Genomic DNA, 288,358 nt, shown 5'->3' on the forward strand with positions numbered 1-288,358 from the left:
ATAATGCTGTATTGTTATCTATAAGCATGCTGTACATCAGATCACTCAGACTTATTCATCTTACATAGCTAAGGTTTTGTAACCCTCTGTTAGCAATTCCTCATCTTCCCCTCTCACCAGCCCCTGGAAACCACTATTCTATTCTTTGTTTCTATGAGTTTGACTATTTTAGATGCCTCATATAAGTGGAATCATACAGTATTTGTTCTTCTGTGACTGGTTTATTTCTTAGTATGATGTCCTCAAGCTTTAACTGTGTTGTTGCATATTGCAGGATTTTCTTTTTTTTAAAGGCTGAATAATATCCTATTGTATGGTTAGAACACATTTTCTTTTTCTTTTTTTTAAGATTTCATTTATTTATTTGACAGGCAGAGATCACAAGTAAGCAGATAGGCAGGCAGAGAGAGAGAGGAGGAAGCAGGCTCCCCGCAGAGCACAGAGCCCAACGTGGGGCTCGATCCCAGGGCCCTGGGATCATGACCTGAGCCGAAGGCAGAGGCTTTAACCCACTGAGCCACCCAGGCACCCCAGAACACATTTTCTTTATCCACTCAAACATCAATGAACATTTAGCTTGTCTCAACATCTTGACTATTGTGAATAGTGCTTCAGTAAACATGAGAGTGCTAATATGTCTTCTAATCCTGATAATACCCAGAAGTGGAATTTTTGGATCATATGTTCGTTCTATTTTTATTTTTTAATTTATTTTTATTTTTTGAGAAACCTCCATATTGTTTTCTATAGCAACTATACCATTTTGTATTCCCACCAACAGTGTACCAGGGTTCCAATTTCTCCATACCCTTGCCAACATCTATAACCATCCTAACAGATGTCAGGTGACATCTGATTATGGTTTGATTTCCATTTCCCTAATGATTAGCAATGTTGAGCATCTTTTTATATACCTGTTGATCATTTGTATTTCTTTGTTTTACCACTTTAAGTGAAGGGCAGAAATCTTTCTTCATTTATCCACTTTAAAAATATAATTCTCTGATATTTCCTGTATATAAATGGATTAAATCAGATACTATTATGATTTTTTGCTTCAACTGTTAAATATTATTTAAGAAACATGTGAGGAATTACATAGTCTGTTATATTTACACACACACCCTCCTTTTTTTTTAAAACCCATTTTATCATTCTTTCTCTTCTGTAGTTCTAAGCCTTAATCTTGTGATCTTCTCCTTAGAAAATTTCCTTTGGCTTTTCTTTAAGGCTACATCTGTCAGCAAAAAGTTCTCTTAGTTTCCCTTTGTTTGAAAAATGTCTTTATTTCCCCCTCAACCTTGAAGGATAGTTTTTCTAGAATATAGAATTCATGGTTGACAGCTCTTATTCTCAACACTTAAAAAAATATTGGGGGACTTCCTTTTGGCCTCCTTGGTCCTTCATAAGTAATCTGCTGTCATTCAAATTGTTTTTCCCATATAGGTAAAATGTCATTTCATTCTGGTTGCTTAATCTGTCCTTGGGTTTAACTATGTGTCTAGGTGTGAATTTCTTTGGGTTTATCCTGTTTTAGGTTCACTCAGATTCTTGCATGTGTCATTTTATATGTTTTACCAAAATTGGGAAATTGTCAGTTGTTATTCTTTCAAATATTTTTCATCTCCTCTTTCTTTCATCTCTCCTTTCAGGACTCTAATAATATAAATGTTCAATCTTTTTCATCAGAGTTCCACAGGTCCCTGAAATTCTGTTCTTTTTCTTTTCCATGTATTTTATTTCACTGTTCAGGTTATAGTTTCTGTTGTTCTATTCTCAATATCATTGATTCATTCCTCTGTCACATTTTTTTCTGTCGTTGAGTCCACTCAGTGAGTTTTTTGGGGGTGGGAGTATTCTATTTTTAATTTTATAATTTGATTTCCCTTTGGTTCTTTTAAAAATATTTTAATCTGTTTTCTAAGACTTTTGATTTTTTCACATTTTTCAAACATGTTTGTAATTTCTTGTTAAATTGTTTGTGTTGCTTGTTGATTGGTGTTTTAAATTCGTCATCAGATACTTCCAACATCTGAGTCATCTCAGTGTTCACATCTGTTGGTTGTCTCTCTCACTCAAATTGTGATTTTCTTGTTTGTTGGTATGTTGAATGATTTCTGGTTGTATTCTGAGCATTTTGATTACTATATCATGGGACTGATTTCTGTTTTATTTTTTTTTAGCAGAGCATCACCCATTTTGGCATACAGATGTGGTATATAAGTCATGGTGTTGATGGGCATTCAGCTCCCTTCTGGACCCCCAGTGACACCATCCTGACAAAGGTTGCAATGATTCATACAGCCTGTGACTGCAAATGAGTGGGGTGGAAGCTCAGCAACCTTGTTAGCACTGACTCACACTGTCTTATTGTCTCCAAGTTGGGTGTAAGCTCATCTCTCTGCTAGGCCGAGGTCACACATCCATCCCTGTGACTGACTAGCCCCAGAACAAATTGTCTCCTTCAGTTTCATTGCTGTCAGGTAGAGACAGATGCTCTGTTATCCACTGAACTTTATATGGTACCAAAGCAAGAAACTCAAGAGTACTGGCTGCTTCTGCTGGGTGGCAGGTAGAATATTAGCTCCCTGTTTGACCCGGCCAACACCACTGGGTGGATAAATCAGAACTCCATTCCTGCTTTCTTGGGACTGTCAGAGAAAATGAAGATTAGCTCCACATTGGCATTCAAAAACCTTGGGTGGGGATATTTGTCCATTGATGTTTGGCTAGAGTAGGGCAGATATTATCAAAAAGGTTTTCTTTTCTTTTATACATCTCTCTCTCTCTCTTTTTCTTTTCCTTCATTCAGGGGGAAGAGGATTTGCTTGGACCTTTTCTTGCCCCTTTGCTCTGCTTATTGGTGGTTCCAGATTACATGCTTCTCCAACAGTCCATTCAGGATATGTGGGAGGCAAAAAGGAAACCCAGCAAACTCTTCACCATGTTCTTCCTCAAGTCCTTACATCTTTAAACAGTCTGACTTCTTTCCACTTTTCAGAGTCTTCCTTTGCTTGTTTGTTGTGTTATGTCCAGGGTTTTATTTATTTATATGAGGTAAATCCTGGGAAGAATACAGCTATTTCATTTTGGCTGGAACCAGAACTCTGAAACTACTTTTTGTGGAAATCTATAATGACATGGGAAACTGTGGGAATTGGAACCAATATTCTTTGAGTTGCCGATCATGATGGCTTGGAATAATATGTCCACCATCATCATGGGTTTGTTCTTCTGGAACAGTGAGCAAATGGAACAATCCCAGGTGAGAATTCATTCCAAAGAAGGTGTAATTTAATTGCATTTGCTTCTTTGGCCCTACTTCTGTTTCAGGAGATGCCCTTTGGCCTTATAAGAGCCCCAGTATGTAAGGGGATCACCATATCTTGGCAGATTTTCATCAGGTAATCTCTTTCTGTAAGGGTCTATAGTTATTTGCTCATTTTATGTGAATTCAAATACAAGAGAATTTTTCCTCTACAGACATATTTTCTCATACTCAAAATCAAATCTATGCATAATAAACCTTCCATGTAATGAAGGCTATTTATGGCTCTGAATGCCATTGTTTCTGTTTAAGAAGGGAAAAATTAGTTTCTTCTGGAAAACACAGATGGTGTAATAGCATTGTCCCAGAGTGTTGAATTTTTTTCTTATTTTTATATGTTCTTCTCCTCAGACTTTTATTAAAAGTAACCTGTTAGGAGATGACTGAACCCAGGAAACTTCACTAAATAAACAGGATAATTTCCCCACTATGAGATATATAGCAACCAACAAGTACTTTTGCACTTATGGCCTTTATGAGTCAATAAAATATTCACATTTTTCCAATGTATTTGAAGTTTTGGGTGCCTTTTTAAATCTTTTCTTATCACTATGGACAGCCTCATAAAAATAACATTTAAATACATTTATTATAATTTCCATAATTTATTCAACTTCATCTATTGAGAGTTTACAAGGTGCCACCCACACTTCTATGTGTCTGGGATATAGCAATGAACAAAACACACAAAAGTCCCCGTTCCTGTGGAGATTACTTTAAGAAAAGTAAATGAAGAGATATAACATATGTCAGGCAGTGATGAATGCTATGAAGAAAATGAAGCAGTGTAAGGCACTAGAGAATAGCAAGAGTAGAATCTTACATAGGACAGTCAGGGAAGACTTCTCTTAGTATATAACATAAAGAATGAGGGAGTGAGCCCTGTGGATGTTGGGAGGAAGAGCATTCTAGGAAGAGGAGTCAGCAGATAAAAAGGCTCTTTGACAGGAGCATGCCTGGCATATTCAAGAGACATCATCAAGAAGGCTAGTATAGCTGAAGAGCCCCGATAGAGGGTAGGAGGAGATGAGGAAGAACAGATATTCGGAGTTCAAAACAAATGAAGGTTTTCTAGGGCATGAGAAGGACTTTGAATTTCTTTCTAACTGTGCTGAGAAGCCAGTGGAAGGGTTTGAGTAGGGGGATGACATGAGCTGACTTACATTTTAAGATCACTTACATTTAACGTCACTTTGGTTGCCCAAAAAAAAAAAAAAAAAAAAAAAGGACTTATGGGGCCAAGAAAGGAGGAGAGACAAGTTTTTGCGCTATTGCAATAGTGTAGGTGAAAGATGATGGTCATTTGATGTAAGATACTGTGTAGAGGTGATGAAAATTGATCAGATTCTGCATGTATTTTGAATATAGAACAGGATCTGCTAATGTAGTTAATGTAGAGTATAAGATAGAGAATATAGTCTAGAATAACACCAGCACTAAGGATTTTGACCCCAGAAACTAAATGTGTGAAGTTACCATTTACTGAAAAGGGGAATACTGGGGAAAGAGCAGGTATGGAAGAAAGTCTTTGGAAATTAAGACTTGCTTTAGATGTTTAAGATTACGAGGACTATTGGACATCCAAACGGAGTTGTAAAGCAAGCTGCTGGAATACATAAGTCACTATTACTAAAAGTGGGACTAACAATAGGAATAAACTTATCTCAGTATTTCTCAAAGTAAATTTTGTAGGTTACCAGTTTTATGTGCTATTTAATAATATTATACTGCACTTCCATTTCTGACTCTGGTAGGATAAATGGTACCAGAGTAAACTTCACTCCCCATAAATCACTATGAAACTGAACAAAATATATAGGCAATTGTTGTAGGCAATGGACAACAAACAGCACAAGACTGTAATTACTGAGAGAAAGGAAACTTGTAAGGTGAATGTCTTTATTGCCCCAATCTCTGCTTGGAGAAAGTTTGGGGTTCTTTTGTTTGTTTTTGTTCTTTGGGGGTTTTTGGGAGGGGGGTGTTTCTAAATGACCACAGCAGAGCACTGAAGTCCAAGCAGAACACTTGTCTATCTGAGCTGAGGAGGTAGAAATAATAGTTCAGGTCATCTGAAATAGCTGGAATCTGTCGGGTAGGACATAGCAGAGGAAGGAACTATAAAGAGAGGGGACTTTAGAAGTCCATATGGGGAACCTCCTTAATCCAATGATGAGGGATGAACTGTCAAAGTGCAGGGAAAGACCTCTTGAAGCTTAGAAGACAGCAAGTGCTATAATGCTGAGAATGGAATACTAGAGGCTGAATGGTACTTGAGGACATTGAAGGATAGCCCTGCTAGAATAGAGAACTTGTTTATACCTCATTAATACCCCCTCATCCAGTTGAGACACTGGAAATCCTGAATTTAGGAGTAAGGATATACTCCAAACCTAGTAGTAACATCTACTTCAGACTCACCCTAATAAAGTTTAAAGCTAAGTCCCAAAATGGTTCACGTGGGATAAGAGATTGGAAGCTGAGTTCTGCCAAGTTAGAAAGGGTTGGGTAACATCTTGAACTCTCCACATATTGGCACTAACCAAGTATATACCTAAGACTTTATAAGTTCCTCATAGTAATCCATTAATTAATCAACCCGTTAAAACAAGAATCAGTACTCTTCAGAGAAATCGGAGTCTCTAAAATGTACTCTCACAATGTCTAGTAAATAACCAAAAAGTTGCTAGACATTCAAAGAAATAAGATAATGTCATCCACAGTAAAAAAATTTTTAAGGCAGTCAGTTGAAACCAAATCTGAGATGGGCCAGGTTTTAAACTAGCAAAAAAGACTTAAAAGAAAATGTATAACTTCTGTTCCAAGAATTAGAGGAAAATATGATTTTAGTGAGTGAACAGATAAAGAATCTCAACAGAAAAATGAAAACTATATAAAATCAAAATTCTTGAAATGTACAAATGCTATTTTGGGGCCAAAAACAAAGGACTCAGTGGATGATTAAAATGGGAGATTTTTGTAAAAGAGTTTGACAGGTTTGTTTATTGCAATACTTGATAAAGACTTTAATATTCTCGTATGTGTTATGAATATCCAAAAGAAATTATAGGATGCAATAGTTTCCAAACATATTTGGTGAACTCATATTACCTAAGAACATGGTCTGAAGAACGTATTTGAAGATTACCCTTGACTTTGTATTTCTCTCTTCTCTAACTGTGCTCATTACCTAAGCTGCCATGCACTCCCATACCTCTATGCCCTTGAACACTACCTCCTTTGCTATAAAACTATTCACACAGTCACATCCATATGATTAACTGTTCATTCTTTAAAAATTATTTTAAATATCCCCTTCTTCTTAAGCCTTCCCAAACTCCCTCTCATAGAATTAGCCATTCTGTCTTCTGAGATTCCCTAGCACCTAGAAATACCTGCTGAATTATCATTTGACATACTGTATTATAATTATGTGTTTGCATGACTCTCCTTCCTGTGACCTCCTTATGGGGATTGTCACCTCCTTGAGGGCAGTGATCAATCTGACTCATCTTGATATCCTCAGCATACAATATAAAGCTAGGGATTGGCAGCATCATAAGTATATGTTGAGTGAGCAGTGTCTTACTTCATATTACAATCAATGGAAAACAATCAAGATAATACATGCTCCAATTTTAGTAGCATTAAGGCAAAACACTATAACCTCTGAGGCATAGTATTTCCTGGTGATTAGAAACATGGACTCTGGGGCAAGACTTCCAGGGTTCAAATCTATACCACTTGCTACCTGTATAACCTAGGGAACCTTAATTAACTTCCTTTAGCCTCAGAAACTTCATCTGGAAAAGGGGGATATCAGCACCCTCTACCTCATAAGATATGTGAGGATTAAATGAGAAAATTCATACAACATAGTTATCACAAAGCCCTACATATAAGAAGCACTCAGTGAGCAATGGCTATTTATATTATTACATATTTTTGCTTGTCATCTACCTGCCAACATCTCCCCTCTTAAGCATCAATCAATTATCAGTGTTTTCCTCTCTAGCTTCCTTACCCACCCAATGCCCTACCTTTTACTACCTCCCCTTACCAATGCTTATCCACCCACTTCTACCAAAAGGGCAGCATGAGCAGTCAGCATGCTCTAGAATGCATTTACCCTCACATACACCTGGAATGTTTTATGCACAGGCCCAGCTCAACCTTCAAGACCAGAGTAGATCTGAGTCTGCCCATGAAGCTTTACCAACTCTTATTCTTTCCCTTCCCTTCCGCAGCATTTGTCTGGCCCACATGATTTTGCATTTGGCTGTGTACTCCCATTGTTTCATATATGCAAGTGCTCTTTCCTCAGAAATATGATGGTCCTCCTTCACAGAGAGGTAAGCTCATATTATTTCTTTCTGTGATGGCCTCCTTGACTCTAGACCCAAGAAAGGGCCATTGTAGGATATTTGGAGTGCAACAGGGCATGAAACCATCTCTATCGACGTCTTGTGGTGTTGCAATGATTATACAACAGAAGTCATATGCACAAGCTGCCTTCGGAGTCCAGGCAGCAAGTTTGTGTGTGAGACACTTAAGGTTTTAAATAACTGGTGTAACTCAGTGATGTAATGCGTTACCTAAAAAGTGATATAATGTGTTACCTAAAAAGGTTTGATGGCCTTGAGCTGCATGAGTAGAAGACAGGTTTGGGGCAAGGGCAAGGGTTCCAGGTTCTCTCAGCTAGTGACATTCTTGTTCCATCCTTGCATGCTGATGAATGGTAGTGGCATTCCCAAGCACATATGAAGGAGGGAAGCGAGGATGTTTAGTAGTCTGGAAATTTCACCAGAGAGTAAAGAGCTGGAAGACTTGAAGATAACTAGATGAGAAAACATATGGCTTAGTGTGAGGTCCTTTGACAAAGACTGTTAGACTTTTTCAAACCCTTAAAATCTAGCCTTGATAGTGACATAGCTATAACAACTTAGCAAGAGGCTTTTTATTTCATGAATTCTATTAAAGTGATTTAGAAAGATACTTTCTCCTTTATTTTCCCCATCCCAATCTTAATTATAGGAAAAGCAACCTACAGCATTCTCCTCAGATCAGGGCTTTAAAGTGACATGAACTATTTCATACAAAATGTGAGGTCTGGACATCAGGGAGAACAATACTCTCTAAACTGACCACTCATTGTAGGAAGACAGTAAATATTATCTTGCAGTATCTGGATTATTTTATCACAAGAGTGTTAGGTTACTACGTGTGTCCACAGGAAAGCATAAGGAAGAGACTGAGCAGATACAACCAATGGTGAGATTTACACGCTAAGAAGTAATGATAATTAAGCAATCTGAGAGATTTAAAATGTCCAAAAATATAAAATAATAAATAAAACCTATAAGGCAGGAAAATAAGGAAGCAAAAAAATTTGGAAATGGAATATATAGTCATTAAAATTTTAAAAACATAATAGACAAATTAAACAGACTAGATGAATAGAGAGAGAACTATTGGTTTGGAAAATGAGTCTGAGGAAATTACACCAAAGTACAGAGAGGAAAGAATGGAAATTATTAAAGTAAAATCAATATAATGTGAAGAAGAGAATGGCAGAACCTCACAGAAATTGAATAGGAGTTCCAAAGGAGGTAAGAATTAGGGAGATACAACCTATTTCAGAGATAATGGCAGAGAATTTACCAGAATTGAAGGAAGATGAGTGCTCAAATGGAAAAAGCACAGTGGATTATGAGCAGGATAGAAATAAATCCACCTACGGTCACATCATAGTGAAACTGAGGGCATCAAACACAAAGACAAAATATTAAGATTCTCTTCAGAAAAGGAACTGAAGTAGGTTATTGAGAGGCCACATCCTGTCTTGCCTGGTGGTCTGGTGGTCTTCTTCAGCTTCTAGCCAGAAAAAGGAGCAAGAACTAAGAAATAGCCATTTATTCCCCAGGTAGAGAGTAGCAGATGTGAGAGACGCACTAGGCCCCAAAGAAGGTGAGAGTTTAATCAAAACCACTTCGCAGGGCCTTATTGTTAAGATTTATTGATGATTTGGGCTTGGGCTTTCACCCATTAATTGTGTTTTGGGAAGTGGTGGTGTCAGGACTCTTAAATTATTATTATAGGCCAGTGCCTGGCACAAATTCAGCACTTTATAAATACTAATTGGATGAATGAAGGAACACTGTTACTCTGCAGAAACAGAGAGTGGGATGTGGACCAACTAGACTAATAGGTGCTGAGGAGGTTAAGATGGCAAATTCCCACTGTTCTTTTGAGAAAATTGATGGTAAAGGAGTATAATAAAGTAAGTTCTTAGAAAGGGGCTAAAGAATCAAAGGAACTTTTTGTTTTCCACTCCCTGAAGAGTGACATCCATGAGGTAGATGAGCCCTAGGTCATTAGGCCTTCTCTATCCATGTCCTGAAGGAATGCAGCCAGTGTACTGTGAGGATATGTCCAGGCCATCATGTTAGGATGGACCATCTATGTCAGAGTTGCTAAGTCTCTCAACTGACTTCTAACCATGGTTGTGTCCACTGCTGACCATGCACCCTTGTTGTGAACTCAGACCACCCCGGGTAGGACTGCAAGACGTTCTCTTTTTAGACAACTGACTCTGGCAAAATGTAAATATGACCTTTGAGAACTGCTAACCTGAATACTCGAGGGCTAATTCCAATAGGAACTAAGAATTTCATCATCATTTTCATTTACAGAATTATAAGGTCATGACAAAAGTTGAGTTTTGTGATGAGTCTTAAATATCACTACCCAGAAAAGCTTAGAGTCCCCACCTATTGGAATATACTTGAGGAAACTGCTTCCTTCGTGTGGGTGAGTTTGCACAAACTATTTCTCCGAACTCCCATTTCTTCATCAGTAAAATAAACGAGGGAGCTGGATTACACTTTGGGCTTGCAATCAAGGGTACACACTTGTTCAGACCTCACCTTGACCTTCAAATCAGGGTGTTCAAGGTTGGGACCCAGGCCTCCAGAGTGGATTCTGCCATACACTGCTGGCTACTGGCTTAGATTCTTTGAATTCCTAACATTTTATCTGAACACCCCATTTTCTTAAAGTAAAACCTGTCTAATAATAGCACTAAAATTTCCCTCATGAAATTTTGGTATGATGATTGAATTTAAATTGTTTTTTTAAAGACACGTTATTCAGATGAATAATTCATTTATAATAAAAGAAACCCAAGTACTAATGCCTTATTAATCTATATAGTTATAATATAATACCCATCATTTAAATGAAACCAAGTACTTGATTTGGGAAGAATGCCTACTGAAATAAATGAGATGTTTTAATTAGGAAATGTTCTATAACATTCATGATGAGAAAGGGCACTGTAGGAGTCTCTGGGCAAAATTACCTCATTTTATTACCAAACCTTTAGACTTGAGAATAAGAGGAAAAGTCTTATGCAAGGATGAGAATAAAGAACTAAAACTTACCATGAAATTGAGAACAGAAATTATGGGCATGGCTAAAAAGGAGAACATAGCGGTAGGGAAATGACCTTCTTGTAACAGAACCCAGGAGATGAGTCAGAAATAGCCGATGATCCTGGAGAGATAGGCTCAGAGAGATCCTGGTGAGATAGGCTCAGAACATGGGTGGGTCTTGGTCTCTCTATTCTATGCAGACAGACAGCAGCACAGTCTCAGTCATCTACAGATGACGTCAACATGAGGCCCCATCACAGGGCAGAGGTGCAACAGGGCAGTGACTCTGCTCCTACTAAGTGTCTCCTTCATGTCAACGTCCAAACTCAAAACAGCAATCGGGTTCAGTGATAGGAAAATAAATTTGCTTTCCTTGTAAGTCCAAAGTTTGTGGACTGGTACCCATCCCTGCCACAGAGTTGCTATTGTCATGACCTTGACTACTGCTGTCCCTGTGTTCATTCTGTGAGCCCTTTTCCTTCTGCCCTGTGGCTCCAGTGGAGGTCCCTGACATACCCTGCGTCCTTGCTGCTCCAGTTACCATCTGTCCTTCCATTTCTCCAGCGACAGACTGTCCCCTTCCTCACACCATTACCAGTGGGAGAACTCACTCATTCACCCCTGCATTTCATTCACTCATTCTAAAAATGTCATACGTCAGAGACCACTTTAGGCAACAGAAATATAGCAGGGAACAGACAAGTTCCTTCTTTCCTGAAGATTGCATTCTGAAGGTGAGAGACAGACAGTAAACAAATAAATTTATAATGTGTCAAGCGGTGGCGAGTGCTCTGAAGATAAATATAGTCAGGTGAAGGAATGAAGAGAGACAGGAGGCAGATGCTATTTTAGGGGTGGTCAGGGAGGCCTCTAAGTAGAACTGACATTTGAGCAGAGAGCTCTGTGAACTTATAAAAATGCTTTATACACATATAACCACAGATAATCAGCCAACTGGCACAGTAGGAGGACCATTCCCTTGGCAATATACCCAGAGCCATGTCGCAATCTAAGGTTGTATCAAGTGACTTTTAAAAAACAGGTAAATGTTACCTGGATGCACATCTTCACTGATGAAGGAGAAACTGACAAAAAAAAAAAAAAAAAAAAAAAAACTGGCAGCAGCATAAATGGGCTTCCATTCAAAACAATGTTCCTTTAAACATATATAAAATTACTTAGTGAAAGAGGAAAATTATGAAAAAATGTAAATACCTAAAACTATCCAGCTATATTTCCAAATAGTGTTTTCCCTTACCCTGGACTGGTTTGAAAATGTTGTGAGAAGGTTTATTAGTCCATTGTCCCAGTCACGTTCCAAGGTTCCATAGGGAAACCCATGATATAACCAACAAAGACCTCCTCTCAACTGCATGTAAGAGACAAGATGGTGTGGCTGGACTCAGTGAGGCTTTGGAATCAGGTGGGTGTTGGTTTGAACAGAAACTGAGACAGAGAAGTTAAGTAACTTGCCCAAGATCACACAGCCAGTAAGACAGAAAGCCAGGATTAAAACCTGGGCAGATATCAAGGGAATTCTGCTGAGGGGGGAACCGTCAGTCTCAAAAGGATCCATTTGCATAACATTCTTGAAATAACAAAGTTATAGAGATGGAGAAGAGATTAATGGTCACCAGAGGTTAGGGAGAGAGCGGACTGTAGGGAGATAAGAGCAAGATGAGAGATCCTTGTGGTAGTGGAAGAGAATCTTGATTGGGATGGTAATTACACATATCTTCACGTGATAAAATTGGATGGAACTAAACACACACATACACACACACAAATGCTTTAAAATGGGTGAAAATCTGAAAAAACTCTCGATTGTCCCAATGTCAATTTCCAAATTTTGACAGTATACTATACTTCCACAAGATGTTACTATTGGGGGAAACTGAGTGAAGCATACACAGGTCTTCTCCTGTTTTTATTTCTTACATTTGTATGTGAATACAATTATTTCAAAGTTAAAAGTTAAAAAGTAAACAAAAAATGCTGGCAATTTGAGTTCTGAGCCTTAGCCTTAACTGTGATTAGGACCAGTGATTACCATTTTATGTGTCAAGGGAGTCTAATTAAAGAATTTAATTAAAAACAAGATATTCTATAGTGTCTATTATTCTGAGATGTCTTGTTTACCTCTTTAACAGACAATATTTTAAATCGAATTTAAAATAGTTTTAGAATATATTTATTAAATTTTTTAAAAACTTATTTATTTGTCAGACAGAGAAAGAGAGAGCACAAGTGGGAGACAGCAGACAGAGGGAGAAGCAGGCTCCTTGCTGAACGGCGAGCCCAATGCAGGACTCAATCCCAAGACCTGGATATCATGACCTGAGCTGAAGGCAGATGCTTAAACTACTGAGCCAATCAGGTGCCCCTATTTATTAAATATTTTAATGAAATCCTTATTTTCTCAGAACAATAATCCACACAAAACATTCCAATTCAGTGCAGGCAGAAAAACAGACGCTAAAATATTTACACATTACCACAAGTTCCCACTAAAATAAAAATTTCTATAGATAGAAAAGTTACTAAGAGGCAAAAAAAAAAAAAAAAAAAAAAAGCTTTGAAATGATTCTCAATGTCTAGCAACATAGATTAAACTCCCTAAGCCGTATTCCTGGAAGACTGTAGGAAGAAAGGAACACCTTCGCTCAGGATTCTGAGAGCTTCACTCCAAACCCATAGGAAATGTAACTTTCCTTTTGTTTACCTTTAGTTGTAGGATTTATCTGAAATATCCATTATAGGCACTGGAGGGTACTGTGTCACATTTTTTGTTTTCACATTTGTTTGTTCACAATCTACCCAAACAGTTATATTCAGTTGTGGGGAAATGGATTTTTGAAAACTCGCATTTAAAAAGCAGATTTGCAATGGTCCAAGACAAGGCTCTGCGGGGACCATGGGCATGGGGGCAGGGTGGGTCTGCTAGATTGTGTCTGGAAACTGCAAACCTGGGTTTGAGAAACAGGAAAGGAAATTCCCAGGAAAGCATCATAGCCCGAAGGAAACTGAGGGCAGGAAAAGGGTGAGCCTGACCTCAGAAATCACAGGAAGAGCTGAGGCCAGGTGGGGATCCTGTCTCTGCTACTGAGCATAGTGGGACTGGGGACATCACACCTGCGCAAGACCCCTACCACTGTGTGGCCCCGTATGCTGCACCCGCTCCCCTTGAAGACCTGCTTTTCCTTTGCCTCTGCCCAGCTCTTCCCACTTTCTATGATAGAAATGGTCTGTTCGAATACCCACATAAAGGATTTTTTATAGTACATCATTTGTTTTTGATGTAATGTTCTATGATTCACTAGTTGCATGTAACACCCAGTGCTCTTCACATCATGTGCCCTCCTTAATACCCATCAAGAGGAAAAAAAAAAAAAAAAGGATATTTTAATGGTAACTTAAAAAAAACTGCAGATTTCCAAGCCCAAGATTTTATTATTATTTTTAATCAATGAAAAACATTTTATCTGAGCATTCTTACATGCCCTTGGAACCCTGGTGGCTCCAGGGTGCTGGTCCCAGGAGCTGGGCGCCAGGTGACAATGACAATTGCTTTGATGGTGGTAGCGTATCGGAACACCAGAGAGGACAACTAGAGCAAAGATTTGAGTACAGCTAAATTACCTTTGCTGCTTTTTAGCATTTGTCTTTGATTCCAGATTTTTCCATGAAGTTATGATGAACTCAAGTCAGGGTGAATGTCTGTTACTTTACAACTTCCATTAATAAGTGCAAACACGATCACATTCCTACTTGGGCGACTTGGGGCAACTAGCATAATATTTGGGAGCATCAGACCAGCCTGCAGGGATCCTTTTACTGCCCCTTTTACTAGGAGTGGAGAGCTCCTTGGTAGCCTTGAGTATCCTGAAATACTATACCTGCCCCCAACTCCACCCACACAAACACATCTAATGGGCCCCACTTCTTCCTACCAACAATTCGTCTGAAATTCTGGTTCTTTCTGTTCTGTGTCTTGAAGAGACACTGCAGCCCACATGTTTTATGCTATGGGAATGGAATGATAGAGAACATGTATCTTCAGGGATAGGAATGACAGAGACGAGAGGTACACAGAGGGAAGTGTTCTCAGAGATGTTCTTTCTGAAACCAACCCATAGTCCCATCCTTGGAAGTCTGTGAGATACTTTATTTTTTAATAATAAGGTCTACTTTTCTGGCTAATCTGGCTCGTGTCAGTTGATCTTAGCTTCCGTAGAAGTGTCCTAATGAATACTGGTAAAGTCTACAAGGTCATAAACTGAGCTGATTGTTCAGCACTGTGTCTTCAGTGCCCACCACAGTGCCTGGCATGTAGTAGGGGCTCAATTAATAGACATTGGATTAATGCATGAATAAGGCCCTGGGCAAATATACCACATATGGGAGGAAACAGCAGAAAAGAAGTATGCCAGAAGAGAGATCCCTGCTCAGCAGTTATGATGGAAGGATGGTGGAGGTAGACAATAGAACATCTTAGGTAGGAAGCCTAATGTGTTAGGAACTAATCGAAAGTTAAGATATTCATCTGTTTTCAGGGCCTATCTAGAATCTTTTAAATTCCTTCTGTGTATATTCAAATGATTTCCTAGAGTGTGAAGGTACCTTCAGTTATAGAAGCCAGATTCTATCTTATCTAGCCTCCATTTCCCCTTGGGTATGGATATTTGATGGAATTCCGTCAATCAGATGAAATCAGTGTGAGATCAGTGTGAGCCATCTGAAAGAGGAAACAGAGGCCCCATGTTGCTGGTGCAGTGGAGACAGAGACAGTGTGGTTCTGGGATCAAATCTTCCCTACCAGGTTGGTCCTGTGAAGAGGTAGACAATGTCCCTAAAATCTCAGCCCTTCTAAGGACAGTGCAATTTTTCCAACACCTCCTAATAAGTTCCTTCCAGTTTAAACTAATTGGAGTGGATACAAGATATAGAAGCTGAAGTCTTAGACATGAGGGCAAAGCTGAACATTATATCTAATAGTCAAGATGAGCTCCAGAATGAAAGAAAGGAGGAGGCCAGGAAAATGATCCCTCAACACCGATTTTTGAACTAATTGATTTTTCTCTATTGTTCGTCTATTTTCTATTTTATTAATTCTCACTCCTATTTTTATCATTTCTTTCTTTCTATTTATATGAGCTTAATTTCGGGGGTTTTATAAGCAGAAACTTACATCATTTGTTTTAGGCTTTCCTTCTTTGCTAGTGTAAGCACTACAGTTATCTGCCCCCCACCCCCATAAGCGAGGATTATGCTTCATCCCACACATTTTGTTATGTCAGGTCTCCATTATCCTTGAGTCATAAATAGGTTCTCATTTCTCTTGTGATTTCTTCTTTGACACGTGCAGTATTTAAACTATTTAAGATCCAGGTGTGCCTGGGTGGCTCAGTTGGTTAAGCGTCTACATTCAGCTTAGGTCATGATGCCTGCTTCTCCCTTTTCCTCTGCCTGCTGCTCCCCTTACTTGGGCTCATTCTCTCTCTCTCTCCACCAAATAAATACATAAAATTTTTAAAATAAATAAATAAATGAAGTGTTTGACATCCAAACATGAGATTTTCAATTTCTTGATATCTTTTTAATACTGATTTCTATTTTAATTCCACTGTGGTTAAAGAACATATTCAATGATATGAGTCCTGGTAAACTTACCAAGGATTGTTTCACAGCCCAGCAGATGGTGTATCTTAATGAGCTCACACACACTTGAAAAGATTGTATGTTCTGCTCACAGGTGGCGTGTTCCATAAACATCAATTAGGTCACATTGGTAGAAAGTGTTACATAAGTCCTCTCTGTCCTTATGATTTCTGTCTACCCTTTTTTTTTTTTTAAATTAAATACTGACAGAGGATTGTTAAAATCAGCATTGCAATTCTGGATTAGGTTAGGTCTCCTTTCATTTTCATCAGTTTTTAAGATTTCCTTTTTATTTTGAATATTCATAACCCCTTGTATTAGTTACCTGTTGCTGTGTAACAAATTACTCCCAAACTAAGCAGTTTCAAACAACAAACATTTATTATCAGTAATCTGGGAATAGCTTACCTGGGTTCTTCTGGCTCAGTTTCTCACAAGTCTATAATCGAAGTATCAGTCTGGCCTGTCGTCTTGGTCATCACAAGGATACCAGTTATTCTCCAAGCACACTCATATGGCTGTTGGCCAGCCTCAGGTCCCTGCTGGCTGTGGGATAGGGCCTTGCCTAGTGGGCTTTTCCATATGGAGATTCATAGCAGAATGGCTCTCTTCCCCCAGAGGGGACAGAGATTTTTGTAACCTAATCTTAAAGTACAATCGCATCACTCTTGCCATGTTCTATTCATTAGAAGTGTTATTAGATTCAGCCCACACTCCAGGTGGGGGAGGGTGTGGTTTACAGAAAGCTGTGAATAACAGAATGTGGAGATAATTGGAGGCCATCTTTGAGCCTTCCCACCACACCCTCAAGGCACTCCACAAAGAAAGGGAACTTAGTCCTACATATAGACAAATTTAGGGATACTGGATTATTTCATGGCATCCATGCAAATGCTGAGTCCTCTGGAGAGCAGGATTCAAGGAGGTTCTAAGGCCTCTGCAGCAAAAGTTTGTAGATGGTCATACGTAAGCTCTGCCATTTTCATAGCTCAGAATTCAGCCTGAATGTCCCTATCTCTTAGTAAAAAATTTCAAGAGAATCTTATTGGACCAGCCTGGATAGGAGCCCATAGTCAACTGTGGCAGGGAAAGCAAGATCATGAAGAATCAATTCATGTGACAGAGATGCACAACTGTGGGCAAGGGAGCAGGGCTGACAGAGAGAGGATGTACAGTGTGCCAGGTGTCACCCTGGTGATGCTTACAACCAGCACCTCTCTTAGGAACAAGGAGGCAGTGGCTAGAGCTGAGAGTGCGCTGGCTCAAAAAGTGGGAGAAGGACTTTAATGAAGTCCAGGGGCCTTAGGAAGCAGGGAGGAGCATTTATAGCAGCCCTGTTTGTGCCCCAGGTTCATGTCCCACACATTTCTACCTACCTCAGAGATGTCAGTGGTCTCTGGGCACTGTGTTAATGAGCAAAGAAACTCTTGTGTCCTGTCTTTACTTGAAGAGTAATCTGAGAAGAGGAATTTAGCTCAGAGTTGCACTTGAGTCGTACATGCTGACTGGACGAGCAACCATGGCCTCAGGAGGCTCTGAGCACTCAGCCCCCTCAGTAGGCCAGAGTAGGAGGTTCTGAGGTCCTGCCAGATGCTGCACAGTGTGGGCGTTATCTGTTGCCACCTTGGGCCAAGTTTGGTTGTTTTCAAATGTTTGGCAAGTGCACAAATACTTTGGATGAAGCTTCCTGATTTCATCTTCCAAGCCAGATCCCACCAGCCACAGTGAGGGTCTAGGATCCCTTCTAAGCCATATCTAGAGAAGCTAGGTCTGGGGCTGAAGTAGCTGAAGGCCTATTATTGCTTTTTTAAAAAGTTTTTATTATGGAAAATTCCAAGAATACCTAAAAGTAGAAAAACTGGCATAATGAACCTTTATGTACTGGTTGCCTCGCTTCAATAATAATCAACTCAGGGCTAACCTTCTTCCATCTGTAATCCTACCCTCTGACCCTACTTCCCCTTGTAAATTATTTTGAAGCAAATTCCATCACATTATTTCAATCATAAATATTTCAGTATATGTTTCTAAAAGATAAAGTTTCTTTTTTAAAAAAATCCATAATAACCAGGATCATATCCATTAATGATTCTTCATCAAAAATCCAGCCAGTATTCAAATATTCCCTGTTATTGTTTTTTTGAAAACATACAAACTCTAGAAATTAAAATTTGAATTCTCTCCAATGGCTTTTTAAACATTTATATTTCATTGGTGACTACATTCAAATAAAAATATATTAAACTGGAGTTATATTACAAGTTATATTACAAAGGTGTAGAGATCGAGACAGTACAGTACTGGCATGAAAACAGATACATAGATCAATAGAACAGAATAGAAAACCCAGAAACGAACCCACAGCTATACAGTCAGTTAATCTTCGACAAAGCCGGAAAGAATGTCCAATGGAAAAAGACAGTTTCTTCAACAAATGGTGTTGGGAAGACTGGACAGCAACATGCAAAAAAATGAAACTGGACCACTTTCTTACACCACACACACAAAAAAAATAATAAATTCAGAATGAATGAAAGACCTAAATGGAGACAGGAAACCATTAAAATCCTAGAGAAGAATGCAGGCAGTAACCTCTTTGACATCGGCTCTGGTGTATTTTTTCTAGATATGTCTCCTGAGGCAGGGGAAACAAAAGCAAAAATAAACTATTGAGACTTCATCAAAAGAAAAAGCTTCTGAACAGTGAAGGAAACAATCAACAAAACTAAAAGGCAACCTATGGATGGGAGAAGATATTTGCAAATGATGTGTCTGATAAGGGGTTAGTATCCAAAATCTATAAAGAGCTTATAAATTCAACACACACAAAACCGAATGACCCAATTAAAAAATTGGTATAAGACCGGAATAGACATTTTTCCAAAGAAGTCAGAGATGTCCAATGAACACATGAAAAGATGCTCAACATTGCTCATCATCAGGGAAATACAAATCAAAACCACAATGAGATAACACCTCACATCTGTCAGAATAGCTAAAATCAGCAACACAAGAAACAACAGGTGTTGGAGAGGATGTGGAGAAAGGGAACCTTCTCACACTGTTGGTGGGAATGCAAACTGGTATAGTCACTCTGGAAAAGAGTATGGAGGTTCCTCAAAAAGTTGAAAATTGAACTACCTTATGATTCAGCAATTGCACTACTAGGTATTTATCTGAAGAACACAGAAATACTAATACAAAGGGATATGTGCATCCCAATGTTTATAGCAGCATTTTCAACAATAGCCAAATTATGGAAACAGCCCAGGTGTCCATCAACTGATGAAGGAATAAAGATGTGGTGATTAGAATATTACTCAGCCACAAAAAGAATGAAATCTTGTCATTTGCAATGATGTAGATGAAGCTAGAGAATATAATACTAGGAGAAATGCCAGTCAGAGAAAAACAAATACCATATGATTTCACTCTTACGTGGAATTTAAGAAACAAAAGAGTCCTGGGGAAAAAAAGAGAGGCAAACCAAGAAACAGACTCTTAGCTATAGAAAACAAATTGATGGTTACCAGAGAGGGGAGGGGTGGGGGTATGGGGGAATAGGGGATGGGGATCAAGGAAGGCACTTGTCATAATGAGCACCAGGTGTTGTACGGGAGTGCTGAATCACTGTATTGTACACCTGAAACTAATATTACACTATTTTTAACTGGAATTTAAGCAAAAACTTAAAAACAAACAAAAACATATTAAACCAACCAACAAAGTATAAATGTTAGAGCGTTAAGGCTAATCTGTATAACTTCATAATTTGTGAGAACTCGAAACCAGTTTTCACCATCTTTTCTCAGGCTGCTGTTTCTTATTTCCCAAGGAGAAGAGAAGAGAATTTAAAGCCTGTGGTAGTCATTAGAGCTATTAAATTGTCCTGCTGTCTCTCCTTGCAGCCATAGGCAGGATTACAACTCCCTGTCCTTTGAAGTCAGGTGCAGCCATATGACTAGCTTTTTTTTTTTTTTAAGATTTTATTTATTTATTTGATAGACAGAGATTATAAGTAGTCAGGCAGGCAGGGAGAGAGGAGGAAGCAGGCTCCTTGCTGAGCAGAGAGCCTGATGTAGGGCTCAATCCCAGGACCCCCGGATCATGACCTGACCCGAAGGCGGAGGCTTTAACCCACTAAGTCACCCAGGCACCCCCATACGACTAGCTTTGACCGATGTGTTGTGAGTAGACGGGAGGAAAAATCAATTCCATTGTATAATTTAATTGCCATTATCAGACCTTCAGGAGCACTCTTCACTCTGCTATAGGCACCCAGTTTATTCCACGAGCTGTGGTCCTGGGCACACATGTCGCAGAAAAGAGAAACAAGTCTGTGGTTTTAAGTCATTGAAATTTGGAGTTTGTTTATTATCAGAGCATAACCTGGCCTACTTTGGCTCGCATACAGCGTTGGCTTAAGTTGGTAATTTCAGGGAAGTTCAAGCTCTGGCTAATAAGGGAGAGCTTTTAGGGAAGACCTTCTTGAGGACTCATTTGATTCCCCTCATATAGTATTACTGGATTGATCTGTTCTGTCACTTAGGTAGAGCAGGAGAGTTTTAATTCCTCAACCTTTGGCGTTATTATAAAGTTTCTTTTTAAAAAAATCCATAATAACCAGGATCATATCCATTAATGATTCTTCATCAAAAATCCAGCCAGTATTCAAATATTCCCTGTTATTGCTCTTTTGAAAACATACAAACTCCAAAAATTAAAATTTGAATTCTCTCCAATGGTTTTCTAAACATTTGTATTTCATCAGTGACTACATTCTACACTCCACCAGATAAAACACTGTAGACACATAAAATATTAAACGGCCCTAAAGATGAAACACAAAATGAAATTCTGGTGTGCCACTCTCTTGGACAGGTCTCTTCATTTCTGGGCCTCAGTCCCCTTTTCCGGAATGATAATCATTATTACAACAGGAACATTAGTGAGCATTTGCCAGGTGCAAGATAGTTCCACAGAAGTGAGTTTACTCAATCCTTACAATTAGCCTTCAGTAGTTATTTTTTTGTCATGTTTTAAAACATGAAACTGTGGAAACAGATTTAGAAAGGCTGAGTAATTTGCCAAACAATAGTTGGACGTGAAGGGGATACTTCCAAAGCCTTAACTAAATATTTACAGTCATTTCTTGTTCTAAATTCCTATAGATTTTTGGTGTGAGGCTATTCACAAGTGAAACCACATTGCCAAAAAGAAAACAATATTTTCTCCAACAACAACAAAAGTTGTCGTATTTTCCATTGTGTGACAAGATGCATATTTTATGAAGATCAAGGAGTCTGCTGTTAATATTCGCTGGCCTGTGTACTATCAAAGGTATTCAAAGCATCAAACCTTAATGATAGAATACAGATGTTAACCATATGATGTAGACTAACTCCAAAACACAAATATTACTCTTGAGAACTTGCACAGACTATTTGATGACACTTTTCTTTTAAGAATAATTCAAAGACTTGCTAATTTGTGGTCATAAAAACATTCTACCGGCCATGTTACACGGTTTGAAAATACCAGACTTAAAATACAAAATTTAGGGGCCCCCCCTGGGTGGTTCAGCCGATTAAGTGGCCAACTCTTGATTTCTGCTCGGGTTATGATCTCAGAGTGGTAGGATAGAGCACAGAGTGAGGCTATCCACTGGGCATGAAGCCTGCTTAAGACTTTCTCCTTCTCCCTCAGCTTCTTCCCCCCCCCCCCCCCCCCCCCCCCCTCCGTGGTGGGTCACCCACCCTTTTTTTTTTTTTCTCTCTCTCCCTCCCAAAAAAAAAAAAAAAAAAAAAAAAAGATCAATACAAAATTTTACTTGTGGTTAAAATACCAGAAACTAACATAATGATGTTTAGAGAAAGTAGAATTCACTTTACAGGAAATACTGCACAAAGAGCGTGTGTGTGTGTTACCTGTGATAACTACTCTCAGACTGCCATTATGAGCTCCACACATAGTGGCCAATTCTTAATTCCTCATTCATGGAATTCACACTGGACTTGGCAAAGAAAATTTTGTCTCTCTTATAGCACATCTCAGCAGATGTCATTTTACTCTCATACATTATTAATGTTTTAATTCTGTTTTTCATCATTTCTGATCTCCACCTGAGCATCTTGAATATGTTCGTCCTTGCCTTTACTGAATATTCCTGGAGTTTTTACAGCTACAAACAGTTAAATAATAGGGAGAGATAGGAACACAAAAATCCCTCAACACATTGTTCAGTGTCTTTTTTCCCCCTTAATGGCTTTGCAAGGCTCCTAATTACCACCAAATGGTGACATTTTAAGCACAATTGAATGATGGTTGAAGTAGGTCTTTTTAATAGTGGTGTTTAGGACAGTTGGGAAACTCAGAGCAGTCTAAAATGGTGTTTCAAAGTACTTATTGAGTACTAGAGAGGACAATGGTAGGGGAGGTGGGAGGAAGAGGAAAAATACTGAGGCATTGTCTGTCCTCAAGAATATTATCTCCTGGGCACCTGGGTGGCTTGTTGGTTAAGTGTCTGCCTTCAGCTCAGGTCATGATCCTACGGCCCTGGGATAGAGAGAGCCCCATGCCTGGCTCCCTGCTTAGTGGGGAGCCTGCTTCTCCCTCCCCCTCTGCGTCTCCCCCAGCTTGTGCTCTCTTTCTTTCTCTGTTGCTCACTCTCTCTCATTTAAATACATAAAATCTTTTAAAAATCTTTTAAAAAAGGAGATAGAATTATCTCCTTCCTTTTACTAGAAAGACCACCAAACCACATGAAACATTTCAAAAAGTCATAAGATTAATGATAGTTCTTCTATAAGAGAAAAAAGACAGATATTGGAGCATGCTGTGGAGGATTTGAATGGTGGCGGAAATTTTTGGTTTATTTCAAATTAGGATGTTTACCACAAAACTATTTCTTACAAACGCTAGGAAGAATACTATAGGCTTATAATATGTGTCAGCCAGCTTGGAAGGAACATATTAAACAAAACTGTAGTAAATTCTAGCATCAAAATCAAGATGCTTATTAGAAGTGTGTATGTGGTAGCGGTTATTATCTTTGATAAGGCTTTAAATTTAGTTCACATGAATTTGGAAACTGCAAAGGAATCAGGTCTTGAAGAATATATGATAAAAAGTTTCAAATAGGATAGAGTCCACACAGATAGTGGGCTCAGCTCACCCCCTCATAAACCACTATCCCCATCCTACAGCATGAAGCTCCCTGTTTACTTGCCCTACCCTAGGCTGCAGCGATTTACATAGTAGGTGGAGCAGACTTAAACCCGGGGCTTTGTGAGTTGATTCTTTTTTAAAAGAACACCACCAAGAGAAACCTTACAAGGAATAAGGCGTACAGCAGACAAAACGAAGAGATCACTCTGTAAATTGAAGAAGACTCTCAGTAGGCTATCTTCCTTCTTATATTCAACTGATTGCTGTGGGCTTTATGCATACTCTGAACTAGATGAAAGAGACATGCGATTGAAAACAAGTGAAAAATCAGTTGAAGATGTTGAAAAGGCTGGATACATAGAGAAATTGGCAGAACCCAGAGTTGCCTTCAGATTCCCTCTCCTCTTCTCTCCCTCGGTTCACTCCTCCTTATCATATTGTGTACATGTCTATCCTATCCACTGGATTTTAAGTTCTGTGGAATGGAAGGAGTATGTCTTACTGCTCTTTATCTTTTGGTTCTATTCATTAACTGTTTCATCCTTCTGTCCCACTCATTCATTCATTCATTCGTTCACTCTGTGTTAGTAAGTGCTTAGTACATTTTAGAAGCTTGGGACACACCAGGGAACAAAACAGATGAGGGTGAAAGACAGATAATGGTGATACATAGGGATAAATAAATTATATAGTATTAGGGAAATCGATGAGATTTATGGGAAAAAGAGAAAATGAGCACAGAGTAGGTAGGATTGGACGTGGGGGCGTGCACGTTGAATTCCAGTATTAACAGTGGTGATCAGAGAAGTGGCTGATCACAGAGAAGGTGGTAACTGAGCCAAGACTGAAAGGAAGTGAGAGAGTGAGCCAAGCAGAGAAGTGGAGAAGAAAGCACTTCAGACAGAGGGAAGAGCTAGGGTATAGACCCCAGAGCAGAAGCATCCATGGTATGTTTCAGGAACAAAACGGTGACGACTGAGCTGAAACAGACTAAGCCTGGAAGTCAAGGATCACAGGGAGCCAGATTGCATACAGCCATGTGGGTCATCATAACAGATTTGGCTTTTAAACTGAGATGAGAGCCACTGCAGGAGGGATGAGATGCCTTATGTTTTAAATGGGTCATTCTGGCTGCTGTGTTGACAAAAATTGTGCAAATTTATGTCAAAATATAAAGCAAAGAGCACCAGAACTAAAAGAAAGAAAAATCAAAGCTGAGTGTATATACTTGTCAGGCAAGGAAACACACCAGTGAAAAAATTCACTGAGTAAATAATTCATGAAGTAGGAAAAGCCAGAATTTTTTAAGTGGGAAGGGGGTTCGAGGTGGCTGTGTTAATCCAGAAACCAGGACTCTGGGTAGGAAAGAACAGCATTGGATAAAATAAGGCCCTTTGTTTCCTGGACAGGAATAGGTCTTTGGTCAGGTCTAATAAGGGTCTGGTCTAGGGGTCACTCAAAGTTCACAGTCCTTTATCAGCTTCAGTTGGCTTGAACCCATTGAAGTATAACACAACTCCATCAGGCAGGCGCTGCGAGTGGAAACTTTTCATTATAAAAGTGGTTGGAAACACGGGAAACTGTTAACCAAGTTCTTGCAAAATTTCTGGCAGAAGATGGTGCGACTCATACCAGAGTGGGCCGTGAGAGTGGTAAGAAGTGGCTACATTCTAGATCTAACACAGAGATGAGTAAATAATAATGCTTAGTTTTATGGCCTATGCGACTGGATAGGTGGAGTCAACTCTGGAGATAGGAAAAGCTGTGGACAAAGCATGCTACGGGAGATCAGGAGTTCATGTGAGTTTAAGATGTCTGTGAGATGCCAGGGTGGGGCCAGCAATAGACACAGCAAGGTCTGGCTGAGTGACTTAAAGTTGGGACTTTAAAGACTATAGAGTCCAATACCAGGAGAACACATGCAGTCAATCAGGGAGCCAGGAAGGTAGAGCCATGGGGACTTCCAACAGTGTTTTCTCCTCTTGGTCCCAAACTTTAAATATGTTTTTATTAAATGCGAGTATTCTTGTAAGTGTCCTCAAATATTTTGTGAGTGAAATGGGACCATAAATCAATCAATGATCTTTGAAACTGCCACTGTGCCTTATATGGTGTTTTGAAAAAAATAAGTACTCTAGCTACCTCTGACAATCTCCTACTATGTGCCAGGCAGAGCCTGTATGTTTACAAACGTATCTTGCTTCATCTCCCCAAATTTATTAGGTATCCTTTTACAGAAAAAGAAAGTGAGGCCAGAGAAGTTGAGCAATTTGCCTATCATCATATAGCTAATAAAGGCAGGGCTGGGATTTAAGCCCAAATTCATCTGTGTTCCTTTTAACTCTGCTTCTAATAGTAGTTTACTAATCTGGCGAGAGAGCAAAGCAAGTAGAGATGAGGACTCCCAATAGCCTATAGTTCCTGGCTTATATCAACAGTTTTCAAACTTGAGCATGTCCTAGAATCACTCAGGTGGCTCATTAAAACAGACTGCTGGGCCTCACCCCCAGGTGATGCAGATGATGCCAGTCTAGCACTTTGAGAATTGCTGGGTTAGCAGATTTTCCCTAATTTTGCCAGCTGAGGAGCCTGCCTCCACCTGCCAAAATGCCCAGATCTCTCTGATTCCTCAAACGGGAGAAGGGAGATCTGAAGCTAATCAAGAACTTCAGAAGGGTGCTTGGTGATCGTTTCTTGTTTTAACTCCTAGTTCTCTGTTTCCCAAAGCACTTGAGTGTTGGGGGAGAGGGAATAATGGGGTGATGGTGGCTCAACCCAGAGTGCTCAACATAGTTTATCAAGCTGTCTAATAAGTCCTTCTTCGTTTATTATTATTCTCCCAGCAGTCTCCTTTTCCTTTCTGGGAAACAAATTTCCATTATTACCCCTCTGGCTCCCAATATCCTTAGGTACAGGGAAGGTTCAGGTACAGTGGGCCCTAAAAGCTTCTCCAACTACTGGGTAGAGGAGTGCTCATTAAGAACAAGATTAAAGCTTATAAATACACAGTTAGGTGGAAGGCCTTGGAAGGAACTTATGCAGAGGAGGAGCCCTAAAACTTAAGCTTCATTAGTTTCTTGGGAAATAGGCAGACATGTTTGATCAGAGTCCAATGTCTAAGCTCCAATTACAGACATATGCAAGTTATTTCCCATGTGGCTCTTGAGCCTCAGGCTAATCAGAGGATGTGGTTGATTCCTGTGTAAGAGAACCTGAGCATTTCATAGTTGGAGAGACTTGTCTGCCCTAAACCTGGTAATGGGGGGGGGGGTTGCCAATTCTTTGTGCTGCACATTGGAAAGTACTCTTTGACCCAGCTAAGGTACTCACTTACTTTGCCTTGGGCTTGATTTCTTTAGTGAGTTAAAAGTCTTCCAGAAATCTTTCCTTACATATACAAATACAGAAAATCCACCTTAGATAATTATTCCTACATTACATCAAGAACAAAATTTGATTAATTTTAACACTAATATTCAGGAAAATAAAATTATTTTTCAAAATTATTACGGTAAGCCTATAAAAATATATTAATTAATAAAAAACTTAAGCGCTTGCTTGACAAAGACTACTGCATAGGGCAGCACTTTGAGTTCCTTTTGTAAGCCTTCCTGAAATTTTATTTTCCTTTGTAGTTTGTTCTCAGATGTATTGGGGTGGACGTAGCCTTAAAAATACACGGACTCCCTCAACCAATACTGCGAAGAATAAGCAAATGGAATTGGGGGCTCTGGAATTGGGGAAGTTACTAAGATAGTTACTAAGTTAAGGGAAGTTATTAAGACGAATAATGAGGGACTCTCAAGGAACTTAAATTTTGTAGGGAAAATCCCCGCCCACCAAGAACCGCCACCTAAGGTGGAAAGAGGCACGAGAAGGCTTCCTGAAGGAGCCTAAAGAAGGCGTTTGATTTGGGCCTTGCAGGAACTAACTGTAGAAAACGTCTTAAGAATTATTCCAAGACGGACAAAGCCAGCATGGCCACTGGGCACTTTCTAAAGAACAAGCTGCCCTCCCCGTCCAGGGTCACTGCTGCTTTAATAAAAACACACTGCAAAGGGATTTCCCGCAGCAAAGCAGTCACAATTCCAAGAGCAAGATGATTCCATTAAGCGCTGGGTAGTGTGTCATGAAGATATAACGATGAATGGATTGGGTCCAGTACTAATCGAAGCGCCACCAGGAACTGAATCAGGCCAGGAGTATTCTCAGGCGACCCGAAAGGCGGAGGTGTGACCAGAAGGAGTCACTGGAATGGATTTTCCGCGCTGGGCCTCGAGGTCCGGATGCTCACTCAGTCCTCTGGAAGGCTCTCTATTGCAGTACCGGAGATGCAAGGGGTTAGTTCCCGCGTTGGATAAGCAGGCGAGCCTCCCCCAGTACCCCGCAGTTCCACCCAGCCCCGCCCACACCCCAAGGCGGCTGCGCGGCAAGGCCCCCTTGTCTCCACGTGATTGCCGTCATTGCCTCTGAGAAGCGTGAACCGCCATCATAAGTCCTGGCGGCTGGGCCCGGGCCTGCTTCCCTCCTCCTCCTCCGCGGGGCAGCGGTGACAGGTTGGGGTTGTTCTGTCCGTGTCCCGTCCGGCAGGTGAAGCCGTGGGCATCCGAGAGCGGGACAAGAAATTCGGGCCCACGGACTCCGGGGCAGACTGACTGACCGGCCGGCCCCCTTGGTGACGGCACGACGGGGGCGGTGCCCAGGACCGCGCCCCGCCCCTCGCAGGCCAGCGCCCAGAGCCCGCGGCCCGTGCCCGTTTCCAGTATGGCCGCCCGCCGTGCTTGACCCGTGGCCTCTCCGCTTCGACTCTCCGTAGGCGATGCCGAGGCCGAGGCCGTGACTGACACTCTTGCTCACACGCACGCACGAACCCAGACCCACGCCCGGAGCCCGAGCCCTGGGCCCGGAATCGCCCTCGCCCCCGGCGCCGCGGCCAGAGCCCGGACCACGGCTCCCGCGCCGCCCCTGCCGCCGCCTCGCCGAGAAGGGCCGCGCCAGACCTCGAGCGCGGCGGCCCCCGGCCGGCAGGGATGGGGAAGCGGGCTGGAGGAGGAGCAGCAGGAGCCGCCGCCGCCTCCACGTCCGCAGGGGCCGGTGTGGAGCCCGCGGCCAGCCGCGGCGGGAGCCCGCGGAGCGCGGCTGCCGGCCTACTGGGAGCGCTGCACCTGGTGATGACCCTCGTAGTGGCTGCGGCGCGGGCCGAGAAAGAAGGTGGGTGTCAGCCGGCCGGCATCTCCCAGGCCCGGCCCCGCGGCTGTCAGCGCGCCCTCGCGGAGGCGGCCGCGGGGCTGCGATCGGGGAGGAAGGGCTGCGGCTCGGGGCTCGGAGGGCGGCCGAGCGCGCAGGTCCGTCCGGCGCGAAGTTGCTCGGTCGAGTCCCGTCCCGAGCCGGCAACTTGCAGTTCGAATGCCAACTCGCGGCGTTGGCTGCACGGAGTTGCTCTTGTTCTCCGTGATTCCTTCCCCTTGTCTTTCCTCTTTGACTCCTGTCAGTGCCATTTCAAAACTTCCTGAGTTCTCGTATCTTGCCACTTGGCCCACTGTGTAGGAGGGGCATATTTTTAGACTTGATTGCTGTTAATAGTCAAATTTTAGGACACTTCCCCCCCTTTGGTTGTGATTTTAATAACGGCGGGCACACAGAAAATGTCGTAGTAAAAATAGCAAGACTGGTGGAAAGGGTTCAAAACATAGCTTACCGAAATTTCACTTTGAATTTGTTCAAACATTTCTTGGAGAGGAATCTTGTTTCTTCATCTTCCCTCTCCTTTATCTCTTTGCCGTATTGATTGTTTAACCACCGATTCGGTGTATATAACACAGTTCTGTTTAGTTCTCTAGTAAGCTATTAGAAGTCTTTACATTTTTAAGATTGAGTGTCATCTTTAATGTGGAAGAGTTTAAAAACGAATACCGTTTCTAGTTTGCAAAACTTTATCTGTAATTAGGTTAAGGGCTGATCCCTATTTTTAAAAAGCTCATTAGTATCGAATGACTGTAGAACTGGTACTTTTACAGGGTTAAAAATTATTTTGTAACCTAGAGGACCAAATCTGTAGTTGTGTTGGCACTACTTGGTTTTGAGCCTAGGGGAAATGAGTGGTCACAGACCTTTCACAAAGAAATCACTAAAAGTGAGTGGTTTTTAGAAAGCTTAGCCAAAACTTGTTAGTTTAGCTTCCACTTCCCACTGTAGTGCTACTACAAGAAAATAATGTCTTGCCACAGTAACTTTCGGGTTGGTGTTCTGCTTTATGACTTGTCACTTGTTACCTATGTTGAAGGCAGTAGCTAAATGCAAACCAAATTAATGTTAAAGTACAAATGTGTCTCTCTCTACTGTTATTTATTTTTGTTCAAAACATTACACTCTCTCGTTTAACTCTGTAAGCAACCTTAGTTTGGGTTCATGTAGGTGGAAATTATTCAGAGAATTGCCATCCATTGAAAGAATTAATTGACAGAGGCAAGATTATTTCCAGAATAAAATATTAATGCTTTAGGAGTAGTCAGGCCTGTTACTGTCATAGTTCATTGATTGGTTACAGATCTGCAGTTAGATTATTGTTACTATTGTGCGTCTCTGGTGTGCAGTACGGTCTGGCATGTAGTTGGTGTCCAGTAAAGCTAAAACAGTACAATAATTTAATGGGCATGTCTCCTTTTGTTTCAAGTAGTCCTTGGTAAGGATTGTGTCCTTGCTTTTTTTGCTTTTGTGCTTACTTTGTACCGTGCCGCGCACACAGTAGGGATTTAACATTTGTTTGAGTGAATGACTCTCTTCATGGGCCATTAGCACAGGGAAATAAAATAATGATTGAGTCTCGTAAAACATTAAGATTATATTATCCTTCTGCTGCTTTTTCCTCCCACAGCCATATATATGCTAATTTCCTGTGTATAGTTAACAAATCCCTTGTTTGTGAAATGTCAGCCTAAATTATATTTGTTAATTTCCTATTTGTTTAGTTTATAAGTTTTAGTGAACGTCTCTAATACCGATAAGTCTAAGGCTCAGATGAGGAGAATTTCTTGCCACTGTGTGAAGTCTGAAAAGATGTGGCTGACTAGTGGTCCTGGCAGAATCAAACACCTTTTGTGGTGTTTGGAGACGTTGTGTCTGTATGAACAGTTTCAATGTACAGACCAGCTAGTCAAGATATTGACGGTAATTATACTAATTGAGAACATAAGCCTCTACCCATCATATATGAAATCTGGTTCTAATCAAATCTTCTGTGGAGGTTGATCCAAAAATGGCCTATGCTTTGAGCCTTCTTGCTGATCAAACTATAGTATTGTTTTTGTTTGAGTTCAGTAGAAGAAATGAGATAGATTTTTACATGATTGTGATACCATGAGTTTGGCATCTAACAGCATTTGCCCTGAAAACGTGCTGTTGAGTTTTTTCAGGAAGCCTGGGCAGATTTGTGAAGGTAGCTGAGTTCAGTTTGTCAATTTATACCTTGAGGAATTTTTGTGTTTTAGCAGTATAAACTAGTATTTCAAAGTTAAGATTTTCCTGCAATATTAATGATGGTTCTCTGGGTATTTTGTATTTTGTATATTTTCCCTCAGTTGCAGCAGAATTTCACTAGAAAATCTTCACAACAGAATAAAACTCATTGTCTCTTGAAGAAAAACAGCAGAAATAGCTAAGTGCATTATCTAATGCAGTTTTTTATGTTTGGACTAGATGTTAATTTCCTTAAGTCAGAAGTGTGAGCCTATTCCTTGTCTTAACATCCTGAATGTTTTAACATTCCTGTATCTTAACATCCAATTTTACTGATCAGTGGGAGTGTATAATTACTTCAGAGAAAAGGGACCTTTAAGAATGTTTTGGCTGTGCTCTGCAGTTTGTAAGGGTTTTGAAAGACTTGGGAGAGGAGGAAGTTACTATGATTACTACAGATAACTCACTTATTCTGGGATGGTGTCAAAATATTCTTTGAAGCTAAGATCTAGATGTTGAGAATAGTGGAAATTGATCTGTATAGTGAAAATATGTGTATGTGTGTTAAACATACAATTCTTAGTAGTATTTTGATTTTTTAAAATTATTTTTATTGATTTGAGAAAGAGATTGGAGCAGAGGGAGAGGAGCAAGCAGACTCCATGCTGAGCACTAAGCTCAGTGCAGGACTCAATTACATGACCCTGAGTGGAAACCAAGGGTCGAATGCCTAACCAACTGAGCTACCCAGGCGCCCCAGTAGTATTTTCATTTATTAATCTGCTCATTGTGGCCAGCAAAGAAGAGCTTTTTTAAAAAGTATCTTATATCAGGTAATAAAGTTTCACTGTCAAATGGGTTTTTGGAAGGCATGGTTATCTTTTATTATAAATAAAAAGCTGCATTTTATGTATCTAGTAGATATAAACTTGGACAGATTTTCAAGAATATGGTTGAGTCTGTGATAAATTTCAGTGTCACATGTATTATTAATTGTCTATTAATGGCAAAGCAAAGTTTGATCATCTTTATTAGGACTTTATTTTTTTTTTAAGATTTTATTTAAGATTTTATTTTAAGATTTTATTTTAAATTTTTTAAGATTTTATTTGTCAGAGAGATACCACAGGCAAGGGGAATGGCAGGGAGAGGGAGAAGCTGCACTTTTGCACTGAGCAGGGAGCCCAACGTGGGACTCTGTCCCAAGACGCAGGGATCCTGACCTGAGTTGAAGGCAGATGCTTAACCAACTGAGCTACCCAGATGTCCCAAGGACCTTTAAATTTGTTTGCTGGATGTATTAGTTTTGTGTAGAAATTTTTGTTTTTAAGTTTGTATTTGTGACAGACACAGGAGGAGGGTCCAAAAGTATTTTATCTACAAACATATGAACAAAATACTTAGTAATAAAGGTCAGAAGAGATGAAAATGTGATTAGGGAATTTGTTTTAGGATGGTAGAATTGATTAGGAGTGGTATTTTTTTTCTAATCAAATTATTACTTTTTCATGTAAAAATATTTTTAGAAGTGTTTTTCTTAAGAGTGAGTTGTTCTAATCTTTTGTATGGTGGTAGAATGGCTACTCTTTAAAGCCCAGTGAGTAGAATATTACTTTGTTAACACTGCTTCACTAATGAACTTTTGCTGGCTTACTTTTACTAAAAGCTGTTTGCTACTGCCAGAAGCTGTGGAATCCTGTAGTTGGAAAAAGTGTATCCTCTCTTTCTCTTGTTAATGACTATTTTCCTTCTCTTTATAATCCTTTCAGTGGGTCCTCATAGACACTTGCCAAAAAGATCAGCTTTGAGAGTAGATGTAAAATCATCTAATTTGTTATCATCCGGAGTAGTAATAAGACAGACTACTCTTGGGGGGAAATTAAATCATTGCTGAGTCTTTGATATTTTAGAATCTCTTTTTCATCTGCATGTGGCTTGAGCTTTCTGACCAGCCTTGGCAGATGGAGAGGCCATTTTTCTATGGCTGAATTTTTCCTCACTATCTGTTTTAAGCAGCATCAGACACTGTTGATAGCTGCTTCTTGGAACTTTTCCCCGTTCATTTCCAGGACTTTGTAGTTCTTGGTTATCATTCTGCCTTAATCCTCGGTCTCTGCTCTCCAGTCGCCCACTGGATGTCTTCCCTCACACGTGTGTCCAGCCACCAGCATGCACTGCACATGTCCAGAGCAGAATAATCACACCATCTCTGGTTTCCCAGTTTTACTAATGCTGTGATTGTTCTTTCTGCCACATTGGTCTTGTTTTTGACCCTTAGCAAGTGATGTCAATGTCCGTTCCCCTTCTTAGTCAGCTCTCCCATGACCTACAGCCCGGAGGCATTGTGGTGGGCTCTCACCTCTGGACTTTCTCCATTTCTGCTCGCATTGGCCTTGTTATTCATTCTGAACATTTAGCAACTTAAATTATTTTATGGGTGACATTTCTTCACCCAGACCGGAATTTCTGAACCTCTGTCAACTGCTATGTATGTACATAACAGGCATTCAGTTTTAAATGAAGGTTTACCTGAAATGACCTTATCTTTCCCCTTTTGCCTGAGACTGGGCTGAGAGTCAAGACTACAGGTGAAACTTGGACCTTGGTTGCTGGTGTCGTTAGGAATTCTGCTGTAATTAGACATAGGGTGACACTTCTTTTTTCTTCTCTGCATGTTGCTTTTCCTTGTAACTGAGCAATATACACTTACGTAAACCACACATTGGTAACTTTTGGATTTTAAGGTTTCAGATTCTTACATATCCCAATCTATAAAACAGGCACAGAGAAATTAAGTAGTATTCTGAAGGTAACAGAGTTCGTAGGTAGTTGAGCCAGGTTTCCATCCAAAGCTGTCTGTTCCTAGAACCAAATATATAATCCTGGATGAGTACTTAAGGTAGGAGATTCTGATGTATACCAGTTGGATAAAGAACAGAACTGCCGGTACCTGCAGAGGCAATGTATTTGGTATTCCAGTGAAGTGCACTTTTTTTTTTTTTTTTTTAAACAACTTTAGACATCCGTATCATCCATATTGTTAAACGTTAAAATGATTACAGGCCATTCTGGATCATGTACATTAAAAAAAAAAAGATTTTATTTATTTGACAGAGGGAGACACAGCGATAGAGGAAACACAAGCAGGGTGGGTGGGAGAGGGAGAAGCAGGGTTCCTGCTGAGCAGGGAGCCTGGTGTGGGGGCTTGATCCCAGGACTCTGGGATCATGACCTGAGCTAAAGGCAGATAGATGCTTAATGACTGAGCCACCCAGGCACCCCAATCATGTCCATTTGTAAAAGGAAACCCATGAATGGATGATCTAGGGAACAGATACTTGGTAGCGAAAGCTACTGATTCTGTTCTCAGTGATTTAAGTACCTGATATATTCTTAGGTCAAGATTAAGACTAAATTCTGTGAACAATCCTTAGTTCTAGATTGGTATGATAGGTTAATCTAGACATGTGGGATAGTCTCAGAAACTAGCCCTGATTAAAAGGAACTAGAATTAATCCAAAGGCTGGACGTGGCATTGTCTTTTGACAATGGGGAAATCTCTGAGACTTCTGTTAGAGGTCCAGGAGCTCCCAAAGATGTTCATTTCTAGTGCTTTGTTCATTCTTATGAAGGCATTTTTGGGTTACGTGGTTTCATTTATAGTACTAAATCAATTTTCTTTCATTCCTGTGAGATTGCCTTAGAAAGATTTTTAGAAAGCCGCAACTCTTAGTGTGATTCATTTTGTTACATTTAGCACTTAGAACAAAGGTCTAAAAAATGCCTACGGTCTAAGAGGATCCTTGACATGTCTGTCACAATCAAGTGTCAAACCTGCTTTGTTTCTATTTAATTGTAAGAAAACACATAACATAAAATTTACCATCTTAACCATCTTAAGAGTACAGTTCAGTAGTATTAAGTATACTCACATTGTGGAATAGATCTCCAGAACTGTCTATCCATATCCACTGAACAGTAGCTCCCCATCCCTCTCCCCTGCTCCTGCCCCATCATTCTATTTTGTTTTGATGAACTTGACTATTTTAGATACCTCATGTAAGTGGTATCATGCAGATACCAAGAGTGAATACCTTTTTGTGGCTGGCTTATTTCACTTAGCATAATGTCCTGAAGGTGCATCATATTGTAGCATGTGACAGGATTTCTTTCCTTTTTGAGACTCAATAATATTCTCCTGTACTTATAGACCATTTTTTTTCCATTTCATTTATCCATTTACCTGTCAATGGACGTTTGGATTGCTTTCGCTGCTTGAAAGCTTTTGTAAATAATTCTGCTGTGGACACAGGTGTGCAAATATCTCTTTGAATCCTGCTTGTAATTCTTTTGGGATATATACCACAAGTGGGATTACTGTGTCGTATGGTAGTTCTATTTTTAATTATTTAAGCAACTGCCATACTGTTTTCCGTAGTAGCTGCACCATTTTACAATTCTACCAACAGTTCACAAAGGTTCAGTTTCTCCACATTCTCATCGACACTTGTTTTTATTTGTTTATAGTGGCTATCCTAATGAATATTAGGATATGTCTCATTCTGGTTTTCATTTGAATTTTTGTAGGTGACATTGAGCATCTTTTTATAGGCTTTTGGGCCATTTCTCTCTCTCTCTCTCTCTCTCTCTCTCTCTCTTTTTTTTTTTTTTGAGAAGTATCTATTCAAGTCCTTTGACCACCTTTAAATTGGGTTATTTCTGTTGTTGAGTTAGAGGAGTTCTTTATATATATTGGTTATTAATTCTTCATCAGATAAATGATTTACAAATGCTTTCCCTCAAACCATGGGTTGGTTGCAATTTTACTCTTTTGATTGTAACCTTTGATACATAGAAGTTTTTAAGTCTGATGTTCCATTTGTCTACTTTTGCTTTTGCTGCCTGTACTTTCAATGTCCTACTGAGGAAACATTGACAAATCCAATGTCATGAAACTTTTCCCATTTTCTCTAGGAATTTTAGTTTTAGATCTTTCTATTCTTTAGTCTGTTTACAGTTCATTTTTGTATAAGATGTATGATGAGTGTCCACATTCATTCTTCCGCATGTGAATACCCTGTTTCCCCAGCACCATTTGTTGAAGAGATGTCCTTTCTCCAGTGAGTGGTCTTGGAAACCTTGCATGATGGTCATGTGACTATATATGAGAATTTATTTCTGGGCTCTATTCCATTTGTCTATTTCTTTCTTTCTTTCTGTTTTTATTTTTTTGTTTGTTTTTGTTTTTTTTTTTTTTTGTCAGAGATCATAAGTAGCCAGAGAGAGGGGGAAGCAGGCTCCCTGCTGAGCAGAGAGCCTGATGCGGGGCTCCATCCCAAGACCCTGGGACCATGACCTGAGCTGAAGACAGAGGCTTTAAACCACTAGCCACCCAGATGCCCCCGGTCTATTTGTTTCTTTATGCAGTTACCACATTTTGCATTACTGTAGCTTTGTTACATGTTTCAAAATCAGGGAATGTAAGTCCTCAGAGTTTGTTTTGGCTGTTTTGGGTTCCTTGAAATCCCAAATGGATTTTAGGATGGCTTTTTCTGTTTATGCAAAAAATGCTCTTGTCGTTTTGATAGGGATTGCATGGAATCTTGAAATTGCTTTGGATAGTTTGGATATCTAAATAGTATTAAGTCTTCTAGTTTCTGAACATGGGATGTCTTTCCATTTATTTGTGTTGTCTGTAATTTCTTTCAGCAGTGTTTTGTAGTTTTCAATGTGTACAAGCCTTCCTCCTCTTGGTTATTATATTTATTCTTAGGTATTTTATTTTTATGCTACTATAAATCAAACCTGCATTTTTGAACAAATTATTTCAATTATTGTGTGACTGCGTGTTGTGAACTTGTAGTGTTTGAGAAAAGAAACATGCTCTGTATTTGAAACAAAAAATTCTACATGCTTAAAGTATTTCCTTAGATTGCTTGCCTATAAATCGAAATGTATTTTAAGTCATCTTAAGTTCTAAGAAATTTGTGACTATTTTCTAAATCAGTTATGATTGCAAAATGTTATGACAGTCTAACTTTGGTTCTTAGCCAATTATTTTTATATAGTTACAGTATTACATTTGGATCAAAACATGTAATAGTAAAAAACTGTTGGAGCAGTGAAGTTTGAGAAATAGGCTAAGACAACCTTACTGCTACAAATTAATTAGCAGTTAGTATCCAGGGTATGGCAAGGGCCCTACCTGGATTTTCTTTTTTTGGGGAATGGTTAAATTGGAAGCAGAAGATTTTCTAGGGAATTATTTATAGTAGAAAGGTACTGTCTAGATCTTAAGCCTTATCTCAGAGCTCTTTGTAAGTAAAGTTTGTCATTCCAGAAGTTTTTTAGTAGAGCAGTGCATAAGAGAGGGCAGTGTGTTGGGGCGCCTGGGTGGCTCAGTGGGTTAGGCCTCTGCCTTCAGCTCAGGTCATGATCTCAGGGTCCTGGGATCAAGCCCCACATTGGGCTCTCTGCTCAGCAGGGAGTCTGCTTCCCCCTCTTTCTCTCTGCCTGCCTCTCTGCCTCCTTGTGATCTCTCTCTCTCTCTGTCAAATTAAAAAAAAAAAAAAAGGAGAGGGCAGTGGAACACTTTTCAGACTGAAACACTTTAAAAAATGCTTGGTGAATTGGTGACTTAATCTGAAGTTAGGAAATGAAGTAGTAGATAGGACTACCACAAGTCAGTTTCTCTTCAGATATTTCACATGTAGGGGAGTTATTTCATATTTAAAGGTTTACCTCATGGTACTGGGGGCTTCTCTTGGGTTTTGTCTGGATATGAAAAAAGGTTACTTGAGACTTATGTTGAAGAGAAGAAGATGTAAGAAGTTAGATTGAATTTTAATAGGATCTTAGAAATTCTTGTAAATAGAAAATTTCTGAATATTGTCAATTCCTTCCCAACTGCATTTGGGTTTATTTGTGCTCGTATAGGAGCATGAACTTTTGGAGGTTAAGGACTGGGTCATGTTCTAACTGGACCAAGCATTTTAAGTGTTTCAACACATTTAGTCCTCTCTTGGTCAGAGAAGTAGTGAACCATAACCAATTAAAGATGAACCTGATTGAACAAGAAGAGGTATTTCTGAAATGCTAGTATTTATACAAGTTTAATTTTTCACCATTTGGGGAATATATTATGTTTGCAGTTACTGCCTATAATTGGTAATGCCTGTAATTACTTAATGATGATGGCTAATGTTTATCAAGTATTTTCACTGTGTTAATTGCTTTGCATACCTTATCTCATTTAATCCTCATATTAGCCCTGTGTTGGGTGCTAGTCCTTCTTTCTTAACTCTTCACATCTTTTCTTGCTTACAATTCCTCTGTGGTTATCAGTACTCTTGGCAGGTGCTTGCTTGTGATGATATAATACATGATTTTAATCTCCAGTAAAATTAGACAGTATAATATATAGTAAGTCTTCCTATGCATACAGTTTGGAGGTCAGTTTGGAAAAGCTTTTTTCACTTCCACAAAAAATTCATGTTCATTGTAAAAATGAAACAAGTTATAAAATATGGATGAGTAAATGGAGAACAGTTTCTGTCTATCCAGTATAAGGAACCAGGGCACCTGGGTGGCTCCGTTGGTTGTGTCCAACTCTTGGTTTTGGCAGTTAGGTGTAAGAAGTACCTCAAGTTCAGAGAGGAGGGGTCAAGAGCTCTAGCTGGTATTCTGAGATTCACAGAACCTTAGGAAATTCTGAGTGATCCTAGGTAGTACTCTGCATGTGAATCTCGGTCAAAATGTGTGTCAGTGAGGAAAGAATTCTGGGAAACACCATTCTGTGTATGGCAACAAGTTAGAGAACATATCAGAAGTGCTTTGTGAGTAACCTAAGTCAGTGAGAGAATTCACAGGCTTGCCTAGGACTCTAAGAGGTAATAGTTGGGAAGTGGAAATAGTGACTCACAGTGTGGCTCTGGGCTCTGGTCATCTTCTGCTTTCTCGCTGTATGACTTTGGTAAATATGATTTACCACTTTGTGTCTGAGTTTCATTACCCATAGAGTAAGGATGATGAGAGCATCTTTCTCCTTGAGTTGTTGCAAGGATTTACAGAGGTGGTGGGTGAAAAGCTCTTAGCACAGTGTCTGACACATTAAAAAAATTACTAGGAATACTATTATACATTTGTTAGCTGTTTGTATTTCTTTTTTATTTTTTTAAGATTTTTTTATTTTATTTTATTTGACAGACAGATCACAAGTAGGCAGAGACAGGCAGAAAGAGAGAGGAGGAAGCAGGCTCCCCGCCGAGCAGGGAGCCCAATTTGGGGCTCAATCCCAAGACCCTGGGATCATGATCTGAGCCGAAGGCAGAGGCTTAACCCACTGAGCCACCCAGACAATGCCCTACTGTTTATATTTCTTTTGTATTGTTTGATCCTGTCTTTTGTCAATTTTTCCATTGGGGTTTGGATTTTTCTTTTTGACTTAAATGAACAGTTATGGATTTCATTTTTCCCATATTTCCATTTGCATTTAAATTTTCTACATTTCAATTTTCTTTTTATTATCACTGTTTTAAAATTTTTTGGCCAAATCTGTCACTCTTTTCTTTATGGTTTCTGCCTTTGTTGTTATGTGTAAAAAGCCCTATGCATAAAACATATTCAATATTTTTTCTCTATAATTCTTTTTTTTTAAGATTTTATTTATTTATTTGTCAGATGGAGTGAGCACAGGCAGACATAGTGGCAGGCAGAGGCAGAGGGAGAAGCAGGTTCCCTGCTGAGCAAGGAGCCCAATGTAGGACTCAATCCTAGGACTCCGGGACCATGACCTGAGCCGAAGGCAGCGGCCTAACTGACTGAGCCACCCAGGCGTCCCTAATTCTATTTTTAAATGAAAATCTCTAACTCATCAGTCTGTTGGTATCAGGTAGGGAATCTATTTTTCTCAAATGGTTAGTTGCCTTAATATCAGTTATTGAGTTAAACACAGTATTTCCTTTTCATGCAAAGTCTGTCACATACTTGGATGAATGACTTGATCTTCTGTTTTTTTCCTAACTGATGTGTATTTTTGTTTTAAGTTTAAGTATTACATCTTTGTCTTATTTTATTCATTTGTCCATTTTATTAGGTGGCTTAGCAGGTCATTCTTTCCCCCTAAATTGCTGTTCTTTGAAAAACACTTTATCTGTCTTGTCTTTATTCTCTACAAACCCTAAAATCATTTTGAAGAAAATGTAAAATTTCTATTTGCTTTAAAAAAAAAAAGATTTTATTTATTTATTTGACAGAGAGAGAGCACAAGCAGGGGGAGCGACAGAGGGAGAGGGAGAAGCAGGCTCCCTGATCAGCAGGGAGCCGGATGCCAGGCTTGATCCCAGGACCCTGGGATCATGACCGGAGCCAAAGGCAGTCACTTAACTGACTGTGCCACTCAGGTGCCCCTTTGTTTGCTTTTTGATTGGGATTGCATTTAAATATTAGACAAATCTGGAACTTGTGGACATCTTTTTTAATATTTTCTATTGTCCTTTCACACACACAAACACACACATTAAGTTGAACCATTTGAAATTGCCATTATTCTAGGCTCCAAATGATTGAATAACAGCTTATTGAATAATATTAATATGTACATTTACATTAATTTTTACATTGGCCAGAGTGTTAGAACACTTAAATAAAAATAGTGAAAAAGCAGGCCTTATCTTTTTCATCTTTATAGGGAAATACCTTCAGTGTCTCTTGTGAAGTATGATGGTGGCAGTTGGTTGAATTAGATGTTTTTGGTAATAGAAGATTTCTTACACTTTAAAGAGTTTTAGTCTTAAGAGTTAGTAGGGGGTAGATGATAAATGCTGTATCAGGTGAACTTTTCTTATGGTTTTTACTCTAAGCTATTGATTTTGGCTATTTGCATTACAGTAGCAATTATCTTAACTCCCTTCCACTGAACTCTCATGGTGAATTAAACCATATCTCTGTTCCCTTTAGAAAATCTGTCCATGATGCCCATTGAACTTGGGCTGTTAACTGCTAATAGGCTACTCACACATATTCACATATTTGTTCCCTCTAGCTGATGTGTACATTTTTATTTATGGTTTTCTTTTTTCTCTTTGTTTCTCCCTCTTTACCAAACTCTTTTAAAAGCTTTTGAAATATTTCAGACACTGCCAAAAAGTTATCAATAGTAATAGCAGCAATAAAAAGTAGTTTTAAGAATAACAAGAAATGTGCAGAGTCTGAGGAAAACTTTAAAACATTTCTGAAGCCAGAGAAGTAGATTTGTATAGTGCAAAGACATTCCTTGTTCTTGGATAGGAGAACTCAACATCATAAAGATGTCTGTTTTCCCCAAGTTAACATTAATTTGGCACAGATGCAATTAAAAAATACCAACACAACTTTTTATAGAGTTAGGAAAGTTGATGTTAAAGTTCATATGGAAAAATAAACATGTAGGAATGCTGGGGAAATGCTGAAAAAGAAAAGTTATGAGGTGTGACTAGCACAAGCAGTTATTCAAACATACTGTAAAGCAATTATATACTTGCAAAATGTAAGGTATTGGTATATGTATATAGACCAATAAGTGGAATAGAATAGAAATTCTGTAAGCAGATCTTAAGTCCGTGTGGTTTATGCTACATACCTGCTTTCCTTCGGGGAGTCTGGAATGTGCGAGTAAGGGAGTGCCTTTATGGCTGCCCCTCAATTAAAACCTTGTATCCTGTATTAATGTCCTATTGCTGCTATAGCAGATTACCACAGTTTTTAGTGTCCTAAAACAATGCAAATTTATTGCCTTATAGTTCTAAGGGGCAGAATTATAAAATCAGGATGTTGACAGGTTGTGTTCCTTGCAGATGTTTAAGTGGAGGATTTTTTTCCTCTCCTTTGTGGGCTTCTAGAGGGTGCCTGCATTTCTTGGCTTGTGGCCCTTTCCTCTTATTACTCCACTGTCTTGCTTAATTCATTCCAGCTTCTTTCATTGTCACATTGCCTTCTGATCCTCTAATCTTCCTCCCTCTTGTAAAGACCAATATAATTACATTAGACTCCTATAGATAATCCAAGTTGATCCCCCGTCTCAAATCCTTAACTTAATCACATCCACAAAATGCCTTTTGCCATATAAAGTAACATTCATAGATTCTGGGGATTGGGATGTGGACATCTTGAGGAGCCATTATTCAGCCTGTCACAGCATTGATCGTGTGCTTGAGTTTCCCTGATAGATAAGACACTTAAAGCACAAACAGTGAAAGGAAAAATAGGTAAATTGGACATCATCAAAATGAAAAAGTTTTGAGTTTCAAAGGGCAATGTCAGAAAAGTGAATGGGTGAAAATTTTTGTAAATTACATACCTGATGTGGAATATGTATCTAGAACATGTAAAGAACTCTTACAACTCAGTAGAAAAAAGACAACCCAATTAAAAATGGGTGAAGGATCTAAATAGGCATTTCTCCAAACAATAAGCACATAAAAGATGGTGTCATTAGCCATCAGAGAAATACAAACCAAAACGAAAATGAGATACAACTTCACACCCACCAATACACTTAAAATAAAAGTGACAGATAATAACAAGTATTGGTGAAGATGTGAAGAAATTAAAATGTCATACGTTGCTGCTGAGAATATAAAATGGTGCAGTTTTTTTGGAAAACAGCCTGGCAGCTCTTCAAAATGCTAAGTATAGAGTTACTGTATGTTCCAGCAGTTGTCTTGGGTATATTCCCAAAAGAAATGAAAACATATGTGCACACAAAAACTCAGATAGGAATGTTCTTAGAAGTATTTTTCACAAAAGCCCAAAAGTAGAAATGACTCAAACGTCCAATCAATTCATGAATGAATAATAAAATAGAATATTATTCAGCCATAAAAGAAAGTATGGATGTGGGCTGTAATTACAAATGAACCTTGAAAACGTGCTTAGTGAGTGAAGCTAGTCACAAAAGACCATGTATGACCACAAAAAAATGTCCAAAATAGACAAATCCTTAGAGCCAGAAAGTAGATCAGTAGAGACAGAAAACTTAGGACTGGGGGAGGAAGGAATGGGGAGTGGCTGCTAAAGGGTTTGGGTTTTCTTTACTGGGGTGATGAAAATGTCCTGGAATTAGTGGTGATGATTGAACATCTCTGTGAATATACTAAAAACTGTACATTGTGTATTTTAAATGAGAAATTCCATAGTATGTGAATTATATCTCAATAAAGTTATTATTTAAAAAGTTTAAAAAATTGACAAATGTCCTTTTTGTCTAAGAAAACAACAACAACAACAACAAATAAGCTACCACTTCTTACCTATCTGACTGGCAAAAGTTTAAAAGCTTGATAACACCTCAGTGAGCCTGTGGAAAAGCGCAACTTTGATGGTGGGAACACAAAAAAGGTATGGCCTTAATGGAATGAAATTTGGCACATTATCTGACACAACTACATACATGTTTAGTTTTTTAACCCAGCAATCCCAATCCTAGAAACTGACCCTGAAGGTCCACATCTGACATACAAGTACATATGCACAAGGTTATTCATAATGTGATTGTTTGTAATCAAAAAATACTGAAAAACTGCCTAAATGTCCATATGTAGTTGAATAAATTATATTACATCCCGTAGTGGATTCTTATTATATACTTATAAAACAGAATGCAGATCTCTGGAGTCTGTTATTCATGATTATCTGATACACTGCAGATTGAAAGCAGAAGAAATAACCAAAGAGAAAGGAAGGGAGGGAGAGAAGGAGAGAGAGATGGAATGAATATGTCTGTGTTGTGTGTAGAGTATGCTACCTTTAACAAGTTTGGTTTTTATGTTTTGTGTGTATGTGTGGTGTGTAGTTCTATAAATATATGTATAGATTTGTGTAACTACTGCCACAATCAGGATACAGAACAGTTGCATTACCCCCCAAAACTCTCTTGTGCTTTGCCATTATAGTCACACACTCTGACCACACTTCTAAACCCTGGCAAATGATGTGTTCTCCGTCACTGTAGTTTTCTCTTTTTGAGAATGTCATGTAAATGAAATCCTATGATATATATATAGTTTTGAGACTATGATGTTGGGGTTGGTTTCTTTTATTTACCACAATGCTTTGAAATTCGTGCAACTTCTTGTGTGTATCAACAGTTTATTCCTTTTAATTGCCAAGTAGTATTCCAGTGGGTGACTATTAAAGCTTCTATGAACATTTATGGACAAGTCGTTGTATGCACGTATGTTTTTTTTTTCTCTTTCATAAATACCTACCAGTGGAAAGTCTGTATGATCCAGTGGGTGTATGTTTAACTTAGACTGCTAATTTGTTTTCCAAAGTAGTTGTTCCACAGTGAAAAATGATAATGAGCATCTTTTCATGTGCTTATTTGACATCCATATATCTTTTTTGGTAAAGTGGCTCTTTTTTGCCCATGTCTATATTGCATTATTTGTTTTGTAATCGAGACTTGAGAATTAGAGAATTCCTTATATAGTCTGGCTCTGAGTCCTCTGGAGATACATGTTTGCAGAGATTTCCTCCAGTCTGTGTCTTGTATTTTCATTCTTTTAACAGATGTCTTTTGAAGAGAAGTTTTTAATTAAGTTCCAGTTTTTCAAGTTGTTCTTTAATAGATCCTTTTCTTGGTATTGCAACTAAATCTTTGCCTCACTCAAAGTATCAAATATTTTCTCCTAGGTTCTCTTCTAAAAGTTTTATAGTTTTAGGTCTTCCATTTAGATCTAAGCTCCTCCATTTTGAGTTATTTTTACATATGAAACAAAGTGAGAATCCAAGTTCTTTGTTGTTGTTGTTGTTGTTGTTGCGTATGCTTATCCAGTTCCAGTGCCATTTCTTTGAAAAGGCTGTCCTTTTCCTACTGTATTGTCAGTGCACTTACTGAAAGTCAGTTGCCTATGCATAGGTTTATATCCGGTTTCTTGTTCCAATAATCTGTTTGTCTATCTGGATGCCAGAACCACTGTCTTGACTACTGTAGCTTTGCAATAATTACTGAAGCAGTATTAGTGCTCCAGCTTTGTTCTTATTTAAAGTTATCTTGCCTGTTCTATGTCCTTCACATTTCCTTAAGAATTTGAGAGTCCTGTTTATCAATTTCTGTAACAAAGACTGCTGGGATATTAATTGGGATTGTATTAAATGTATAGAGGGGAGAATGGACATGTTAATAGTCTTCTAAAGAGGGACATTTTCTCTATTTAGGTCTACTTTAAGTTCTCTTAGAAGTATTTTGTAGTTTTCACTGTAAAAATCTTTTATATCTTTCATCAGATTTCTCTCCAGCATTTCACTTTTTTTTTTTTTTTTTGAGAGTGTGTGTGTGAGTGAGAGCACAAGCAAGGGGAGCAGCAGAGGGAGAGGGAGGAAGCAGACTCCCCAGTGAGCAGGGAGCCAGATATGGGGTTCCATCTCAGGATGCTGAGATCATGACCTGAGCCAAAGGCAGATGCGTAACCTACTGAGCCACCCAGGTGCCCCCATATTTCATATTTTTGACACTGTTCTAAATGGTATTTTAAAAGTTCAGTTGTTATTGTTCATTGCTAACATATAGAAATGAATTGATATTTGTATATTGATCTTGTATTCTATAGTCTTCCTAAACTGATTTATTAGGTCTAATAGCTTTTCTGTAAATTCCTTTGTATTTTCTGTATAGATAATTATGTTTTCAAATAAAGCCAGTTTTACTTCCCCTTTTCCAGTCTGGATATGCTTTATTTTTGTTGCCTGATTGTACTGTCTAGAACCTCTAAGACAGTGTTTAACATAAGTAATTAAGAGTGAACATTCCTGTCTTGTTCATAATCTTAGGGGGGAAGCAGTGAGTCTTTCACCATTAAGTGTGATTTTAGCTGTACATTTTTCATAGATAGACTTCCTCAGGTTGAGGAAGTTCTCTTTTACATTTGGTTTGTTGAGGGTCTTTAACAAATAGATGTTGAATTTATCAAATGGCTTTTCTGTGTCTATTGAGGGTTTTTACATTGTTTTTGGGTTTTTTTAGGTTAATATGGTGAGTTACCAACTTGAGTTTCTTACCTGATCATGATGTATTTTTCTTGTAACATATTCTTGGATTTTTTATTTTTGCGAAAATTTTGTTTAGAATTTTTATGTCTGTGGTCATGAGGTCATGATAGTGTTAAGTTTTCATGTAATGTATTTGCTTTTGGTATTAGGGTAATAATGGCCTCATAGAATTGGTTGAGAGGTATTTCTTCCTTTTTAATTTTTTGGAAGAGTCCAAATAGAATTGAAATTATTTTTCTTATAATGTGTGATAAGAATTAAAACCATCTGGGCCTTGAATTTCTTTGTGGGGAGATTTTTAACTACAATGTCAGTTTTTATAGTAAAAGGCTATTCAAGTTATCTCTTTCTGAGTGAGCTTTAGTAATTAAAGTCTTTCGGAGAATTTGTTCATTTCATTTAAGTTGTCAGATTTATTTATGAGTTTGTTCATAATGTTCTAGTATCTTTTGAATATAGTAGAGCGTGTAGAGGTGACACCTCTCTCATTCCTTACATAATTTGTGTCTTCTCTGTCTCTCTCTCTCTCTTTTTTTTTTTTTTTTTTGATCAATCTGTTCAGAGGTTTATTAGTTTTAATACTCTGTTCAAAAACAGCTTTTGGTGGTATTTTTCTTCCTCTCTGGTCCCTCTTTATATTGATTTCCACTAAGATTTTTATTAGTTCCTTTCTTCTGCTTACTTAGAGCTCAATTTGCTTCTCATTTTCTAATTTCTTAAGGTGGGAACTGAGATCTTTGATTTTGAGGCCCTTGGGGATTTATCAAGGATTTGTTTATTATTGAGTTATAATTTAATGCCATTTGTCAGAGTTTCCTTTGTATGATTTGAATCCTTTTGAATTTAAGATTTGTTTTATGGCCTAGATGAGCTTATCCTGTTAAGTGTTCTATGTGCATTTGAGCAGAATGTGGATTCTACTGTTGTTGGAGTGTTCTACAAATATCAGTCTGATCAGATTGATCATTGTTGTTCAAGTTTACCGTTTCCTTGCTGACTTTCTGGTTACTTGTAGCAAGTATCGAGAAAGGAGTAGTAATCTCTCTGACCATAATTGTGTATTTATCTATTTTTTCTTATGATTTAATCAGTTTTTGTTTCATGTATTTTGAGACTCTATTATTAGGTGTGTAATGTTTAGAATTATTCTGTTCTCTTGATGAACTAACCACTTTATCAATGTAAAATGACCTTCTTTATCCCTGATAATATTCCTTGCTCTGAAATCTACTTTGATGTTAATGCCACTCCAGCATTCTTTGGAGTACTGTTAGTATAGTGTACATTTTTTCATCTGTTTGATTTTAACCTAGTTGTGTCTTTTGTAAGTCTTTCTACTTAAAATGTGATGCTTGTAGAGTTGTCTGGCTTTTACCCAATATGATAATCTCTGCTTTTTAGTTGTCATAACACTGGATGTACTTAATGTGACTATTGATATGATTAGGGTTGAGTCTGTCATCTTGCTCTGTTACCATTTGTCCATCTCTTTGTTCCCTTTTCCATTTTTTCCTGCCGGCTTTTGTACTAATTGATTATTTAATGATTTTATTGTCTTTTATCTTATTTTGACTTACTAGCTATAACTAAAAAATTACATTATTTAAAGGTTGCTTTAAGATTTATAGTATAGGTGTTTATCACAATCAAGCTTAAGTGATATTATGCCACTTATAATAGTTTACCTACATTTTTCTCTTTGGTCCTTTATGCTGCTGTTATGTTTTTTATTTTACATGTTTTATGCCCCACAATACATCATATGGTTTTTGTTTAAATATATGTATTTGCATTTAGTTTGTATAGTTAATATTTAGTTACCGTTTCCAGTGAGTTTCATTCTTTTTTATGCCCATAATTCTGTTTAAAGGATTTCCTTAAACATTTCTTGTAGTGTGTTTGAATTGTTTCAGCTTTTATGTCTGAAAATGTATTTATTTTGTCCTTGCTTTTAAAAGATATTTTTGCTGGGTATAGAATTATAGATTGACAAGCTTTTATTTATTTTAGTACTTTAAAAATGTCATTTCCACTGTCTTCTCCCTTGCATTGTTTCCCATGAGAAATTAGATGTCATCTTTATCTTTATTTCTCTCTATGGAACATATCTTTTATCCCTTGATGTTTTTAAGATTTCCCTTTGCCCCTTGTTTTCTCATGTTTATTGTGATTAAGATTTACCGAGTATCTGGGATCTGTGTATCTATAGCTTTCATTTGGTTTGCAAAATTTTCAGCTATTATTTCTTTAAATATTTTTCCTGTCATTCCCAACCTCAGTTTTAAGGACTGTAGTTAATCCATGTATTAGGTAGTTTGAAGCTGACTCCACAACTCAATACACTATTCAGTTTCTGCATTTTTTGTGTGTGTGTGTGCATGTACTTCATTTTGGATAGGTTCTGTTGTTGTGCCTTTGAGTTCATTAATCTTTTCTTTTGCAGTGTATTAATCTGTCATTAATTCCATCCAGTGTATTTTTTAATCTGTCATTAATTCCATCCAGTGTATTTTTCATCTCACACATTGTGGTTTTCATCTCTAGAAGTGTAAGTTCAGTGTTGTTTATATCTTTTATTTCTCTACTTTTAGAACATATGGAACACACTTACAAAACCTTTTTTATTGTTAGCTGGTTCTAACTTTTGTGCCAGTTCCAGGTTAGTTCCAACTGATTATTCTCCTGTTGGTTCATGTTTTCTTACCTCATTGCTCAGTTGTCTGTAATTGAATGCCAGATGTTGTGAATTCTACTTTTTGGGTGCTATATTTTTGAATTCGTAGAAATATTCTTGAGCTTTGTTCTAAGGTACAACTAAGTTTCTTGAAAGTTTTATCTTTTTTGGAGTATTTTTAAGATTTGTTAGGTGGATCTGGAGCAGTGCTCAGTCTAGGACCAATTTTTATCCACAGCTAAGGCAAGACCTAACTGAGTCAGTGTCATCTCCCGCATGTCAGCATTTTCTGTACTCCTTGACAACTGTCAGTGTTGCAGACTCATGATTTTCTCCCTGACCTTTACCCAGGGTTCTATGGGAAGGGTTATGTGTACTTAATATTGACAGAGTAATTTATGCACAGCCACTCTGTGATTAAGTTTCACTTTTCCTTCCATAGCTGCCTCTGTGTTGTGGCTCCCATATTCCTCATATGTCTAAATAATTATCAATGAAATTTTAAAGTAGTTGTTGAATACAATATTTCTTTATAGTATTTGAGCCAGAAGTCAAGACTCAAAACAAATAATAGTGAAGAACGGTGAAGCAGATTCTAATCATTATTTATTCCCCCCCCCCAATCTAAAAACGAACTAAGCTTTTGTATGGCCGAGCACAGTTGAGGGTCAGTAGGGCCTGTTTTTAGACCACGTAGTGAAGTCAGTGACATTTGTTTATGAGGACTTCTGCTGCTTCTTTCTTCTGTTTTGCTTTGCTGCCACTGGCATGCCCCTGGGTGGAAGTGAGTTAGATGTACTGGGCATGGCAGATGAATAAGAAGTTGGCCAAGAACTCAGCACTTTGTCCTTGTTGCAGGAAAAGACTCAGGATTGTCATCCTCTTCTGGCCACAGTTCTGGGGCCTGGACCCAGATTGGCCGAGCACCACTTCTTCCATTTGGCTGGTTTCTGACTGGGGTCTGGTGCCTGGTAAATAGACAAGGTCAAGGTTTGGCAGATGGCTGACTTTTATTCGCGTATTGGTTTATCATTTTCTAGCCGTATGTGTCCATGGGACAAATTATTTAATTGTTGACTTTTCTCAGCTATATAGTGGGTATACACATGGCTTAATAGAGTTGTTAGGCACTTAACATAGGTACTTGATATCTTTAACGAATACTTCTACCTTAAAAAAAAAAAAAGGGTTTTCCTGTGCTGTTTGTTTTGGCCTGTGGCTCTGTTTATATCTTCCTGCTCCTTTCACCTAGGGGAAGAAACTGTGCCTAGAGCTTTTTCCTCTTGCATCAGTCCTTAACACTCTCATGCTCCCTACTAAGGTGCTCCTTGGGGGGCATAGTAAGTCTAAGGACAAACCCCAAAGAGAGAGCCATTTTTTTAAGGTTGTTAGGTTTTATTTTAATCATATAGGCAAATATTGCATTCCATTTCATGCTGATTTCAATAGAAAAACAATTTTTCCTAAGCGGATACTCCTGAAAGATGTTTCATGTTTCCTACTTCTAGTTCATAGCAGCATGCTCCTGGAAACATTTCTTTACTTGCTACAGCAGCACTCTTAAAGCAATTCTCAGTCAACAATCACAATGGAATGGAATGTTTCCAGGGTCTTGGTCTTCAGAGGTAGACTACTAACCTGGGGTCCCTGCACCACAGCATCAGACAAGTTGTTGTGAAAGGCCCTGGGAAAATGTAGAGAAGTAGACAGTTTTGTATTAGTTGCAGTAACCAGGTTATCCAGCGTTGTTTCGAGGTGAAAGCCCATGGTGGATTCCAGCTACTTGTGGCAGAAGGTGTTTGGCTTTGGCTTTCAGCTTAGTGGTTCTGTTCCTCTAGATTCTTAGCGCATCAGTTTTTTGTTTTTTTAAACTGGAGCAGGTTATATACAGCGATATATGGATAATCTTCACCAGATGGGTGTATAGATAGGTTTCTGAATCACTGCAGAATGAGTGCTCCAAGACCGTGGGCTAACAACCTGTATGGAGGAGCTTCAGCACAGAAAGATACGTTTGAAGGTAACAGAGCAGGCCTATGAGTGTCATTAACTAGATTCTGAAAAGGAAAAGTTTTCAAAACACGAAGTAGGCACAGTGCGGACACAGGGGAGGAAAGGGATAATGCAAGGAGAGAGAAGTTTGGAAGGAGGTATTGGGGCTAGGCTGAAAGACCTAAGCAAGGGGGATTGGCCTGGGGCCTGGAAGAAATTGGTGATAAAACAGTGGTCTAAGCCTCTACCCCACCACCTACCGCCAGGGTATCTTTAGGGGGCTGAAGATCTGTACAACATACGGAGTGATTTGTCTTCAGACAGTTGAAAATAAAAGTCTTACACATGCTTGGTAATTATTACCTATCAACAAATTGTTCTTTAGTGAGTTAAGTCAGCTGTTGAGCATAACTTATCATATCCTTCTTGTTTTGATGGGAAGGCTGTGTCTTCGAAAACTGCCTTCGCTAGTGATTTGGAGAAGGGGTCGCCATTGTGTTGGCAGCTGAGAAGCTTGCTATGGTCCGGTCTCTGTTTACCACAGCTGTTGGAAGTCACTCTTGCTTTGTGTAGTCTTCCTTGCAGGCATATGCCAACATGGCTTGGCATACCTTCGGAAGATTTATGTTTTTATCTGATTATCTTCTTCCTGAGGGTGGAACTGGTTCTTTGAGGACTCGTTATAGAGAGATAGGAGCCCACTGTTACCTGCATTGTGCATGGTACACAGCAAGTGTTCAGAAAATCTTGACTCAGTTGAAAGTCTTGTGTTGAATTATATATACTTTGTGGGCTAGTTCCTAAACATCCCTATGTTTACCTTGGAACTTCATGCTGGTTTCTCAAAATGTTAATACTTAAAACATCAAAATACAGCATTGGTTTTTTTTGTTTGTTTGTTTTGCTTTGTTTTGTTTTGTTTTTAAACACAGACCCTCTGAGCTCTTATCTGGTAGTTACACCCCAGTTCTTACTTGGTCACCAGACTAGGCTGAATACTGGCCAGTTAATTCATTACTTCTTATTTAGTGGGTGCTATATCCTAGCCTATGTCTAAAAGATAAAGACACAGTTCTGGCCCTAAAAAAGCCTCCTCCACAGTGGGCTGAGCAGGCCTGCAGACAGACACTTGAGTTACAGGTTCCAAGTGGTTGCCCAGGATAGGTCAGTCGCTATGGACAGGAATAAGTAGACTAGGGTTGCTGCGGGAGGCAGAAGACCTTACTTGGGAACAATGAGAAAAGACATTTCAGTGTGATCCAGTTTACATGTTTCTTATCAGGACCATTTTTTCCTTATAAGCAGAAGGTTTGTCTTCGAATAAAGCTTTTGAGGTCCATAAATAAGCAAACACACTATGAACTGATCTTGCTTAGAACGGGGAACCCATTTTTGGATCTTAGGCTTGACACTAGCTTTGTCATAATGTGTCTATGTCTCAAAGAGGGAGTTTGAGGGTTCCTTTTACCTCTTCCTTTCCCACCTTAAAAAAATAAATTCTTTAAGACTTCTCAACACAATGTTTTATGTGGGAAGACAGCATGGTTTGATGAAAAACACTGAGGTTCTAGTACTTACTATGTGACCTTGGAGAAGTTACTTATGCTGAGAGTCCTTTTCTTCTTAGATTACATTTAATTAGCAATAGTCGCGCCTTGGATAAACCTCATTGGCTACGATACTGCCACTGCACAAAACTTCTCTTAGATTACATTTAAAAAAATTTTATGGAGTGTTGAGGAGTTGAAACTTTTGGTTTGAGAATGCTTAATGAATCTACCATCACGGTTTCTCCTTCAGTATCAACCCTCTTGAAAAATTCCCCATTGTAAGTTTTAGATTTTTGAGTATGTAATTCTTAAATTATAATTTGTTAATTATTAAAATTCCTTATTTCCATGTGATCTTCATATTTTGATTTTTAACTCCTTTCTGCCAGTTGGTCTATACCGAGGGAATTTAGATAAATGGAGCCCTCTCAAGCCTTCCATTCTGTAGTCATAGGTGAATAAGTTTACATACCTGGTAGTAAGTTACACTTCCTGTTCTCTATTACTTTGCCTTTCTCATGCCACCAATATTTCCTGAGCATACTGCTGGGCTCTGGGAATATGTTTATGGGTAAGACTTAGTCATTAGCTTCCAAGAATTTCTTGCTAGAGAGGCAGGCATAAACACATAATTACAATGTGGGGTTAAAGATATGTATCAAGGTTGTGTGCCCACAGGAAGGACTTAGGTTGATTGTATAAATGAAGTTATGTTGGTCAGTTTATATAATGGAGAGAACAATACCAGTAAGGATGTTAGATCTGGATCCACGTAACCCAGTTTTAGAATGAGTGAAAACACGGTTTCATAGTTCCTTTCTAATCACCACTGCCACCCATTTAACATGTGTGCCTTTTTTGTTTGTTTGTTTTATGTAGTGAGTGGGTATGACTGAATTTAGATCTTTGAACACTCCTGGAAAAAAATTGGTCAGAGCAAGCTCATGTTTTCCTGACAAATTGCCAGTCTTGCATGGAACTTGGCTTCCTATCTACTACCCTGTAGAGACCAGATGTAAAGGTCACTTGGAATACCACTTCAATTCTTACCAGGAGGAGGTTATCCAGCCCGCATGCCTCAGCTTCCTCATATGTTTTGATGGGGTTGGTAGGAGTACCTACCTTTGAGGGTTGATGTGAGGACTGAATGAGATCATCTGTAGGGCTTGGCATGTAGTAAGTGCTAGATTAGTGCTACTTCTTCTTGTCCTTCCATATTCTGCTGTGTTTCAGTCTGGACTGCTTGTGTAATACCAGGCTAGCCAGATTGCAGTTATTTTCAGCTGGACCAGGATGACACCTTGGTCTGAAGGTATTCCATGTGTTCAGCTCCGCAAACATTTATTAAAGGCCAAGTAGTGTGTCAGACACTGAGTTGGTCATTGGGGCCTCAGGGACAAATAAGAGGTGATTCCTGTCCTGGAGTAGTTTATATTTTTTATTTGTATTGTACTCTGCTTTCCCAGAGTGCTTTTAAGATCAGGACATTTAAGTAGTTAGATTTGAAAAATTCTTAAATAAGAAAAATAAAGAAATAATAATAATAAATAATAATTAAATAAATAATAATTAAATAATAATAAATAATAATAAAATAAGAAATAAGAAAATTTAAAAAGGATTTTCTTAAAGTAAAATACCAGGTAGTTGAAGCAAATGGCCCTTGCTGGACCTTAGGAACCACCCCAGAAAGACTGCAGCTTAGTTGAGTGCCAGACACTGCACAGGTTTAGCATCTGCTGAATTATGTCACAGTGAGCAACTGCTCTACTTACTCTCCCAGGTGTGTATGTTTGGTGTATGCATTGTGTCAGCCTTAGTAATCAGATAGTTTAACATATGAGACATCCATGATAGAAGCTTGTTTTATGACAAGGGAAAAAAATATAGCTAGCCCTGTTAAATTAATGATGGCAATTTAAATGTAAGAATTTGCTAGTCTCTGGGTGGCTGGGTGGCTCAGTGGGTTAAGCAGCTGTCTCTTGATTTCGGCTCAGGTCATGATCTCAGGGTCCTGGGATCGAGCCCCACCTTGGGCTCCACACCCAGCCAGGGTTCTGCTCTGCTTCTCCCTCCCTCTGCCCCTCCCCCTGCTTGTGCAGGTGTACACACTTGCTTGCTCATGTGCTTGCACTCTCTGTAAAATAAATAAATAAAATCATAGAAAAAATTTGCTAGTCTCACATGTAAAATTTTTCTTTAGTTTCTAATTTTGCTTCTGCTTAACTTTTTCTTTAGGTTCTGTTTATTCTGTTACTGGATCATCCTTATATTACTGTTCTTTTTCTACTCATTTACATTTGTAGATCTAGTTGAAAGAGCCATGCCAGGAAACTTGGCCAGTGCCATCTATTGCTACCTTTATGTGGATTTCAGAATTATATTTAGATCAATTCTCCATGGTGGACTAAAGAAAGGTAGAAGCTAGCTTTCAAAGTTAGCCTGTTCAGAGGTAAGCCAGCTTACAAATCAAAATTCACTAGAGAATTTCTTCATATTTCCAGAAGCAGTAATTTTCATTACACTAGGGAATTTTTAAATAATCTGTACTGTTTAGGACATCAGATGAGTTGGTGCCCAGTCACAGGACTTGCCACACCCTCCACATTCATTATTCCAGGTTTCCATTTGGTACATAGCTGAGTAGCCCCATAAATAATCTTGATAATAGATGCTTAGTAAGTAAGTGGTGGCTATTATATGCCAGATACTTTACTGTACTGCCTGTTGTAACAGGAAATACATATGTATTTCATAGGTGAGGGGGCTGGGGTTTAAAGATTATGTGAGGCAGTGTTTTCCCAGATTTTCCTGAGAGTAGTTAATAGTGTATTTTTAATCATCATAATCACTTGATAATGATTTATCATTATCCCTATCTCCCTATTTTAGAGGTTAATATTGTCCTTCCCAGGATTTGTTGGGATTAAAAAAGAATAGTGCATGCAAATTGTCTAGTTCAGTGCTCAGTAGGTAGAAGACATTCAGTAGATGTCATTTTATTTTGATGTATTTTTCTATCTGGAAGTGAAGGTATAGTATAAGGATAAAACAATATGTTGTAGAATTGACTTAGTCAAGGACATTGTATCTTAACTATGTATTTAGCAAGCTACATTCCCAGCTACATGTGATTTTTGCTTTCCTCAGCAAGAATTATTTGCCTATTTGAAAGAAATTATGGAAAATATTGACTTCTTCTCTAACTATATTCCCCCAGACTGTAATTGTTTTCAGTAGGACTGAATTTACTCTAAAGGGAAAGTGTGTGACTTGCATACCAGTTTGAGTAATAGAAAGTGACATGAGGAGGCACTTGGGTGGCTCAGTTGTTTAGAAGAAGTCTGCCTTTGGCTCAGGTCCTGGGTTGGAGCCCCACATCTGGCTCCCAGCTCAGCGGGGAGCCTGTTCTCCTCTCCCTCTGCCCTGCCCATCCCCTACTGCCGCTCACTCTTTCTCTCATGTTGTCTCTGTCTCTTTCAAATAAATAAATAAAATCTTTTTTAAAAAAGTGACAGCACAATTGTCAGTCTTGAATAAACCCAATAGAATGCCTAACAAGTCTCCTGATTTCCTAAATGTTAGAGCAGTATTTTGAAACTTTTAGATGGTGGTCTCCTTTATATTCTTTTGTCCAGGGACATAGGAGTTCTAATTGAAAAATAGAAAGAGGCCTTTGTCTGAGCGGTGTTACAGTAATGGGTGTGTAGGGATTGCTACTGTCCTATTGGCAGAACATGTAGGAATGTGAAAGCTTGGTTTGCTAGTTTTCCTGGAGGTGGGTTGAAGTGTTGTAAAACATTACTATACCTGTGTCACTTTTATGTACGCCTGTGGGTCAGAAAACTAGACTGAGGAAAATGTTTATATTTGAAAAGATAACATTCTTTCAAATATTAGTTCATTCCATATCCAGGTATTTTGAACTTTTAACAGAAATTGACCATGATACATTTGGATAGATGTAAAGCCTTCTTATTTTTTATTATTTTTTTTTAATTTTATTTATTTGACAGAGATCACAAGTAGGCAGAGAGGCAGGCAGAGAGAAAGAGGGGGAAGCAGGCTCCCTGCTGAGCAGAGAGCCCAATTTGGGGCTTGATCCGAGGACCCTGAGATTCTGACCTGAACCAAAGGCAGAGGCTTAACCCACTGAGCCACCCAGGCATCCCGATGTAAAACCTTTTTAAAAATACATGACATAGTACAAACATTATTTGGTGTTTAAAGTGGAAAATCAAGTTGTTCTAGCAATCTTGAAGAAATTTTTTTAATCTCTCTGTTTCCCAAGATCTTTAAAAAAATTAGGCAACATAACTCTTTCTCTCTGTCCTCACTGGATAGGAGATAATAAAAGGCAAAAACTACATGACAGTTGTTTGCCTTCGGGATATTTAGAGTATATTAGGCTATAGAGCACTGTGTACCTAAAATAGCCCTGTAAGATGTGAACTTTATTGAGCTTGTGCCTACCTTCTTTATTTCATATTTTAACCAGCTTTATTGAAGTGATTTACGTACAATGAAATTCACCAGTTTTAAGTACTTTGATTAGTTTCACAGACATACCCAGTTTTGAAACCACCACCATTTTTAATACAGGACACTTTGATCAAATCAAAATGTTCCCTTGCACGTCTTTGCAGTCCATGCCTTCCTCTCACTACTGGCCCCAGGCAGCCACTGATTTGCTTTCTGTCCCCATAGTTTTGTCTTTTATAGAATTCAGAATAAATGGACTCATACTGGAATTGCACTGCAGTTGTTCCCTTGACTTATTTGACTTTGCATCGTGATTATGAGATTCACTGATGTTGCATGTATAGTGGTTCACTTCTTTTTATTGCCAAGTAGCGATCCATTATATGGATATACTACAACTTCTTTATTCACCTATTAACGGGCATTTTGGTTGTTTCACATTTTGGTCCAGTATGATTAAAGTTCTCATGAACATCCAAGTAAAAATCTTTTTTTTTTTTTTTTTTAACATTTTACCTTTATAGGAAGCAGCCAGACCGCCATCACCATGAGGTTTCCAGCTGTTCTTGCCGTTCGTCCTTGTCCATTTGGTGGTGTCAGTCATTTTAGTAGATGTGTAGCAGTATTTCAGTATGGTTTTAATTAGCTTTTGCCTCAGAGCTAATGATATGAGCATCTTTTTATGTGGTTCCAGGTTATTCATGGATCTCCTTTTATAGAGTTTCTAGTTAAATCTTTTGTCTCATTTTTATTGAGTGGTCTTAATTAGTTTTTATAAATTCTTTAATATTCTGTATGTGATTCTTTTATCAGATATACAGCTAATACTATTATTTATTTTATTTATTACTTATTATCCTATTCATAATTTCTTCCTGAGTATATTATTTGCCTTTCCATTTTTTAACTTTTTTGAGAACAAATAACTTAAGCTAAGTGGAGTCTAATTTTTCACCTTTTTCATGCAAGGTTCTGTGCTTTGTGAGACCTGTAACAATTTTTGCCACAATTTTATCACAAATTCACAAAGATTTACTGCTATGTGTGTCTCCAAAATATTATAGTTTTAGTTGTTATTTAGGTTTATAATCCATTCTGAGCTAATTTTTGTATCTGATATGAGGTGAGAGTAAATATTCATTATTTGCATGTGGGTAGTCAGTTTTTCCAGTACCATTTATGAGGAGTTTCCTTTCTCTTACTTAATTGGGAGAAATTAATTAATTTTTCTGAATTAATCTTTCTCATAATCCGTTAACTATTCTTAACTATGTATATAACATATATGTATATGTTTTGGGTTTCTTAATTCTGTTCCATTGATTTAGTCATTTTGTCAGTATCACACCGTCTTGATTACTGAGACTTTTTAATAAGTCTTTTAAAAGAGGTAGTGAAAGTTCTCCAACTTTGTTATTTTAAAAAATTGCACTGCTGTTTTAATTTATTTGCATTTCTATATATATTTCACACTTAAGTTGTCGGTTTCCTAAAAAAAGAAAAAAGGCTGTTGGGACTTTGAATCTTTGTGTCAGTTTGGAGAGAAACTGACATCATAACCGTGTTCAGTCTTCAGGCCTTGAACATGGTGCATCTCTGTTTATTTAGGTCTTTAATTTCATTAAGTGGTATTTTATAGTTTTCAGTGTACAAGTATTGCATGTATTCTGTTAAATTTATTCTTTTATGTATTTGAATGCTATTGTAAATAGAATTGTATTTTTATTTATTTTTCATTTGTTCATTGTTAGTATATAGAGCTGTAATTCATTTGTGTATGTTGACTTTGTATTAATTATTAATTCTAATAATGCCTTTCTTAAGGCAAATTCATATGTGGATTCATGTAGTTTGAGTAGATTCATACATGATCATGTCTGTGACTAAGAACAGTTTTACTGCTTCCTTTCCAATATGTATGCCTTTCTCTTTTCTCTTCCTTTTTCTTTCTTTTTTTAAGCAGGCTCCATGCTAGGTGCGAGCTTGAACTCATGACCCTGATATCAAGACCTGAGCTGAGACCAAGAGTCAGACACTTAACCAACTGAGCCACCCCCAGTCGCCCCATATTTGTATTTTGCACTTCTTTGCTTCTTTTTCTTGCCTCAGTGCAATGGCTAAGACTTTCAGAACACGTGAATAAAAGTGGCAAGAATGAACATCCTTGCCTTGTCCTCAGTTTTAGGGGGAAGGTGTTCAGTCTTTCACCATTGTGTCTGATAATAGCAGGTTTTTCATAGATGCTCACAATCAGGTTGGAGAAGCTCACTTATATTCTTAGTTCATTGATAGTTTTCATTACAACTTAGTGAATTTGTCAGATGCCTTTTCCTTATCTGTTGAGATGGTTGTAGATGGGTCTTTTTTTGAGTACATTATAATGTGGTAACATTTTTTAAAAAAAGTTAAACCAACATTGCTTTCTTGGTGTTATCCTCATTTGGTCATTATGTTACTTAATTTTTAAATATTGCTGGACTCAACATGGGAAAACATTGTTAAAGCGTTTTTGTATCAGTGTTAATGGGGGATATTGGTTTTAGTTTTTTAAAGCATTTTTTGGTCTGTTTCTGGTGACAGGATAATGTTGACCTCATAAAATTAATTAGGACATATTTCCCCTCTAATGTGGAAATTATTTATATATAGAATTGGTCTGGTGTGTGTGTGTATGTGTGTGTGTGTGTAAACCTGTTTCAGGAAACCATCTAGAGCTCAGACAGGAAAACTACAAGATGATCCTGGAACACTTTTGTGTGTGTGTGTGCCAGCAAGCAAAGATGTGCTCAAGGACGAATGGGAACACAGCACAAGGACACAAGAGCTGGCTTGAAGGGACTCTACTTGACCAAATTTGGGACATTTTGAGCATCCCAAAAGAATAATAATAGTAATCAATTATATTTGGAGAAAAATCCAGAGTGTATAGTGATACTCAGAAATGAAAAGGGTGAAGGGAAATGAAAATGGCATTACCAAAAAATGTCATGTAGTAAATGTACAAGGAATGATTGAATTAGAAAATTACCATTTTATAACCACCAGGGTAATAATTGATTTGGGCAAGAATCATCAGTGGGTGCTAAAATGATTGGTGAAAGGTTGTTGGTTAGATAGATGCCTACTAGCTCAGTGTCCTCTGTATGAATTACTTGTTTTTTACAAAAAGAAAACCTAGCTCTGATGGAAGGATCTGGTGGATACTGTATTAGCCCAGTGATCCAATTCAGCATCACCGGTAATAGCAGACAAATCAACATATCTGCCTAATGTTGGGATGCACAGTGTCATCTATTTAATGTTCAGTCTGAATCTAATTTGAGGCAATAGCAAAGTAAATGAAGATTGCGGGATATTCTATAAAACATTAGGTCTGGATTCTTTAAAAATACGGTGTCAAAGACAAAAAATATTTGATACTGTTCTAATTGAAAGACTAAAGAAACATTACAGCCATTTGTAATGCATGATCCTCGATTGGATTCTGAACTGCACAAAAATATCAAACACTTGGGTCGGCAACTGAGGTAAACTTAAATGTGTGCTGCATATTTTTTTTAATATTATTGGATCAACATAAAACGAGTTGTCCTCCTCTGCAACTCAGAAACCTGTCTCAAGACTTGCTAGTGACTTCCAATTGGCCAAATCTGGTGGCTTATTTTAGTCTCTACTTCCTTTTCCTTCCATCCTTTCCGTATGATAGCTTTTGACATTGTTGAACCTTCCTCTCTTGGCCTCCATGAGCATGCTTTGCTTTTCTGGTCCTCTTTGTCAGATACCTCTACTCTCAGTAACTCCATTGCTCTCAAGGGACATTCTGCCCTGACTAAACTATATACGCTTGTCTATAATTACCCTGTCTATGAACTGTATAGACTAGGGTTCTCTACCATTTCTTCCTTGATGACTTTTTAAAGCTTAGGAGGTTCAGTTTTCATCTGTTTTGGGAATGTCTCCAGTTCTGACCTCTTTCCCCAAGTTCGAACACTGTTGTGGGACTGCCTGCGTCAGCATTTTCACTTGCATATTCCATTGTTCTCTTAAATCCTGTAGTCTGAGGTTGAATTAAGCCTTTTTCCTTTCTTCATACTCCCTTCAAATCTGGTCTTCAGTTGAAAACGGCTTTAAATCACTAATCTCCAAAGCTTGTGTGTATCACTGTAAAATGCAAAGTCCCAGGCTCAGCCCCAGAGAATAGGATTCAGTGGGTTTAGAAGTAGACCCAGAATTTCCATTTTACTGAGCACCAAGGGGATTAGATGTAGGGATCCAAAGACCCATCCTTTGAGAACTGCTGTTTTTTTGTTTTGTTTTGTTTTTTGTTTTGTTTTGTTTTGGTTTTTTTTGAGAACTGCTGTTTTAATCATCAGTTTAAGGGTTAGTTAGTCTACTGGTTCACCATGGGATTCCTCTACCTTCAAGAAGCCAATATTGAGAGGACCCTCTGTCCCCCTTAGTGTGGAATATTGTCGAAAAACAGACGAGCTTTCATCCTGACCTTGCTCTTTACATGCTCTGTGGCTTTGAGCAAGTTACTAGAAAAATGGGAAAAAATAACACATAACTTCCAGGGCTTAGCATGGGGTGTGACTCAGCCTCTGCTTTCCTAGCCAGCTTTTTCTCTGATTCCTCCACTGCTTCTTAAATATCAGACCTAATAAATGTTATTTTCTGAAAGTACCATATTTTCTTATACCTCTAATTCCTTTGGCCTATTTTGCTTTTTGGAAGGAAAGCACACCTGTCTCTCACTTGTGTTTCACATTTAATCACTGCTTGGAGGCATCTGAAGACTTGTGGCTTAATTGGGTGATGGCGCACCCGGAGCCCCCAGTACATGATTTGTTGGTGTTTATCCTTCTTGGTCTGGAAGCTCCTTGAAGACAGGCAGTGTCTAGCTATAGCCCCTAGTCTGTGTGTAGTATTTCCTGTCAAAAGTTTTCTTGTTTGCTTTTTAAATATAAATTATCAGAGTACCTACTATGGCACTAGCTAATCATATCTTGGAGGCCTAATTATGAATTTTCTTCCTTACTTGTTTGTCAACATACTTGGCAGCTGTGACAGTAGGTAGGAAACTTCCCAGCACATTTTCAAAACAGGAAGTCTGTGTCCTTTTGGAATAGAAATTTTAGTGCTTGGACTCTCCCCCCCCCCCCCCCCACCCCACCATGTCTGAAGAGGTAACTCATTTCTTTTTTTAAGTTTAGGTTTGTAATTGACCCACGCCACAATGAGATCATAAAGTAACCTTGCCCCTTCCTATCCTGTGAGTTAGCTGGTACCTTCTGTTTATATCCAGTGGTTAGTGCCAAAAATGGTATCCCTAGAGCTTTGAAGCAAACCAGGACAGACGAGAGGTAAATTAAGATTTATGCCTCATTGCTAGAGGAGAAAAATATGTATAATGTATTTTTGTATTTGTATAATCATATGATAATGTGAAAATATGTGAATAAAATTTAAAAACAAGAACAAAATTAGAAGTCATAGTATTATTAAAATTTATATTTAAGTAAAATATTAAGTGCTTGGGGATAGTAGGATTTTTGTTTCTTTTTTTTGGTCTGGAACCTACCAAATTGGTGTCTTCAACTTTTTTTTTCCTCTTTGTAAAACATCTCACATTTATTTGGACATCTAATTTTATTTTTAAGTTAATGTGTTGAATAATCTTTTAAACTTAAAATTTATGTCAGACGTAGGGAATAAGCTATTAAAGAATCTATTAAAGACTGATAGTGAATAAAAATACTAAATCATGCATTTACAAAAATCATGTTTAATAAAAATGTCTAGTTTCCACTGTTTACTGAAAAAAGAAATGTTCTTTTAACTCTTTATTTCTAATTATAACACATTCTCATTTTGACATTTATCTGTTTTCCTCCAATTACTACTGGGCCCAGGATAATTTTCCTAACTCTAAGTCGTTTATCCTTTTACCGCTTATGGAGTATGATCTGTCATTTGTAAGAGTTCCTTGAAAGAAACTAGAATTTAATTTGCTCCTGAAACTGATCAGAGTATAGGAGATGAGCACCACATGAGCTAAAACAAAGAATGCATTTTTTTTAAAAAAAAGGGTGTTATCTGTATAATCAACAAGTTATCTGATGGGACGTTGTAACTATTTTATAACCTTCACGTTTCTGCTTAGCACAAGCAAAATAAATTGGTTCTAAGATACTAAATACTTATTTCTTGTAGGTGTCCCGTCCCAGTTGCTATAGACCATTTGTTGAAAAGGCTGTCCTTCCTGTGAATTGCTTCTACACCTTTGTGAGAATCAGTTAACAATTTGTGTGGGTCTCTTCCTGGGTTCTTTGTGGGATCCTATTGATCTCTGCATATCCCTCCAGTTCCACTCTGCCTTTTGAGTGCTTTTAGCTTTATTAATAAGCCTTAATATTGGGTGGAGTAATTCCTTCCACTTTATTCTTATATCTCAAGATTATTTTAGCTACTTCAGGGAATGTGCCCTTCTATGTATATTTTAGAATAAGGTTGTCTGTGTCTATAAAATATTGCCAAGATAGTTGTAGGAATTGTATATGTATATGTATATTTTAGAATATGTATATTTTAGAATAAGGTTGTATATGTATATTTTATAATAAGGTTGTCTGTGTCTATAAAACTATTGCCAAGATAGTTGTAGGAATTGCATTGAATCTGTATACTAATTTGGGAGAACTGACATTTATACTACATTGAAAACTCCAGTCCATCAATACAGTATGCATGTTCATTTATGTAAGTCTTTTTTTTTTTTTTCAAATCAGCATTTTGTAATTTTCAGCATATAGATCCTATATATATTTTGTTAAGTGTATACCAAAATATTTATTTTTGGGGGGTTGATTGTAAATGGTATTTTGTTTTAAATTTTGGTTTCCAAATGTTCATTGTTAGTATATAGAAATATGATTTTGGGTTTATATCTTACTACCTTACTGAACTCACTTATTCTAGGAGTTTTGGAGTTTTTTATAGATTCCTTTGAGTTTTCTACATAAACCATCATGCTGTCAGCAAATAGAGACAGGTTTTCTTCCCCTTCCTTCTCTGTACATTTTATTTTTAGTACTGCAGCAGCTAAAATTTCTAATACTGTGGTGAATAAAAGTTGTGAAAGCAATATCCTCACCTTTTCCCCTGTTTTGGGGGGGCTATCATTCATTCATTATTAATGACGATGTTAACAGATGCTCTTTTATAGAGTAAAGGAAATTCCATTTTTTTCTTTGTTGAGAATTTGTATCCTGAATGGGTGTTGGATTTTGTGAAAAGCTTTTTCTGCATCATTTATTTAGATCGTGCAGGGTTTTTTTTTTTTTTAATTTATCTATAGTAGATTCCATTGATTGATTTTTAGATATTTGAGTCAGTCTTTCATATGCTGAATAAATCCTAATCAGTCATGGTGTATAGTTCCTTTTTTACATTACTAAATTCAGTTTGCTAGTTTTTTGTTGGGACTTTTTATATGTAAGTTAATGAAGCATATTGGCCTAGAGTTCTAAAAAAATTTTTGTCGTGTTTTTGTCTGGCTTTAGTATCAGGGTAGTATTAACATCGTAGAGTTGGGAAGTATTCCTGTCTTCTATTTTCAGGGATAGTTTAAGTAGAATTGGTGCTGTTTCTTCTTTAAATGTTTGATAAAGATCTTCAGTAAAGTCATCTGTGCCTAAGGATTTCTTTTGGGGGAGATCTTCCAAATTCATTGTTTTTAATGACTATAAATGTATACTGGCCATCTGCTTCTTGGTTGAGCTTTGGTATTTTGTGATTTTTCAGGAAGTGTTCAATTTTTTTAAGTTGTCCGATTTATGAGAGTGAAGTTATTCATTGTATTCTCTTATTAATCTTTTAATGGCTGTAGCGGTTATAGTGCTATCCCCTGCTTCATTCCTGGTATTGGTGATTTCTGTCTTTTCTTTTTAGTGTGTTAGTCTTGTTAGATGCTTATTAATTTTGTTGATTTTTTTTTTCCAAAGAATTAGATTTTGGTGTTCTTTTTCTGTTATTTTCCTGTTTTTCAGTTTCATGGATTTTTGTTCTTATATTATTTCCTTCTTTCTACTTTCTTTGGTTTTATTTTGCTCTTCTTTTTAAAAAGAATCCTTTTGTTGTTAATACAGTTACAATTACTGTTATTTTTAAAATATTTTTTATTTATTCATTTGAGGGAAAGATAGAGTGAGTAAGAGCACGAGGGAGGGTTAGAGGGAGAGGGAGAAGCAGACTCCCTGCCAAGCAGGGAGTCTAATACAGGGCTCTATCCCAGGATCCTGGGATCATGACCTGAACTGAATGCAGATGCTTAACCAACTGAGGCACTCAGGAACCCGTAAAAGAATCCTTTTTTGAAGGATTCCATCTTGTTTTATTTATATTGTTTTTAAGTATTGCTTTTGTATATTTTTCCTAGTAGTTGTTCTGCACATTACACTACCATTTGTAACTCATCACAGCCTACTCATATCAATGTTTTACTGGTTTGTAGTATTAAAACCTTGCCTTCCCCCCCCCCCCCCCCCCCCACATAGGCTCATGCTCAGCACGGGGCTTGAACTCATGACCCTGAGATCAAGAGCTGCAAGCTGTATGACCAAGCTAGCCAGGTGCCCCAAAACCTTGCTTTCATTAAGATACCATTGCCCTCCTCATCTTTTAAAATATAATTTCTGCTGGCACTTGGGTAGCTCAGTCTGTTAAGCATTCTGACCTCAGCTCAGATCTTGATCTCAAGGTCATGAGTTCAAGCCCCGCATTGGGCTCCATGCTAGGCCTGGAGCCTACTTTAGGTAGGTAGGTAGGTAGGTAGATAGAAGCATTTCCTGTCCATACATTGAACACAACAGATGTTGTTATAATTTTGTCTCACCCATCAAGTGTGAGTTAAGAAACTCACGAGGAAAGATAGTCTATTATATTTATCTCTGTTTTAAAAATCTCTTTCTTTATTCTTTTTTTTTCCTCTTTCTTTATTCTTTTTTCCAAATCTATTTTTATCATTTCCTTTCTTTTGGGGGAGGTTTCCTTAGCCATTCTTTAGGGGTAGGCATGGTAGTGATGAAGTATTTAGGTTCTTTTCATCTGATAATATTTTAATTTTTCTGCCTTTCCTGAAGGATGGTTTGCTGGATGTAGAATTCACAATTGACAGTTCCTGTATTTTCAGCACTTAGGAAATGTGCTACTTCCTTCAGGCCTTCGTGGTTTCAGATGAGAAATCCACTGCCCTAAGAATTGCTGTTCTGTTGTAGGTAATATGTCATTTCTCAGAGGTTGCTTTTAAAACTTTTTGTCTAGTTTTTGGCAGTTTACTTGTGACATGCCCTGGCATGAACTTAGGGTTTATCTTGCCTGGGATTTGTTTTGAAGGTTTATATCTTTCACCAAATTTGGGGAGTTTTTGATCTTACAGAATCTTATTTTTAATTCCTTAATTTTCAGTTAAGAGCCTTCAGTTTTATAATTGACACTTTTTATAACATACTTCTTTTTTAATTATTATTATTTAAATTCAGTTAGCCAACATATAGTACATCATTAGTTTCAGATGCACTGTTCATCACTACAATTCATCAGTTGGGTATAACACCCAGTGTTCATCATATCATGTGCCCTCCTTAATGCCCATCACCCAACTATCTCATCCCCCCACCCTAAACTTATATTTCTTAACTGAGGCTTGTATTTTTCATTTTTCTCAAAGGAATTTTTAACTACTTACTGAAACAATATTATACATTTTTATTTACTTTTTTAATATTATGCAGCTTTAAAATCTTTGTCATTTCCAGCATTGGATTTATCTTGGTTTTGGCTCCAGTTGATTGTCTTTTCTCATTTACATTGTGTGGTCTTGTGTTGTAATAAGTCATTTCATATTGTATTTGAACATGTTGTCTTTTAGGAGACTCTGGGTCAATTTAAATCTTTATTTTACCAAGCATTTACTTTTTTAGGTTTAGTGGGATGGCATAGGCTTACTTTTCCCTGTTCCTCACCTCTAAATAAAATGAAATACCTTGGAAACAACTTAATAGACAAACACTAAAAGATTCTGAAAGGTAGAAAGAAGGTGGACTGGCTAGGGACTTTAGGACTTGAAGGATGACACTATGGTAGATTCCCTGTATTTTCTTTTTGTTTCCTGTATATCCCACACTGGAGGGGCCTAAAACTTAGAATTGTCAACAGACATAGACAAGCAGAAAAACCAGGAAAGGGGACCTAGCAATGAGATATTTACCCAATGGCATCGATGGTCCTGGTCTGCCCACGGCAATAGAGAGAGAATGGGAAGCTTGCTCACCAGTGGGATGACCAAGAGAACAGGCCACAATAAATACTTTTCACCCACAGGCCTGGCATTCCCTACCCAGTCATGTAATTATACCATGGGGACCAAAGGAAGTGCCTTCCATCCCTTTGTGTGCCCAGAAGTTACCCACTGGGAGCTCAGGCAGGGCTAGAAGAGTGAAACAGTTAAGCATAGCATTACAAAGGCTTGTTACAAAACTAAATTGTCTTTGGAACTATTGGCTACAAAAGTAGACCAGAACCTACATGCCAAATTTAAATGAGACCATGTTTTTCTAACCACTTTAGATCAATTTCACGTAATCAAAGGGAATTTTGCCATTTAAAATATGTCAGATGGTATTTAATGTGAGTCTCGACCATCACTTGAGTTGTTAGTGTATTTGTATCCCTTTGGTTCCATTCCTTTTTTTTTTTTAACCTTTTTTAAGATTTTATTTATTTATTTGAGAGAGAAAGAGCAAGAACAGGGTGAGGCGCAGAGGGAGAAGCACACTCCCCGCTAAGCAGGGATACATCATTCACTTCATCAGTGACGGGCTCAATTCTGGCACTCCATGATCCTGACCTGAGCTGACAGCAGAGGCGCTCCTCTTTGGTTCCATTCTTATTGGTCAGTCATTTTAATTTTAAAATGGGCGACTCTGGTAGATCCTAAAACTATGTTCTCTAGGAAATGAGTTCCTCTTGGTTTGTTGGCTATGTCCTAGTTCACTGTACTTCCCTCTATTGTAAATTTAGGCTGTTATGATGACATTATGTCTCATAATGTTAATTCCTCTTTTTTAATTTATTGGCTCAAATTTTAGTTCTCTTTGGTTACAGGTTTACAACTAAGTAGTTTTTAATTGCGTTGTGTAAGACTAGTTTGGAATCTGAGCTAATAAATGAGGATGTAGATATGTAAATACAGGGCTCTAGGAATCAGCAAACTGATGTCCTAGTACTGGCTCTGAACTCATTCAGCTTCTGTGAGATTTCTAAGGTACCCTTAATGTTTAAAAAAAAAAAAGAAAAAGTCAAATAGTATTTCTGCAAGGTTGCTGAGATTTACTGCATCCCCAGTCTGTTACCACCTGAGTGAGAATATCCTGTAGAGAGGCCCTTGCCTGATGGTCTTTACTGGAGTCTGGAGGGGTACCAAGAGGGATAGGAGGTTTAGGGATGTGGGCTCAGAGCATACTGGAGAGAGGACTGGGGCTCCAAAGCCACAGAGACATGTTTGGAAAAAAGTAGGAATGTCTGTGAACTATAGAACTGGTACCCTCAAATGTTGACTAAATTTTTTAATTGAAGCATAATTTATATTCATTCATTAAAGAATATACATCCTTAAATATGGGTTTTTACATTTTTATATATGTATATACTTTATAATTGCCATCTAGATGAAAATGTAGAATACAAATCTTTGCCAGTATTCTTCACTGGGAAATCCTTTTTCCCATTTGCTGCTTTATATTTTTAAAGGATGTATTTATTTGTTGGAGCACATGTGCACGTGCAGGGTTGGGGAGGGGCAGCGGGGGAGGGAGAGAGAATCCCCAAACAGACTTCCTGCTGAGCAGGAGCCCAGTGTAAGGGACCTTGAGGTCATGACCTGAGCCAAAATCAAGAGTCAGCTGCTTAACCAACTGAGCCACCTAGGTGCCCCCACCCATTTATGCTTTAATGCTATGGTTAAATATTGGTTTGATAGGCGTTTATTTGTCTGTCTTATTTGTGTTAAAATTTTGGATATTCTACAAGATTCTGTTTAGCTTAATGAGATTGATAGCCATCATCATCACACGAAAGTTATGTATTTCTGAGGGGAAATATTTCAATGTAATAGGCTGGTTGAGGATGCAGGTGCAAGGAATAAGACAAGGAGAATGGTTATACTTAGGAAGAAAACCCCCCATATAGTTAAGATGAGGTGTGATTTGGAATCCTTCAAAAGCTGTTGTATAAAAAGAACCAAAGAAACAAACCATGTGTAGAATACAGAAAGGAATTTAACCTTTTTATAGGAAGGTTTGTTGCAGTAAATTGACGTATATTAAGCCGTACACATTTAAAATGTGCAGTTTGAATTTCAACCCATGTATAAACAGGTGAAACTATCACCCCACTAAAGATAATGAACATTATGCAACCTCCTACTAAAGATTCTTTGTGACCCTTTGTAATCTACTTCCCACTCCTTTAGACCCAAGCAACTTCCCTTTTGCTTTCTGTTATTATAGATCAGTGTGCATATTCTAAAATTTTATATAAACAGATCCATATAATATGTATTTTTTGTCTACCTTCTTTTACTCAGCATAATTATTTTGAGATTCATTCATGGTATTTTATGTTTTAATAGTTTGTTTCTTTTTAATGCTGAATAGTATTCCATTGTGCAGTTATTCTACAATTTGTTTATTCATGCATTCATTGATGGGAATGTGGGTAATTTCCGCTTTAGAGCTATTCAAGATAAGGTTTCATATGATACTCATCCACAAATCTTTGTATGCACATGTGTTTCATTTTCTTCTGGGTAAATATCTATGAGTAGAATGTCTGGAGCATAATGCAACTTTAAGAAACTGCTAACCTGGGCACCTGAGTGGTTCATCTGATTAAGTGTCTACCTTCAGCTCAGGTCGTGATCTCAGGGTCCTGGGATCAAGTCCTGTGTTGGGCTCCCTGCTCAGCATGGAGTCTGCTTCTCCCATTCCCCTTGTTCCTCCCCGCTGCTCATGCTGTCTTTCTGTCAAATAAATACGTAATAAAATCTTAAAAAAAAAAAAAAAAGGAAGATATCCTAACCTGTTTTCCAAAGTGGTTGCATCATTTTATATTTCCATCAGCAGTGTGTTAGACTTCTAGTTTCTCCACATCCTTACCAACATTTGGTATGTTAAGAAATTTTAATTTTAACTTTAGTCATTTCAGTGGGTTATGTATTGGTACCCTCATTGTGTTTCTAATTTGTTTTTCTTTTCCTTTTTTTTTTTTAAGATTTTATTTATTTATTTGACAGTGAGAGAGAGATCACAAGCAGTCAGAGAGGCAGGCAGAGAGGGGGAAGCAGGCTACCCGCTGAGCAGAGAGCCCCATGTGGGGCTCAATCCCAAGACTCTGAGATCCTAACCTGAGCTGAAGCCAGAGGCTTAACCCGCTGACCGACCCCGGCTCCCTCTAATTTGTTTTTCTTGAATGAGAATTTTGACCATATTTTCATATGCTTTTCCCCCCCCGGACCTTTCGTAGTATCTTTGCTTGGACATTTATTTAAATCTTTGTGCATTTAAAAAATTATGTTGTTTTCTTAAAATTTAATTGCAGGAGCTCTTTATGTATTCTGGACACAAATCCGTTGTCCAATAAATGTTTTGTCAAGTATTTATTTCCAGCCTGTGTCTTCTATTTTTACTTTTGTAACAGCATCTTTTAAAGAAAAGTTTAAAAACAAAATTAAGTGAAATTCATCTTTTTGTATTTATATATAGTTATATATAGTAATGACTTTTTATATCCTACTTAAGAAATCTTTGCCAAACCTAAGGTCCCTAAAATTTTCTATGTTGATCTCTAGCAGTTTTGGAGTTTTAGCTCTTAACATTAAGTTCTATCATTCATTTCAGGTTCATTTTTGTTAAGTGTTAAGGTGTTGAGGTTCTTTTTTCCCCTTTCCCATATGACTATACAGTTGTACCAGCATTGTTTAGAGAAATTGAATTGCCTTGATACCTTTGTCAGAATCCATTGACCATATATATGGGGGTCTATTTCTGAAATTTCTGTTCTATTCCATTTATCTGCTGTCTTTGTGTCAATATTCTACTGAGTTGATTACAATGGCTTTAGGTCTTGAAATCAGGTGCTGAGTCCTCCAATGCTTATTTTCTTTTTCAAAACTATCTTTACTTAAACTTTGGGTTGTTTGCTTTTCTTTATATATTTTAGAATCATTTTGAAATTTCTACAAAAAGGTCTGCTGAGATTTTCATTAGTATTGCACAGAATATCTCAGTCAGGGGAGAATTGGTGTCTTAACAATATTGAGTCTTTAGGGGCACCTGAGTGGTGCAGTCAGTTGAACATCTGACTCTTGGTTGCAGCTCAGGTTGTGTGATCTTGGGGTTGTGAGATTGAGCCCCACATCAGGCTCTGTGATCAGGGCAGAGTCAGCTTGGAATTCTCTTTCCTCCTCCCTCTGTCCCACTTGTGTGCTTTCTCTCTAAAATGACTAAATCTTAAAAAAAAAAAAAGTCTTTTAATTCACAAACATGGTACATTTTTCCATTTATTTAGGTATTCTTCATTTATTTAGGTATTCTTTCATTTCTCCCAGCCATGTTTGTCAAATATATTCCTTTTCATATATTTTGATGATATTATAAGTGGTTTTAATTTTAGTTTCTAATTGTTTCTTGCTAGTATTAGAAATATGGTTGGTTTTTGTATGTTGCTATCATATCCCGCCACTTTGCTAATCTTATTCTGGTAGGATTTTTGTGGGTTTCTGAGATTTTCTGTTTGAATATGATGATATCTGTATGTAAAGACAATTTCACTTTCTCTTTTCCACTCTACATACTTTTCTTTTTCTTCTTGGTTTGGCTAAACTTTCAATATGTTGAATAGGAGTAGTGAGAAGAAACATCCTTAACTTTGTTCTGATCTTAAAGGGAAAGTATTTTGTCTTTCACCATTTCGTATGGCATTAGCTTTGACTTTGATACATAATTTTTCTTAGTGTAAGAAAGTTCTTTTTGTTTCCTATATTCCCAAGACCTTTTTATCATGGAAGTATGTTGAATTTTAATCCTATGCCTTTCTTGCATCTTTTGAGATGCCTGGTTTTTTTTTTTTTAGTCTTTTATAAGTTGGATTACACTATTATTATTATTATTATTTTGGATGTTAAACCAACATGGCAGGGATAAATTGTACATAGTCATGATGTATCTGTCCTCTTTGTATACTAATGGATTACATTTGCTGAAATTTTAATGAGAATTTTTTTTTAAAATTTTTTCATATATAATAATGAAGGATATTGCCTGTAGTTTTTCCATTAAAGTGTATGTTTTTGGTATCAGTAATTCTGGCTTCATAAAATGGTTAGAAAGTTTCTCCTTTTCTATATTCAGGAGAGTTGGTGTTAAATTGGTATTTTTTTTCTTAAATATTTGGGAAAATTCATCAGTTAATCTGTCTGAGCCTAGAGATTTCTTTGTGAGATTTTTAACTGGAGAACAATTCATTTAATACATCTAGGGCTATTCAAGTTAGCTATTTTTTCTTGACCGATCTTTGGCATTTTGAATTTTTGAAAGAATTTGTCAATCTCATAATCTGAATTGTTGACTAAATTAACAGAATTATTAATGATGCTCCCTTACTAGCTTTTTGTTTATAGAAAGTATAGTTGTGTCCAGTCTCTCATTTCTTTCGTTTCTAATATGTGACTTCCGCTGACTAGTATGGCTAGAGGTTTATCAATTTTATTCATCTTTTCAAACATTTTAAGAAGCTTTTGATTTCTTTGGTTCTTCTTTATTTTCTGCTATTTCATTGATTTGTATTCTTTATTATTTTATTATATTCTATTTTAAGCTTAACTTGCTCTTCATTTTCTAATTTCTTATATTGGTCATTTCTTTGGGCAGGTGCGATAAAAACTATATTGATAAGATGTGGATGATTACTTATCTAAATAGTTGAAATATGATGTTATGTATTATGTATATATGGATGCAACATAGATGTTATCTACATATGCTATATGTCTTAGGTGATTGCATAGTGGAAACATATACAAGATAAAATCCCTATACAGTAGGTGAGTTGGCATATTATTTTAAAGGCAGTTTTAAGATGGCTATAATACCACTTGTAGTCACAGACACTTGATTGGTTTATTATTCCAAAGTTAATCTGTGCCAGCAGTAAATATACCAAACACCTCTGTAACCACTATTTCCAAGTGGACATTTACTGTAGCATGATACATGGCTTTTTAAAAGAGTAAACATGTTTAAACATCCAAAATTTTATAAGTCTAGCGTAAATATTTATGTTTTAAACTTCTTATTTGGAATATTTTCAAGCTTTCAGAAAATTTCTAAGAATCAAAACAGAATTAAAAATACTCACATTCCTTTACCCAGATTTGAATAACTATCAAACTGTTTTTAAAAGTAGCTGCTCCATTTTTTTACTCCCACCAGCAGCTTACTGGTTTCCAGTTTCTCCACATCTTCGCCAATGCCTTTTATTGTATACCTTTTTGATTATAGCCATCCTAGAATGTGTGAAGTGGTATCTTATTTCTTACTTTGGTTTTGATTTGTATTTCTCTGAGGACTGTTCTTGAGTGTCTTTTCATGTGTTTATTGGCTTCCCCCCTCCTTTTTTTTGAAGAAATGTTTATTTAGATTCCTTGTCCATTTTTTAAAATTGGGATATTGGGTTTTTTTTTTTAAATATATTTTTTAAAGATTTTATTTATTTATTTGACAGACAGAGATTACAAGTAGGCAGAGAGGCAGGCAGAGAGAGAGGAGGAAGCAGGCTCCCTGCTGAGCAGAGAGCTGGATGTGGGGCTCGATCCCAGGACTCTGAGATCATGACCTGAGCTGAAGGCAGAGGCTTTAACCCACTGAGCCACCCAGGTGCCCCTGGTCTTTTTTTTTTTTTTAATTGAGTTGTGGATGTTCTCTGTATGTAGTCTGTGTACATATCCTTAACAGATGTATCATTTGCAAAAATTTCCCATTCTGTGGGTTGTCTTTTTTACGTAGTCTGTGTACATATCCTTAACAGATGTATCATTTGCAAAAATTTCCCATTCTGTGGGTTATCTTTTTTACTTTCTTGATTGTGCCCTTTGAAGCATAAAGGCTTTTATTCTGAGGTCCAGTGTGTCTGTATTTGTCTTTGATTGCTTAACTATCTTAGATGAAAAATATTGCCTAATCCAAGGTTGGGAAGACTTCACTTGTTATCTTCTAAGGGTTTTATAGCACTTAAACTCAGATCTTCGATCCATTTAGAGTTATTTTTGGCATGTGGTGTGAGGTAGAGTCCAGCTTCATTTTTTTGCATGCAGTTAGTCAGTTTTCCCAACATCGTTTGTTGAAAAGACCATCCTTTGCTCCCCTGAATTTCTTGGCACTCCTTCATAAATCAATTACTCATAAATGTGATTGATCTTTCTGGACTCTCAGTTCTATTCCATTAATCTGTACATTTATCATTATTCCTACTACCACACTGTCTTGACTAGTGTAGCTTTGCTACACTAAGTAAGTTTTGAAATCAAGAAATGTGAGTCCTCACTATGTTCTTTTTCAAGATGGTTTTGGCTATTAGGGTCCCTTGCATTTTCTTAAGAATTTTAGGGTCAAATTATCAATTTAGAAAAAAGCAAGCAGTTGGGGGGAATATAGCAATCTCAGTATTACTAAGTTTTACAAACTTAACACCAAGTGTCTTCCCATTTATTTAGATTATCTTCTGCATATGTTGCTGGATGTGGTTTGCTGTATTTTGTTGAGAACTCAATATCCATATTCATAAGGGATATTGGTCTATAGTTTCTTTTCTTTTGATGGCTTTATCTGATTTTTGGTTTCAGACTATTAAGGCCTCATAGAAAAAGTTGGGAGCTGTTTCCTTCTCTGTTAAAATTTGGAGGAGTATGTGAAATACTGTTATTAATTCTTTAAACATTTGGTAAAATTCATCAGTGAAACTATATGTCCCTAAGCTTTTCTTTGTAGGAAGATGTTTTGATTACTAATTCAACCTCTTGTTATAAGTCCATTCAGATTTTCTGTTTATTCTTCAGTTAATTTCAGTAGTTTGTGTCTTTCTAGGTATTTATTTGTTCATTTCATATGGGCTAAATTGTTAGTGTGTAGTTACTAATTACTCTTCTATAATTACTTCTCTGTAAGGTTCTCTTTTATTTCTGTTAGGTCTGCAGTCCTATTCCGTGTTTCATTCATGAATTTTTTGTTTGTCAGCCTAAGCTAAAAGTTTGTCAATTTTGATGTTTTCAAGAGAACCACATTTTTGTTCCATTAATTTCTCTTTTTTCAATTTTATTTATTTTCACTATAACTTGTATTATTTTCTTCTTTCTACTTAGGTTGGGCTTGGTTTGCTCTTTTTCTAGTTTCTTAAGGTGGTAGGTTAGGCTATTTGAGATCTTTGTTTTATTTTAATATAGACATAGAGCAGCTATAAATTTTCTTCTAAGCACTGTTTTCCCTGCATTTTGTAAGTTTTGGTATTTTGTGCCTTAGTTTTTGTTTCTTTCAAAATATATTTTCTAATTTTTCTTCTGATTTCTTATTTGACACATTAGTTACTTAGGATATTTTTTCTTCCAAGTATTTATTTAAATTTCATATAGTTAACATACATTGCAATATTAGTTTCAGTTGTAGAAATTAGTGGTTTATCATTTACATACAATGCCTAGTGCTCATCACAGGTGCCCTCTTTAATACCTATCGCCTATTTAACCCATCCCCCTTCCCACCTCCCTCTGCTAATCGCTTCATTCTCTATAGTTAAGAGTGTGTTTCTTGGTTTGCCTCCCTCTCTCTTCTTTTCCTCTTTGTTCATTTGTTTCATTTCTTACATTCCACATATGAATGAAATCATAGGGTATTTGTCTTTCTCTGAATTATTTTGTTTAGCACAATACTCTGTCTCCATCCACATTGTTGCAAATGGCAAGATTTCATTCTTTTTTATGCCAAGTAATTCCATTGCATGTTTGTGTATGTATCACATCTTCTTTATCCATTCATGGGATTGTTTTTTGATTTCCATGTACTTTCTGAGTTTCCTTAGTTATACCGTGTTATTGGTTTCTAATTTTATTCCATGTTTTCTATTTGGTGAGACAACATTCTCATGTTTTCCTTTAGGTTTTTTTGTTTGTTTGTTTTGTTTTTTTTTTTTTGGTTGTATATTTTTCTTTGTTTCTAACATACTTACAGTAGTTTATGGAACATTTTTTTCCTAATAAGTTCTGTGGACTTCCTTAGGGACAGTTTCTATCCACTGTATTTTTTCCCTGTGTATAGGCCACATTTTGCACCCCCCCCTTTTTAAATATTGCTTATAATAGTTCACTAAAAACTAGGGAATTTCAGTTGCTGCACTTTTTAGTTTGATTTTCTAACAAATTCATTTTCCTTATTAATATTCTCTGTGGGACATCATTTTCATACTTTCTTTTAGTTCTTTACCCATGGTTTCCTTTAATTCTTTGAACATTTTTAATATAGCTGACTTAAAGTGTTTAATAATTCCAACATCTGGGCTTTTTCAGCCGCACTTTCTATTGAATATCCCTTCTCCTTTGTATGGGCCATACATTTGCCTTTCAACTTTATATTGAGAACTGGACATTTAAAGTAATATGTAATGTAGCAACTGACAATCAGATTTTTCCCTTCCTCAGGTTTGTTGTTGTTGCTATTTGTTTCTTTTGTCTTTTCTGAACTAATTCTTTTAAGTCTCTTATTTGTCATAAATGGTCAGTGCAGTTGGCTTAGTTAGTCTTATGGTCAGCCAGTAAATTGAACAGAGGTTCCCTTAAATGCCTGGAATGAGTAATTCTCTCAGTCTCTGCTGAGAGGCTCTTGCAGCACACGTTCACTGTTCAGGCAGTTGACCATTAGGCCTTAGCCTTCACATCCTGCTCACACAGAGCCTCAGTCAGGGTCAGTCAGATATGAGAACATTTAGGCCTTCAGGTCTTTCCTGAGTATATGTATAGCCCCCTTGCACATGGCCGTCTAGATTGCCTAGAAGATGTTACAGCTTTCTGGTTTTTGGTTTTTTAAGATTTTATTTATTTGGAAGAGAGAGAGAGTGCACCAGCAAGGGGTAGGGGCAGAAGCAGAGGAAGAAGCAGGCTCCCTACTGAGCAAGAAGCTCTATGCTGGACTTGATCCCAGGACCTTGGGATCACCACCCAAGAAGAAGGTGGACGCTTAACCAACGGAGCCATTCCGGAGACCCAGGATGCCATAGCTTTTTAAAGCCCATGTGGACATCTCATTCCCAACTTTTCCTTTTAAAAAGCTCTAGCGTTAGGTTATCGTTTGGCCTTTTATCCATCATCTCAAGCTACCTAGATTGTCTCAATGGCAACATCTTGTGAAAGAATGCTACACTATCATGACTTGGGTATTGACATTCTGATAGCTGAGTTTAATTTTTGCCATTCTCAATGTGGTTTTAGTTTGCATTTCCCTGTTGGCTAATGATGTTGCATGCCTTTTCTTGCACTCATTTTGCCATCTTATTATTTATTTTGGTGAAATGTCTGTTTCTCTCTTTTGCCTCTTTTCTAATTGGATTATTTCTTGAGTTTTGAGAGTTGTTTATATATTCTAGATTCTATCCCTTTGTTGAATATATGTTTACACAAATATCTACCCTAATTTTCACCTTCTGTAGTTTTTGCCCTTGTCTTAACAGGGTCACTGGAGGGTAAAAGTTCTAGATTTTGATGAGGTACAGTTTTTCATTTTTATCTTTCCTGAATTGTGATTCTGGTGTCAATTCTAACAACTCTTTTGCTAGCCTTGGATCTTGAAGATTTTCTCGTTAATTATTTTCTTAAGGTGTCACAGTTTTGCATTTTAGATCCATGATCCCTTTTGAGTTAGTTTTGTAAAGAAGTGAGATTAAGGTGTTTTGGTTCTTGCTTCTGGATGTCTAGTTGCTTGTTTGTTTGTTTGTGTGTTTTGGAAAAGTTGTACTTTGTCCAGTGAATTGCTTTTGTAGTTTTGTCAAAATCAAGTGGGGATATTCATTTGGGTCTACTTCTAGGATTTCTTTTTGTCTGAGTGGTTTATATGTCTATTTGTCCAAAATAGCATGCTCTAATGATAAAGGTATTGTAAGATATAATATCTGTTAGAGAGATACCTCCCACTTCATTCTTATTTTTGAAGATTGTTTTAGTAATTCTTGGGTTTATGCCTTTCCATCTAATTTTTAAAATAAGTTTGTGTTAGTCTGCAAATAATTATCCTGGTATTTTCATAGGTTTTATGTTAAATCTATAGGTTGGTGTGGGAAGAATTGACATCTTTACTAGTTTGACTCTTCTAATCCATGAACATGGTGTATCTCCACATTTATTTCGGTCTTTTTAAGATTTTTTTTCATTGGCATTTAGTGTATTTAGGTATATTATTCTGTACTTGTTATCTTAGATTTAATATCTAATTATTTCATGTATTTATAAATGGTATGGTGGTTTTAATTTTGGTTTCCATATGTTTGTTGTTAATATGTAGAAATGCAGTTGATTTTTGGGATTTGACATTTATTCTGCAACTTTGCTAAATTTGCTTATTAGATATAGGTGGTTTTTTATTTGTTTGCTTTTGAGTCATTGGGATTTTTATATAGATAGTTATGTAATCTGCAAATAGAGATAGCGTTATTTCTTTTCCAGTGTATAGGTTTTTCTTTTTCTTGCTTTGTTGTAGTGACTAGAACTTCTGGTATTATGTTAAGAATGGCAAGAGCCACATCTCTGATGTTCCCAGTCTCACTCTTTAACCATTAAGTAAGGTATTACCTGAAGGTTGAGATAGATCTACTTTTCTCCAATCTTGTTGAGAGTTTTTGTTATGAGTATGTGTTGGGTTTTGTCAAATACACTTTCTGTTTCAGTCAGTATGGTCAAGTAATTTTTCTTCTGTAGCCTCTTGGTAGTGGTGAATTAAATAGATTGTACAAGACTGGCTTAAATCTTAAAAACAACTTAAATAAACCTCATTGGTCATGATGTGTAATTTTTTTATACATTGCTGGATTCACTTTGTTAATAGTTTGTTGTGTTTTTGTGTTTTGTTTTTTGGCCTAAGTTAATGAGATGTAGTGTGTAGTTTGGTTTGTTTGTTTTTTTTTAATTATCTGCAGGAATTAAGAAAAAAATTTAACACATATGTAACACAAACTTCACTATTATTTTTATAGCGTAACATTAATTATATTCACTGTTGTGCCATCATTACCATTATCTATTCAAAACTTTTTCATCATCCCAGACAGAGACCCAGTAACCATTAAGCAACAACTCCCACTCCCCCTTACTTCATCCCCTGGTAACCTCTGATGTATTTGTTGTCTCAGTGAATTTGCCTATATTAAATATTTCATTTAAGTGGAATCACAATATTAGTCCTTTGGGGTCTGATGTATTTCACTTAGCATAATATTTTCAAGGTCCATCCGTGATTGTAGTGTGTATGAGAACTTCATTTTTATTGCTGAATAATATTCCATTGTATTTATATATCTGGTTTTGTTCACTCATCTGTTGGTGGACACTTGGGTTGATTCTATTATGTCTGGATACTATTTAAATTTTTTATTTTAGCAGGCAGTCAGTCTGTTTAGGTTTATCACAGAGATCCTTTTGTGAGCTATGGTTGCAGAATAGTTTAAGAGCCTTTATATTATTATTTTGATCTGCTTATTTTATATAGTGCCTCTAGTGCTCCCCCTAATCCCTGCTTGTGCTGGGAAGGGGGAACATAGTAGGATATGCTTCAGTGTATTAGTGATTTTCTGTTGCTTATTTAGAGTAGTTGGTGGTTCTCAGACATTCATTTTAAAACTTAAGTTTATTGATCATTTTATATAAATTAAGCATTTCAGGATAAAATGAAAATTAATTATGGTATTTTATCATAACTGTGAAGTTAATTTTGAAAATATATGTGCCACACCTCTTTGGATATGTGGTGTGTATCTGGCATATCTGAGTTGCATAAATCTATATTTTGATTTGGAGTAAATAACATGGACACAGCCTTTTTAAGGGGTTGGTAATATTGAGTGATCTTGGTAAAATTAGAATTTGACATATATAAATTCCTTTGTACTTTTAATGTGGGAAGAAGATAACTTAGGTGCATATTACATCTTTCAGATAAGAAAATTAATGAGGAGGAGAAACAAGGTTTCAGTCAGGGTATCTTTACAGATAGAAGGGACTCACACAAATCTAGTCCAGAATGTTTAAAAATTTTTGTTAGTGATCGTATGTTGAAATAAAATCCTGAGCAAGTGTAACTGTAAAAGATAAAATCATTAACAATGATGAATTCTGAAATAATAATGCCATTATTTTAACCAGTTTTTTTTATCTGCGATTTTTCAGACTTTGTGCTAGATGACAAGCAAACCAGGAACAAGTGGTGAGTTAGAATAGGGCAGATGATAGAGGATGACTGAGAGCTGCTTGGAACAGTCATGGGAAACCTGGCTCAGGGATGGTGTTCTGGGAGAGACATGAAGGAGAAGACACTAGCCAGGAGAAGAATATCCCAGGCAGGGTGGTTGTTTGATACAGGATTTGAGTGCCCTTCCAAGTCCTGCCTGTGTGGCCCTTTCTTTGCTTCCTAGTTATTAAAAAAAAGTCACTTACTTAACTAGCCCAACCTCCTTCCCTATGGGTAAGGAGACCATGAAGGCTAGAAGGTAGAGAATCAGTGGTGACAGCCTAGAATTCCAATGCCTGGTATACATACACGCGTGCACACACACACACACACACCCCCATATGACACATATTTCTACTGCTTATTTACATTCATTGTTTTCATCAATTATTTCCGAAGATGTGTGAAAACAGGCAGATTGTAACATTCAGGCAAAGAAATCTCTAGCTAAAAGAAAGAAATTATAGTAGAGAAAAATTTGCCTTTAAAGCAAAGGTATTTTGCTTGTGTCATTCATTACTAAATGAAATAGGGAAGTAAACAAACTCAATTATTAATCTTCTGTTTTGAAAGTGATTAAAGACCGACATATGGAGATTTTTACACTGTATGGAAATGTCTTTATTCCTCTCAGACATCATGGAAATGTGGGCGGATACAGGGACCTTCAAGTACATTTTATGGAGCCCAGGTTCACAGAGTTTAATGCCTGCAAAATCATAAAAGCCAGAAATATAAATCCCTTCCTTCTTTCCTCACTTGTTATTGGAAATATATGTCTAATTTTAGAAATTAGGTTGCTTCAAGGTACCATTAAGTCATGGGGCGCCTGGGTGGCTCAGTGGGTTAAAGCCTCTGCCTTCGGCTGAGGTCATGATCCCAGGGTCCTGGGATCGAACCCCGCATCGGGCTCTCTGCTCAGCAGGGAGCCTGCTTCCTCCTCTCTCTGCCTGCCTCTCTGCCTACTTGCGATCTCTCTCTCTCTGTCAGATAAATAAAAAGAAATCTTAAAAAAAAAAAAGGTACCATTAAGTCATAATGTCAAATTTACTTTGTAAGTAAATAGTGATAGGTTTAGAACCATAGATTCTGGGGTCCTTTTGCTGAAATTTATAGTCTGTCTCTAGCCACTTTTCTTGCTGGGTGACCTCAAGCATAGCCTCATTGTGCCTACTTATTTTAAAATGGAACCTCTAATGGCTGTGTCATACCTTTAGTTTGAAGGCTAATAGTAATATAGTGATGATAATTATTGGATATTATTCTCATTTCTATTACATCTGGTTGCTGTTTGAACTGGGGAACATTGGGACAATCTGGGATTCATTTAAAATACAAAATTAGGGGGAAAGTTCTTAGGAGAGGAAAAAGCTGTAAGTTGTGGTTTTGATTCCAGAAACAGGGGAATTTGGCTTGCTTAGGTTACTTTTTGTATTTCACAGCCTAACACTGTAACACTTCAAATGATTAAGTACTTATCTGGTGTCAGTTGTATTTTTCTAGGCATAAAATTTGAAGTTCTTATAACTGGCCATTTAAAGTGAAATATCTTAACTTTATTTCATGCCTGTGTTGAATCCTATTCATTTCTATATCTTTTAAGGGAAACTGATGATATATGACACAGTATTTTCCTTTTAGGTCTTTATGAAATAGCTGCTGTTACTAATTTTTTCAACTAAGGTAATTCCTGTTTTTTAAAAAGCTCCTAATTAAAAATACAATACAACCAAATTATGTTGCTGTCATTATCTTTATATAGGAAAGTTCTCCTCAATTAGCTAAGGGTCTGATACAGCTTGATGATGGGAAGTTAGGTGATAGTCATTATATCATAACTCTAATAGCAGCCTCCAAATAGATCATGTGTCTGGTACTTTTCTTACTGAAAGCTTCCAACTGGGAGCTCCTACTTTTTGTCTCTTCCATTGTGAGCATCTGGCTCTTCAGCTAATTCTTGTTAGTTCATTGTGTTCTTACATCAGTAAATCTGTCTTCAACAGGAGTATAACTGAAAGATATTTTTTAGATCATCTAAATTTCAGTTTATGTTAAAAGGTAGAGGAAGGGAGGGTAATGGGCTGGGAGAGCTAGGTAGAGTCCTTCACAGTATGGATCTGAAACTAACCACATGCTAGGACTAGATAACAAACCGGAAAGCGATCATTTGCATCAACAAATGCAAATACTGGTACTTATATCTGAGCAAAAAAGGTGGGATTTCCCTCATGCACTCAGTATTTATGAAGTGTTCTCTACATTGAGAACTGATGGGGAGTGAGCAGTGGAGCAGACTGACACAGGACTTTCCCAAAATAAAATTGGGACGTGGTTTCTAAAACAATGGAAAAGTGATACTCGGCAGGCAGGAAATACCATTCAGTTAGGTAACGTGATCTGATTAGCTGGTATCCTACCTTGCTGCTTGACTTTCAGCTTTAGTCAGGCTGGAAAAGCCAGGTGTTTGGAATGAAATAGTAAGCTGCTTCCCTGACGAATACTCAAAGACCAAGAAAGAGGAGTCAGTGAATGTTGTTTTTTAAAAGTCAACTTTTTATTTCATTAATTTTTTTTTTTTTTTTTTTTTTTTAGTAATCTCTACACCTGCTGTGGGGCTCAAACTTGCAGCCCCAAGATCAGGAGTCACATGCTCTTCTGACTGAGCCATCCAGGCAGCCCCCCAAAATAAACTTATTTTAAAACACCTTTAGATTTATATAAACATTTTAAAGATACCACAATTTCCATCCTCCCCACCCTTTCCCCTATTATTAACACCTTACATTAATATAGTACCTTTTTTTAAATAAGTAATGAACCAGTATTAATGCATGATTATTAACTAAAGTCCATATTTTATTCAGATTTCCTTAGTTTTTACGTAATTTCCTTTTTCTTTTCTAGCATCCACCCCCAGGTAACATATTACATCTAGTAGTCCTATCTGCTTAGGCTGCACCAGTCTGTGACAAGACAGTCTCTTAGACTTTACTTCTTTTTGATGACTTTGACAGTTTTCAGGAGTACTGCTCAGATATTTTGTAGAATGTTTCCTGGTTGGGATTTGTCTGTTTTTCTTATAATGAGTCTGGGGTTATGTGATTTGGGGAGAAAGACCACAAAGATAAGATACCATTTTTATTATGTCATATGAAGGATACGTACTGTCAGCATGACATTTCACTTGGGATGTTGACCTAGATCATCTGACTGAGGTCACATTTGAAAGATTTCTCCACTGTAAAATTACTCTTTTTTCCCCTCCTTTCCATACTGTTTTTGGAAGGAAGTCCCTATGTGCATCCCACACTTGTTAAAAGATGGGGAGTTATCCTCCATCTTCTAGATCCATAAATTATTTAGAATTCTGTCTGGGGGTCTTGTATCTTCTCCTCCATCTATTTATTTATTCAATCATTTATTTATATCAGCATGGACTCATGGCTATTTATTTTATATTTTGGGCTGTAATCCAACACTGTTGTACTGCTCACATTGTTCCAGGTTTGGCTATATGGGAACTCTTTCTGTTAATTCTTACATCCCTTTGACAAATTTTCATCAGTACAGTATTTTGGGGTTTTTTTGGATGGTTAGCACTTGCTGGGGTGTCATTACTTCTAGGCCCTCTCAACTGACAAAGCAAGAAAATATATGTGTGTATGCTAACCCTTTCATACACACATATTTATGAATATTTCTATACATAACATGAATATTTCTATACATCTATATTAAACTAAATATGAGTTCATACTGATGTTGCCAACTCAGTTCAGTACCACATGGATCATGATTGCTTCTTCCCCTTGCTTTGGCATACACTCTTAATCCAGTAGTGAGAAGTCTAACTTTCACTTTCTGTGTCTTTAATTGTTCAGTTCCAGTAAACATGGAAGCGACATGAGAATTGTTAACCCAAGCTCCCATGGGAAAATGACTTTATCAATTAGGGTATAGTGCTTACAGTTTCTTTTTCTTTTGGGCTTTAACCTTTACTCTTATAGATTCCACTCACTTTCGCATGACTCATGTTAGCATCTTTCTCCATTCTAACCCACACTTTAGTAAGGTGGTTTCATACATTTGTAATATAGTTAAATTATCTTGTCATATTCATTTCATCTCAGGACCCCCTGGTTTCCTAAATGATTTTTTTAAATTGCATACAGTAAGTTCACTCTAAAGTTCCGTCTTGATGAATGCATAGCGCTGTGTAGCTTCCATTCCTGTGTCCTTCAGAATAGTTCCACTGCTCTGAAAGATTTCCTTTGCTTCACTTACATCTTCTTTCCTCTCCCCAAGCTTCTATCAATCATTGGTCTTTTCACCATCTCTGTAGTATAACCTTTTCCAGAGTGTCATACACTTGGAATCAAACAGTATATAGCTTTTTATTTCACTTTTTATCACTGAATAATATTTCATTTGTGGAGGGACTGTAGTTTGTTTATCTACTCATCTATTGAAGAACATCACCTTGACTGTGTCCAGTTTAGAGTGATTATGAATGGAACTGCTATACAGAATTGCTTGCAGCTTTTTGTATGGACTTAAGTTTTCATATCAGTTGGGTAAATACCTGTGAGTACAACAACCAGACCATATGACAAAAGTATGTGAGCTTTTTAAATGTCTTGTCTTTGCATTGTACATAGTTTCTTGGAGTGCAGTAATCTCCCCTTCCCATTTTCTTTGCCTGTTCTCCCTCCAAGTCTCTCTTGACTGTTGATTCCAGGTCTTATTATCGCTATAAAAGAGCTTGTCTTTTTTTAATCTTTTTTTTTTTTAAAGTAATTGAACCCTTTGATGATCTTTTCCATGTGCTTGTGATATTTTCAGTTAACTGTTGGTGAAAATAATCAGCTGCATCTAGTTGAATTTGTTTTGTGCTATCTGGAAGTACGGCAGAAATATATTTGGCAGGTGGCTTACACAGCCGATAGGTTGTTACAACTACTTTCTAAATAGGTTGTCTTGTTTTATTTTATAGTATTTTATAGTTGCTAAAATCCTGAAGGATTGCACTTTCCTCTTTAACCATCACCCTCAAGCAGTATGTTTTTTAAAATATATAATTGTATTTATTAATCTTAAGGTAAAAGATATTTATTTAAATCAGATTTATGTTTCTGTAAAGTGATAGTATGTTTTGTTTCCTTCACAGCATTTATTCAGTCGGAGAGCATAATAGAAGTACTACGGTTTGATGATGGAGGGTTACTACAGGTAATTTTATTTTAAGTTGAAAAATTATCTGAGTGTCAAACCTTGAATTTTATCAGATTGTTATTTATCTTTAAAAAATGTAATTGGTTTCTGTGAAATACATTTTATGAGCTTTATATGCAGACAATTCTGTAACAAAAACCTCCTTAGCTATATGAATTATCTTTTAAATTAATTATTTCTGGGGGTGGTTTGGGAGGTTACATGGGGAGAGTCAGATCAGGGGCAGTGGAACTGGTGGTTAGCTCTGTGAGTATAGAACCAGTGAGTGAAGTACTCAGTTCAAATGTCAGACCTCAGAATATTTATCTGGAAGAAGACTTCTCTAGAATATAAGTTCTGTAGATATACATCTGTATCATCTTTCCACTTGCCATTCTAAGCCACATCTTTAAATATATTATACATAAAATTGGAAGGTATAATCTGGTATCCTGCCTTTCAGACCCAGCACAGATATCCCAAGAAGCCTCTTTTAGTCTCCCTAGTTAAAAATCAGTTCCGGAATTTCAGAGCTAAAAAAGAGAGTAAAGGCATCTTAACCACCCCTCTGATTTTTATGACTGAGATGTTTTCTTCCCTTCTTCCAAACTTTTATCGTATTCTATGCTTGTTTTATAATACTTACACTTTTGTAATTATAATATGTGTTTTCAAGTACCATCTATTTGGTAGCATAACTCACAGTTGTCCTAAGGTTTAGTTTAAGAAAGGTGCCAAAGATCCCATTACTTTGTGGTAATGGCTAGTATTAGAATTCTTGTCTTCTCATTCCAGGTGTGATTGTTTGTCTTTCTCTTATGTGATGCTTCCTATGACGTATTTATTTATTTACTTAATTAAAATGAAGTACACAAGTTAAGCAGTTCTGAAAAGGTATAATCTGGTGTCCTGCCTTTTAGACCTAGCACAGATATCCCATGAAGCTTGTAATAATGGTAGGAAACTAAAAGTTAGATTAAGGCAATAGAGAAAAAATAATTGTGCTAGCAACCTCAAATAAGATTTCTGTTTGCATTTTATCACAAATTTAGATTTCAGACCATAAACCAGAGAGAACAAGAAAAGTGATGGGTTTTAAGGTTCTTTTTCTCTGACAATAAAGCAAGTAAGTGTTCTGAATAACTTTTTTCTTGCTTCCAAATTTTTAAATAAGCATATCATTCATACCTTTACATAAGAGATGTTGAGAAACCTAGCAGGCAGTGTCTACATGGTACTTCCAGAAAAGTGTTTGTACAGCTTTTTATATTGAAAAACTGAATAAAAACTTAAGATATATAATCTCAAATTTTGTAAAGCCACCATACTAGAAAATGAGCTTAGTCTCTTTTTTCTAGTTCTTTAATCTGTTGCAAGCTGAGAACTTAGAGAACCTATAGGCATGACTGTTTTAAATACCTCCCTTTAAGTGGTTTGCAGGATCTGGATAATAGGCAAATGAGGACTGAATTTCTGGAAAAATTTTCCTTTATTGGTTGATTGAAGAAGGACCCATGTTCTTTACGAACTAGACATCTAGGTTGCAAATGGTAATTCATATTGAAAATTCTGGAGCTTGATTGGTGTTTTTGTCTGGGGAGGCTGTCCGTCCCTGTCTACATGGATTTAGCTGTGGAAGAGCTTGTAGACTGCTATGTGCCTTGCTCATCCTCTTTGAATTTTCAAAATGCTTGGGCAGGAGCTTGGTTGAGACCTCGGTTAAGACCTCTCAGGAGTTCCCTAGCAAAGGTACTTTTAGACAGGAACAGTGTTGAAGGTAGGTGGTACCAGTTGGTTACCTCAGCCACAGTGAAACCTCACTAAGACTCCTGCAGTACATCTAATGTCAAGATGCTATAGTGTATTATTTATCCCCAGGTAGCAGAATATAAGACCCTTTTGAGTAGATACATGTAAATTGTTCATTTTAATATTGAAGAATATTTCCTAGGACCAACAGTTTTAATGTTTGACATAATGATTCTTTCTAATGATAATTTACCAGTGGCTTAAACCATTTCTTAAACAACTCATGGGTTTCAGCTTCCTGGGTTTCTTATGGTATGATTAGAACAGAAGTATTTACATGTAGCATTCCTATGGCAGAATATATTATCAAGGTTTTTCAAATTAAATTATAACTAAATCAGGGAGAGAGTCGAAGCAACAGCCTTGTATTGCATTATTTAAAATGAGCATTTTGCCTGAGACCATTCCTTCTCTGATCGTGAATTTTATGTTAAATTCATGCTGCTTGGCTCATAGTAACTTTTTAAGCCCCGAAAATTAATTGATGGTAAGTCCATAAAAATTGCCAAAGCTCATAAAAAATTTGCTAGAAACTTTGGATTTACCTTCCTTGTTTTTTAAAGATAAGGAAAATGAGGCTCATAGACAGTAAATAATTTGCTCAGTATTCAATTACTAGTGCAGGATTCCAGCATTCAGTAAGTAACCAGCCTTTCTGCTTTCAGAGCTCTTTCCACAGCACCATGTATTTGCAGTTCCTTCCAGTGCATTGCCTGGGTTACCACTAATAATATTAGGTTGTGATTAAAAATCACAGTAATCCTCTTAGCACATGTTTTCTGTAGTTGGTGCTTTGGCCATCGCCATTCCTGTTTGGCAGGGCTACTAAGATTTGGTGTATAGAATATAGAAAGATAAATAATTCCTAAGAGGAACACAGACCCTGAGAATTCTGCTTATCAATAGAAGACTCTTCACCATAGGGGTTGCAGGTCAAGAAGTATCTCAAACTACCATTCCAACACCAACTGATGTGAGTGGTTGGCTCTTCTTGACCCATTCCTTTGATCAATCGATTATAAGATTGAATAACAAAAGATATACTTAAAAGCCTTAATCTGTTTCCTAATCTAACTTTTTTTTTTAAGATTTTATTTATTTATTTGTCAGAGAGAGAGAGAGCATACAAGTAGGCAGAGTAGCAGGGAGAGGCAGAGAGAGAAGCAGGCTCCCCACTGAGCAAGGAGCCCGATGTGGGACTTGATCCCAGGACCCTGGGATCATGACCTGAGCCAAAGGTAGTGGCTTAACCCGCTAAGCCACCCAGGTGCCCCCTAATCTAACTTTCTTATAAACAAATGAAGATAAAGCCCAAGGAAAAGGCTGGCTTTGTATTTTCCTTTTATCTCTTTTCCTTTCCTCCCCACCTTCCCCTTCCCCTCTCCTCCCCTTCCCTCTCCTCTCCTCTCCTCTCCTCTCCTCCCTTTTCACTGGTCAAGAAACAGAAATATTCTTTTCATTGTATGCTCATTGGTCGTTCTCACAACCTATAGGCACCTATTACCTCTGCTCACTACATGGCTTTCAGGTACCGAAGGCAGGATTAGCTAGAACTCCTATTTTTTAAGTACTTGCTGGAGTCTCAGCTAGTTCATTAATTGGCCCCAAATTTCAGTGCTAATAAGGGGTCCAAGGAGAATAAGAAGCAATTTTGATTCTAAAGCTCTTAACACTTAATACTTTCCATTGGTCTATTGCCTAAAGGTTAAGTAACAAGGTTGCCTTAGAAGAAGGAGATAAATTCCTAATTGCTGTGCTTAGAAGACAGTTCAGGTCTAAGAGATCTTTTCATACATACATAATAGATAACAGATTCCACTTCGTTGTGCCCCCAGTATTTCAGCTACAGGACCATGGTTAGTCAGCCAAAGTTGTTCATTTATAGAAATAACTCTTTTCCCAGTCTTCTCAGAGGAAGGTTGGGGAAAAGATTATGGAAAGTTTGTCTACTATTTCCCAGTCTTCTCAGAGGAAGGTTGGGGAAAAGATTATGGAAAGTTTGTCTACTATTCTGTGTCAGGTTTTTGGGAAAGGATTATGGAGACCTTCCTTAACTAGACAATTACTTGCAACATACCAAAACACTCAACACAATAAGCAAGTGAGCATATAGTTTGGTTGTTTAGTAGTTCTCTTGTTCTTGGGTAAGCTTACATTTAAAAGATAATAATTTTTAAAGATAGCCATAGTAAAACTTAACAGGAGTTGTAAAGAGGTTATTGGGAATAACTTGAGCTCCTAAACAAGTTTTTTTAGTTTCTGTAACTAAAAGGAGTTGGAGTTGAAGCCATTGGAAGCTGTGCATTCTAGAAAATGAATCAGGTTTATTCTAGACATAGGCAGGTATAAATGGTTTTAAGTACTCAGTTAGGGATCCTATATTGAGTCTTCCTGCAAGGAGTATAAAGACATCTAAGAATTTGATTAATTTCTTTTTCTTTAATTAAGGTGTTTGTTGTGAGATATAATTCATATATACATGCATAAAATATGGGTTTTTTTGCAAAGCAAACACCTATTTATAACCATCACCCCAGTTAAAAATTAAAAACATGCCAACACTCTCATAAGTTCCCCCCTGAAGCTCTAAGTCACTATCCCCAAGATTTGGTCATAATCCTGAAGTGTATGATAATTTCTTTCCCTAGAAGTCTTAACTATCTAAGCACGTGTCTCTAAACACTATAGTTCATCTGATTGTTGGAGTTCATACCATTTGTATTCTTTTTTCTCCAGCTTTTTGTTAGCGTTAGGTTTCAGAGATTCTCTGCTGTTGAGTGTGACTGCGGTTATTCATTTTCCTTGCTGAACAGTATTGCATTATTTGAATATGGCCGAATTTATCTATAATTTATGCTGTTATGGTCATTTCACTTGTTACCAATTTGCGCTATTGTAAATAAATGGTGTCTCTTGGTGAACATATGCATTTCTGGTAGAGTTGAGTGTAATGCTGGGATATAGGTTATGAATCTTCTATTTTAGTATGTAATGCCATATGGTTTTCCAAAGTGCTTGTTCCAGCTTACAGTTCCATCATCAGGAAGTGTTCTGCAGTACTTCATATTTTTTTTTTAAAGTATTCTGAAGAGTGAGTGATAGTATCTTATTGTACTTTTAATTTGCATTTCTCTGATTCCTAATAAGGTGGAGTAACTTTTCATGTTTATTTGACCATTTGGATATCTTTTGTGAAATCTCAGTTAAACCTTTGGCCCTGTTTAACTGTTGGGTTGCATGTGTTTTTTCCTCTAGTATGATAGGAGTTCTTTTTAAATCTGGTACAATTCTGGTTATATATATTAGAAGTATCTTCTGCTTGGTGGATTACCCTTTCCACACATAATGGTGACTTTGATAAACAGAAATTCTTACTTTTAATTAATCTTAATGTAGTTTAAACTCTATTTTCCATTACAGTTTATACTTTTTCTGTACTGCTAAGAAAATATTTTCCTATCCAAGGTCATAAAAATATTCTCCTGTATTATTGTATAAAATACAGATATTTATTGTTTTGCCTTTCATAATTATAGCTATAATTCTAACTGAAATTGACTTTGTTATTGGTGTGAGGTCATAGTTTTATTTCTCATACAGATACTGACTTGTCCCAGTACCCTTCATTGTTCCCCAATATTTTCTTTCCCCAATATTCTTCAGTGACACTTTATTCACAAGTCAAGGATCCATGTATGCATGGATCTATTTCTGGGCTCGGTTGCCTTTTCTCTTCTATAAAAGTAGAAATTCATATGGGCCAACATAAAATACAGAAATGCAATTGTTTTTTATATATTGACTATTACTGCAAACTAGCTAAATTACTAGTTGTTTCTAAAAACTTATCTGTAGATGCTCTGGACTAGGTCCATAAACTATCATAGTTTTAAGTTAATAACATTGTATTTCTAACTTTACAGTCCTTTTAGCTTTTAATTCTTTCTCTTGCTTCACTTTACTGGCTACAGTCATTATGATGTTGAATATAAGCGGTATTTAGTGTGTATCTTTGACCTTACTTTGATACCTCGTCTCAGAGATAAAACCTCCAGCATTTCATTAAGTGTGTTGTTTAGTATAGTTTTTCTCCACCCCAATAGATACCCTTTATCATATGTGTCAGTTGGGGTTCTCAGCAAGATCTTGAGGTAGAGTCAGAGAAGTACTAGGGATTTACTTGAGGGCAATAGGAGCAAAAAATAATAAAATTTACTGAAAACAAATTAGAACTAGAATTCTATACCCAGTGAAAATACTCTTCACATGTAAAGAGAAAATAACAAAAAAAAAGCAAACCCTAGGAAAATCTGATGTCCAGAGTTATTATGTTAGTAGATTCACATGTCCGGTTTTCAACAGAAAAAATAACAATTCATACCAAAAAAAAATGTGAAAGTGTGACCCATTCATGGAGGGAAAAAAAATCGGGATAGAAGAAAATTAAAAAGAACCAAACAGGAATACTGAATTGAAAAAATTTATTAGAAGGTTTCAAAAGCAGATTTTTTTCAAGCAGAAGAAAGAATAAGCAAACATGAAGATGTGTTATTTGGAATTATCTAGGAGGAAGAGCAATCAATTTTTTTTATGTCTATTAATAGTTGCTTTATATATTTAGGTGCATGTTTGGTGCTTAAATATTTACAGTTGTTACTGCTCAGGTTATCATGACCTGAGCTGAAATTAAGTCAGATGCTTAACCAAGTGAGCCACCCAGGTCCCCTACATATTTTTATTTTTAATGCTCTTTATCCTTTGTATGTTTGAGCTGCTGAGACCATTTACCTTCAGCCTGAAGAATATTATTCTCGATTATTTCCTTTGGTGCAAATCTTCTGGTGACAAATTCTCTACAATCTTGTCTGTTTGAAAATGTCTTTATTTTTTCTCTTGTTAAATTGTTTTGTCATTATGTAGAGTCCTTCTTTGTCTCTTGTTAGTCTTTGTTTTAAAGTCCATTTTTTTGGGATAAAAGTGTGCTACCCTAGCTTGCTTTTGATTTCATTTTGCCTGGTACATACTGTTCCATCTCTTTACTTTCATTCTACATATGTGTTTAGGTATGAAATGAGTCTCCTGTAGGCAGCGTATAGGTGGGTCTTGCTTTATCATCCATTCCATCACCCTGTGATTGAAGCACTTAATGGATTCGTATTCAAAATAATTATTGTTAGATATGTACTTACTGCCATTTTGTTAACTTGTTTTATGGTTGTTTTTGTAGTTCTCTCTTCCTTTCTTCTCGTGCTCTTTTTCCTTGCTTAATGGCTTTCTTTAGTCATATGCTTCAATTCCTTCCTTTTAATTTCTTGCATATCTAATACAGGTTTTTAATTTGTGGTTTCTATTAGGTTAATGTACATCCCTTATGCAAATGGAAGTCAATATTAAGTTGATGATCACTTAAGTTTGAATTGATTCTAGAAGCACTAAATTTTTACCTCTCATACCCACATCCTATGTATATAATGCCATGCTCTCCATCCTTTTATTTTGTGTATCCTTTGACTCATTTTTATATATGTAATTGATTTTGCTGTTTTTGTGCTTTAATGTCTGTACTGTTTCTATAAGTGATGAATCTACTACTTTTATTATGTTTGCATTTACCTGTGAAATTTTTTCTTTTTAAAACTCTTACTTCTGATTATGGCCTTTTCTTTTCAGTCAGAGAATTCCCTTTGCTGTTTCTTGGCAGACTGGTTTAGTGGCAATGAACTTCTCTAAGTTTTGTCTGGGAAACTCTCTCTCCTTCTATTCTGAATGATAGCTTTGCTGGGTCAGGTATTTTCTGTTGCAGGTTTTTTCCCTTCAGCACTTTTAAGATTTTATGCCACTCTCTTATGACCTGTAGAGTTTCTGCTGAAAAATCAGCTAACAGCTTTATGGGGTTCCCCCTGAGTGTACTGTTTTCTCTTGCTGCTTTTAAAATTCTCTCTTTATCACTGTTTTTTTGTTTGTTTGTTTTTGTTTTTCCCTTTTAATTATGATGTATCTTAGTGTGGACTTCCTTGGGTTGATTTTGTTGGGGATTCTCTGTGCCTTCTAGATCTGGATTTCTGTTTCCTTCCCCAGAGTCAGGAAATTTTCAGCTATTATTTCTTCAAATAAAGTTGTTGCCCCCTTTTCTCTTTCCTTTCCTCAGATCCCTGTGATGCAGTTGTTCTTAATTCCCCCAACCTATTCTCATTTTTTACTGTTCTTTTTTCTTTTTGCTGTTTCATGTTGTTGCTTTCCATTACTCTGTCTTACAGCTCACTGATCTGTTCTGCCTCCTTTAATATGCTGTTGATTCCCTCTAATGTATTTTTAATTTTAGTCATTGAGTTCTTCATCTCTGATTAGTTCTTTTTTATATTTTCTGTCTCTTTGTTGAAGGTCTCATTGAGATCCTTCACTATTTTCTCAAGTGCAATAAGTATCTCTATGGCCATTTGAATTCTTAGGTCTATTGCTTATCTCCATTTCATGTACCCCTTTTGGTGTTTTTGTCGTGTTCCTTCATTTGGGACATATTCCTGTGTCCTCATTTTGTCTAACCCTGTGTTTATTTCTGTGTATTAAGAAAAATAATCTGTTTTCCAATTTTGAAAGTAGCCTTCGGAAGAAGAGTTCCTTTGGTACCCTGTAGTGCAGTGACCCATGTTCACCAAAACCAGGCGCTTTAGGGGTGTATCCTGTGTGGGTTGCATGTGCCCTACTCTTGTGGCTAAGCTATGTTTGCTTTTAGTCCAGTCAGCTACAATTGCCTGCTTTACCTGTTTGGGCCACAGTTTGGTCCCTGTGCTGTTAAGGGGCCAGTCTGGCTACCTTGCACTTGTAGCTGGGTAGTATCTAGTGGTCAGACCAGATGTCTGCCCACAGCCCATTTCCCCGGTCTGTAGTTACATGGAACTGCAGTGCTGTCTCATGGTGTCCCCTGAGAGATTTTTGTTGGTAGACAGGACTGGCATTCAGATCAGGTGTGTACTCCCAGTTCATATGCTGGGGCTGCAGTTAAACTGGTATGTGCGGTTATCTCCCCCTTTTCTCAAAACAGAAATTACTTTGGAGTGGTAGTGGTCCCTTCCAGGACAACATGCTGGAAGTGACAGAGCAGGAGCCACTTTGAAGGCACTCTTACCAAGTAGGGCAGGTTGGATGGGGCAGATCTGCAGGAAAAAAAAGATCTGTGTGGTGCACAGTCTTAGCAAGTAGGGTGTTTTAACGGGCTCCCACAGGTATCCTGCTATTTGGGAGGGTGGGGGACGGAAAGTTCTTTTGTTCTTAGAGAAGTCTTCTAACAATCCCAGCTCCTCCAGCACATGTTCTGAATAAATAACCACCTTCACATATACCCCACATGCTTTTCAAACTGCTGCTTCTATGAACTATCTCCATGGGATTGTCTTGTTTTCTCTTTAAAGGCAGGGACTTCGCTTCCTAAGGCCCCTGGCTCTCCCAGAACTAAGCCCACTGATTTTAAAAGAAACCAGAATTAAGCTCCACTGATTGTAAAACTTGTAAATTTAAGCCCCACTGGTTTTTAAAGCCACATGTTATGTGGTCTCATCTTCTTAGGGTAGGTCCCCTTGTCTGGGGTGCCTGGTGTGGAATTTGCTCCTAACATTTCCACATGCTTGTGGTGTTCCACATGCTTGTGGTGTTTCTCCTGTTTGTGGTTAGCCTTGCAGGCAGATTGATTCCCAACCACGTTTCTCCCCCGCTACCCTTTTCAGTGTGGCCTCTTCTCTACAATTAACTGTGACAAGTCTGTTCTTCTAGTCTTCACATTGTTTTCTTATTTAGTTATACTCTTGTAGCTGTTCTCTAGGTGTGTCTGTGGGAAAGAGGTGAGGTTAGGATCCTCCTACTCTGCCATCTTCCCAGAAGTCCTCAATAATTTTTATAAGATAGATATCATACAGAGTATCATCTCCAATCACAAGAAGATGAAATTAGAAATCAGTAACAGAAGGAAAACTGAAAAATTCACATATTTGTGGAAATTACACAAGGGAAATTAGAAACTATAGAGAGATGAATGAAAATGAAAACACAACATACCAAAAAACTATGTAATACACCAAAAGCAGTGGTAAGGAGGAAATTTATAGCTGTAAATGCTGATGTTAGAAAAAAGATCTCAAATCAATAACCTAACTTTACAACTTAAGGAAGTACAAAAATAAGAATAAGCTAAACCCAAAGGTAGCAAAAGGAAAGACTAGTAAAGATCAGAACAGAGATAAATGAGATAGAGAATATGAGAAATAGAGAAAATAAATGAAACCAAAAGTTGCTTCTTTGAAAAATACCAGCAATGTTGACAAAGTCTTACCTATGTGGATTAAGAATGAAAGGCGGCCAGATTACTAAATTCAGAGATGAAAGTTGGGACGTCACTACTGATCATACAGAAATAAAAAGAATTATAGGAGAGTACTGTGAACAGTTGTACACCAACAAACTGTATAGCCTCAATTAAATGGACAAATTCTAAGAAACACAATACCTACCAGGATTAAGTAATAAAGAAAGAGAAAATCCAAAGAGACCTATATAACTGGTAAGAAGAGTCAATCAGTAATCCAAAATCTCCCAACAAAAAAAACTTGCACCTGATGGCTTCATTGGTGAATTCCACCAAACATTTGAAAAACTCCCAATCCTTCCCTATACTTCTCCTAAAAATTAAGGAGGAAGAGAACATTTCGTAATTCCAGCATTACTCTGATAACAAAGCCAAAGACACAACAATGAAGGAAAAGTACAGACAGTCTCCCTTACGAACACTGATGCAAAGTCCTCAACAAAAGACTAGCAAACTGAATGTAACCACTTATAAAAAGGATGATATACTGTGTCAAAGCATGGAAGCAATTCAGGGATCTACCAACAGATATATGGATAAACAAAATGAAGTTTATACATATAATAGAACACGTATCAACCTTAAAAAGGTAGGAAAACCTGACATATGGTATAACATGAGTGAATCTTAAGGAAATACACTAAGTGAAATAAGTCAGTTACAAAAAGATAAATACTGTATGGTTCTACTTATACAAAGTACTTAGACTAGTCAAAATTGTAGAGACAAAGTAAGAATGGTGCTTGCCAGGCCTGGAAGGAGGAGGGACTGGAGAGTTGTTTAGTGGGTACAGAGTTTAAAGTTTGCAAGAAGTTGGGCTGCCTGGGTGGCTCAGTGGGTTGGGCCTCTGCCTTCGGCTCGGGTCATGATCTCGGGGTCCTGGGATCAAGTTCCACATCGGGCTCTCTGCTGGGCTGGGAGCCTGCTTCCTCCTCCATCTCTCTCTCTCCCTCTCTGCCTACTTGTGATCTCTGTCTGTCAAATAAGTAAAGTTTGCAAGAAGAAAGGAGTTCTAGTGATAGATGGTAGTGACGGTTGCCCGACACTGCAAATGTATTTAATGCCACTGAGCTGTACAATTAAAAATAGTTAAGATGGGGCACCTTAAGATGGGTGGCTCAGTCATTAAACGTCTGCCTTCAGCTCAGGTTGTGATCCCAAGGTTCTGGGATCGAGTCCCACATGGGCTCCCTGATCAGCAGGAAGCCTCCTTCTCCCTCTCCCACTCCCCACTTCCCTCTCTTGCTGTGTCTCTCTCTGTCAAATAAATAAAAAAAATTTTTTTTAAATGGTAAGTTTTACATTATGTGTATTTTACTACAATAAAAAAGGAAAAAAAACAAAAATTTGGTAGCAAGCTAGATTTGGCTTATGGACTATAGATTATCAACCACTGTTCTAATTTTTCTTGGGAATGGCCTTACTGTTTTCTTGAGATAAAGGAAGAGGGAGCTGTGATTTTGATATACACAGAATTATAAAAGTATTCATCTTTCTTTTAAGAAAGTGGTTCTATTACAAAAGAAATACATGCTTGTAAAAAATATGGAAAATTTGGAAAAATAATAAATAATTTTAAGTAATATTTATTGGACATTGCCAAGTGCCAGGTACTCTTTTAATTCTTAAATACATGAGATAGGTATTAATTACATGATCATTTTTTCAGGGGAGATATTAAAGAATAGAGAGTTTAAGTAACTTAACCCGGTAAGTGAGTAGTAAGTGGTAAAGCTAGAATTCAATACCAAGCTTTTGGACTCTAAAGCATAAGTTCTAAACCACTGTACTCTAGAGTGGGAACTTGGGAGTTATCCTTGTATTCCAGTACCCAAATTTATTGATTTTCCATGATTTTCATTGTGGACATAGCTTTGATTTCTCATTCTGCATAGTCAAGTTTTACAGTATAACTGATTTCAATGCCCAGAGCAGTTATTTCTCATCATGTCAAGTTAAATGCTTGTTGGAGGTGGGGAAATGTTTGGGACACTAGAAGGCCCTCAGTAGAGGCTAACATCTGTACAGCTCTTCACAGTTGACAGGAAGCCTCTTCACATATTCCCAGGGTTACTTGGCTAGTAAGAGCAGAGCTGGTATTTGAACACAGGTTCTTTGGTTTTGTTTTTTTTACTTCAAATTCTGAGTCTTCTCAGAACTGTCTGCTCTCTGTCTCATGCCCATTTTTGACTCTCTACTCTCTTCACATTACCATTTCATATCCTCTGTTTTAAAGATAAATGGTACCAAAAAAGCTAAGTAGCTCGCTCAAAAATAGCCTTAAAAAATGAGAACAAAGAACATCAAAAGATATTAAAATAGTATTAAAATATACAGGGGAGCCTGGGTGGCTCAGTGGGTTGAGCCTCTGACTTCGGCTCGGGCCATGATCCCGGGGTCCTGGGATCGAGCCCCACATCGGGCTCTCTGCTCAGCGGGGAGCCTGCTTTCCCTCCTCTCTCTGCCTGCCTTTCTGCCTACTTGTGATCTCTGTCTGTCAAATAAATAAATAAAATCTTTAAAAATAAATAAATAAAATATACAGACATCTCTTACAGCTTATACAAAAACTAGCTCATAAATGATTATAGACTTAAATATAAAACTATGCAAAAATATATAAAACTATAAAACTCTTATTTTTATTATTTAATTTTTTTTAAGATTTTATTTATTTGAGAGAGAGAGAGTGAGAAACAGCCTGAGAGGGGAGAGGATCAGAGGGAGAAGCAGGTTCCCCACTGAGCCAGGAGCCCAATGCAGGACTCGATCCCAGGACTCTGGAATCATCACCTGAGCCAAAGGCAGTCACTTAACCAACTGAGCCACCCAGGCACCCCCAAACTATAAAACTTTTAGAAAAAAACATTGGAGAAAAGCTTCAGGATAGAGGGCTAGCAGAGTACTTGACACCAAAGACTTGATACCAGAAGTACAATCCATAAAGGAAAAATTTGTAAATTAAAAGCTTGCTCTACCAGAGACCATGTGAAAAAGATAAAAAGCCAGAATATAGACTAAGAGAAAATATTTGCTAACCATATATCTGACAAAGGACCTAGTTTACGGAATTTATCAGGAACTCTCAAAACTCAATAATAAAATCCAGTCAGGAATCAGCAAAAGACATGACCAGACATTTCACTGAAAAGGATGTACAGATGGCAGAAAGGACATTTGAAAACTGCTCAACCATATTATCCACCCAGAAAATACAGATTAAAACCTAAACTCACAAATTTTTTTCATTGTACGATTATTAGTGTTGTAACCCTTATCTGTGTGCTTTTTCTCTTCCTTTTTGGGGGGTAGGAGCATTTACCCTGTTTTTGCCCATTGTTTGTCAGCATTTCTGCATCATTTTGTATTAGGTATTTACAGTTTATAGTTGGGCTTTAGTTTTCTAACACAGTCCTTTAGTCTTTTTAAAAAATGAGTTTATCTCATTTAATTATACTGTATATGTATTTATTCCACCTAATTTTTATCTTTTCTTTGTTGTTTTCTCTCGATTTAGGAGCTTAATTTTCAGATGTACATTTTAAATATGTTTAAACCTTTATTTCTCAAATTACTTCGAAAATAAAATCATCTGTCTATTGTGATCTTTCTCTTTTAATACTTACGGTGTTTTGTTGGCATGTGCTGAGATTTTTATTCTTGTCTATTATGATTAAATGATTTTTCTATTTTGTGGCTTACACTTTAAAAACAACATTTACTTTCTGCTTTTCTAATCTTCTTTCCACAGTTCCTTTGCCGTGACCATCTGCCTATCTTTCACAAGACAGCTTCCTCATTTGCAATTCTTCATGAGTAATCTTGTTGGCCAGATTGTCTTCATGAAGAATTTTTCCCCCTTAAGAAAATGTACATGGGTGATAAACTTTGAGTTCCCTTTTAGTCAACTTCACTTAAGAACCACAATGTTGCATGTTCTAGAATTCTTAGGTTACATTCTTTATTGAAGTATGAGTGACACACAATAAACTATATGTGTTTCAGGTGTACAGTTTGAAGAGTTTAATATTTATACCCTTGTGAAACCATCACTGCAATCAAGAAAACATATCCATCACACCCAAAAGTTTACTTGTGACCCTTGGTAATCCCTCCACCCTCACCCTCCATTTCTAGGCAATTGCAATCACTGTTCTGCTGTCACTATCATTTTATACTATAAACCATTTTATATAAATGCATTCACACAGAATGTACTTTGGTGGGGGTGGGGGGGTGTCTGACTCAGCATAATTATTTTGTGATTCACCTATGTTGTATCATCAGTTTATTCTTTTTTATGCTCAGATGTTATTTTTTGCTCTTTTAAAAATAATATATGTATTATGAAATGAAAAAGAAATGTTTAAAGAAACAAGAAACTTTCCCAGTCTTTATTCTTTTTTTATTGCTGAGTAGTATTCCATTGTGTAGATATACCACTATGCATTTATCCATTCACTTGTTAATAGTATTGACCTGCTATAAACATGCTATGAAGATAAAACTGCTGTAACCATTCTTGTGCACATGCTTTTCTTGTGTTTGTCTTGGGTAAATCTCTAGGAGTGGAGAGGCATTATCATATGGTAGGGGTGTGTTTAACTTTGTAAAAAATTGCTAAGCTTTTTCTAGAGTGGTGGTTCTATTTTACATTCCCACTGACATGTATGGAAGTTGTAGTTTTTCCACATTCTCTCCAACTCTTAGTGTGTTTTCAATTTTGGACATTATAATAGGTATATAGTATGTCATTAAGTTTAAATTTGCTTTTCCTTAATAACATACTGAGCATCTTTTCATGTGCTTAACTGACATTTTTATAATTGCTTATTTTAAAAAATGGTGTTGTTTTTTTAAAATTTATATTCACAAGTTATATGTTCAGTATACAAGTCTTTCATCAAATATGTGATTGCAAATATTCTCTCAGTATATGGTTTGCCTTTTCATTTTCATAACAATGTCTTTTGGTGAGCATATTTAAAAAATTTTTATGGAGTCTAGTCTGTCAGGTTTTTTTGTTTTGTTTTGTTTTGTTTACAGTTAGTTGCTTTTGTCCTGTTCATGAAATCTTCCTTTCCAGGATTGCAAAGATAATCTCCTATGTTTTCTTGTTGAAACTGTATAATTAGTTTTTATGCTTAAAACTATAAGTATAAAAGTAATTTGAGTACATGGTGTGACATAAGGATAAAGGCTCAGTTTTCCTTTGCATAAGTTTGTCCTGTTGTTCCAGCACCATTTGCTGAAAAGATAAAGGTTTATGCATTGAACTAGTTGCATTGATTCCTTTGTTGAAAATCAAATGACTGTACATATGTAAGTCCATTTTTGGACTTTCTGCAGTTCTCTTGATCTGTTTGTCTTATCTTTATGGCAGCTCACTGTCATCATTACTGTAACTTTTTAAAAAATTGTAGTGAAATATATGTAGCATAAAAATTACAGTTTTAACCGTTTTAATTTTATATAGTTCAGTGACACTGAATACATTCATATTTGTCTTTGCATCACTACCATCCAGCTCCAGAACTTTTTCATTATCCCAAACTGAAACTGCTCCGTGCTCATTAAACAATAACTCCTCATTCCCTTTACCCTAACCCTTAACAACCACCGTTCTACTTCCTATCTCTATTAGCTTGACTGTTCTAAGTACTTCATATAAATAGGATCATGTAGTCTTTGTCTTTCTGTGACTGGTTTATTTCATTTAGTATAGACTTCGTCTTCAAGGTTCATCCATGTTGTAGCATATGTCAGAATTTTCTTCCTTTTTTTAAAGGCTGAATAATGCTCTGTTGTACATATAAACCCCATGTTGTTTGTCCATTTATCCATCAGTAGACACTTGTGTTACTTTCACACTTTATTGTGGACCGGACTGCAATGAACATGGATATCTACATATTTATTTGAGTCCCTGCTTTCTGCTTTCAATTCTTTTGGGTATATGCCCAGAAGTAGAATTGCTGGATCATGTGGTAATTCTATTATTTAATTTTTTGAGGAACAACCATACCATTTTCCACCATAGCACCACGTTTTACATTCCCGTTAACAGTGCCCAAGGATAGCAATTTCTCCACAACCTTTCCAGCACTTGTTATTTTCTGGCTTTTTGATAGTAGCTATCCTGATGGGAGTGAGGTGGTATCTAATTATAGTTTTGATTTGCATTTCCCTAATAGTGATGTTGAACATCTTTTCATGGGACCATTGGCCATTTGTATATTTCTTTGCAGAAATGTCTATCAAGGCTTGCACTGCCCCCCTTTTTTTAAGATTTATTATTTTAGAGAGCAAGTATGCAAGCAGGGGAGGGGCAGAGAGAAAGGGAGAGAGAGAATCTCTGGCAGACTCCATGCTGAGTGGAATCCAATGCAGGGCTCAATCTCAGGACCCTGAAATCATGACCTGAGTCAAAATCAAGAGTCAGACACCTAACCTACTGAGCTGCCCAGGCCCCCACCCACCCATTTTTAAATCAGGTTTGTTTATTTGGTATTTATCAATAGCAAAGTTGAATTTTAGTGCTTCTTTATATATTTATATATTAACCCTTTATCAAATATATAACATTTTCTCCCACAAGAAAAAATTTGGGGGGCTCTAGGAAGCTCAGTTAAGTGTCTGCCTTTGGCTCAGGTCATGATCTTGGGGTCCTAGGATTGAGCCCTATGTCAGGTTTCCTCTCCTCCTGCCCCTCCCCCCGTTTGTGCTTTCTCTCTCTCTCAAATAAATAAATTCTTTTAAAAAATTTTTTATAATGAAAAGTTAAACATTTTTAAGCACAGAAAATAAGAGTTAAGAATGAATACCCATTTACCTACCACTGAGATAGATTATTATTTTGTCATATTTGCTTATATACACTCATACTTCCATGCACATGCAATTCATATCACTGAAACATTTTAAAGAAAATTACAGACATCTTGACACTTAACCTTCACCCGAGGTTTCACTTTCAAACACTAAGGACATTTTCCCACATCTGTCCTATTTCTTCCAAAATACCATTGCAAAATAATATATATTAATGGGAAAAATAATGCCACAACTCTTCTGCTTTTTCTAATTACCACCTAGAAGCTAACCTTTTGGGATAAGTCCACTGATGGTATTCCTTAGAGTTTTGGCATTTTCTCACATACCATTATTAAGAACTTACCTTCCTCAGTTGTCTACCAATTTCTTGCGTTCTGTCTTGTTCTCCTCTCCTCCATCCTCTCTACACTGCCACCAGAATAGTGTCTTTAAAATTAAATCAGACCATGTCTGTCTCTGTCTCTCTTACTCCTTCAGATCCCTTGTATTACATATAGAGTAGATCAAATTTCAAACTTCTTATCATGGCTTCTCACCAGGACTCAGCATAGTCTAGCCCCTGTCCAGCCCTCCAACCTCATTTTCTACTTTTCTTCCACCTGTCCCTCTGAGCTCCATCCAAATAGACCTTCTGTTTCTTGAATGTCCAGGCTCTTTTCTGAAGTCGGATCTGTGTACCTGTTGTTTTTTCCACCACTACACAGCCCTGTTTCCACACACAGCTTTTTTTACACTTAATCACGTTCAGTGTAGATACGATTTCTTCAGACAGGCATTCCCTCATGATACATTGAAACACATCACCATTTATTCTCTTTCACAGTACCTTTCCAACATTTCATAGTTCTTTCATATTTATTTAGATTGTTTTTAAGATTTTATTTATTTATTTGAGAGAGCGAGAGCATGCGCGCACAGAGGGAGAGGGAGAGGGAAAAGCAGACTCCCTGCTGAGCAGGGAGCCCAATATAGGGCTCAGTTCCAGGACCCTCAGATCATGATTTGAGCTGAAGGTAGACACTTAACCAACTGAGCCACCCAGGTGCTCCTATATTTATTTAGTTTTAAAATGGCTCTTCCCCCACACCCTTGAGCTCCTTAGCAGCAGGAGCCGTTATACACCAACACCAGCCACACAGTTGGTAAGCAGTGAGCAATGAGAGGCCCAGCTGGCCTCCCAAAGTGATTGCATAGCGGACTCTTCTCACAGGATGTATTGGTTTAGCAAACTCTTAAAAATCACATAACTCTGTATTCTTTTCATGTGTGTTTAAAATTTAATCCCAAATTATTCTCTCATTTGAATTATGTAATGTGACATATCATTTCCTTTGATTTAAGGATTGGGTTTAACCTGAAAATCTAAGTGAGCGTATGATCGAAGTTGAAACTGCAGTATATTTTGGATGTTCTGTTTGTCTATAGTAGAAAGGTTTCAGTGTTTTCATTGTTTTCTTCCTTCGCAGACTGAGACAACACTTGGACTCAGTTCGTATCAACAGAAAAGGTAAGGAATATATGTATATTTTATAACATAAAATTGTATGTATTTAATAAGATACTAACGTAATTTCAGTTCCTTTTGGTGGATTCCAGCAATACTGTCCTTCTCTTGCACCACCTTTTTTGGTGAAGAGGAAAAAGCAAGTTATAAGTCACATTATATCATGTATTTCAAGTGTGGAAAACCAGGTTAAGATCTGAATTTGCAGGTGAGGTATATCATATAGTCTTTCTCCCCATCATATCTGGGGAGGATCAGCTTTGTAACTCCCTAGTAATTTCCCCTGGCTGTTGCTACCTATTGTGGACTGACTGTTCCTGCCATTAGTTACCATAAGGTGTCTGCCTACAGAGCTGTGAAACCTAAGTCACTGAAAGAGACCCCTTTTGAACACAGCTTCTCTGTGAAAACAAACAAGGGAGTTGTTTTACCCTTAGGTATTATGAAAATAGGTACATGCATGTGAATTTGAAGATGTCTTTCTCACATCCAAATTCTTTGGTCTTTTGGTACCTTCTCACATCTAAAGGGAGACAATATAAACAGAAAGTTACTATCCTGATGAACTTGCATACCCAGTGAGGGTCTGTACCTGGTATTTAAAGGAGAATGAGAGCTGTGAATTAAATATCCTTGAATGTCCTTGGCCTAGTGAAATGAAGTTTTCATCAGCAAAGAACTTTATTCTGAGAGAGAAGTAGCACATACTCAGAGTAAGACAATAAAACTCAACTTCATAAATACAATAATGAAACTCCTCATTCACTGGTTTTGCTTTTTTCACTCTTAGATCTGCAGTAACATGACCCTACCTCCTCATTGTTCTGTCCGTCTGCCTAATTTTATATGCCCTGTTGAGACCTGCTTCACCCATGAACCCTACCCAAAAGACACACCCACTGCCTACACTAAGATGTAGACTACTCCGCTCTCGTATTATAAAGCCTAATGCCACCCTTCTACCCCTCTACCCCTTCACAAATATTTTTGGGACTGGGGTGGATTATTTCCAGAATACTCCATGTCTAGCCTGATGCCACCTTGGCTAGACCATCTGAGAACCCTAGAATCCCCTGACTCCTCTAGAGCTAAACTCGTTGGAAGAAAGGCACACCTGTTATCTTGTGCTACTTTCTTGTTACTTTATTCCAGCAGTTGGGAAATTAGCTATGAAATTATATTGGCTACATTTATGAAGATGATGTTATTCATCCATCATCAAGATTTGGCTTTAAGTTATTTTCCTAGTATAATGAAGAATTTACATCAATACATAATTATATTCTGATCTCATGTTCCACTTATCTGTGATCCACATCTGCCTAACAAACTAGCCCAGTTTACTTGCATAGAGCAATCATATTATTATGCTGTCAGACTCTGTAAGCCAGGAGTTTAGACAGAGCACAGCAGAGACAGCTTGTCTGTGCTCCATGGTGATGGGGGCCTCAGCTGGGGAGACTCCAGAACTAGAGGCATGTTCACTCGCATGCTGATGTTAACTTGTTACCTGGAATTCAGCTAGGCTGTCACCTAGAATGCCTACATTTGGGTCCTTCTGTGTGGTCTTTTCACAAAGACTTGTTTGGGCTCCCTCACAGTATGATAGCTGGATTTCAAGAGTGAACATCCCAAAGAGAGCCAGTAAAAGCTGTATTGTATTTTTGACCTTCACTGTGAAGTCATGTAGTGTTACTTCTGTTGGCTGCTGCTGTTCAACCACTTAGGTTGGTCTTGATTTAAGGCATGGGAGAGGGGAGAAAGATGTGGGGATGGGGAATTGGGTGAGGGGAATGATGAATATTCGATGATTTACAGATATGTTTTAAAACCATCACACTTCACTTTTTTTTTTTTTTTTTTAACTAAGATCATGAATTCATTAAACTACTGGGTTCAAATTGGAATGCATATGCTATGGGTATGAACCTGGATTAGGTACTAAACATACGTTTTAGCCCAGGCTACTGTCACAAAATACCACATAGACTGAGTGGCTTAAACATTTTTTTCCTCACAGTTTTGGAGACCAGAAGTCCAAGATCAAGGTGCCAGCAGATTGGTTCCCCAGTGAAGGCTTTGTCCTTGGCTTACAGATAGCTGCTGTCTCCCTTTTATCCTCAAATTGCAAAGAAGGAGAATGGAAGCAAGCTCTCTGGTGTCACTTCTTTTAAAGGCACTAATGCTATCATGAGGGCCTCATTCTTGTGACCTTCTCTAAACCTAATTACCTCTCAAAGCCTATCATATCAGAGGGTTAGGGCATCAACATGCAAATTTGGGGGGGGATACAATTCAATCCATAACAATATACAGGCTTAAATTTAGACTTTGAACCTAATATCAACTAACAAAAAACTAAACTAAAGCACTATATTTGTGGCTCACCATTAATAAGTTATTTTAAAACATATATATGACATGGAAAAGCAAATACAGCCTCCACACTTACAAGAACATAATCAGAACATAGCTTGCACACATTTAGTTACTTTTTTTAACATGTGGCTCAGCGCTACACAAAGTAAACACTGCCAGAGCTCTCATTTAAGTAAGAATAACTTAAATAAAATTGCATATGTGAATGAAAATATAAGTGTGCAATTGTGTAACAACAGAAGTTGTAAATAAAATGTGTAGTTGTAAACACAACAGAAATTATAATTTTTTTCAGTTTAAAAACTACTCTGTAAAAATGTCAGCATTTGGGTTTGGGTCTCAAAATTTGACTAAGGTGAAAGTTAAATGATTTCAAAGGATTCTAAGTACAGGAGACCTTAATAGTTAGTGTTATTGAGCCCCTTGTTTGACACACAAGGAAGCTGAGACCCTTAGAACCAAGGAATATGCTTGCGGGGAAAGCGGCACAGTTTCAGTTAGAATTCGTCATCTTCTGATTGCCAGGCTGTGTGTGTTCACTCTGATTGTGTGCACAGCAAGTATGTAGTCCTTCTGTATTCCCTGGATTTTCTTTTTCAGCCAGTATTCCTAGAGGTTTCTGAAAGTACCTGCTCAGTGCTGGGACTGTGTGTGTAGCCCCTGCCTTTAGGCGTCTTGAAGGGCAATGAAGACATCCCTTCTGATGAGGTCATAGAGCACAGGTGTTAAAGTGACAAAACACAGCCTACTGTGGGGGGGGGGGGGGAAGCACACTTGAAAGGATGTCATAAAGGGTTGTAGGGATCAAGGTACTGAAGACACAGGTATGCCCTTCACTTGCATCATCAAGATGATCCACAAGGCCCAAGGCATAGCTGAGGTGAAGGCTGGCTTCTGACTCCAGAGCCTGGTCCACCTCTGGAGATTACTGCCTCTACCAGTCTCCTCTTGCAGCATGGCCAGTGTCCACTGAGCGTTAGATTGCTGGGAGGCACACTTTGTCCTTTGAACTTCTCTCGTCTTTTCTGCATCAATTTCTCACTGTTGGTGCTCCCCAGATGTATAAGCCACATGCTGCCTGCCTCCTGGCTTTATTAGTAAGCCAGTAGATTCTGCCCCATGCTTTCTTAAAATTCCTGTACATGATCTCTTGGATCAAAACTCTCATTCTTTAAGTGAAACCTTACCTGCCCCAGGGAAATTTGTAACATGAAAAGCTCAGCTAATAGAATGATTCTGTACCTAGTGGATTGTATAGCAGTACAATGGTAGATGCTAGCCTCTAGCTACTGTTTCTTTCTCCCCGGCCTTTTCCTCTCCCTCCTCCCCCTCACCACCCACCCTTATCATCTCTGTTAGTTCTGGGGACAGGTTTGACTCCATGGGCTTTTAGGATATTCTGCAAGGGAATGAACTGCTGTTTTCATGATCTCAGAATTGTGGGAAGTAAAACCATGGAAAACACAATTTTCCAGGATCCCCTTTTCCTATTCCTCTCCTTTGTTCTGGCTCACCCCTTCTGATTTGTTTTAATATGATTATCAGTTACGTAATAATATTTTGTTTACAATGATAGAATGGTAGAGGATGTACAGATAGTGTTCCATCAGTGTTTATTTGAGTTGAACACCAAAGTATTACAATAAATACTAGTAATGGTTGAGTATTTTGTGACATGAGGCCATCTTTCATGGTTGACTTTTCCTGGGAGTGTGGAGCCCTGTGGTGGAAGATGAGAAGTCAAAAGTCCTGAGTTCTCTGTTCACCGTCTGTGGGGGCCTGGAAAACATCTACTTCACTGCTCTGAGCACGACTTTCATTGGCAAACTGGGGAAGATGATTTCTCTGCCTGGTATATCTTACAGATGATAATAAGGTTATGTATTTATATAAGGTTGTTGTGAGGATCAAATGAGAAGATTTATTTGGCCAACTATAGTTTGCGAACTTTAAAATGTTATATGAATGTAAGTTGTGGTTGTGTGATCATTTATTTGCTCAGTCACTCAGCAAACGTTTGCTGGGATCTTCGGGTATGCCAGGCTTTGTTGTAAGAACTGGTGACTTAGTAGTTGTATTTGTTATCTCTCACCTTGTAATAAACTACCCCCAAACCTAGCGGCTTCAAACAGCAAGCATATATCATCTTCCTGTTTCTGGAAGTGAGGAATTTGGAAGCACCTCAGTGAAGTAGTTGTGGCTCAGGATCCCTCCTGAGATGGCAGTTCAGGTATCAACCCACATCTGAAGGCCTGGGCCAGCTAGATCCTCTTCGGGATGGCTCACTCATGTAACTCTTGGCAAAAAGCCTTAGTTTTGGGGGCGCCTGAGTGGCTCAGTGGGTTAAGCCTCTGCCTTCGTCTCAGGTCATGATCTCAGGGTCCTGGGATCAAGCCCCACATCGGGCTCTCTGCTCGACAGGGAGCTTGCTTCCCCCTTCCTCTCTGCCTGCCTCTCTGCCTACTTGTGATCTCTCTCAGTGTGTGTCAAATAAATAAATGGAATCTTTAAAAAAAAAAAAAAGGCTTAGTTTTTCTTGGCTTGTTGGCAAGAGGCCTTTTTCCTTCACCATGTTGAAGCATCCATAGGGCTGTTTAAATGTTGCCACATCACGACAGCTGGTGACCCCAGAACAGGTGATGCAAGAGAAATGAGGAGGAAGCCACAGTGTCTTTTGTAATTGAGTCTTACAGTCACACACCATCACTTCTGCCATATTCCATTCATAAGAAGTCACCCCCAAGGCCAGGGGAATTAAGCGCCATCTCTTGAAGAGAGGAGTATCAGAGAATCTGTGGCCATATTTTAAAACTACTATAGTGCTGGATGGGCGAGATAGTCTAAGACTCCTGCCCTGGTGTGGAGCCTGTGTTCAAATGAGGAAAACAGACAGTAAGCCCCTAAATAAGTAAATGCAGCTAGAGAGTAGTCTGGAATAGACAGGACTGCATAGGTTCTTTAGATGGGATGTTAAGGAAGGCTTCTCTGAAATGCTGTTTAAGTTTACCTGGTGAAAGTCTTAGGGAAGAGCATTTCAGACAGAGAAGCAGCTAATGTAGAGCTCTTGGGTTGGGAATACTGCTACTGTTGTTATTTTCATAAGAGCTGAAAATGTTAGCAAATACAGCTAGGTAAGAAGGATATATGTGTATATGTGTGTGTATGCATTTAATGTTCATGAGAAGAACCAGATTCTTCTAATCTTTAAGTTTCCTGGTGTACCTGGGAAATAAGCCAAAAATACTGGGCTGGGAAATACATGGTGTTGAGATTCTTTAATTGACTGTATAGTTTCCTTATTATTAAGTACAACTCTTTTGATTGCCTATAGTAGCCATAAGCATCCAGAAGATTGTAGTTAGATCCAAAACTTGGTAATATTTTAGTGGAAGATAAAATCTGTTAATACAGTTTCACTAATACCTGTTTTAAATTTTGTAAAAAAAAAAAAAAAAGAAAGAAAAGAAAAGCTAAAGGGAATGTCCTTAAGCTGTGTTTTTGTTTTTGTTTTTGTTTTTTTTTAAAGATTTCATTGGGGTTTGTACTTTTATTTTCTAGTTCTGGAGCTTTTAGCTGCACATGAAGTGACAGATATGCGCCCCCCCCAAAGGCACTACTTTACATAAATCTTGGAGACTGTAGTAAGTTGATGATAGGAAGTCAACTTACCAGAAGTTAGCTTAAGTAAAGATAGGATTAACTTTGTGTTAAACCACAGAAGCAGATGTTGGTAAGCTCCTTTGAGTAGGCCAGTTTACTTATTTTTTTAAAGCATCACATTATTCTCACCTTAAATACAAGTGTGACAGAATTGAGATTTTTGGAATGATGGTATGAGGAGCTTGGGGACTTCTCCCCATAAGAAACATTTGTTAGGATGGTTAAAATGAGCAAAGACAGAGTATCTGGAGATAGTTCAAAGGACTTACAATGAATTGAGAAACATTTATTCAACAAAATCTGTATGAACGTGGTAAGAACAGTGTGGGAGGTCATAGCATTCAAGCTATGAATCACTCCACAGCGCTGCCTTTCATCAGAACTGTTTCAGTGGGCTTGGTAGACAAGTAGATGTTCCCATCTCCCCCAGCTCACTGGGATGGGACAGTTATTCCAATCGGATATGGCAGCCAGAGAACATTGGCAGATCTCATTTTCCGTAGGCTCCGTGTTGTAGAGGCTTTTGAGTGGCTGGTGGCAATCAGGTGATATTTGTCTCCCCTCCCGCCACCCTTTCCAAGTATGGACATTAGAGTGGGCAGCTGGTGAAAAGAACAGTCCCCTTTTCCTACATAGCTCTGTGTCTTGGAGAGCTCTGTGTCCTGGTGTGCTCAGCAGCTGAGTGACAGGCCTCATATGCCCTAGCTTCCTAGGTGTAGCCTAGTCTGGGTAGATTTGGCAGTCAGTGAACCTAGGGTTAAGTCTGACCAAAGATGTGCAAGACTGTACACTGAAATCTCCAAACATCAGCAAGAGTAAATAAAGAAAACCCAAATAAGTGGAGGGAGAATACTGTCTTCATGGATAAAAAGTCAATATTAAGGTGTCAGTTCTCTACAAATTTATCTGTATATTTCAATGCAATCCAAATAAAAATCCCCAGAGATTTTTTTTGTAGAGATTACCTACAGTTTAGCTAATTCTGAAATTCATGTGGAAATGAAAGTAACTTAGAATAGTAATAATGTAATAGAAATAATTATTTTTATCAAAGATTATTGAAAGTGTAGAGAACCAATAAATGGACCCATAACCAAAAAAAAAAAAAAAAAAGAAACATCTAGAAATAATGGAGATGATGGAAGTAGCACCCAGGGAATTCAGTACATCCATTATAAATGTTCATCTATTTAAAGGAAAACATGAATATAATGAAGGAAAAATAGACATTGTAAAAAAAACAAAGTGGAAACTCTGCAGCTGGAAAATACAGTTTCTGAAATGAAAATTTCACTGAGTGGGATTAATAAAAATGTAGACATTACAAAAGAAAAAGTGAAATTGGGGTGCCTGGGTGGCTCAGTGGGTTAAAGCCTCTGCCTTCAGCTCAGGTTGTGATCTCAGGGTTTGGGCTCTCTGCTCAGTGGGGAGCCTGCTTCCCCCCCTCTCTCTCTGCCTACCTCTCTGCCTACTTGTGATCTCTGTCTGTCAAATGGATAAATAAAATCTTTTTTTTTTAAAAAGTGAAATTGAAGACATAGTGATGGAAGTAACCCTAACTGTAGCACAGGAAGAAAAAAGAAGGACTGGAAAAGAATAAACAAACCCCTGGTGACCTATGGTATAATGGCAAGCAATTTAACACAGGTGTAATTAAGTTCCAGGAATTGGAGGACAGAGCTGTTGGAGAACTTCACTAAACCCAGTGCACAAGTAACACAAAGAAAAACCACATGAAATCACATAATATTCCAGTTCCTAAAAATCAGTGACAAAAAGCAGCCAGGAAGAAATAAATTACATGTAGGGATACAAAAGCTGGGAATGACTACTGGCTCTTCATCAGAGACAGTGCAAACACAAAATCAGCAAATTGATATTTTAAAATATCAAAAGAAAATGTTGTCAACCCAGGATATTATATCCAGCAGAAATATCCTCCACAAATACATTTCCAGACAAAACCTAAGAACATGTGGCCAGCAGACTGTCACTGTAAAGAAATGTTAAGGCAGTTCCTTTAAATTCTGAAGGTAATAACCATTACAGATGAAAACATAGCTCTAGACACAATGATGGAGATCACCAAAAAGGTGAAAATCTGTGGAAAAATATAAAAGACATGTTTTCTCATTAAAAATTTTTTTTGGGATAACTGACCTTTAAAACCTAAAATAATCACAGTGTTTCATGAAATTGATAACTTGTATACATTACATGTATGATGATAGCACAAAGGACAAGAGGAGGGAAAATTGAGTTGTGAAGTTCTTACATGTATGTAAAGTGGAATAATAATTTGGAGTTAGACTGTGAAAAGATGAAACAAATACTGGAAGATACATTAAAATCATTTAAAAAGAAAAAACCCAAAGAGATCTAACAGAGCAGTCATGGATATAAAGTGAAATACTAAAAGAATACTTGATCTAAAGGAAGGCAGATAAAGAAGACAAAAGGAATAAAAAGCAGATGGAAAAAATAGAAAACAAATAGTAAGATGGTAGACCAAAATCAACTATATAAAAAAGTAGAATAAATGTAAACAGTTTCAAAACCGTTATCAGACAGTATTAAAAAAGAAAGATCTGGGGCGCCTGGGTGGCTCAGTCATTAAGCGTCAGCCTTCAGCTTGGGTCATGATCTCAGGGACCTGGGATCAAGCCCCGAATTAGCCTGCTTCTTCCTCTCCCACTCCTCCTGCTTGTATTCCCTCTGTTGCTGTCTTTCTCTCTCAGTCTGTCAAATAAATAAATAAAATCTTTAAAAAAAGATCCAAGCATATGCTGTCTATAAGAAATATACTTTAGTTTTCAAATTATATTTACTTTTTTTTTACTTTTTGTAATAGTTTTAGTTCAGAGAAAAAAAATTCAAAAATAGTACAGAGAATTACCATATATCCTTGACCTAGAGTCCCTCATTTACCATTTTGCATTTACTTTATCATTAATTAACTCCCTCTCTACTTCTTCTGTCCCTCCTTTTTCTTCCCTACCTTCTCCTATCTGTCCTTCTCTACATACCTGTAGTGTATATGTAATTATTTTTCTGAATCTTTGAGAATCAATTATAGATATGTTGTTCCTTTACTCCTAAAACCTGAGTGTATATTTCTTATAAAGAGGGACATAATTTTATAAAAGCTGAGAATACGTATCAAAATCAGTAAATTAACATTAACACACATAGTATTATTTAGTCTATAAACTTTAATTTGTTAATTGTCCCATTATTGGGACAATTTTTATTTTTTGTTTTTTAGAGAGTTTATTTATTTATATGACAAAGAGAGAGAGAAAGAGCACACAAGCAGGGGGAGCAGCAGAGGGAGAGAAAGAAGCAGGTTCTCCGCTGAGCAAGGATCCTGATGCAAGACTTGATCCCAGTACCCTTGGATCATGACCTGAGCCAAAGGCAGTTGCTCAACCGACTGAGCTACCCAGGCGGCCTTAGGGATAATTTTTATTTTAAGAAAAAAAGAAATTTTTGGTCCAAATCTCAGGCCAGTTCCAGTCATATTTAATTTTAATTTAGACTCAGCTTTAATGTGGAATAGTTGATTTGTCTGTTTTATGACCTTGACATTTTTTTAAAAAAGTAGAGGCCAGCATCCTAGTTTGGATTTTCTCATGGTTCATTTTAGATTATGCATTTCTGGCAGGAATATCACTTAAATATGTGTCCTGCTCAGTTCATCTGATTATTGGGAGGCACAGCATGTCTGTTTGTACCATTTTCATTTATAATACATAAATACCTTGCAAAGAAGTACTTTGAAACCATGTAAATATGCTGTTTGGCATCAAACTCTGACTAGTTACAGCATGTACTGGTGCATCGTGCCTGGAAATTACTCCTCTGGTGATTTTTTTTTTTTTATTCTATCTTTCTTTCAGTTTTTTGTTTGTTGTTGACATTCTAATGCAAGGAAACCATAAGGTAAAGGTCAAAGTTCACTTTTATTGGTATAGACATCCAATTATTTCACCACCATTTGTTGCAAGGACGGTCTTTTTCCCATTGAATTATCTTAGCACTGTCATTATAAATCAATTGACCGTATATGTTTGGGGGTATTCTCTATGATTTTCACATGTCCCCATTCTTCTAACACTTCCTTACTTTCTGAAACATCAAGATGTTCCAGGCGTATTTCATAATTTTCCTCATCTAGCCCAGGAACATCCCACTTTTTCAGAGACTTGTGCTTCATTTTAGTGGAGGATGTTTACAAACTAAGATCTATATGTTTTGTATAATCATTACTGCTGGGGTGTGATTGTCTCTAGACCTTGTTAGAGTTAGGAAAAAATGTTTCTGTATGTATGTATGCACAAACATATATCTGTTTATATCTGTCTTAATATCTATGTATATTAAAACCATAAGTTGTTACTGATAACTCCAGTTTTAATATACCACCACCCCTTTTTGTTTCCATATATTCTCCAGCAATGAGAAATCTGGCTCCAGTTATCCACAGAATATAGACTTAATTACTCAACCCTAGAATACAAATAAATTTGTTTCAGATTGGTTAACTCATACCACCATGAAAACAAACCTACTATTAGAATTTATTATTATTTTGTTTAGTTTGAATGTATATGGTATTTGAGTAATATTTTACTCAAAATTTACATGTGTTGTGTTCTTCACCATTCTATCTTTCTCCACTGCCCCCTTCACACTCACCTGCATTGTGGTAATGTTCATTCTGAAGAAAGTTTGGCTCTTTGGCTTCTGGTTTGTTTGCTTGTTTGTTTCCATTTGAGATTTTTTTTACCTCCATTTTAAAGACTCATTTTAAAATACGAAACGGTAGAATTCAAAAAGTCAAACTCTACAAAAGTGTCAAACACGTGGATTTTTCTTTTATACCTCCCCTTTCTTCTGCAAAAGGAAGCGTAGTACAGGCTTTTTTGTGTTTTGTTTGATCTACTTAAAAATAAGTCCTATAGAGACCCTTCTCAGTATTTTTATGGACTGCAACATACATATTATTTGGATGTAGATTGCATATAAGCAATTTGTTTCTAGTATTTTGCAGTTACAAATAGTACTTCAAAGAATAGCCTTGCATATATGTATTTTCATATTTTTCAAAGTTATCTGCAGAGTAGATTCCTACAGATAGGATTTCTGAGTCACAAGATAAGTGCAGGGGCGCCTGGGTGGCTCAGTGGATTAAAGCCTCTGCCTTCGGCTCAGGTCATGATCCCAGGGTCCTGGGATTGAGCCCTGCATTGGGCTCTCTGCTCAGCAGGGACCGTGCTTCCTCCTCTCTCTCTGTCTGCCTCTCTGCCTACTTGTGATCTCTGTCTGTCAAATAAATAAATAAAATCTTAAAAAAAAAAAAAGATAAGTGCATATGTAATTTGTATTGTTGAAAGTACATGATTAGGGTAAATTCCTAGACATGGGATTGGTGAGTCAAAAGGTAAATGCATATGTAATTTTGTTAATGTTGCCAAATTCTCTTTCAAGAGCTGCACCAATTTGCATAACCCTCATCAATGAATTAAAGTCCCTATTTTCCTACAACTTTTCCTACTGAATATATTATCATACTTTTTAATTTTTGTCTCTGATAGGTCAGAAATTCTGTCATATAGTTTTAGTTTGTCTTTCTCTAGTTATTAGTGAGGTTGTTATCTTTCTACATATTTTATGCCATGCTTATATTTGTTTTTTGATGTTGTCTGTCTTCATTCTACATATTTTTCCATAGGACCTTTGATACTTATTTTTTCCATTTTAAACTGTTTCTTTTATTAGAGGTAGTAGTCCTGTGTTGCAAATATTTTCTCCCTGTTGTTCAGGGAGATTTGATTTTGAAGAAATGCACTTTGAGTATAAAAATGCAAGTACGTTAAAAGTAAAAAGATGGGGTGGGGAATAACATTATCAGACCAATTAGACTTTAGAGCAGGGAATATTATCAGAGGTAAAGAGAGACATTTTATCATTATAAAAGAGAAAATTCATCATGAAGATACAGTAGTCCTAAGTCTCTATAAGCCTGGTATCAGAGCTCCCAAAGGCATGAAGAAAAAATAAACAGAAATTAAGGTAAATTCACAATTATAAATCCACAGTTATAGTTGGCGAGTTCAACACTCATCTGTCAATAACTGATAAACAGAAAATCAGTAAAGACTTGAACAACACTGTCGATGAACTTACTCTTATAGATATTTTTCTTCATAGATATTTATTCAACAATGCACTCAGCAGTCAGAATCATGTTCTTTGACATAGCAGAATTAAATTAGAAGTCATTAACAATTTGGGAAATTTTAAAAATTGAAATGAAAATATGTGACAGAATTCAACATATATTCATGACTTGAAACATTCAGCAGACTAGGAATAGAAAAGAATTCCCTCGGTCTGATAAAGAGCATCTGTTGGAAGAAACAACAACAACAAAAAACCAGCATGATGCTTATGGTAAAAGATTGAATGCTTTCTTTCTATTGAGAGCAAGACAAGGATGTCTACTTTCATCACTTCTACTCAGTATTGTACTGGATGTGCTGGTCAGTACATTAAGACAGAAAGTAGAAATAAGAGGCATCATTTGGGAAGGAAGAGAAGGAAGATGTTTGTCAACAAAATGATTGTATAGACGATCCTAAAGAATATACCCAAAGAGCTATGAGAATAAGTGAACTTAGTAAGGTTGAAAAATATATAGTCAATATCAGAAACACTTTTTCTGTATTACAAGTGCAACCATAAAATGTTACAGAAAAATGCCATTTACAGTAGCCTCTAAAGATGTTACATACTTGAGGATAAATTTATGAAAAAAACTTTGAAATCCATACACTGGAAGCTATAGTTGACCTTTGAACCAACGGGGTAAAGGGCACCAACCCCCCATGCATTTGAAAATCCACATATAATTTCAACATTCTGAAAACTTAACTGATAGCCTAATGTTGACCGGAACATATGTGTTGTATGTTTTATGTATTATGTGCTGTATTCTTACAATAAAATAAGCTAGAAAAAAATATTATTCAGAAAACCTTAGGGAGGAGAAAATACATTTAAAATAGTATCCTATTAAAAAATCCATGTGTAATTGGACCCATGCAGTTCAAACCCACATTGTCCAAGGATCAACTATATATTGTTTCTCTTAAAGTTATTCCATAAATCAGCATGCTTTTTTCACTTTTTCTCATTCTGTTTCCTTTTTGCTCCTCTTGTTGGGTAATTTCAAATAACCTTTCAGTTCATTGATTCTTTCTTCTAATTGGTCAGGTCTGTTGTTGAAGCTCTTTATTGACTTCTTCAGTCAAGTCATTGTATATTCTTCATCCCTAGGGTTTCTATTTGGTGGTTGTTTTTCTATATTAAATATATAACTCATTTAATAGGAATCCTCTATTTGCTGAACTTTTCATTTCATTTATGCATTTTTTTAAAAAAATTTTGTTTGGTTGTCTGTGTGTCTTTGCAGAGACAGTTCTTTAGTCAGCTTAACTTGGCGTTCTTGATGAGTCAGCTGATAGTGTCTGTGGGCAAGTGGGTCTCTATTTGGGCAAGGATGCTAATGGAGCTCTGATGTCAGCAGGGTTGCCACTGGCTGGGAACAGCTGGATAGGACTACTGACTTGCTTCCCTGTCCACGCATAGCTGGAACATGCCCTCCACAGTAGCCTGCTCATGCTCATGCTTCTTAGTTGGGCAGGACTGCGTGCTATACTCAGCAGTTAGGACTATGAATTTGCTTCCCTGCCTGGATGGGGCCATAAAACAGGCTCCATAACCATTATGATTTGATGGCTGGAGACCTGAATCTAGCAAAGCTGCCCACCAAGCTCCCTGGCCAGACGGGGCCACCAGCTCAGCTCTGCAGGTGAGCTGAGCCACTGGCTGAGTTCTCTGCTAAGTGCTATTTTAAGCAGGACTGCAGGTTGAGTTTACAGCTTCCAGATGTTCCAGTTAGGCTTCCTGGTTGGGTGGAGCTGAAGGTTATATTCAACCCTAGGTAGGTCTTTTAATTTGCTTCCCAGCCTAGGTGAGGCTGCAGAACAGGCTCATGGCTGGTATGGCTCATTGGGTGGGGACCCAAATCATGTAGAATTGTCCACCAACATCACTGGCCAGGCGGGACCTCTGGTTTGACTTTGCGGATGGGTATAGCCACTGGCTAAGATCTCCACTTGGGTGTTGTTTCAAGGAGGAGGGCAGTTTATCAAGTTCTGGTTGCTGTATATCCTGTCCTCCCCTGTATCCCAATATAATCTCCAGTAGTCAAGACCTACAGATTCACCCCACAGTTTCCTCCTGTGATCCCCTTGTGACAAGACCCAAGTGGGCCTTCTGGGAAGCAACCCATTACACTGAGGGACCTGGATATCCACCTGGGTCTCTTTCCCTCTGGAGAAACTGTATGCCCAGGAGACCTTTTTACTATGGCTCTATGCCTGCCTTGGAAGGGCAATGTGATCAGAGTGTAGCCATTCCTCTTACCTTTCTATTGCATAGTCCTTTTCAGTCTCTGTGGTCCAGGAGGGTTCTTCACCCTCACCCCTGTGTTCTGGAATTTTACAACAGTGTCTTATCCATGGATAGTTGCTAATTGATCTTCTTGTGAAGGGGACTGAAGTTAGCAACAGCCTATCTCACCATCTCAATGAAATCACTCCCCAAAAGACACTATTTGTAATAGGAAAGAGAGGGAGAATATATTCACAGGACATATATTTGATAAAGGACATATATCTAGAATCTGTAAAGGACTCATATAACTCAGTAAGACAAACATCCCAATATAAAAACTTTGAATATACACTTTACAAAAGAAGATATCTAGTTGGACTATAAATAAATGAAATGATGGTCAACATTATTAGTCCTTAGAGAAATGCAAATTTAAGCTAAAATGTATATCTATATAATTTCTCTTAAGTCATGGATTTTTTTTAGATGTCTCTAATAAAAATCATATTTTAAACTATTGATGACTTTAAAAGTTTTGACATGACTTTAAAAGTTACATGTACATATGTAGTACATGAAACACTAGTTTCTGGACTTCAGACTAGATGTAAGGAATCACATTATGGTGGTAGGGCCCTGGAATCTGCTTTTTCTACAAGCATTCTAGCTGATTAAGGTGTAGATAGACCACAACCCATTCTTTAAGAAATACTGGCTGAAGAGTACCTTTTGTTAGGATAGTAACTGCCTTTAGGAAAACATTTAAAATTTCCTAGTTTAAGAAAATTCCCAGAGTTCCAAGAAACCTTTATTTGCTTCATTGGGGAGCTACCTGCTTAACTTTAACCTGACAGTCCACAAACCATCATAGACCATGGCCCACAAGATTTCTTTTATCTTTCTAGCCATTTCCTAGCTTGAAGTCAGAAAACAGTCTTTTTGTACCTCCTTGTCCCCAAGTGGATAATAAGAATAAAAATATTTGAGATTTTCAAACAAATACAGTCACTGGAAAGGATAAAAATTATGCAATATACAATTAAAATGTCTCAGATTCTGTTTCTTTGAAATTGGTAAAGTACACTTTTCACATTACTTCTTCCCCAGTTTATTATTCAACATTAAAGATTTGCAAACATTTGCTTTCTATTAATAAAATGCTAATCATTGCCATCCCTTTTTAAAGTAGGCATAGTGGCAAGCATCTCAGTCAGCTGTGGATACATGAAAACTATGTTATTGAATTTTTTTTTTTTTTTAAATAAGATTATACCGGGGCTGCCTGGGTGGCTCAGTGGGTTGAGCCTCTGCCTTCAGCTCAGGTCATGATCTCAGGGTCCTGGGATCGAATCCCACATCAGGCTCTCTGCTGGGCAGGGAGCCTGCTTCCTCCTCTCTCTCTCTCTCTACTTGTGATCTCTCTCTCTGTCAAATAAATAAAATCTTTAAAAAAAAATAAGATTATACCTATGACAACTTGTGTTGTACCCACTCAAATATTAAACTGTTCCTTAGACATAAATTTGCTATTGTTTCGAAAATACACATTTATTTATGAGGGAATCTTCTTTAATGCATTGGTCCCTCTATCATATTTTGTGAGAAATCTGTAAAGAAAAATTGTTGGACACAGCTTCTGTGGAGTATTTTTTGGTAGATCTTAGCCAACACGAGGCATAAAAAATAAAAACAAGGTCTAGGGATTTAAAAGGAAGAAGTGTGATTGTTACTTGCAGATGATTTGTCTACAGAGGTAACCCAAGGTGGTGATTGTTTTTGGGAGCACATACAGTGCTGGGAAAATCTAAGAGTATCTATAGACAAACTGTTAGAATTAACTTGCCAAAGTGACTTGGGCTATAAGATCAGCACACAAAAATCATTAACTTTTTAATAGAAAGCAATACCTTTGTATATCCAGGTGCCTACATGACATCTCATCTCAAATTCAAGACATCTCAAATTTAAATGTCTAAAACAATAAATACTCTTGAACATCTAACCCATCTATCCTTCCTATCTCTAACCTACTCTTCCCATGTCAATGACTCTCTCCAATTTCTCAGGCCAAAATTTTAGAATTAAGTCATCCTTGATTTCTCTCCTTTCTCTCACATTCCAAAATCAATCCATCAGCATGACCTGTTTCTTTTAGCTTCCCAAATATATTCGGAAAAGAGCCACTTCTCCCCACTTTGCCTTGTAATCCTCCCTAGACCATTGCTGCCATCACCTCTTGTCTGGACTTCTGCAGAATTCCTGCTTCCGCTTTGGTCTCCTACAATCTGTTCTTGACACAGCATCCAGAATTAACCTTTTCAGATGTGTCAGATCTTGTTACTCCCTTGCAGAAGACACTATAGAGGCTCTTTGTCACGATTAGAATAAAATCCTGATTCCTGCATGGAGACTTGGCCTTTGTGCTTCTCTGATCTCAGCCCCTTCCTTACCCTTCCCTCCGGTCACTCTGGCCACCTCAGCCCTCTTGTTCCACAGCATGCCAAGTAGATCTCCTTTCTTCCCCCAGATTTCCGCCATTCAGGTCTCGGCTCCAACGTCCCTCCTCAGAAAGACCTTCTCTGTTCTTACTGTGCTTGGTTTGTTTTTATTTGTCCCATATTACCTATTATGTTCTACTTTTGTCTCCCCTACTGGGATGTTAGTGCAATGAGAACAGGCTCTTTGCTTTGTTTCCATAGCCCCAGCCACTAGACAGCCCCCCTCACGTTCATTGATTTGTGTTGAATCAACACAATGTATATGGCTTGTTTTTTTCTTATCTTTCCTGGTTACTTTAGACATTTCCATGTGCAACTTGGGGAATAGATGCTCATTTCTGTGAAACAAACAAACAAAAAAACAGTATCTTAATCTTCTTTGTATCTCTAGCATCTAATAGAGTCAGTGTTTATATGAATTAATGACTTACACGCATTCACTTCATGCATTATACTTTTCCTCCTTGATTGGATTAAGATTTTATTGTTTGAGATTCATACCCTTGAAACGAATGAGCTGATGGGCATCTCTTATTTTAAAGATGCCAGAAAGTGTCCTTGTTAGGTCATGCCTAAGAAGAGCAGAAATCAAGAGGGAATAGATTTTGTTCCTCTTGCTGCATGTGGCTCCTATCTTGGGGGGAACTGTGCCGCCTTTGTCCCAGTGTCTTTAGACTTGTGCTTTATTTAGTAAAGTAGTCTTACATTTGCTGTTTTCCTCCTTTCTTGTGTTTTTCATTTTTTATTTTTTTGCTCAGCATATGTAGAGGGATTTCAAGCTAAAAACACCTTAAGACTTCATTACTTTTAGTGCTTCGATTCTACTACTCAGACTGTTTAATCTTTAAATAGTCTAAATTATTTAAAGAACTGAGTTAAAGCTAAATTTCCTACATATTCTGAATGTCCTTGTCTATTTCTAATATGTGTCCTTTATTTCCTGAATAAAAAGTACTGTATCATTCGAAGCTTGTGTTCTTCTGAATTGTGTTGATGGAAATAAAGTTTTAAAGAATGGTTTTGCTCTAACATCATTTCTTAAAATACAACAGAAAGATAAACGTCTACTATTTAGAAACTTCAGTGGCTTACTGAATTCTGACTCTCTCAATACTTAAGCAGATGACTTGAGGTATGTGGACATCCCCCAAACCCCCATGTCATTTCTGTATCACATCATTGTTAGGTCATGGTGATGACTAGGAGGCTTGCTGTTCAGAAACTGGTTTTAGTGAGAAGTTCTAGTATCAAGTGGGATGGTGAGAAGTGATACTTAAATAGATCAGTATGTTCTAAACTCTCAGATTAAAAAGATATTTCAGTTCTTAAAAGTGTCTATCCCCAAATTCATTTTTGTTTATTTCCTTTGCCACTGTAGTTAAAATGTCATTGTAGTTTTAGTCTGTATACTGTATTGTCTGCCAAGTATGTGTAGTTGTGTTGACTGTTTATTGTTCGTGGTGCATGTATCAAAAAAAATGAGTGAACATATTAAGATATATACTGTTATCAAGTATTTCAACCACATAAATTTCAACGTAGAGTCTACCTGAGCATTTTCTGTTTTCATGTGCCTTTGAATAGGAAAAATACTCTCCTTTTTTTTTTCATTTTTAAAAATACATATTTATTGATTTCCTTTACTAAGAAAAGTAATGCACATTCCCAACAGAACATTAGACTACACTTTCCTTAAAGATAGTTTGTTGTGACAAAACTCAAGTGTCTGACTTCAGTTTTGGGATATACATATTTTTTAAAGAATTGTTTCTTACGCACTTTTCTTTTTACTTACAGTATATCTCTGTACCGGGGTAATTGCAGACCTATACGATTTGAGCCGCCAATGCTGGATTTCCATGAACAGTAAGTTGAAAATTTTCAGACCATAGGTTCCCATTAAACTGTTACGTGTATTTTATGCATGCATTTGTCTTGGTTTTTATCTGTATCATCTCTCTGAGAAAGTTACATTTTTAAGTACAAGAAAGCAGTGTTGTTGAATGTGGTTTGAAAATGGGAAGCCAGTATCTGTTATGCATCTATCATATAATATTAACTCTTAGAGTTTGAAAGATACCCACCTAATAAATTCCCTGGTTCAAAGGATCTTATCTTCAGAAGCAGCATAATACTTTTAGGTTACTTTTGTGATTAGTAATTCATTTCCAGTTCTACTGTTAAAGATTTTCCATGTGGATATAGAAAGATGTATTATTTATTTATTTGCATGTGCTTTTAAAGTACAGACTCTTATACATCACCAAATAAATATCATCATCACTAACCCAAAAGAGCAGACAAAAGAAAATCCCACAGAAAGACATGGTTCAACCACAGAATTGCTTCCTCAAACCGTATTTCTGGCTTCCCTTCTACCTCTGAGTCTCAGGTTTTGCACGTCTCAGATACACTAAGAAAAGACAGGTCTTCACCTGTATTTGGTTCTAATCTAATTCAGCAAGTAGATAAAGAGAACTTCTTAGTGATATAACTGCTAGAGCCATGCCACTCTGGTAAACTAGCAGAAAAAAAAAAAAATTAAAAGGGAAGCGGTGGAGAAACTGTATCTAGATCTCTTTGATTCAGTAAGTGAAAATTAAAATTTCTTTAATGTTGTCAAAGTTGTAATTAACCATTTTTTACTAGTAAACACATTAAGTTCAAATAAATTATTTATAATCTCAAAACTTGGAATAGTAAAATACACTAATTGTATTTGTACAGGACTATGGTGGAGTAGCTAGCATAAAAAAGCAAGATATCTGATAGCAACTCCTATCTTTTAAGACTATATTCCTACAGAGATCATGGATTTTAGGGGTAGAGGTGTAGAGAGAAGTTTGTGTAGTTCTTTGTGCACTTCTAGATGGAATCAGTATTTTAGAATTGTCATTGTGTAAGTAAAATTAACTTCTGGGTGTTAGATTTAAAAACCATAATATTTATATAGGAAACATATCACTATCATTTCTGTCTTAAAAAAACGGCTTAAGTGTACAATGTTAAGATTGCAAGGAATATCACAATAATGTGTAGCCCACAGTCTCCTTCTGTCAAATGCAAGATATTTAATGAAACATGGCACATATTTTGATCTCCATAAAAGAGTTCATTATTTTCTAACTACTAGTGAGTTTTCTGTGTACAGTAAAATTCTTTTTGGAATATGTTCGCTCTCTCTAGAGTGGCCCAGAACAGAGACTAATGAACTCCATTCTAAGACAAGGGCATGAGCTATATTTCTGGTGCCACGTGAGGGTAAGGAGAGGAGGTCAACATACAACACCAAAATCATTAGTCTCAAACAGAGTATTCTTACTTGGAAAGCTTAGCAGTAACCACTCTAGAGAGATCTTGTCAAAAGTTATATCCAGCTTTTTTTTACTTTATAATTTGTTTTTTGAGAGAGTTTTACAGATTTTACATACCACTTGAGATAAAGATATTTTCAGCTATACAAAATGCCTGAGTAGAAATTGGGAATTTCTGTTCCAAATTTCTGGACTCTTTAAATAATACCCTACCCCGGAAATAGGAGAAATTGAGGTAAGGTCATGCAAGATGCTGGACTGGTGGTTTTAACCTTTTTTGATCATGGATCTCTTGAGGACTAGATGAAAGCTGTGAACCTCTTCCTTCACCTTTCCAAATGCACACAAAGGCACACAGCTTTGCACCTACAGACAGTGTTGTGCATACAGGTTAAGGGGTTTTCTGGACATCCCTCTCAAAGTCCATACTGGATTCTTCAGAGGTAGTGAAGAATTCCTGTTCTAGGCCACAGGTTATTAAGTCACCACTACAGAACTTACTGGGATTTTGCTTGTTATACTAGCAGTGCATGTCCACTGTAGTAAACTTAGAAATTACTAATCAGGAGAAAGAAGAAAGTAAGAAATTACTAGCAGTCCTACCATGCAGAAACATTAACATTGAGCTTTTATCCTTCAGGTCCTTCTTCTGGGCATTATTATTTATTTATTGAGTCACAAAAAAACACAGTGGTATTTTCTGAACATAAACTGTTGTATAACCTGCTTTCTAAACATAACACATTTTGCATTTTTTCATTCTATTGAATTATCTGCTACTTTCTTTTATGTTATTAGAAAACATCAAATTGTATGGATCTATTTATTGTTTTGTGTTGCTTTAAATGTTTTATTCTTATAATCAGTGCTGAAATTAATGATTTAAGCACAGCATGACTTTTCTCAGGAGAGAGTCCTAAGAATGGAGTTGTGGGATGAACTGATACACAGAATTTAAAGGTTTTCAGTTAATATTTAAGCTAGAGAATAATTTGGTGTCATGAACAAAGAGAACTGATAGGAATACATGAATTAATGTATGACTAGAGAGGAAATAAATGGGATTTTCTTAAGAGACTGGAACTGAAATCTCACGAGAGAAATTGTGAAAGTTTATTGAAGGTGTGCAGATGGACACGTGAACTCCAGTGCAAGCTGGGCTGGGTAATACAGTGAAGAAAATTATTTGAAGCATAGCATGGGCTCTTATTTACAGCACAAGAAGGGAAGATCGTGAGCAAGTGCTGAAGCTTGATGTCCACAGGCAGGCTCTCAGGGAAGATCCTGAGGAAGCAGAGCAGTTGCAGATCCATCTGTTGTTTCAAGTCTCCTAGCTCAGGCAAGGGCTAAGTTCTCTTTGAAAGGGCTTCCAACTAGCTAAGACAAGCTACCTAATCTCTCTTTTATTTAATTTAAAGTCAACTGATTACACCTGCAGAATCCCTTCCCAGCAGCACCAACTTTAGTGTCTGAGTGAATAACTGGGAGAAGTTACTGTATGCTAAAGAATGGCAGCTGCCTCCCTTCCATGTTCCAGCTCTCAGGAGAGAGCATCACATGTAACCCACCCTAAGCAGAAATGTATGAGGGAATTCTGGGAACTGTAGTTCAGCCCACTCAAGTTGATAGACCACAGAGCTGCCACATGGATGTAAACAGGGAGGTCCCTAAATTTAGAACTTCAACCCTGGAAGATCATAGGCAATGTGATTGGAAGGATTTGCCTAGCCATTTTCGAGCTAAGTTTCTTTTTATTAAAGTTGAAAGTAGAAATTCTAGTTCAAAGAAAGTAAGGTTGTGCAAAAGGTGAATTATTGGTAGGTTAGGAAGTAACGGATTGCCAAAGGAAATCACTTCGTGAAAGTAAGTGGTCTTTTTAAGCTCTAGCCATGTTGTACATACTTTGAGTCTGCTCTAAAAAGAATTGTATGGATGCTTTCATATAATCAAAACAAACAAAGAAGAAAGAATAGGTAATGAATGTACTCTTAACGTAAACTCAATAATTAAGATTTTTGCCATATTCATATTTTTGTCAATTTTAAATCATTTGAAAGCAGACACAATAACATTTTATTCCTATACTCTTCAGCACACATTTCCGTATGTAAGGACATTCTACATAATTACACTACTGCTATTTATATTGTAAGAAAATTGACAATAATTACGGAGTGCCTTTATTCCCTCTGTTTTCGTCAGTACTTCAGTTATTTGGTTCTAAGTGATGGAAATCTGACTGAAACTAGATGAGGCAAAATGAACCTATCTTGGGAGGGATACTGACTCAGTACTGATGACATCACATGTGAAGAGGGTGCAGGAAGGTTTATTCTACTCACAGAATAAAGCATTCTAGGGAGAGCTGGGTGGGCTCCCAAGCAAGTCTGAAAAATGACCTGAGAGAGCAGAGAGAGGAGACCGGCTTGACTTTTATTGTGGTTGGAGGTGAGGCCGGGGCAGACTTGGAAAGTTTGAACTCATGGCATCTGAGAGCAAGAGTACAGGCTCTCTTATCGGCTTGCCCAGTTGTGGCATATAAAGTGAGGGGACATTATAGGGCTTAAAAACTGTCAGTAATCAAACATCAAAAATGGAATCAGTCTTCATTACTCATGACATATACTAACTTCTGTCTGCATGCTGGTTATTGCTCTAATTGTCTGTTTAGGTGTCTGCTTCCCTTCTAGACCAGGCTGTGAAGAGAATTTATTTATCTTTGTCTCTCTGGCACGTATTTGACACTTAACGCTTATATACAGTACATTATCTTTAAGTCCAATAAGATTGCCTGTTGATTTCTTCATCTCAATTAAATTAAATTTACATTATCAAGTGTTTTTTGCCAGACTACATTGAACATTTGTTTTAGTTTTCTACTTGATCTGGCAGTGCACTGTCTTAATGCCCATGCTATAAAATTTCATTGACTTGATATGTATAGCAGTAATTTTAGGACTTGAGAAGAATATCCTTAACACTTCATAATATTTTTTCCAAAAATTCTAAGTAGACTTATCCTTGCTTACTACCTTGACTCATGCACTGAAGTTTTGCCTTGTGTTTTTTTTTTTTAACTATTTCCACGCTGCTTGTGGTCTTTTTTGCTAAACCAGAAGTCACTCATAATTTTAAAACATCCTTTGCAGTATCTGGAAAAACTTTAAATTGGATAGAATTTACCATTCTAAGTTGCATCTTATGGTCACCCAGGGCTTCCAGGAGAGCTCCAGGCCCCTTAGTGAGGATGCACTCTAGGACGTACCCTGGCCCCCTTCCGGACCCCTCTGTACTGACTCCTCTCACTACTGTGAGCATCGCTACTGCCCTCTAGAGCTTCTTCCACATTAAATCAAGTTAACTTTCTTTAAAAATAGGCTTTCTTTGTTTTCATCCATTACATTTAAATTTATTCTTTAATTCTAATACTTTCCCGCTCTCCCTTCCCTGTTCTCTCTCTAACGATTAGTTGGTACAATCTGGGCATGACCACCTCCCCCCATCCCTTTGTACCCCTCTTAGTTATTTATGCCAATGCTGTTAAATATTTTTCTGTTTCCAAAACAACTCCTTTTTTCAGACATTTATTGCAGACTATGAAAGATGCTTTGGGTGGAAACTTGGTGTACTGAGTTCTTTGGTTTATGTAATAAGTGCAGGAAATCTTGATTTCAAATCTAAAGCTTAAAATGGAGACCTAATTAATGGCTTAAAAATGGAAGTTATTGAATAGTCTATTGCTAAAAACAGAGGTCTTTATTTTCAAGTTAAATTCAGTTCTTGAAAGGTGTTTCTTCTAATCATTTTTTCATTTTTGGATAAAATCAAGTAGGTTCTCTTTTCTGAAGGCATGTTTGGTTCCTTTTCACATTTTCAGTTTCTGACTGTTCTACCCCCCAATCTCAAGGCCGTCCCTTCCAATCTCAAGGCCATCCCCTCAACCCTCAATCTCAAATGTGTGTAAGAAGATGCTCGAATTTTGTGGTAATTGAGTGGTACAAAGTACTGCATATTGATTCGGCCCAATTTCCTGCCAAAAGTTGTGTTTTGTAGAGTGCTGTGTCACTGCCATTCATAAGGTTTGTCTGAGGGTAGCTGCTCAGCCATTTCTGCAGCTGTTTCCTGGCATTGCTTTGTCTTTCTGTGGCTTAGGAAACTCGCCACTGACCACAAAATTGCAGTTTACTTTCCATGCTCGTCTCTAGTTCATAGCTGCTGCTTGCTAATTCTTTTGCACCTCAGACTCTTCTGGAATATGGACAGTCAGTAGCTGTGCACAAACAGCACAGAGAACAGCCATATCTTTGATTCTGCTTGTTTTATCTATAAATAATTCACTCTCCCCTTTGGCCCTCCTTCTGTCTTTGGAGGAGCTGACAGTGGAAACAAACAGAACCACTGCTGCAGGCCATTTGAAAAATCTGTGTTTTATTTTTAAATCTTACCTGTCTAGCCCTGCAGTCACACGTGCTGCTTATGGCAAGCAGAATTCTAAGATGGTCCTCCAAATTCCTGGCCTCCAAGATGCACACACACCTCCCAATCAAACATGAATCTAGATGTTGCCATAAAGGATATTGGAAATGTAATTAGGGTCCCAAATCAGTTGACCTTTAAGTTAGGGAGATAATCTGGGGCCCGAGCTGATGTCATGAGCCCTCAACATTTGTCTGTAGCAGTCGTAGACGGAAATGCGGTGATTTCAAGCATGAGAGGTGTTTGATGCAAGGGAGTTTCTTGTGCTGCTTTTGGAATTGAAGAGGGCCGTATGGCAAGAGGCTGAGAGCAACCTCAGTATCACCAATAACCTGCATGAGCCTGGAAGAGGACTTTGAGCTTGAGTGAGTGAGACCTTGAGCACATCACCCAGGCATGCTGGGCCTGGACTTTGGACTTACAGACTTGTAAGATAATAAATGGTTATTGCTTTAAGCCTCTAAGTTTGTGGTAATTTGTTATGTTGCAGAAAATTAATGCACTGCTTATTTATTTACAAGTAAGCAGGCATTAGTACTTGGCCAAAGTTTTCATGGTTTAGTGTGACTTTTCTTTCAAGCCTCCCACTTTATCATGGATCCTGTTCACATCCTCAAGGGAACTGAGGAGAGGGAGGGCCAGGGGAAGCTGTTTATATGAGGTCTGTTCAAGGAGGCCTCCCTCTGCTTCCTGTGGTGTGGACTGCCCAGAGCTACAGGAAGCCTTCTCTGTCTGAGCCCACATAGCTAGAGTAGCCTCCTGATACCCTTCCTGAGATCTTTCTTCTGTTCCTCTTACTCCAAACCTCTTTGAACAACATAAGTAGATGACCCTTCTCCTCTGAGCAAAAGTTCATTTCTGTAGTGTGTGACCAGGGCCTTTCCTCTTTGATCCCTGGAAAAAAGGGCAAGGCCAGCCTCAGCAGCACTGCACACCAAGCATTCTGATCTGCTCCCTGCTACCAGGCTCCAGGTACCTCCAAGCTACTTACTTACCCCGTGGTCATCTCCTGCAGCAGGCCGTCTCCAGTCCTGTCTTCTTGAAGGATCCCCCAGACTACCTGTCCATCTTATACTCTGTCTTCTTTATCTTAACTGAGATTGATTATTACTAAGGTCACAGGAGGGAAAACATTATGTAAGTCAAATTTGTAGGGAGGTGAATGACTGTTGCCAGTTAGCTTACAGAACACTTGACTTGTGAAAGAGCGTTTTTATTGAAGAAAGCATGTTAGTGGTAAACTTTTAGGATGTAAAGCCATTTTTATTTCTGTGTACTGTTGTTCTATGTCTATATGTCTATATAAAGCTTGAGGAAAAAGAATTTTATCTTCCATGCTATCTTTATACAGCTTCTTCCTGCAGCATCATGCCCCAAATTTGAGGCCCCAGCAGGATCTACACTTAACTTCCCTACTTTCATGGTCCTGTGACCTCCAGCCTGGGATTGATGAGCCTGTTGGTTAAGGGGTCTAACTTCTTTTACCAGAGGCAAGAGGGATTCCACTAAGTTTGAAGAGCTTATGAGGGCACTCAGCTTCCTACTTCCTAATTCTAAATGTGTTATTATAAGTCTCTCTCTGGATACCCCTCTGTCCTTGCCTCAGGACGAAGTCCTTGTTCCACCTTTGGGTTTTTTTCCTCATGGTTGGACAGTTAAGCCACAGAAAGATTTTGGACTTAATGGTGGCTGGGCTGTAAGCCATAGGATGATTTTGGACCAGGTTTTTGGTTCCACATCCTTCTGGCTTGTGGCAAGAGGTGGTTAGCATCTGCATTGATGAACTCTCCGAATGGGAATAAGACTTGGTGTTTAGCCCTTAGAGGTACCAGAAAACATTAACCACAACAAAACTTCATGTCATCATTATAAAGAAATTGTCAATTGATGTGTAAAATAAACCACATCAAAGACCATTTCAAAAACCATTAAAATGTGTTGAATGTTCCAAAGACAGTGAATAATTCTTTTTTACGTAACTGGTGAACCTTACACAGGTGAACCTGACTTTTCTGTGTGATATGGAAGAAGAGACTGTTACTCTGTTCTAGAAATGACAAAATTTTTAAAATTGTCCAAGATCAAACTGTAGATAAAGCTTCAGAAGAACTGAGTAAAGTAGTGGTAAATTAGATTTTGATGACAATTTAGATAATACAGAATATGAAAATCAGGTAAGATAATGTGACTATATTAAGTCAGTTTAAATACATGAAATATGATGAACTTCTGACTTTAAGCATTTAAAACAAAACAAAACAAAACTATGAAGTCCTAATGAGGAAGATAGACAAAAACCTATAAGGAAACAGACTGAAATTTCTACTTGGACAATAAAATGACCTTTGAGTTTATTTTTTGTAATGTTTAATTATATTACTTCCCACCCTGAGTTCTGTAATACTCTATTTCATGTGGCATTTATTAAAGTACTTTAAGTACTTTTAAAAATGAATTCTTGAGGGATTATATTTAATATATGAGACTCACTCTCACTAAATAAGATTGAACATTATACAGTTATATAAGAATGAGCTCTAATGCATGGGTTTGAATTTATGGCCGGCTCATCCCGCTGGGCCTTTCACAGTGCCCCATGCCAGAGCAAACTGTGGCCCCAAACCATTGCCTGGCCTCTGTGCCATAGCCTGCAGGCACTAAAGCAGGCCGCACAGTGAAAAGAAAAAAAAAAGTATCAACCATAAAAATAAGCCAGCATCATTATAAAGCTGCCTCATATATAGGGCATCAGTGAATACCTTTTGATTCATTGACCTCAAGTAAACAATTCGCATAGCAAAACCATCTTGACTGAAGAGGTCACTCTAAACAAACAAAAAAACCTCTAAAAGCTTTATTCTAGTTTTATATGATGATGCTTAACAATTGTAGAGTATTGTTACTTTCCAGAGTATTCTCATTACTTTACCATAATACTGTCTTTACCTTTTTTCATGAAATACACAGAAAAATGAAGGATATATATGTATATATATATACATATATATGTAGTTTTACATCTGCCACCCATATAGGTATTATTATATATTCTTAGTTTATGTAATTATTTTTAGTATATATATTTTAATATATTTTTATATATATATTTAGTATACAAATATGATATAACTCATTTTTGTCTTTATTGAGATATAGTTGACATGTGACATTGTATAAGTTTAAGGTATACAACATGTTGATTTGATATACTTATATATTGCAAAATGATTACCACTGTAGAGTTAGCTACCACCTTCATCACATCGCGTACTTACCACTTCTCTTTTGTGATGAGAACATTGGAAGTTTTAGCAACTTTCAACTATATAATACGGTATTAACAACTATAATTGCTATGCTGGACATTAAATCTCTAGAATTTACTCATCTTCTAACTAAGAGTTTGTAATCTTTGACCAATATCTCCCTCTTTCTGCACTCCTCGGCCCCTGGTAACTGCTATTTTAAGTCTCTGTTTCTCTGAGTTCAGCTTTTATACATATAAGTGATGCACAGTGTTTGTCTTTCTCTGTCTGACTTCATTTAGCATCATGCCCTCAAGGACCGCCATGCTGTTGCAAGTGGCAAGATGTCCTTTCTCATAGCCAAATAATATTTAGATATATATATATAGATATATAGATATATATATCTATATATATATCATTATCTGTTCAGATCTATATATATATACATATGCATATATTTAAATGCATATGTGTAGAGGCACCTGCATAAGTCAGTTGGTTAAGCATCTGACTCATGAGATCAAGCCCCAAGTAGGGCTCCACCCTGGGCATGAGCCTGCTTAAGATTCTCTCTCTCTCTCCCCCTCTCCCTCTGTCTCCCACCCCACTCACACACTCTCTCTCTAAAAAAAGTTTTAATTAAAAAAAAATGCATATATGTAAATCATGCCTGATACTGATAATTCTAATTCATATTTTCCCAACACAGATCCAAAGTCATAGAGTTCTTCCTCATTTTTCCCCATTTTGTACCTGCATTTCACTGCATACCCCCAAATAATTGGTAGAATATTACCTTTAAATATTTGGTAAAGTTTGCCAGTAGAATGTACTCCTGGACTGGAATTTTGTTTGTGGTAAGGTTTTAAATTGTGAATTTAATTTCTTTAATAGTTTTTGTTTCATTTTAAGTATAGAGCCCAATATGGGGCTTCAGCTTAGAACCCTGAGATCAAGACCTGAGCTGAGATCAAGAGTTGGACACTTGGGGTGCCTGGGCGGCTCAGCCGTTAAGCAGCTGCCTTCGGCTCAGGTCATGATCCCAGGGTCCTGGGATCAAGCCCCCGCATCAGGCTCCCTGCTCAGTGGGAAGCCTGCTTCTCCCTCTCCCACTCCCCCTGCTTGTGTTCCCTTTCTTGCTGTGTCTCTCTCTGTCAAATAAATAAATAAAATCTTTAAAAATAAAATAAGACCTAGATTTAAAAAAAAAAAGAGTTGGACACTTAACTGACTGAGCCACCCACATGCCCCTTTAATAGTTTTATTTTTGTAATGCTTACATATAATTTTTTTAATTTACCAGTTTTGGTAAGCTGTGTTTTTCCAGGAGTTTGGCAATTTCAGGATAATTTTCAAACTTACTAACATAAAGTTGCTAATATCATTCTATGATTGTTTTAATGTCTGCAGCATCTGTAGCTGTAACTCCTGTCATTGCTGATATTGATATTTTGTGCCATCTCTTTTTTTTTTTTCTCAGTTTTGTCAGGTAGTTATCAACTTACTAGTTTTTTACTCCCAAGACATGTGACCTGAGGATTTCGTAGATCAACTCTATTTTACATGTTTTACTCCATTGATTTCCACTCTTATTTTAACATTTCTTTCTTTGGACTTTCTTTAAATTTAATTTGCTTTTCTTTATCTAATGACATCGATGCTTAACTCATTAATTTTTAGGGTTTTTTTTTTTTTCTTTTCAAATATGTAGATTTAGTTCATGAATTTTTCTGTAAACACAGAATAAACAGTATTATACAAGCTTTAATTAGTTCAGTTTTTAATTTTCATTCAGTTCCAGATAGTTCTTAATTTTTATTCAGATTTTGTCTTTGATCCATGGGTTATTTACACATTCATTGATCTATTTACATATTTGTAGGGAATCGAGTTACCCCATTTTGTTATTCATTTCTAGTTTAATTGATCCAGGACTAGAAAGTTGTGAATATAAAAGTTATAAACAAAGACGAGGGGTGCCTGGATGGCTCAACGGGTTAAAGCCTCTGCCTTCGGCTCAGGTCATGATCCCAGGGTCCTGGGATCGAGCCCCACATCGGGCTCTCTGCTCAGTGGGGAGCCTGCTTTCCTCTCTCTCTCTCTCTGCCTGCCTCTTTGCCTGCTTGTGATCTCTGTCTGTCAAATAAATAAATAAAATCTTTAAAAAATAATAATAAAAAATAAAAAAAAACAAAGACAAGATAGAATAGAAAATAACTAGCAAGATGATACTTTTTTTTTAATTTTATTTTTTTTTCCAACATAACAGTATTCCTTGTTAGCAAGATGATACTTTAACTATATCAATATTTACATTAAATATAAATAGTCTAAACACACCAATTAAGAGACCAAGATTTTCAGATTAAAAAAGCAAGACTCAGCTAACAGAAACCCAAAGGATAAGAAGCAAAATGGACAGAACTGAAGGGGAAAATAGACAACTCAGTATTAATAGACACTTTAGTATTCCACTTACAATGATGGATAGACTATCTAAGCCAAAAGATAACAAAGAAATAGAAGTGCTGAAAACAGTACAGAGCTCCTAGGCCTAGTAGACATCTGTAGAATATTCCACTCAACAACAAAGTACTTACATTACTCACACACACATAGAGTGTTTTCCAGGATATAAACCATATGCTAGACCATAATGCAAGCCCCAGTAACTTTTGAAGTCATACAAAGTATGTTTTCTGGTAACTTCATCTAATTAAATAAACTGGAAAGTAATATAGAAAAAGAATCTTGAGATATTAAGCAACATACTTAATAACAAGTGAATCAAAGAAGAAAATGGAGAAACTAGAAAATGCTTTCAGGTGAATGAAATGAAAATATACCAAAACTTATGGAATGCAGCAAAAACATTGCCCAGGAAGAAACTTTTATAGCTGTAAATGTCTTAATCAGCAAAGAAAACCTCAAATCAGAAACCTAATCTTGCACCTTAAGAAACTAGAAAAAGAAAAGCAAGTTTAAAAAAAAAATTACAAAGAAGGAAATAAGACTAGAGTAGGGATGCCTGGGTGGCTCAGTTGTTAAGCATCTGCATCTGCCTTTGGCTTGGGTCATGATCCTGGGGTCCTAGGATCAAGCCCCGCAACAGGCTCCTTGCTCAACAGGAAGCCTGATTTTCCCTTTCCCACTCCCCCTGTTTATATTCCTTCTCTCTCTGTCAAGTAAATAAATAAAATCTTTTTTTTTCTTAAGTGAAGACTTGAGTAGAAATAAATAAGAGATAAAAATAATAGAGAAAATTAACAGAAATTGGTTCTTTGAAAAGAGCAACAAAATCAACAAACCCTTAGCTAGACTGACCAAGCAATAAAGAGAAAAGACTCTCAAATTACTAAAATCAGAAATGAAAGAGTGACTTTACCATCAACCTTAAAGAATTTTAAAAAAGGATTATAAGGGAATACCAGGAACAGCTGTATGCTAACAAATTCATTAGTTTAGTTGAAATGGACAAATTCGTAAAAAGACAGAAATTACCGAAACTGACCTAAGAAGAAATAGAAAATCTGAATAGACTTACAAGTCCCGAGTTTGAATTAATAATCAAAAAACTTAGTTCTGATGCACAGAAAGCCTTATTGATTAATTCTACCAAGAAATCAAAGAAGAATTAATAGTAATCCATTACAAACTCCTCCAAACAATAAAAGAGGGAACATTTCCCAACTCAGTATGTTAGGCCTGCATTACCATTATACCAAAACCTCACAAAAACATTACAAGAAAACTACAAACCAATACCCCTTTTGTTAAAATTCCTCCACAAAATAATAATAACCAAAATCAACAACACATAAAAATGATTATATATCAAGGTGCCTGGATGGCTCAGTTGGTCAAGCAACCGACTCTTGATCTCAGCTTAGATCTTAATCTCCGGATCATGAATTCAAGCCCCACATCTGAAATTCAATTAATACACCATGTTAATAGAATAAAGGCAAGAAGTCAGAATGGCTAAAATTACCAAGTCAGGAAATGACAGATGCTGGCGAGGATGCAGAGAAAGGAGAACCCTCCTACACTATTGGTGAGAATGCAATCTGGTGTAACCGCTCTGGAAAACAGCATGGAGGTTCCTCAAAAAGTTGAAAATAGAGCTACCCTACGACCCAGCAATTGCTTTACTGGGTATTTACCCTAAAGATACAAACATAGTGATCCGAAGGGGCACGTGCACCCGAATGTTTATAGCAGCAATGTCCACAATAGCCAAACTATGGAAAGAACCTAGATGTCCATCAACAGATGAATGGATAAAGAAGATGTGGTATATATACACAGTGGAATACTATGCAGCCATTAAAAGAAATGAAATCTTGCCATTTACAACGACGTGGATGGAACTAGAGGGTATTATGCTTAGTGAAATAAGTCAATCGGAAAAAGACAACTGTCCTATGATCTCCCTGATACGAGGAAGTGGAGATGCAGTGTAAGGGGGGTTTGGGGGGGAAGGAAAAGAATAAATGAAACAAGATGGGATCAGGAGGAGACAAACCATAAGAGACTCTTAATGTCACAAAACAAACTGAGGGTGGCTGGGGGGTAGAGAGATCGTGGTGGGGTTATGGATATTGGGGAGGGTATGTGCTATGGTAAGTGCTGTGAAGTGTGTAAACCTGGCGATTCACAGACCTGCACCCCTGGGGCTAATAATGATTATATGTTTATAAAAAAATAAAAAAATAATTATTAAAAAAATAATAAAGGCAAGAAAAACATATGATCTTGTCAGTAAATACACACACACAAAGAATTTGAACATACATCCTTTCAGGGCGCCAGAGTGGCTCAGTGGGATAAGCAGCTGCCTCCAGCTCAGGTCATGATCTCAGAGTCCTGGGATCAAGTCCCCCTTCCAGCTCCCTGCTCAGTGAGGAAGACTCCTCCCTTCTCCCTCTCCCTCTGCCTGCTGATCCCCCTGCTTGTACTCTTTCTCTGTCAAGTAAATAAAAACTTTTAAAAAAAGAAAAAATACATCCTTTCAGGATAATAACACTCAAAAAACTAAGAACAGAAGAGAATTTCCCTAACCTGATAAAGAACACCTATGAAAGTCCTACAGCTAACATTATATTCATGAAAGACTGAAAGAGTCCCCCTACATCAAGAGCAGGGCAGTTTTGCAAGAAGAAGGAGCAAAAGACTCCCAGACTGGAAAGGAAAAAGGAAGACCATCTCTATTTTTGGATGTTGTACTCTTATATATGGACAATCATAAGCAATCCACTTTAAAAAAAAATAGAATAAGTGAGTTCAGCAAGGTTACAGGATATAAGATCAGTATGCAAAGTAAATTATATTTCTATACACTAGCAATGAGCAATTAAAAAATAAGAAAACAGTTCCATTTGTAGTAACTCAAAAAGAGTAAAATACTTAGATATAAATTTAACAGAAGTAACATAAGACCTGTATACTAAAAACAACAAACCATTGTCAAAAGAAATTAAAGAACTAAATATAATGGAAGCCATTTTTTATTCATAGATCAGAAGATACAAATAAAGATGGCGATACTCCCTAAAGTGATCTATGAATTTAGCACAAATCCCAACTGACATTTTTCTAGAAATGGACAAGCTGACCTTAAAATTCACATGAAATAAGAGGGAACCAGAGCAGCCATTGTTTTAAAAGGAGACCAACAGGAGAGAACTTCCAGTGCCCAATATCAGAAGCTTTCTTTTTTTTTTTTTTTTTTTTTAAGATTTTATTTATTTATTTGACAGACAGCGATCACAAGTAGGCAGAGAGGCAGGCAGAGAGAGAGGAGGAAGAAGGCTCCCCTCTGACCAGAGAGCCCTATGCGGGGCTTGATGCCAGGACCCCAGGATCATGACCTGAGCTGAAGGCAGAGGCTTTAACCCACTGAGCCACTTAGGTGCTCCCCAATATCAGAAACTTTCTTGACTAAGCTTTAGTCAAGACACTGTGACACTGCCATAAGGAAAGACATAAATAAATGGAATAAAATTTAGATCCCAGAAATAGAACTTCACATTTATTACCAGTTGATATTGATAAGGGTGCCAAAACAATTAAATAGATATAGTCTTTGCAACAAATGGTGCTGGGACAATTGATATCCACATTGTATAAGGAACTCCTGCAATGCCTTTAATTTTACTCTGTGCTTAATTAAGTACAGGGTTTCCTTATCTCTCCTTGTTGACACTTCATAAACCCTTTCAATTAAGAATTAGTTTATATTTGAGGTGCCTGGGTGGCACAGTCAGTTAAGCCTCCCACTCTTGGTTTGCGCTCAGGTCACAATCTCAGGTCATGAGATCAAGCTCTGGGTTGGGCTGCTTGCTGAGTGCAGTCTGCTAAAGTTTCTCTTCTCTCCTTCTGCTTCCGCCCACCCCATGCATGTGCATGCACTCTCTCAAATAAATAAGTCTTTAAAGAAAAAGAATTAGTTTGTCATTTTTAAAGTTTGGATTTTATGCATTCATTTTATCCATATTCTTTAAATATCCCTAAATATTCTTCTAAATATTACCATTTCTAGTTGTGCCCTATCTGCTTCTCTCTTTTTTTTTTAGCTCTTTTAAAATATTCTAAATATATATGTATTTTCTTGCTGAATTCTCAACTAACTTGTCAGTCTGATCTTCCAAGTCACTAATAGTTTTTGATCCACCTTTATACATTGTATTTTTATACTAATATTTTCTTTTTTCTATATGGTTTCTTTTTTTTTTTTTAAGATTTTATTTATTTATTTGACAGAGATCACAAGTAGGCAGAGAGGCAGGCAGAGAAAGAGAGGAGGAAGCAGGCTCCCCGGTGAGCAGAGAGCCCAATGTGGGGCTCGATCCCAGGACCCTGGGATCATGACCTGAGCCGAAGGCAGAGGCTTTAACCCACTGAGCCCCCCAGGCGCCCCTTCTATATGGTCTCTTACCTCCTTTTACTAATGTCTTGCCATATCTCCTTAAATATATCACACTGTGCTTATTTTTAGTTCTTGGTTCAACTTTTCCAACTTCAAGTGTGTGTTATTCAGAACTTACCAAGTTACATATATACTATGACCACAACCAGCCCCAAAGTCTTAGTGGGGTATAGACTAATCAGCACCCCTATCTGAGAAATGCCATTTCTTGGAACAATGTACAAGAGCAAAGAGTAAAAGATGACTTTTAAAACTTAATGTTGTATGTCACTTTTGCTCACATTTCAATGGCCAAAGAAAATCTTACAGCCAAGCCTAACGTTAAAGTGGAGAAGTATAATCCTCTCACAGGTTCTGTCAGCAGATTGGGAACACTACAGTTTACCACAACATGGTATGTTTTCTGATTGATTATACCCCTTACAGATCATGTTATTTTGATGTGTGAACTTAAGAGTTCCGCTTGCATTCATCTTGTAATGCATATTGAGGAAAGGCAGAATACAACACCTTTTGGTTCTTGTCTCCTGTGAATTAAAGAAGGAAGATGATCCCCAAGGAAGAAGGATCCAGTTCCACACTCATATATGTGTAACCACTCTGTCTGATAGGCAGAAGCATCTGGATGGAGGTGTCTTCCTAAACTGTAATCAAACAGTCTTGGTCTTTGGAGGACCAAAGAGAGGACTTAGAGGTTGGTGTGCTCCAGGATAGTTGATTATCAGCTTCTTATCTCTGTAAGGCCCTCCCTCTGCTATTCTAGTTTGAGGGGCAGGCTCCGATTGTCCCAAGACAAGCAGGGAAGGAAATGGAGAATGAAATTTTGAAGACTTCCTCTCCCCTAGCCTCTCATTGTCAGCTTAGACTGTTTTTTGTCCCTTGCTTTTTCCCCACCTTCCAGTTCAAGGCAACCTTCTGTTCCCCCAAGGGTTTCTTACTGTTTTTTAGTTAATACTTGGGATCAGTACCTTTCTCTAGCTTCTACATTTTTCCAGCATTGTTGTTTGTGTGTGTATGGGTATGGGGTGCTCGAGAAGAGCAGTAGCATGAATAAAATAAAAATGTGGACCAGAATGGTTGCCTGAGGAGAGGACCTTGTGAAAGAAACTGTATTTGAATTAGAAAATGAGAATTTGGATTGGCATAGAGGATAGAGAGGAAAACACAGAACAAAAAGATTGGTAAAGGCATGAGGGCTCTGCACATGAGACCAGCCTGAGCCAGGTTGGAAAGCTGTGAAAACATAAGGCATTAGTTACTTGTTTAGGTTGATTGATGTCAGGTTGGGGAGAACCTTAATTTCCACTGGTGAGGGGTGTGGGGGTATGCAGCTCACCCATGAACCCTCTTACCAAGTGCCTGTGCTAGATAACATGGAGACCACACGGTGCATATATAATGTAACCTTTGTCCGAAGTAGTACTGATAATCTTGTTGAGGAAGTAAGACTGGTGCCAATTAAATGATTAGAGAGCATAGAAGAAGTGCAATTTATATGCAGAATTCTCTAATGCTGCATGAGTCAGGAGGCCTGTACAACTAAGATTAGCTCTATACGTACTTAATGGACTACATAACTGGGGAGATTTCACTTTTGAGACAAACTATAATGTGGATGCTAAGGAGAACATTAAAATGCATCTGTGGATATCAGACCACTGAGTTTGTGGTTTATGTTATTCCTATGAGAGGAGACAGTTTAGTATAATGGGTTAGAACATGGACTAAAGCCAGGTGGCCTGGATTCAAACTTAGATTCCAAGTGTGACTTTGGGTCAGTTAAATAACTTTTCTGTGCCTCAGTATCCTCATTTATAAAATGAGGACAATAATATCCCCTAACTCATAAAGCAGATCTGCTCACATAACTTTCCCACTCAGTTTCTCCTAAACTGAAGAGCGTCTATCAGTGGAATTTGGGGAGAAGAGGACGTGATTCAGAATTAGTAGGAAAGCAGGGCGGTATTACAGAAAGCAATGAAAGGATCTGACCATTTTGTTTCCTGCCTGCTTCCTCACTAGACTGTAAGCTTCCTTCAGGCAGAGATTTGCTTCATCATATCCCAGCCCCTGGCTTGGTGTGTGACATAAAATTGGCACTCACTATACATTTGCTGAATGCATTTTCATGTGTAATTTTAAATATAAACCAATTTAATAAATAGTTTTATATGTTTGGATGTATATTTGTCTAATGGTTTTGATATTTAATTTTCTAACAACTAGAAATCTATGAAGTATTTGTGACAGGTTTTTATTGTTGTGTTTTTTGTTTTTTGTTTTTTTTCTTTGCTTTTACAGGCCAGTTGGAATGCCAAAAATGGAAAAAGTTTACTTACATAATCCTAGTTCTGAAGAAACTATTACTTTAGTATCAATATCTGCTACAACATCACATTTTCATGCATCATTTTTTCAAAATAGGGTAAGTATTTCTGCAATAAATGTTTCCCTTAAGTTTGAAATTGAAATAGCTAGTTTTTTTATGTATAATTTCATTTTGCTATAATTAAAATCCAATGTGAGTGTTTCATATTTGTTCTGGATTTCAGTTGCCCCATTTCCTAAGAATTATCACTTCTACTCTTAAACACCCATTGTTTTTCTCAACATGAAACAATTTAATTCCAGTTTGAACCTAGGCATTCTGGAAAATGTAGCAGATATTTAGTTGATTTTTTTTCCTTTTTAAAAATAAGTAATCCCTCAGCACTGTGTTAGTTTTCTGTTGTTCATAATAAACTACTACAAACATGATAGCTTAAAACAACACCCACTTATTAGCACATAGTTTTGTAAGTCTTAAGTCCAGTGGGCTCCTTGCTCAGAGTATCATAAAGCTGTTAATATGTCAGCTGCACTGAGTCCTTGACTGGAAACTCAGGGAAAATCCACTTCCCAACTCATTGAAATTTTCAGCAGAATTCAATTCCTATGCTTATAGAATTGAGGTCCCCATTTCATTGCTGTCTCTTGGCCAGGGACCTCTCTCAGTTCCCTACGGTGCCCACATTGCTTGTCACCACCCTCAAGCCAAGAGTAATACATCATATCTCCCTCATGCTTCGGGTTTCTTTGGCTTCCTCTTCTGCAACCAGTGGAGAAAATTCTGCCTTAATTGTATCTTCGGGTCAGGACTACCTGGCTAGTCTCCTTTTTGATGAACTGCGTCAACTAACTAAAATGACCTCAGTTACATTTGCAAATTCCCTTTTATTGTGTAATATAAATAACCACAGATGTGATATTTCCTCATAGTCACAATCTCAGAGATTAGGGCAGGAAATTTGGGGGGCTGTTTTAGAGTTCTGTCTACCACAAGTATCCTCTGAAATTTAACTTTATAATCATTTTTGTAGATAGTATGCAGACTTGTAATTTAAAAAAAAAAAATCCGACTGAAAACTTGAGCCTTCAAAAATTTTGAATTTGAGACAATGCACACATTAAGCTTTAACAGATAGGCTGCTAAAATAACTAATAAATGAGCTTCCAAAAAAGCTAAATACCAAGCATCAGAGGGAGATTAGTGAGTGGAACTTAATTTCATCTTCCCAGAGTTTCCACTGACTCCTTTGAAGAGATAGGACCAAATAAAAAGGATCTTTTTTTAAAGTAGCTAAAAGTATAGAATTTATTTAGATACTACATTTCTCCTTTCAAAATCCTATTTCATATGTTGTCCTTAGCTAGCAACTTCTGGAGTAAAAAATAAAATTACGTAATTTTGGCTTTTTTAAATTTAAAAGTATTAGCAAGGAACTGATGAGTTAGCATGTTACTTTCAGTAATAAAAATTTTATTTTTGTGGTTCTCATGGAAGAAGTCCCTTTTTCTAAGGTATTTGTTAAATTTCCCTGAAGTAATTTTTTTGTTGTTACTTAAAAGATGTTTTCAGAGCTTTTATAAACATGCTGATGTTCTCAAATAATAGAGTGGCTGTGCTGGGTAGAGATTTACGTATTCATCTAGTCCAGTATCCTCATTATACAAAGGAAGAAAGAGCTCAATTTCAGAAGGGTTTGCCCCTGTCATGCAGTTAATGATAAGACCCAAGATGAGTGTCTATGTGTTCTATTGGCCTACCCAGCGATTTGTATCTTATTAGGCTGTGATGTGGGATGTATATGCTACCACCTGTGTATAGAGGTGCACTTATGTGTAAATGCAACCACCCAACTTCTGGGAATGGCCAGTGTGCAGAGACTTGTTTGTTGAGTTAAAGAGCAAAATAGTGAAGTGAGAATGGAAACAGTTTAAAAATAGTTCACAACTGCAGTACAGATTTTATTTTTAACTCGTTAACATTCTCTGCTAATTCAAGCAATGTTTTCTTGTTTCAAAATGCCTAAGCTTCACCCTTGTTAAAGGCCAGGGTTTTCACTTTTTTCATGTTTCTATCATAAGACAAAGACTAGACCAAGAATTACAAATAAAGATTGCTTACAGGGACCATATAAAAAATGTAAATGAGAGAAGTGGGCCACATGGAATGAGGGTGACTGGAGAACACGTGGCCAGTCTAAAGGGATCAGCCCACACTCAGGTCCAGCCAGTGGTTAACCATCTGGGAGTGTAAGCCCATCCATGGTTCTTCTTATGTTCCAAAAAGAATCAGAAGTAGGAATTTTTATATGATATCTTCCAGTTTTTACACATTGAAAATGTATTCAGTTTTAAAAAGACAGATGGTGTGGACCAAACGAAACAAACTAACGGCCACTAGCTTGACATTTCCGAACTAGACTCTCCCAGGACTTATTTCTACTCATGAATTTTATGCAGAGAAGTGTTTTTCTGAAAATTCCTCAAAAGATAAAGTAAATCTGTATGTTAGTCAAAGGATAAGTTAAAAATCATATTTGTTTTCCATTGTCAGGAGGTGAAATTAAACAAAAATTATCTATACCTACCAAAATCTACAGCTGAATCACCTAGATTGTTTCAAAAAAGAAGATAGCCAAAGTCTGTGCTGTCTTCTCTTTCTTCTTCTTCTTCTTCTTCTTGGTTTCCATCTTAATTTCCTGAAGTAAGGTGTGGACTCCAGCAGCTGAAGAATGAAGAGGAGAAATGGAATGAATTCTTGGGGGAAGAAATAACCTTATTTCCCCTCCACTTCAATGTTATGCCTACATCAAGAGCCTTTGGTGAAAGATGAAAAGAGTCTTCTCATGTCCAGGAGGGCAGATCCTTTCTGAAATTTTATTTTAACTCTTCGTCACCTTCAAAATTCCTGGTCAGATCTTACATCCTTGAAAATAGAACATTTCTTATAACTCACTTAAGTTTTCAGTTATTTACCAGTATATCTCTATATTAACTAACCAGTAGGAAATAGAGAAAACAGTAGTTATTTTTCTAAAAGGCCAAGTTTTATATAACCATATAATAACCCACAGGCAAATAACCCCCTTAGTAAGGTCTTTTTTTAACCTGAAAATCAAGAAGAATAAGGGTAGTAAAGAATGTGGTTGTGTGACAATTTGTTTTTCTGTGTGTGACTTCCAGTAATTAATTATGTTACTTGTAATTACCTGTTAATTAACTATAATTGTCTAGTTAATTACACTTACAATTTAAAATTCCATAATATTATGACCGCAATTTAGACCTATTCATCTTTCATGACTGTATTGTATATTGGCCATAAAACATGTAATACTAAAAAGAAACATGTAATACATGTTTTGTATCAAAGAATACAGATTTTTTTTAATACTGTATATAATAGTCTAATTTGGATTATGGTAAGAATTATAAAAATGTAGTGCCTTACAGACATAGGTAAGCAACACAAATTATTTTTTCCTTGATTGTCTAGAACCTTTTGATTGATTAAATTTTCACATAATTTGAAGATTAAGAAAACATTGTTTCAATCTGAGACTAAAAATGTTTTAGCCCACATATTTTACTATTCCTAATATAATCTCTTCTTATGGGCTGAAGGTCTTAATGAATATTTTTATCTAATGAATGATTTTATATAACTCATTTAGCACAATGCCCTCAGGGTCCATCCATATTGTTACAAATGGCAGAATTTCCTTTTTTCTCATGGCTGAATAATATTCCATGGGGGGAATGTTTGTGTGTATATCATATCATTTTTATCTCTTCACCTATTGATAGACACTTGGCTATTGTGAAGGATGCTGCAGTAAACATGGGAGTGCTTATATCTCTTCAGTATCCTGTTTTCATTTCCTTTGGATAAATACCCAGAAGTAGGATTGCCAGATCATATGGTTGTTCTTGTTTTTTAATTTTTTGAGGAACCACCATATTGTTTTGAACCAATTTTACATTCCCACCAACAGTGTACAGGATTCCCTTATGTCCACATCTCATCAACAATTGTTTTCTCAATGATAGCCATTCTAACAGTTATGGAATGATATCTCATTGTGGTTTTCATTTGCATTTCCCTGATGATAAGAATTATTGAACTTCTTTCTGTATACCTGTTGGCTATGTCTTCTTTGGGAAAGAAGTTACTCTCCCCATTTTACTTATTTATTTTATTGTGTTATGTCACCATAAAGTACATCATTTTTGATGTAGTGTTCCATTCATTGTTTGCTTATAAACACCCAGTGCTCCATCCGTGCCCTCCTTAATTCCCATCACCGGGCTCACCCATTATCCCAGCCCACTACCTTCTAAAACCCTCAGTTTGTTTCCCAGAGTCCATAGTCTCTCATGGGTCATCTCCCACTCCAATTTCTCTCCCTTCAATTTTCCCTTCTCCTATTGTCCTCCATGCTATTCCTTATGCTCCACAAATAAGTGAAACCATATAATAATTGACTTTCTCTGTTTGACTTATTTCACTTAGATAATGTCCTCCAGTCCCATCCATATTGATTCAAAAGTTGGGTATTCATCTTTTCTGATGGCTGAGTAATAGTCCATTGTTTATATGGGCCACATCTTCTTTATCCATTCGTCTGTTGAAGGGCATCTTGGCTCTTTCCATGTTTTGGCTATTGTGGACTTTATTGCTATGAACATTGGGGTTCGTTTGGCCCTTCTTTTCACTACATCTGTATCTTTGGGGTAAGAACCCAGTAGTGCAATTGCTGGGTCGTAGGGTATCTCTATTTTTAATTTTTTGAGGAACCTCCACACTCTTTTCCAAAGTGGCTGCACCAATTTGCATTTCTACCAACAGTGTAAGAAGGTTCCCCTTTCTCTACAACTTCTCCAATATTTGTTGTTTCTTGACTTCTTGATTTTTGACATTCTAACTGGTATAAGGTGGTATTTCAGTGTGGTTTTGATTTGAATTTCCCTGATGTCTAATGATGATGAACACTTTTTCATGTGTCTGTTAGCCATTTGTATGTCTTTGGAGAATTGTCTGCTCATGTCATCTAACCATTTTTTAACTTGATTATCTGGTTTTTGGGTGGTGAGTTTGAGAAGTTCTTTATAGATCTTGGATATCAGCCCTTTCTCTGTAGTGTCGTTTGCTAATATCTTCTCCCATTCTGTGGTTTGCCTCTTAGTTTTGTTGACTATTTCCTTTGCTGTGCAGAAACTTTTTATTTTGATGAAGTCCCAAAAATTCATTTTCACTTTTGTTTCCTTTGCCTTTGGAGACGTGTCTTGAAAGAAGTTGCTGTGGTTGATGTTGAAGAAGTTACTGCCTATGTTCTCCCCTAGGATTTTGATAGAATCCTGTCTCACATTGAGGTCTTTCATCCATTTCGAGTTTATCTTTGTGTATGGTGTAAGAGAATGGCCCAGCTTCATTCTTCTGTATATAGCTGTCCAATTTTTATCTATTTCTGTAAAAAAAATGCCTTTGGGTCATTGATAGGGATTGCCTTGACTCTATAGATGACTTTAGGTAGTATGGACGTCTTAACAGACAGTTATCAGTGATTCTTCCAATCAGTGAACATGGCATATCTTCCCATTTGTTTGTGTCTTCTTCAGTTTCTTTCATCAAGGTTTTGTAGTTTTCCTAACACAGGCATACCTCAGATATTACGGGTTTGATTCCAGATCACTACAGTAAAGTGACTATCACAATGAAATTATTTTTTTTAGTTTTCCAGGGCACATAAAATTTATGTTTACACTGTACTGTTGTCTTTTAAGTGTGCGGTATCATTGTGTCTTAAAAAAACAATGCATATACCTTTATCACTAAAAAATGCCAAACATTATTTGAGTTTTTAGTGAGTCATGATCACTAATCACATATCACCATAACAAATATAATAATAATGAGAAAGTTTGAAATATTGCAGGGATTACCAAAATGTGACACAGAGACACAAAGTGAGCAAATGTCATTGAAAAAAAATTACACCGATAGACTTGTAGGTTGCCATACACCCTTCAATTTGTTTAAAAAAAAAAAAAAAAACCTAAAAAGCAGTATCTGTGGAGTGCAATAAAGTGGAGCACAATAAAATGAGGTTCACCTATACAGATCTTTCACCTCCTTGGTTAAATTTATTCCCAAGTATTTTTTTATGCCACGTGAACAGGATAGTTTTATTTCTTTCTTTTTCAAGTGTTTCATTGTTACTTTATACCAACACAACTGATTTCTGTATGTCGATTTTATATCCTGCAAATATACTGAATTTGTTGATTAATTCCAACAGTTTTTTGGTTGAGTCTTTATTTGGGATTTTCTCTGTGTAAAATCAGATCATCTGCAAATATGACAATTTTACTTCTTCCTTTCTGATTCAGATGCCTTTTATTTCTTTTCTCGCCTAATTGATCTAACCAGGCCATCCATTATTACCCTAAGTAAGTGTGGTGAGAGTGGGCACCCTCGTCTTGTGTCTGATCCTAGAGGAAAAGCTTTCAATTTTGTTGTTGTTGTTGTTGAATATGATGTGAGCTATGGATTTCCCTTTGTGGCCTTTATTACATAGAATTGTGTCCTATCTGTACCTAATCTGTTGAGGGCTTTTATCATGGAAATGTGTTGTATTTGGTCAAATACTTTCTACATTTATTGAGATGATCATTTGATTTTTATCTTTCATTCTGTTAAATGTGTATCACATTTATTGATTTGCATATGCTGAACCATTCTTTCATCCCAAGCAGAATTCCTGCTAGGTCATAGCGTATAGTACTTTCAATGTGTTGAATTCAGTTTGCTGATATTTTTTGAGAATTTTTCCATCTCTTCTGGGTTGTTTTTTTTGTTTGTTTGTTTGTTTGTTTATCCCTGTCTGGCTTTGGTGTCATGGTAATGCTGGCTTCATAAAATGAGTTTTGAAGTGTTCTGTCCCTTCAGATTTTTAAAAGAGTTTGATTCATGAGTGAAACCAGCTTATCTGGGGTTTTCTTTGTAGGGAGGTTTTGGTTAGTGAGTCAGTCTCCTTACTCACTGGTCTATTCAGATTTTCTGTTTCTTCCTGATTCAGTCTTGGTAGGTTGTATGTTTCTAAGAATTTATCCATTTCTTCTAGGTTATCCAATGTGTTGGCATATAATTGTTCATAATAGTCTCTTATGATCCTGTGTATTTCTGTAGTATCAATTGTAATGTCTCCTCTTTCATTTCTAACTTCGAATATTGTGTTCTTTTATGGTTTATGTAGCTAAAGGTTTACCAATTTTGTTTTATTTTTTTGAAACCAGCTCTTAGTTTCACTGTTTTCTTCCTTCTTGTTTTTCTGGTCTCTATTTTATGTATTTCTGCTCTGATTTTTATTTCTTTCCTTTTGCTAATTTTGGACTCAGGTTTGTTCTTCTATTTCTAGTTCCTTGAGTGTAAAGTGTGATGTTTATTTGAGATGTTTCTGTTTTCTTATATGCATTTATAACTATAAAGTCTCTCTTAGGACTGCTTGTGCAGCATCCTATAAGTTTTGGTATGTTGTGTTTCCATTTTCATTTGTTTCAATTTTTTGTTTGTTTGTTTCCCTTTCGATTTCTTTTTTGACCTGGTTACTTAGGCGTATGTTGTTTAATTTCCACACATTTGTAGATTTTCCAGCTTCCCTTTTCTGATTCCTAGTTACATACCATTGTAGTCTGAAAATATACTTGGTATTATTTCAGTCTTCTTAAATTTGCCATAAGACTTGTTCTTTGTACTGTCATATGGTCTGCCTTGAAGAATGTTTTGTGTGCACTTGAGAAGAACACATATTTGCTGCTGTAGGATAGAATGATCTATAAATGTCTGTTAGGTCTATTTGGTCTAATGTATGGTTCAAATCCAACATTTCCTTGCTTTTGTTCTGCCTGGATGATCTATCCGTTGGTGAAAGTGGGGTATTGAAGTCACCTGATGTTATTGTATTGTTGATTTCTCCGTTCAAATCTGGCAATATTTGCTAATATATTTAGGTGCTCTGATGTTGGGTACATATATATTTACAATTTTTATGTCCTCTTGATTCATTAACTCCTTTATTATTATTATATTATGACCTTCTTTGTCTCTTGTTAGCATTTTTGGCTTTTCAAGTCTGTTTCATCTGATACAAGCCCAGCCACGCCCCTCTCTATTGGTTTCCACTTGCACTGAATTATCTTTTTGCAGCCTTTCACTTTGAGTCAATGTGTGTCCTTAAAGCTGAAGTTTACCTTCTTGTAGGCAATACAGAGTTGGGTCTCATTTATTTATCTAGTTCCTTTGTGCCTTTTGATTGGTGAATTCAGTTCATTTACATTTAGAGTTATTCTTGATATGTATGGACTTACAGTGTAGTCTTCTTAATGGCTTTCTGGTTGTTCTGGGTTTCTACTGATTCTTTTCCCCTCTTTTTCTGCCTGCCTTTCTAGATTTGTGGTTTTTTCCCCCCATTCTGTTTCCTACTTCTTTAACTTTTGTGAATCTGTTTTTGCTTCTTGGTACCATGAAGCTTACATAAAATATCTTATAAAACCATCCATTTTAAGCTGATAGCAACTTCAGTTGTGTAAAAGCATCACCTTTTACTCTTCCCCCTTTCATATGCTTGATGTCATTATTGACCTCTTTTTATATTGTGTTCATTAACAAATTATAGTAGCTATCATTATTTTTGACACTCTCCTTAGCCTTTCTAGTACAGTTACATGGTTAATAAACCATCCTCTTAGAGAATTAGGATTTTCTATGTCTGACTATGTATTTACCTTTATCCAGTTTGTTGTATACTTTCATCTGTTTTTGTATCACTAGTAACATCTAGTAACACTAGAAAAACTCCTTTCAGCATTTCTTACAAAGCAAGTCTAGCAGGGATAAGCTCCCTCAGAGTTCACAAGTGAATTGTTAGTCCAAGAAAGTAATTACTTCTCCTTTGCATCTGAAGGATAATTTTGTCAGATAAGAGTCTTCTTGGCTAGCAGTTTTTTCTTTCAGTTCCTTGAGTATGTCATCCTGCTCTCTCCTGGCCTGTAGGGTTTCTGCTGAGAAATCATTAATAGCTTCATGGAGTTCCTTCATAGATTACACTCTTTTCCCTGGGTGCTTTTAAGATTCTCCCTTTGTCTTTGATTTTTGGCAGTTCCTTTATACCATGTGTTGGAGAAGGTCATTTGCATTGAGATAATAGGGTGATCTGTTAGCTTCGTGTACATGGATGTCCAAGTCTCTCCCCAAGTTTGGGAAGTTCTCAGCTGTTATTTCTTTCATGGTTTTTTTTTTTTTTTAATTTATTTATTTTGCCAGAGAGAGAGAGCGAGTACACACAAGCATGCAGAAAGGCAGGGAGAGGCAGCGAGAGAAGCAGGCTCCCTGCCGAGCAAGGAGTCCGATGCGGGACTCGATCCCAGGACCCCAGCATCATGACCTGAGCTGAAGGCAGCAGCTTAACCAACTGAGCCACCCAGGCGTCCCAAAGCTGTTATTTCTTAAAATAAACTTTCTGCCTCCTTCTCCCTCTCTTCTCTGGAACTCTGATTATTATATTTGTTCTTTGATGGAATTAGATAGATTCAATAGGCTTTCTTCACTTTTTAAAATTCTTTTTATTTTTTCTAATTGATAATTCAAAATTTCTAGATCATTTATTCTGCATTCTCTTTGCTATACTCTGCCGTACATGTTCTCTGTTGGATTTTTTTCATTTCAGTCATTGAAATCTTAAGCTCCAGAATTTCAATGTGGTTCTTTTTTTATTATTTCTTCTTTTTGTTAAATATCTCATTTTGTTTGCATATTGTTTTCTGATTCCATTGAATTGTCCTTCTGAGTTTTCTTGTACATCACTGAGTTTGTTCAGAAGAACTACTTTGAGGGTCACCTGGGTGGCTCAGTTGGTTAAGCGTCTGCCTTCTGCTCAGGTCATGATCCCAGGCTTCTGGGATTGAGCCCCACACCAGGCTCCCTGCTTGGTGGGGAGCCTGCTTCTCCCTCTCCCTCTGCCTGAAGCTCCTCCTGCTTGTGCTCTCCCTCTCTCAAATGACTAAACAAAATCTTAAAGGATTCAAGTAGTTCCTTTTTTTTTTTTTTTTGACAGCTAGATTGCAAAAATCTGTGCTTTTGGTTGTTGAATTACTGTTCTTTTGGTGATCATGTTTTTTCGATTTTTCATGTTTCTTGAAGTTTTGCATTTCTGCTTTTGTGTTTGAAGTAGGAGACCCCTTCCTAAATCTTTACTAGTTGTCTTCAGATGTGGTATATTCTTTGTTGGTGCTATTATATTTGGATTTTCTCCACCTTTTAGATTTTCCAGAAGGTGGTGCTCGAGTTTGTGGTTCCTCACTTGCCCAGACGTCCTGCTGTTTTCCTGATAACATTCCATTTACTGGGTTTGCTCTCACCACTGCACTTGGGAGTGAGCACAAGGAGCCACTGCAGAGTGAAACGGGATGTGGTTTTAGCACTTGGGCCATTGAGGTGCCTGTAGACCCAGTGCAGTGGGGGGTATCCTCTGGCGAAGTATTCCTAGAGGTTCATGGGCAGGCTTCCTGCTGAAGTCCTGAGTACAGTTACCAGCAACTGTGTATCTTTAATGCCCCTTTATATTCTTATCTTTCTCTTTCCTGCTCTCTTCCCTTCCCCGTTTTGGAGGTCCTGCCTCAGTACTCTGGGTGCTGCTGGAAAGAAACTGGTTTCTCCTGCCACGCCCTGCACAATGGGTCTAGTTGGGTACTCACTCACTGCTCTCCTTTTCCCTTATTATAAAGGTCTCCACTACTGGGTGATTCATTCCCATGGAGTGTTGGCTTTGGGGAAGTAGGGGAAATGGAACTGGCATTGGGAAAATTCCTCTTACGGTTTCCACTGTGACCAACCTTTTTTTTTTTTTTTTTTTTTAAACAACATCTGTCTTGTATGGGTATCTGCCTAGGTCAGCACTCTCCAGGTTTTTTCCCATTATGGCAAGAGTGGTTGGGGCAAGTGGACTGATTCTGCAACCCATATTGAAGTCTGCCCTCCTACTACCAGATACACAGGTGGTTGAGACAACTCCCAAGTCCCCTGGCATATGGTGCTGAATCCCACAATTCCCACAAAAGCACTACTGTTTGTGGATGTATTTCTAATCCATAGCTTAAAAAGGGGGACAAAAAGGAGGATCATCTTATGCTGCCATGTCAGTCTCATGCTGACATCTTATGCTGCCATCACTCTTCCAATTTTAAATAAGATAGTCAGGACAGGCTTCATTTAGAAGGTGACATTTGGACAGACTTGAAAGAGGTGAGAGAGAGTACTGAATGGAAGGAAGTAGAATATATGGAAGAAAAACATTCCAGACAGGGTACAGGCAGTACAACGGCTCTGATGTGAAAGCCTGCCTATGCGCAAACAGGACAGTGTGGCTAGACCAGAGTGACCAAGGGTGAGGGAAATGAATGGGGATGGGAAGGGATAAACTCTGAAGGCTCTTACAAGCTATGAGGATGACTTTGGCTCTTATCCTTATTGGAATTGGAAGCCTTCACAGATTTGAGCTAAGAAATCAAATGATAGCTTATGTTTTATAAGGATCACTATTTATCAAAAAGAAACTGCAGAATAACAAGGGGAGAATCAGGGACACCAGTTACATTAACTATTGTAGTACCCCATGGTAAAAGACAGTTACTCTGACAAGAGTGAAGAAGTGAAGAAAGCAGGGCGCCTGGGTGGTTCAGTGGGTTAAAGCCTCTGCCTTCGGCTCAGGTCATGATCTCAGGGTCCTGGGATCAAGCCCCCCATCAGGCTCCCTGCTCAGCAGGGAAGCTCCCTGCTTCCCCCTCTTTTTCTTGCCTGCCTGTCTGCCAACTTGTGATCTCTGTCAAATAAATAAAATCTTTAAAAAAAAAAAAAAAGTGAAGAAAGCTGTTGGATTTTGGATATATTTTGAAAACATAGCCAACAGGATTTCCTGATGTGAGACCAAGAGAAAGAGGAGAGTCAAGATTGATTGTAGTTTTTGTCCCAAACTACTAGAGGACAGAGTTGCCATCAACTGGGATGAAGAAGGCTGAAGGTTGAGCAGATTTCAGGAGTATAATCAGTAGTTAAGTTTTTGACGTGTTAGATTTGAGATGTCTTTTAGATATCCGGGTACAAGTGCCAAGAGTCAGTTGGTGTCTGAGTTTACATTATAAGAGAAAAGACTGGATTCAAAATGGAAGTTTAAGAGTCACTGGCGAAGTCGTGGACCTGGTTGAACTTACTGAGGGAGCCAGGCAGGGACTAAGCAGTGGTACAAAGGTAAAATACTTAGCTGCAGATAATGTTGGGTTAAAGCTAGCACACCTTGTTTGTTCTTCATTACTTTATACTGTTTTCTAATTTTTTATCACATCAATTCATCTAATTTAGAAAGTGTGCGGGAAAGGGGACAAAGGATAAATTGTAGCAAATCTGATGAACTCTTATGGGAAGTTTATGTTCCTGAGCCTGCTGTTCTGTTTTGTTACATCCTTAAGTGTCACTTGGAATTAGATTTTCCATGTTATTGGGGGTGGGGGGGGAGAAGAAGAAGAAAAAGTGGGGAGAGGAGGGGAGGGAGGGAAATACTTGTTCTGTCTCAGCATCTTCTTCAAGTACTAAAATAAGAGTAGAGTCAAGTCTTGATAGATACTGAGAACTATCAAAGAGAACTTATACTCTCATTTCTAGATTCCTCCTGCCCCTCCTCAGATATAAATGACATCATAAAACAAAGCCTTATCTTTCATAGGAATTAAACAGACTGGTCATGTTTATGCTTTGTTTAATAATTGGGATCTCAGAGATCATCTAATAAAACAGGCTCATTTTGAATTTAGGAGGAGTTGAAACTTACAAAGGTTAAATTATTTGCCAAAATCACATTTTCTTAGTGACAGAACTAGAAATTCAGGTCTCTAATGCATCACCTACTTACTCAAGACTAGATATCCAGTTCTGGTAGTAGCCAAAGTTTATACTAAGAATTAAGTGTTCCATGATCATTTTCCTTCCTTTTTGAATTTAGATGGACTTTTGAAAGATAATATTATATAAAATATAGATAATAGAATATAGATACAGATATATAGAATATAGATATAGAAAGATAATAAATATATATGTAAGTTCCCATTAAAATTTTAAAGGAAACCAGTTTTTCTCTGGCTGGATAAACTTCCCTGTAGTAAGTTATGAATATCTTCATTGACATTAGAAATGCTGTCAAACAGGGATACCATACTCATTGATTCTAAAACAGTTTTTTCAACATTTTTATGTCTCTGAACTTGGAACACGTCTTACAGTGAAGGGCATAGTACTGTCACTGTTAGCTTGCTTTGAAGTTATATTTTCCCCAGATTGACAGCACTAGTGTCTCAGTGCTACCAACTAAACATTACATTTACTGCTTGAGGTTTTTGAGGGACCACCCTCAAAAAAAAAAAAAATTATAATCTGTAATCAGATTATAAACCTTCATGAGTCCTGAGTTATAGTTGAAATGCTAAGAGTAAATGAGTTTTCCTACCTTAATGCAGTGCCTAGAATGAGCCATACACATTTCTTCACTGACACTTTCTGTGAGGCTTCTGTTACCTCACTCCCTGCTTTAAAATAGGAAGTTTCTACTTAACTCTGCATTTTTTAGTGTGTTTTTCTTTCCTTTTTGTTTTCTTGGTGTGTTAAAAAATTAAACATCTCTGTTATAAGCACTGGTATCTTAGATGGGGAAAATGACATTCTTTTCTCAAAGAGCCTTGAGGCTCCTCTCTGTGCCCTTTGGTGTCAGCAGCAAATCCTTGAACTGTCAGAGGAGTAATGGAGGTGGTAAGTAGGTGGCCAACAATATGACCCTTTATAGTTAAACTCACAGCAGTGGAAATTATGGAGACTGCCTGTGCTCAGTGAAATTATCCATTTCGTTTAGAGATTTTTGTTGTCTTAAAGTAGATTTGAGTTTACTCTTGCCTACTGATAGTGAAACCTAAACTTTCGATTACTTGTCCTTGCTCCAGGAAACTGGAAGACCCTTATAAAAACTGAGACCCTTATAAAAAAGGTCCAGGCTAAAATACTGTCTTGAGTGAATGTGCAAATGTATATATGTATATATTTTTATTACGGTATACTCTCAGTAAAATTCACCCATTTTATTTTTTTTTTAAAGATTCGTTTATTTATTTACTTAACAGAGATCACAAGTAGGCAGAGAAGGGGGGTTGGGGGGGTGCAGGGGATGGGGGGGAAGCAGAGAGCTCAATGCAGAGCTCGATCCCAGGACTCTGAGATCATGACCTGAGCCAAAGGCAGAGGCTTAACCCACTGAGCCACCCAGGTGCCCCGAAATACATCCATTTTAATGTATAGTTCTGAGTTTCAAAAATTCATGGTCCTGTAATTGACAGCTCAGTCAATTCAAGCCTCTGAGTATACCCTATTCCAGAGGTTATGTAGATAGGAACCATGCATTACCTAGCTTTTGGAGTCCAACTTCTTTCATTTAGCATAATGCATTTCATGTTATCTAGGTAGTTGGATGTATCCATTCTTTGTACCGCTTTATTTCTCAGTAATACTTCACTGGATGACAGTATTACAGTTTGTTTATCCATTCACCATTTAAAGACATTTACATTCTTCCCACTTTGGAGTTATTATAAATAAAATCACTATAAATATTCACATACAGATTTTTGTATGAACATAAATTTTCTTTTCTTCATTTCCCTTAATATAAATACTTAGGAGTGGAATTGCTTGGTCTTACGCTAAGTATATGCTTAATGGTTTCTCATAATGACTGTACCATTTTGCATTCCCAACAGGAATGAATGTATGCTCCAGTTGTGCAGCATCTTTGTTAGTACTCTGTACTGTGAGGATGTGTTCTATTTGCTTGTTTTTAGTGTTAGTCACTCAAATAGTTGTAGTGTTCATTTTTATTTTAATTTACATTCATCACTGACTAATGGTGAACATCTTTTCACCATCTTTAATGCCCCTTTATATTCTTTGATGTGTATATTTTCTTTGCCATGCATATATTTTCTTTGGTGAAATGTCTGCTCAATTCTTCTGCCTGTTTTTTAATTGGGTTGTTTTCTTAACTGAGTTCTTTAGAATTCTTTATATATTCTAGATATAAGTCCTTATCATATATGTGATTTGCACATCTTTTCTCCCTGTTGGCAGCATATCTTTTCATTCTCTTTACAGAATGTTTCCAAAGACAAGTTTTTAATCTCCATGAAGTCCATTTTATCAAGTTTCCTTTTATGGGTCATGCTTTTTGGACTTGTAGCTAAGGTTTGCCCAAACCAAGGTCACAAAAATTTTCTCCTATTTTTCTTCCAGAAGTTTAGTAGTTTTAGATTTTATATTTAGGTCTGTGATCCATTTTGTGTTAATGTTTGTTTATGGTATGAGCTGTGATTCATGCTCATTTTGTATTGCATATGAATACACAGTTGTTCCTACACCATTGATTGAAAAGACTAGTCTTTCTCATTGAAACCCCTCTGCATTTTTGTCAAAAGTCCGATGACCTCTAAGTGTGGGTCTGTTTCTTAGACTTTCCATTATGTCCTAATATGTATCTAATAGATTCTTAAAATGTCTACCCTTTCATCAATACCACACTTTCTTGTTTACTGTAGCTTTTTAATAATTCTTAGATATTGTGAGTCCTTCAGTTTTATTTTTGAAAATTGTTTTGTTTTTTTTTTTTAATATTTTTTTAAAAAGATTTTATTCATTTGCAAGGGATAGAGCATGAGCACGGGGAGGGGGCCAGAGGGAGAAGCAGGTTCCCTACTCAGCAGGGAGCCCAACACAGGGATCGATCCCAGGACCCCAAGATCACGACCTGAGCCAAAGGCAGACGCTTAACCAGCTGAGTCACCCAGGCGCCCTTGTTTTGCTCTTTTTATTCGCTTTTCTCGCCATCTAAATTTTGGAATCAGCTTGTCAATTTCTTTTGTTTTAAATCTTTCTAAGAAATTATTATTATGTTATTTTGATATACTCTTAAATGTATAAAAAACAGTACAGACAGACTCCTTATATCCCTTACCCAGTCTCTCCTAGTGCTAACATCTGATATAATCAGAGTACAATTATCATAACAAGGAAATTAACATTAGTACAATATTACTAAAAAACTTATATGAGGGACGCCTGAGTGGCTCAGTCAGCTCAGAGTGGCTGAAGCGTCTGCCTTCAGCTCAGTTCATGATCTCAGTGTCCTGGGATTGAGCCCTGTGGCAGGTTCCCCACTCAGCAGGGGTCCGCTTCTCCCTCTCCTTCTGCCCCTCCCTCCACTTGTCATGACCGCTCTCTTATCTCTCTCTCTCTCTCAAATAAATAAAATCTTTTAAAAATATATGAATTTCATCAGTTTTCCTATCAGCAGTGTACTTTTTCTGCTGTAGGATATTATTTCACATTGCATGCAACTTTTTCTCTGACTGAAATTTTTATTGCAGTTACATTGGATATATAAATCAGTTAGGGGAGAACTAACATCTTAACAATATTAGGTCTTCTAATCCAGGGACACAGTATGTCTCCATTTTAAAGGCTTCTTTTTTTTATTAACATATAATGCATTATTTGCTTCAGGGGTACAGGTCTGTGATTCATCAGTCTTAGACAATTCACAACACTCACCATAGCACATACCCTCCACAGTGTCCATAAGCAGCCCTAAGTTTGTTTCCTGAAATTAAGAGTCAAGAACGGTTTGTCTCCCTCCCCGGTCCCATCTTGTTCCATTTTTCCCTCCCTTCCCCCACAAACTCCCCCAAATTCCTCATATCAGAGAGATCATATGATAATTGTCTTTCTCTGATTGACTTATTTCGCTCAGCATAATACCCTCTAGTTTCATCCACATCGTTGCAAATGGCAAGATTTCCATTTTTGATGGATGTGTAGTATTCGTGTGTGTGTGTGTGTGTGTATACACACATACACCACATCTTCTTTATCCATTCATCTGTCGATGGACATCTAGGCTCTTTCGACAGTTTGGCTATTGTGAACATAGCTGCTATAAACATTCAGGTGCACGTGCCCCTTCGGATCACTACATTTGTATCTTTTTGAGGAACCTCCATACTGTTTTCCAGAGTGGTTACCCCAGCTTGCAGTCCCACGAACAGCGTAGGAGCGTTCCCCTTTCTGTGCATCCTCACCAACACCTGTCATTTCCTGAGTTGTTAATTTTAGCCATTCTGATGGATGTGAGGTGGTATCTCACTGTGGTTTTGATTTTTATTTCCCTGATGTTAAAGGCTTTTTTTTTTTTTATCTCTTTCAGCAATATTTTGCAGGTTTCATCTTACAGAACTTGCACATTAATAGATTCACACTTCAGTATTTGTGTGTGTGTGATTGTTAATTATGCTTTTTAAAAAATTAGAATTCTAAAATTCATTGCTAGTATATGGAAATACAACTGATCGTTATATATTGACCTTGATTACTGTGACTTGGCAAACTCTTTTATTCTGGGAGAATTTTTGAAGATATTTTTGAAGTTCTTTATATTGACAGCTGTGTTGTTTGTGAATAAAGACAAATTGTTCTTACTTTCTAACGTGTATGCCTTTTATTTCTTTTCCTTGTCTCATTGCGCTGACCAGTACTTCCAGTATAATGTTGTTCAGCTGTCCTGAGAGGACATCCTTGCCTTGTTCCACATTTTGGCACTCAGTCATTCACCGTGAAATATGGTAGTTCTAGGGTTTTTTAGATGCTGTTTATCAGGTTGAGAAATTTCTCTAATATCAGCTTACTGAGATTTCTAATCATGAATGGATATTGAATTTTGCCAGTTTGTTTTATGCACCTTTTGAAATGACCATCTGATTTTTTTTTCTTCAGTAAGTTATTAGTATCAGTTACATTGATTTGACTTTTGCATGTTGAACTTGGGTTGCATTGTCAAGATAAAACCCACTTAGTCGTATGGGTGTATTATCATTTTATTATATATTGACTGGATTTAATTTGCCAATATTTTGTAGTTGATTGTATGTCTACATTCATGAGACTTACTGACTTTTCTTTTCTCATCATGTCTTTGGTCTTGGTATCAGGGTAATGCTAAGCCAGTAAAACAAGGTGGGGAATGTTCTTTCCTTTTCTATATGCTGTAAAGTATGTAAGATAGATACTAATTCCTTCTTAAATAGATGATAGCGCCTTCTACCATTCTGCCAATGAAACCATCTGGGCTTGGGTTTTTCTTTGTAGGAAGGTTTTAAATGACAAATCAAACTTCTTTAATGGGCAGAGGTCTGTCCTTATCATCTGTTTCATTTTGAATGAGCTCTGGCAGATTCTGGTTTTCAAACTATGTGTCCATTTCTTCTAGTTATTAAATTTATGGTCATACAGTTGTTTATAATATTCCTTAGTCATCCTTTTTATGTGTAAAAAGGTACATGTTAATGTCCACATTTCAGTTGCTTATGTTTTTATCTTCTTCCTTTTTAATCTTGGTCATTTTGTTCAAGATTTTATCAGTTTTATGGACCTTTTTGAAGCATTATCTTTGGTTTTATTGACTTTTTGCTGTTTTCTGTTTTCTACTTTATTCCTTTCTGCTTTTGTCTATTATTTTCTTTGTTTTGTATATTTTGGTTTTACATACTCTGTTTTTAGTTTCTCAAGGTGGGAAAAATAGATTTTTTAAAATTATGTTCAGTTAGCCACTGTATGGTACGTAATTAGTTTTTGATGTAGTGCTCAGTAATTCATTAGTTAAGTATAACACCCAGTGCTCATCACAGCACATGCCCTCCTCAATACCCATCACCCTGTTAACCCTCTCCCCACTCTCCTCCCCTCTGAAACCCCCAGATTGTTTCTTGGGGTCCATAGTCTCTCATGGCTCATTTCCCTCTCTGATTTCTCCCCCTTTGGATTTCCTTCCCTTCCTCTATGGTCCTCCATGCTTATGTTCCAAATATGAGTGAAACCATATGATAATTGTCTTTCCTCTGCCTGACTTACTTCATTTAACATAATCCCCTCCAGTTCCATCCATGTCGATGTAAATGGTGGGTATTCATCCTTTCTGATGGCTGAATAATATTCCATTGTGTATATTTTTGCTTTTGTTTCCCTTGCCTTTGGAGACATGTCTTGAAAGAGATTGCTGTGGCTGATGTCAAAGAGGTTACTGCCTATGTTCTCCTCTAGGATTTTGATGGATTCCTGTGTCACATTGAGGTCTTTCATCCATTTCGAGTTTATCTTTGTGTATGGTGTAAGAGAATGGTCCAGCATCATTCTTTGGTATGTAGCTGTCCAGTTTTCCCAACACCACTTATTATAGAGACTGTCTTTCATCCATTGGGTATTTTTTTCCTGCTTTGTCGAAGATTAGTTGACTATAGAGTTGAGAGTCCATATCAGGGCTCTCTATTCTGTTCCATTGTCCATGAGTCAGTTTTTGTGCCAGTACCATTCTGTCTTGATGATCACATCTTTGTAATATAGCTTGAAATCAGGCAACGTGATGCCCCCAGCTTTGTTTTTCTTTTTCAACATTTCCTTGGCGATTCGGGGTCTTTTCTGGTTCCATACAAATTTTAAGATTGTTTGTTCCAGCTCTTTGAAAAATACCAGTGGTATTTTAATAGGAATGGCATTGAAAGTGTAAATTGTTTTGGTAGGATGGACATTTTAGCAATGTTTCTTCTTCCAATCCTTGAGCATGGACTATTTTTCCATCTCTTTGTGTCTTCCTCAACTTCTTCATAAGTGTTTTGTAGTTTCTAGCATACAGATCCTTTACCTCTTTAGTTAGGTTTATTCCTAGGTATCTTACAGTTTTTGTTGCTATTGTGAATGAAATCAACTCCTTAATTTCTCTTTCTACAGTTACATTCTTAGTGTATAGAAAGGCAACTGACTTCTGTGCATTGATTTTGTATCCTACCACGTTGCTGAATGACTATGTAAGTTCTAGTAATTTGGGGGTGGAATCTTTTGGGTTTTCCACATAAAGTATCATGTCATCTGTAAAAAGGGAGAATTTGACTTACTCTTTACCAATTTGGATGCCTTTTATTTCTTTTTGTTGTCTGATTGCTAAGGCTAGGACTTCTAGTACTAAGTTGAACAATAGTGGTGAGAGTGGGCATCCCTGTCGTGTTCCTGATCTTAAGGGAAAGGCTCTCAGCTTTTCCCCATTGATAATTACATTCGCTGTGGGCTTTTCATAGATGGTTTTTATGATATTGAGGACTGCTCCCTCCAGTCCTATACTCTGAAGAGTTTTAATCAGGAACGGATATTGTATTTTGTCAAATGCTTTTTCTGCATCAATTGAGAGGATTGTATGGTTCTTGTCTTTTCTTTTACTGATATGCTCTACCATGTTGATTGATTTGCGAATGTTGAATCACCCTTGCATCCCAGGCATAAAACTCATTTGGTCGTGGTGAGTAATCCTTTTAATGTATTGTTGGATCCTGTTAGCTAGGATCTTGTTCAGTATTTTGGCATCCATGTTTATCAGGGTGATGCTGGCCTCATAGAAGGAGTTTAGAAGTTTTCCTTCTGTTTCTATTTTTTGAAACAGGGCACCTGGGTGGCTTAGTTGCTAAGCTTCTGCCTTCGGCTCAGGTCATGATCCCAGGGTCCTGGGATCGAGCCCCATGTCAGGTTCCCTGCTTGGCGGGAAGCCTGCTTTCCCTCTCCCACTCCCCCTGCTTATGTTCCTGCTCTTGCTGTTTCTCTCTCTCTCTCTCTCGTCAAATAAATAAATAAAATTCTTATTTTTTGAAAGAGCTTCAGTGGAATAGGTATTATTTCTTCTTTAAATGTTTGGTAGAATTTCCCTGGGAAGATATTTGGCCCTGGACTTTTGTGTTTTGGAGAGATTTTTGATTACTGTTTCAATTTCGTTACTGGTTATTGGTCTATTCAGATTGTCTATTTCTTCCTGTTTCAATCTTGGTAGTTTGTTAAGTGTCCAGGAAGGCATCCGTTTCTTCCAGGTTGCTTCATTTGTTGGCATTTAGTTGCTAGTAAAAATTTCTAATAATTACTTCTATTTCCTTGGTGTTAGTTGTGATCTCTCCCCTTTCATTCATGATTTTATTAATTTCAGTCCTTTTTCTGGAAACAGATTATTGATTTGAAGCATTTCTTCCCAAAATAAGCATGTAATACTGTACATTTCCCTCCAAGTATTGCTTTAGCTGTAGCTAAAGCATTTTGATATGTTGTGGGTTTTTTGTTTTTTTTTAAGATTTTATTTATTTATTTATTTGACAGAGAGATCCCAAGTAGGCAGAGAGGAAGGCAGAGAGAGAGGAGGAAGCAGGCTCCCCACTGAACAGAGAGCCCGATGCAGGGCTAGATCCCAGGACCCTGGGATCATGAACTGAGCCAAAGGCAGAGGCTTTAACCCACTGAGCCACCCAGATGTCTCTTGATATGTTGTGTTTTAATTTTCAGTTGATTCAGAATATTTTAATTTCCTTGCGACTACTTCTTTGGTCTGTGGGTTATTTAGAAATGTGTTAATTTCAAGCTACTTAGAGATTTGCCAAGTATCTTTCTGTTACTGACTTTGGTTCAAGTGTGACCTCTATCTAGTGTGTCCAGCTTCCAGTGGTTGTATACTCCCCCTTTTAGCCCACCCTCAGCTTTTAGCAGAGGGTAAACATTTTAGCTGAATACATTTTACCCTCTTATATGGTAGCCTCATCTTCCCATTCTCTGCCATGGTGAGCCAGTACAGTCCCATGTCTCCTTGGAAGTGCATGTCTTTCCTTGAATTTTGGGCTACTTTTTTTTTTTTTTAAGATTTTATTTATTTATTTGACACAGAGAGAGAGAGAGAGATCACAAGTAGACAGAGCAGCAGGCAGAGAGAGAAGGAGAAGCAGGCTCCCCGCCAATTAGAGAGCCTGATGTGGGGCTCGATCTCAGGACCCTGGGATCATGACCTGAGCCGAAGGCAGAGGCTTAACCCACTGAGCCACCCAGGCGCCCCTTGGGCTACTTTTTACACAAACTCCATTATAGGTTCAAGAAGAGTTATGATTTTGTAAATTATTGTTTTGGTTGTTGATAAGCGGGGGAAGCGTTCTTTCCAGCTTTCTCCATCCTAAGGTAAAGCCAGAAGTCTCAATGCCATGTATTTTAAGCTACAGTCTGGACAGTGTTTTAGAGTTTGAGCCATAGAGGCAGAGAGAGAGAGGTTGATGACTCTGCATTGTAAGGCTTCATTGCAGACAGAATTGGAGTCACATTCTCTTTGAAGTCCATGGAGTAACCCAATTGTTCTGTTGTAATAAAGTTTTATTTCACTAACAACAGTGACATCTTCAGTCTGCACAAAATAACAGGAGTGAGTTTCTGCAAATAACTGCCACCCCTGCCTTCTTTTCTAATTTAAGTTGTGGGCCCATACAGTGCCTTGTGTGAATGGGTGACGTAGGTCAGGGGGCTGAGGCCTGGGCTTATTTCTTCTTTGAAATAGTACAAGTTGCTGCTTAGTAATAGAGTAATACATCTGTATAAGAAGTTTAGCTTTGGCTCAGTCCCTGCCTGATTATGTGTTGAGGGAACAGCCTATAATTAGGCACTTCATTCCAGCCTAGTGGTTGTTGAAGGAACAGAATTTAAGGAAACTGTCTGCTCTACAGGGTTTTAGGCTGGTAATTGGCAAAGCTATATGACTATAGACATCAATATGAAGACATCTTTTTATTATTTTCCATTGCAGAATAATTTAGCTAATTTAAAGCTTATACCTTCACGGGGGAGAACCTAGTTCATGGAAATATTTCTAAGATGATTGTTTTAGAGAACTTCAGCTACTTGACTGTGGTCAGCACATTTGGATTTTTTAGTTGTTAATTTAACTTTATTTATTGCTGTTCTTTTTCAGAAAATACTTCCAGGAGGAAATACATCATTTGATGTAGTTTTTCTTGCAAGAGTAGTGGGAAATGTAGAAAATACTTTATTTATTAACACATCCAATCATGGGGTATTTACTTACCAGGTAAGAACCAGGAGTAAATCTTTCATTTTTTTTATAAAATAGAGTTCTCGTCTCTGAGGTGTCATATGACAGCCTATCAAGAACCCTCTTTAAAAACTCAGGGATAATAGGAAATATAAGAGTTTAGCCTTAGAGCATTTTTACTCACTGTTGTGTCTGTGACTATCCCTATTCAGATCAGACTGAACAGTCTAATGGTTGTTTAAAGCTACAGCTAAAGCATTAATGTAAGATTGGTTAGCAAAATAATAGTAAAAAATATCTTACACTAACTAAATTTTTTTTAAATTTTACTTTGCACATTATACTTTATAATAGTTTCAAGAGTAAAATATACATGGCTGCTTTTCTTAGTAAATGATTGTTTAAAAATTGTTCTTTTTATATGTAATTATTGTCTAGGTTATTAAAGTTAATGTTTTATGAATCAAGACTTTTGTATATCAAGGTTATCAAGATTATTAAGAAAAAATGCTTATATGGCACTATACTACATACCTTAGATGCATTTCTGCCTATGTTATCGATACCGTTATCCTCATTTTTTGAGATAGGGGAGGTGAAGTTTAGAAAATTTAAATAATTGGTTCAGATTATGCTACTGGTAGATTATTGAGCAGGGATTCAAACCCATGTCTTTGTACCTACAATAACCATCCTCTTAACCACTGTGTTATACTGTGCTTGGAACACATTGGTTTAACTCCTTACTTAGCTAATGTCTTACTTGACAGTGTCTATGATTTTGTTTTCAACATTCTTCTCCAGGACCCAGAACATACCATGTATCTTGAAAATTAGTGTTGCAGTAAACTGATTAATCAGGCACCTGTGTTTATGTATGGTGAATAAGTCTTTAATGGTTGTTTAGTAAGCAGCCTGCATAGATTAGTAACTTTGAAGTATCATATATATGACACTCATTTAACAAGAACCTCTTGAGTAAGTGAAGACTATTGTAAGAATATTAAGACCTTTGCTCCACAAAGGCACCCCCAGTTGCCTAGGTGGTTGTGGCCAAGCTGGACTACCTGAGGCTTGTGATCAGGTCATTCTCAAGGAGAGCCTCAGTGGCCACTGTCTTTCTTCACTTCTCCACATCTAATCTTTTACAAAGTTCCCCTCCTAAATATATCTTGAGTCTGTCTACCTCTCTTCTCTTCACTGCCATTGCTGTCTTCTAAGCCACCATTGCTTCTCTCTGGATGACACAGTAGCCTCCAACCAGCCCTCCACACCCCTCCAGTCCCTGCCATAGGCCATCATTCACTGTAATCAGAGTGACCTTCTGTGAACATAAATCACATCTAGTCAACTTGCCCATGGAAATCCTAATGTTGTCCTATTGCTCTTAGAACAAAATGTAAACTTCTGACCAAGGCCAACAAGCTCTGAGGTTCTCACTCCCATAGCTCTGCCACCTCACCCCATGACCCTGCTTCTCATGGCATTCCTGGTCTTCAAACAAGTCAACCCATTTCCTGCCTCATTCCCTTTGCATACTTCCCCTTGCCTGAATACACTCTCACTGCAGCTTTTTCTCATCTTGCTGGTGACATTAGCTCACATCACTTCCCCAGAGAAGATTGCTCTAACCGTGTTCTCTAAAAGAATATTCCCAGCCTCACCCCAGCCAGTTATTCTATATCACATTACCTGGTTTTTAGAACTTTTTTATTGTTACCTAGTCTGTTCCTCATACTAGAATATAAGGTTTATGACATCAAGCATATTATTTTTCTTATTCACTATTAAATCATTCACTATGTGTATATTTATGCCTAGCACATCGTAGGCACTTAATAAATATTTGTCATTTGAATGACTGGCTCACCCTGTTTAGTAAGTCAACCCAGGGCCTTGCCTTCCCCTGTTGGTGTGACCTGGAGCTGAGCTTGATATTTGAGAAATTCCTTGGGCCCTAGATCCATCTCCTTCTGGTTAGAGTAAGGAAATCTTTTGAGTCCCTATTTTCTTCTTTCGTCTATTCTATGAGCTCATGAAGGCCTGCTATCATTTTAATTTCTGATATAGAAATAATTCCAAATACACATATATATGTAGTAAATCAAATATGTAGCCAAATCAAGTATAGAAACTACACGTGTGCTCTTTTTAAATTGGTTAAGATTTGTCCATCTAAATAAGACTCACTCATTTTCCCTGGATCTATCAGTTATAACTATAAAAATGTTAATTATCAGAGCAACTCAGATTTTTTTCATCTTTGAAATAGGTATTTGGTGTTGGGGTTCCAAACCCATATCGATTGAGGCCATTCCTTGGGGCCAGAGTTCCTGTGAACAGCAGTTTCTCACCTATAATAAACATACACAATCCTCACAGTGAGCCTTTACAGGTGAGTTTATGATGGTGATTTTGAATGAGTTTCATTTGGGCAAAAACTAATGCTTAGCATGAAATCTCAGTCTGTTAGAGTTTTCATGACTGTTTAAAATAGTGGGGTTGAATGGATGCATCACAGTGGTGGGGGCTTTCTTTTAGTGCAGCTTTCTGCGGTTGGAGTTTTGGATCACAGTAGTCCAGGTATTGAATTTTGGGGACCACTTCTAAAACTGTGTTTCCTCTGGTATTAGATTTTAACAGGTCTACATTTAACTTAGGAGTTCAGCTACACAAGGCCACTACTTTTCTAGTATGACATAAATTTTTTATAACACTGTTCATGCTTACTTTTGGTAATGAGTTTTTGGTGATGGGGGCCTGGAAATTGAAGTCCAAGGGAAGGGTAATACAGAATCATGATTAAAAGCTAACATTTTTTTTTTATTTAAAAAGTCCACTCCTGATCTTACTCAGTCTGTTAGTACTGAGTGTTTTCAAGTTTGAAATCTCCTCGTCTCTGGCACAGTGGGAGTGGCTGATGTTCCTCCCTCATGTACTTCCTAAGCTCTCCACCTGCATCCCCAGTGACTCCAACTTCGTGACATTTGCTGCCACTTGTGTCATCTGGTTGGAAGGAGATGTGGATGCTTTCCAGAATAGTCCATAATATTCACACCCAGAGTTCTTGAGGACCAGTGCTGCAGGCCTTAAGAGTAGTTTGAACATAGCCATTGGAGGGAAAGCACTACATATTGTGGTGAACTGCAGAGCTTTCACAGCCAGAATGGTTCTTGTCATCCCAGAACCGCTGGTAGAAATGTTCATAAACAGAAAGTGAGGAAGAATATAGTGAGATTTTTAGAACATGAATTGTGAAATTATATGCTGAATTAGCAAGAAAGGGGTTTGTCCCCGACACTTAGCTAACATTTGGTGAGCATAGCTACTCATAAGAATATTCTGCCCAAATATTAATGATTTTTTAGCTAGATATCTTTGTTACAAAAGAAGAAAATGCCTTGCCTTTCTGTCCTGTTTTTACAAGTGAAAAGTGTTTCTTCTTCATCATCAGTTGATCATTTATATCCTTTTGGCTAACTTTAGGTAATTGTGTATTTTCCCTGTTCTGACTAATTTTTATGACAAATTATACAGAAATCTCATAAATTCCTGTTGCTTTCTTTCCTTGTCTGTTTTCAGTCAACTGATTTTTGTTGTTGTTGTTAATCTGGGCTTTTTCCAGTTACTACATTTTAATGAAGAATATATCCCACACTGGACTTGGCACCAGCACACAGGAAAGCAAATGGAAAAGCCAAAGCTGCCCTCTTAGAACCAGTACAGATTATTTATCTGGAAGGCACTTTAACCTGATAGTTCTGTGTTATACTGTATCATTAGTCTTATCCTTAAATTTAAGAAAATACTGTAAATCACAGGTTGCATCTGATTTGATAAAGCACAAATATGAGTATGTTCTCACTGCACAAAAAAAAAAAAAGTTAACTCAAACATGTGAAGCAAAAATCCTCTTGAGTTCCAATTTTTAATCCAGTGCTATCCAATAGAACTTTCTTCAATGATCTATCTGTATCTGCTCTGTCCAGCATAGCAGCCACCAGCCACATGTGGCTAATGAGCAGTTGAATTTGTGGCTAAGGTGGCTAAGAAACTGAACATTTCATTTTATTTTATTTCAGTTAAATTTAAATAACCACATAGCTGATAACTGTTGTATTAGCACAGCTCTAGTCCCAAACCCCCCCCTTATAGATACTATCCGGTATGATCTTGGTGTGTCTTGTTAGACCCTTTTCAGTGCATTTGCATATATATATGTGGACACAAAAATAAACATTCTTGTGCAGGTTTTTTTTATATAAATTATATTCTCTATTGTTGGCTTCCTTTTTTTCTGTATGTTGTTTAATTAGAATAAATATTACTAGACTTAAAGTCAGGAATATGTCATGTTCCTAGTTTTAATGTGATCTTTCCTTTGAATTTTATAGTGCAGCCTTTTTCTGTCCCCATTTCCTTATTCCTTTCCCTACAATCAGTAGTCTATGTTTTAATCTTCTGTTTCCACACATTGTTGTGCTTGTTTCCTTAATACCTTGGAAGAATAAACAAAAATAGTATGTGATATCTTCTGGTTTTTCAGCAAAGTTTCTAGAGTCACTCCATCAGTTTAGATGGTATCACTATTAATACAACTGGGACTATAGGGGAACACTGTAATAAAACAGAAAGCAGGCAATAATACTCAAAGAAAATCTTAGCTTGTTAGTCTTTGCTAAATGTGTTATTTTAACAATATACACCAAAAACCTTGAAGTTTATACTAAAGTATTGCTGTTTTTCCTGCTTTGTCTTTTTTTTATGTATTCCTAAAGGACTTATGTGGTAAAACAAGTGAAGGTCTTCCATCCATTCTTTTACTTCACCCCAAATTTGTATTTAATTAAGAATATTCTTGGGGTGCCTGAATGGCTCAGCCAGTTAAGCAGCCAACTCTTTGATTTCAGCTCAGGTCACAGTCTCAGGGTTGTGGGACCAAGCCCCACCAAGGACTTAGCGCGAAGTCTGCTTGTCTCTCTCCCTCCACTCCTTCCCCCACTTGCGTGCACTCACTCTCTCTATCCCTATCTCTATCTCCAAAATAAATAAATAAAATCTTTTTAAAAAATTTTTAAATAAAAAATTAAGTATATTCTTTCTTTTTAAGAGGCTGGGTTACCTGCTCTTAAAGGAATGTCTCCTGCCATATGACCCATTCTATCCCTAGGTATTTACCAAAGAGAAAAGAAAGCAGATGTTCACACAAAGACTTATAGAAATGCAGTGTTCATAGCAGCTTTATCTGTAATGATCAAAAACTGGAAGCAATCCAAATGTCCATCAGTAGGTGAATGGATCAAAAATTGTGGCATAACCATAACATAGAAAAGAACTATTAATACATACAATAACATGATCAATCTCAAAGTAATTACAGTGAGTAAAAGCAGCTAGGACAAGTGTGCATACTGTATGATTCCATTTATATAAAGCTCTAGAAATTCAAACTAATCTTGAATGGCCAGATGCAGCTCATTGGTTGGCTAGGGGGTGTGAGGGAGCAGAAAGAGACAGTTAGATTACAAAGGGCATGAAGAAAATTTGAAGGAAGGGTTATATTTAATGTCTTAATTGCAGTGGTAGCTCCACACCTATATATGTATGTCAGAATTTATCAAGTTGTGCACTTGAAATATGGGTAGTTTATTTTACATCAGTTATAGCTCAGCAAAATCATGAGTATAGGTGCAAGCCACAGAGGTATTAACAGTTCCTGTGATTTTTGCCGCCAAGAGAAACCAAATACTGTCATACTGCATTAAAAATGTTACATATATCCCAGAATGATGCATTCTTCACTATTTCACTATTACAGTAATTGTTAGATCTGCTGCTAAATCTTGATATAAATGTGTGACTGAAAAAAGCACTGTGTTGGGCACCTGGGTAGCTCAGTTGGTTAAGTGACTGCCTTCGGCTCAGGTGGTGATCCTGGAGTCCCAGAACCGAGTCCCACATTGGGCTCCCTGCTCGGTGGGGAGTCTGCTTCTCCCTCTGACCCTTCCCCTTCTCATGCTCTGTCTCTCTTTCTCTCTCATTCTCTCTCTCAAATAAATAAAATCTTAAAAAAAAAAAAAAGGTACCATGTTACTATAAAAAGTACAAAAATTGTATTTCCATAAACTGTTTTTCCTTTGGAAAAAAATAAAAGGTGTTCTGTGGATGGATTTTCTTTAATCCAGTGTCCGATATAACTATACTCTAAATTTAATATTTGGAAGTTACTTTGTTTTAATAAAAAATAACCACCATTGGTCACACATATGAATCACTGACTCCAGTGATACTTATCCTACTTTTATATCTGTAATGTTTTTAAGTTTTTCTAAGACACAGGATGTCAGATGTATTTCTGTTTAACAGCAAATCAGTTGCATTGAGAATGTGATTTTGAACTTAACCATCACATGCTGTTTTGTCATAGGTTGTAGAAATGTACTCTAGTGGAGGAGATCTTCACCTAGAACTTCCAACGGGTCAACAAGGAGGTACCAGGAAACTGTGGGTGAGTGATGGTGTATTTTTCTCTCATGTGTGGTCACATGGAACCAATTATGTTCTTAAATACACCAGAAATTATACACCACATTTATCAGCTGTATAAATGTGGGTGACTTTCCCTTAATTATATCTTAATTTTAAACTTACATCAGATATATTTGAAAATTAGATGATACATGGAGAGAAAAGTATAAGTAGTAATTTTTGGGAAGAGCAATGAACAAAATTGGTGGGAGCTTTAACCCACTCTGTGAAAAGGAAGAGATTTCAACTATTCTTTCATAGAATTATATTGGTAATGTTGTCTCTGAATATAGTCATTTATTATGTGCTTTATACCAAGATTTAAAAAAAAAACCTGTGGGAAAGATCCATTATATGTTTGAGGTAGAGAGTTGAACATGCAGATTTATTGTTGATAGTGATGACATTTTCAGAGAGAATGTAGTCAAGCCCTCGTGACAATTTAGAACATTTTAAATTCCTAGGTAATTTACATCCACCTTTAATATTACTGAATAGTTAATACTAGTTTGTGTCAATTCTTAAAGAACCACTTTTTCTTAGAGAATATTGGCAAATATTAGCCAAGTCACTGAATATATAGCAACTACCTTATTTGTACAGTTTCCTGTCATCAGAGGGTTTTTCTTTAAATGTTATTTACCACACCTTAATCAAAGAGGGGAAAAGCATAGGAGGTGCAGTTCTTGTACCGAGGGCACTCAGACCGCTTATCATCCATAATTGGAGACAATAGACTTTACTGGTATGAGTAAATTCAGAATATCAGATTTATTTATTAATTGCTCTATTAAACACACCTAGCCTCTTGTTCTGTCTTCTGACCAGTCTTATCCTAGGAAGGGATGCAGAGGGGACATTTTTAGAATGTTGACTTGAGCAATTAGAAACAGATTTGTCAGGGATTTGGTTAACTCCTCCGATACAGGAACACATTAGCAGATAAAAATATGTAATGGATGGTTCATGTATATCCTTTCACATAAATATTTTATCTTGAAATTATGTTATTGTTTGAAAAGCCTTTGGGAGAAATCGTATTTAAAACAGTGCTTCAGAGAATTAACTATAAGCTATTCAACTTGTATTCTAATTCTAGATAGAAGAACTAAGAATTTACTGTGAAATATAATTGGTAACCAAAAAACATCAGAGAATTGAGATTTCTCATTATTTAAGAACTGTGATCAGTGGTAGCAGAGATGGCATAATGTTTTAAGATTCCCAGTGGCTACAAGAAAAGATAAAGTTATTCTTATTCCTACAAACCTAGAGTAAGAAAAGTCAGTTGGCCTTGACCTCACCCTCAGCCCATTTACAGTGTACATAAGAAAAGCCCAGAGACCAGTCAGCTCCCTAGAGATGGGGAAGTGGATGGTGCATCTCTAGTGGTCCCAGGAGGGTTCCAATCACTTCTTTCCTACTTTGAGGCTAAAAAGTTAAGAGAATAGAGGTAAGTGAAGACCAGTAAATTCTGTGTCACAGGGATCTCCTCAAATATACCAAAAGGTGGGTGGAGAGAAATTCTGGTGGTCCCAAGGAAGCCAGATTGTTGTAAAACCAGGAAAAAGTACATCTAAAAAGAAATTTTTTTTTTCCTGATGAATCTTCCTTCTAGTGTATTTCTGAATGTTCTGTCATTCCAGGCCTGAAAATGTTTGCTATCTTACTTGGTAAGAGTCTTGCTGAAAGCAGTTGGTGAACTGCGATTGCCTGGGAAGCTTTGTTGTGTTTAGTTTTAAATGCAAGGACACTTTCATTCAAAGAGCTCTCTCAGTTATTATTTAAAGAAATTTCTGTAGACTTCTGGAAAAGCATTTCCCTCTAATAGTGACATGTCTATTAGAGAATTTTAGGAATGAATTGTATACACAAACATCACGTTAAAGAATAAATGATTTATAGAATAATTCAATCTTTTAATGATAACTTTGCAACTGACTGTTTGTTTCCAGATGATTTTTTTTCTTTGCTTGATTTTTTATATCATGCTTCGTCAATTCTAAGATGCACTTTTTTTCACATTTAATGTTCTTCAAAATTGGAGTGTGTTATGATCCATGGAATATATTTAAGTGGCAATGTGGTTTTTTTCTTAGTAGGCATATAAAATAATAACGCATCTTTCAGTCATTCTCATCTTATTCACTAAACTGCGGTGGTTTTGGAACATTACAAAATCTGTGCTACATATGGTCTGTTAACTTGTCAGGAGATCCCTCCTTATGAAACCAAGGGAGTGATGAGAGCCAGCTTTTCATCCAGAGAAGCAGATAACCACACAGCCTTCATCAGAATAAAAACGAATGCTTCAGACAGCACAGAGTTTATCATTCTTCCTGTTGAGGTAGAAGTTACAACAGGTTAGTAGAAAACCGAAGGAGCTGCAAGTGTGTTTGTTTTGTTTTTAGTACATCTTACTCTGGGCAAAGTAAAATCTAATGGTTTACTTTTCTCTTTTCCAAGCTCCTGGAATTTATTCCTCAACCGAAATGTTAGATTTTGGTACACTACGAACACAAGGTAAAGAAAAGAGACAGTATTTTTCTAAGTCTTTAAAAAAAAAAAAAAAAAAAAAAAACTCTGTTCAGAACAGTGCTGAATGGCTGACTCTTCTTTAACTCTTTGGTAACTCAGCTTTGGGAGTTACCTTTCAGTGAGTTACACGATCTCGTAGAAACCTACTGTTGGGAACTCCGAGCCCTCATGAGTTCATACCCCATTTCTCTGAGGGACACCATTGCCTACCAGGTGGGAAAGCAAGGTCATGAGATAAGTTAAGTCTTCTAAACAGAAGAATGAGGCAGAAGTTATAGTTTCTGAGTTTTTTAATCTAGTTTGTCACATATTCAGTTATGCTGAATCTTTTTTTTAATAGTAAAATAGGGGTGCCTAGGTGGCTCAGTGGGTTAAGCCTCTGCCTCCGGCTCGGGTCATGATCTCAGGGTCCTGGGATCGAGCCCCACATCGGGCTCTCTGCTCAGCGGGGAGCCTGCTTCCCCCTCTCTCTCTGCCTGCCTCTCTGCCTACTTATGATCTCTCTCTCTCTCAATATAAATAAATAAAATCTTTTTAAAAAAAATAAAAACAATAAAATAAAAAATAAACTATTTCTGGATTCTTAGAAGTAGATTATGCCATTTTATTATTAATTTTATTAATATTTTATTATTAACATTAATTATTCAGTTATATTATAATAACATAATGTTAAATTTGCCCCAGATGTTCAAAGAAAGTATTTGATTTCTAAAATTGAAATCACTCAAGTTAAAGGATTTATTAAGAAAAAAATAGAAATAGTTATAATTTGGGACTTCTGTGGCTCATGTATAATTAGAATTTGGTTGTTTAGGATTGAAGACCCCTTTTTGAAAACTAGATTTGGTTTTAATGTGATAATTTCACATTGCACATTATTAATTTGCTTCCTTATGCTTTCCTGGAAAACTGAAAGATTAGTAATAATGTCTAATTCCACTAAAAAATTATGTTTTGTTTTTCTGGTTATTTAGGAGGGCATGGTTCTTGTAATACACTGTATCCTTATGAGCTGGGTAGGATCACATTCTTTTTACTAATGTAATTGTAGTTCTTTTTCATGTTCTAGAATAGGTTCAGTCTCATATCTAATAAGGTAAAAATTCTAGCTTGCTGTAAAGCACACATGTTAAAGAAATATTTCTTTTCTTCAATTTTAACAGATCTACCAAAAGTTTTAAACCTTCATTTATTAAATTCAGGAACAAAAGATGTACCAATAACAGTAAGTTTTTATCTATTTTCTCCAAATTTATATATTCTCTGTTTTTAAACTTAAGGGAAAGTTAAAAATAATTAAACTCTTCTAAATGATTCTGTTTTATGGTGGCCTAGTGTAGTTGGGTTCTAAGTGTGATGTGAGAAACCTGTTCTTCCTCTAACCACCTTTAAAGATGAGAAGGAAAGTCGATGATCTTCCCCAAGCCAAGTCTGAACCAAAGTCCCTGAGGTTCTTCTTTAGGTGTCATTTAAGAAGCTTGTGTATTCTGATAAATCCTAGGATGTGTGCCATGTGCAAAGAAAAACGGGTTATAACGATTCCATCAGGTTTAGCTGTTAGACGTAAGGTATGGGTACGTAAAGAGAGAGGAGTAGAAAGGGTTCAGATGAGTTGGGAAATAATAATAAAGCAAAGAGATATGGTAGGTAATGTGAGAATGCTGTTAGTATTTGTCCAAAGTATCCTTCTAACTGGCAACTACTACAGCATGCTAGATAGCAGACTACAAACCAGGGTCATCTTTTTCCCTCACACATGCACATGAAACAAGTGAATTTTAGGCCTTACAGTGGAATTGGGGAGCCATTACATGATTTTAGGGGAAAAAAGAGAGACCCAAATTTTGCTTTGGTCCACAACTTTACCTCCTGGTGAAGTCCTGAAGATACATATATAGGAAATAATGGAAAAAGAAAGTACATTTTTATTATAATTTGTGCTAATGTCAGTAGCCTAAAATCAGAGAATTCTGATAAAATGAGATGCATCAAATAGGCATGAGACTTAGGGACCTTTGTCCATCCATGGCCAAACCCAGAGTTTTTAGCCAGCTGGTAGCATGGACCAAAGAGAGGAGAGTTTGCAAATCCTAAATGAGGGAGCGAGAGACGGTCATCCCAGGTAACCATATTTTAATGTACAGTAACTGTGCTCATTGATCATAGTCCAGGAAGTGTCCTGCTGTCTGACCTAGTATTTTTTGCTGCTAAGTAGAAGAACTAGGGAGATGGGGTCTGGTAGGGAGCTTCCCTGACTCTGCTCTGGGCTGAAACTGCCCCACTTGGAGTTCCTGCCTGTCCACTGTTGGCAGGCTGAAAGAAACCTGTGGTACAGTTGCCTGGGTCTGCTGTGATTCACACCCGTCCTTCTCAGGGGGTCCTTACATGTTGGGACCCCACCACAGATGACAAGGAACAGCTCTTTTGACCCGGCCACCCTGGTACCATTGAAACAAAACACAACAGTATGAACAGCAGCATTATATCTCTTTGTTATTTTTCTTTTTAAATAGCAGTTTGAAATATTTTTATATGCTTGCTTTTAAAAAAACTTTTTTTGATTCAGTTTTTTAAAAGTTTACCATCGAAGTCTCTGTGGAATGAACTCACCATGTTCTCCAGTAATGACCTTTCACATAAGAAAATACTACAGTGAATATTTCTGTTGTATGATATCTTTGTAATTCCTATTTTAGCAATAATTAATTACGTTTTCCTAAATACGTAATGCTGATTGTTACTATATTGAGGGGTTAGGGACTGATTTTGTCTCTTTAACTATATTGACATTTTCAAAGTATATGGAAAAATGAGCAAAAGAAGAACAGTGTAAATGTTTATAAAGATGTGAGTTATATGTGTGTTAATATGAACACCCTTCTGGACAAGGACCATTCTGTAATAATATACTTGTTTTCTTTGTTTGATGTTAAAATACCTATTGTCTTATAAAGGTAGCTATGTTTTGTTATTATTGTTTTCCAGTAGAATGAGTTGGGAAGTATTCTCTCCTCTTCTATTTTTGGGAAGAGTTTGGAAGAACTGGTGTTAACTCTTCTTAAATGTTTGGTAGAATTCACCAATGAAGTCCTGTGAGCCTGGGCTTCTCTTTGTGGGAAGTTTTAAAATTCAGTCTCTTTAGGCCTATTCAGATTGTCTGTTTCTTCTTGCCTCACTTTCAGTGGCTTTTGTCTTCCTAGAGATTTTGTCACTGTGTCTCAAGTTTCTAATTGTTTGGTGTACCAGTGTTCATAGTATTCCCTTATGATTCTTTTGTCCCTGTGAAGTAGGTAGCAATGTCCCATTTTTCATTCTTGATTTTAGTAAGTTAGTCTTCTCTGTATTTAAAGATGGTTTTGGTCAGTCTAGCTAAACGTTTGTCACTTCTGTTGTTCCTTTGAAAAAGGGCAGCTGGGTGGCTCCATCAGTTAAGCCTCTGCCTTCGGTAGCGCATGATCCCACAATCCTGGGATCAAGTCCTACATTGGGCTGCCTCCTTGGCAGGGAGTCTGTTGCTTTCTCTTTCTTTGTCAAGTAAGTAAATAAAATCTTTAAAAGAATTAATTTTTGGTTTTGTTAATTTTCTCTATTTTTCTTTGTCTGCCATTAAAACATCCTTTAGCTGATGAGTAAAGATGGTAGAGAGTAGGAGAACCCCTTTGTTCCCTTGATACCATTATCCTCACATTTGCAAACTAAAAAAATAGAAATCTGTTAGAGTTCCCTCTCCAACCATGAACACACACACGTTCTAGGTTGTAGCAGTCAATGAAATGCAAAGGCCTCTGTATCACTAAAATGTTAACATTTTAAAATCTTTCTTTACCCAGAATTATGATTGTTTTTGTTAAAAATTTTCTGAGTTCGCTTATCTGGGTTTCCTCCATAATAGAATATAATTCCTTCTGCTAGATTTGTTTAGATTCTATTGGCTACAACCTACTTACCTTTTTGAACTTTTTGATACTGATTTCTTCTTTAGCCCATTTGGCTACATAGAGCACATTTACTGTATCCGTGGTAGTATATCCACCACTCCTCCCAGCCCTTTTTCTCTGGGGTGAGCTCAAGTGCTTTCTCCACTGGGAAAGCCTCTTCTAGCACAGCTTCCTGGCAGCACACTGGAAGATCCCTCTTGTGCTGCAGGTGGCAGCTCTTCGCCTGTAGGGCAGGCACTGACTGTCACTAATGGATCACCCGGCTGTTGCCTCAGTTCGAGATGTCTGATAATTTTTATTTTTGTGTGTTCTCCATGCTCTTTGTCCATGGTTGGTTTCTTCTGTCCTTGGGACGCCATTGCACAGGGCAGGGTTGTTGTGAGAGCTTTCTTGTTGGGCACACTTGACGCCTGCAACTCACTTCCCCAAATGTGAGGGTTTAGAGATTTGATAGGAAAATGACTTTACTTAGCCCAAGCAATTTTGTCCAACTTTTTACATACAATGAACGGACCAAAACAAATGTCTTTTGGGACACCTGGATGGCTCAGTCACCCAGGTGTCTGCCTTCGGCTTAGGTCATGATCCTGGGGTCCTGGGATAGAGCCCCACATCAGACTCCATGCTCAGGGGGGGAGTCTACTTCTCCCACTGCCTGCCTCTCCCCTGCTTGTGCTCTCTCTAACAAATAAATAAATAAAATCTTGTTTTTTAAATGCCTTTTTCAATAAACATTTTCTTAAAAAATGAAATTATCAATCATAAGAATATGAATGAAAAAATACCATAGTTAGGAAAGAGAAGGAAATTCAGTTATAAAAGAGAAGGAAAGAGGCTCATGTTCCTCCTTTTTCTTAGAGAGTTTTAGGATACATTATAAGTCAACATTTTTGTTCTTACTATGGGTCAGGCACTATGCTAGGTTCTTTACATGGATTATCTTATTTAATACATGGATCACCTTATTTAATACAGGAGTCCTATAACATACACAGGTTCTGATTTTCCAAAGAAGGTAAACTGGAAGAGATTATGCTGAGTGAAATAAGTCAAGCAGAGAGAGTCAATTATCATATGGTTTCACTTATTTGTGGAGCATAACAAATAGCATGGAGGACAAGGGGAGATGGAGAGGAAAAGGGAGTTGAGGGAAATTGGAAGGGGAGGTGAACCATGAGAGACTATGGACTCTGAAAAACAACCTGAGAGTTTTGGAGGGGCGGGGTGGGAGGTTGGGGGAACCAGGTGGTGGGTATTAGAGAGGGCACGGATTGCATGGAGCACTGGGTGTGGTGCAAAAACAATGAATACTGTTACGCTGAAAAGAAATTAAAAAAAATTTTTTTTTAAAGACTTCTTCAACCATAAAAACTCAAAAGTTACTTAAAAGTATATTAGTATATAATGACACCAATCAAGTCTTTGCAAATATATCATTTTAATTTCATATTTAGTATTTCTCCTAAAATCCTATTGATCTATAATACTTGTCTGTATATCTGCATGTGTAGCTACCCGTGTATGTATTTTTTCTAATATCCAGAGCCTAAACTCTGCCAGTGTTTTGATAGTCTTGTCATATTTCCTCATTCATTCTTCCTTTATTCACCCAGTAAATATTTAATGAGCGTCAGCTATATGCCAGCTTCTGTGCGAAGTACTGAGAACACAGCAGTAAATCAAACAACCAAGGTTTCCACCCCTATTGAGCTCACTTTTTAGCTGAGAGACTGATGACCAGTATACAACATAATTGTAAATTGAACCAAGTTCTAACAAAAAAAGAAACAGAATGGCATGTAAGTGGGGGGAGGGAGATGGTTTAGATAGGGTTGTCTCTGAGGAGCTGACATTTGAGGTAATAACTGAAGAGTAAGCAGTTGGCACCCATAAGAGAAGCTGGCAGATGAAAGTTCCCATCAAAGGGAACGGCAAGTGCAAAAGCCTGAGGCAGGAACAGCTTTGGATGTCATGGGAAACAAGGAAGGGTTGAATGTATAAGGTGAGGGCCAGAGAGTTAATCATGGCTTTCTGTGCTTTGGGAAGTGTTTAGATTTTATTATAAGTGCAACAGCAAATTACAGAATTTTAAGCAAGGGAGTGACATCATCTGATTTGTAAAGGTCATCATCTGTGTAAAGGTCATAGTAGCTACTTTGTGGAGAATGCACTACGTAGAGTTAGGAGTCTATTGCACTGGTCCACTTGAGATGATGTTAGCTTAGACTGCTTACCTTATCGGCCAGGGGACAAGCCCATCTACCACGGAAACTGAGTTTTAAGAGAGCTTCCTAAAGTTTTTTTTCCCTTTCTGCATAGCATGCCAGACATAGAGACTGACACATTTTTAAAAGTGCCCCTGCCTCTGTCCATTTCACAGATATGTAACATCTTAATCAGAAGCTGGAGGGTTTTTTAATTCCCCTTCAGGGAATTCAGAGTCTCTTCATCTTTCTAGATATGGGAACCCTAAAGCAAGTGTCTCAAAATAAAAGTTTCTTACCTGCAATTGGACAAGATACCTGGTTCAAGCCTACCTGACATTGATGGTGTATAATGCAACTCTGAGAATATGATTTTCCTCAACACTTAAAAAACATTAGTGTGGTATAAATGATGGAATAAATTCGCATAAGATATCTTAAGAGGAACATTTGCATAAAGTTTCCTTACTGATAATGAATAAGAAACACAGATATATTTGTCAGTTTTACCACTGTCAACTTGATGTGAGCTTTAGTGAATTTGTGTAGCTACTGTTAAAAATACAATTGTTATATTCTGAAAGGTGTTTTCCTTACTTGCTCAAATGTTTTTGTAAGTAGTTTTAGAGTGTCCTGGACCTTTGAATCTTACTTGAGAGTTACTGAGCTTTAATTGGGTATGAATATCATGAGAAAAGGCTAGAACTATATTTAGAACATGTGCAAGCTGCCTTTCCTGGGAATCTTGCCATATTTTTTCACTTCTCAATTATCTTTAGTAAGCAACAGTTAGTGACTGATACTAAAACAGATTGTTAGTGTGAATATGCTTAATACAAGTTAATGATTATGTATTATTTTTCCTTTAAAGCCACCAGAATGAGCCAACTATTTAAGTGTTTTGTTTGGCCGTGTTTTTGTTTCTTTGGAAAATGAATTTTAACTGGTTTAGGGTTGGGTGTTTGTTTTTTTTTTTTTTAATGATAATAAGTGAACAGATCATCCATATAAAACACAAATCAATTAAATACTTACTGTTGCTATAATATATATACATATATATTATATATGTAATAATACTGAATATAAAAATTTTCCTCTGGTAAGGAAAATCTTTAATATGTTTCATGTGAGAAAAACATTTTTCATCAAGTATTCTAAGATCTTACTTCTTACAGTGACTATATATTTTTAATTTAAATTCAATTTAATTAACATATATTGTAATTAGTTTCAGGGGTAGAATTTCGTGATTCATCAGTTGCAAATAACACCCAGTGCTCATTACATCAAGTGCCCTCCTTAATGCCCATCACCCAGTTACCCTGTTCCCTGACCCACCTCTGCTCCAGCAACCCTCAGTTTGTTTCTTATAGTTAAGAGCCTGTTATGGTTTGCCTCCCTTTCTGTTTTCATCTTATTTTATTTTCCTTCCCTTCCCCTATGTTCATCTGTTTTGTTTCTTAAATTCCACATACAAGTGAAAGCATATGGTATTTGTCTTTCTCTCACTGACTGACTTTGCTTAGCATAATATCCTCTGGTTCCATCCACATCATTGCAAATGGCAAGATTTCACTTATTTTTAATGGCTGAGTAATATTCCATTGTATATACATACAACCTCTTTATCCATTCATCTGTCAGTGGACATCTGGGCTCTTTCCATATTTTGGCTATTGTGAACATTGCTACTATAAACAATGGGGTTCAGATGCCCCTTCGAATCACTATGTTTGTATCCTTTGGGGTAAATAGTGCAATTGCTGGGTCGTAGGGCAGCTCTACTTTTAACTTTTTGAGGAACCTCCATACTGTTTCCCAGAGGGGCTGCACCAGTTTGCATTCCCACCAACAACTTAGAGTGACTGTATTTTAATAAATATCATTGCTTAGCTATTTCTGGTTTGTGCAGGCTGATAACACTCAAAAAGTGTTGTGGTTGTTCCTACTGAACTGCCACCTTAGGCATGTTTGAAAATGGTCAAGATTTTGTTGCTGCTCTGTCGCGTTCAGTAGAGCATGTAACAGTCCTCTGCAAACTATAGAGCTTTATCTGATCATCTCTCTAACAAATCTCGACCTCAGGAGAAAAGTGGCTCATTTGAATAAAGAACAAAATTAATAGAATCACAAAACTTTGTAGATAGATGGAATCTGAGAAAATACCTAATCCAATCCTGGTGTTTTCAAGCAGGAAAAATAAGGCCCAGAGTAGATGGGCAGCTTACTCAAACTGACACTTCTACTTAAATAGTTAATTTCTTCTTTGTGCATAAACCCATCACTATGGGACTGTCACATATGCTTCTGTACTGCTCTCCATTCTTTTGAAAGAAGTATTAGTGTAGTAGTATAGTATATGAGACCTTTCCTATTTGTAGTTTATCTCACAGGTGAAACTGCGTTGTTTTATTCTTAAAAATAACACACACATGCACACACAGCCTTCAAGGAAGGAAGGGATTTGTATTTTAAATGATTGCTACTAACAGCAAGCTTATTGATAATAAATATATCAATATGAACAAATCCACTTGCAGCTCCAATTAGAGATTCAAAAACAAATGAGAAATTCAGAAGAAAGATAAACTACTGAGAGAGCCTGGGGCCAAGAGCTCAGGCAGGCTATTATGATTTCCAGCTCAGAGAACTGCAGAACCACCGTCCGGTCCAATAAAGACAAACAGCGGTGAGAAGGGAGATGCCCCACCATTTAATCATCATGTGTATAACCAGGTTTGTTCCCTTGGATCACGGACACAATGCAAAAAGAGTTTTTCTTCATACTCCTCTCAGGCGCTTCTTGTGCCTTCCTGCAACTGCCCTTCATTCGGTTTAGTCAGATTTCCACTTTTATAGATCAACTGGAAGGGTGGGTAGGGATCTGACTGTGCCCGTGTTAGCAGGTGCACCTGGTGAGTGTCACAGAAGTTCTTTCTATGGGAAGCATCAGGCTTTGACAACAAGTTCAGGAAGCCCCTGAAAATTCAGCAAAAACCCTAGAAAGGTTTCAAGACCCAAGTAAGATTCAAATTGAATTCTAAAGGAATATTATTGATCAAGATTTGTATACAGTACCATGACTTCATTCACACATGTTTAGGCAGTAGGATGCCAAGTAGAGGGCCCAGACCCTGGATCAAGTCAGGACACCCGGTTTCCAGCCCCACTTCTTGATGCCTAGGTATTGAAACATCTCTTCGTACTGCAAGATTCTCTTCATCTGTAAAACAGGGAAGCAGGTTGGGATCTTTGTTCCTTCCAATGAAAAATGCTTTGTGTCAGTAAAGATTAAAAAAAAACAAAAAACAAAAAACTAACGGGGCACCTGGGTGGCCCATTCAGTTAAGTGTCTTCCTTCAGCTCAGATCATGATCCTGGGCTCCTGGGATTGAGCCTCGCATCAGGCACCCTGCTCAGCGGGGAGTCCGCTTCTCCCTCTGCCCATTCACCTGCTTGTGCTTTCTCTCTCTCTCTCACTCTCTCTCTCTCAAATAAACAAATGTAAACTTAAAAAAAAAAAAAAGGGTAACTGCACTTTAAAATGCATTTATTTTTCTAGCTTGCTCCAAAACTACAAACTTTTACTGTGTTTGTTATTATAGGTTTAGTTGGTGAATAGAAAGATACGATTTTTTAAATTAAAACTGTTCTGACCTCTCCGAGCTATACAGCCCTTCAGTCCTCCCCATTGCTCAGGCCCACAGCTGGGAGCACAGCCCTATACAGTAAGAGCAGCATGCCTCACTTGCACAGCCATGCCCTAGAGACATAGAGAAAGTACCACCAAAAGTGGGATCTGCAAAACTACTGGCAAAGGGGTACCGGCTCCCAAATTCATGTTCATTCTTCATATAGTCAGGATATTACATTTATTATTGTGGAGTTCTTTAAGAAGGACCCTATCATAAATCTTCATGTCTCCTTCTCTCTTAATATGAACTGGGCACTTGTTTAGAAAATAAATACTTTTCTGTTTTATGTATTCATACCTAGTGTACTGGTTTGTCTCTAGATTTTTACACTCACCTATCATACACTTTTCCTCTAGCCATCATTTTATTTCATGAAGATTCTTTTAATTGTGTTATGTTAGTCACCATAAAATACATCATTAGGTTTTGATGCAGTGTTCCAAGATTCATTGTTTATGTACAACACCCAGCACTCATGGAGATACTCTAATGACATTAATGTGAACTTGTGTCGTTTGGCCTGTTCTATTTAAAGGGAGCACGTAAAGTAAAACTTTTCCAGTTTTGATTCTGCCTCACTTTTCAGTACACTCTCCAGTATAAAGTAACTGAGCCATTAGACCAAAATAAGGCTGTATATATTTTTCTGTTTGCAGAGTGTTCGACCTACACCACAAAATGACGCTATAACGGTACACTTTAAACCAATTACATTGAAAGCTTCAGAAAGTAAATATACCAAGGTTGCAAGTATTAGTTTTGATGGTAAGTATTAAGCTTTCTCTCTCTACTGAAGTGATCTTATTTTGATAAACCAGAAGCATGTATATTGATATCTTAGGGTAGAAACACTGACCATTTACAGTCAGATTTTATATTACTGCTTAGGTTGGTTTATCTTACAAACCATCACAAACTCTTATTTGATTGCTTCATGAAAGAAAATGCAAGTTCATAAACTGCAATTAGTATTAGCAAATATGTTAGGATTAGAATTAAATTTTTGTAATCTGTGTTTTCACATATATACCTAGTAAGGTTTGCCTTAACAATGAAGTCATTATTTTTTGTAATTGAGTGGTAATGTATTTGAATTTCAGAAGTGCGTTTGAATTTGAGACTAGAAATAAAGTATTCTCTGTAACAGTTTCACATATTGGCTTTTTAAACAAGGCAGACAGTTCTGCCTAACCTAAAATAATAGCCTTCATGATAGCATTGTCAAATTAGAGAACTGTTATTTCAGACATGTATACTATATATTTTGACATTTGAAATGTTGACCCAGACTTTACCATATTTTAATAGCATGTTCTTATTCAGCTTTGCCCACTTTACTAGAACATTTATTGAGTTTGCTGTCAGAAATTTTTAAATAGTGATTTAGTGGCTGCTTAGCTGTACTTATTGAGAACTGACACTCAAATGGGACTCTTCTCATAAGGGCCCTTGCAAATGAGGAGCCCCAAAGCTTACACTTCGGCTTTATGATAAAGCCACCTCCACTCATAGCCCACATTTTACAGCTAACTGCTCATCAGAAAAGAGCATTTGATTACTCTGCCCTACCGAGTGTAGCAGAATACTGGAAGACTCTACACAGTGTTTGTAAGAGCATCTGTGCTTACTCCTTGTACATGAAGAGCTCTGGGGAGGTTCTGGAGCAGTGCACAGGCTGGGTGCCAAGCTTTAGTGTTCATCTTATGAGCTCAGAGAAAACTCCTGAAGAAACAAGATTAAATATGTGGCATACTTTCATAACCCAGCTATCAGGAAATAGTATTGTAGAAGGTTTTGATGCCCCAGTTACTTCCAAATCTGTGATAAATTATCTTCTGTGTTGCTGGAATACCACAGTCATGTCTACCAGTATCAGCATCAGTGAGTGCCTTCTCTTCTCTCAACAAGGAGAGCAGCTGGTAGTATCCTGAACCTGAGAACTTTCAGGATCCATCCTTCTGATAAATTCAGGCAGTGGGGGAGTGTGCACCAAGAGCAGGTGTGCTGTATAGTTCTCCCACGCTCTTCTTCTCCAGCTCCTGAATCGACAACCCAGTGAATGATTCCCTTCTTGAAATAAATTAATGTCAGTACCTTTAGTTCTTCTGAGATCACAGGCTCTAAAAAAAGTATTTCTTAAATTATGTAGTATTAATAAAAGGAAAAGCATCTTTTAAACCAATGCTACATTTCTTAAACGTGGTTTTTATCATCATGGGAAAATCCTTCCACCTTTCACCTCCCACCTCCCCTTCTACCACCCCAGTGCATGGTGGGTATATTGTACAGCATCCTAAGATAATGAGCCCAGTAAGGGCTACACAGCAAACAGAAAGAAATGAGGATTAATGCAAGTTTTAAAAATCTGAAATCACTGTCTGTACATAGCCATATACTAGATGTCATACCATCTTTTTTATTTTTCTTTCTTTGTGCTAACGTTGGGTAACACACATTTGCAGAACTCACATGAAGTTCTCCTAACTAGAAGTGTTCCTAAACTACCTTAAGTGGGATAAAGATAAACAGCTTCTTTATTTGCTTTGAAAAGAACATCTAATGGGTACCCAGAATGGATCCAACTGAATCTCTTTCTGTAATTCCAGATGGAATTATTTATAATGCTACAAAATTTAAAGATTTTACTTCATCTCTGAGGACAGTATGATGGCTTAACACTCTTGTGTTAGGCTTGGCTAATACAGAAGTCAGAGCTCGCAGCTCCTGACACTTTTTGTTCCATGACACTTTACTGATATTTATTCCATGCTATTTTACTGATATTTATAACATGGCTCTGGCATACAAGGAATGTTAGTTCTTGATACAGCTGTAAACCAGTGGTTCTCAGTGGGAGCTGGTTTTGCTTCCCAGGCCAGGGGACATTCGGCAGTGTCCACAGCCATTGCTGGTTGTCTCATTTGGGAGGCTGCTACTGCTGTCTAGGGGCCTGGGATGCAGCTGAGCATCCTCCAGTGCCCAGGACAGGCAGCCCCTGCAACCCAGAAGGAACTAACCTGTCCCAAAATGTTAGTAGTGCCCAGTGTGAAAAGCGCTGGTGTAAGGAAAGCCGTAGCTTCAGGCTCCATGGAAGCAGCTCAAATAACTATTTTTTTCTTCCTCAATTATGTTCACTTGCTAATTCCTTGTCTGTTTAATCCCATTACAGGAAAATTAAAATATTTCTCCCTTTTTTGGATGAAAAATGTGATATTTGATGTATCAGAGTCTGTTTGCCAATCTGAAAGCTCAACTTTGTTTTTTAAAGATTTTGTTAGTCTGTAGTCACTCTCAACCTCTGTAGAAACTCTTGTAACAAAACGTGACAGAGATTGTTTTTTATGTTTCCTTTTAGCATCAAAGGCAAAAAAACCATCTCAGTTTTCTGGGAAAATAACTGTTAAAGCAAAGGAAAAGAGTTATTCTAAACTCGAAATACCATATCAGGCAGAAGTATTAGATGGGTGAGTTTCTCTTTAAAATAAGCTTTACAACTTTTCGCTAATCGGTAAATTGTTTTTCTACTAATTGACCTTAGCAAAAGTAGTAACCAAATTCACATGAACCCCCTGGAATTACTATTAGAAAAACAACTTACACTTCATAGTTTTTACTTTTTTAGAAGAAAAAGGTAAATGGGATGATAGGATTTGGGCTTAAATGAAGTCTTAGTGATTCAGTAATAACAGAAAAAGGAATCTATGATTTTTAAATAACATTTAAATCATTGGAGCTATTTCCTTTCTGTAATTCCTTTTGTAACATACAAGTGGTTGTGTTTTGTTATTAAAGCATATTGTCACTTGAAACAAAATCGTGTTCTAGAATTACAACTTTTTATAAATGGGAAATAATATAATGTAGTTCATTTTTTATTATACTTAAAACAATAATAGTTTAATATGCAACTTGGTAGGAACTCATTTTAACAAAGCTGGTCACAGTTAAATGATAAACATGATCTTTTTTAGGTAGCTTAAAACTTTGTTAATATGTTCTTGATTTTAATTATTCAATTGCATATAATTCAATAGAGAATAATTCTTTATGTTACATATCAGTATTTTGCAGTCTAAGGTTTGTTTTAAATCGTGTGCTCAAGCTCTAAAATATTCATTGTTCTGATTCTCCAATAACAGTCTTTAATGCTAAATGTAAAATTAATACAACAGAAGAACTTGGATTTTAAATTAACGCATAGAGATAAAAATGATTTATTTTGTTTATGTTTTTTCAAATAGTTATTTGGGATTTGATCATGCTGCCACATTATTTCACATCCGAGACAGTCCTGCTGACCCTGTGGAAAGGCCGATTTACCTGACTAACACTTTCAGCTTTGCTATCCTCATTCATGATGTATTGCTACCAGAAGAAGCCAAAACAATGTTTAAAGTATGTCTGGGACCCCCCCCCATATTCTTCATTTTATTGATCTACCAACTAGATGATGCTGACCCATTGTTTTTTTCTCTCCCCTCATTTCCTAGGTTCACAACTTCAGCAAACCAGTCTTAATTCTCCCAAACGAATCAGGATACATTTTTACTCTGTTTTTTATGCCCTCCACATTGTCCATGCACATAGATAACAATATTTTACTTATTACCAATGCTTCTAAATTTCATTTACCTGTGCGGGTATATACAGGCTTTTTAGATGTAAGTATGTTGTCTACCTTTAACATTTAAGCTCCCAGCCGATCTTTTTTGTGTTCAGGTATTATTAGGCGATCATTTTGTACGTGCTTAAACTTTGCCGTTTTCTGAGCTCTACAAGTTGCTCTAATCTCTCCTCTTAGTACTTTCAAGGTAACTTGTTTTCACCCTTCCCAGTAGCCATCTCTTGTAGGGACACAGTTCAGTCCTTTTGTGACAGCTGGCATTTAGATCTTTTCCACATTGTGCTTTCTCTTGGTTTTTCTTTTAAACAGTTATAGTCACGGGGAAACTGAAAACAAACTAAGTGGAAGAAAATAATAAGCAAAAAAAAATAATAATACAAGGAGGGCAAAGAGGAAATTATTTAAGGAGGTGGTGACCAAAATCAGGAAATACGGGGGTGCCTGGGTGGCTCAATGGGTTAAAGCCTCTGCCTTCGGCTCAGGTCATGAACCCAGGGTCCTGGGATTGAGCCCCGTATCAGGCTCTCTGCTCAGCGGGGAGCCTGCTTCCTCCTCTCTCTCTCTCTCTGCCTGCCTCTCTGCTGACTTACAATCTCTGTCAAATAAATAAATAAATAAATCTTAAAAAAAAAAAAATCAGGAAATCCAGCATAAAGAAAAGAACCAAATAATAAGAGAGTAAGGTGGTAAAAACACACAGTTGAAATAGCAGAAAAGAATAAAGGTCATTCTAATACAGAAAAGAAGCCGAGGCTGGGGTCTAAACTAAGCTATCCTTAGGATAATCAATGAAAGAACTTTAGATAAGAAATAAAACTGGTAAGAAAGATATGAAAGATAAAATGAAAATTAGAACATATAGAGATGTAGTTCTCTAAAAAGTCAACATCAGTAAGAATTTAAGAGCTGAGGGGACTTCTCCTTCATTTGTTTTGCTTGAGTGATTACACATTTTTGGCTACTCTCATGAATACGTTGTTTACTAAGACCAAGGACTTTTTGCCTAAGCTCTGGGGCTCTACTTACCTGTGCCTAGTACTTTAGCTTCCTGCTTCTTTTATGGGTCTTTAGAGGAGAAATAGTTATTCTGTAGAGACTATGAATGTCTTCATTTCTAATTACTGAAAATACTTCATTGTACAGAATTCTTAATTATATTTTATATATTTGTATCTATGTATATATTGCCATAAAATATAGAAACCTTAGTATGTTTATATAGCTACTTTCTCTTGATAACATGCTTTTATATAAGTGTGATTTAATGTTTAATCTGTTTTTTTTTATATCTTTCCAGTACTTTGTATTACCCCCGAAAATAGAGGAACGTTTCATAGATTTTGGCATATTGAGTGCTACAGAAGCAAGTAATATTTTATTTGCAATTATAAACAGCAATCCAATTGAGGTAAGAAAAAAATTTGTTTTTATTCTAAGTCACATTTAGGGATTTTATGCTAGAGCTACAGTAATACCTTTCATATCTTTCTCTTTTTTTAAGTTGGCTATAAAAAGTTGGCACATCATAGGAGACGGTTTATCAATAGAACTGGTAGCTACTGAAAGAGGCAACAGAACTACAATAATTGCAAGCCTTCCGGAATTAGAAAAGTCATCTTTATCAGACCAGTCATCAGTAAGCAAACTTTCTTATTGTTTCCTTAAACTTACTTATATGTTTAAACCCCAAATAAAAGACTATTCCTATGACACATACTTGAACTAATGTTTTTATGAGACTCTTAATAGCATCAGTTATTTGATATTAAAAGGTTCTTTAGATAATCTACTTCAACTCCCTTCTTTTATGATGAGGGCACTTGAAACCCAAAGGAGTTAAGTTCTAGCTTGTCATAAAAAGTTCCGTAACAAAGAAAATTTAAATGATCTTTTTGTAACACAAGTGTCATTACAAGAGAAGTTCCCATTGGTACTACACTAACCCTGTGTTCATTGAATTTACTTGGCCAAAGAGATAGCCCTGTGCATTGGTAGAAAGTGTTTTTAGTTATACAGAATATTTCTGGACCGTTTTCCGTAAGTGAGACAAACCTTGTTTGATCCCTTTGTAGATCTGCCCATGTACTTCAACTCTGTCTTAGAAATAGGTACAATTGGTCATAAAATAGCATGAAACAAGAGAAAACAGATATGTCAGTCAAAGGCCTTACCATTACTGAAAGTGGAACTTGGAGTTTATACCGATTCACAACAGAACTAGGAGAGTTACCTTATGTGAGAAGGAGTGTAACATACCTCATCTGTAAGTTAAGGATAGAACTTCTTGTGACAGTCTTATAAAAGAACGAGAGAATGTCCTTATGCACAGAGATGGTTGGCAAATATGCTTCCATGGGATGCCATCAGCTATAAAAATTTATTTAAATAGTTTGTGCCAGAAGGACCCTCCAAAATAACGATTTTGGAGGGCATTTTGGCACTATGTACCACTCCTGGAATTCTTCCCATGGAAGTAATTTAAAGAGCTAAAAGCTCACTGGTATAAAACTGTGCTGCCCAGACAGTCAGAACTAATTAACATATGGCTACAGAGCCTTTGAAACGTGGCTAGTCTCAGTTAAGATGTCTTATGTCAAATACACACCAGATCTGAAGACTTAGTTTGGGATTGTAAGCTGTTAATAATAATATTAAACTACTGATAATGTTTTAATATTGATTACATGTTGAAATGTTAATAACTTGGATACATTAGTATAAATGAAAAGTATTAAAAAATTTTTAAAAAGCTAAAAGCTGTGAAAATGAAGATGTTTGTAATAGTATTATTAATAATTTCAAATACCTGGAAACAGTCAAATACATAAAGTAAATCATGATTCTATGATTGCATATGAAGCAAATAAAAAAACTATAAATATAATTGTGTGTAGAAACTTGGAAGATGATTTTTTTTTATTGTGTCCTATTAGTCACCATAAAATACATCACTAGTTTTTGATGCAGTGTTGGAAGATGATTTATGAGAAAGTGGAAGACAGTACTAAATATTCTAATTGCAACTATGTAGCATTCGAGCTACATAATCAAATATTTGTGAACAGAGGTAATTTATATCTGTTTATATTTTAACAATTTATAACATTTTAAATTTGATTCAAAAATAAAGCCTCCTTTTAAAACAAGTATATATATGTCCATGAGAAGTAATATTTGTCATTCCAGCTGAGGTTTTATTTTTAATAAAAGTAGAATGCTGAGGGGCACCTGGGTGGCTCAGTATTAAGCGACTGCCTTCAGCTCAGGTCATGATCCCAGGGCCCTGGGATCAAGCCCTGCATCTGGCTCCCTGTTCAGCGGGAAGCCTGCTTCCCCCTCTCCCACTCCACCTGCTTGTGTTCCCTCTCTCGCTGTGTCTCTATCAAATAAATAAATAAGATCCTAAAAAAAAAAAAAGAATGCTGAAAAAGGGTAATAATTAAGCCAGCCATTAATGTATTCCTTTCAACAGTAAAGTTAGAATAAAAGTGTATGTATATCTACTCCCAGCTGTTTGCATTTTACTGTTTCCTGGGAAGACATTAAAAATCTAATAATTCTAGAAATCTGGATCATTTCCTAGCAATAAATAGCATATGTTAACACATACTATTTAAACTTGTAAGGTCCATTTAAAAACATAAAGCCAGTTTGATAATTTAGGGTTTTAGAATTAGCTTTTATATAAAAACTGTAAATTTAAAAACAAGGGACAGAAAGATGAGATCATTGTTATGAACTCTTAAAATAGGAAGTTGTAGTGAGTTGCCAACTTCAAAATAGCAACTCCACAAAATGATAATGATTTTTCTTTAAGCTTATAACGCTTTAAACTTTCAACTGTTTTTCCAAAACCCAAAGCTATGAACTAAATTATCCTATTCCTTACAAAACACACATTGCCAACAATTCAGTGTTCTTCAGACCTTTGTACTGATTTGTGCAGTCTACACAGTAGAGTAGAAAGCATTAGAATGGCGCAAAACCAACACAGAAAATGCTTCTTAAAATGAGAAAGTGACTATGTTTGGTGTATCACCATCTTCTATTTTAAGGTAACCGTGAATTTTAGATAAAATATAACTAATAATTAAGGTGCAGCTTCACAAAATGAATTACTTTTCTTTGGGAATTTCACAATTGAAAAGTGCTGACAGGAAGAGGGGACAACCACTGTTACACACCACACACAAAAATTGACTCGTACAGATGAAAAACTTAAAAATTTAAGACCTGAACCCATAAAATCCCCTAGACGAAGGGGGCAAGTCCCTTGACATCAGGGTTGGTGATGATTTTTTTGGATCTGACTCCCTTTGCTCCAGCCCTCACCCTCTCTGTTGGTGCAGGTACATGCAGGATGTGTGAGGACCATACCCCTTTTGCACCTTGGCAGACGGGAATCTGTTCCTCAGGGAGCCGTTGTCTCAGTGGCCCATGGAATAAGTGTAATAAATAGGGATCTAAGAATGGGCATTATTTTGAGATATTTGTACAAGATGGTATGGTAATTCAGTGTCATACAGTATATGTTAGAATTTGGAGGTCAGGTCATTATAAATAGTGTTCTTTACCGTTTTAATAGGAAACTGCAGCTAGCGAGGCTAATGAATGATATCCTTTCTACCACACACAGGTAATATTAGCTTCAGGCTACTTTGCAGTATTCAGAGTCAAACTTACTGCAAAAAAACTGGAAGGGATTCACGATGGAGCCATACAGATCACCACAGACTATGAGGTAAAGACTATGGGGATTCATGTCAATGAGGTTTTTCTGATAATTCAGTCTTTTTTTTGTTTGTTTTTATAGAAACGACTAAGTTTGCTAATAAAGTTATAGTTTACCTATTTCATACCTTAAAAACTGAGCTTTTGAGAATAGTTTACAAAATCTTGGTGTTCATTAGCTCCTAGTTTTCAGAATTAATCCAAACCTCTTAACTAAAAACAACTTCAGAAAAATGGCTTTGGCACATTTTTAATTTCTCTCTTCGAAACCTGCTTAAACATAGTTACAGCATTGCACAGATCCTGACTGAAATTCCTGAATGAGATAACTGATTCTTCTGCAATCATTAATATACTCCTGTGTAATATTCCCAAAAAGGAAGATACAATCAAGAAATCACATCTTAATTTGAGTTCTTATGATACTGTATTTACATGAGTCATTCTAAGTCAAGGGCAGAGTGAAAATCATTGAGCTTTTGAAAGACTCTTTGTGGTGTTTAGCATGTTGCATTCAGTCAGATTTTTTAATGGATATATTTCTGCCACACTTAAGTATTTTAATTTAATATTAACAAGTTCTTCAGGAAGTTGAACACTGCTAAATTCAGCAAGTTGCTTCCGCTTATCTCCTGTTTTCAACCCATACAACCCCCACATAAAAGAAAGCTAATTCAGAATAAACAGAACTGGTCATTTAATAATAACATATGTAAATAATATATAGTAATAATAATAATAGATTTGTTGGGAGTGTGTCAACTAATTACCTCCAAAAGTGAAAAATTCTTGTTTTCACTCTGAAAGAGAAATAAGTACATTTCATAGCTAAGATAAATTTTTATTAGTATGGATAAAGGTGAGAATTAGGAAAAAATATCTTAAGTATTTTTATGAGTTACAGAGTGTAAGTTGATATTCAGCATCTATTCTGATAAACTCATTTTTTAAATTAAGTTGAGGTCAATTGCTGCATACAAAAAATTTAGAATCACATAACTGTAGAAAATGCTAAGTGTTGCATACATTGTTTTAGGAGCACAGTTTGACTTTCCTTATTAATGTAATCATCCACAGAATAACCTGTATTATGAAAAATCTATTCTTCATTTCTTCCCCATTGTTTCATCTTATTTACCATGTTTTCAATGAATCATTGAGAAATACATAATAAATTATGGAGTACATTGGTCAAATTGAACAGTTTTCATGGGTAATTTTAATATTGCTTTTGAGTTGGTTATTGCTAATATAAGTCCGAAGATGACCTTCTTTTATATCCTCAAGAATAATGCAATAATGATCAAGATCAAAATCATACTTAAACACATTTCTTTATGGTCTGCTTCTTCACTTTACAGATCCTAACAATTCCTGTGAAGGCTGTAATTGCAGTGGGTTCGCTGACTTGCTTCCCAAAACATATGGTTCTTCCACCTTCCTTTCCAGTAAGAGATTTAATTTATAGCATTTATATATATATATATATATATATATACACACATATATATGTTTTTTCTTTGCCTTTACCTCTGTGTTCCTAGAATCCAACAGTAAAGTGAGTTATTCTTTATTAATTGCTTATTTTAAGGTAAAACATTGAACTAGGTTCCATAGGAGGTATAAAGAGGAATAAGAAATAATCCCTTCTCTCAAAAAGTTTTCTATTTAGATTGGGAAATGGACCCATGATTCATAAATGTAAAGCAGGATGTAAAAAATGCCCTAAAAGTTATAAAAATGAAGTGCTATGAGTGAACTACACACATAATTGATGAAAGTCCATGTGAGCTAGCTTAGAATTTCTTTTGGCAGGATAGATGATTGAAAGGGTAGTTAGAACTTACATTCAGATCCCTGGGATCAACCTGAAGGCACAGAGGCAGTAAAGTCTGAGATGGCTTTATGTAGTAGTGAGTTGCCTAGTTTGACAAGAATCGAGGGAAATTGTAAGAGGAGATAAAATGACATGTTGGAGTGATAGCTGAAAAAAATGCATTTAAGTCCATGAAAAATCTGAAGTTTTTAAGCAAAGGCATGACATCATTAGAGCTGAGCTTTAAACATTGTTTCTCTGGCAGAAGTAAATAAAGGGCACATACGGAAGTGACAGTAGAGTGCTTGAGGTCAACCCAGGAACTCTGTTCATAGTCCATTTGAAAAATGTCAGGAGGGGCTTTGAGCTTAGGGCATTGGCAGAGGCAATAAAGCCCTTTCATACTTCTAAGCCTTGGCTGTTAGTCTGTCTTGAATACCCTTCCTCATGGCCTACCAACAAAGAACTACACATTTCCCGAGATTCAATTCCATGTCGTCATCTCTCTGAAGATTTCTTGACTCTGCTAGATAGTTACTAAGTGTTACATCTTGGAATGATTTTAAATTACTCCTTGCAGCAGGTGTCACATGTGCTTTAAATATTGCTCTATGTGTTGGTCTTCCCCATGAGATGCTAAGATCCTCTAGGAAAGGGATAAGGGATCCTATATCCCCAAAGCAGGCAGTTAGTAAGTAGGTAATGGGTGGATGAAAGAGCAAAATAATGGAGAAGAGAGCTTAGGCAAGAGACATTTCAGATTCAAACTGTGCTTGAATATCCTAACAAGGTCCTAATAATTGAAGCAGCTAGGTAGAGTAGATAGAGTCAAAAATATGACTTAGAGTTTGAACCTAGAGAATAAAGAGAAAAGAAATGGAAAACCAAGAGACAGCCACAGCCTTTTGCAGGAAGGTGATGTGGTAAGTTCAGGAGACATGAGGGCAAATGTAGAAGTGTCCCTTACTGTGTGGAAGGAAACATGGTGGGTTATGAGAAAACAGTATGTTGTAAAAATCTTAATACTATATATAATAAAACCTAAATTTGGAATTTAGCACCTTAAAAAGATAACTTTTGAGTTCATAGTTTCAACCTGTTTGATTCTTAATTAAATTTTTGTCTTCTTATCATTCCACTTTGCACTTGACTTCATTATTTATCCAAAAAGACCTTGTTCCTTCGCCTTTTCAATCAATGATCTCCTTAAATACAGCAAAAATCCTAGAACAGAATAATTCAGTAGTGACACAGTATAAGGCCCAGGGATGGAGTAAATGAGAAAGTGTCTGTATAAAAACAAGGTGTTGATTTTGAACAAAAGTAGGATCAAACTTTTAAATATACTCAGATGGCTTACATTACCAGATTCTTACTTGGAATCACAAATTAACTTGATGTTACTGTCCTAGTCAGGCTGTTATAACAAATTACCATAGATTGGGTGACTTAAACAACAAGCATTTACTTCTCACAGTTCTGAATGCTTGGAAAGCCCAAGATCAAGGCACTGGGCAGAAGCGGTATATGGTGAGGGCATTGGTCCTGGTTTTACAAATGGCTGTCTTCTCACTGTATCCTCACAGAGCCAGCAGATCAGGGAGGGAGGGCGGGCAAGCTCTTTTGTCTCTCCTTTTAAGATCATTAATCCCATTCATTAGGACTTCCCCCTTATGACCTAATCACCTCCCAAAAGCCCCACCTCTAATACGGTCACGTTGAGGGTTAGAATTTCAACGCATGAATGGGGTGGGGGGGAGGGTCACATTCATTCCATAACAGTCACCAGGTTCTGTAAAATCCTTATCCAATGGAGTATACTAGCACCAATTAATGAAAACAATACATCCAAATTAGCATTTCAAGTACTCATAGTTTAATACTTAATATTTGAATACCATCATAAAATGAACTTTTGTACCTGTTACCTCTTTGTCCCGCCCCCCCGCACACACACACACTCCTGAGACAAAACATGGACTTGAGCAAAATGATTATTACCAGTGCATGCCAGGAAGACACAGCTGGTTAGAGGCCAGGCTCGGGCTATTGCTCTGTCTCGCTGTCAAAGACGGGCTTCCTGCTCCTTTGTTCTCCTGTCCCAGCACCATACCTGACCTCTGATACCTTTCTGCTGTGTTCCCCTCTGCCTGGGGTGCAAATGATGAGTATTACTTTTAACCTTACCCTCATTCAACTCCTTTTTTCTGTGTACTCTCTTAATTTCTGTGTCTTCTTATACCAGATATTTGCCCAGTGGGTAATGGTCATTTTTGACACTTCTTCCAATGACTAGGAATCAGATTATAAGATGGAATTCTGAACTCAAATGAAAGGAAAGATTATATTTCTTGTTGAAGATTATTTAAATTATTTAATTTTTTACTTAAAATCTGATACCCTATCACAGGGAGAAGCATGCAGCTGATAAGAGCAGTCATTGGTTATCTGGTTATTTAATCTGTCTGCTGTGTTAAGATATTCGATAACCTGTATTTTTAAAAGATGTCTAATTTGTTTTTGGCACAAAGGATATTTTTTCTTTTAAAAAGAAAGTACTTCTAAGTAAAATAAACCTGATTTTTTTGGTCTTGTTTGGCTTTTGATTTTAGAATTAAATTATTTCATCGTGAATTTGGATACTTGGAGGGCAGCCTGGCCTTGGTATAAACAAATCTTGCTTAACAAACTGACAGTGACCATTTCCTTTATTCAAAGCTATCTCTGTTTATTACCTTTGTTGGCAGCCTCATTATTTTAACATCAGATATGGACATTTTTCTTATTTTATTTCATTTTCACAAGATTATAGAGATTTGTCCTGCTGATTTTTGTATAACAGGCCATGAAAATGACAAATTAAAAAATAATTTTATATAAATATATTTATATACACATATAAATATGTATATATAAAATATACACATACACATATAGAGAGATAAGTATAGATATATTTGGGAGTGCTCGGAGTACAAAATTAGAGATTATCAAGTGATAAAAATTCCAAGTGTCTTTTGGAGTTTGGTTCCTGAAAAATATGTCTGTCACCTCTAAATTGTGTGTTCTTAAGAAAATCCAACCATATACTAATGAGTTTGTTTGTTTGTTTTCTTCAGGGGAAAGTAGTTCATCAAAGCTTAAATATTATGAATTCCTTCTCACAGAAGGTAAAGATACAACAAATACGATCTTTGTCAGAAGATGTGCGATTTTACTACAAACGATTACGGGGCAATAAGGAAGACTTGGAGCCAGGAAAAAAGTCAAAGGTTTGAGAACATTGTATTTGAGGATTCCCTTCTGTTAGTATTGTGTTACAGTGACCTTCTGTGGATTTAGGATTCACGGTTCTCCTGTGCCTCTTTGTAGATTGCAAACATTTATTTTGATCCTGGACTGCAGTGTGGGGATCATTGCTATGTTGGCTTGCCTTTTCTATCCAAATGTAAGTTATCTTGCTATTCTCTGTCATCCCCTTCACTCCACCCAAAATATTCTTTGATGAAAGGCTGCCACTTTCAAAGTCCATCTTTATCCCTTGGTAGCATGGAAGTCATTTGAAGGGAAGTTGACAAGTGGATGTAGATTGTAGGGCTGAGTTTGTCATAAAGTATGTGTCCTTGTTGTAGCTGAACCCAAAGTACAGCCTGGTGTAGCCATGCAGGAGGACACATGGGATGCTGACTGGGATTTGCATCAAAGCCTGTTCAAAGGATGGATGGGAATAAAGGAAAATTCAGGTCATAGGTGAGTGGTTTTGCTTTAAGTATGTTTAGCTATTTTTGCAAGTTTGAAATGTCTCTGTTGATACTACTTTCTAAATGTTACTCTTATATTAGGTTCTTTTACTTCTCTATAGCTAAGAAAATAATGCTTCATCTTCAGAAAATTATTAAGAAGGAGTCTTAAATTGCCATTTTAATTGCATGTTGCTCAGAAATACGCACACTACCATTTTTCTCTTTCCTTCAGTGCTCGAGATACTTAAAGAACTATTTGAAGTTGTCTTTATAGAGGATGTGTTCACCTGAGATACAGCCATTTGCATAAGAGCTACCACTGCCCTCTGCTAAAGGCAGAGAAAACATTTCCTAGGTTCAACCCCGCAGTGGAGACCAAGTGTTCATTTGCTCCTTGTGAAAAGAACTGCCTCTTCCCTTTCCAAGTGCTGAGCCATTAGGGGGCACCTAGAGCCCAGTTCACTGAGGCTCAACCATATATCATTGGCAGGCAGAAAATGTGCTAATGACAAACCCAACCACACCTGGATTCAAAAGCAGAAACATACTTCCTCAGCAAGGTAGAAGTACGATCTTTCTTGTGCTCCAGAAGAGAATTTGATTAGAATATTGATAACGTGGTAACTGATAAAAACTGCTCTTCTTCACTTGGCTAATTTGAATGTATTTGTCAGTATCTAGATAATCTAATTTATAGTACTATAAATTTTTCAAACCATTAGTGATTGAATCTGAGGGTTTCGTTTATCTGAACTACCTACTATCAAAAATTTTCTTAAGGCAAAAGAGTTAAATTTCTACTTTAAAATGGTGAAAATAAGTAGAGAGAAACCTCTAATGAATTCACTAGTTCTTAGTCACCTACATTTCCATTACAGACCTTACAGTGTATAGACATTCTCCAAATGTTAACATTATGATTAGATGAACTTGGAGCGGTGCTGAAGAGCCTCTTCACCTCTCCCCCACCAAAACCTCTCCCTTCCTCCTTGTATGCCCAGCACTCCACAGCTAAGAAGCTAGGCTTCTCGTCTGTCCCATGCCATCATGTCCCAGGTGCACAGTGACTGTGGCATTCTCCCTGCTGCTGACTTTGTGTTACAGAGAATTTCTGTTCTTCGCCTTATAAAATCTGTACTCTTACCAATATTAGAGTGTCACAATTCAGTAGTATTGTGGGTTTAAATGGGCTTCAATGGGGGCGCCTGGGTGGCTCAGTCATTAGGCATCCGCCTTCTGCTCAGGTCCTGGTCCCAGGGTCCTGGCATCGAGCCCTGTTTTAGGCTCCCTGCTCAGCGGGAAGCCTGCTTCTCCCTCTCCCAGTTCCCCTGCTTGTGTTCTCTCTCTCTCTCTCTCTCTCTCTCTGTGTGTGTCTCTATCTCTCTCCATCAAATAAATAAATAAAATCTTAATTTAAAAAAACAAATAAAAGTGGGCTTCCGTGTTTGGGCCCAGGAACCTTAGCCCCGTGTGTAATAGTGTTTCCTTAGGGAATATGTTCTTGAGTTCTAAACAGCTGGCTTATGAATGCTCATAAGTAGAGAAATATTCAAATGAGGTCCTGAATATTTTTGACAACTCTACATATATCTGCACAAAACCCTCATATGTATTACCACTTCAGCTGACATCCTCGTTGCATATTAAGATTTTCCTTCATTTTTTTTTTTTAAATCTCGGGGGGCAAAAAGCCATATGCCAAGCAACGCACTGTCTTCTCATAAGTTCTGCTGATGAATATTCATCAGCACTCTGCTGTTGGTGTCTAGATCTTTCCACTAGGCTGCAAGTTCCTTTAGGATCCCTTAACACCGTATGTTATACATATATGCCTGCCTTGTCCTTCACTATTCAGTACAAAAACAACACAGGTGATCAGTGATAGAGACTTTGGCAACTCTTTGTGCCAAAACAGACATCTTCATAGATGTCTATTAAAAACATAGTAAAATGTCAGAACAAATAAAACTATATTTATTCAGGGCCAGAATAAAATTTCTGAAGTATACAAGCCTAATTAGATTTCTTATATTCAGAAAACTCAGATATTTCATTTTGATATAGTAACTAACAAATTTTTTTTTTTTTCTAGACTGAGTGCTTTATTTGAAGTAAATACAGACCTTCAAAAAAATATATTATCAAAAATCACTGCTGAGCTCTCCTGGCCTTCTATAATTAGCTCACCCCGGCACTTGAAATTTCCACTTACTAATACAAACTGCTCCTCCGTAAGTATTCAGAGTGACATTGGTTTTTGGAAATTCGTAACAGGGCTGTTAAGTATCTACTCTTACTTTTAACTATGGAAACATTTCATTTACTGTTTTGTTACTTTGTTTAAGGAAGAAGAGATTACTTTGGAAAATCCTGCAGATGTTCCTGTCTATATTCAATTTATTCCTCTGGCTTTATATTCCAATCCTTCAGTCTTTGTAGATAAGTTAATATCAAGGTAAGCACTGCTTTAACTAATCAAAATGTTCTATATTAGCATTGAATTATTATTTTACACATTTAGAACTCTATCACAGCTTATACAGTTATAGATTTGACTTAGAGAAATTCTAAATCCGTAATTAAAATTGAGAGGGGTTCTGGAGAGAGATATTCATAATATGTTAAGTATCTAGAAGAGTTTTCGGTGTAAGACAAGAAAAAGTAATGTTGAACTCCTTTCTAAAAAAATATAAAAAAGTGAAAGATCATAAAGAGAAAGCAAGTGGAACCTTTTAATATTTTAGTTTCAAAAACTGAACAAAATATTAACTATAAGTTGTAGCCTTTAATTTTTGGAAGGCTATTAATCTGGTAATACTGACCTCAGAATCTGCCAAAAGGTAATTTGCAAATAAAGTACAGACTTGATAATTACTCTAATTACCCATTAATTATGATGCTGTTTATGAAGAAATATATATACTTTTTTTATTTTAGGTTTAACTTGAGTAAGGTGGCAAAGATAGATTTAAGAACGCTAGAATTCCAAGTCTTCAGAAACAGTGTAAGTATGCAAACTTCATACTATTCCTGAGAAATAACTCTATGATATGATAAGTACAAACATGGAGGAAACCTACTGATTCTCCTTAAATTTGGCTGAAGGGGAAGTTACTGAAGAAGTCAGAGCAGTCCAATAATTAGAGGCAAAAAAAAAAAACAAAAAAACCCAGGAGGAATAGATGGGATTTAGATCAACATGAGGCACACTGGGTAGAAGATTCCAGTTTGCAGACATTATTCCTTGAGTCCATGAAGGTTTACAATAATGGCTACCAGAAACCCTGAGAGTATCTAAATGAGGTATATACTAACATAATTTATTTTTATTAAGCTTCAAAATATTGAGCTTGATCATTTAAATTTTTATTTTGGATACTTCCAAATAAAATTGTAAGCTCCATTAATGCCAGACCCATAGTTGTTGAACAGATTAAACAAACTCATGGGAAGTCCTTCAAACGGTTCCTTGGTGCGTAGGAAGACTGTGCTAAATGTTGACCAGGTAAGTCAATCTGTGGCTAAGTAGGCCAGGAAAGAAAAGCAGTAGGAAGGTTTTCAGTATTGGGGGGCCATCTTGAAGAATGCTTCCCAGTATTGCATGAGCATCTAGTATGTGTCAGCATTATAGCAGGTATATTCACATCTGTAATTTCATGGAATCATTACAGGCAGCCAGGCTGAGCAATTACTAACTACCCCAAAAGGTAAAGATTTCCTTGTTCTGTTGCTGGGGAAAAATAAAGCTCAGGAAAAGGAAGGAACTTGCCCCAGGTTCATACCTAGCAGGTATGATATAACTGGCAGGGCGAAATTAAAGTTTGGTTCTCTCAGATCCCAGAGCCCTCCCCCATACTGTCATGCCATGTAGTCAGTGTCCCTAATTAGCCTGTCAAACCAGATATTCTGTAGTTCTTGAAATACTTGTGTTCTTTCCCATAGTTTTGTGTTTTAGTCTATAAGGCATGTGTAAGCTAAATCTTTGTAGAATAGTAGTTTTTTTTATACTGTCTATAAGTCAATTTTGTGTAAGAAAGTAATTTTCAATGTAAGAAAGTAAATTTCAATGTGTCTTTTTTTCTGCCAAATAATAGAACACCAGACTGGAATGTAGACATATATTCTAGTCTTGTGCCTTTCTCTTGGAATCTTTTCCTGGTCGGTTTTTTCCATGCATAAAATGCATAAAATGACAACCTAATAAGCTCAAGATCATCTAGATTCCAAATAATTAGAAAGCTCAATAATCAGATTTCTTTTGCCCTGCTTTTATAAGGGAGGAAATACACATAAGAAGTAAATGAGCTAATATTTACCTTTTTTTCTTATCAAACACAAGTTCTTTAGTGTTACTTACAAGGTATAAAACACTGAAGTGTAGGCACTGTGAAAGGTAGGAAGATGTGTAAGAATATTCTAGGATCTCACAAATTTATTCTAAACATGAAATACTAGATCTTAGAGTAAGGTTAGGATGAATTCTATCACCATCCTCTACAGTGGTTATAAAACCTATGGTTTTCAAAGTATTTGGTCTCAGGACTCCTTTACAGTCTTAAATTATTCATGACTCCAAAGAGGTTTTTTTGTTCATGTGGGTCACATCTCTCAGTATTTACCATATTAAAAATTAAAACTGAGAGATCTTTTCTGCAAAAGGCCAAAAAGTATATGAAAACATGCTCAACATCACAGTCACTAGGGAAATGCAAATTAAAACCACTATAAGATACCATCTCACACCTGTTAGAATAGCTATTATCAAAAAGACTGGATATAACAAATGCTGGTGTGGATGTGGGAAGAAGAGTAGGAATATAAATTGGTACAACCACTGTGGAAGACAGCATAGAGGATCCTCAAAAATTTTAAAATAGAACTACCAAATGAGCCAGCAATCCCACTTCTGGGAATATGTGCAAAGGAAACAAAAACACTAACTCAGAAAGATATCCGCACCCCCATGCTCATTGCAGTATTATCTATAATAGCCAAGGCAACAATCTTAAGTGTCCATTGATGAGTGAATAGATAAAGAACTTATGGTATATATTTATACAGTGGAATATTATTCAGCCAAAAAAAAAAAAACAAGGAAATCCTACCATTTTGTGGCAACATATATGGACCTTGAAGGTATTATGCCAAGTAAAATAAGTCAGACAGAGAAAGGCAGTACTGTATCTCACTTATATGTGGAATCTTAAAAAAAGGGAAAAAACTCAGACTCCTAGAAAAAGAGATCAGACTTGTGGTTACCAGAGGTAGAGGGGTGAGGGGAGAGGGAATTGGGAGAGAAGTGGTCAAAAGGTATAAACTTCCAAGTACAGGACGAGGACGTACTAGGGGTGTGATGTGTGATTACAATATGTTGACTAGAGCCAACACTGCTGTATATAGTAGATAGTTGTTAAGAGAGTAATCCAAAGAGTTTTCATCACAGGGAGAAAGTTCTTTTCCTTTTATTCTTTTTTTCATTCTTTTCTTTTCACTGTGTCTGTATAAGAAAGAAGGTGGATGCTGGCTGAGCCTGTTGCAGTAATCATTTTACAGTATATGTAAATGAGACCCCTGTGTCTTAAACTTATACAGTGATGTATATCAGTTATTTCTCAAAACTGGGAAAAAACTGTGAAAGATCTTTAAAATATTTAATTCATTTAAAATAAGAAAATAAACTCATTCCATTTAACACAGGTAACATAAAAATTAAAAATAGCTGTATTTTCCCAAAAAGACTTTTTGCAAGAAGAGCAGATTGTTTTACATTTTTACAGATCTCTTTTAATGGCTCTCAGACCTAATACACAGATAGAGTCCCACTGCTTCTGCATTTAGTCTCTCATGCTGTATTGTTTTGGTTGAAGTATATGACAGATACCTGACATGACCTGGCACAGATACGTAGTTACAAAAAAAAAGAGTATCTTAACTGCCTTTTTAATTAATTCTAACCGCATGCATCATTTATTCAGAAAATACTGGTTCACTGAGATAGGCAGAGCTTCCAAATGTTGACATGATTCACTCTACAAAATCCAAAAGAAACATATTCATTTATATAACTACCAATCTCATCAAGGAATTCCTTAACTATTGGAAAGCTATGAAGTTCACAGGGGGTAGATGCACGTTTTCCAAAATTCTGAATTTTCTCACTCAAATTTTATCATGGGCAACAAATACTTCAGTTGTTTTTCCTTAATTGGACAGATGCACTTCATTTTTGTGAAAATCTCTACCAAATACCCAAGTCTGAACAACCACAGACTGTCAGTCATTCTTTCAACTATAAATTGTCTTCCATGAGAAAAGCAGCTAATTCAGTTTGTCTCTCAAATGGTAGACAATGTGATGCTTCAGTAGGCAGCTTCATTAAGTCTATTGACTGTAAGTTATGTTTGTAGAATCATGCCAACACAAGTAGATAGATCTGTATGTTTTAAATCTAACTATGCCAAGTGGAGGAGAAAGTCATGCAAACCTCACTCCCCTTCCACATATTAGCAAAGCCATGAAGAACCGTGGACATTTGTAGCCAGGTGTTTCCAACCCTCCTCCCCCCCGCCAAAAAAAAGCTTAAACTTAATGTTGCTTAAAAATCAGAACAGCGTATCCTTAAGTGTGAACTATCATATTTTTAATAAAAAGTATATTTTAAATCTTATCTGTAACTGGCTGTCAAGAAGCCATCTTTTGATTATCAAACTAAGCTATTTAACTTTCAGTCAATCAAATGTTAAACAGTAATTATGTGCTGAGCTTTCAAAATAATATTCAAAGATACATGGATATGAGTTGGAAATATTTTTACAAATAAAAAAATCTGATACACCCTGAAGACTCTTCAGCTGATACCCATCAGAAGGAGAAGGAACAGGAAAATTGGATGAAAGTGGGAACGGCAACATAGGACTTTGGGGTGCTGGTTGCACAGCTCTTAGCTTTGTGCTAAAATTTTGAGCTTTGCTCTAGGTTTGTGTCCTTTTTATATATGTGTATTACATTTCAGAATTTTTTAGTCTTAAAAAGAGATGTATACAAAAACAAATGCCTAGTACAAATATAGGGACTTTGGTGAGAGGAGATCAAAGCCCTTTTGGTGACTTAAAGCACAATGAGAAGGGCCATCACTGGTTGCTACTTCTGTCTGCAGGCTAAACGGTATCTGAATCATGAGGGGTAAGATTGTTCACACATTTAATCAGGTCAAGAAACTAGTAATGGGCTGTGGATGGGGTAAAGAAAAAAACTACTTTCCAGAGAATATAGTAGTGACTTCTGTTGTTTTACTTAAGGCTCATCCACTGCAGAGTTCAACAGGATTTACAGAAGGCCTCTCTCGACATTCAATTTTAAACCTAATTTTAAAACCTGGAGAAAAGAAATCTGTCAAAGTAAAGTTTACTCCAATTCACAATAGAACTGTTTCTTCACTAATCATAATCAGGTATGTTCTGTGATTTAAATTTGCATTGATTTTTAGTACTTACTCAGAAGTCCTTACTTGATTTGTCTTAATGTGAGTTTGTGCGTCTAATTTATTAAATAGGGTATTCACAGGTTCCTGGGTGGCTCAGCTGGTTAAGCAATTGCCTTCGGCTCAGGTCATGATCCTGGAGTCCCAGGATCGAGTCCCACATCAGGCTCCATGCTCAGCAGGGAGTCTTTTTCTCCCACTGACCCTCACCCCCATGCTCTCTCTCTCTCTCTCTCTCAGGTAAAAAAATAAGATCTTTTTTAAAAATAAATAGGGTATTCACTTTGTCCAAAACATGCACACAACATATCACACTTGATGAAATGTACCTCTGTGATTATATTTAGAACTTGAAAACCTGAATAGTGTTCTCACTATACCATGTGTGACTCTTAAAGATGAAAAACTCTTGCTTCTCTCTATGTAAAGATTTTTAAATTCTTGAAGTGTAAATGTTTCATTCTAAAGTTTAGTATATTCATTTTTACATGGTTTATTAAAAAAATAAGAGTTATAGATCAATTATCTATAATTTATGCAAATTTATGATTTATTAATGCAAATTTTAATGGGAGAAAATTCTGTATTTCTTGCACAGAAATAATCTGACAGTGGTGGATGCTGTGATGGTCCAAGGACAAGGAACGACTGAGAACTTGAGGGTGGCAGGCAAGCTTCCAGGTCCAGGGAGTTCCTTACGCTTTAAAATCACAGAAGCATTGTTGAAAGATTGTACAGATAGTAAGTATTCCTAACAGTTTCAATGGCACAACTTTCAGTGTTTGTTTCCAAAACTAAATAATTCCCCCAAAACAAACAGTATTTCTCTATGTGCACGTGTGTATATTAGTGATGAATACTTAAGATTTTTAATGAAATACCCTGACTTGTTTTCAGGGTTGTTTGATTTGAATCTTCAAATATTTAAAAGTTCAATTTCCATTGTATGTCTTAGATGATTTACTCTGAGTATGAAAAATAAAGCATAATTAAACTTTTGCTATCTCAAATGGTACAACAAAGTGGGATAGTACTTCCTGATGAAGTCTGGGTACCAGCTGATCTCTTCGGCATGAGGAGGTGGTTCATAATGTTTGGCATACATTTATGGTGAATGTGATAATCATTTGGACCTACAGCACATGCTAACAAGATTTTATACTCTTGACATTCCTTCCTTTAGGTTTGAAACTAAGAGAACCAAATTTCACATTGAAAAGAACATTTAAAGTAGAGAATACGGGGCAACTTCAGATTCACATAGAAACCATTGAAGTCAGTGGGTACTCGTGTGAGGGATACGGCTTTAAAGTTGTTAATTGTCAAGAGTTTGCACTAAGCGCCAACGCCTCTAAAGACATAATCATATTGTAAGTACTATCTTGGGAGGTGTAACAAATTACTGGCTTCCCATCACCCTCAAATAGTACAGTTGTTCAGACTGTGCAAAGATACGTTTTCATACTCGCAAAAAAAGTCTTTATCCACAAATGTACTCATTTGATTTGTTTCCCCTTCATCTTTAGTTATTTCTTCGTGTCTTTGTTTGTGAAACTTCCTATATTTCCAAAGTCGATCAGATAATCTTAGAAACCGGTTTCACAATTATTTCCAGGGCTGTGTTAAAGCATAAGGTTTTGGTAGGAAATTGATTATAAATTCAGTCTCAGTAACAGAGAGGTCCCTGCATCGCACACATGCAGTTTTTCCATGTTGTGCAATGGAGGAGTGCATAATGGTCTGGTCAGAAGACATTGTTAATGCCTGTATTGGGAATAATACAATTGCAATTGTATTATTATTATACATCACACCACCACCACATAATAAATGTATTATTACAATTGTAATAATACAAATTGCAGCCTATTTTGACAGTCAGTTGGTAACTTGTTAGATTATAGAGTTTGTGTAATAAAATGTAACCTCTGTCCCCTTAACTGAGTGATACTTTCATGATCTTCAATGGGTAGTCACTCAGTACGGAATGATAGTACTCAGGTACGGCGTAGTGCTTGATACCTAATGGCACAGTGGAGAAGAAGACGCCTCTCCTCACAGTGCCGACCATCTGGTTGGAGAGCATACAGTTGGCAAAAAATAAAAAATAAAATAATTAGGGCAGAAGTCAGTACTGCAAGAGATGAAGAGAAGATCACCAGAGCGAAGATGGTTTTTGGTTCTGTGTGTTTGGTTTTTTTTATTTTATCTCTCAGGTTCTGTGTGCATATATTTCGCTTTATCTCTCGGGATATGTTAGGAGTATGTCCTGAGAGAAAAGAGTGGATTCAGATAAAGGAGAAAAGAGAAAGGGAGAGAAGCTCAGAGAGCACTTCCTGAATTAATACTTAAGCTCATTATTCTTCTTTTTCATGCAGTTTTCTCTAATTACCAACAGAATATAGTTGTATTTGTTATTAACCTCAGAGAATAATGCTTTCTCGGTTTTAAAATGAGACCTTAAAATGAAGTCTTAGAAGTTGAATAGATGTACCAAACTCTAAAATTCCCCGTTAGGATCCAAAGGTGTGTAGCACTGGTATTAGATGTAACCAGCTGTGGTGTATTTTTAAAACTAGTCTAACTGCTGCTATTCTGTTTTAGGTTTACTCCTGATTTCACAGCTTCTAGAGTTATTCGTGAACTGAAGTTTATAACAACCAGTGGCTCTGAATTTGTATTTGTACTGAACGCATCCCTTCCATACCATATGTTAGCAACCTGTGCAGAAGCCCTGCCCAGACCCAACTGGGAGCTGGCTCTGTACATCATCATCTCAGGAATAATGAGGTACTTGCATCTTCTTTTGAGGTTGGTGTTCAGGCATCACTTGACACTACTGCTCGCACACCCGCTGTGTGCCAGTCACTGTTCTAGCACTATGTCCGCAAACAGAACAGACCTTTTTGCCTTGATCAAACCACGTCTACTAGTGGGAGCAGTCAGAACTGAACCCTGGTTTAGTAGCATATACAATAAGCAGAAGTCTTCTACCTTTAAAATTTCTTATAGAAATTAAGTACATGTTAATTTCTTAAAGGAAAGAAAACACTCATAATTTGCCAGGTAAAGTTACTTGATTTGGGCATAGGTAATTTACTCAACATTATATAGTATTTTTTTAAGCAGACCTAAGCAACACAAAACATGAGAAATATTTTTTAAATCCTCAGCAACCTTACCTTTTTTTCAGTATATTTACGGGTTTAGAGAATCTGATACACTTGCCTCTAAATTTACATAGTTACCCCACACATCCTTTAAGGGAAAAGAATTGGCCTTGAAGGTTAAAATCGCAAGGTAAAAGCTTCTTCTTCATAAAAGGAAAAGTAACCTCCAAGTATCTGTTCTGATACAAGTAATTATTTCTTCTCTATCAGCCTCCATGTAAGTTGGCATTCTATAAAAAGGACCCTGCAGACTTTTATTCGTGACGCTTTGTTTTTGTCTAGTCCAGTAAAAATTGTCTCAGGCATCTCTGCTTTATACATCCAGTTGTACTTTACCAAGAAACTCTGCCTTTGATATAAAATTTTGTTATCCTTACACTAACAAGTGAATCCCAACTCTCCACGTTCTGTGCCCCTACAGTGCACTGTTTCTCTTGGTAATTGGAACAGCCTATTTAGAAGCTCAAGGAATTTGGGAGCCATTTCGAAGGCGACTGTCCTTTGAGGCCTCGAACCCACCCTTTGATGTGGGCAGACCATTTGATCTCAGGAGAATCGTTGGTATTTCATCTGAAGGAAAGTATGTTCACATGCTGGAAATAAATTCTCTAGTACACATAGATGTGGCTGATATAATTAAAAGAAAAAATAAGTTTTTCTTTTCATCTTTGCTCAAGGGGGAAGAAATCTTAATTCTAATAACTTCATAATCTCTTGTGTATACCTCTCTTCTCTACTAAGAACTCACAGCAAATCCCATGTTTTTATTATTATGTTAGTGAGGATTAAAATATTCTTAGATCACTGACTTGATTGCTAAATTTTCAGAGAGAACAGATACTATAAAATTGTGGAAAGCATCCCTATTTCTTGCTTGGGTTTTTTTTCCTTAATTTATATTTCTCTTGTGGCTGTCCTGAGGAGGTGACATTTTTTTAATCTTAGATTTTGTAAGTTGCTGTTTACTGATCTGCAGTTGGTCCTTTTTTCAGCTTGAACACACTCAGCTGTGACCCCGGTCACAGTAGGGGATTCTGTGGAGCAGGCGGATCATCATCCCGAACCAGTGGAGGGAGTCACAAGCAGTGTGGCCCACCGGTGCACCCACACAGCAGTCACAGCAATAGAAACTCAGCTGACGTGGAAAACGTCAGAGCAAAAAACAGCTCAAGTACCTCTAGCAGGACTTCTGCACAAGCTGCTAGCAAAGCAAGCCCCCTTGTCTTAGATTCTAGTGCAGTGGCCCAAGGTCACGCAGCAGGCAGAAAGTCCAAAGGAGCCAAACAGAGCCAGCACAGCAGTCAGCACCATGTCCACAGCCCGCTGGAGCAGCACTCTCCACCTCCACCACCACCACCAGTGCCTCAGCACCAGGAGCCGCAGCTGGACAGGCTGTCCCCCGCCCCCCTCTCGCACCCTGCCCACCCAGAACGTGCCGGCAGCACAAGGCACAGCTCAGAGGACTCAGACATCACCAGTCTCATAGAAGCCATGGACAAAGACTTCGACCACCACGATTCCCCACCCCTAGAAGTGTTTACAGAGCAGCCGCCATCACCGTTGTCCAAAAGCAAAGGTAATCATCGGTTCTCACTGGCAGAAAAGCATGACGTATGAGGGGAAAGTGGGTGCGTGATTAAGGGGCTATTGTGATTGTAGTTGTGATATAAACAGCTGATGTAGTAAGTGTTCTTCTGGCTCTAATTTACCTCCAGTTTGGACTTCCAACGTTTCCATATCTGATGCAGATAGAGAGGTATCCACTTATCATAAAAAATATTGGAACTTCTTAGGTTATTTACCAAATTTAGAAATTTCCTGAACATCTGATTCCATGTTCAGCTGTCTGTAATTGTTGTGCTGTGACAGGTTGAGCTTTTTTTTTAATTGTTAAACTAATTTTTAATACAGTGGTAAAATGGAGACCATGCATTTTAACTCAGAATATTTCCGGGGCACCTGGGTGGTTCAGTCCGTTAAGTACCTGCCTTCGGCTCAGGTGATGATCCCAGGGTCCTGGGAATGAGCCCGTTGCCTTCCCCTGCTTAGCGGGGAAGTCTGCCTCTCCCTCTCCATCTGCCTCTCTCCCCTGCTCATGCTCTCTCTGTCTTGCTGTCTCTCTCAAATAGATAAATAAAATCTTTTTAAAAATGATAATAATAATATTTCCACAGAATCTGTACTTTAGAGCAGGGATTGGCAAACAAACTACAGCCAGGGGGCCAAATCACCACCTGTTTTTTTAAATAAAGATTTATTGGAACATAGCCATGCTTATTCATTTCCATATTGTCTATGGCTGCTTTCATGCTACAACAACAAAGTTGAGTAACTGCAAGAGACCATGAGGTCCACAAACGTGAAAGTATTTACTATCTATCTCTTTACAGAAAAAGTTTGCTGATCCCTGCTCTGGAGTTCTGTATACTGTATTAGTTACCTATTTCTCAGTAACAAATGACCCCAAAACTTTGTCACTTAGAATGCCCACATTTACTATCCCAGAGTTGCTGTGGGTCAGGCATCTGGGTGCAGCTTAGCTGGGTTCTCTGGCTCACAAGACTGCAGTCAAGGTGTTGCCTGGGGCTGAAGTCATCTTAAGGTTCAGCTGAAGGTGAATCTGCTTCTAAGCTCACTCACGCGGTTGATGGCAGGATTCAGTTCTTCATACACTGTTGGACTGAGGATCTCAGTTCCTTGATGGCTGTGGCCCCCACCCTCATGAGTCCTCTCCATGTGGCACTTTAAAGCAGTTGGCTTCACCAGAGCAAGGAAGTTTAGAAGGCAAGAGAGAGAAAAGCTAGCAGGACAGAAGTCACAGTCCTTTACGACCTAATCTTAGGAGTGACATCACATGACTTTGGCATTGGTCTGCTACTCAGAAATGTGGTCCCGTCCATACTCCAGGAGAGGGAATTCCACAGAGCATAAACACCAGGAGGCAGGGGTGCACTGGGATCTTAGACGTGACCTATCAACACATACACAGAGGTAAGCTGTTTGGTAACTTCCAAAATCAAAATATAAAAACCAATAAACAGCCTGTAGCTCTATTTCAGTTTAATCCCTTTATAGCCCGAGCTTTTGCATCTTCCTCTCTCCCATGGCAGCTCTGCCAGTACACGTGATTCCAAGCCTGTTTCAGGACCTCTCTCACTGGTGTACCATGTACCAGGGAGGGCTTTTGCCTTTCATTTACACGGGAAACAGGGAGCTTGGCTGTCGTGAGAGACCAGGAGAAACCCAATGTCCCAGAGTCCAGGACTTTTCTTAGAGAATTTCCTACTCTTGGATATGAAGACTAGTTACGTAGAGTCCTCTTAGAATTACATGCATTTGGATTTGCAAAGTAGTAAAATGTCTCAAATATTAACTTTTTCCAGAGAAATGTTTTTTTTTTTAAATTTTATTTTTTATAAACATATATTTTTTTCTCCCCAGGGGTACAGGTCTGTGAATCTTCAGGTTTACACACTTCACAGCACTCACCATAGCACATACCCTACCCAATGTCCATAACCCCACCCTCCCCCAACCCCCCTCCCCCCAGCAACCCTCAGTTTGTTTTGTGAGATTAAGAGTCACTTATGGTTTATCTCCCTCCCAATCCCATCTTGCTTCATTTACTCTTCTCCTACCCCCTTAACCCCCCATGTTGCATCTCCTCTCCCTCATATCAGGGACATCATATGACAGTTGACTTTCTCTGATTGACTTATTTCGCTAAGCATGATACCCTCTAGTTCCATCCACGTTGTCGCAAATGGCAAGATTTCATTTCTTTTGATGGCTGCATAGTATTCCATTGTGTATATATACCACATCTTCTTTATCCATTCGTCTGTTGATGGACATCTAGGTTCTTTCCATAGTTTGGCTATTGTAGACATTGCTGCTATAAACATTCGGGTGCACGTGCCCCTTCGGATCACTACGTTTGTATCTTTAGGGTAAATACCCAGCAGTGCAATTGCTGGGTCATAGGGTAGTTCTATTTTCAACATTTTGAGGAACCTCCATGCTGTTTTCCAGAGTGGTTGCACCAGCTTGCATTCCCACCAACAGTGTAGGAGGGTTCCCCTTTCTCCGCATCCTCGCCAGCATCTGTCATTTCCGGACTTGTTCATTTTAGCCATTCTGACTGGTGTGAGGTGGTATCTCATTGTGGTTTTGATTTGTATTTCCCTGATGCCGGGTGATATGGAGCACTCTTTCATGTGTCTGTTGGCCATCTGGATGTCTTCTTTGCAGAAATGTCTGTTCATGTCTTCTGCCCAAGAAATGTATTTTTTGCTAACTCATTATTAATAGAGCTTATTTTAGGGTAATTTTCATAGTAACAGGAAATGAATCCTTAAAGTTCTTTTTATTAGATCAAGTTACATAATGAGTTTTTTCAATATTGAGGGCATGAATAAAATAAACATATATAATCATTTCTTACCAGAAGGAATTTGGCAGTCAAACTGAATACCTCACTACCTATGTCTAAGATAGTCCGCTAACATCAGTGTGATGGGTCCATTTTTACTTTCGTGGTCATCCATCTGGAATATAAATGTTAAAACTAAAAAATGATTTTAATGGTCACAGTGGTCCTAGAATCGACCTACTAAAAGGTATTTTGGAGATGGAGTACGTGTACCTCCACATCATTAGTGATTCTTGAGCCCACGAGGACACAGTGATTCCAGGCATCATATCACATCGTATTTGTTATCCTTCCCACTGCTGCTGTTTGGAAAGAAGGAAGGAAACAAAACCTTTAATTTTTTTTAGCAAGTATTTTTTATTGAAATGTAACATACATGTGGAAAACTGGCCTCTTAGAAGAACTTATAAAAGTGGGCGTTGATCTCCAGGTTGCAAAACAGTGGTGTGTCATAAAACCATAGGCTTTTAGCTGGGCAGAACCTTTATAAGCTCTCTAAAGCTTACCCCAAGCCCCTGCAAGTCTTCATCATGTTCACATTAAGTATGAACCTTCTGTTTTCAGAAGCACCCTGTTCCCCTCTGTCCCTCCCCAATATCTCAGACAAAAAGTCTACCTTATAATAAGCTTGTGAAATTTCCAGCTTTTGGGGCAACTGAGTGGCTCAGTTGTTAAAGCATATGCCTTTGGCTCAGGTCTTAATCTCAGGGTCCTAGGATTGAGCCCCACATCGGGCTCCCTGCTCAGTGGGAAGTCCGTTTCTCCTTCTCACACTCCCCCTGCTTGCATCCCCTCTCTTGCTGTCTCTCTCTCTGTCAAGTAAATAAAATCTTAAAAAAAAAAAAACTAGCTTTTGGACTGTTCAGAGTGACTTCTCTTCAAATAAATAGCTCTCCCTAGGTTTTACCTAGATTGTAGGCCATCCAAGCCATTTCCTTAGTCATTCCTCCTGTCACTGCTCCTCATGGAAGATGGCACCCAGAAATGCCCTCTGTTCACAGGCGGCCTGTGCAGGGCTTCATATAGCTGCGCAGTCGTCAGACTCTACGCTTGTGTGGTTTCTTCCCCTGCAATACAGAATCCTAGGCACTGGATGGAGGCCATTGCTGGATTGAGGGTTAAAACCTAAGGAAGCTCTGCACCTGGTGCAGTCAACCTGTCGGTATCCGCATTAGCTGAAGAAACGGTGCTGTCTGCAGCTGTGCTAATTTCTCACTATGGTTGCATGAGGGGCAGCTTTATCTAGAGTAGGGAGACACAGAGTGGCACATGGTCATGAGGCCAGACATAAGGCAGGCCCAGATTAAATCATGGCTCTGCTCCTTACTAACTGTGTGACTCTGACATTTACTTCTCTGAGCCCCCATTTGTTACCTTTAAAGTGGAAGACATAGCTACTACTAACATTGTGGGACGTAGCTCCTGCTGGGACTGTTATTAGGCAGGAGATGGCGCTCATGGTCTTCAGCCTGCTGAGTTGAAGGGAGCTGTGGAACACCGCAGCACTGATCTTAAGGGTGAGAAATGGGACAAACGGGACTACGGAAAGAATGCCAACGGCAGGGCCAGCAAGGAGAAGGCCAGCAGACAGGGTGACAAAGCAGGCAGAAGATGTGGTCGCCCTATCCCAGCAAGGCCAGAAGAAATAAAGGTAGAGCAGAGCTGCACAGAGTCTGGCAGCTAGGACATTACTTGACCTTGGCAGGATAGTTGCCGTGAAGTGATAGGACGTGAAACCTGGTTACTGTGATGTAGAGAGTACTGTTCACATCAGACTTAACAGTGGCCACTTCTTAGGGTATGCATTGGGGGCAAGTAAGTGTAAGGGAGCATTTATTCTTTAAACTGTAGTTTCCGTATTTAACTTTCAACAAAAAAAGAAAAGATGCAGGGGAATGAATTTTTTTTTATAGATTCTATTTATTTGAGAGAGAACAAGTAGTGGGGAAGGGCAGATGGGGGAGAGACAGAGAGAGAGAGAGAGAGAGAGAGAAGCAGACTCCCCGCTGAGCAGGAATCCCAATGCAGGGCTCAGTCCTGGACCCAGAGATCATGATCTGGACCTAAGGCAGACACTTAATCAACTCAGCCACCCAGTGCCCCGGGGTGAAAATACTGTGAGGTTGTATTTTTAATGAAAAAAATGGGGAGCATGGCGTTTGGAAATATCTGTGAGTGAAGGACAAAAAGGCAGTAGAGCTGAGAGCGAGAATGTTGGTCAACACTTAATTAACATTCCAGGCCTGACTGCACATGCCTCGTGCACCCTGGTGGCTGGCATTGCTGTGACCCCGTGTCTCCAGTTAGAAACTCAGTCCAGAAAGAAAGGTTGCAACAGGCGTTATGGGAGACCATGACCAGGCTCGATTGTAAGCCCTCAGCTTGTAACTACACTGTCCTGCCACCTCCAAAAAGAAGAGAAGCAAGTGCCCAAGGAGGTGGTTGGGCGGGGCCCCAGTTCAGTAGATTACAGAAGATGAGACACTCATTCCACAGGTGTGTGGATGCAGATGAATGGGTAGAGATGCAGAAGCGGTACAGGGAGTCCAAGGAGCTTCTGTTTGAGCTGAAGTCACAGCTGCTGGGACTGAGGGGCAAAGTGGGAGGGCAGAAACAGGAAACACTTGAGAGTGGTCTGGTGCTTATTTCTGGAGCTCACATTTCTGTGGACTGGGAGTCCATGGGACATGAGAGCTGGATGTGCAGAGCAGCCCCGCAGGTAACATTGGGACCCAGCTGAGGCTAGAAGGAGCTCTACAAACGGGGAGAGCATGGACAGTCAAGGGATGGGAGATCCAACATGTCCAACTGCAGAGATGGTGGAAGCAAGGGAATGACGGGAGACTGGTCTGCAAGTGAGACCTGAGACTGTAGGGCTTCAAGGAAACGCAGTTCTGGGCGGTAACAGGTTCTTAGGTGCAGCCTTGGCAATGGGATGTGGAAGTAAAGCCCATTAGCAACAGTGAGGCCACAGAGCCTTACAAAACCCTCTGGAAGCCTCACGTGTTTGGGAATTGAGATTCTGGAAAGGCACACAGTGCATGCACCATGTGATTCATAAATCTAACTTCAGTTCAGCACTAAGAGTTTAGTCCTCAAGTTCTGTTTCTGAATGCGTTAGGGAGAGAAACTCCGAGAGCTTTTTGGATTTCAGAGGTCCTAAGGAGAGATGACTGACCTGACCCATACGAGGCCTGGAGCCCAGGTGATAGGTTGAGAGAAGAAGTCCGTGAGGCTGGTGTCAGTCTCCTCAGTGAGGACTGGAGACATGCAGGGTACAGTGGTGAGGCCAGTGTGTAGGAATGTAGGGTGTGTGCAGTTGTCACAGACATAGAGGATTCTGCGCGTGTAGATCTGATCCGCCTTCCGGGCTGTCTGCAAGGAAACAGACTAGATTCAGAGCTAACATTAAAAAAACTCACCTGCCTCCCAAAGCAGGGCATCTCCCAAGTATTGGTAAAGCCTGAGGCTTGGTTGATAAACTTTCCAGTCCCTCCTCTACTACTGTATATTGTCCCACAGGCAAAGGTAACCAGTCCTCGGAGTAAATCTAACGTGATTTGCCCAATAGGGGCGGAGAAGTGGACCTGAGCAAGCAGAGAGAAGGGCTAGTATCAGCGCAAGGGGAGCGGTGTTGGTAGTATTTGCTACCGAAAGTTGTGGTCCAGGGCCTTAAGAGATGTAGAATCATGGGCGCCAGCCCAGAGTGCTGAGTCATACTCTGCATTCAACAAGGTCCACTGGTGATTGGGATAACTTGTGTTAACCCACTAGTGAACGTAACCAGTGAATGTCCTTGGGAGGTGGGCACCGGTCCCTCTAGTGGTTTTTGGGCAGATAGGGAGTTGCTCTTAAAGGGAATGGACAGAAATACCTAGACAGAACAGAAGCTATCCTCTCCCAACATTAAATTGTAGTTCAGTGTGCTTTTGAATATCTGTGATAAATCCAAAATGAGTTGAGTATAATAATTTTATGAAAACCCTATATAATTGAATTCTGTGTACTGTAATGTTTTTGGTGGTGCAGGAATAAGGTCTTGGGTACCTTATTTATTGGTTCTGCTTAGGCACCACAGTTGGTGTATACAACCTTATAAAGGTACCAGAAAAGCTAGAACAAAAGGAGTACAGGTGTTGATACAAATTCATGAATTCCTTCCCCGGCTTAGAAGTAAAATTATTTCATTATAAGGGCTTATTTTCTAACTTGAATTGAGCCAAACTAGTATCTTCACAGTCTGTGCACAGAACTTAATCAGAATAAGTTTGAAAACCATTATTTGCTTTAAGAACTCCTAAAGACGTTTTTTCATATGCATGTTTTGTTATGTTTTAGTTTAACATGCTTATATAAAGTTACTATGTGGGGAAATAAATTTGCATGACTGGTACTGACCCCAGTAAATTGTGTATGGGTCTGTATTATTTATTGGCCTCATTTAGACCATTTCAGCAGCCAAAACACAAGGAGGAAGACAAATTCCTTTCAGGATTAGTGCTTCTCCAGAGCGTGTGGTCAGCTGTTACATGGCCTGCCTTGGGCCTGCCACTGCCAGGGATAGCACATACTCAGAGAAACCACTTGCTGCTAATTGAAACTTTACTGAAACAATTCTTTTGGGTTGAAGTTAATGAAATGACTTAACGTGGGAGAGAGATAGCCAAAGCAGCTTGGCCAGACTAGTTGATTACAAATTTATTCATTCCTTTTTGAAGGCAAAAAGTAAATGACCAGGATGTATTCTTTAAATTTATAATTCTTACTCTGCCTCCTTAAAATAATTGGAGGTGGTTTAAATTATTAAAGCCTGGGTAAAACAGTGAAGACAGAAAGGAGTTTTTGATGTTTTATCTGTTTGTTTTTAATTATGGTGCTCACTCCTCAGAAACTTAGAAAAAACTGTGTTGTTACCATTGAGTGTTAAATTGAGCAGCATGGTTCCTGGCAGCAAGAGCCAAAGTAAAACATTGTTCTGTAGTTCTCATGCAGGAAGAGGCTGCCTGAGACTGCATCTGAAAAAAGAAAAAAACAAAAAAACAGCCTTCGCTGGCACTGAGTTCCCGCTTCCGTCGGAGGACACTGATTAATACAGTGGGCATTTGTCTTTATTGGAGAGAACATGGGAATGTTCTTCACACAGATTTATGCTTAGCCTCAGGTGTGTGCACAGTACTCATGGTGACTACAGTACGTATATAGTGCTCGTAGCTGGATTATTTGATGAGGCTTCGAACTTTCTGTTGAGTCAGGATGCTAGAGCAGTAAGAGGCAGATGGTACTCTGCCATAAATGTTTAGCAGCCTGCCTTATGGCCCTGTATGCACAGGTCAGTCCTGAGGTACCCTGCAGATAAGGACAAACGGCTTTTGCCAATAAAGTTTTGTATCCACTCAATTATTAGAAAAAATATACTTAATTGGGCTTTAAAGCAATGAAGAAACGGTTTCATTCTGACTGTTTCTGTGAGCAAGCATCGCAGCCGCCAGCTGGGCATAACTTTATGGGCAGCAGGTTACCACAGCCGGGGTTCGGACATGTGCACCTCCCTGGGCCTGGCTTTGTTGCCCTGCACAGATAACTGAGTTTTCCTACAGTTTGTGGCAGTCCTACACAGAGCAAGTCTGTCCACGGCACTTTTCCAGCAGCATTTGCTCACTTCGTGTCTCTGTGTCACATGTTGGCTCTCCTCGCAATATTGCAACCTTTTTCATTATGACTAAATTTGGTTAGTAATCTGTGATCAGTGATTGCAACTCGCTGAAAGCTCAGATGATGGTTAGCATTTTTTAGTAATAAGGTATGTACCTTGGGTTTTTTAGATATAATACTATTGCACACTTAATAGATTGCACTGTAGTGTAAAGATAACTTCCATATGCACTAGGAAACCATAAAATTAATTTGATTCCCTTTATTGTCGTGGTCTGGAACCGAACCTGGAAACGTCTAGAGGTATTTCTGTACTGATGCCTATCTAGCCAAGATACAGCACATTTACATCACCATAACGATCCCTTTCTTGTATGTCCTTTTCTAGCCACACCCACTTCCCTCCCACTACTATCCCTTCCTTAGCCCCTGGCAGCCTTTAATCTCCATTCCTATAATACGGTATTTCAAGAATGGTATGTATGTGGAATCACACGGTTTGCTATGAAGACTGACTTTGGATTCAGTCCTTGCTACGTTAGTCAGTTGTGAAAGAGTGAAATGGGATAAGCTTCCAGACTAGGGGCGGCAAGTCCCGGAGCAGATCACACAGTAGCCGTCTTTCAGTGTTTACAAAAGCACAAAACCGTCTTGTACAGCTTGGCAGACACTGTCTGAGCGCTTGCTATGTGCTGGGCACCATGCAAGGCACTGAGGATGGAGAGATCAGTAAAGCTTATCGCTGCCCTTCAGGTGTTTAAACTGTATGTGGAATATCACCAAGGGGGTAAACACTGCCCACGGTAGGACAGGTAGCATCTTCAATCAAGAGTCTGCTTGGTGGTGGTGGGAGTACGTAGACAGTGTGAGTAGCCTTGGGGACCGTTCATCCAAATGGTGGGATGAAGCCTGAGGAACCGGTAACTCATGTTGGGCGTATCCCTTGGCCACCGCTGGAAACCTCAGTTTTTCTCAGCTGCTTCTCCCTCCAGTTTTACTGTCGTTATTTAGAGGGGTTAGTTTTTATATAGATTATGCACCAGTTAAGGCATGGTTCCCTTAAGACGGGATATCCTGTGTCCTCCCCTGTGTATCGTGGTAATAAATGACTTACCTTTGAGAAGGCAGTTTCCCTCTGACTTCTGATTCCCACTTCCCAGTCTCCTCCTAGCAAAACATTTTAGACTGTCTTTCCCTAGAGCACATTCGTAGCCCTGGGAAGCAGTTCCTGAGTTCCTTGGGAACAAGCTTTCCTGAGAAACCCCGCACTAAGTGGCAAGAAGGAGAGGCCACCCCCCATACATACAGCCTTGCAGGGCACATAGTTCTGTCATCAGGCTCATCCAGTCTGAATTCTTATTAGTCCTTTGATGAAAGTATGCTCTCTTCCCTCCCACCAACATTTGAAATTGGAAACAAAAGCAGCCGAAGAAACCATCCAGGACAGTGAGGTAGCTGCTAGCCTGGGCTGTTGGATTGATATAGTGGTGACTGTGTTGAGACCATGACTAATGACTCTCAGCCTAGTTACACAGTAGAATCAGTTAAGGAGCTTAAATACTTACCCACACCAGGTCCCACGCAGAACTGCTTCATCAGAACCTCAGAGTGGAGTCCAAACAAACCAATATTTGTTAAAAGCTCCCTAGGTTAGGCTAAGGTACAGCAGATTAAGAATGATTGTTACAGACTGAGAACCCAAAAGAAGTTTTTAGGATATATAACTCAGTTTGGGGCATCTCAGATTTGAATTGCTTATGTCAAATTAATTAAAGTCATCCCCCAGAATATAAAGGAGGAAGAGAAGTTCCAAGGGCTGATCTTTAGGGAACACCAGCAAAGAGCTGGCAAAAAACGTTGCCAAAACAATCACAGTATCAGAAAAGGATAATGATGTCTGGTCTGGCAGGAGTGGGAAGAGGGATAGTCCAGTGTCCAGTCAAACTTGTAGAATGAGGAGTGTTAGAGGTCATTGGTACTGACAGTTAAAGAGAAGAAGTCCAAGGGCAGGACATTAAGAAATTTGTAAAAGATGGGGATTTGGAGATAAAAAGCATCTTTCATGAACTAAAGTTTTTTTACCCAAATTTTCGGCTTAACTATTGGTTTGTTAAGTGTTTCTTTTTCTCCTTTATGTATCCATATTTTCAAAATTTGAGCCAGTTTAAAAAAGAAATTACTTCTAGTGCTTTCCTATTTAATTAAGCAGGTTTTGAGTTATTGTAAATACTGGTTATTCATACAAATGGTGCCTCTCACCCAGAGAATGTTCATAAGCATGACAGAATTGTTCACTGCATGGGGCATCGATCTCAGGCAGTGGGAAAGGCTGAAGTACTTGCAGCATGAACTGTTGAACTCAGAATCTAAGAAATCCCGGGGCTCCGAGAGCCAGAGCCAGACAGGCTCCTTCCCGTTTACCATGGCAGAAAGGAGCTCCAGGCTGTCGGGGTGGAGCAGAAGCTGTTGTAATTAAACCAACTGTCCAGTCTTCTCCTAAAACAAAGGCTTCTCAATTTTTGAGACTTAATGTCCCAGTTGTAGTTTCAAGTTTATTACCTCCTGGAATTAGTGTGAAAGAAAATGACAAAATGTCATTCCTAAAATCCAGTCGGACCTTTACCTGTTCTTTTTCTAGATCAGGCCCATCAAAGGTTTCCTGTAAAGGGCCAAACAGTAAATACATGAGGCATGGTATGCCACATACAGTCTCTGTCATATATTCTTTGTTTCTTTTTTTTTTTTTTGATCACTTGAAAATGAAAAAATCATTCTCACCTCACAAGCCATACAAAACAGGCTGCAGGGTAGGTTCCTTCCAGGGCCATCGTTTGCCAACCCCAGTTCTAGACGCCAGAGTTGGAGTTTCTGGCAACAGTTAACCAGTGGCCAGGAGACATTAGGATTGAAATAACTTGTTTAAGCCCCCATTATCAAAAGGATGTATTTTCAAATGGCATGTAGACAATGGGTGAGGCTGTGGCTTATGTAGCTTCTGCAGCTTTAGCCTGCCTGCCCACCCAGGTGATTCCACAGGTTTTGGAGTCTGGCAGTTTCTCTGCCGTTGTCTAACTCAGCTGGAACGGAAGCTGCAAGGGTTATGTCGTTGGGGTTGTTGTATTCCCAGGACATGGAGCTCTGCCTGGGAAGTAGTAGGCACTCAAATATGCTATGGGTTGGTTTCTCATTTGTCTTGGGAGCATCCATATCTTTTAAAATACTAAGCTCACTAGAGCTCTGTTTCATTCTGTCCATATAGAACATTCCATGGTGTTTATGTGTCAGGCACTGCTCTGAGGGCTTTATGCAATTCCTTATTACAACCCCGATGGGAGGCCAAGGTCATACACCTGGTTAGGGAGAGCCAAGATCTGGACTCAGCCATCATGGCTCTGGCACCAGGCCTCTTAGCATCCCTCGGGTGATGCCCAAGGACAGTTCATCCTGTGTCACCCTCAAGCTTCCAGCTCCAAAGAGATTGGAAAGGATCTCTGGTTTTCACTTCTGTCACTTTTCAAAGCCACATCATCCTCAGGGGTATCAAAAAATATTCTAAGACAGACGTAGATTTGTCAAAATACTCAGTTTGCCAAAAATCATTGAACTGTACACTTAAAATGGGTTTATGTTATTGTACATAAATTGTGCCTCAGTAAAATGGACTTTTACAAATATTCTCATCAAAAAAGTCAAACATGATTTGGAAAGTTTTAATCAGAGAAGAAATAAAGTAGAGAAAGAAACCTTCGCTAATGAGAGAGTCCAGCCTCTTGGAGGAAGGTTACAATGGCTGTGTTTTCTGAGCTATTTGAAAAATCAAGAAGTTACTTTACTTTGATTTTTATCCCCAGGGAAAGGAAAACCTCTTCAGCGCAAGGTGAAACCACCTAAGAAGCAAGAGGAAAAGGAGAAAAAGGGAAAGGGAAAGCCACAGGAAGATGATCTGAAAGACTCCTTGGCTGATGACGACAGCTCCTCCACCACCACGGAGACCTCCAACCCAGACACAGAGCCTCTCCTCAAGGAGGTATGACAGTCTCCCATAAACAAATGAGAGAAGGAAGTGTCCCCTGCAGCACTCGAGACATTGTCTCATAGATCAGGCTTTATCTCTAATGTAGGCACACGTTCTGGGAATTCCTCCTCTGAGTGCATAGGCATGGCTAGATAGTCACTGGTTCTCGGGAAGCAGTCACAGCCCCCACGTTGGAGGTCGTCATTCCCCCCCCCCCCGCCCGACAGGAGCATTGGCAAGCATGTTGATAAAGTAGTTAGAAATTTCAAGTCCCTGCTTGAAAGTCAGGGACTGTCTGGAATAGTAACTTCTCTGGCTCATGAAGTCAGTTTCAAATTTTAAGTATCAAAAGAGGATGAGAAGGAACTAGACCATTTTAATTATATGGGACTTCTATCTTACCACTGCTGGTACAGTGGGTGTCAATAGCAGTTCACTTCTCCCACAGTTAGGGCAGGGACTGTTGTGGAGAGGAAGGTGGCTCCCCAGGCTTCAGCGGTCACCCAGAACTAGGGACTCTGGTTGGCACACATTACCAGATCAAGAAAGCCACCTCACTTCTCAAAGTCCTCAGCTCTCAGGGTTGTCACTAGTGTCAGGTAATACTGCAAAATGCCTGGTACTTAGTGGCATTAGGTAAATGGAAGGTAAAGTTACTGTTGTGAACAGGTCTGAGACTGTAAGTTACAAGTGCTATGCAGAAAAGTGAAGGCATAATTCTATTTTGGTATTTTTATTTTTAGATAACTATATTCCAAATTTAATATGAGCCTAATATAGCCTTTAATATTACAGGCCCGAATTTCGTTTTCAGTTTTAATCTAGTGACCTAAGGAATCATTTCTTAAAGATGTCTAACAGCATTATCTGCATGTTAATTTTTAAATGAAATTTACATGTGACTTATTTTTCTTGTCAGCTCCCTTCCCCTTTGGGTCTGTCACATTTGGTGGGGTGCTCTGTGTGCCCTCAGGACAGTGCGTAGTCCTGGAGTTCTGTACTTTATTATAACCAAACATATTCCTTCAAAGAAGTAGAATGCCGTCTACTCGTCTTTAAGTGGAATCCCAATGGTTTCAGTGATGTGAATAAGCATTTGGAAAGCATTTTCAGGGCAGGCTTTCTTCACGTTTCGTCACTTCCTTTCCTGCCTTTCTGGCTTTTCTCCTAACACTTCTCTCCAGCTGACCCCATCTGCCGCCATTCTCTGTGCACCCCTGGCATCATTCTCCCCTCTCTGCTCACTTCCTCCCGCTCCTCCCATCTCCTTCCCCACCATTTGTTTCTTACACAGCACAGACTCCATGTGGCTCCATTACCTCTGTCCTCCCTCCGGATTGGTTTTTAGTCGTCCTCCTCAGTGCTCTTGCATACAGTTTCTGTGCTTTTATTTCTTACTGACTGATCTGCTTGCCAGTTGTGTGTGTTTTCTTCCTAACTAGATAACAGACTTGACAGGTCACTATCCCACAGATGTGTTTTCCAACCTTCCTCAACCCATTCATTCAAAAAGGAAGGCTTGAGTGGAATATTACATGGCCATTAAAAAGGGATGAGCTCCTGCTATGTGACTGCACGGGTGGAGGAAGTTATGCTAGGTAAAAAAAAAAAAAAAATCAGACTGAGAAAGACAAATGCCACCTGCTTTCACACATGTGTGGAATGTAAAACACAAAACAAATTAATAAACAAAAAGCAGAATCAGACCCACAAATACAGAGAACAAACTGGTAGTGGCCAGAGGCAAGGTGGGAGGGGGAATGGGCAAAATGAGTGAGGGGGAGTGGGAGATACAGGCTTCCAGTTGTGGACTGAATAAGTCACAGGGATGGAAGGCACAGCATAGGGAATGTAGGCAATGATATCACTGCAGCATTGTGTGGTGACCGATGGGAGCTATACTTGCGATGAGCGTAGCATAACTTAGATGTTGAATCACTATGTCATACACTTGAAATGTGTTACATTTGTGTCAGCTATACTCAGTCTTTTTTAAGGCAAATTAAAATGAAAAAAAAATTAGGTACTAAGCACCTGAGTGCTGACTTTGTGCATGGGAAACAACAGGACAAAAAGACCCATCTCTTTATCCTCAGAGAGCTCATGGCGTACAAAGTGCTTGATGAGTCAAGTGTTCAAGAAATACTTCTTGAATAACTCAGAATAGTCTTAAAAGGTATGTGGGCAAGAGGGTGGGTTAGCCCTTTCTCTGGTTATTTACTCCTGACAGTTAAACCAATTGACCTGATGTGGCCTGTTAAAACCCAGGGTTCCTTAATGACCATAAATGGTGAAGCTGGGTAGCATTTCATTGACCCGTACCAGTAACTCCTGTACCCACAGCTGTGCCCCTTGACTGAGCCTGTCCTTCCCCTTTCCATCTCCCGATTAGCCTCAGTGTTTCCCTGCACACCATGTTGCTCCAGCTTTGTGGGGGTGAAGAACCAGGATGTTGTTTCCTTCTAGTCTGTCATATGGGCGGCACATACCCATGCCACATGGGACTCCCCAATGAGTTCAATAAGACCTGAACAGATCTGTGCCTTATTTGGGAAGCCAGGCCACTGGTCTCATGCTTGGATGCCACAACGGTGTAGACTCACTATAAACATGCCTAAGTGTGGCTTCCGTACTTACCCGTCAGGGACCAGAAACCACAGTGGGCAGACCAGTGACACAGCACAGCTGTAAGGTACAGCTTAGGTATGGCCTTCTCCGTGCAGGCTCCACACTCAAGCCAGGTAAGACAGCCCTTCTCTGCTCTGGTCAGAGCCCATGAACAGCCCTCCACCAGGATACAAGTCTCCAACCGTCATATGCATCTGCCTCCTACTAGACTTCACAGTCCTCGGGGAAAGGGTCTGTGCCCCTGGGAGCCCCCATTGCCCAACACCAAGTGGGTGACCAGTAAGTGTCGGTTGAGTAAGTGAATAAATAATGAAGCCCCTCTCGTTGATGGTGAATGGTTAGCATTAAACCCACCGTAACACGTCCATGCTCACGGTGTTGCTTGTGAACACTTGGTGAACAGCTATGAATGTGTATTGCTTCCTGCACTGCTTTCTCGCCCCAGAGTTTACCTGTACTTAGGATTAGCAACATTGCCGGAAGTGTAGGACTTTATATTGTACTCCAAGCTGACTTTTCTTGTAAAAGAACAGGGTTTTACACACCCACCCCTGTGCTTAAAAATGAGAAGCTACCAATTTGCCACTGCCACCACCCACCCAGGCAGAACATGAGTATAAATAAAAACATTCTTTATAATTCAGGCTCTCCAAAACATAATTACAGTAAAGCAGGCTAAAGGCTAAAAAATTGACAGAACTACAATAAAGATAGAAAAATTTTATTCTTTTTATACATATAACATGTTGTATCTGCTGCCTCTTCGATTTTGTGTCTCTGCCTTCATATAGGGCTGTATCACTCATTTTTATTAATCCTTCATAGCAATTAAGTGTACATTTTTTACAGGATACAGAAAAGCAAAAGGGAAAACAAGCCATGCCTGAAAAACAGGAAAATGAAATGTCTCAAGTGAAGCAAAAAAGCAAAAAACTCTTAAAGAAAGAAATCCCAACAGATGTGAAACCCGGGTAAGAAAAACAAATGTATGCAGAGAAATCAGGTATACAGAAGAAATGACTGGTGAATCAGGTCATGTTTTTGTGGTGGGTTGGTTACTGTGGGGTTTCTGCAACAAAAGCCACAGCTGCATCATGCTCCTCTCAGGGTTTTTCTAATGCCTGGTGTTGATTGGGGACCACATGCTGCTGATATCAGACACGGAAAAGGCAGAGTTAAGGACTTGTTCTGAAAATTTAGGATGAAATTTTAGGTTGGTAGTTCGTTCCCAGGCAGAGAGCCATTTCAGTTCCGTACAAAGGTGGCTTTGGTGGTTTAACTACAGATAGGAGCATAACTTTCTCAAAAAGAGCTCTGAGTCTCTTCACTAACCCAGAGCTGCAATTGGGTTCTAGAATTCTGTGTCATAAAACTTGAAAGAATTTATTCTTACCTGAAAAATACTCAGGCAAGGGGGCACCTGGGTGGCTCAGTCCGTCAAACGTCTGACTCTCGGTTTCAGCTCAGGTCATGATCTCAGGGTCCTTGGATCAAGCCCCAAGTTGGGCTCTGCACTCAGCAGAAGTCTGCTGAAGATTCTCTCCCTCTCTCCAATTTAAAAAAAAAAAAAGCTCAGGGCAAATATCCCCTATCAGACAAGAATTAACTATGAAATAACTCCATTCCAGTCACCATGGAACAGGATTCTGGTGGGCCCCACAGGGAAGGCTTGCGGCAGAATGTTTCCTCAAGTGAATGAAGTTGAAAGTAGGTCATTAACTAAGGTTACTTTCATTAAACCTTAGATCTACCGAATAAGCTAAGTTTAGTTTTAGCATTGTTCATGCCCTTCATAGTTGATTGTACAAAATGGCCATTAGCATGGAAGCTGATATTTACCTTCTTGTGTGATAAGTGAGCATTGACCTAGGAGGTTGAGAGAATTGTGTATAAATTACTAAAGGAAAGCATTGTTATCATTAGAATTGGCCTTACTTTTTTTATTTTTTTATTTTTTGGCCTTATATTTTGGAAAGATCTATTCTTTGATTCTGGGAATAATACGTGAGCTTTCCAGAAATACCAATAAACTGGACTCTTTTCCCTAGAAGGGCCTAACTCAGGCACAGGCAGTCTCCTCCACAGAATCAACAGCTCCTAAAAATTAGGTGTTAACGCTAGTGAAATGAAACCTCGTCTCTGAATTTATGAAATAATACAGCATATGGCAGTCATTAATTACTAATAGAATATTTAGACCTAAAATTCACTCTTACGTGCAAATTGTTATTGGATCCAATCCCACAGTTTGTTGAGAACAATCTGATCCAGCTAGAAGCAATGGTTGACACACTTGGATCTCTCCTGAGAGAAATCAACCTAAGGCACTAATTAGTGCTAACAACATTCTGGCATCTCAGGACTGGAACAACACTCTAGTGATTAGGGATTATCCTTCTAGGCCTTTTAAAGCAGGCTTAGGTGATTGATAAGATATTCTTAAGTAAATGGGGCTAAAAATACAGATTATGAAAAACCATAGTTTTCATGGAAATCTTGTGAGAATAGAAAATCATGCTATAATTCTTAGCATGGATTTAAAAACCAACCTTCTAAAAATTACCATAACAAAACAATTCCATAAGTGGTTTCTGCCAAATCTGCATGATTAGCCTTGATGCGTGAGCTGTCAGACATAATTTTTTAAACAGATAGTACATGTTAATTCTTACCTTCATTCCTTTTCCACTGACTTCTGTTATATTCCAAATTTTTATGAGGTAAATTGACCATTAGCAGAATTACAGGTGATTTTACCCATTCTGCATTGTGTGTTAGCCTTGATGCCCGAGCTCAGAGCCATAGTAATTTTTAGACAAATACTACATGTTAATTTTTACCTTCATCCCTTTTCCTCTTCTACAGTATTCTTATTTTTTTATAAAATAAGTTGACCATTAGCAGATTTGATTTTGAAAATTTTATAAAAGATTTCATTTGAATGCTACTAATTTTATAAGGACTTTGGGTCTCTGGTTAACAGAAAGCTACAGGAGTCCATTCTCTACTGGCTCTCCATCAAGGGACAGTTACAAGGCTAACTCATGTCCTCTTGGTGTATAGTTAAGAGAAAAATTGTTACCAGCAAAATAGTTTAAGCACTGTCCTCTGAATTGCCTTTCCAAATTGTCTTTTGTAACTGAAGAAATCCATATGCAGCCTTACTCTTCTAATTTCCTTAATCTAATCTCTTTAAACTCACCAATTTTATTTTGTGTTTTTCCAAACTCAGGGATAAATCTATTAAAAGAGTCAGAATTCATTAGTACATCACTCAGATATGGCGTTAAACAAAGACTGGTTTCTGTTTTTGTTTGTTTTCACAAAGAATAGGCCATATATTCTTTAATTTTTTAAATTTAAATTAAATTAGCATATAATGTATTATTATTCAGAAATAGAATTCAGTGATTCATCAGTCTCATATAGTACCCAGTGCCCACCTTAATGTCCATCATGCAGTTGCCCCATCCCCTCACCAGCAACCCTGTTTGTTTACTAAGAGTCTCTTATGGTTTGACTCCCTCTGATTTTGTCTTGTTTTCTTTTTCCCTCTCTTCCCCTATGATCTTCTGTTTTGTTTCTTAAATTCCACGTATCCATGAGATCATACAAAGACTGGCTTTTTTAATAACCAGAAATGTGGCCTCTCTGAATAGAGCCATTTCCTGTCTACACTGAGTTATGACGGTAAAGGCCTTGCTCTGTCACTCAGGTAAAATCACTGCCAGTCCTTATGTTAATGATACCCAAAACTCCTGTCACTTCAGAAATGATGTCAGTGTGTTACCTGTGATTCCATGATCTGCAGGGTATAGATGCACTCTTAAAAAGAGATACCATTAATAAGGCATATATGTATTATCACCTTCTTTTGAAAGCTTTATATGATTGGGAATAAATGTTCCATCAGTCAGCCAAAACGCTGATAGTCAGTATTAGTGGGATGTTCTGTTATCTCTAGGCTACAAGACCCAATCCTGAAATGTCGAGGAATCTGTTTTCTTATAAATAGGTGGTGATAAAGGCAGAGCAGTGCCTCAGTCATGGTCTCTGCCTGTGCAGCCACCTCCCACTATACTCCCTCAAGTTCGCTTCAAAAAATCATTTCCTGGGAGTGGGGAGCATGCTGTTGCAATGGCAGAGAGCCAGTCAGTCCATCTTGGCCAGCTTCAACACCATAGAAGTAAGTGGACCTGTGGACTTCCAAAAGACTGTATTTAAGTCCAAGAGGCCAGGAAATGAGAGTTCCAGCTCAGGCACAGTGGAACCAGGCCTGGCTTAGGACAGCAGCTATCCATTCATCCTTTTGTTGTCTATTTATTTACCAACACTTTATATGACTTAAATGTAATAATCTAAAATGAGGGTGTGGGGGGGAGCCTTCACAGAGTAATTGTCCTCTTTACTACTCTGCCCTAACAGCACACTCGGCTCAGGGCCGTGGGCACCACATTTCACATACTGGCCTCCAGAGCACTGGCTCACCCTGACCTTGGCTTCAGCTCTCTGCCTTCCCCCCGCTCCCCAGACAGTGGCACAGACTGTGTATTACAGAGCAAAAATCAAGCCTGGCATCTGAACCACCTTAAGGTTTTTCCCTTTTAGAAAGAATCATTTAAATTAAGTAGGCTCCCTGGCAATTCACAGACCTTGTACCCCTGGTGCTAATAATACATTATATGTTAATAAAAAATTATAAATTAAGTAGGCTCTTTCCTATTTTACTCAGAAGCCTTTAAAAAGGTTTCTTGATAAAGATCATATAGCTTAATTTTGGAAAGTATGAATCAGCAAAAATAAAATAGTTGTCTGACATCTTTTTTCTTAAGAAACCAACTAATTTAACAGTGGCACAGAGTTTGCTTTGTATAAATAACCCCCAACCTCCGTACTTATAAATGACTTACCTAAAAATAATTCCCACACACCCATCTCTGCCACCAGCACCAGAGGGTTTCATGGGAGCCTTTATTGTTGTTGTTGTTGTTGTTGAGGTGGAATTTTTAAATAACACTGTCAGTCAGAAGTGGAAGGACATGGAAGGTTTATAAAACTGTAACATTAATACTCTTGCCCATAAAAAGTGAATTTTTTCCCATTGGTTTGTTAACCTGCCAAAAATTCTACTTACTTGGGTTAACAGAGCCCTTTGGATTTTTGGTTAGCTCTTCTACTGATTCCAAATCTAATACATATTTATTATAGAAAATTTGTGAAATGCAGAGATATAAAAAAAAGAAAATGACTTTAACCTACTACCATATAAATATTTGTAAATAGCCTATGTTAAAATGGGTTTATTTATATTATTATTAATATTTATATATTATTCTGTCACCTGGAAGGTTTGAACCATTCTGACCTTTGAGATCTGATGTGAATTAGTATGGTGCACTGTCCCCATCCCAGAACCTAGCAGAAACGGGCTGGCTTCTAGGAGTGAGAATTTGGAGTAGCAACAGAAGGAAGATGATGTGGTACATAGAAAAGAACCTAAAGGACAGGCTCAGGGAGGCCAGAGTGGTGTGCTGGAGTCACACACCTGAGGGTTGGGGACAGGACAGGAAGTACCCTAAGGTGGAAATTGCCAGAGACACACCCATTTTAGAACATCTACGTCAGCGCGTAAACTTGGTCAGATTTTTAATGAAAAGCAAGCTCTCTGCTCAGCCTTGAACCGACAGATTTCTGGCCATCACCAGAATGGTGGAGATAACTGATAAATTTTGGAAGAATCCTGGTAAGGGGCCACTGGGTTCTCTCAGTTATGTCTCATGCCTTCACTGGAAAACACCCTTCTTGGACCACAGTTAGCTTAGCTCCTGTCCAAGGCCTTCCCAAGCCTCTGACTTAATCTTGGTGGCCATTACAGAAGCAGCTTCATAAAGAATACCTTTATGGCCCAGACAGTTACATTGCTCACACTGTTACCTTCTATAGGTCATCTGTCCATTTCTCCTAGAGATTGTTTCTCTCCCAGCAGATTTTAATGTTTTCTGCATCAGGCTATAGAAACTAAAATAGCCCAGCATGCCTCCCATTTTGCCTTGGACAGGAAGTTCAGAGCCAATTAGTTCTATTTATAAATGTTTATTATGTTAAGCTTACCTCTGAATCTTTTAGAACACATATATACTGAGTGAATAAAAAATAATACTTAAATGTTTGCCCAGGGTTAACCTTGAGTTTAAGAATAAAGAAGAAAATTCATCTCACCCTACTCACCCTAGAGCTTGGGCAGATCTGTCAGTCCTGCTCTGCAGTGGGCTAGTGGATTTTCATAGGCAACCCAGGAACTTAACCCTGGTTCATTTCATGGTTTCTATGAGACAAATGTGCAGACCCTTTGACATTGTAAGTCGGAGACCTTTCAGAATCTCCACGTTCAAGAATCCCGCTAGTAGTCCAGATAATGGGAGAGACTCATTCACAAGCAAAATGACTGCATTTAGCAGCCCCCAAAACAGCACGTTTTGCCAAAGCCTTTATACATACGATGTGAGGTAGGTGCTCTCACCCATTCAAACCTTCCCCCCCCTCCCCAGACAGTGGCACAGACTGTGTATTACAGAGCAAAAATCAAGCCTGGCATCTGTATCAAACAACGGACCTCAGTTCACTGTCAGCACTCAGAATAGCAAAGGATAAATCTGCAAATGCTGCATGTCTTCTGAGCAGTCTTGGAAGCATTTGGAAAGCAGCCAGTGTTAGGACCATGACTACATAGCGTCTGAGGAAGCCAGATGAGAAAAACATATGCAATGGAAATTGTAGCGTGATCAGTAACTTCTACTCTCTGATCCAAAACAAAGGCATAAATTTGTATTTTCCATCCATGATTGTCTTTCAGTTCTTTAGAGCTCCCTTATACCCCCCCACTGGAAAGTAAACAACGCAGAAATCTCCCAACCAAGATTCCTCTTCCAGCTGCATTGACAAGTGGATCCAAATCACGAAATTCCCAGAAAATAAAAGGTACTTTTGTTTGACCATATGGATATTTTCCTGATTCATTGTACTAGTATTTATTAGTTGTGAGTTACCAGTAATCGATTAGTAGTCATTGGTCCTGTAAAAGGCTACGGTGGTATCCTCATCCTCCTTAAAAGGTTCATTGAAACAGACCTGAAAGAAAGGAATCATCCTCCATTAATGATTTTTTTGTTTCCTGATTTTTGTGTAGGTACAAATAAGTTAGTGGATAACAGGCCACCTGCCCTAGCAAAATTCCTCCCAAATAGTCAAGAACTAGGCAACACCAGTAGCTCAGAAGGTGAAAAAGACTCTCCACCCCCGGAATGGGATTCTGTGCCAGTTCACAAGCCCGGCAGCTGTGAGTATGGGGATTGAGAAACCCTGGGGTCCACTCTGGGCAGGAAAACTCCATGGGGCGTATTGCTTTAAAAGGAGGCCTGGTATCTGAGGCCACTTGTACCAGCCAGCCAAAGCCCTTTGTTCAATAGTGCGCCATTGGTAAAAGTGTCCTAGCTTGTTTGGCCATGGCGGGAGTGTTTACACCAGAAAAACCAGTAGACCGTTCACACGAGGGCTCTTTTTCCAGAGCTGCTAGACCACACCACTTCCCATTTTGTGTACAAAATGGGAAGATCTGTCTGGAGCAGTGAATCACCCAAAGAAATACTTCTTTAGGAAATTGTTAACGCGGCCATTTTTTGTCTGACTAGTTCCTCATAACGTTTACCAGTGTGATAATCGTTTTTGTAAAAATTCGGTCTTCCTTCAGCTTGACCCACATCTTTTACATAAACCACCTGTGTGAAGGTTTCTCTGTTTACTTACTAGCTTCTTGACCTTGTTTGTCAAACTTGGCCAAGAGTAAATCATGGCAGTAGCGCAGGCTACTAAAATACGATAGCAGTCCTTGCCTTACATGCTTACGACCCAGAATAGAAGGGAACAGACACAGGCCAAGGGAGGGGCCTAATTATAGGTGTTTGGGGTCAAGAGAGGACCAGCTTGAGGACTAACCCATCTACAGTGTTAGAGTGAACTCACACTTAGCCAGTTTGTGCCAAAGGGAAAATCAGAGTTGAACAAAAGATTGTTTGGGGGAAAGGGGGATTTAAATGAAGACTGTGTGATTGGAGCCCTCAGTAAAGCAAAGGAGGAAAAGAACTTGGAAATCCAGGTGCGGTGTACAGGAAACATGGCGCCTTTTACATTTTCACCTGTATAAGTACGCTGGAAAGAGACACTCTCTGTGGTAAAACCTCTAGCGCCCTATTTGCCATGAGACCTTCTGGCACTATTTAATACTTTTTTTTTTTTTTTTTTTTTTTTTTGCCTGGGATGAGATACAAACCTAAATCCCTGGTCATTCAGAGATCTTGAAACGAATCTCTCAGTAGTCCTGGTGTCCAGGCTGAATGCTTTTTGTTTCCTTAGATTCCCCTCTGAGTTTCAGCTGGACACCGGTCCTTGGCTTCCACTTTGTGATTTGGGCCGTGCCGTATTAAACAGACATCACCGCCCCCACAGAGTGACGTTTTCAGCACTGGGGATACCGGGTTCCCAGGGAGCCAGTTTCATAGGGTTGTCTGCAGCCCAGCGAGGTCAGCATGAGCTCTGCTGCCATGAGTAACACGTGGTACAGGAGAGAGGGGGTATCAACCGGGCACAGCCTTTAAGACCAGATAGCTGGCCGTGACAGTGTCACCACCAAGTGGCACCTGACAAACATGCTGTTGTCCCTCCTTTGGGGTGGAGGAGAAAAGGTGACCAGATCCAAACCCATGTGAGTTCGGATCCCCACCTCAGGAGGGGAGGAATGTAAGAAATGCCAGACAAATGGTCTGGAGAAGAAAATGTTTGGAAAGCAGAATGCTGTGGGCCTCTGTTTCCTCCCCAGGCCCGTCTAAGAAGGCCAGCTGATGCCTCCGAGAGCTCCCTGTCAGACAGCTAGATGGCTTTGCCACTGCAGAAAGTGTGTACTCGCTCTAGGGCCCATGTCTGCATAATGATTGTGTGCTTTTCCAAGCAAGGAATACCTTACCCTGGTCCCACATCCTGTAACCTCTCCACTCTCTCCATCAGCTTTACTGGAAAGTTCCAGCAGGGCTCCATCATATACACAAAACTGCTACATGAAACCAGTAAGAATCAGTCTAATACACTCCCTGCCCCCCTGTTTTCTCGTCTTTTCCACCCTTCACTGATAACTGACCTGGCTGAGATCTCCAGCCTCCAAACCCCCTGCTAGCAGAGCTACACTTCCTAGGCTTTCCAGGAGTAGACCATCCTCCACTCGGCTCTGCTAGCCGGCACCTCACTGGAAAACCATGTGGAGAGATCGCTCCACCCCCAGGCAGGACCCCTTATAGCATGGTTTCCTGGACCCTAGGAGATGCTGAGAAAATTATCTTCGAATAACGTCATGACTTTAAAAGACAACAAATCCAAGGGTTTGTTGAAAGGCAAACAGAAAGCCCCAGAGGAAATCTGTTGAGTCAAAAAGATCTCTAATTGCACATGCCCTATGCTATTCTTGGTCACCTCCTACCTTCCCCCCATCTTCTCTTCTTACTTCAAGCGTTAGTCCAAAAAGTCTTTTTCTGACTTAACTTCCCCTCTTGCATTCCAACATTTACTAAGTTACTCCTGGGCTCAGTGAAACACATCCCATTAGAGGAGGACTGTCCCACTGCGGACAGTTCCCAGCTTACTTCTTGGGGGGTGGGGGGGTAGTCAGAGAAGGTGTCCTACAAGGGGTGGCTGGGAAGGATCAGGACAGTTGTACAAATAATGGTCCTGTCACGTAGAGGTGATACCAGACACACTGCGCTGTAGGGGCTTCCGAGGCAGGCAGAAAGGTGGAGAGCTTTGAGATGGGCTGTCCCTGAACATGGGCATCGAGTCAACAGACTACAGAGCATATAGGAAGGGGATTAACCACATAATCAAGGGTGAGAGCTGGTGGAGTGGAGGCAGGGACAGGGAATAAGGGGCCAACAGCACTGAGGAATGCCAGAATCCTGGGGTAGGTGCAAGGTGGCACTGGAGATGGGGAATGAATGGCTAGCTCAGGCTTTGAGAAGAAGGGGGCTCAGCATGGCGGTGCCGTGGGTGCTGCCTTGATGCAGTGAGGGAACATGCAGCTCCATCCGGACTCGAACCCTGAGGGCTTGGGGAGAACCACGGGTATGGGAGAGAACCACAAGGGAAGTGGAAGCACCGTGCTGAGCCGGCTTCTGGTCTTTCTGGAGGTGAGATGAAACAGACCGTTCAGAGAGACTGGGAGTAGAGCAGGCTGTCCTCGTTGTAGACAGGGCTGGCACGGGCCAGGAAGGGCCGTCAGATGGGGATGGGGTGGGAATGTACCCCGGCAGAAGAGTGTGCTGGGCAGGGATGGGGAAGGAGGGTGACAGGAAGGGGCCGTTGTGCCAGGAGAACTGCGGGGAGGTGCGCAACCACACACCCCAGGAGCCCGTGGGGACTGAGCTCACAGAGGCCACAGCCCCCGTGGCTGGGGCCGGATGCAACCTCGCCAGATGATGCCGTTTTCTGGGAAAAGTTATGTGTGTTTCCTCTTAGTGAGTGCAGAATTAATACTTTATTTATGCAGGCTTTTTCTTTTTTAAAATTTTCAAACAGCTGTGTACACATTATCCTAAAGGGCAGCAGGACTCTCCTAGGAGCTCGCATCCTTGTGCCGTGAACTGGGGCAGCAGCAGGGTAGGATCAAGCTATAGGACTCAGGGATGTTTTGCTCGCCACCCTCACACCTGCCTGGGTGGAAATACAGGGACTCTGTCCGGTCCCAGGCACTGACTTTACCTGCCCACCCCTGAAGGACCAGGAAGAGCCGCCTTCCCACCCTGAGCCAGGAGAAGCTGTCCAGGAGCATCTGGCAGAGCACTGAGGAGCGGTGAATTGGAATGCCTCGTTAGGCAGAGAGACACAGGACTTCCTTTTTCCCTTTCAAGCCTTTAAACAAAACACATGTAAAAGCTTTCTTGCTGGCTGTTTTTGTTTTCGTTTTTGTTTTATAGAAGCGGTTGAGTTCTGCGTTCTATCAGAACATCAAAAGTAATTTCAAGAGTAAAAATCAAAACACTACATTTAACAAGACCATTTATTTTTCATTTCCAGCTACCGATAGTCTTTATAAGCTTTCTCTGCAAACCCTCAACGCAGACATTTTTTTGAAACAACGCCAGACCTCACCGACACCTGCCTCTCCCTCTCCCCCCGCTGCACCTTGCCCGTTCTCGACCCGGGGCAGCTACAGCAGCATCGTCAACAGTAGCTCCAGCAGGTGCGTCCCTGGCTGTCTCCCACCCTTCAGATAACTAAGTTCGGTAAATGCTTGCACCCTTGGATTGGAAACGCTCAGTGGCCACAGCTTACTGTCCCATCCCACCGCTCCTGTCCTCTACCATCTTCTGTCCTTTCCTGGGGTTGGTGCCTGACCCCAGCTATGCATCATTTAACTTGGTAGAATTACTTTATAATTCAAGAGGCAATGAGCATCCTAAGTATTGAAGATCTACAGCCGCCCTGTGCATTGAGGAAGTGGCTTTACAGGATGTTTATTTCGCCCTTACGGCTGCAGAGCTCAGCAGTTACAGGCCAAGACCGGCCGCTGCAAGAGCTGCTGCACAGGGTGCCATGCACAGAGGCGGCAGCCTCCCGACGGGCAGGCAGGACCCCGCGATGGCGCTCCTTCGTGGAGGCCCAGAGCCCCCCCATGTTTGGCTAACTTGGTGTAATAGCAACCTCAGTAAGAGTGAGGAGCCCGGGCGAGTTCTTAGTGAGTGCCAGAATGCCCCCAGTGCTGCACATTTTCCCCACACACACACCTGCAAGCCAAGCCCAATGTTGTCACCATCCCTGCTCTGCCCTTGCTCAACCCAGCCTGACATGACAGACAACTTGCCCAGTTTTTCTCTCTTGCCAAAGAGCCAGAGGGCAGGCTGTCCTGCTTGGGGCCCTGCTGTACTGGGCCCCTTACCAGGTCCTGACAGGCCAGAGACTAGAACCCTGTCACATAGTATTGCCTGCCAGTGAGCCCTTGGTCTCCTCCTCAGCCCACAACCCAGTGGCTCCCTATCCAGTGGCTCCCTATCCAGTGTTCTTTAAAATGAGATTGCAGCTTTGCCAGCCCCTAAATGCTCATACCTGCCCTGGTCTCTTTTCTAGGGGCCTTCTGTTTTCACACCTTTCCCCCAAGTCCCATGTGTCCCATCAGACGGCACAGTCTTAGGTCTGGCAGCATTTTAGGCCAGGCCATACTCGGGGGGCTGTTCTGGGCAGTTTCCAGCTCCCTGTCAAAACCTGGGCCCAACTACAGTGAGGGCACTGCATGGGCTCAGTCTCGGGGCAGCCAAACCGCCCAAGACAAGTGCCCCCAGCAGGCCTCCAGCCTGGACTAACGAGGAATGGCCCCTCTCTTTGCTTCTTCCTTCAAGTGACCCTAAAACCAAGCAGCCAAATGGAAGCAAACACAAATTGACAAAAGCAGCCTCACTCCCTGGCAAGAACGGCAACCCCACTTTTGCTGCAGTCACAGCCGGGTACGACAAGAGTCCAGGTGAGTGGCTTGGGGTCCTATCTGTCACACCTGGGCTTTGGGCACAGTCGAATTGCCTTTGATTGATTCAGAGTCCATTGTTACAGGCGGGAATGGCTTTGCTAAAGTTTCTTCAAACAAAACAGATTTTTCCAGCAGCCTTGGCATTTCACACACTCCTGTCGACAGCGATGGCTCAGACAGGTACAGTAGACCATTCTTAATCAAAAGAAAGCTAAAAGGCAGGGCTAGCTTCTTCCATCCATACCCATGTTCCCCCCGAGATTCCAAGTAGACCATCCTCTCGGAGCTCTGGTCTGTTGGGTGGAAGCAGAAGGCCCGGTGGCACCCCCGACAGAGGGCCAGGTGTGTGTCCGCCCTTCTTCCCTGTCACGGTCTGTTGTAGAAAGGATGTGAGCACATAGAGAACAAACTATGCTTGAGAGTTGGTACGGCACAGTGTGTACGGAATACTGGAGATGCACTCCCCTGACCCCGAGCAACCCTCCTGGGCACGGTGACGGGCAGCGACTGCTGTGGTTTGATTTCCCAGGTCAGTAACAGTAAAGACTGTCCGTACAGCCCCAGCTCAACTACCCTGTACTGAAAGGGGTGAGTGCTGGATTGGAAATTTTTAAAATCAATCTTCCATTACCAAAAGATCAACATAAGGGAAAAAAAGAATACCTGTTCTCTCCGCAGAACACCTGCTTTGAGCCCGGCTCACAGCTCTTGCGTAGACTAGGAGCTCAGAACCTCTCTGTGCCTGAACCCTTTTTGGCACAGGAGCCTGTCTTCCATAGCCTGAGTGCCCCCGGGTGACGCAGCACCCGCTGTCTGCGAAGCCGTGTGTAACGGGCCTGTGCGCACTAACCAGTATACATCTCTGTGTGTTGCATTTTCCTTCTGTAACATCCAGCTCGGGTTTGTGGAGTCCTGCCAGCAACCCCAGCAGCCCTGACTTCACACCCCTCAATTCGTTCTCGGCCTTTGGAAATTCTTTTAACCTAACTGGTGGTGAGTGTTTAACACTAGACCTGCAACTAATAAGCACGTGGACAAAGAAAAAGGGAAGATGAGGTCTAGTTTTATGTGTGGAGAAACACACTGAACTAGGAGAGCCTTTTTTTTTTTTTAAGATTTTACTTATTTGAGAGTGAGAAAGCGAGCGAGCACAAGTGGTGGGGCCAGAGGGAGAGGGAGAAGCAGACTCCCCACACTAAGCAGGGACCCTGAGATCACGACCTGAGCCGATGGCAGACACTTAACTGACTAGGCCACCCAGGCGCCCCCAGCCTGTCATTTTGTCAGCACATTTCTTTGTCCCTGTAGTCAGGCACTGACAGAAAACACGCAGGCTGGCTTCAGGGCAGTCGGGCTGTTGCAGCTCTCCCAGACGGATGCCTGGGCCCAGGCCCCATCAGCCCTTGGCACAGTGGTTTGCAGCAAGGGAGGCCCAGCAGGAACCTCTCTAAAGGGCCTCCTCTTCCACCCGCCCGTGGCCCAGGCGTCTGGCAGAGCCAGCTCAGTGCCAGGAGTGCCAGCTGGTTTGTGGTCCCCAGCGGTTATTTAAGAACTTCAAAAAAGGACTCTGTGTCTGAAAGGTGACTCCTGGCCCTGCTGGGCTCCTTACGTGGTGTCCCAGACTAGAGGCTGCAGTGTGAGCTTTGCTTTAGCTGCAGTCACGTTAGCAATGGGATGTTTGCACTGTGTCATCCAGCTAGTGGGCCGGGTAAAGAGCTCAGACTGTGTGCTGTGCGCTCGAGTTCTGGGGAACACCTCCTATACCCCGTTCTCCCCAGGCTGTGGTGAGAGCTGGCAGAGCAGGTGAGGGGCCCTAAGTGAGAGCTAGGGGGACATGTGCCTCTGAGTGAATGCCCCAGTGAGCATGGCAAAATAATACACACTTGATTGCTTCCTTATTTGCAGAAGTTTTCAGCAAACTCGGGTTATCTCGGTCATGCAATCAGGCCTCCCAGAGAGGCTGGAACGAGTTTAGTAGTGGCCCTTCGTACCTTTGGGACTCTCCAGCAACGGATCCCAGCCCTTCCTGGCCAGCCAGTTCCAGTTCCCCGACCCACACGGCCACAGTGAGTACTCGGGGCTCGGCCTCACCTGCTCCCTTGTCACTCCTGCTGTTACTGTCACTGCTCCTCAGGCGGCACTGACGCCATTACAGAGGCCGGAGCATGGCCTGGAAGGGGCAGGTTAGTTCTTCTATGGTCCTCAATTCCGTGTCTTCATACTCTGCCCAAGTGACCCACTGGTATTCGTCAGCGATTACAGTCAGGAAACTATAGGAAGCACAAGTGAGCTCCTGTGGGGTGGGTCTCCGAGTTGAGCCAAAGCATTACCACCTCTTCCCAACCTGCAAGTCAGGCCGCAGGTCTGGGGGCAGCCAGACAGCGGCAGAGGGTGGCCTTCACCCTCTACGACCTGTAGCCGCTCGGGCCCCGGCAGCAAGCTGCTGGAAGGGTGCATTAATTTTGCTTTGGGGGAGCACCTTAGCTTGAGCTTTTCCAGTGTACATTTGTTGGTTTTTCAGCTAAATTTTTCTGTCAAGATCATGCTCCAAAGAAGTATTCTTGCCAAGATAATTACTGGTTTCAGCTTTCACAAAATGATCACAGAAAAATACCCTGCTGTGATTCCCTCTTCATTCTCGGGAAAACTAAATTAGACACGCAGGGTTGAAAGTAGATACTTTACCTTCTTTCCTTGTAAATCATTCTGGCTTCAGTTTTAAGGAATGGTTAAGCTGCTTTTAAAATGGGTCAGTAAATATTTTAGGCTTCGCAGGCCGTCCTGCTTCTTTGCATCTGTTCATCTCTGCTGCGGTCGTGCCGACGTGGCGGGACGGGCCCTCCCCCAGCGGGGCAGTCATGTGCCAGCAGCCCTTTGACTTAGAAACAGTCTGGGCTGGGTGTGGCCCACTGTGGTTTGCCAGCCCTTTAAGCTAGCAGACCCATCCGCTCAGATGCTGAGATGGCTGTATGTGTGAAGCATTTCTTTCAAAATAAAGAAGGTGAAAGCACTTCTGGCCCAGCCCCAGTTTCTAGCATAAGCATCACCCGCGTAGCACCTGTGCGCCTGTCAGTCTTGACGCTCCATGCTGCGTGTCTTCTGTCTTGTCAGTCGATCCTTGGCAACACCAGCAGCTTGTGGTCCACCACGCCGTTCAGCAACTCGATCTGGTCCAGCAGCCTGAACAGTGCCCTGCCCTTCACCACCCCAGCCAACGCGCTGCCAGGCATTGGCCTCATGGGCACAGAACACTCCTCCGCTCCTCACGCTCCCTCCACCTCGAGTCCAGCCGATGACTTGGGGCAGACCTACAACCCATGGCGGATATGGAGCCCCACAATCGGAAGAAGAAGCTCCGACCCTTGGTCTAATTCACACTTCCCTCATGAGAATTGAAATTAGGCAACAAAACAAAAAAACAAAAGTGGGGGCCCTCATCTAGATCATGATATGCCAGTTTTTGAGACCTCTTTTTAAGGCTGTTACTGCTGTAGCTTCCCACTCCCCACCCTCCTCATCTTTGCAAAACAGATTCAAGCAGGGCAGGCTTGTACCACTCGCTTCTTTCAGATCTTTCTTGCAATTATGATAATATGAGATTTGCTGTTGTGCTTTTAGGGAAAAGTCTGGACTCAGCCACAAACTCTCTAATAAGACCTGTACATCTGAAAACCTTAGCTGCTATCAAGTCTCCACCACCTGTCTTCTTCCATCCTTTATTTATCTGTCTGAACACAAATTTGACATTTACAGCTAAGGAGATAATTTGAGTTGATTCAGAAGTCCTGGCATGTGACAGTTTTATTAAATTACCAAGTTTGGTTTTTAATAATTTCGCAATATTATGCACCAAGATCTAATTTTAAAAATGTATGAGGACTTTGTGCTGAAAAATACAGAGTATTTTTTTAAAATAAGGCTGTCTTGGTTTAAAAGCAGATTACAGAAATGTAAGTCAACTTTAAGAACCGTGAATGAATGTAAAAACATTCGGTTGAGACCATACGCATTTTCTGTGCTGTTTGTACTTGAGGTATGTACCATTTGTATACCTGAAGTTATTTTAACGATAAACTGAAATGCACATAGCCAAGTCTTGGGATACAAGATTGAATGTGTATTTCTTAAAAATACAACTTTGTGTTGTACTTTGAAATAAATGATGCTTTTTTCAAAAGCCTTGAATTGTTGTGTGTCTCTTCTTTACAGTAAGATGAATTTATTCATCACTGGATTCTCTCACCCCAGAGCGTACCGTTCTATCATTGCCTTATTCCGTGCAGTTTGATTTATCGTGGCTGGAAACCCCTGTGGTCTAATTAAATTCCATGTCTTTCCATGGTGGTCACTGAAGGTCCTTGAGAGAAAATAATTAGCACATCTTAAAATTTATTCTTCCTTTTAATTACAAGTGTTTTGACCCTTTTGCAGTTTTTCAGATCCCCGCAGATGCTCCACATGGAACCTGTAGAAACACCACATACCAGGCACACTGGGTATGCCACAGTGCATCAGCCCGGCTGACTCTCTCACACTGTCTTGCCTGCTCCAACTGGCTTTTCTCCCCCACTTATTTCCAGTCTATTTTAAAAGCCAGCCTTTGAACACTCAGCCTTGCTGGGTAACCAGCAGACACTAAACACAAACTTTCCGTTTGAGGTCAGTTACATCATGAAGAAATCCAAGGATCCCCCAAGGTCAAAGTGGTTTAGGTGAAACATGCAAAATGAATTTGAGTCCCACCTCTTCTCTGCTTTACACCAAAGCTCAGTAGAACCAGCCATGTCACCTTTCCAACCTATATTTTGTCCCTCAGGGACACCAGAGCCCTGGTGCTCGGGGCCCATGGCAAACGTGGCCCTCAGACAGCCTCACTAGTGGATCTCCTGTATGCACTTGCAAAACCACAACACACACATTCAAGGCTGGAGCTTCTCTTTCTCCACCAAAGCCAATCAGGTGTTACTGACCAAAAGAAACAGGTGAGCTTCCTGTTAACCCTGATTTACAAGAGAAACAATTTGGTTCCAAACTTTACCTCAATAAAGGTATCTCATTAAAGGCTTCTGAACTTCATTAGAATCACCTGACACTCCCAAAATGCCTTCCTCTTTAAAAAAAAAAAAAGTTCTAATTTCACCCCATGTTGCTAACAGTAGGGGGACTGAGAAACACCATACACATGAAATGAGGAAAAATACAAACAAGAGCTTCTGCTGTTACTTTGTTATTTCTCAGTAACTCTCGTAGGAGATGTTTGCCTGGCAACAGACCCACCTAACCTGAACTGACAGGATTCAATCTAACCGTTTATGGTGAAAAACTTACTAGCATGGTAGTTTGCTTTGCACAAAGCTGAGTTTGAATTTTAAAAGTAAAAGCTTAGGGCACCTGGGTGGCTCAGTCAAGCATCTGCCTTCGGCTCAGATCCTGGAGTCCTGGGATCAAGCCCCACATTGGGCTCCTTGCTCAGCAGGCAGTCTGCTTCTCCCTCTACCTGCTGCTCCCCCTGCTCCTTTTCTCTCTCATTCTCTCAAATAAAAAAAAATCGTTTAAAAAAAAAGGTAAAAGCTCTGAGGCACCTGGGTGGCTCAGCCAGTTAAGCACCCAACTCTTCATCTCAGCTCAGGTCATGAGCTCAGGGTTGTGAGATCGAGATTGAGCTTGCTCCATGAGAAGTCTGCTTGGGATTCTTTTCCTCTCTCCCTGCCCCCTCCCCCACTGCCGTCCCTCTCCCTGCTCATGCTTGCTGTCTCTCAAAATAATAAATATTTTTAAAATAAACTAAAATGTAAATGGACCAAATACTCCAATCAAAAGACATGGAGTATCAGAATGGATAAAAAAAAAGACCCATCGATGTGCTGCTTACGAGAGACTTACTTGAGACACAATGACACCTCCAGATTGAAAATGAGGGGGTAGAGGACATTTATCATGCTAATGGCATCAAATAAAAGCAGGGATAGCTGTCCTTATATCTTACAAACTAGATTTTAAACCAAAGGCTCTAGTAAAAGATGATGAGGGACACTAAATCATAATAAAAGAAGATCTAACAATTATTAAGTATTTATGCCCCTAACGCCAGAGTAGCCAAATATATAAACCAATTAATAACAAAATTAAACACATTGATAATAATAAAATAATAGTATGGGACTTGAACACCCCACTCACAGCAATGGACAAATCATCTAAGCAAAAGATCAACAAGGAAACAAGGGTTTTGAATGACACATCGATCAGATGGACCACACATATATTCAGAGCATTTCATCCTAAAGCAACAGTATACACATTCTTCTCGAGTGCAGATGGAACATTCTCCAGGATAGATCACAAACCAGATCACAAATCAGGCCTCAACCAGTAAAAAAAAAATAAATAAAAATAAGTTTAAAAATTGGTATTATTCCATGTGTATATCCAGAACACAGTGCTTTGAAACTTGAAGTCAATTACAAGAAAAAATTTGGAAGGAACTCAAATACATGGAGTTTAAAGACCATCCTACTAAAGAATGAATGGGTCGACCAGGAAATTAAAGAGGAATTTGAAAAATATATGGAAGCAAATGAAAATGAAAACGTGACAATGCAGAACATTTGGGAGGGAGCAAAGATGGCCCTAACAGGGAACTACAGGACAATACAGGCCTTTCTTGAGAAACAAGAAAAGTCTCAAATACACAACCTAACCTTAAACGTAAAGGAGCTGGAAAAAGAACAGTAAAGCCTCAATCCAGCAGCAGGAGGAGAGAAATAATAAAGATTCCAGCAGAAATCAATGACACAGAAATCAAAGGAATAGTAGAACAGAAAAATAAAACTAGGAGCTGGTTCCTTAGGTGCTTCAAGTTTTTGTTTTGTTTTTTAAAGATTTTATTTACTTATTTGAGAAAGGGAGTGAGAGAGAGCACAAGCAGGGGGAGTGGCAGGTAGAGGCAGAGGGGGAAGCAGGCTTCCTGCCAAGCAAGGAGCCCAAGATGCAGAGCTCAATCCCAAGACTCTAATACTGTGACCTAAGCCAAAGCCAAATGTTTAACTGAGCCACACAGGCACCCCAGGATCTGGTTCTTTGAAAGAATAAGAACAAGCCCCTAGTCAGACTTACTGAAAAGAGAAAGGACCCAAATAAATGAAACCATGAATCAAGGATGAGAGATCACAACCAACACCGAAGAAATACAAAAAATTAAATATTATGAGCAGCTACATGCCAACAAACTAGGCAATCTGGAAGAAATGCATGCATTCCTAAACCACCAAAACTGAAACAGGAAGAAATAGACAACCTAAACAAACCTATAACAAAGAAATTGAATCCGTAATCAAAAATCTCCCAACAAACAGGAGTCCAGGGTCGGATGGCCTCCCAGCAGGATTCTACCAAACATTTAAAGAAGAATGAATACTAGGGGCAGCTGGGTGGCTCAGTGGGTTAAAACCTTTGCTTTCAGCTCAGGTCATGATCCCAAGGTTCTGGGATCCAGCCCCACATTGTGCTCTCTGCTCAGCAGGGAGCCTGCTTCCTATCCCCCTCTCTCTGCCTGCCTCTCTGCCTACTTCTGATCTCTATCAAATAAATAAAATCTTTAAAAAGAAAGAATACCTATTTTTCTGAAACCATTTCAAAAAACAGAAACAGAAGGAAGCTTGCAAACTCATTCTATGAGTTCAGCATTACCTTGATCCCAAAACCAAAGACCCCACCAAAAAGGAGAATTACAGACCAATATCCCTGATGATGCAAACATGGATGCAAAAAGTCTCACCAAAATACTAGTCAATAGGATCCAACAATACATAAAAAGGATTATTCATGGGGTGCCTGGGTGGCTCATTCAGTTAATCATCTGCTTTCAGCCCAGGTCATAATTCTGGGGTCCTGGGACCAAGCCCCACATCAGGCTCCCTGCTCCATGGGGAGTCTTCTCCTCCCTCTGCCTCTCCCCCTGGCTTGTGCTTTCTCTCACTTGCTCTCTCTCTCTCTCAAATATTTCTTGAAAATATAAAAAATTTAAAGGATTATTCACCATGACCAAGTGGGATATATTTATGGGGTCAAGAGTAGTTCAACATCCACAAATCAATTAATGTGATACACCACATTCATAAAAGACAAGAACCATATGATCATCTCAATAGATGCAGAAAAACTATTTGACAAAGTACAGCATCCTTTCTTGATAAAACTCTCCACCATGTAGGGATAGAGGGAACATACCTCAATATCATCAAAGCCATCTATGAAAAACGCACAGCAAATATCATCCTCAAGGAGGAAGAACTGAGAGCTTTTACCTTAAGGTCAGGAACACGGCAAGGATGTCCATTCTACATTGTTCAACATAGTACTGGAAGTCCTAGCCTCAACAATCAGACAATATAAAGAAATAAATAGCATCGGAATTGGGAAAAAAGAAGTCAAACTTTCACTCTTCACAGACCACATGATTCTATATGTAGAAAACCCAAAAGACTCCACCAAAAAAATTGCTAGAACTAATACAGGAATTCAGCAACATGGCAGGATATAAAATCAGTGCACAGAAGTCAGTTGCATTTCTACAATAACAATGAGTCAGAAGAAAGAGAAATCAAGGAACCAATCCCATTTACAATTGCACCAAAAACCATAAGATACCTAGGAATAAACCTAACCAAAGAGGTAAATGATCTGTACTCTGAAAAATACAAAACATTTATGAAAGAAATTGAGGAAGACATAAGGAAATGAAAAAAAAAAATTCCATGCCTCATGGGTTGGAAGAAAAAATATCGTTAAATATTGGAAGAAAAAATATTGTTAAAATGTCTATGCTACCTAGAGCAATCTACACATTGAATGCAATCCCTATCAAAATACCATCAGCTTTTTTCACAGAGCTGGGACAGACAATCCTAAAATGTGTATAGAACCAGAAAAGACCCTGAAGAGCTGAATGAATGTTGAAAAAGAAAACTAAAGCTGGTGGCATCACAGTTCCAGACTTCAAGCTCTATTACAAAGCTGTAATCAGCAGGGCAGTATGGTACTGGCACAAAAACAGACACATAGATCAGTGGAACAGAATAGAGATCCCAGAAATAGACCCTCAACCCTATGGTCAACTAATCTTCGACAAAGCAGGGAAGAATATCCAATGGAAAAAGGACATTTATTCAATAAATGGTGCTAGGAAAATTGGACAGCCACCTGTAGAAAGATGAAACTGGACCATTTTCTTACAACATACACAAAAATAAATTTAAAGTGGATGAAAGAACCAAATGTGAGACAGGAATCCATCAAAATCCTAGAGTCATCAACCTCTTTGACCACGGCTGCAGCAACTTCTTGCTTTGTCTCCAAAGGCAAGGGAAACAAAAGCAAAAATGAACTATTGGAACTTCATCAAGAAAAAAAGCTTTTGCGCAGCAAAGGAAACAAAATTTAAAAGAAACTTATGGAATGGGAGAAGATATTCACAAATGTCTTATCAGATAAAGGGCTAGTCCCCCCAAAAAAACAAAAGAATTTACCAATTCAACATCCTCCCCGCCACCAAAAAATCCAGTCAAGATGTGGGCAGAAGACATGAACAGACATTTTTCCACAAAAGACACACAAATGTTCAGCAGACACATGAAAAAATGCTCAAAATCACTCAGGATCAGGGAAATACAAATCAAAACCACAATGAAATACCACTTCACACCAGTGAGAATGACTAAAATAAACAACTCAGGAAATTACAGATGTTAGTGATAATGTGGAGAAAGGGGAACCCTCTTACATTGTTGGTGGGTATACACACTGGGGCAGCTACTCTGGAAAACAGTATGGAGGTTTCTAAAAAGTTAAAAATAGAGCTACCCTATGACCCAGGAATTGAACTGTTAGGTATTTATCCAAAGATACAAAAATATTTGAAGGTGCACGTGCACCCCTGTGTTTATAGCAGCAATGTTCACAAAAGCCAAAATATGGAAAGAGCCCAGATATCCATCAACAAATGAATGAAAAAAGAAGATGTGGTATGTGTATATATACACACACACACACACACACACACACACACACACAATGGAATATTACAAGCCATCAAAAAGTGAAATCTTGTCATGTGCAACAATGTGGATGGAACTGGAGGGTATTATGCTGAGCAAAATAAGTCAGAGAAAGACAACTACATGGTTTCACTCATGTGAAATTTAAGAAACAAAACAGATGAACATAGGGAAAGGGAAGAAAAAAGAGGAAAACAGGGAGGCAAGCCATAAGGGACTCTCAACTGTAGGAAACAAACAGAAGTGAGGGATGGGGTAACTGGATGATGAGCATTAAGGAGGGACTTGAACTTATGAGCACTGGGTGTTGTATGTAACTGATGAGTCGCTGAATTCTACCTCTGACACTAATAATACAGTATATGTTGACAAAAGTGAACTTAAATAAAAAACTTAAAAACAAAAAAATTTTTAAGTTTTTTATGTAAACATATGCGTATATACAGTATATGTATGTGTACATACACAGCATTTAAATATCTTTTTAAATAGCTTAATTTTAAAAAATTCTTAAAATACTAGAATTCATGAAGACTTAATATGCTATTGAAATTTTAATGTCCAGCTTGGTAACTAACTTCTAAAAACTTGGACCTTAAATTCATTTGTAAGTAATATTTAGAGGTGTGCACTTTATCGAAAGAAATGGATACAAAAAGAATTTTAATTTACCTTTTAGTTAATTAACAAAATATGCAAGTACTTGTAGATGATGATATACATTTGACCCTTGGACAACAGGAGTTTGAACTGTGCAGGTCCACTTATATGTGGATTATTTTCAATAAATATGTATCTTATATTGTGATTGGAAAGTAAGAAGTTGCCAAATGTCTAGAAGCAAAGGGAAGGTGGAGGAAAGGCACTAGGAAGGCTGCAGCTGCAGGATTGCGGCCTGTTCCTGGCACTCCTCACCCCCCTAGCTGTATGCAGTTGGGTCTACTGGTGCCTTGAGTGAAAGAGGCAATGGGACCAGCTCTGAAGATGGATTCTTGCAGAAGTGGTGGGGCCAGTTATTGGCCAGAACTGCCCACAGACCACAGAATAATAACTTGATTCCCCACCTCCCTGCCCCTAGGTAAAGGGCCTGGGAAAACACAGGGCTGAGGGTCAGGAAATAGCAAGAGCTTGGAAGTCAGAACAGACTGGGGGTGCTGTCCGTGGTGCTGAAAGTTCTAAGAGGCAGGGATCAAATACCACCTGGGAGTTGGTGGCTCACTATTTGTCACCATTTCCCACAAGCAGAAACTGCATTAGAGGGGCACCTGGGTGGCTCAGTCTATTGGGTCTCTGCCTTCAGCTCAGGTGGTGATCCCAGGGTCCTGGGATTGAGTCCCGTTTGGGGTCCCTGCTCAGCCGAGAGCCTGCTTCTCTCTCTCCCTCAGCTGCTCCCCTGCTTGTGCTCTCGCTTTCTCTCTCTCTCTCAATATGTAAAATCTTAAAAAGAAAAAAAAAAGAAAGCAAGCAACTGCATTAGAACCATATAAAGAGGTCAGGTGGAACAAGTGACCTAGAGAGATAGATAAAGGAGTTGTGTCTTCCCCTAGGCTCTGCTTGGAAGGAGGCATTGCTAATTCTTGGATAAGAGATAAAGGAGTGGTGTCACTCCAGAATCCAGATTTGCTAACTTCAGGTGAGGACAATGATATGTATGATGCTTTGTTCTATTACTGTACTGTACATAGTTACATTTGGAGGGATTCTGACTGCTTTTGACTTAAAGAGTCTTAAAGATCTTGAAAAAAGCCTATAAAAATTGAATAAGAAAGCCTTTTTTTAGGATTTATTTGAGAGAGAGAGAGAGAGTTGGGGGAGGGACAGATGGGGAGGGAGAAAAGCAAGACTTCCTGCTGAGCATGGAGCCTGATGGCAGGGCTCGATCTCACGACCCTGAGATCATGACATGAGCCAAAATTGAGAGTTAGTCACCTAACCAATTGAGCCACCCAGGTGCCCCACAAAGACATTTTATATGCTTTACTAACATGTAAAAAAAATAGCTATAATAACAATAAATATTAAAACACAAAGACCCAGGAATGCCTGGGTGGCTCAGTGAGCTAAGCCACTGTCTTCAGCTCAGGTCATGATCCCAGGGTCCTGGGATCGAGCCCCGCATTGGGCTCCTTGCTCAGCGGAGACCCTGCTTCTCTCTCTGCCTGTCACTCTGCCTGCGTTTGCACTCTCTCTCTCTCTTTCTGACAAATAAGTAAATAAATAAAATCTTTTTTAAAAATAAAATAAAACACAAAGACCCAGACTCTAATCGTAATTCTTGGGCTAACCATTATTCTAAAGAAACAAGTTTAACCTAGAGAAATACTTGTGTAATCTCACTGTTGACAAAAGTTGGAGAAATTCAGAGAAGCTATTATTAACTGTCAGAACAAGGCCCTGATTAGGAAAAAAAGAAAATGGGGAAAGTTATGATGTGCATTACATTTAAGGATTATCAGTTTAAATCACCAAAAAAATTTTGAGAGGAATCTAACAAAATTCCTGATATTACCCATAATTGCAGAGATAAGTTGCCCATTATATTAAATGGGATAATGTTAGAGATACTGTCAGGGATGTCTTGTCTCCAGAGACCTCAGAAAATGGACACTATATCTTGACACTTTACCCCTGCCACACTCCAGATTGCCAGTATTCCCAGGAAGGGAGCTTGTACATGTGTCTGGTGGCCAGGGGGCCTTGTTTCATGGGTTCCATGGGACTAAGACAACCAAACAGACTGTTCTTGGTTGGCCACCACCTCAGGGCACAGCAAGGATAGCACATCCCTAGTCTTTCTGTGAAAGAAGCTTATTCGTTTGTCTTAGAGCTTTATCCTAAGGGGCAGGCCTCTGGTTTGGCACACATCTAGAGGCCTATGAAGTTGTTCTCAGGGAACATAAGCTAGGGACCACCATCTTTGCATTCTCCTCTACCTTGGTATCTGTGAAAGAAGCCTATTAGCTCATCTTCAAAGCTGTGGCCTGAAGAGCAGGCTTCTAATTAAACACACATTGAGGGGGTGACTCTCTGCAAAGAGTGGGAGGCTGACAAGCACATTTCCATGCTCTCCCGATGCCCTACTTTTGTGTCTGCCACCCAGAAAATACTTCCCTTGGTAGTGTGGCTCCATGGCCAATAGGGCTTGTGTTTACAGGTTCAACAGGATAGCACCAAAGAAACAGTTCTTAATCGACTATTACATTGGGGCTCAGTGCAGAAGGAGCCAACAGAAACATCCAGCTTCCAGTCTTGCCTTGAAAGAGTGTATTGGCATACTTTAAGAGCGGTTGCCTGATTAGCTAACTTCTAATCAGACTAACGCTAGGTGCTAAGTTCCTCCCCTTTGGAATACTGACAGGTATTCCACCCAGTAGTTGGGGGTATTGGCACACCCTCTGCTACTGGGAACCACTAAAATAAAGCTGACTTCTTGGAAATCACAAAGTATAAGACAGCCAAGAGCTAAAGAAGGGTTGAATGATAAGGTCCATCTCCTAATGAGGCCATGCTTTAAGACTGGGAAGATGGGGTGCCTGGGTGGCTCAGTGGGTTAAAGCCTCTGCCTTCGGCTCATGTCATGATCCCAGGGTTCTGGGATTGAGCCCCGCATTGGGCTCTCTGCTCAGTGGGGAGCCTGCTTCCTTCTCTCTCTGCCTGCTTCTCTGTAATCTCCATCTGTCAAATAAATAAATAAAATCTTAAAAAAAAAAAAGATTGGGAAGGTGACTATTTTATCTAGCACATGGAAAACAATGCAGAGACAAAGAAAATGAAGAAAAAGAATAATATGTTCCAACTGAAATAACAAAGTAAACCCTCAGAAAAACACAGTAATGAAACAGATAAATGACTTACATGATGAAGAGGTCAAAATAATGGTCATAAAGATGCTCACTGAACTCAGGAGAAGAATGAATGAACAAAGTAAGAATTTCAACAAAGAAATAGAAAATATAATAAAGTACCAAATAGAAGTCACAGAGATGAAGACTATAATAATTGAACTGAAAAATACAATAGAGGTGTTCAACAGAAGACCAGAAGAGGCAGAAGAAAAGGTCACTGAATCTGAACACAGGGCAGTGGAACTTACCAATCAATCAGGGAAGCAAAATTTTTAAAAGGATGAAAAAGGGTGAAGATAGCTTAAGGGACACATAGAAAAACATCAAGCAGATCAACATTTACATTATAGGAGTCCCCAAAAGAGAAGAGAGAAAAAGGAGTCATAAAATTATTTGAGGAAATAATGGTTGAAACTTTCTTAGTCTGGCAATGGACACAGAAATCCAGATCTAGGAAGCCGAGAAAATTCCAAATAAGATTAACCCAAGAGATCCAAAACAAGATACATGTAATTAGTCTCAAATGTTAAAGACAAGGAGAGAATCTTAAAAGCAACAAGAGAAAAACAACTTGCTAAATATAAGGAAACAGCCATTATACTATCAGATTTCTCAGCACAAATTTTGCAGGCCAGAAGGAAATAGCAAATATATTAAGAGTGCTAAAAGGAAAAAACTGCCAAACAAGAGCACTCTACCCAGGAAAGTTGTCCGTCACAATTGAAAGAGAGATAAGGAGTTTTCCAGAGAAGCAAAAGTTTAAAAAGTTCATCACACGTAGACAGGCCTTATAAGACCTGTTCAGTGCTTCTGTAAGAGAAAACAAATGAGCAGTGATTAGTAACAGGAAAACAAAGTATAAGCCTCACTGGTAAAGGTAAATAAATATATAGTGAAATTCAGGATAATCTAATATTATAAATGTGGTGGGTTAATTACTTATAAAGCTAGCATAAAGGTTAAAAAACAAAAGGTATAAATAACTAAAAACTGCAATAACCTGTTAATGGATACATAAAATAAAAGATGTAAATTGTGGAATCAAAAACACAAAATGTGGGAAGGAGGAATAAAAATGTAGAACTTTTGAATGTGTTTACACTAAAGTTATTTCAACTTAAAATAGACAGTTATAAGCAGTTTTGTGTAAGCTTCAAAATAATGACAAAGCAAAAAACTTATGGAAGATCCACAACAAAGAAAGATCTATTCTGGAGAATATTCCATGTGCACTACAGAAGAATGTGTATTTTTGTTGCTTTAGAATGGAATGTTCTGAATAAATCTGTGAAGTCCATCTGGTCCAGTGTGCCATTCAAAGTCTTTGTTTTGCATGGAGGTCCCTCAAAGAGTTGAAAATAGAGTTACCCTATGACCCAGCAATTGCACTACTGGGTATTTACTCTAAAGATACAAATGCAGTGATCCGAAGGGGCTTGTGCACCTTAATGTTTATAGCAGCAATGTCCACAATAGCCAAACTATGGAAAGAACCTAGATGTCCATCAACAAATGAATGGATAAAGAAGATGTGGGATATATATACAATGGAATACTATGCAGCCATCAAAAGAAATGAAATCTTGCCATTTGTGATGACATGGATGGAACTAGAGGGTATTATGTTGAGCTAAATAAGACAATCAGAGAAAGACAGTTATCATATGATCTCACTGATATGAAGAATTTGAGAGGCAACATGGGGGGTCTGGGGGGTAGGGAAGGAAAAAATGAAACAAGATGGGATCGGAAAGGAGACAAACCATAAGAGACTCTTAATCTCACAAAATAAACTGAGGGTTGCTGTGGGGGAGGAGGTAGGGAGAGGGTGGTTGGGTTATGGACACTGGGGAGGATATGTGCTATGGTGAGTGCTGTCAAGTGTGTAAACCTAGCAATTTACAGACCTGTACCCCTGGGGCTAATAATACATTATATGTTAATAAAAAATTAAAAAAAAATTTTAAAGTCCTTGTTGATCTTCTGTTTAGATGACCTGTCCATTGCTGTGAGTGGGGTGTTAAACTCCCTTAGTATTATTGTATTATTATCAATGTGTTTAATTTTGCCATTAATTGGTTTATATATCTGGCTGCTCCCAAGTTAGGGGCATAAATACTTACAACGGTTAGATCTTCTTATTGGGTAGACCCTTTAAGTACGATACAGTGTCTCTCTTCATCTCTTATTACGGTCTTTGGTTTAAAATCTAATTTGTCTGATATAATGATGGGCTACCCCAGCTTTCTTTTCATGTCCATTAGCATAATAAATGGTTCTCCACCCCCTCACTTTCAATCTGGAGGTGACTTTGGGTCTAAAAGGAGTCTCTTGTAGAAGGCATATGGATCGATGGGTCATGTTTTTTATCCAATCTGATACCCTGTGTCTTTGATTGGGACATTTAGCCCATTTACATTCAGAATAACTGTTGAAATATATGAATTTAGTGCCATTGTATTACCTGTAAAGTCACTGATTCTGTATATTGTCTTTGTTCTTTTCTGGGCTATGTTACTTTTGGGCTGTCTCCTCACTTAAAGAATCCCCTTTAAGATATCTTACAGGGTTGGTTTAGAGATCACAAATTCTTCTAGTTTCTGTTTGTCCTGGAAGTTTTTAATCTCTCCTTCCACTCCAAATGATAGCCAAGACGTGAACAGATATTTCTTCAAAGATGACGTCAAATGGCTACCTGAAACATGAAAAATTGCTCAACATCACTTGGCATCAGGGAAATACAAATCAAAACCACAATGAGATACCACCTTACACCAGTCAGAATGGCTAAAATGAACAATTCAGGAAATAACAGATATTGGAGAGGATGTGGAAAAAGGGGAACATTCTTACACTGTTGGTAGGAATGCAAACTGGTGCAGCCACTCTGAACTTTAAGGTTCCTCAAAAAGTTGAAAATAGAGCTCCCCTATGACCCAGCAATTGCACTACCTGGCATTTACCCCAAAGATACAAATGTAGTAAGCTGAAGAGTCACCTGCATCCAATATTTATAGCAGCAATGTCCACAATCACCAAAATATGGAAAGAGCCCAGATATCCATTAACAGATGACTGGATAAAGAAGATCTGGTGTGTATATATATACACATATACATACAGTGGAATATTACTCAGCCATCAAAGAGGATTAAATCATACCATTTACACCAACAAGGATAGAAGTGGAGGGTATTATGCTAAGTGAAATAAGTCAATCAGAGAAAGGCAACTATATGGTTTCATTCATATGTGGAATTTAAGAAACAAAACAGAGGATCATGGGGAAAAGGGGGAAAAATAAAGTAAGACAAAATCAGAAAGGGAGACAAACCATAAGTTATAGGAAACAAACAAGGTTGCTGGAGGAAAGGTGGGGAGGATGGGGTAATTGGGTGATGGGCATTAAGGAAGGCACATGCTTTAATGAGCACTGGGTGTTATATGCCACTGAAGAATTACTGAACTCCAGATCTGAAACTAATATACTGTATGTTAACTAATTGAATTAAATAAATTAATTTTAAAAAGAGAAATAAATCTAAACATAAAACTACAGAAGGTCAGGGCACCTGGGTGGCTCAGTGGGTCAAAGCCTCTGCCTTCAGCTCAGGTCATGATCCCAGAGTCCTGGATCAAGCCCCATATCAGGCTCTCTGCTCAGCAGGGAGCCCGCTTCCCTTCCTCTCAGTCTGCCTGCCTCTCTACCTACTTGTGATCTCTGTCTGTCAAATAAACAAATAAAATCTTAAAAAAAAAACTACAGAAGATCATCAAAAAGGAAGTGAACAAGAAGAAAAGAACAAAGTAATCACAAAACAGCTAAAGTAAACCAACAAAATGGAAATAAGTACATCCCTATTAATTATGGGAAAAGAGTTCAACATGGCAATGTAGGAAGACCCTGAATTCACTCCCACCATAGACACCCCAATTCTACACCTATTTATTGAGCAATTTCTCCTGAAGAAAAACTGGGGGCTTCTGGACAAGAAAAGATGGAGACCACATAGAAAACTGCAAGAGAGTCTACAGCCATAACACCCTGAACGCGCCCGATGTCGTCTAATCTCGGAAGCTAAGCAGTGTTGGGCCTGGTTAGTACTTGGATGGGAGAAACCTGCAAGAGAGATAGAGACATAGTAATGAAGGGAATCCCTACTCCCAATGCTGCGAATTTTACTGGGAACGGATGGTACCAAGGAACACTGAGCAGATTAGTGGGGCACAGAAAAATGCCACAGTTTAGACTTCTGAGAAGATGGCAGAGTAGGAGGATCCTAGACTCCACTTCATCCCATGGGCACATCTAGATAATAGCCGCATCTGTGAACTAGCCCAGAAAATTGCCCAAAGATGGACAGAACAAACTTCCTACACTTAATCATAGAAAGGACACATCAAAAAGGGTAGAAGGGGTGAAGACAAGGTTGGGAAACAAATTCACAGCAAGACTAACCACAAACAAGAGGGAACCACAAGCACAGAGAAGGGAAGAGAATGGACCCCATATTAGGCACCCCTGAAGCATGAGACCTACAGAGGGAAGACAAACCACCATAACATTTGGCTTTGAAAGCCAGTGGGACTTAACTTTGCAAGTATTTGCCATTAGCAGGGTTTACCTCTGGTGCTTTAAAAATCCATGGTCTTAGCTCTGGAAGACTCAGAGGACAATAGTCACAGAGTCCCCACCCTTAAAGAGAGCATAACAAACAACCCAGCAAAGATGAGCATTAAAGCAACAGCTTAAAAAACTTCTGGTGTACACAAGGGAAATTCGTTTACTAATCTCTAAACATGCACTGAAAGGGCAGGGATCTTCAGGAGACTTATCCAAGAACAAAAGAGCTGGCAGGCACCATTACACCCCCCCACCAAACACACACACACATACAAGCCGAGATAGCTAGACACTTAAAGGAACCCTCAAGAACACTCTGTGCCTACCTTGCTAACAACACCCACCCTGCTCCCAGGTTCTTCTGCAGATCTGCCCCCATCTAACCTGCCCCCTCCAAGTAGTTTCTATTTCAATACACCCTGCAAGAAGCCTGGGAAGGGACTGACACTGCTCCAAATTGACTCCTGCCCTGGGGAGAGGGGAAGATAACCACATACACCAGTTCAACTACAGCCCCAGAAGAGGGACTGAGGACAGATATCTGGTCTCCCTGCTGGCCCCAAGGGAGCAGCACATGGAGAGGCACCTGCAGTTCAGGGTCATGCAGGCCCAACAGATGGATTTGGGGAAAGCATCTGGTTTAACTGAAGCCCTACCCACCAGAAAATCCTCTAGGTGACAATGGAGGGAGAGTACTTTGCAATCCATTATAACTACTGCCACAGGAGACAGGGTGAGGGCAAGCATCTGGTCTGACTGCTGAACCTGCCCAACTCTAAGCCCACAGCAGATCCAGATTGTCTCCTTAAGAGCACAAGGACCAAACCACACCCACAACAGGCAACGTGGCCCATTGCAGTCAACTGGTCTAAAAGCAAACATAGCTTAGCCGCAACAGTAGGATGCATACAACCTAAATAGGAGACACTGCTGAAGCGCCTGGTTCTAGTGAACAGAGGACATTGCAATACAGGGCACGACAGGATATCTTCTTCTTAGGGCCACTACAGTCAGGAATGTAACTGTTGAGATGTAACTGATTTTCCAAATGCATAGAAACATACACATAGAGTTGGACACATGAGGCAACAGAGAAATATGTCCTAAATAAGAGAACAACATAAAACAAGACAAAACCAGAGCAAATGAGCTAAATGAAACAAAGGTAAGCAATAAACATAATAAAGAATTCAAAATAATGGTCATAAAAGTACTTATTGGACTTGAGAAAAGAGTGGAGGATCTTAGTGAGACAGTTAACAAAGAGATAGAAAATTTAAAAAAAGAACCAATAAGACATGGAGAACTAACTGAAATTTAAAATGCCCTACAACGGAATCGATAACATTAGAAAAGGTTAGAAGGGACCAGTGAGTGGGACAACAAAGTAATGGAAAACAACCAAACCAAACAGCAAAAAGAAAAAAGAAAAAATGTGATTAGTTTAAGGGAACTCCATGACACCATCAAACATAATAACATTATCATTATAGGAATACCAGATGGAGAAAAGAGGAAAAGGGGGGGCATAAAATTTATTTGATGTATTAATAGCTGAAAATATTCCTAATCTTGGGAAGGAAACAGAAATCAAGATCCAGGAGGCACAGAGAGCCCCAAGCAAAATCTACCCAAGGAGATCCACACCAACATACATAATAATTAAAATGGTGAGGGTTGATGGAAGGAGGTAGATGAGGGATGGGCTAGATGGGTGATGGGTATTATGGAGGGCACTGGTTATGATGAACACTGGGTATCATAAGTGATGAATCACTGAATTCTACCCTGAAACCAACATTGCATTGTATGATAACTTACAAGAATTTAAATAAAAATGTGAAAATATAAAAAGAGAAAAGTAGTGATAGAGAATCTTTAAAGCACTAAAAGAAAACAGTTACACACAACCATAAAGCAATCAGTTCATTATTCAGCACAAACTACAACCAGAAGAGAGCAACATGATATATTCAAAGTACTGAAAGGAAAAAACCTACAACCAAGGAATACAGTACCAGCAAGGCTATCATTGAGAATAGAAGAGAGAACGTTTCCCAGACAAATGTAGGAGTTTACAAAGTTAAAGGAATAAACAAAGTTAAAGGAGTTCATCACCATTAAACCAGCCTTATAATAAATGTTAAAGGGAATTCTTTGGGTGGAAAGAAAAAGCTGTAATCAGGAGTAAAAAAATATGAAGGAAAAGTTTTCATAGGTAAATGCAAACATAATAAAAGCAACAGATTAACTGCTTATAAAACCAATACAGAGGTCAAAACACAAAAGCAGTAAAATCAGTTATGTCTATAAAAATCAGTCAAGGGATTCACAAAATAATGGATGTAAAGTATGAATACACAAAAAATGTGGACCAGAGGAATAAAAAGTAGTGTTTTTAGAACAGATTCAAACTTAAGCAAACATCAGTTTCATATAGACTGCTGTATGGGGAAGATAATATATATGAACCTAAAGGTAATCACAAATCAAAAACCTGTGATACCCAAAATATAAAGAAAAAGGAATCCAAGCATAACATTAAAGAAGCCATTAAACCACAAGGAAAAAAGAGAAGAAATGAACAAAGAAAAACTATGAAAACAATTATAAAATAAGTAACAAAAAGTCAATACAAAACTGTCAATAATTACTTTGAATATAATGTCCTAAATGTTCCAATCAAACAACATAGGGTGAAGATGGTGGAAGAGTAGGAGACCTAGATATCAACAGGTCCCAGGAGTTCAGCTAGATAGTTATCAAACCATTCTGAACACCTACTCAAGAGGATATCGAAGAGAAGAGCAGCAATTCTAGGAACAGAAAAGCGACCACTTTCTGGAACGTAGGACATGCGGAGAAGTGAATCTGAGGCGATACACGGGAAGAGAGATGGGGGGGGTAAGGGCCAGTTCCCAGCAAGCGGTAGAGCAGTGGAGCACAAAATAGGAACTTTTAGAAGTCTGCTCCACTGAGGGATGTCACTCCAGAGGCTAAGCAGGGGGTGGAGCCCTCATGGGGGCAGTGCGGTCTCAGGACCCTCAGGGACACAGAAAGATGAGTGGTATCTGATTGTGGCAGAGTCCCCAGGTATCAGAGCAGGAAGCCGGCTGCAGAGATGGAGCCAAGGAGTGGGCTCTCAGCTCAAGGTTACCTTAAACCATGATCTGAGGCATAATCAGGCCACTGCTCTTCAAGCAGGGACCCCCACAAAAGGCAGATCTGTGGAGACCTCCCCCTTCCTCCTCCAGGAGGATCAGTATGGGAGCATGCTTCAGGAATCTGCTAGGTTTGGAGACTCCATGTGGGGCTGTGCGCCAGAAATAGAAACATTCCGTCACAGGCCAGATGAGCTCAGAGTGCGGCCAGAGACCAGGGAGATGGGAGGGAGTAACTGCTTTTCTCTGAGGGTGCATTGAGGAGTGTGGTCCCTAGCTCTTGGCTGATATGGGGCCGGAGATTGGGAGGCTGCCATCTTCATTCTTGCCCTCCAAATCTGTATGGAAAGCATTCAGGGAATAAAAGCTACCAAAAGCAAACCAGAGTAGATTACTAAGCCTGGCTCCTGGCAAGGACAGTGCAATTCTGCCTCTGGCAAAGACATTTGAGAATCACTGTAACAGGCCCCTCCCCCAGAAGATCAACAACAACATCCAGCCAAGACCAAGTTCACTGATCAATGAGAACTGCAAAAATTCGGAAACAAAGATATACAGCACATAGAATTCATGACTCTTCCCCCTGATTCTTTAGTCTTTCAAAGTTAATTTTTTTTAATTTTATTTTTTTCTTATTCTATTTTTTTAATTTTTCTTCTTTCCTATTTTAACTTTTTAAACTATTTTATCTTATCAATACTTGTAAAAATCTTTTTCAATTTTCATTGATATTGTCATATTCTATCCCTTCATTGTATTTAACCTTATTTTTTAATTTACATATAGGTTTTTCTTTATTTAAAATTTTGGGATACAGCTTGTTCTGATAGATCAAAATATACCCTAAATCTAGTGCATAGCTTTGTTCTAGTCTCCAGTCTGATCACATTCCTTCCCTTTTCCCCCCTTTTTTCAACCAACTTATCAATTCCTTCTTTAGAATCTTTTAAAATGTTCATCTTCACAGTGATGTTCCATCCCTTCATTGTGTTTACCATTGTTTTTGTATATATATAAGCTTTCTTTCTTTAAAATTTTGAGAGGCACTTTCTTCTAAGAGAACAAAATACACCCAAAATCAAGTGTGTGGCCCTGTCCTATTCACCAATCTGATATATTGATAATTAGATAATAAATTAATTAATTAGATTAAGTTTAATTAATTAAATAGTAAATAGATAATTAGATAATAAATACATATTTTTTTCTTTCTTCTCCCCCCAGTTTCAGGTCTCTTCCGATTTACTTATTGTATATTTTTCTGGGGTCATTGTTACCCTTTTAGTATTTTATTCTCTCATTCATCTATTCTTCTTGGGATAAAATGACAAGGGGAAAAACTAACATAAAAAAAAAAAAAAGAAAAAGAACAAGAGGCAGTACCAATGGCTAGGGACCTAATCAATACAGACATTAGTAAGATGTCAAAACTAGAGTTCAGAATGATGATTATCAAGGTGCTAGCTGGGCTCGAAGAAAGCATGGAAGATACTAGAGAATCCCTTTCTGGAGAAATAAAAGAACTAAAATCTAACTAAGTTGAAATTAAAAAAAAAAACTATTAATGAGGTACAATCAAAAATGGAGGCTCTTACTGCTAGGATAAATGAGGCAGAAGAGATAATTCGTGATATAGAAGAACAAATGACAGAGAATAAAGAAGCTGAGAAAAGGAGAGATAAACAACTACTGGACCACAAGGGGAGAATGAGAGATAAGTGATACCATAAGATGAAACAATATTAGAATAATTGGGATCCCAGAAGAAGAAGGGGGGGCAGAAGGTATATTGGAGTAAATTATACCAGAGAACTTCCCTAACTTGGCAAAGGGAACAAGCATCAAAATCCAGGAGGCACAGAGAACCTCCCCTCAAAAATCAATAAAAATAGGTCAACACTCCATCATCTAATAGTAAAACTTGTTTTACTATTAGATGTCTCACTGACAGAGAAAATCCTGAAAGCAGCTCAGGACAAGAGGTCTATTACATACAATGGTAGAAAGATTAGATTGGCCGCAGACCTATCCACAGAGACCTGGCAGGCCAGAAAGAACTGGCATGATATATTCAGAGCACTAAATGAGAAAAATTTGCAGCCAAGAATACTACATCCAGCTAGGCTATCAATGAAAATAGTAGGAGAGATAAAAAGGTTCCAGGACAAACAAAAACTAAATGAATTTGCAAACACCCAACCAGCCCTACAGGAAATATTGGAAGGGGGCCTCTAAGCAAAGAGAGAGCCTAAAAGTAACATAGACCAGAACTGAACAGAGACAATATACAGTAACAGTCACCTTATAGGCAATACAATGGCACCAAATTCATATCTTTCAATAGTTACCCTGAATGTAAACAGGCTAAATGCCCCAATCAAAAGACAAAGGGTATCAGAATGGATAAAAAAAAAAAAAAAAAAAACCAAGACTCAGAGAAAGTCAATTATCATATGGTTTCACTCACTTCTGGAGCATTAGGAATAACATGGAGGACATTAGGAAAAGGAAAGGATAAGTGAATTAGGGGAAATCGGGGGAGAGGCGAACCCTGAGAAACTATGGACTCTGAGAAACAAACTGAGGATTTTGGAGGGGATGGGGGTGGGGTGTTGGTGAGCCTGGTGGTGGGTATTAAAGTAGTCATGTATTGCATGGAGCACTGGGTGTGGTGCGTAAACAATGAATCTTGGAACACTGAAAAAATTAAATTAAATTAAAAAAAAAAAAACAAGCTTCCCTATGACCCTGCAGTTGCACTACTGGGTATTTACCCCAAAGATACAGATGTAGTGAAAAGAAGAGCAAATGAGTCAACTAAGAAATCAAAGAGGAAATCAAAAAAATAATGGGGACAAATGAAAATGAAAACAATGGCTCAAAATCTTTGGAATGCAGCAAAATCTTTTCTATGACAGAAGATTATAACAATATGGCCCTACGTCAAAAAGCAAGGAAACTCCCCCCCACAAAAAAAAAAAAAAAAAAAACCTAACGTTACACCAGAAGTGCTAGAAAAGGAGTACAAAGCCCAAAGTCAGTAGAGGAAAGAAAAAAATATTAGAGCAGAAATAAATGAATTTAAAAAAATAGAAGAGATCAATGAAATGAGAAGATGGTTCTTTGAAAAATATCAACAAAACTGATATAGCTGCCTTCATGGTGGGGAGGGGATGAGGGAGGACTCAAAATCAGAAAGAAAAAATAACAATTGATACCACAAAAATACAAATGATTATAAGACAATATTATGAAAAATTATAAGCCAACAAACTGAACAAGCCAGAAAAAAAAGATAAATCCTCAAATATATAACCTTCCAAAACTGAATCAGGAAGAAATAGAAAATTTGAACAGACTGAAATCTAGCAATAAATTTGAATCAGTAATGAAAAAAAATTCCCAATGAATAAAGTCCTGGACGAGATGGCTTCACAAGTAAGTTCTACCAAGCATTTAAAGAATAGTTGAGGGGCACGTGGGTGGCTCACTTGGTTAAGTGGCTGCCCTTAGGTTCAGGTCATGATTCCAGGGTTCTGCAGTCAAGCCCCACATCAGGCTCCCTGCTTATTGGGGAATCTGCTTCTCCCTCTCTCTCTGCCTGCCACTCTTGCCTAATTGTGCTGTCTATCTCTCTGTCAAGTAAATAAATAACATCTTTTTTTTTAAATAATAAAGAAGAGTTAATGATTCCAAAAAATAAAAAGGAAGCTTCCAAACTCATTCTATAATATCATTATGACCCTGATACCAAAACCCATTAAAGATACTACACAGAAAGAGAACTATAGACCAAAACCTGATGAACATAGATGCAAAGATCCTCAACAAAATATTAGCAAACTCTATCCAAGAATACACTTAAAAAATCATTTACCATAATCAAGTGATATTTATTTCAGGGATGCAAGATTAGTTCAATATTCACAAATTAACCAATGTGATAAATCACATTTACAAGAGAAAGGATAAAAACCATATGATCATCTTGATAGATGCCGAAAATGCACTTGATGAAGTACAATGTCTATTCACGATTAAAAAAAAAAAAAAAACTCTCAACAAAGTAGGTGTAGAGGAAATATACCTCAACTTAATATTAAGGCCAGATATGAAAAACCCTCAGCTAACATCATCCTCAATGGTAAAAAATTGCAAGCTTTCCCCCAAGATCAGGAATAAGACAAGAATGTCCACTCTCACCACTTTTATTCAACACAGTGCTGCACATCCTAGCCACAGCAATCAGACCAAAAAGAAGCCGGGGGGGGGGGTGGATTAAGGCATCCAAATTGGTAAGAAAGAAAAATTTTCACTACTTGTAGATGACGTGATACTATATAGAGAAAACCTGAAATACTACGCCAAAAAAAACAAGAGCCAATAAATGAATTTAGCAAGGTGTCAGGATACAAAATCATGTATAGAAATCTGTTTCATCTCCAAACATTAATAATGAAACAACAGAAAGAGAAATTAAGAAAGCAATGCCATTTACAGCAACACCCAAAATAATAAAATGCCTAGGAATAAATTTAACCAAGGAGGTGAAAGACCTGTACTCTGAAAACTATAAAATATTGATGAAAGAAATTGAAGACAACACAAGTGGAAAGATATGCCATTTCATGGAATGGGATAATATTATTAAAATGTCCATACTACCCAAGGTAATCTATAGACTTATGCAATCCATATCAAAATACCAATAGCATTCTTCACAGAACAACAACAAATAATCCTACAATTTGTATGGAACAACAAAATACCCCAAATAGCCAAAACAATCTTGAAAAAGAAAAAACACACGGGGATATGAGTACCACAATTCCTAACAACTGAAGTTAGACTATCCATTAAGGCTAAGTGTGTTAGAGACCCCCATTTAGAAAGTATTTTTAATAGGACATACTCAAATTAAGGAAAAATTCAAAAATCCCTAAAGAAACAAATTATTGTGCCCACCATTTCACCATATGATAATTCATTCAGACCTACTAAAAGGCCAGACACATTTTAAAGGTTTACTGTAGGTGATAGGAATAATAATTTTTATTTTTTATTATTTTATTTATTTATTTTTATTTTTTATTTTTTATTAACATATAATGTATTATTAGCCCCAGGAGTACAGGTCTGTGAATCACCAGGTTTATACACTTCACAGCACTCACCATAGTGAATACCTTCCCCAGTGTCCATAACCCAACCACCCTCTCCCTACCTCACTTCCCCCGGCAACCCTCAGTTTGTTTTGTGAGATTAAGAGTCTCTTATGGTTTGTCTCCCTCCTGATCCCATCTTATCTCATTTTTTTCCTTCCCAATCCCCCAAACCCCCCACTTTGCCTCTCAAATTCCTCATATCAAGGAGATCATATGATAATTGTCTTTCTCTGATTGACTTACTTCACTCAGCATAATACCCTCTAGGTCCATCCATGTCATTACAAATGGCAAGATTTCATTTCTTTTGATGGTTGCATAGTATTCCATTGTTTATATATATATATATATAACATCTACTTTAGGAATAATTTTTTAAAAGCTGGAAGTATCACAGTTCCAGATTTCAAGTTATTTTACAAAGCTGTAGTAATCAAAACAGCATGGCCCTGGCAAAAATGTAGACACACAGATCAATGGAATAGGACAGAAATCCCAAAACAAACCCATGATTATATGGTCAATTAATCTTCAACAAAGGAGACAAGAATATGCAATAAGGAAAAGATATTCTTTTCAACAAATGGTGTTGTGAAAAATGGACAGCTATATGCAAAAGAATGAAACTGGACCACTTCCTTATACCATACACAAAAGTGAACTCAAAACGGATTAAAGGCATTTATGTGAGACCTGAAACAATAAAAATCCTAGAAGAGAGCACAGGCGGTAATTTATCTGACATTGGTCATGGCAACATTTTTCTAGATACATCTCCTAAGGCAAGGGAAATAAAAGCAAAAATAAACTATTAGGACTAAATCAAAATAAAAAGCTTCTGAACAGTGAAGGAAACAGTCAAGAAAACTAAAAGGCAACTTATGGAATGGGAGAAGATATTTGCAAATGACATATCTGGTAAAGGGTTAGTATCCAAAATATATGAAGAACTTCTACAATTCAACACCCAAAAAACAATCCAACTAAAAAACAGGCAGAAGACATACAGATTGAAAACAGACAGATGAAAAGATTCTCAACATCACTAATCATCAGGGAGATGCAAATCAAAACCCCAAAGAGACATCACCTCACAGCTGGCAGATGGTGAAAATCAAAAACACAAGAAACAAGTGCCAACAAGGATGTGGGGAAAGAGAAATCTTCATGCACTATTGGTGGGAATGCAAACTGGTGCAACCACTGTGAAAACAGTATGGAGATTCCTTAAAAATTAAAAATAGAATTACCATCTGATCCACTACTGAGTATTTACCCAAAGAACATAAAAGCACTACTTTGAAAAGATAGCTGCACTCCCATGTTTATTGCAATGTTGCTCACAGTAGCCAAAATATGGAAGCAACTCAAGTGTCCATTGATAGGTGAATGGATAAAGATGTGGTATATATGTACAACGGAATAGGACTTGGCTATTAAAAAAAAAAAAGGAAAACTTGCCATTTGCAACAACCTGGGTAGAGCTAGAGAGTACAACACTAAGCAAAATAAGTCAGAAAGAAACAAATACCATAAGATTTCACCTAGGTGGAATTTAAGAACCAAAATGAAGGGGAAAAGTCACAAATTAAAAAAAAAAAAGCAAACTCTTAAATATAGAGAACACACAGGTGGTTACCACAGTGGAGTTTTGAGTTTTGTTTTTTGTTTTTTTGTGGTTTTTTTTGGTGGGATGATAGGTGAAATAGGTGAAGGGAATCAAGAGTATACTTATTGTGATGAGCACTGAGTAACATGCAGAATTATTAAATCATTATACTGTACCCCTGAAACTAAAAAAAAAAAAAAACCACTTTGTTCCTCCCAATAATCTGCTCTAGAGTTGGCAGATATGACACACCCAGAGTCTTAAATGCTGCAGAGCAGACATTGTCACAACATATGGTTCAACAAGTCACCCAATGGCCAAAGGGGAAAAAAGTAACCAGGTTGCAAGTGCAGACTATGTTCATTATACCCATTATACCATTATACATCATTTTTTAGGTAAAATTCATATTAAAGAAAGTTCACCATTTTAACCATCTTAAAGTATACAATTCAGTAGTTTGTGCTATAATCACAATGTGGTACAACCATCATCACTAATTCCAGAAATTTTCAATAAAATCATAGGAAATATAATCAATACAGTAAGTTTGTATGGTAACAGATGGTAACCACATATATCATTGTTAGCATTTCCTAATGTATATAATTGTCAATCATTTTGTGAACCTGAAACTAACATAATATTAAATGTCAACTATGTGCCAATTTTAAAAAGCATTTATAATTACAAAACATTTCATTATCACTCTCCCCCTGCCAAAAAAAAAAAAAAATTCTTGTTAGCTGTTACTTTCTACCCCCAGCTCTGAGCAACCACTAACCTGCTTTCTGTTTCTATGAATCTGCCTACATTTGATATATCATATAAATAGAATCATACAATATAAAGCCTTTTGTGTTTGGCTTTTTTCACATAGAATAATGTTTACAAGATTAATAGATGTTGTAACACATATTAGTGTTACATTCCTTCTTATGGCTGAATAAGAATCCATTCTATGGATATACCACATTTATTCATTCATTGGTGGTTGGACTTTTGGGTTGTTTCTACTTTCTGTTTCTACTTTTTTTTGGCTATTATGGATAATGCTGCTGTGTACATAATATATATAGGACCCTGAGATCGTGACCTGAGCCAAAGGCAGAGGTTTAACCCACTGAGCCACCCAGGCCCCCCCTAATATATTTAATGTAAATAATTTAATATTTAATTTAATATGTAAAAGTTTGGTTAAACATATTGCTAACTTTCTTGGGTATCCTCTAGGAGTAGAATTACTATCATATGGTAAATGTGTTTAACTTTTTAAGGAACTACCAAACTGTCTTTCCAAAGCATTTGTACCATTTGACATTTCCACCAGCAATGTATGAATATTCCAATGTCCCCATATCTTCTCCAACAGTTGTTATTGTTTTTCTTTTTTCCTTTCTTTTTGAAGTGTTATCTCATTGCAGTTTTAATTTGCATTTCACTAATGATCAATGATGCTGAAATCCTTTTCAACTTATTGGCCACTGGGTATTATACCAGGTGAAATAAGTCAGAGAAACACAAATATATTGTTTCATTTCTGTATGGACTCTAAAAAACAAAACAAATGAACAAACAAAAAATAGAAATGGAGCATTAATATAGAGAACTGGTAGATGTAATGGGAGAAAGGAGGGAGGGAAACAGGCAAAAGGAATTAAGAGGTACAAACTTGCAATTATAAAATAAAGATGTCAAGGAGATGGAAAGTACACCTAGGAAATATAAAATGTTGTGTTAATGTTGTATGGTGATACATAGTGATCACACTTATCATGGTGTAGTATATAGAACAGTTGAATCACTATGTCATATACTGAAATTAATAGAACATTGTACATCAATTGTATGTCAAATAAACTTTAAAAAATAACCAATCAGAAATTCTGGAGCTAAAAATATAAAAATTAAATTGAAAAATTCATTAGAGGAGGTTAAGCAGAGTCGAGCAGACTTGAAGAGGCAGAAGAATCAGCAAACTTGAAGACAGATTATTTGCAATTATTGAATCTGAAAAGCAAAAAGAATAAGAATAAAGAGAACAGAGCCTAAGGAACTTAAGAGAAATCATCAGGCAGATCAATATATATATATTCAAAGTCCCAGAAGAAGAGAGAACACAAGGGGCAAAGAGATTATTTGAAGAAATAATGGTTGAACATTGACCAAATTTTAGGAAAGAAGTGCATATAAAAATCCAAAAAGCTGGGGCACCTGGATGACTCGGTCAGTTAAGCATCCAACTCTTGATGTCAGCTCAGGTTATGATCTCAGGGTTGTGAGATCAAGCACTGTGTCAGGCTCCATGCTCAGTGGAGAGTCTGGTTGAGAGTCTCTTCTATGGGTTAATTCCAAGAAGGATTAACCCATAGAAACCCATACCAAGACACATTATAATCAAACTGTGAAAAGACATAGAAAGACTCCTGAAAGCAATAGGAAAAAAGTGACTCCTTACATACAAGAAGTCCCTAAGAGGACCATAAGCAGATTTCTCAGCAATCCCCTTGGAGGCCAGAAAGTAATGGGATGATAAATCTAAAGTGTTGAGAGAAAAATAACTGGCAAGTGAGAATTCTATATCCAACAAAATGGTCCTTTAAATATGAGAGGGGATGCAAGATGATGGCATAGGAATTCACCTCCTCTCATGGGTGCACTGAATCTATACCTACATGAAGAGCAATTTCTCCTAAATAATGACGGCTAATACACAACAAGGATCATGGGACTACATAGAGAATGGCCAGAGAGTTAGAGAAAAAGTACCAATGGGACCTACCTTCAATGCTATAAACTATAGTAGAAGAGGATAGGACCAGGGCCCTTGCACAGATTTGCATGACCTGGAGCCCAGCAAAAAAATTAATACATTAATAATAGTGGTTTAAATGGTAACTAGACTCTAAGTGAAGGAAAACCATTTACTCTAACCCTAGAACAACTGCTAAACAATAGAGAGCTGCTGGAACTCTCTAAGAGGTCAAAGTGCTGATAAGTACCATTGTTCATATTCCCCTTTCATCGTGATGGTACAGATGAGAGCAAAGTGTGCGCAGTTTACTTGGCTTGTCACCTCAGCAAGCCCAAGGTCCTTAGACCACACCAGCTCCAGTTGTTCCCCCAAGGCAGGCACCCCACCTGTGACTGCACCAACTCCTGCTGTCTAATCAAGGGATTGCAGCACACATCAGAACAACCCTGACTTACACCAATTCAGTTCCAATTGTCCCACCTCTGTACCCATGCAGAGGACCCTCTGGCCTGCACCTGCCTGAGATCCAGCCATCCCACCATAACAACCCTAGTGTGCTGTGCCCCAGCAACCCATAGCATGTGCCAGCTTCAGTCTCAGCTGTCCTGCCACAGTGACCATAACACAGGGTGCCAAGAACCATGTGACCCATATCTCCTGCAGCTCCAGCCATCCAAACAGGATACTCCAGACCACACCTGTTTTAGCTACAGTCACTCTGCCAGGCAGCCTCAATGTGGAGCACTGTGGAATTACCTGGCCTTTGCCCACTCCAGCTCCAGCTGTACCCCCAGAGAAGCACTGGTGAAGAATGGCCTGAGAACACTGGCCAATGACTTCTCCAGCTCCAGCCAGTCAACCAAAGCTACCAGACACAGACAGCCTACAAAGGGGATGTTGCAACAAAAAGTCATTCTTTGGGGGTACCTGGGTGGCTCAGTGGGTTAAAGCTTCTGTCTTCAGCTCAGGTCATGATCTCAGGGTCCTGGGATCCAGCCCTGCATTGGGCTCTCTGCTCGGCAGGGAGCCTGTTTCCCCCTCTCTCTCTCTGCCTGCCTCTCTGCCTACTTGTGATCTCTGTCTGTCAAATAAATAATAAAATCTTTAAAAAAAAAAAAAGTCATTCTTTGAACACTGGGAAAGGTAGCTGTTATGCTTAATTCATAGAAAACAGAGAAAGTCAAATGAAATGAGACAGAAGAATATGCTCTAACAAAAGAATAAGACAAAATTCAGAGAAAGAATTAAATGAAATAGAGATAAGCAATCTACCTGATAAAGAGTTAAAAGTATTGATTATAAAAATGCTAGCTGGACTTGAGAAAAGAATGGATAAATTCAGTGAGAACAACAAAGGGATATAAAATATTAAGTAGAACCAATCAAAGTTAAGAATACAATAACAGGGGCACCTGGGTGGCTCAGTAGGTTAAAGCCTCTGCCTTCAGCTCAGGTCATGATCTCAGGGTCCTGGGATCGAGCCCCACATCGGGCTCTGCTCAGCGGGGAGCCTGCTTCCCCCTCTCTGCCTGCCTCTCTGCCTACTTGTGATCTCTGTCAAATAAATAATAAAATCTTTTAAAAAAAAGAATACAATAACAAATGAAAAATACACTAGAGGGATTTAATAGGAGATTAACAGATGCAGAAGAACAGATCAATGATATGGAAGACAGGAAAATGGAAAGCACCAAAGCTGGAGATAGAGGAGGATAAGGAAGGTGTAAGGGAGGGAATAAGAAATAAAGAAAAGAAATGAGATAATATTTTACCCTCTCACATCATCACAGAAAGCCGGGGTACTGGAATCTTTCAGCTGGATTCCTGGACTCCCACAAAGGGTGCGCCTTGCCTGGATCATGGTTGATATATTCAGCTATACATCCCCAGTAGGATGTAGAGTAAGAACACCCAAGAGAGGAAAATCAGAGACCGTGCCCTCTCCATCAGAACTATTGGATATGGACATAAACAGTATGTTGGAAAGGGAATTCAGGGTAACAATTATCCAGGCAATGGCTAGGTTGGAGAAAACCATTAGTGACAACATAGAATCTCTAAGGGCAGAAGTGAAAGACGACCTGGCAAAAGTTAAAAATGCTATCAGTGAGATCCAATCTAATCTAAATACTCTAACAGCTAAGGTAACTGAGGCAGAAGACAGAATTAGTAATCTAGAAGACAAACTGATAGAGAAAAAGGATCAGGAGGAGGCCTGGAACAAACAGCTTAGAAGCCATGAAAACAGAATTAGGGAAATAAACGATCCCATGAAATGTTCCAATGTCAAAATTATTGGGATCCCTGAGGGGGTGGAGAAAGAGAGAAGACTAGAAGATATAGTTGACCAAATTCTGGATGAAAATTTCCCCAATCTGGGGAATGGAACAAGCGTTCATATCCTAGAGGCAGAAGGGGCATCCCCCAAGATCAATGAATCCGGAATGACCAGACACTTGATTGTGAATTTCACAAATCATAATTTTAGACAAGAGGTCCTAAGGCCAGCTAGGGGAAAGAGATTCCTTACGTGCAGAGGAAGTTCCATCAAAATAACACCAGACCTGTCCACAGAAACCTGGCAAGCCAGAAAGGGCTGGGAAGACATATTCAGGGCACTAAATGAGAAGAACATGCAGACAAGAACACATTATACAGCAAGGTTGACATTCAAAATGGTTGGAGAGATAAAGAGCTTCCAAGACTGGCAAGGTTTAAAAGAGTATGTGACCACCAAGCTGGCACTACAAGAAATATTGGGGGGGTGGGGTCTATAAAAGAAGAAAGAACCCAAGAGTGACACAGATCAGAAGTTTACAGAGACAATCTATAGAAACAAGGACTTCACAGGCAACATGATGTCAATAAAAATTTATCTTTCCCTAACTCCCCATGTCCTCCATGCTATTTGTTATGCTCCACAAATAAGTGGGGAGTTAGGAGAAGGCATTTGGGGGAAATTGGAAGGGGAGGTGAACAATGAGAGACTATGGACTCTGAAAAACAATCTGAAGGGTTTGAAGAGGTGGGGGGGGAGGTTGGGGGAACCAGGTGGTGGGTATTAGAGAGGACACAGACAGCATGGAGCACTGGGTGTGGTACAAAAACAAAGAATACTGTTATGCTGAAAATAAATTTTAAAAAATTTATCTTTCAATAATCACTTTCAATGTGAACAGCCTAAATGCTCCCATAAAATGGCACAGTGTTGCAGATTGGATAAAACGACACGACCCTCCCATACGCTGTCTACAAGAGACACATTTAGAACCTAAAGATACATACAGACTGAAAGTGAAGGGATTGAGAAGCATCGTTCATGCCAACAGGACTCAAAGAAAGTTGGGGTAGTGATTCTCATATCAGATAAATTAGATTTTAAGCTAAAGACTATAGTCAGAGATACAGAAGGATACCACATCATTTCTCAAAGGGTCTATCCACCAAGAAGATCAAACAATTATAAATACTTATGCCCCCAATATGGGAGCAGCCAACTACATAAGCCAACTATTAATCAAAATAAAGAGTCATATTGAGGGGAGGAGTCAAGATGGCGGAGAAGTAGCAGGCTGAGACTACTTCAGGTAGCAGGAGATCAGCTAGATAGCTTCTCTAAAGATTACAAACACCTACAAATCCAATGGGAGATGGAAGAGAAGAAGAACAGCAATTCTAGAAACAGAAAATCAACCACTTTCTGAAAGGTAGGACTGGCGGAGAAGTGAATCCAAAGCGACGGGAAGATAGACTGCGGGGGGAGGGGCTGGCTCCCGGCAAGCGGCGGAGCAACGGAGCACAAAATCAGGACTTTTAAAAATCTGTTCCACTGAGGGACATCGCTCCAGAGGTTTAACCTGGGGGAAGCCCACATGGGGTCAGCGTGGCCTCAGGTCCCGCAGGGTCACAGAAGGATCGGGGGTGGCTGAGTGTCACAGAGCTTGCAGGTATTAGAACGGGGAAGCCGGCTACAGAGACAGAGCCGAGGAGTGAGCTCTCAGCTCAGGGTTACCTTGAACTGGTCGCAGGCTCAGTCAGCTCGGAGCGCGGCCGGAGGAAGGGTGACGGGAGTAATTGGGCACTGTTCTCTGAGGGCGCACTGAGGAGTGGGACCCTGAGCTCTTGGCTCCTTTGGGCCAGAGACTGGGAAGCCGCCATCTTCATTCCCGTCCTCCGGAACTCTACGGAAAGCGCTCAGGGAACAAAAGCTCCCAAAAGCAAACCCGAGCAGATTACTCAGCCCGGCCCCGGGTAAAGGCAGTGCAATTCCACCTGGGGCAAAGACACTTGGGAATCACTATAATAGGCCCCTACCCCAGAAGATCAACAAGAAATCCAGGCAGGACCAAGTTCACCTACCAAGGAGTGCAGGTTCAATACCAAGGAGAGCAGCGGAATTGCAGAGGAGGAGAAAACAAAGCATGGAACTCATGGCTTTCTCACCATGATTCTTTAGTATTGCAGTTAACTTTTTTTTTCTTTTTCAATTTTTTTTCTCTTCTTCTGCTAAATTCTTTTTAACTTTAATCGTTTTCTTTTTTAACATTTTTAAACTAGTTTATCTAATATATATATATTTTTTTCTTTTTTATATTTTTTCTTTATTTGTTTTCTTTTTTTAATTGTTTCTTTTTTTTTTTTTTCTTTCTTTCTGAACCTCTTTTTATCCCCTTCCCCCCAACACATGATTTGGGATCTCTTCTGATTTGGTTAAAGCATATTTTCCTGGGGGCTTTGCCACCCTTTTAGTATTTTACTTGCTCCTTCATATACTCTTATCTGGACAAAATGACAAGGCTGAAAAATTAACCACAAAAAAAAAGAACAAGAGACAGTACCAAAGGCTAGGGACCTAATCAATACAGACATTGGTAATATGTCAGATCTAGAGTTCAGAATGACGATTCTCAAGGTTCTAGCCAGGCTCAAAAAAGGCATGGAAGATATTAGAGAAACCCTCTTGGGAGATATAAAAGCCCTTTCTGGAGAAATAAAAGAACTAAAATCTAACCAAGTTGAAATCAAAAAAGCTATTAATGAGGTGCAATCAAAAATGGAGGCTCTCACTGCTAGGATAAATGAGGCAGAAGAAAGAATTAGCGATATAGAAGACCAAATGACAGAGAATAAAGAAGCCAAGCAAAAGAGGGACAAACAGCTACTGGACCACGAGGGGAGAATTCGAGAGATAAGTGACACCATAAGATGAAACAACATTAGAATAATTGGGATTCCAGAAGAAGAAAGAGAGAGGGGAGCAGAAGATATATTGGAGAGAATTATTGGAGAAAATTTCCCTAATATGGCAAAGGGAACAAGCATCAAAATCCAGGAGGTGCAGAGAACCCCCCTCAAAATCAATAAGAATAGGTCCACACCCCGTCACCTAATAGTCAAATTTACAAGTCTTAGTGACAAAGAGAAAATCCCGAAAGCAGCCCGGGAAAAGAAAAAAAAAAAAAAAAAGCAACATACAATGGTAAAAATATTAGATTGGCAGCAGACTTATCCACAGAGATCTGGCAGGCCAGAAAGAGCTGGCATGATATATTCAGAGCACTAAACGAGAAAAACATGCAGCCAAGAATACTATATCCAGCTAGGCTATCATTGAAAATAGAAGGAGAGATTAAAAGCTTCCAGGACAAACAAAAACTAAAAGAATTTGCAAACACCAAACCAGCTCTACAGGAAATATTGAAAGGGGTCCTCTAAGCAAAGAGAGACCCTGAAAGTAGTAGATCAGAAAGGAACAGAGACAATGTACAATAACAGTCACCTTACAGGCAATACAAAGGCACTCAATTCATATCTCTCAATAGTTACCCTGAATGTTAGTGGGCTAAATGCCCCAATCAAAAGACACAGGGTATCAGAATGGATAAAAAAACAAAACCCATCTATATGTTGCCTACAAGAAACTCATTTGAAACCCGAAGACACCTCCAGATTTAAAGTGAGGGGGTGGAAAAGAATTTACCATGCTCATGGACATCAGAAGAAAGCAGGAGTGGCAAACCTTATATCAGATCAATTAGATTTTAAGACAAAGACTATAATAAGAGACGAGTAAGGACACTATATCATACTCAAAGGATCTGTCCAACAAGAAAATCTAACAATTTTAAATATCTATGCCCCTAACGTGGGAGCAGCCAACTATATAAACCAATTAATAACAAAATCAAAGAAACACATCGACAATAATACAACAATAGTAGGGGACTTTAACACTCCCCTCACTGAAATGGACAGATCATCCAAGCAAAAGATCAACAAGGAAATAAAGGCCTTAAGTGACACACTGGACCAGATGGACATCACAGATATATTCAGAACTTTTCATCCCAAAGCAACAGAATACACATTCTTCTCTGGTGCCCATGGAACATTCTCCAGAATAGATCACATCCTCGGCCCTAAATCAGGTCTCAACCGGTATCAAAAGATTGGGATCATTCCCTGCATATTTTCAGACCACAAAGCTCTGAAGCTAGAACTCAATCACAAGAGGAAAGTTGGAAAGAACCCAAATACATGGAGACTAAACAGCATCCTTCTAAAGAATGAATGGGTCAACCAGGAAATTAAAGAAGAATTGAAAAAAATCATGGAAACAAATGATAATGAAAACACAACGGTTCAAAATCTGTGGGACTCAACAAAGGCAGTCCTGAGAGGAAAATATATAGCGGTACAAGCCTTTCTCAAGAAACAAGAAAGGTCTCAGGTACACAACCTAACCCTACACCTAAAGGAGCTGGAGAAAGAACAAGAAAGAAACCCTAAACCCAGCAGGAGAAGAGAAATCATAAAGATCAGAGCAGAAATCAATGAAATAGAAACAAAAAAAAAACACAATAGAACAAATCAACGAAACTAGGAGCTGGTTCTTGGAAAGAATTAATAAGATTGATAAACCCCTGGCCAGACTTATCAAAAAGAAAAGAGAAAGGACCCAAATCAATAAAATCATGAATGAAAGAGGAGAGATCACAACTAACACCAAAGAAATACAGACAATTATAAGAACATACTATGAGCAACTCTACGCCAACAAATTTGACAATCTGGAAGAAATGGATGCATTCCTAGAGACATATAAACTACCACAACTGAACCAGGAAGAAATAGAAAACCTGAACAGACCCATAACCAGTAAGGAGATTGAAACAGTCATCAAAAATCTCCAAACAAACAAAAGCCCAGGGCCAGACGGCTTCCCGGGGGAATTCTACCAAACATTTAAGGAAGAACTAATTCCTATTCTCCTGAAACTGTTCCAAAAAGTAGAAATGGAAGGAAAACTTCCAAACTCATTTTATGAGGCCAGCATCACCTTGATCCCAAAACCAGACAAGGATCCCATCAAAAAAGAGAACTACAGACCAATATCCTTGATGAACACAGATGCGAAAATTCTCACCAAAATACTAGCCAATAGGATTCAACAGTACATTAAAAGGATTATTCACCACGACCAAGTGGGATTTATTCCAGGGCTGCAAGGTTGGTTCAACATCCGCAAATCAATCAATGTGATACAACACATTAATAAAAGAAAGAACAAGAACATATGATACTCTCAATAGATGCTGAAAAAGCATTTGACAAAGTATAGCATCCCTTCCTGATCAAAACTCATCAAAGTGTAGGGATAGAGGGCACATACCTCAATATTATCAAAGCCATCTATGAAAAACCCACCGCAAATATCATTCTCAATGGAGAAAAACTGAAAGCGTTTCCGCTAAGGTCAGGAACACGGCAGGGATGTCCATTATCACCACTGCTATTCTACATAGTACTAGAAGTCCTAGCATCAGCAATCAGACAACAAAAAGAAATTAAAGGCATCCAAATCGGCAAAGAAGAAGTCAAACTATCACTCTTCGCAGATGATATGATACTATATGTGGAAAACCCAAAAGACTCCACTCCAAAACTGCTAGAACTGGTACAGAAATTCAGTAAAGTGTCAGGATATAAAATCAATGCACAGAAATCAGTTGCACTTCTCTACACTAACAACAAGACAGAAGAAAGAGAAATTGAGGAGTCAATCCCATTTACAATTGCACCCAAAACTATAAGATACCTAGGAATAAACCTAACCAAAGATACTAAGAATCTATACACAGAAAACTATAAAGTATTCATGAAAGAAATTGAGGAAGACACAAAGAAATGGAAAAATGTTCCATGCTCCTGGATTGGAAGAATAAATATTGTTAAAATGTCTATGCTACCTAAAGCAATCTACACATTTAATGCAATTCCTATCAAAGTACCATCCATTTTTTTCAAAGAAATGGAACAAAGAATCCTACAATTTATATGGAACCAGAAAAGACCTCGAATAGCCAAAGGAATATTGAAAAAGAAAGCCAAAGTTGGTGGCATCACAATTCCAGACTTCAAGCTCTACTACAAAGCTGTCATCATCAAGACAGCATGGTACTGGCACAAAAACAGACACATAGATCAATGGAACAGAATAGAGAGCCCAGAAATAGACCCTCAATTTTATGGTCAACTAATCTTCGACAAAGCAGGAAAGAATGTCCAATGGAAAAAAGACAGCCTCTTCAATAAATGGTGTTGGGAAAATTGGACAGCCACATGCATAAAAATGAAATTGGATCATTTCCTTACACCACACACGAAAATAGACTCAAAATGGATGAAGGACCTCAATGTGAGAAAGGAATCCATCAGAATCCTTGAGGAGAACACAGGCAGCAACCTCTTCGACCTCAGCCACAGCAACATCTTCCTAGGAACATCGCCAAAGGCAAGGGAAGCAAGGGCAAAAATGAACTATTGGGATTTTATCAAGACCAAAAGCTTTTGCACAGCAAAGGAAACAGTGAACAAAACCAAAAGAAAACTGACAGAATGGGAGAAGATATTTGCAAACGACATATCAGAGAAAGGGCTAGTGTCCAGAATCTATAAAGAACTTAGCAAACTCAACAACCAAAGAACAAATAATCCAATCAAGAAATGGGCAGAAGACATGAACAGACATTTCTGCAAAGAAGACATCCAGATGGCCAACAGACACATGAAAAAGTGTTCCATATCACTCGGCATCAGGGAAATACAAATCAAAACCACAATGAGATACCACCTCACACCAGTCAGAATGGCTAAAATGAACAAGTCAGGAAATGACAGATGCTGGCGAGGATGCGGAGAAAGGGGAACCCTCCTACACTGTTGGTGGGAATGCAAGCTGGTGCAACCACTCTGGAAAACAGCATGGAGGTTCCTCAAAATGTTGAAAATAGAACTACCCTATGACCCAGCAATTGCACTGCTGGGTATTTACCCCAAAGATACAAACTTAGTGATCCGAAGGGGCACATGCACCCGAATGTTTATAGCAGCAATGTCTACAATAGCCAAACTATGGAAAGCACCTAGATGTCCATCAACAGACGAATGGATAAAGAAGATGTGGTATATATACACAATGGAATACTATGCAGCCATCAAAAGAAATGAAATCTTGCCATTTGCAATGACGTGGATGGAACTAGAGGGTATCATGTTTAGCGAAATAAGTCCATCGGAGAAAGACAACTATCATATGATCTCCCTGATATGAGGAAGTGGAGATGCAACATCGGGGTTTAAGGGGGTAGGAGAAGAGTAAATGAAACAAGATGGGATTGGGAGGGAGACAAACCATAAGCGACTCTTAATCTCACAAAAAACTGAGGGTTACTGGGGGGGAGGGGGATTGGAAGAAGGGGGGTGAGGTTATGGACATTGGAGAGGGTATGTGCTATGGTGAGTGCTGTGCAGTGTGTAAACCTGGCGATTCACAGACCTGTACCCCTGGGGATAAAAATATATTATGTTTATTAAAAAAAAAGAGTCATATTGATATGAATACATTAGTTGTAGGGGATCTTAACATCCCACTCTCAGTAATAGATCATCCAAGCAGAAAATCAATAAAGAAACAAAAGCTTTGAATGACACATTGGACCAGATGGACCTCATAGATATATAAAGAACATTCACCCTAAAACAACAGAATACTCATTCTTCTCAAGCACTCATGGAACTTTCTCCAGACTAGACCATATACTGGGTCACAAATCAGGGCTCAACCAATACAAAAAGATTGAGTTTATTCCCTGCATATTTTCATACCACAATGCTTTGAAACTGGAACTCAGCCACAAGAAAAAGTTTGGAAGGAATTCAAACACTTGGAAGCTAAAGCCCAACTTGCTCAAGAATGTTTGGATCAACCAGGAAATCAAAGAAGAACTTAAACAATTCATGGAAACCAATGACAATGAAGACACATCAGTACAAAACTGATGGGCTACGGCAAAGGTGGTCCTAAGGGAGAAATACATAGCCAGCCAAGCCTCACTCAATAAAATTTTTTAAATGCTGAATACACCAGCTCTCTTTGCACCTTAAAGAACTGGAAAATCAACAAACTAAGCCAACCCCATGCACAAGAAGAGAAATAATCAAGATTAGAGCAAAGATCAATGAGTTAGAAACTAAAGATACAGTAGAACACATCAATGAAACTAGAAGCTTGTTCTTTGAAAGAATCAATAAGATCGATAAACCACTGGCCAAACAAATCCAAAAGAAAAGAGAGAGGGCCCAAATTAATAAAGTTATTGAATGAAAGGGAAAGATCACAACTAACATCAAAGAAACAATCATCAGAAATTATTATCAACAGTTATATGCCAATAAGTTAAGCAACCTGGAAGGAATGGATGCATTCCTGGAAGCCTATAAATTTCCAAGACTGAAACAGGAAGAAATTCACAACCTGAATAGACCAATATCTAGTAAGGAGATTGAAGCAGTGATCAAAAACCTCCCAAACAGGAACCCAGGAACTGATGGATTCCCTGGGGAATTTTACACAACGTTCAAAGAAAAAATAATATCTGTTCTCCTGAAGCTGTTTCAAAAAAGAGAAACAGAAGGAAAACTTCCACACTCTATGAAACCAGCATTACCTTGGTCCTCAAACCAGGCAAAGACCCCATCAAAAAGGAGAGTTTCAGACCAATATCCCTGATGAATATGGATGCCAAGATTCTCAACAAGATACTAGCTAATAGGATCCAACAGTACATTAAGAAGATTATCCACCATGAACAGGTGGGGTTTATCCCTGGGATGCAGGGGTGGTTCAACATTCACAAATCAATCAATGTGATAGGACAAATCAATAAAAGAGAGAAGAACCACATGATTCTCTCAAATGATGCAGAAAAAGCATTTGACAAAGCATCCATTCCTGATTAAAACTCTTCAGAGTATAGGGATAGAGGGAATATTCCTCAACTTCACAAAACCTATGTATGAAAAACCCACAGTGAGTATCATTCTCAATGGGGAAAAGCTGAAAGCCTTCCCTTTGAGACCAGGAACAAGGATGCCCACTCTTACCACTGTTGTTCAACATAGTACTAGGAGTCCTAGCAACAGCAATCAGACAACAAAAAGAAATAAAAGGTATTCAAATTGGCAAGAAGAAGTCAAACTCTCTCTCTTCGCAGATGACATGATACTTGATATGGAAAACCCAAAAGAAATACCCCCAAACTACTAGGACTCATACAGCAAGTCAGTAGTGTGAAAGGGTACAAAATCAATGAGCAGAAATCAGTTGCTTTCTTATACACTAACAATGAAAATACAGAGAGGGAAATTTGAGAATTGATTCCATTTACTATAGCACCAAGAACCATAAGATACCTGGGAATAAACCTAACCAAAGAGGTAAAGGATCAAGGAACTACAGAACTCATGAAAGAAATTGAAGAAGATACAAAAAGATGGAAGACCATTCCATGCTCATGGATCAGAATAAACACTGTTAAAATGTCTATGCTTCCTAGAGCAATCTATACTTTCAATGCCATCTCAATCAAAATTCCACCAGCATTTTTCAAAGTACTGGAACAAACAATACTAAAATTCGTATGGAACCAGAAAAGACCCTGAATTGCTAAGGAAATGTTGAAAAAGAAAAACAAAACTGGAGGCATCATGCTGCCTGATTTCAAGCTTTACTACAAAGCTGTGATCACCAAGACAGCATGGTACTGGCACAAAAACAGACACATAGACCAGTGGAACAGAATACAGAGCCCAGATACAGACCTGCAACTCTATGGTCAAATAATCCTCAACAAAGCGGGAAAAAAATATACAGTGGAAAAAAAAAAAAAGGCGGTCCCTTCAATAAATTGTGCTGGGAAAATTCTATGTATAGAAGAATGAAACTAGACCATTCTCTTACACCATACACAAAGATAAACTCGAAATGGGCAAAAGACCTCAACGTGAGGCAGGAATCCATCAGAATCCTAGAGGAGAACATAGGCAGTAACCTCTTCAACATTGGCCACAGCAACTTCCTTCAAGACATGTCTCCAAAGGCAAAGGAAACAAAAGCAAAAATGAACTTTTGGGACTTCATCAAGATCAAAATCTTCTGCACAGCAAAGGAAACAGTCAACAAAACAAAGAGGCAACCCACAGAATGGGAAAAGATATTCGGAAATGACACTACATACAAAGGGCTGATATCCAAGATCTATATAGAACTCCTCAAACTTAACACTCAAAGAACAGATAATCACATCAAAAAAAAAAATGGGCAGAAGACATGAACAGACACTTCTCCAAAGAAGACATACAAATGGCTAACAGACACATGAAAAAATGTTCATCATTGCTAGCCATCAGGGAAATTCAAATCAAAACCACACTGAGATACCACCTTACACCAGTTAGAATGGCCAAAATCAACAAGACAGTAAACAACAAGTGTTGGAGAGGATGTGGAGAAAGGGGAATCCTCTTGCACTGTTGGTGGGAATGCAAGTTGGTGAAGCCACTTTGGGAAATAGTGTGGAGATTCCTTAAGAAATTATAAATAGAGCTACCCTATGACCCGGCAATTGCACCACTGGGTATTTACCCCAAAGATACAGATGTAGTGAAAAGAAGGGCCACCTGTACCCAAAGTTCATAGTTGCCAAACTGTAGAAAGAGCCAAGATGCCCTTCAACAGACGAATGGATAAAGAAGATGTGGTCCCTATATACAATGGAATATTATGCCTCCATCAGAAAGGATGAATACCCAACTTTTGTATCAACATGGATGGGACTGGAGGAGATTATGCTGGGTGAAATAAGTCAAGTAGAGAGAGTCAATTATCATATGGTTTCACTTACTTGTGGAGCATAAGGAATAACACAGAGTACAGTAGGAGAAGGTAAGGAAAATTGAGTGAATTGGGGGAAATTGGAGGGGGAGATGAACCATGAGAGACTGTGGACTCTGAGAAACAAACTGAAGGTTTTAGACGGTAGCGGGGTGCGGAGTTGGGTGAGCCTAGTGGTGGGTATTAAGGAGGGCACAGATTGCATGGAGCACTGGGTGTGGTGCATAAACAATGAATCTTGGAACACCGAAAAAATAAAACAAAAGTTTAAAAAAAGAAAAGCTTTATCAGTTTTATTGACATTCTCACAAGTTTTTGGCTTTGGTAGTTTTCTCTATTGTTTTCAATGTTATTGATTTCTGCTTTAATTTCTATTATTTCTTTTCTTCTGCTTGCTTTGGGTTTCAACTGCTCTTCTTTTCCTGGCTTTCTAAAGTGAACACTTAGATCATTGATTTTAGATATTTTTTTTTATTTTCTGAAATATTCATTGAATGCGATTAAATTCTCTCTCAATACTGCTTTTGTCCCCCACCCACACAATTTTTGATGTTTTAAGTTCACTCAACTCCAAGGTTTGTTTGTTTTTTTTTCATTTCTTGTGATTTCTTTTTTTTTAATATTTTATTTATTTATTTGACAGAGATCACAAGTAGGCAGAGAGGCAGGCAGAGAGAGAGGAGGAAGCAGGATCCCCACAGAGCAGAGATCCCGATGTGGAGCTTGATCTCAGAACCCTGGGATCATGACCCGAGCCGAAGGCAGAGGCATTAACCCACTGAGCCACCCAGGCGCCCCTCTTGTGATTTCTTAAACTGATGCGTTAGTTAGAAGTGTTTTTGTTTCCAAATATTGGGGGATTTTCTTTTCTTCCTGTTATTTTTAGAAATTAAACCCTGGCCTTAAAGTGGTACAAAGCTGTACTTTTTATCAAATAAGAACCAGAAATTACTTTTAGAGTGGTATGGATCTTGGAACATTCATACTGTACAAGTTTTCCATTGAAAACTTTCTAAGAAAATGACACTTAACTACATACCAGATAACAGAGCAGAAGAAAAATCCCCATAAGATCCTAAAACACCTTCTATGTGCTACCTACAGCCCAGAGTGCTGTGGTCAGTTCAACATAATCATTAACCTTGAAACACCGTTATTTCTACTTCATAGACAATAACATTCCTGCAGTTCAGCAGACCAGGCCTTGGCCAGGGTGAGGAAAAATCATATTATTCATGGCTTATTTTCTTGATTGAATTCTACTTTCCTCCTTACCACAGGAAATTCCAAACAATAAGAAAAGACAAGGCAAAGAAATTAGGAAAAGGTAGAAGAAATAGTTTTGACATATTAAAAACAACAACAAAATGAGCCTCATTTTGATTACATAAAACCTGCCATAAACTTCCCAAGCAGGCTGAGTTTTTAGTCTTTAACTACAAGTACTGTACCAACATAAGGAACTTCCTTCCCATGTCATGGCAGCATTGGGTTTAAGTCCCATCATCAACATCATAAATAATTATTTCTTTACTATTGCTTTCTTCCCCTCTCCCTATGAATTAGTAATAGGCATTTCCATGAATTTGAAAATTTCACTCCCAATCTTGGGTGCTACCTTAATATAAATATGATTAATTAATAAGGAACTCAGATGCCACCTCCAGCTTTCTCACAACACACACAAACTACATTTCCAAATCGCCTACCTCCACAGGATCTCTGGCACTGTTAACTACTAATATGTCAATTTGATTTCAAAGTATTTATCCTTAGATTCTTGTTTCCCAGACCATAAAATATACATCACCTTCTCTGGGATACTGGACATCCATTCCTTCTGGAAATCTTAAACTAAGGAGTTTCTGGGATCTTCTAGAAGCTACTAACTTACGATTCTTCAACACAATTTTTGGTCCCCAACCCCTAAAATAACTAATCTTTTTTTTTTTAATGTGTTTACTGGGTCATGTTGTAAATTGGATTTCATACTGTGAGTCATAGTAAAAATAAATGTGGAAGCCATTGACCGAATCTGACCCTGTACTTTCCTATCTCCAACTACCAGGACACTTCCATTTTGGTTCAGGAGTAGCAGAGAAATCCATTTAACTTCCTCTGAATGTTCTGTTCACCTCTTGCTCAAAGTGAAACCTAAAAACGCAGGTCTCATAAACGTAATTGTGGCAAAGTAGACGTCATTAAATGTCCTCAAAGCAGGAAACATTCTACTTTATCTTGATCCTCATTGGACTTATATAAAGCAACCATGTATTCATTTTTTGAAAATGTAGGAGTTTCTAAAGTTTGTTTTATATATATATATGACACAAAATTTGCCATTTTAACCATTTTAGGTGAATAATTCAGTGCTATTTATTACACTCACGATATTGTGCAATCACCACTATTTCTAAAATTTTTCCATTACCCCAAACTGAAACTTTGCACACATTAACCAATAATTCTTCACTCCCCACTTTACTTAGCCCCTGGGAAACATTAAATCTATTTTCTCTATGAATTTATCCATTCTAGATATTTCATGTAAGTGGAACCATACAATACTTTTGTGTCTTGCTTGTTTCACTTAGTATAATGTTTTCAAGATTTGTCCGCACTGTAGTTTGTGTCAGGACTTCATTTCCTTTTGTGGCTGAGAAGTATTCCATTGTATGTACACACCACATATGGCTTATCTATTCATCTGTTGATAGATATTTGGGTTATTTCCAACTTTGGGCTATTGAATAATACTGCAGTGAACATTAGGGTACAAGCATCTGTGTGAGTCCCTGCTTTTTTTTTTTAAGATTTATTTATTTATTTATTTATTTATTTGACAGACAGAGACCACAAGTAGGCAGAGAGAGGAAGGGAAGCAGGCTCCCTGCTGAGCAGAGAGCCCGATGCAGGGGCTGGATTCCAGGACCCTGGGATCATGACCTGAGCCAAAGGCAGAGGCTCTAACCCACTGAGCCAACCAGGTGCCCCCAGGTCCCTACTTTCAATTATTTTGAGCATATACCCAGAAGTGGAATTGCTGGATCATAGGGTAATTCTTTAATTATTCTATGAATTACCCTATAATTCATAGGGTAATTCACAAAATTTGTGAGGAACCACGAAATTGTTTTTCACTATACTGCACCATTTTACATTCCCACAAGCAATTTATGAGGGTTCCAATTCTTCTACATCCTCACCAACACTTGTTATTTTCTGGGGATTTTTATCTAAAAATTTTTTTTATTCTACCCTTTTTAGTGAGTATGAAATGATATCTCAATATGGCCTTGATCTGCATTTTTATATCTTCTTTGGAGAAACATCTGTTCAAGTCCTCTACCCAATTTAATTGGGTTGTCTTTTTGTTGTAAAATTGTAGGTGTTCTTTATATATTCTGGGTGTTAGATCCTTATCAGATATATGTTTTGCAAAGTGTTCCCAACCTGTGGGTTGTTTTTTCACTCTTGTGATAACGCCCTTTGATGCACAAAAGTTTAATATTGCTGAAAGCCAATTTATCTCTTTTTGTCATTTATTGTTTCAGTATTATATCTAAGAATCCATTGCCAAATCCAAGATCCTGAAGATTTATCCCTAGTTCTAAGAGTTTTGGGGTTTGGGTTTTTTTTTTTTTGTGGGGTTTTGTTTGCTTTTAGGGTTTTTTTGAGGGGTTTTTGGTTTTTATATCTAGGTCTTTGTGCAATTTTCAGTTTATATTCACTTTTTATATAATTTTATATATTATGAGATAGAAATAGGACTTCATTGTTTTGCATCTGGGAATCCAGTTGTCCCAGCACCATTTTTTGAAGAGACTATTCCTTCCCCAATAAACAGACTTAGATTCCTTGTCAAACATCAATTGGCCATAGTTGTATAGATTATTGCTGAACTCTATTTAGTTCCTTTCGGAGGCTAGAAAACTCATTCTCTCTAAAAGCAACTTCTTCCAAATTGGTTAAGCTCACATAGTATTTTTTTTATTTAATATAATTTTTTATTATGTTATGTTAGTCACCATACAGTACATTAGTTTTTGATGTAGTGTTCAATGATTCATTGTTGGTGTATAACTCCCTGTGCTCCATGCAATACGTGCCCTCATTAATACCCATCACCTGGCTCACCCATCCCCTACCCTCTTCCTTTTGAACCCTTCAATTTGTTTCCCAGAGTCCACAGTTTCTCATGATACATCTCCCACTCTGATTCCCCCTTCATTTTTCCCTTCCTTCTCCTAACGTCCTCCATGCTATTCTTTATGTTCCACAAATAAGTGAAACCATATGATAATTGACTTTCACTGTTTTACTTATTTCACTCAGGATAATCTCCTCCAGTCCCACCCATTTTTATGCAAAAGTTGGGTATTCATCCTTTCTGATGGCTGAGTAATATTCCATTGTACATATGTACCACATCTTCTTTATCTATTCATCTGTTGAAGGACATCTAGGCTCTTTCCACAGTTTGGCTATTGTGGACATTGCTTTTATGAACACTGGGGTGCATATGGCCCTTCTTTTCACTATATCTGTATCTTTCACTAGTTCTGTGCAATTGCTGGGTCATAGGGTAGTTCTATTTTTAATTTTTTGAGGAACCTCCACATTGTTTCCCAAAGTGGCTGCACCAACTTGCATTCCCACCAACAGTGTAATAGAGTTCCCCTCTCTCCACAACTTCTCCAACATTTGTTATTTCTTGCCTTGTTGATTTGTGCCATTCTAACTGGTATAAGGTGGTATCTCAACATGGTTTTAATTTTAATTTCCCTGATGGTTAATGTTGATTAACACTTTTTCGTGTGTCTTTTAGCCATTTGTATGTCTTCTTTGGAGAAGTGTCTGCTGTGTCTTCTGCCCAGTTTTTCACATAGTTTTTCCAAAATAGAGCTAAAATTTGTCTTCCCTGGATCATTTCCTGTTATTCTTTGTTTTTCCATTGGGTCCATGGAGAATGTCTCCCCACTTTCTTTTCAAAAGCCTGAGGGATTTGATGAATCAGATGTCACTTTCCACCACTTCCATAGTCCCCCAGTCAACTTCCTTCCCTGGAAGGAAGTAATGTTTATTACTACAACATATCAACCTCATGAATTTTCTCACTTTACACTCATCTACCCAGGAAGATAAGAATAATTATTGACCCCATTTTATAGATGAGAAAACTGAAACTCCAAGAGGCTAAGTGACCTGTCTGAGGTCATACACCCAGACTCCAGATCCCACACTTTCTCTAATATACCAGGTTAAACTTGTCATATTTTTTCACTTCTGCCAAGGACACAGTTTTGAGTTTGTCTTGTATATCTGAAGGGTAAAGATACTGATAGCTGGGTCGCTCCCCAGGTAACAGAATTTTTTTTTAATTGGCCAAGGAACACACAGCTAGCAATGAGTCAAAGCTGAGATTAGCACCCAGGCTGCTAGATGCAGAGGAATGGAAAGGGTTCAACCAGATTACAATTCTCCTTCCTATGTGTGTGTTCTTGAACAAGTCTGGCCACCTCTCTGAGCTTCCATTTCATCTATAATATGTTTATAGATTATAAAATTGGAGTTCCATTCAAGGTAGCAAATCAAGTACACACTGAAACCACCCAATCCACTCCAACCTTAGAAATGACAGGAAAACATGAACATGAACAAGAGAAAATAGCAGAGGTATTATATATATAATATATATGTATATATACATATTATATATGTGTATATAATATGTATATATAATATGTATATATATGATATGTATATATAAT

General features: G+C 38.2%; 1 protein-coding gene, 1 non-coding gene and 1 pseudogene across 2 annotated transcripts; 2 read left to right on the top strand and 1 right to left on the bottom strand.

The window, feature by feature from the left end:
• The first annotated feature begins 28,509 nt into the window (after window positions 1-28,509).
• On the top strand, window positions 28,510-242,324 carry TMEM131 (transmembrane protein 131). The gene is made up of 41 exons (XM_032877892.1): window positions 28,510-28,794; window positions 85,522-85,583; window positions 104,031-104,071; window positions 122,866-122,934; window positions 141,336-141,459; window positions 164,303-164,419; window positions 166,656-166,778; window positions 170,811-170,891; window positions 173,124-173,274; window positions 173,378-173,434; window positions 174,616-174,677; window positions 183,949-184,057; window positions 186,648-186,756; window positions 187,534-187,687; window positions 187,783-187,953; window positions 189,214-189,324; window positions 189,418-189,552; window positions 192,553-192,657; window positions 194,009-194,095; window positions 197,583-197,735; window positions 197,836-197,911; window positions 198,096-198,213; window positions 200,299-200,437; window positions 200,552-200,661; window positions 201,144-201,210; window positions 205,505-205,656; window positions 206,285-206,427; window positions 206,870-207,056; window positions 208,291-208,476; window positions 209,278-209,436; window positions 209,849-210,432; window positions 222,792-222,967; window positions 226,433-226,554; window positions 232,437-232,561; window positions 232,770-232,919; window positions 236,696-236,861; window positions 238,015-238,136; window positions 238,223-238,319; window positions 239,035-239,132; window positions 240,045-240,205; window positions 241,251-242,324. The coding sequence occupies exons 1-41, from the start codon at window positions 28,614-28,616 to the stop codon at window positions 241,533-241,535; spliced, it is 5,625 nt and encodes a 1,874-aa protein (XP_032733783.1). The 5' UTR covers window positions 28,510-28,613; the 3' UTR covers window positions 241,536-242,324.
• On the bottom strand, window positions 52,216-52,430 carry LOC116879595 (annotated as a pseudogene).
• On the top strand, window positions 131,401-131,535 carry LOC116879602. The gene has a single exon (XR_004385068.1). It is a non-coding gene; the product is annotated as a small nucleolar RNA SNORA42/SNORA80 family (small nucleolar RNA).
• Window positions 242,325-288,358: the final 46,034 nt, after the last annotated feature.

Source organism: Lontra canadensis, unplaced genomic scaffold (assembly GCF_010015895.1).
Source record: "Lontra canadensis isolate GAN:19392208 unplaced genomic scaffold, GSC_riverotter_1.0 scaffold61, whole genome shotgun sequence".
Taxonomy (NCBI): Eukaryota; Metazoa; Chordata; class Mammalia; order Carnivora; family Mustelidae; genus Lontra; species Lontra canadensis.

What these genes read in the sequence shown, in the direction of transcription:
- TMEM131 (XM_032877892.1), top strand. Translation starts at nt 28,614, where the DNA reads ATGGGGAAGCGGGCTGGAGGAGGAGCAGCAGGAGCCGCCGCCGCCTCC. An exon ending in AGTTCGTATCAACAGAAAAG is followed by an intron (nt 104,072 to 122,865) that starts GTAAGGAATATA and finishes TTTTACTTACAG; the next exon opens with TATATCTCTGTACCGGGGTA. An exon ending in TGAGGTAGAAGTTACAACAG is followed by an intron (nt 173,275 to 173,377) that starts GTTAGTAGAAAA and finishes CTCTTTTCCAAG; the next exon opens with CTCCTGGAATTTATTCCTCA.